General features: G+C 44.3%; 9 protein-coding genes across 14 annotated transcripts; 4 read left to right on the top strand and 5 right to left on the bottom strand.

The window, feature by feature from the left end:
- The first annotated feature begins 8,010 nt into the window (after nucleotides 1–8,010).
- Nucleotides 8,011–64,249, top strand: LOC132766104 (zinc finger protein 850-like). The gene is made up of 11 exons (XM_067463928.1): nucleotides 8,011–8,117; nucleotides 17,649–18,637; nucleotides 19,798–19,924; nucleotides 20,991–22,081; nucleotides 37,499–37,942; nucleotides 44,120–44,662; nucleotides 55,844–55,957; nucleotides 60,306–60,368; nucleotides 60,527–61,243; nucleotides 61,454–61,532; nucleotides 62,390–64,249. The coding sequence occupies exons 2-11, from the start codon at nucleotides 17,831–17,833 to the stop codon at nucleotides 63,133–63,135; spliced, it is 4,731 nt and encodes a 1,576-aa protein (XP_067320029.1). The 5' UTR covers nucleotides 8,011–8,117; nucleotides 17,649–17,830; the 3' UTR covers nucleotides 63,136–64,249.
- LOC137096350 (zinc finger and SCAN domain-containing protein 16-like) lies at nucleotides 37,385–44,866 on the bottom strand. The gene is made up of 3 exons (XM_067465511.1): nucleotides 44,072–44,866; nucleotides 40,844–40,967; nucleotides 37,385–38,061 (listed from the first exon to the last, which is right to left on the bottom strand). The coding sequence occupies exons 1-3, from the start codon at nucleotides 44,801–44,803 to the stop codon at nucleotides 37,493–37,495; spliced, it is 1,425 nt and encodes a 474-aa protein (XP_067321612.1). The 5' UTR covers nucleotides 44,804–44,866; the 3' UTR covers nucleotides 37,385–37,492.
- Nucleotides 64,250–68,798: 4,549 nt separating the features above from the next.
- Nucleotides 68,799–89,994, top strand: LOC132765753 (zinc finger protein 62 homolog). Its single transcript, XM_067465074.1, has 5 exons — nucleotides 68,799–68,899; nucleotides 77,456–77,594; nucleotides 80,745–81,463; nucleotides 83,481–83,619; nucleotides 85,830–89,994. The coding sequence occupies exons 1-5, from the start codon at nucleotides 68,888–68,890 to the stop codon at nucleotides 89,450–89,452; spliced, it is 4,632 nt and encodes a 1,543-aa protein (XP_067321175.1). The 5' UTR covers nucleotides 68,799–68,887; the 3' UTR covers nucleotides 89,453–89,994.
- A 4,634-nt stretch (nucleotides 89,995–94,628) lies between these two features.
- Nucleotides 94,629–111,278, bottom strand: LOC132765964 (zinc finger protein 420-like). Of its 2 annotated transcripts, none has more exons than XM_060760275.2 (5): nucleotides 111,105–111,278; nucleotides 108,037–108,100; nucleotides 106,719–107,440; nucleotides 103,404–103,530; nucleotides 94,629–98,683 (listed from the first exon to the last, which is right to left on the bottom strand). In XM_060760275.2, exons 1-5 carry the CDS (start codon nucleotides 111,195–111,197, stop codon nucleotides 96,462–96,464), a joined length of 3,228 nt encoding a protein of 1,075 aa, XP_060616258.2. In that variant the 5' UTR covers nucleotides 111,198–111,278; the 3' UTR covers nucleotides 94,629–96,461. The 2 variants fall into 2 exon arrangements, with proteins under 2 accessions (XP_060616258.2, XP_060616257.2); XM_060760274.2 differs by having other exon boundaries at nucleotides 94,629–98,686; nucleotides 111,105–111,277.
- A 192-nt stretch (nucleotides 111,279–111,470) lies between these two features.
- Nucleotides 111,471–180,184, top strand: LOC132765961 (zinc finger protein 208-like). Its single transcript, XM_067463920.1, has 15 exons — nucleotides 111,471–112,382; nucleotides 113,549–114,363; nucleotides 115,290–115,416; nucleotides 116,928–118,036; nucleotides 131,373–131,495; nucleotides 131,548–131,712; nucleotides 141,485–141,555; nucleotides 144,750–144,914; nucleotides 151,661–152,441; nucleotides 152,970–153,096; nucleotides 154,894–155,847; nucleotides 164,331–164,455; nucleotides 168,232–169,002; nucleotides 169,568–169,694; nucleotides 176,334–180,184. The coding sequence occupies exons 2-15, from the start codon at nucleotides 113,638–113,640 to the stop codon at nucleotides 177,293–177,295; spliced, it is 6,333 nt and encodes a 2,110-aa protein (XP_067320021.1). The 5' UTR covers nucleotides 111,471–112,382; nucleotides 113,549–113,637; the 3' UTR covers nucleotides 177,296–180,184.
- Nucleotides 125,076–134,503, bottom strand: LOC137094731 (zinc finger and SCAN domain-containing protein 21-like). 2 transcript variants are annotated; one of them, XM_067465311.1, is made up of 4 exons: nucleotides 134,295–134,503; nucleotides 131,191–131,981; nucleotides 129,691–129,808; nucleotides 125,076–128,233 (listed from the first exon to the last, which is right to left on the bottom strand). In XM_067465311.1, the coding sequence occupies exons 2-4, from the start codon at nucleotides 131,914–131,916 to the stop codon at nucleotides 127,260–127,262; spliced, it is 1,818 nt and encodes a 605-aa protein (XP_067321412.1). In that variant the 5' UTR covers nucleotides 131,917–131,981; nucleotides 134,295–134,503; the 3' UTR covers nucleotides 125,076–127,259. The 2 variants fall into 2 exon arrangements, with proteins under 2 accessions (XP_067321412.1, XP_067321411.1); XM_067465310.1 differs by having other exon boundaries at nucleotides 131,191–131,989; nucleotides 134,295–134,502.
- On the bottom strand, nucleotides 141,356–150,539 carry LOC132766067 (zinc finger protein 397-like). 2 transcript variants are annotated; one of them, XM_067465296.1, is made up of 4 exons: nucleotides 150,366–150,539; nucleotides 144,492–145,192; nucleotides 143,508–143,634; nucleotides 141,356–142,451 (listed from the first exon to the last, which is right to left on the bottom strand). In XM_067465296.1, exons 2-4 carry the CDS (start codon nucleotides 145,164–145,166, stop codon nucleotides 141,367–141,369), a joined length of 1,887 nt encoding a protein of 628 aa, XP_067321397.1. In that variant the 5' UTR covers nucleotides 145,167–145,192; nucleotides 150,366–150,539; the 3' UTR covers nucleotides 141,356–141,366. The 2 variants fall into 2 exon arrangements, with proteins under 2 accessions (XP_067321397.1, XP_060616390.2); XM_060760407.2 differs by having other exon boundaries at nucleotides 141,356–142,448.
- LOC132766085 (zinc finger and SCAN domain-containing protein 31-like) lies at nucleotides 179,919–189,916 on the bottom strand. 2 transcript variants are annotated; one of them, XM_067465326.1, is made up of 4 exons: nucleotides 189,784–189,916; nucleotides 186,436–187,250; nucleotides 185,793–185,919; nucleotides 179,919–184,742 (listed from the first exon to the last, which is right to left on the bottom strand). In XM_067465326.1, the coding sequence occupies exons 2-4, from the start codon at nucleotides 187,159–187,161 to the stop codon at nucleotides 183,853–183,855; spliced, it is 1,743 nt and encodes a 580-aa protein (XP_067321427.1). In that variant the 5' UTR covers nucleotides 187,162–187,250; nucleotides 189,784–189,916; the 3' UTR covers nucleotides 179,919–183,852. The 2 variants fall into 2 exon arrangements, with proteins under 2 accessions (XP_067321427.1, XP_067321428.1); XM_067465327.1 differs by having other exon boundaries at nucleotides 185,793–185,907.
- A 4,237-nt stretch (nucleotides 189,917–194,153) lies between these two features.
- On the top strand, nucleotides 194,154–202,490 carry LOC132766064 (zinc finger and SCAN domain-containing protein 30-like). 2 transcript variants are annotated; one of them, XM_060760404.2, is made up of 4 exons: nucleotides 194,154–194,312; nucleotides 196,977–197,785; nucleotides 198,377–198,500; nucleotides 200,185–202,490. In XM_060760404.2, the coding sequence occupies exons 2-4, from the start codon at nucleotides 197,054–197,056 to the stop codon at nucleotides 201,213–201,215; spliced, it is 1,887 nt and encodes a 628-aa protein (XP_060616387.2). In that variant the 5' UTR covers nucleotides 194,154–194,312; nucleotides 196,977–197,053; the 3' UTR covers nucleotides 201,216–202,490. The 2 variants fall into 2 exon arrangements, with proteins under 2 accessions (XP_060616387.2, XP_060616386.2); XM_060760403.2 differs by having other exon boundaries at nucleotides 200,182–202,490.
- The last annotated feature ends 2,571 nt before the right edge of the window (nucleotides 202,491–205,061 follow it).

Raw genomic sequence — 205,061 nt, 5'->3', positions numbered from 1 at the left:
TTCTGACGAAGAAATAACCTCACGAACAAAGCGGGAAGGCTTTATTTTTCTAAAAGCATACATTAGGGTACGAAACAAAATTCCAACTGACAGTTTATTTCCCTCATGCCTCCTATCCCTCATCCTGGCCCCTCCCTTTCATTGCTCCCGTTTCCATGTTGACCTTCTCCCTCATTTCAAATACATACAGGCCAGGTGTATGTCATGGCCTAATTTACTGGCTTCACAAAAAAACAAAAAAAAACAAAACAAAACCAGGAAATAAGGTCATGACACTTGCAGGAAAGTCCATTCCCACTCTCCATTTCATGTCATCATCATGTGTGTCTATCTATCTATCTATACAGACACATACATACACACAGATATGCACATATTTTTCACACAATGGGTTTCCATGTCTGAGAAGAATTTGAACCCTGGTTTCCAATGCAACTTCTTTAATGGGACTTAATTCAGATAATTACAGCAACATTCCGACCTTTCTTTCTAAAGACATTTCAGCCATCTAATCATTTCAATCACTTTTCTGGGAATTTTCCATGCACTGTCGTATCTCGTTTGACTTAAGCATGACCAGAAGGCAATACAAAGTGGAATGGAGGGCGAAAGGGAGAAACGTGCCAAGAGGAAGTCACATCAAGCCAACTCTGACCAGGAATGCTTTCCACCTGGAAACAGGTGTCCTCACTGTGGAAGAACATGCAGGTCCAGTATAGAGCTCTACAGTCACCTATGTATCCACCGCCAGGACACTACACTTGGAAGGCCATCATACTCGGACAACAAGGGATCACCTAAGAAGTAAGTACAAAGTGGAACCCACAGCTCTGGATTCCTCTGTCTGCAAAAGGCTAAACTAGATGACTCTTAGGATCCCTTCATAGTCTGAGATCTACCCACTGATGAAAACCAAGATGTGTCCAGTCAAGCAACATCAGAAGGTGGTCAAAAAAGGGAAAGGTTATTAATGAAGAAGCTTGAGATAGCAGACATCAATGGTCTAAGAAAAAACTGAATTCTACATAAGGTAATACCTTTATGGTGCCAAAAAAAGTTGGATGCAATTAGGTACCACTTTGGTCAGCATAGGAAGTGCCATTGTCTTCATCAGTTAAACTCTGGAAGATCTTGGGAGTAAAAATCAAGCTCACACCATAAGTTGACTTGAAGGCAGCTTTTTGCAGCAAACTCGTGGATTTTTAATATTTTCATTTGTTTGTTTACATAACACTGAAAAGAAATAATAATGCAGCTCACATACCACTAAGATAAGCTACAGATTACAAACTACAGGTGGCTATCCACATTTGCTAGGGCTAGTTCCAACCTTCTTGCTCATCAAAAAACCTACACAGGAGAGGATCCTATCGGCCAGAGAAAACACATAAATGCTCAGGGTGCGGAAAGAGCTTCAGCCAGAGGACTCATCTTGCTCACTACCAAAGAAACCACACAGGAGAGAACCTTTGTAAATATGACTTTTAGACAGATGGGTGTGCTCTAGAACCATAGAAGAACCCATACCGGAGAGAAACCATATCAAGCAGGCATAGGCCAACTTGGGCCCTCCAGGTGTTTTGAACTTCAACTTCCACAATTCGCTGTTAGGAATTGTGGGAGATGAAGTCCAAAACACCTGGAGGGCCCAAGTTGGCCCATGTGTGATATAAAGTTTCTAAGTTTGGAAAAGGCTTCAGCCACAGAGCCAACCTTTTTGCTCATCAAAGAACCCACGCAGGAGAGAAACCTTATAAATGCTCTGAGTGTGGAAAAAGCTTCAGATGTTAACACACACAGAAACCCTATAAATGTTCAGAGTGAAGAAAGAATTTTAACCAGAAGGGTTTGTTGGCTTTTCATCAGAAAACCCACACAGCAAGGAAACAAACATTTGCATAAATTTACTATACATGCATTGGAACAAATAAAAAAAATAATAAAAATTATATATATTTATTTACATAATGGTCAGTGTTCCTTTGTTTTTGTCCAGTTTGGGTCCCCAGATATTGTTGAATGAGAAACTTCTTCCAAAACACATCCTGGGGTGATATATGTTTTTCACTGAATGTGTGTCTATGTATGTATCTTCAAGTTGCCTGTTGACATATAGTGATCCCATGCTTTTGCACAGTTAAAATGTTTTTTGGTGAGCCATAAGGATGCTACTCTTAATGAAGCTCTTTCCGCACTCTGAGCATTGATATGGTCCTTCACCACTGTGCTTTCTTTTGTGGTAATTAAGGCTAGTCCAGTGGCAGAAATCCTTCCCACAGTCTAAACACGTATAGGGTTTTTCCCCAGTGTGGATCCTGGGTGGTGTAAAGTGAGATGTTTGCCAGAACAGAAGCTCTTTCCACATTCTGAGCAAGGAAATGGTTTCTCACCAGTGTGTGCCTTTTGGTGGTAAGTCAGGCTACTCCTCTGAATGAAATGCTTTCCGCCCTCTGTACAGCTAAATGGCTTTTTGCCTGTGTGGGCTTTTTTGATGGGAGGTTACGTTCCTCTTCTCAGTGGAGCCCTTTCCGCATTCATAGCATTGATATGGTTTCTCTCCTGTGTTGGTTCTTTTATGTTTAGTAAGGCTCCTGCTCTGTCTAAAACTCTTCCCACATTCGGAGCATTTGTAGGGTTTCTCCTCTCTATGGGTTCTTTGGTGATCGTTCAGAGCACTACTTTGGCTGAAACCCTTCCCACACTCTGTATACTGTATATACTTGAGTATAAACTGACCGAAATATAAGTCGAGGCACCCAATTTTACCACAAGAAACTTGGAAAATGTATCGACTCGAGTATAAGCCGAGGGTGAAAAATGCAGCTGCTACTGAAAATCATCAGTAGGTTAGATGTTTTTGTGTGTTTACATAAAACTGTAATTTAAGATAAGACTATCCAACTCTGATGAAACCATTATTCTAATCTTCTTCAATGTCAATGTGCTTACGTATCCTTCCAATAATAATAAAGAGAGTAAAATAATAAATGTAATAATAGAATCATAGAATCATAGAATCAAAGAGTTGGAAGAGACCTCATGGGCCATCCAGTCCAACCCCCTGCCAAGAAGCAGGAATATTGCATTCAAATCACCCCTGACAAATGGCCATCCAGTCTCTGCTTAAAAGCTTCCAAAGAAGGAGCCTCCACCACACTCCGGGGCAGAGAGTTCCACTGCTGAACGGCTCTCACAGTCAGGAAGTTCTTCCTCATGTTCAGATGGAATCTCCTCTCTTGTAGTTTGAAGCCATTGTTCCGCGTCCTAGTCTCCAAGGAAGCAGAAAACAAGCTTGCTCCCTCCTCCTCCCTGTGGCTTCCTCTCACATATTTATACATGGCTATCATATCTCCTCTCAGCCTTCTCTTCTTCAGGCTAAACATGCCCAGTTCCCTAAGCCGCTCCTCATAGGGCTTGTTCTCCAGACCCTTGATCATTTTAGTCGCCCTTCTCTGGACACATTCCAGCTTGTCAATATCTCTCTTAATAATAGTAATAATAATAATAGAGTAAATAATGGAAATTGAATAACAGTAATAGAGTAAAATAATAAATGTAATAAGAATACATAGAGTAAAATAATAAACGTAATAAAATAATAGTACAGTAAAAAGAATATAAAGGTAATAATAATAAATAGAATAAAATAATAAATGTAATAAAAAAATACTAATAACAGAGTAAAATAATAAATAACCTTGACTTGAGTATAAGCCTAGGAGAACTTTTTTAGCCTAAAAGCGGGGAATGCTCCTCTATTGGCTGGCGGGTGCCACAGTCCTGCCGTGCCAGGGAATCACACCCAGCTGATCATGACATCAACGGGGCTTGGCCAATCACGACGAAGTCAGCTCTGTTTTACACTGTTATAGCATCTCAGCTTTCTTTGGCGGATTACGGTGAGCTATCATCACTTCTGCTGACTTGAATAAAATTCCTTGGTGGCTTCTTCTTCAAATTGGTGAGATTATTGATTAGGAATTATTGGGTTGTAGCTTCTTTGTCTCACCAGACGCATGGATCCACAGACAGCCCGGTGCCGATATCCGCTCACTGGGACTCAGTATCTGCACTTCAAGTTTTCTTATCCGCGGCTCGGATCTCACTATCCACGATCAGTCTAAAATGCTCTATTTCAAATGGGTCTGACTAAGTGGCCCTTGAAGCCTCCTCCAACTCTAGGATTCTATGAATTTGTGGATATGAAGCAGTGACCGTATTGGTTTACCTTTTCTCCATTGCTGGATGCCAGTCTTTAGTGGCCAGACACAAAGCACTGAAGACTGGCATCCTTTTATTTTACTTAGGTGGTGTTTTCATATTTATGGCATGTCTTTTTATTATCATCAACAAACCGTGGCGAGAGTACTTCAACAGCCCGGCTGCCCAGCCATAGCAACACCTATTGAATAACTCCTTGTGTATTTATTGTATAAGATCAAGACCAGAATAAAGTCCAAAGAAAATAGCGCACAGATAAGAAACAATTATAACTTGTACGCTGCTCTAAGTCCCCTTCAGGGTGAAAAGGGTGGCATATAAATGTAGTAATTAAATAAATACATAAATATTTTATTTATTTATTTATCGTGTCAGGGGCAGACCAAACAGTTGCATTGTATTTTTTACAGACAAACAAAACACAAAGTTTGCAAGCTTGGTAGTTGATTGAATGTCCTTTGACCAGTATCTGGTCACTTGGAGTGCCTCTGCTGTTGCTGCGAGAAGGTCCTCCATTGTGTATGTAGCAGGGCTCAGGTTGCATTGTAGTAGGTGGTCAGTGGTTTGCTCTTCTCCACACTTGCATGTCGTGGATTCCACTTTGTAGCCCCATTTCTGAAGGTTGGCTCTGCATCTCGTGGTGCCAGAATGTTATCGAGCTGCTTTTAGTGGGGTCTCCCGTGGGAGGAGATCCCTGAGGGCCGCTCAAAAGGGCCCTGGAACCTTGGTGAGGCCAGCGAGAGCCAATCCAAAGAGCAAAAATATTACAAATAATAATGCCTCATCAAAGTGGAAGACGTTTTTCAGCAACCGAGGTTTATTTGTGATTCAGCTGAGATCAGATGCATTGCAGGAATCATTCCACTGCAAGCATAATTTTACAGAATTTCCAAGCATTTTTATAAGGTTCAGACAAAGGGAAACAGTTTCAAAATTCCCGCCCGCCCTCTGCCGGCCGGCTTCGTCCTGATTGGCTGGCCGCGGAACAGCTGGGAGGAGGCTTGGCGGCACGCCCCGCCTCTGGTCCAATCAGCGGGCTCCGCCGCCTCTGGGAGGCCAATCAGCACCTTCCTAGCGCCTCGGAAGATGGACCAATCGTCAGCTAGGAGGCGGGACGAAGCCTGACAAAGACTGAGGAAATGACATCCTTAAGGGCATCTGCTAGCTGGAATGTGAGGCTTTGTCCTCACTTGGCGGGGTGTCAGATAGGGGGACAATGAGTTTCCTGGTCTGTTGATGGGATTTGGGAGGAAATATGAAAAGGCTTTTTCGATATCGGACCTCAAAGGGGGATCAACAATACCTGGTTGATTAAATCAGTCTTTGTTTCCGAGTTTCTGCTGACCCCCTCCCCTCGCTGGTCTGCTCCGATGGCTAGGGTCGGGGGGGTCAACAGTACGGCCATGCAAATGGAACAATTAAGGAGAGTTTCGGGAGGACAAAGGAGTTCCTCCTCACGACAGTAATCCCCAGGTCACATCTTTGTGGGGCAAGGGTCAAAGGGAAAGGCGGGAAGGGGAAACACAGTACATTATATATGATATTTCATTACATACATTTCATATATTCCATATGGCAATCCCATCCCCACCCCAAGTAAAGTTTATTAAAAATTATTTGATCTTCATTAAGAAGAACAGGAATTTCATGGTCCCTCGATGAAGGCGCGCGGAAACGGAGGCTGCCTGCCCTTCAGGGCAAGCCTGGTCTGAAAGTTCATGTCCAAAGATATGGCTGGAAACAGTCCGGGACGTGGAGCAGAAAGTCAATAGGAGAGGGCAAAAAGAGTCCAAGGAGGATTTCCGGGTTGCAATGGTGGGGCAGAGTCCTTGTTTGTCCTTTGGAAAACTATGTCTCCTAGGTCAGAGACCAGGACCCACGCCTGGCTGCCTTCCCGGGGTCTCCTGTGGGTGGCCGCAGTGGGTCCCCGGTTGCTGGATCCAGGCAGGGAGCGAGCAGCACTGAGGAGAAATGGGCTGTCTTGGAAGAACCCGGCCAAATTGACAAACAGCTGATTTCTGTCAAATAATAATACTTTAAACAAAACGATTATTCCCCGAGCGCAGGAGTCCAAAATGAGGAAAACGAGATGGCAGTTAGTCTTAAAATTAATAGCAGAAAAATATAAAATTTGAACGGCGGCGATCTGCCATTTTACTGTTTTAGTGGTTACTGGGGTCCAAAATGGCGGTTTCCGTATCCGCGATTTTTCCGAACGCAGATCCGGGGTCCAGGGGGGCCAGTGGGCGCCCCCCAGCAGGCTCACGGCTCTCCAGAGCCTGGAAAAAGGGTTATTTTATTGTTGAATTAGTCTGAGGCAGGAAAAGATACAAAAGTATCAAGCGGAAAGATTAAATGTTGCAAGTTTCAAGTGCTTTATTAGGGGAATGATACAATGTAAGGAGAAGGGGAAAGCAAAAGAAAGCTGCAGGCATTCCTGGTTTTGAGCTGGCTGCTGGGGCACATTTCATCTGTTGGTCCCAAACTTGGCCCTCAGGAACTGTGGAACTCTCCGCTGCGGCTCACACCAAGGTGAAGGCGGGGCTCCCGGCTGTGCTCGGGCTCAAGAGCACAGTCTGTTCAGCGCCTTCCAAGTCGCCCAGTTTTCTGTGTGCCCAGGGGGGAGTCTCTCATTTGGTATCAGCCATTGATTGAGGCCCTGGGTTTGAGCCTGCCACTTTTGGACTCTCGCTTGCTGAGGTGTTCCAGCGAGTGTCTCTGTAGATCTTAGAAAACTATTTCTAGATTTAAGTCGTTGACGTGCTGGCTGATACCCAAACAAGGGATGAGCTGGAGATGTCTCTGCCTTGGTCCTTTCACTATTGGCTGCTACTTCTCGGCGGATGTCAGGTGGTGTAATACCGGTTAGACAGTGTAATTTCTCCAGTGGTGTAGGGCACAGACACCCCGTGAAAATGTGGCATGTCTCATTAAGAGCCACATCCACTGTTTTAGTGTGGTGAGATGTATTCCACACTGGGCATGCATACCCAGCAGCAGAGTAGGATAGAGCAAGGGCAGATGTCTTCACTGTATCTGGTTGTGATCCCCAGGTTGTGCCAGTCAGCTTTCGTATGATATTGTTTCTAGCGCCCACTTTTCGCTTGATATTCAGGCAGTGCTTCTTGTAGGTCAGAGCATGGTCCAGAGTGACTCCCAGGTATTTGGGTGCACTGCAATGCTCCAGAATAAATTATTATAAGGGATACTCCACCTGTGGTAGCTTTATGTCACACCAAAGAACTCACACGCAGGACAAACCATGTATTGCACCTTCCAGTCCTAATGTGGAGAGAGCTTTACTCACAAGAGGAGGCCTTGCTGCACATTAGAGAATCTACATTGAAGAGAAGCCAGAGAACAGCACAGAATGGGTGAAAAGCTTCCATTGGCGTCAAGGGTTGATAATCCTCACATACTTGCAGGTTTGTTCTCAGGCTTTCCCTCCATTTGAGAAGGAAACAGGTGCAAGACAACAACAAACCAAAATGGGGAAGTCATCCCTCCCCAATAAAGGTTGCTAGGAATTGTGAAAGTCCAAAACACCCCTGGCTGATCTACACCGTAGAATGAATGCGGTTTGACACCACTTTTAAATGCCAGGGCTCAAAGCACATGGGATCCTCTGGTTTGCAGTTCTGCAAGGCTCTCTTCCATCCTTCCTTGGCTTGGCCACGCCCACTCAACGCTAGGCCACGCCCTTTACATGGCTGCCCAAGTAACACTCCAACCGTGTGACGTCATTGGAGGACTATGAGTGGAGCCGGAACAGGAAGTGGTCCGCTCCTCCGCTTCCTGCAGAGCGCTCTGGGACGTCAAACTCCCTGGCTCGACTCTTTCAATTCTGTTCTAGGAGGGAGGCGTCAAGGCGGAAGTCGCCTTGCTGCTGTTGACAGGTGAGTGTTGAGGGCAAAGAGCTCCCCTTGATTGAGACCCAGGCCTTGACTGAATCATACAATCATAAGAGTTGGAAGAGACCTCATGGGCCATCCAGTCCAACCCCATTCTGCCAAGAAGCAGGAATATTGCATTCAAATCACCCCTGACAGATGGCCATCCAGCCTCTGTTGAGATCCAGGCTTAGGCCTGTAGTGTCTGGAGGAACAGAGTTAGACACCAATGCAGGTATATTTACATTGTAAGCAGGTGCATTGCATATACACTGCATAGGTAAATATATTCTTCCTTTGGGGCCTTAACAAATACATGATTTCAATATAGGCATCCATACTTGCCTAGGATTTTGATATTTTGGTTATGATATTGCAACTGCATGGATGACAGGAGGATAAATGCTCCCCTTGTCTCTTTAGCTGGCTTAGATGTCACTCCAATATGGAACAGGTAAAGAACAATATTGCCTATGGGTTGTTGTAGGTTTTTCCGGGCTATATGGCCATGTTCTGGAGGCAATTTTTCTCCTGACGTTTCGCCTGCATCTATGGCAAGCATCCTCAGAGGTAGTTTCAAAACGATCTTGACAGATTAGAGAGATGGGCCAAATTTAACAAAATGAAGTTCAACAGTGACAAATGCAAGATACTCCACTTTGGCAGGAAAAACGAAAAGCAAAGATACAGAATGGGGGACAATGCCTGGCTCGAGAGCAGTACGTGTGAAAAAGATCTTGGAGTCCTCGTGGACAACAAGTTAAACATGAGCAAACAATGTGATGTGGCGGCAAAAAAAGCCAATGGGATTTTGGCCTGCATCAATAGGAGCATAGTGTCTAGATCTAGGGAAGTCATGCTACCCCTCTATTCTGCTTTGGTTAGACCACACCTGGAATATTGTGTCCAATTCTGGGCACCACAATTCAAGAGAGATATTGACAAGCTGGAATGTGTCCAGAGGAGGGCGACTAAAATGATAAAAGGTCTGGAGAACAAGCCCTATGAGGAGCGGCTAAAGGAGCTGGGCATGTTTCGTCTGAAGAAGAGAAGGCTGAGAGGGGATATGATAGCCATGTATAAATATGTGAGAGGAAGCCACAGGGAGGAGGGAGCAAGCTTGTTTTCTGCTTCCTTGCAGACTAGGACGCGGAACAATGGCTTCAAACTACACGAGAAGATATTCCATCTAAACATGAGGAAGAACTTCCTGACTGTGAGAGCTGTTCAGCAGTGGAACTCTCTGCCCCAGAGTGTGGTGGAGGCTCCTTCTTTGGAAGCTTTTAAACAGAGGCTGGATGGCCATCTGTCAGGGGTGATTTGAATGCAATATTCCTGCTTCTTGGCAGAATGGGGTTGGACTGGATGGCCCATGAGGTCTCTTCCAACTCTTTGGTTCTATGATTCTATGGTTTTTTGGCTGGCTTAGTTCTTACTAGTTAGATATTAATATTGGCTTTCATTTTTTTTTAGGATATATTCAGTATTGCTTCAAAAGAGATTTAACAGATCATATCGATACAGGCAGTCCTCAAGTTACGAACAAGATAGGCTCTGTAGGTTTGTTCTTAAGTTGAATGTGTATGTAAGTCAGAACAGGGACATTTCTTATGTGTAACCCCAGCCATATATGTATATTTTATATATAATAGCAAGCTTTGGATAGCATAGGGAAGGGTTAACAGCCCATTTCATAACTGTAACTCCAGCTATATATGTGTGTGAATGTGTTTGTCTGTGTGCACACACACACATGCATGCAAGCTTTGGATTGCATAAGAAAGGTTTAACAGCCCATTTCTTAAGTTTAACTCCAGCCATATGTGTGTGTGTATATATTTGCATATATGTGTGTGTGTGTGCACACACATACACACATGCATGTAAGCTTTGGATAGCATAGGAAAGGTTAACAACCAATTTCTTAACTGTAACTCCAGCCATATATATGTGTGTTTGTGTGTATATATGTGTGTGTGTGTGTGTATGTGCACACTAGGCCCGGGCAATCCATGGTTCTATATGGTTCTAAAGTACTTCCAAAAGTAAAGTTCTGGTGGTGAAAATTTCAGAACTCTAACAAAACTTTCAAAATTTAATAATTATTTCATTATTGGTGATTTTTATGATAGAACCAATTAGGAACTGCCATTTATAATTAAATTTTGAGAGTTTTGTTAGAGTTCTGAAATTTTAACCACCAGAACTTTACTTTTGGAAGTACTTTAGAACCATGGATTGACCAAGCGATAACAAGATGTTTTGACTTAAATATGAATATGCTTTGACTTTTTAGTTTATATTTTACTCAAATATGGACTGGATAGATACCTATATTTGCATTACATTTTTGTTGTTAGTTTTGGTCAAGCCAACACAACATGTGGCCAGGGTCCGGATGCGGTCCCCGCAAGGCTTTGACGTGACCCATAGAGGCTCTGAGTCCCTTCTACACTGCCCCTTCTACACTGCCATATAAAATCAAGATGATCTGCTTTGAACTGGAGCACATCATGTGGATATTATATGGTAGTCTAGAGGGGGCTTAAACCTTAGAAAGGGAAGTCACATGCAGCACTACAGAGGAGCCATCCAAACCCATTATTTGCCCTTCTGAGTGTTTTACCTCTGAGCGTTTCCTTTCTTTGTGCAACAAAGTTACCACAATAACCTGGGGCAAATGGGCTGCTGGTCAGGACACTGGGCGTGCTTGGGTTAGGGTAGTGGGGAGCAGGGATGAAATTTTAAGGGGTATCAGACTTTTTTTCAGGGAGGCATTTGGAGAAGGATAAGGGGCACGTTGCTGGGGAAGTTGTGGGTGGAATGGGGGGGGGGGATTGCATGTTTTAAAATACATTTCAGTTGTGTTTATTATATTGTAACTGATTATCCTAATTTTAATGTGGTTTTTTTAAAATTTTGTGTTCACTTTGTTTTGAATGGGTCAAATGTGTGTCTGTTAGCCACCTTGAATCCCCTCAGGGGGAAAAGGCAGGGTATAATTCAGAAGTCAAGTAAGCATTTTAGATATGAGATAGTCAAATTTTATTTTTTATTTATTTCGAACATTTTTACCCCGCCCTTCTCAATCCCTAGGGGGACTCAGGGCGGCTTACAATTGGCAACAATTCAATGCCACTTCATAAAATACAATAGCAAAAATAACAATTAAAACCATGAACATTAAAATAAAAATTAAACAGTATACTTACAATCCATTTAGCTATTGCCAGTCTGGCCATATACTAATGATTACTCCGCTTCACTTATCCAAATCCACTTCCAAGTCATAGTCAAATATTATCCATTGTCCTTTAACCTGATTGCCCAAAGGCCTGGTCCCACAACCATGATTTTACCTTCTTTCTGAACTTAATATAACTACACTATATTGTTCTGCTTATGGGGAAAGCTGACATGTACAATACAAGATGATAGAAATGACTGATGAGATCTTATTTTCTTTTTCATGGTTTCATTCATGACAGCGAGGATTATCCATGGTTACATTTGGACCTATGGGGAGATGTTTTCATTGAATGGGAAATCCATTGTGATTTTTCTCATGTTGTGAACCTATGAATCAAAGATTGCATATAAACCTTGATCAGGGGGAACAATCTGCAAAGTTTTGTGAGTTTCTTGTTGGATAAAAAAAATATCCACAAATTATTAATAGCTTAATAATTACAAATATTTGCTTGGGCTGGCATGGCACCTTTGACTGTGTCCCTTGGCCCCAACCCGAAGTTTATTATTTATTTATTTACAGCTTTTATATTCCGGCCTTCTTACCCCGCAGGAGACTCAGGGCGGATCACAGTGTACACATATATGGCAAACATTCAGTGCCAATTTTGACATACAACATATACAGACATAGACATAGTCTAGGTTTTGTATACAGTCTTGAAGGTACATCATGAAGGCCACCATACCGGCTAAAAGCTAGAAGGCTGTGATTTTGATTGGGGTGCAGGTCCCCCAATCCCTTTTGCAGAGAGGAGAAGGATCAATCCCATTTTCTTTGAAGCAATCTCTTTTCCCCTGAAAATGGGAAACAGCAGCTTTGTTTTGGAGAGCTTTACTGTGCTTTTTACAATGCATCAACACTTGTGGAATGAATGCAGATTGATATCACTTTCGCTGCCATGGCTCAATGCAATGGAATCCTGTGTTTTCTCATTTGATGAGATTCCAGGACCCTTTGGCATTCTGGCTCAAGGCCTTGTAAAACTACAACTCTAGGAATTCATAGCATACAATTTCCCGGTCACAATTTCTGTGCCATGTGTTTTGTTAATATTTTGCTTTTTCTCCAAGGAGCTCAAGGCAGTGTAAGTTACTGTATTTACCTACCATTGTAATGAGTATATGAGTTTACACTGCCATATAATCCAGTTCAAATCAGATAATGTGGATTGCAGAAGGGGCCTGTCATGGGTCTGTGTGCCAAGTTTGGTTCCGATCCATGATATGTGGGATTCAAACAACTTTGCCTTCGCCTCCCTTTGAGGCTGAGAGAGAGTGATTTGCCCAGGGTTATCCTGTGGGTTTCCATGCCTGAGCTGGGATTTGAACCCTCTGCTCTCATCATTAAATCACTACTGTCTTTCAGATTCCCAATAGCTGAAAAATACCCTCTTACTTGAGTGATGATGCAAGTGAAAGTAAATATAGCTTCACAAACACTTAAGCAAAAGTACTTTCCAAAAATAAAGGGAAGGGAAGGATAATTTAAATCTGGGAAATATATATTTTATTTTTCTCCAGCTTATGCATGGATTGTGCGTTCATGCACAAGGGAATGGGATTGAACTGGGACGGCCCTTGTGGTCTCTTCCAGCTCGGTGCATCTGTAAGGGTTAAAGTGACAAGTGTGCCATTCCTAGAGAGGAATTTGTTTGACAGCACATGGAACCTTTAGAAAAACCCCAAGCTCCTCCTTTCCGTTTCCGGAACTTCTCTCCCTTTACACCAAAAGGAGTGTCTTTTTCCCAGCAGGGATCATTGTGTGCGCCAAAGCTGTCAGGTGAGTTGACAAAGAGAAAGAGAAACAATGGGTAGTGCTAATGAAAAGGGGAACAAAGCACAAAGACGTCTCTGCAGAGAGCTTTTATGTTCAGTGGTGAATCTGGATGTTGCAAATAGCCTGCAAGAGGTTTCCTGCCAGGGGATGTTGCCAAGCCATACTATTTCCCTGCCAAATCCAGAACTGCGGGCTATGGTGACAGCTACTCATTGCGACTTGAGGTGCAGGTACACCCAAAGCTAGGGAATCATGGGAGTTGTAGTTTGGAGAGGCACTAGCACTCTTTGGCAAGGAAGGCTCAAGACCTTTTCGTTGGTGTTTATTTGTTCAGTCGCTTCCGACTCTTTGTGACTGCATGGACCAGCCCACGCCAGAGCTCCCTGTCGGCCATGTCCACCCCCAGCTCCTTCAGAGTCAAGCCAGTCACTTCAAGGATACCATCCATCCATCTTGCCCTTGGTCAGCCCCTCTTACTTTTTCCTTCCATTTTCCCCAGCATCATTGACTTCTCTAAGCTTTCCTTTCTTCTCATGATGTGGCCAAAGTACTTCATCTTTGCCTCTAATATCCTTCAGTGAGCAGTCGGGCTTTATTTCCTGAAGTATGGAATGGTTGGATCTTCTCGCGGTCCAAGGCACTCTCAGAACTTTCCTCCAGCACCACAGTTCAAAAGCACCTCTCTTCCTTCGCCCAGCCTTCCTTATGGTCCAGCTCTCACATCTGTAGGTTACTACGGGGAATACCATTGCTTTAACTATGTGGATCTTCATTGCCAGTGTGATGTCTCTGTTCTTCACTATTGTATCGAGATTGGTCATTGGTCTCCTCCCAAGAAGTAAATGTTTTCTGTTTTCCTGGCTGCAGTAATCTTTGCACCTAGAAATACGAAGTCAGTCACTGCCTCCACGTTTTCTCTCTCTTTTTGCCAGTTATCAAACAGTCCGGTTGCCAGAATCTTGATTATTTTTTTATGTTAAGCTGCAACCCACCTTTTGCACTTTCTTCTTTCACCTTGGTTAGAAGGCTCCTCAGCTCCTCCTTGCTTTCGGCCATCAAAGTGGTATCTGCATATCTAAGACTGTTAATATTTCTTCCAGCAATTTTCACCCCAGCCTTGCATTTGTCAAGCCCGGCACATCGCATGATGTGTTCTGCATACAAGTTGAATAGGTTGGGTGAGAGGATACAACCCTGCCGTATGCCTTTCCCAATCTTGAACCAGTGGTTGTTCCATGGTCGGTTCTTATTGTTGTTAGTTGATCAAGGCCTTGTAAAACTACAAGATTCCATAACAAGTTCTGCCCAAATGGACTAAGCTCTTACTTTTCTCCACTCTACTCAGAGAAGGGGATAGGTCAACACAGGTTTTGAGGAGTTCATTATTTGACTAAGCTCCAGCTACCTTGAATGCTGTCAGAAGAGAAGTGCAAGATGCAACAAAATGAAAGACAGACAATCTCCAAATTACAAACACCCTACTAACAAACTACTCCTAGTTAAAAACAGGAGTGAGACAACAGAAAGTGAAAGAAGTCTATCCCTAGGAAGGAAAATCCACTCCTGGAAGAGTTATCACCATGAGGAAAAGTGTCTCCACTGACGCTTTATCCCCAATTCTTGTTTCCACAATACAGCATTTTTTTTCAAAATTCAATTATCACGGGGACAGAAAGTGAGGGGAACTCAACAGGGTCACAGACAGCAAAAGAAGTGCTAACCTTTCCCTGTGCTATCCAAAGCAAGTAAGCAAGTACATACAGTAGAGTCTCGCTCATCAGACATAAACGGGCCGGCAGAATATCGGATAAACGAAACTGTCAGATAATACGGAGTCTCCTACTGTTACCCGCCCAACACAGTGTTAGACACCGAGAATACTAACAACAGGGACTCAAAAGGTTAAGGCAAGGCAATGCCTTCGGGGCTAGAGCGGCCCAGCAGGAAATGCCCGGATGTGGAAGAGGAGTGTGGAGATCACAGAGGGAAGGAGGAAGGACGCTTCTCCTTCCATTTCCGGTCTTGCCCTTTTTCCCCTTTCCTCCCCCCTCCTCTTTGTCTTGCCTTTTTCACTTATTGGGAATGGAGAGAGAATGGGGAGCGCTCTTTTAATTGTTTAGCCTGAAGAAGAGAAGGCTGAGAGGAGACATGAAATATGGCTTCTGTGTCAGTAGGGAATGGTGAAATCCGCTCTCGACTTTAGTCAGAGCTTCATGGGATTTGTCTAAGACAGAGCTTTTCAAACAGTGTGTCATTTGTTGGTGTGTCACGTAAATGCAATGAGAAATGAAAAAGGTCTTGGAGATATACTTTATTACCTTACAAATAATATATTTTTAAATACTGTATACAAATTAAAGGTTTTCATGAGATGTGCCCTCAAACATTTTGTTATTACAGTTTATGTGTGTGTCTTATAAGGGGTTGGTCTAGAAAAACCGAATTACTTTGTCGTGAAATGATGCATGTCTAAAAAGTATGTCACCAACACGAAATGTTTGGAAAGCTCTGGTCTAAAGTGTGGCAGAGGCTTCCATTTTGGGTGCACAATGGTGCACCCAAGTGATGAATCCCTCTTTTGAGTACTGAAAATGGAGTCAAGCGAATGGTGAATCCATTCTGGGTTTTAATGTCCAAAGTACTGAGACATAGGTACTGAGGACCGGGCTGTGGCGCAGCTAGTTAGTAACCAACTGCATTAAATCACTACTAACTGAGAGATCATGAGTTCGAAGCCAGCCCGGGTCGGAGTAAGCTCTTGACCATTAATAGTCTAGCTTGCTGTTGACCTATGCAGCCCGAAAGACAGTTGCATCTGTCAAGTAGGAAATTTAGGTACCACTTTATGTGGGGAGACTAATTTAATTAATTTATGATACCATAAAACCTTCCAGCAGCGTGCATAGGAATGAGGAAGTACTCCATCAAGGACTCGATGTCACAAGTGGATGGTGAAGCGGCCGCTTTCCCTGTGGCCATACCCTGAAAATAAGACATAGTGATAAGCATGGCTATGCAGCATACAAGGTTGGCTCCCCCGTCAGGTCCCAGTTGATCTGTGTGTGCTGCAAACTGAGGCATAGAGGGAAGCATAGAAAGTGAAAGTAAAAGTCTCCTCGGTGAAGTGAGGAGCAGGACGCACTGCTTTAGATATTGTGTGTCCTCGGGGACGAAGTAAAGCTGTAGCTGCTGTTTTACTCAGTAGTGTGGGTCTCTCTCTCCCAGCACCAACCAACAACAGTCTGTGGGTCTCTCTCACCCCCCATAAACACCAGTAAAGCTGCTGCTCCCCAGCACTGACCAGCAACAGTCTGTGGGTCTCTCTCACCCCACACCATCACCAGGGGAGAGGGGAGAAGCTTCACCAAGCAGTCTGCTACTGAACCCAGAGAGATCATCCCATAAATGCAGATTGTTGAATCATACTTAATTTAAAAAAGACATCTCCTGAAAATAAGCCATGGTGTGTCTTTTTGAGGAAAAATTAATATGAAACAGTGTCTTATTTTCGGGGAAGTAGCTCTGAGACAGATAACTCTCCTGTTGAATCTAATCTGGCAGAAGGAGATGGCCTATCATAACAAATGCTAACAACCCTGTTGAATTTCATTCTTAGCTTCTGCTTTTATTGGAGACTCTAGGGAGTCTGGTAAAATCATATGGGGAGAACCAAAGGAATAACTGACTTAATTAACTAGTGCTGTTTGATTGTAGGCGAACTATACATCCCAGCAACTACAAAGTGCTGGTCTTGGCCTATAAAGCTCTATACGGCTCTGGCCCAGCTTACTTGTCCGAATGTATCTCCCTCTACGTTCCGCCTCATAGTTTAAGATCCACCAGGGAGGCCCTGCTCTAGGTACCACCGACTTCGCAAACGCGCCTGGTGGGGACGGGGGACAGGGCCTTCTCGGTAGTGATCCCCCACTTATGGAATTCACTCTCCAGTGAGATTAGATTGGCTTCCTCCCTCCTTTCCTTTAGGAAAAAATTGAAATTGTGGTTTTGGAACCAGGCTTTCATCTAGTAGGCACAACAGCACTTTGGACACTTAACTGGACCATATGATTGTTATGATAATGGAAACGGCTATGTAACTGTATAATTAATGCGATTGTTTTAAATTTATTGTATATTTATGGTTTTATATTGTTGTTATGTTATTGCGGCATCGAATTATTGCCAATGTATTTATTCAGTCTGTATTTTAACTTATTATGATTTTATGATGTTTTTAGATGTATTCATGCATTGAATGTCTGCTGTTAGCTGGTTTGAGTTCCTCCACGGAGGTAGAGAAGATCGGGATATAAAAGTTTTAAATAAATAAATAAATAAATGTTAGCTGCTCTGAGTCCCCCCTTGGAGGTTGAGAAGGGCGGGGTAGAAATGTTGTAATAAATAAATAAATAAATAAATAATAAACTAGTTACTTAACTAGTTACTGATTACTTAGTTTAATTACTTCGAACCACTGGTTTCTAGTTTGCTGTTTTCTTCTTCCACAGAAATCCTTTGTTGGTTATCACTTGAAGATTTCATGGCTTTCTACCTTTTCCTGTGAGACTCCAGCTGAGACAGTTTGCCCCATGACATCCAAATCAAGGTTTTAATCTGGGTAGCTCAGGCCCATTGCCTCCTCCCCAACATCCCAGACAGGGTTTTTATCTCTGCACTTTTCAAGTACAAGATGGAGAAGGGGATGGCAGAAGTATCAGGCATACTTGCAGCTCCACTGGGGCAACTAGAGACTGAACTGGAAGTGGAGACCACGATTAAAATGGAGGAAGTTCTGCTCCTTGAACCCAGGATGAGATCTGAAGAGGTTCCTCATGTCATTCAGGCCGGGAGTATTAAAGCATTCCTCCACCGGGCCTCAGGAAAGCAGTTTCCTGAGACTCCGGGTGAAGGGCGCCTTCAAGAGTGGGAGACCCAGTGGCAGGAGTTCCTGAAGACACTGGAGTCTCCTGGTTTGGGCTGGGATGGTCCACAGTCCCTGCAGGTAGAGCCCAACCCGTGGGATGATGCCTCAACCTTCCTGGCCTCTTTTGAGCAAGTGGCCACGGCCTTCCGGTGGCCCAAGGAAGAGTGGGCGGCCCGAATCCTCCCGGCGCTTGGAGACGAAGGAAAGGAGGCCATCAGAAGCGTGGAGGCCCAGGATAGAAGGGATTACGGGAAAGTCAAGGCGGCCATTTTGCGCAGGGACACCTTCAGCAGGGAGAGGAAGCGGCAACAGTTCAGACATTTCAGCTACCAGAAGGACGAGGGCCCGAGAGGGGCTCACATGCATCTCCAGGAACTTTGCAAGCATTGGCTCAAAGTCGACAGATGCTCCAAGGAGCAGATCTTAGAGCAGCTGATCTTGGAGCAGCTCCTGGCTGTCCTGCCTCCCGAAATCCAGGGCCAGGTCAGGGAACACGTTCCAGAGACCTGCATCCAGGCAGTGGCCCTGGCTGAGGATTTCCTTCTGATGCAGCAGGAGAAATGCGAGCCACAGGTATAAGATGATGTTCAACCTTTAAGATGTCAAGAATCGTATGTCACTATTGAGGGAAGAGCAGAAGGAGAGGGGCTCATGGACCACAGATGGGCTCCTTTGGGGACAAAGCCATTTAGTTAATATTGCCGACGGAAAATTGGAGGGAGGTCCTGTACCTAATTGGGATTGTCAAGTTGAAAAGTGGAAGAGACTCTTGCACCTTTAGTTAGCATTGCCAGACTGAAAATTGGAGGAGAGTCCTGTATTACAATTGCCAGACAGAAAACTGGATGAGACTCCCATACCTACAGTTGTCAGGCTGAAAATTGGAGGGAGGTCCTTGTTGGGTGAGTGGGCTTATTCACAAAAGACCCTCCTCATAAATGTACAGCAAAGTAACTTAGCAGCAGCAGCGTGACCCAGCACCAGTAGCCCAAAGTGATCAAAATAACAAAAACACACAAACCAATGTTATCTCCTCCACAGCAGGCTTTCTCTTTGTAGTAAAATGACATGTTTGCACTATTTACAAGAACTTGGTTTCCATAACAGAAATAAGCAAATACATAGTAGCTTTACACACAGCATCCTTCACACTGGAGCTTTCTCACACAGAAGTTTACCTCACACAGAGGTTTATCTCACACAGGTTTACCTCTCACTCCTCAGGATGAGACTAGCTTTGGCACAGTAACTCTAACAGACTTCAGCCTACTCTCTCTCCTCAGGACAACACTAACTTTAGCCCACTGACTCTAACAAGATTCAGCCTACTAACTCTTTCAGTGCTTGACTCACACTTTTGTAATAAAAAATACCCAGTTAATTTTTAATATTTCTGACATCCTGTACCTTTAATTGGGATTGCCAGGTTGAAAACCGGATGACTGAAAACAAGATACCTGAATCCCACTTGATGGCAATTTACAGAATTATGTCTTGCTCCAAGGATTAAAGTTGTAGAAGCCTGTTCCCAAATTCAGTCTGGCAATCCTGCCATTGAGTAAAGTGGAAGTTACAACTTCCAGTTAGTATCCTGCTTTATGCACCTAAAATAACCTGGGGAGAGAAAAAACCCGACTGCCTGAGAACCCAGAGAGTGTTTTCAATTTGATGTTGTGTAAAATAAATAATTTTCATATATTGATGTTGGTACTAATACTTTCAATGGCTTTCAGGAGCCCAGCAGAGTAAGTGTGCCTTTGCCTACAGCAGAGGAACAACTCCAGGCTTCAGAGCTGACAGAGAGTTGCAGAGAGGACAGCTGGGAGACCAGCAACCCTGAGAATATTGGCGCTTTATTGGGTATGGTTCCATTCTTCATTGTTTATGTTCCACAACACCCAACCAGACTTTTCATATACAGTAGAGTCTTGCTTATCTGGCATAAACGGGCCAGCTAAATGTTGGATAGATGAAAATGTCGGATAATACGGAGTCTACTACTGTTACCCGTCCAAGGCGGCGCTGAACACCTAGAATACTGACAACAGGGACTCAAAAGTGTTAAGGCAAGGCAAGGTCTCAGGGCTAGAGCAGCCCAGCAGGAAGTGCCCAGATGCAGAAGAGGAGCATAGAAATCACAGAGGGAAGGAAGGAGAATACTTCCGGTCCTGCCTATTTCCCCCCTTTCCTCCCTCCTCCTCCTCGTCTTGCCTTTTTCACTTATTGGGAATGGAGAGAGAAAGTTGGGGAGTGCTCCTTTAATTAATTTGATTAAAGGGGAAATGTGGGAGGAAAAGGGGGGCGTCGGATAAGAGTGTCGGATAAGACGGAATGTCAGATAAGCGAAAGTCATATAAGCAAGACTCTACTATATAGGCAAAAGACACAGACAAAACGTAATTTTAAAACAGGGTGGCATCCTGTTTGTGACATACACAGTCACCAATCCAACATTTCATGTTTTGGAAGGTAGTTGTCTACCTTTGAGACTATCCAAGGCCACACAGACTGGCCAAAAAGCACGCCAAATCCAGAAGTGGTCAGAAGTCTATTTTGATTCTGAAAAACTGGTACAAATATATCCCAGTAAATAAAGTACAGTCAGCCCTTCACATTTTCAAGTTTAATTTTTGGGAATTTAATTGATATGCTGTTTCTAAAGCCCTGGATATTTCTAGAGAAAATACCTCTAAGAATCCTTAGGTACAAAACACAACTCTTGATGCAATTTGGAAGAAACCTTATTACGTTTTTCTTATACAATGCATCCCTGACCTGGTTGCTTCTTTTCACAAGTGTGTACTATTCTGAATAAAAGGTTGGCAGAAACATATAGAACTATGGGAACTATCGCTTTTTCCTATGTGTTTTCTGCCTCTGCTACATGGGCTTACTGCAAAGGTGTGTTTCTCTTTATTTATTCCAGTGGATCCAATTCTGTATGATCCAGTGTCAGATGATGAAGATGATAGCAATGAGCAAGATTGTCCTTTGCAAATGGAGCCCCCAAATCCCTCACCACAAAGGACAGAACATGAGGTCTCTCCATCTTTGCAACTGTCAGAAGCTTCTGGAAGTTGTAATGAGCCAGCAACGACGACAAAGAAAAGCTCGCCCAAAAAAGCTGTCAAGAAACTGAATAATCTGAAGCAGGAAAATGGGGGAACCAAGAAAGCAACAGCATCTTCCTCAAAGGGCAGGAGCTTAAAAGAGAAAGATCCCACTTATTCCCCCATTCAATCCAGAAAGAAACCCCATAAATGTACTGAGTGTGGGAAGAGCTTCTGTGGGCGTGCCTACCTTACTCGGCACCAACTGATCCACACTGGAGAGAAACCCTTTAAATGCTCTTACTGTGAGAAAGACTTTCGGGAACACATCCACCTTTTGAGGCACAAGATGACACATACGGGAGAGTTCCCATACAAGTGCAAGGACTGCGGCAAAGGCTTCCGCCAGTCTACCAGCATGCTGATGCACCAAAAAATGCATGTTGGGGGCATCACCTACAAATGTTCTGAATGCGGGAAAAGCTTCAAGCGGCATGCCAAGTTCAGCCAGCACCAGAAAACCCACCTGAAGGGGAAGACCTACCCTTGTTCTCGCTGCACGATGACTTTTGATCGGCTCGCACTTCTTTATGACCACAAAAAGACCCATGCACCGGCAAATGCTTACCGGTGCCCCTTCTGCGACAAACTCTTTCGGAACCAGTCGACCTTTGTGAAGCACAAATTGTCCCACACGGGGGAGAGGCCCTACACGTGCTCCACATGCGGCAAGACCTTCACCCAGTCTTCGAACCTCAACAGGCACGAGAAGATCCACACGGGAGAGAAGCCGTATGTATGCCAGACCTGTGGCAAGACCTTCAACCAGAGGTCCCAACTGACCCAACACCTGAACACCCACAAAGGCTTCAAGGTGTATAAATGCTTAGACTGCGGAGATACCTTCACGAACCGTTCAAACCTGATGAAGCACAAGATGATCCACAGAAGTGAGGAAGAGGAAACCTAATTTGACTACATAAAGAAATACTTAGGATCATAGAATCCTAGATTTGGAAGAGACTCCAAGGGCTATCCAGTCCAACCCCATTCTGCCAGACCCAAACAAAGCAACCCAAAGATAGAGACGCCCTCATCCTCAGGCATAAGCAGCTATAAGCAGCACCAGCTTCTCTTGGCAAAACTGATTATGACCAGCCCCAATTAAAACAAAAACAAAAAAAAACCCAAGCAAGTATGAGTTATAGCTTTGAAGAGAATCACACTTTCAGAGTGCATATTCCGGAAAGGGGACGAGGAATCATAGAATCATAGAGTTGGAAGAGACCTCGTGGGACATCCAGTCCAACACCATTCTGCCAAGAAGCAGGAAAATTGCATTCAAAGCACCCCCAACAGATGACCATCCAGCCTCTGTTTAAAAGCTTCCAAAGAAGTCATATGTGTCTCACAAGCTGCACAATTCCTACCCCTGGCATAGATCACTGAATTTCCCTTCTGCTGTTAACTCATGAAGAAGTAGAGTCAAGTCCTTTTTCTCCCTCTGACTATTCATGGAATCATAGAGTTGGAAGAGACCTCGTGGGCCATCCAGTCCAAGCCCATTCTGCCAAGAAGCAGGAAAATCGCATTCAAAGCACTTCTGATACATGGCCATCCAGCCTCTGCTTAAAAGCCTCCAAAGAAGGAGCCTCCACCATACTCTGGGAGAGAGAGTTCCACTGCTGAACTGCTCTCACAGTCAGGAAATTCTTCATCATGTTCAGGTGGAATTTCCTTTCCTGTAGGTAAGGCTTGTTCCATGTCTTAGTCTCCAGGGCAGCAGAAAGCATGCTTGCCCTCTCCTCCCTATGACTTCCCCTCACATCTTTAGCCATGGCCCTCATCATGTCTCCCCTCAGCCTTCTCTTCTGCAGACTAAACATGCCCAGCTCTTTAAGCCACTCCTCATAGGGCTTGTTCTCCAGACCCTTGATCCTTTGAGTCACCCTCCTCTAGCTTAGAGTCAACATCTCCCTTCAATCGCAGTGCCCAGAATTGGACACAGTGTGGTTCTAGGTGTGGTCTCACCAAGGCAGAATAGAGGGGTAGCAAGACTTCCCTGGATCTAGACTCCTATTTATGCAGGCCAAAACCCCATTGGGTTTTTTTGGCGCCGCATGACATTGTTGGTTCATGTTCACCTTCCTGTCCGCGAGGACTCTTTTCCACACGTCCTTCTGTCAAGCCAGGCATCGTCCCCTAATCAGTATCTCTGCATTTCCTTTATTCTGCCTAAGTGGAGCTATCTTGCATTTGTCCCAGCTGAACTTCTGTGAAGATCATTTTGCATTTTGCTCCTGTCGTCTGAAATTTTATCTATCCCCCCCCCCCCCCCCCAATATTCTGAGCTACCTTGCAGGCTGATTATCTGGATTACTGCAACAGAGTGCATGTGAAATGGCTTTTGAAAGCATTGGCACCAAGACCTGTGCTCTGCTTCTTCTTGGTTCGATACACCAGCTCCTCCCTTTCCTAGAATAGAAGGACCTAACGATGGTAGTGGATGTGCTGGCGGCCTAAGGTTTGGACCTTTGCAATGCTCTCTGGGGGATGTTTACTTCAACCGCCCAGGGTCCAACTGGAAACATTCACCCAGAAAATTGCCTGAAGGCTGTAGAATGAGACTCGACAGCTTAAATGCGCCATCAAAATTTAAAACCTGTCTCTTCTCACAGGTCAATTTAGAATGTGGTATGAATGATTTTATTATTTCTCTCCAAATCCACCTCACTATTTAAATTCAGCAAATGTCAGTTAATAATGATAATAATAATAATAATAATAATAATAATAATAATAATAATAATTTATTTTTGTACCCCTCCTCCATCTCCCCGAAGGGACTCGTGGTAGCTCACACATGGCTCAAAGTGCCTAAAACAACACATAAAATAAAATAAACACACAATACAAGATAGATCAGTAATATATTTTAAAAAAAACAATTTGAACTCAAAACAGCACCCAATAACCTATAGTGTCGACTGTCATAAAAACATGGCCGACGGTAAACAAGAAGAAGGGAAAGTGCAAGTTGTCGCTAAGGAACAAGGGCATGGGATGAAAGTTCTGTGTCATAATTGCAGACCATTGGGCTAGACATTTACAAAGGCTTGTCTAAACACCCAAGCCTTCAACTCCCTCGGGAAGGATGACAGGGTGGGGGCCTGCCTAATCGTGGGGAGGATATTCCAAAGCCGGGGAGCCACTACCAAGAAGGCCCTCTCCCTTGTCCCCATCAACCATAGTTGTGACTGTGGTGGGACTGCAAGGAGGGCCTCCCTGGCAGATTTTAACACTCATGCAGGTATATAGGGGGGATGTGGTCACAAAGATAGGCAGGGCCCAAACCATTTAGGGCTTTATAGGTGATGACCTGCACTTTGAATTGGGACCGGAAACTTATCACCAGCCAGTGGAGCTGTTTTAATAGGGGCATCATACACTTCCTATAATTAGTTACAGTCAGCAACCTGGCTGCTGACCTTTGCACCAGTTAATAATAATAATAATAATAATAATAATAATAATAATAATAATCTTTATTTATACCCCACCACCATCTCCCCACATGACTGGCCACATGACCTTGGAGGTGTCTATGGACAACGCTGGCTCTTCGGCTTAGAAATGGAGATGCGCACCAAACCCCAGAGTCAGACATGACTGGACTAACATGAAGTCAAGCCCAAAACTACAGTACTGCAAAATAAAATACCAACAAACAAATAATAATATGAAAATAAAATACATGAGATAACAGGATATAAAACAAACAAATGCAAACTAACATGATAAGAGAAATAAGACAGTGGGCGGGCCAAATGCACAGGGTAAAATTGATAAAACCCTGGGTGAGATAAGTAAATGGAGAAGAATGTGTCTGAGGAGGGAGCTCAGAAGGGGCGAAAAATGAGGTTAAGCCTTCATTAAGGATGGGAGAAAATGCATCATAAGGACAGAACTGTAGTTGGGACGGACATGATATGAGGGTATATGTTCACTCATTGAAAGCATGCCGGAAGAGCCAGGTTTTTAGGTCTTTCTTAAAGGCTGTCAGGTTAGGGGCTTGCCAAATTTCAATAGGTAGTGAGTTCCAAAGCTGAGGCGCCACAACAGAGAAGGCTATCTCCATCGTCACCACAAGGTGTGCTTATGATGAAGGTGGGAGAGAAAGGAGAGCCTCCACAGAAGAGGTTTATAGAGGGAAATGCGGTCACGAAGATAGGCAGGTCCCAACCCGTTCAGGGCTTTGTAGGTGATTACCTACACCTTGAATTGGGACCGGAAAATGAACGGCAACCAATGGAGCTCCTTAAAAGGGGGTGTGTGGACTGCGCCCTGTAATTCGCTCCAGTTAGCAATCTGGCTCCCGATCGGTGGACCAATCGAAGTTTCTGGCCCGTCTTCAAAGGTAGCCCCACATAGAGTGCTTTGCAGTAATCCAACCTGGATATAACTACCTTGGACCACAGTGGCCAAGTCAGCCCTCTTCAGGTACAGTCACAGCTGGTACACAAGTTTTAACTGTACAAAGGTCCTCCCAGCCACCGCCAACATCTCAGAATCAAGAGTCAACGTTGAGTCCAGGAGGACCCCAGACTATGCACCTGCATTCTTGGGGAGTGTAACCCCATTGAGCACAGGTTGCCACCCTATATCCCGATCAGCCTCGCAACTGACCAGGAAGACCTCTGTCTTGTCTGGATTCAGCTTCAGTTTGTCAGCCCTCATCCAGTCCATCACAGCGGACAGGCACTGGTCCAAGATCTGGGAGGCTTCGTTGGAATCTGTTGGAAAAGAGTAGTAGAGTTGAGTGTAATCTGTGTAGAGATGGCACCAAACTCCAAAACTCTGGATGACCTCACCTAGCAATTTCATGTAGATGTTAAAAAGCATGGGAGATAGAATGGAACCATGCAGGACCCCACAGGTCAATGGCCAGGGGTCCGAGGAGGTGTCCCCCAGCTTCACCAAATCGGTTCGATCGTCCAGGAAGGAGCAGAGCCACTGCAGAGCAGTGCCCCAAAGACCCATTCTGGAGAGCAGTCCCAGAAGGATACCATGATCAATGGTATCAAAAGCCACTGAGATGTCCAAGAGAACCAACAAAGACACACTTCCCCATCTAGTTCTCTGCGGAAGTCATCCACCAAAGGCAACCAAAGCCACCTCCGTACCGTGACCAGGCCTGAAACCAGATTACGATGGATCTAGATCATCGGTGTCATCCAAGAATCCTTGGAGCTGAGAAGCCACCACTCGCTCTAGAACCTTGACCAAAAGGGGAAGATTAGAAATTGGCCAGATGTTCTTCAGTACCGAGGAATCTTGGGACTGTTCCCAGGACTGGTCTCACACTGGGAGTGTAACACACTGGATCTGATCAGGAAGTGAGGGCACTCCTTTGATCCTAGTAAAAGTAAAGAACCTTATGAGATGCAGGATTTTGTGTGTAACTCAGCAATGAATTATGAAATGACTGAAGCTGGGTTGTTATAGGTTTTTCGGGCTATATGGCCATGTTCTAGAAGCATTCTCTCCTGACGTTTCGCCTGCATCTATGGCAAGTATCCTCAGAGGTTGTGAGGTCTGAAGCCTTCCACAACATAAAAGTATGGCAAAGAAGCCTTGTACTTCTTAGAGCTTATGCAGAGTATCTAGTCCCATCTAGTAGAGAAAGGATGGCAACTGCGTACTTCTCCATATACTATTAAACATCCGGCTCCCAGCTTTCACCATACAGTAATTGGCAGTGCTGACTAAGACTGCTGGGATTTATAGTTCAACAGTGAGCCCAAGGCTCATCCCTGAGCTAGAAGGGAGGATATTTAGTTGTGAAAAAAGTCCTCCTGAAAAGAATCCGAATTGGGACTCTCATTAAAAAGGGCAGGTGCGAGGCTTAGAATATTAGCAATATTATTTGGGGCTAAAACATGTTTCAACCATTTTAGAATGGCTGTTGTCACCCTTCCTTTGAGAAATTAGAGGGTATTCATTTGGTTCATTTTTAAATTAATTGTAATGCGAATCGATTTGAGTAATCAAATTAGTCAATGAATTGTTTATATCTCTTTGAATCAACGCGCAATGGGTTAAACCCTTGTGCCGGCAGGACTGAAGACCGACGGGTCAGAGGTTCGAATCCGGGGAGAGCGTGGATTAGCTCCCTCTGTCAGCTCTAGCTCCCCATGTGGGGACATGAGAGAAGCCTCCCACAAGGATGGTGGTAAAGAGTAAAATGGTACTCCCTTTAAAGAATACATGAAAAACTGAAAAAGCTTTATTTTCAGTGCAAAGGCTCTTATTTGAAATAGTAATTCCTGGTCATGCAGTCTGGTATGGCCAGGCAGTGCTCTGTTTTTGTGCCGCTGTTGTCTTTTTTAATTTGTTTTGAAATAAAAACGGATGCTTAAAATCAAACAATGCCTCTTATTTTCAGTCATGTGAGAAAACCACAGCAAAATGTGCATTTGGGTTCCTCGTCTATCTATATAAATAAAAATGTAATGTTTGTTTGTGGGATTAACATAATTCAAAAACCACTGGACAAATTGACGCCAAATTTGGACAACGAGTGACCATCACTCATAAAAACACTGAAAAACACAGCAGAAGAGCTGTCTTAGTCTCCAGGGCAGCAGAAAACATGCTTGCTCCCTCCTATGACTTCCTCTCACATATTTATACATGGTTATCATGTCTCCTCTCAGCCTTCTTTTTTGCAGGCTAAACATGCCCATCTCTTTAAGCCACTCCTCATAGGGCTTGTTCTCCAGACCCTTAATCATTTTAGTCGCCCTCCTCTGGATACATTCCAGCTTGTCAATATCTCTCTTCCATTGTGGTGCCCAGAATTGGACATAGTATCCCAGGTGTGGAATAGCATCACATTCTATCAGATTATACTTGTGCCTTGTAGTCTGGCCTACAAGGTTGCAAAGCAAATGGCAGCTGCCTCCAACATCCCTCATTGAGCCTCCCTGAGCAGCAAAATAGACACAAAAGGAAATAGTTTCCCAATTCCTTGCCTCCACTGCAGAATGGATGCACTCTGGCACTTTTAACTGCCATGGCTCATTGCTATGAAGCCTTGGGATGTGTAGTTTGATGAGGTTCCAGCTCTCTTTGGCACAGAGAAGGCTCAAGGCCTTGTATTGTCGAAGGCTTTCATGGCTGGGATCACTGGGTTGTTGTAGGTTTTTCCGGGCTATATGGCCATGTTCTGGAGGCAATTTTTCTCCTTACGTTTCGCCTGCATCTATGGCAAGCATCCTCAGAGGTAGTGAGGTCTGTTGGAAGTAGGAAAAATGGGTTTATATATCTGTGGAATGACCAGGGTGAGACAAAGGACCCCTGTCTGCTGGGGCTAGCTGTGAATGTTTCAGCTGATCACCTTGATTTGCATTCAATGGCCTGGAAGCGCCTGGGGGGAATCTCTTCTTGAGAGTGATTTTATGTGCCTGTTTGTTACCCCTCTGTTGTTTTGCTGTTGTAATTTTTGAGTTTTTTAATACTGGTATCCAGATTTTGTTCATCTTCATGGTTTCCTCCTTTCTGTTGAAATTGTCCACATGCTTGTAGATTTCAGTGGCTTCTCTGTGTAGTCTGACATGGTGGTTGTGAGAGTGGTCCAGCACTTCTGTGTTCTCAAATAATATGCTGTGTCCAGGTTGGTTCATCAGGTGCTCTGCTATGGCTGATTTCTCTAGTTGGAGTAGTCTGCAGTGCCTTTCATGTTCCTTGATTCGTGTTTGGGCAATGCTGCGTTTGGTGTTCCCTATGTAGACTTGTCCACAGCGGCATGGTATACGGTAGACTCCTGCAGAGGTGAGAGGATCCCTCTTGTCCTTTGCTGAACGTAGCATTTGTTGGATTTTCTTGTTGGGTCTGTAAGTGGTTTGTATGTTGTGTTTCCTCATCAGCTTCCCTATGCGGTCAGTGGTTCCCTTGATGTATGGCAGGAACACTTTTCCTCTGGGTGGATCTTCATCTTGACTCTCGTGGCTTGTTCTTGGTCTTGCAGCTCTTCTGATGTCAGAGGTGGAGTCTCCATTGGCCTGAAGAGCCCAGTTGAGGTGGTTCAGTTCATCTTGGAGGAGGTGGGGTTCGCAGATTCTATTTGCACGGTCTGCCAAGGCTTTAATTGTGCTTCTTTCCAAGCCATTGAATGCAAATCAAGGTGATCAGCTGAAACATTCACAGCTAGCCCCAGCAGACAAGAGTCCTTTGTCTCACCCTGGTCATTCCACAGATATATAAACCCATTTTTCCTAGTTCCAACAGACCTCACTACCTCTGAGGATGCTTGCCATAGATGCAGGCGAAACGTCAGGAGAAAAATTGCCTCCAGAACATGGCCATATAGCCCAGAAAAACCTACAACCCAGCTCAAGGCCTTGTAAAACCCCTGCTCCCTTTCTCTCCAGCATTTCCCCTTCCATTAAAAAACGGCTTCCCAACTCTCTCTCCATTCAAAAGCTTCCACTTTAGTCCAAATAAATAAAAAAGGCAAGACAAGGAGGAGAAGGAGGGAGGAAAGGGGGGGAAAGGCGGGGACGGAAGCGGAAGTGTCCTACCTCCCTCCCTCTGGGAGTTCCACGCTCCCCTTCCGCATCCGGGCACTTCCTGCTGGGCCGCTCTAGCCCCAGGATGTTGTTTTGCTTTAACTCTTTGAGTCTCTGCTATTATTAGTATTCGAGGTGTCTAGCGCCGCGCAGTCGGCAGGTGGCGCCAAAGACAAAGGAACTGGGAGGGAGGGGGTGCTGGATTTTTCTTGTTTGCTTCACAATATCTTCTAGCAAGTTATTATTATTATGATTATATTCTATCATATATTTTTATACTATACTAGCTATGCCCTGCCACGCATTGCTGTGGCTTGGTTTCTGTATATGTGTGCTTGCATATATATATGCTTCTGCCAACCTAGCAGTTCGAAAACATGCAAATGTGAGTAGATCAATAGGTACCGCTCCGGCGGGAAGGTAACGGCGCTCCATGCAGTCATGCCGGCCACATAACCTTGGAGGTGTCTACGGACAACGCGGGCTCTTCGGCTTAGAAATGGAGATGAGCACCACACCCCAGAGTCAGACATGACTGGACTTAATGTCAGGGGACTACCTTTTACCTTTGTCATTTGATGATGCTGTCAAGGTGATGCATGCCATTTGCCAGCAAATATGGAAAACACAAGAATGGCCATCAGACTGGAAAAAATCAACTTATATCCCCATACCAAAAAAGGGAAATGCGAAAGACTGCTCAAACTTCCGTACAGTGGCCCTTATTTCTCATGCCAGTAAGGTAATGCTCAAGATCCTGCAAGGAAGACTCCAGCAATACATGGAGCGAGAGTTGCCTGATGTTCAAGCTGGGTTCAGAAAAGGCAGAGGAACGAGGGACCAGATTGCCAATATCCGCTGGATAATGGAGAAAGGCAGGGAGTTTCAGAAAAACATCTACTTCTGCTTCATTGACTATTCTAAAGCCTTTGACTGTGTGGATCATAATAAATTGTGGCAAGTTCTTGGTGGGATGGGCATCCCAAGCCACCTTGTCTCTCTCCTGAGGAATCTGTACAAGGACCAAGTAGCAACAGTCAGAACTGACCACGGAACAACAGACTGGTTCAAGATTGGGAAAGGCGTACGGCAAGGCTGCATACTCTCACCCAACCTTTTTAACTTGTATGCAGAACACATCATGCGATGTGCGGGGCTGGATGAATGCAAGGCTGGGGTGAAAATTGCTGGAAGAAACATTAACAACCTCAGATATGCAGATGACACCACTCTGATGGCCGAAAGCGAGGAGGAGCTGAGGAGCCTTCTAATCAAGGTGAAAGAAGAAAGTGTAAAAGCTGGGTTGCAGCTAAACGTCAAAAAAACCAAGATTATGGCAACAAGAATGATTGACAACTGGAAAATAGAGGGAGAAACCGTGGAGGCCGTGACAGACTTTGTATTTCTAGGTGCAAAGATTACTGCAGATGCAGACTGTAGCCAGGAAATCAGAAGACGCTTACTTCTTGGGAGGAGAGCAATGTCCAGTCTCGATAAAATAGTGAAGAGTAGAGACATCAGACTGGCAACAAAGATCCGCCTAGTCAAAGCCATGGTATTCCCTGTAGTCACCTACGGATGTGAGAGCTGGACCTTAGGGAAGGCTGAGCGAAGGAAGATCGATGCTTTTGAGCTGTGGTGTTGGAGGAAAGTGCTGAGAGTGCCTTGGACTGCGAGAAGATCCAACCAGTCCATCCTCCAGGAAATAAAGCCCGACTGCTCACTGGAGGGAAAGATACTAGAGACAAAGTTGAAGTACTATTGCGTCTGCAAAAAACCGTCCGGCGGAGTTGTTCCGGGTTGTCAGAGGTCTTTTAACTCCCCCCATCTCAGGTGGGAGCCCTGACAATTCGGCAGCGCGCTGTGAAGCATTTGCTCGGTTCTTTGCAGACAAAGTCGCTTTGATCCGCTCTGGGCTGGACGCCACATTAGATGCAGTCTCTGTGGATGTGACACAAGCACCTGCTTGTCCAGTTTTGTTGGATTCTTTTCAGTTTGTGAAACCCGAGGATGTGGACAAGATACTTGGAGGAATGAGACCCACCACGTCCATCCTAGACCCCTGCCCATCCTGGCTTCTGAAGGAGGCCAGAGGGGGATTGGCCGAGTGGGTAACGGTGGTGGTTAATGCCTCCCTTCGGGAAGGCAAGATTCCAGCGAGCCTAAAACAGGCTGTTATAAAGCCGCTGTTGAAGAAACCATCACTTGACCCCACTAAATTGGACAACTTTCGGCCTGTTTCCAATCTTCCTTCTTGGGCAAAGTCATGGAAAGCGTGGTGGCCTCACAACTCCAGGTATTCTTGAGAGACACGGATTATCTGGATCCGGCACAGTCTGGTTTCAGACCGGGACATGGTACCGAGACGGTCTTGGTCGCCTTAGTGGATGATCTGCGCCGGGAGCTAGACAGGGGGAGTGTGTCCCTGTTGGTGCTCCTGGACCTCTCAGCGGCCTTCGATACCGTCGACCACGGTATTCTTCTGGGGCGCCTTGCAGAGATGGGTCTTGGGGGCACTGCTCTGCAGTGGCTCCGGTCATTTCTGGAGGGCCGTACTCAGAAGGTGTTACTGGGGGACTCCTGTTCAACGCCACAGCCGTTGATCTGTGGCGTTCCTCAGGGTTCCATCTTGTCCCCCTTGCTGTTTAACATCTACATGAAGCCGCTGGGTGAGATCATCCGGAGTTTCGGGGTGCGGTGTCACCTGTACGCAGATGACGTCCAACTCTGTCACTCCTTCCCACCTGCTACTAAGGAGGCCGTCGAAGTCCTGAACCGGTGCCTGGCCGCTGTAATGGTCTGGATGAGGGCGAACAAACTGAAACTAAATCCAGACAAGACAGAGGTACTCCTGGTCAGTCGCAAGGCCGAACAGGGTATAGGGTTACAGCCTGTGCTGGACGGGGTCGCACTCCCCTTGAAGGCGCAGGTTCGCAGCTTGGGTGTGACCCTGGACTCATCGCTGAGCCTGGAGCCTCAGGTTTCAGCGGTGACCAGGGGAGCATTTGCACAGCTTAGGCTCGTGCGCCAGCTGCGCCCGTATCTTGGGAAGTCTGACTTGGCCACGGTGGTACACGCTTTGGTCACATCCCGCCTCGACTACTGCAACGCTCTCTACGTGGGGCTGCCCTTGAAGACGGCCCGGAAGCTTCAGCTAGTCCAACGCGCGGCAGCCATGTTGTTAACGGGAGCAGGACGCAGAGAGCATACAACGCCCCTGCTGTCCCAGCTCCACTGGCTGCCGATTCGCTACCGGGCCCAATTTAAGGTGCTGGTGTTATCCTACAAAGCCCTAAACGGTTCCGGCCCAAAATACCTTGCAGACCGCATCTCGGCCTACGAGCCCACGAGGGCCTTGAGATCATCCGGGGAGGCCCTTCTCTCGGTCCCGCCTGCCTCACAGGCACGTCTGGCGGGGACGAGAGAGCGGGCCTTCTCGGTGGTGGCCCCCCGGCTGTGGAACACCCTCCCTGCTGAGGTTAGACAGGCGCCCTCCTTGATGTCCTTTCGTAGGGGCCTGAAAACATGGCTCTTCGAGCAGGCCTTCAACTGAGTGTATCTTGAAACGACACTGGAATGAACTAGGACTATGAATTTTGGCTATGACCCCAGGACTTGACGAAGCGGATTTTTAGTATAAGTATATGTTATGTTGTATTTGTCTGGTTTGTATTGTCGTGATTTATTGTACACTGTCTTTTTGTTGCTGTTCACCGCCCCGAGTCGCCCTCGGGCTGAGAGGGGCGGTCAATAAATGCAAGAAATAAATAAATAAAATAATAAATAGTACTTTGGCCACATCATGAGGAGACAGGAAAGCCTAGAGAAGACAATTATGCTGGGGAAAGTGGAAGGCAAAAGGAAGAGGGGCCGACCAAGGGCAAGATGGATGGATGGCATCCTTGAAGTGACTGGACTGACCTTGAGGGAGCTGGGGGTGGTAACAGCCGACAGGGAGCTCTGGCGTAGGCTGGTCCATGAGGTCACGAAGAGTCGGAGTCGACTGAACGAATGAACAACAACACCTTTTACCTTATATATATATATATGGTTTTGCACATACGTTGTAATGTATTTTTTGTTTTTTGCCTTTTTAAGTCCCTTCCACTGTGTTTTTCAGCATTTTATGAGTGATGGTCACTCATCGGCCTAATAGATGTATTATGTCCGAATTTGGTGTCAATTCATCCAGTGGTTTTTGAGTTATGTTAATCTCACAAATGAACGTTACATTTTCATTTATATAATTAGTTCAGTGTTTCTCAACCTGGGGGTCGGGACCCCTGAGGGGGTCGCAAGGGGGTGTCAGAGGGGTCGCCAAAGATCATAAGAAAACACAGTATTTTCTGATGGCCATGGGGATTCCATGTGGGAAGTTTGAGCCAATTCTGTCGTTGGTGGAGTTCAGAATGTTCTTTGATTGTAATGAACTATAAATCTCAACAACTACAACTCCCAAATGTCAAGATCTATTTTCCCCAGACTCCACCTGTGTTCACATTTGGGCATATTGAGTATTCCACCATTGCATGAGTCCACAGTGGTCTCTGGATATAGGTGAACTACAACTCCCAAACTCAAGGTTAATGTCCACCAAACCCTTCCAGTATTTTCCATTGGTCATGGGAGCCGAGTTTGGTTCAAATCCATCGCTGGTGGAGTTCAGAATGCTCTTTGATTATAAGTGAACTATAAATCGCAGCAACTACAACTCCCAAATTACAAAATCAATCCTCCCCCAACCCCACTAGCATTCACATTTGGGCGTATTGGGTAATTGTGCCCAGTTTGGTCCAGTGAATGAAAATACATCCTGCATATCAGATATTTACATTATGGTTTATAACAGTAGTAAAATGACTGTTATGAAGTAGCAATGAAAACAATATTATGGTTGGGGGTCACCACCACATGGGGGACTGTATTCAGGGGTCACGCCATTAGGAAGGTTGAGAACCACTGGATTAGTTGTCAATTGTGTGATGGTTCTTGTTGTTATTACTATTGCATCAGTAAGCTGCCTGTCTCCCAGAGTGGGACCCAATGATTAAATGTTGTTGTTGTTGTTGTTATTATTATTATTATTATTATTTTACTGACACAAAAGCACAGTATGTCACAGCAAACGAGATCTATATGCTGGATTTCGTATCACAAAATCCCAAGTCGAACACTTCCCAAGCGTCTAGGATTGTGTGATGTATTTTCGAATGATGCGTGTTGTTATTATTATTATTATTATTATTATTATTATTATTATTTGAAACACAACAAGATGAGTCCATAGCAGACAAGATCAGTCTGTTGGCTGTTGTATTGGATCACACGTCAGACACTTCCCAAGTGTCTAGGACTGTGTGATGTATCGGAAAAATAATGCGTGCAGATCACAGAAAGGTGGCCTTTTGCAGCTGGCAGATGGTAATATTGTCCACGCTGATTGTGTTTAAGTGCAGGCCAAGGTCTTTAGGCACTGCACCGTGTGCCGATCACCACTGGGACCACCTTGACTGGCTTGTGCCAGAGTCTTTGTAGTTCGATCTTTAAATCCTCATATCGGATCAGCTTTTCCAGTTGTTTCTCTTCAATCCTGCTGTCACCTGGGATTGGATTGCAACATCGACAATCCATACTTTTTAATCCCACATTGGGAGAAAGGTTTCTTACATTGATCATGATGATTTCTTGTTCTGGAACAATTGTGGCTTATTATTAATAATAGTAATAATAATTTTGTTTTTAATTATTGGGTCCTGCTCTGAGAGACAAGCAACTTACAGGTGCAATAATAATAATAATAATAATAATAATAATAATAATAAATAGTGTTTGCTGTGTGCTAATCTTGTTGTGTTTCTAATAATAGTAAGCTGAGACGATACGAGGATTTAAATATTAAACTGCAAAACAGTATCTGTCTTGAAGAAAAATCAACCCAGAGTCTTATTGAACCAATAACTTTTAATAGTATAAACAGAAAAAGTTACAAATATCTGAATTACTCCTTTTTAAAAGGCAGGACCTTGTTTTTTTTTTCAAACATGAGACAAACACAGAATAAACTTTATAAAACTTTTTTTTAGAAAAACAAAGGAATACTATAAACGTTTGAAAAAAGCTGTAAAAGACTCAAAAACCATCTAGTCACCCGACAATATCCCTAGTTGGCCCAGGCCTAGAGGAAAAAATAACGGAGAGGATTGTATTGTTAAGTGCAGAAAGAAACCTCAGCTTACAAGTTTGGAAACTCCCTTTTCACATGCACCCTAACGGCATGCAGGTATACAATGGGCACAGCAAGGCTCTTGCTAAAATATCACAGCTTCTGAAGACATGGCATGCCATTCCTTAAACAGAGGTGATACAATCCACACCGTTTTCCCACCTTGGGATTCTTCAGTGATTCCCAGTCTGCTGCTCAATGACAAGTCTTGACAAAGTTTGGTATTTCTTTGTCTCTTCCCCTAACTCACCCCTTTTATAAATCCTCACTTGAGATGGCGTGAAAGGCTTTCAAAAATTCCAAAACGAACTTGAAACACTCTTATATAACGAACGTTACTCCTTAAGGCTTTATTTTGAGACCTCTTGGGGGAAAAGGGGGGGGGGACATAGGGTAGTGGGTAGTTGTGAATTTTCAGCTCTAACTTTGTCTCTTCCTTTTTATAAATCCTCGCTTGAGATGGTACAAAAGGCTTTCAAACATTCCAAAATGAGAATATTCTTATATAACCAAGTGTACTCCTGAAGTCTTTACTTTGGGACCTCTTTGGGAAAAAGTGGTGATATAGGGTACTGGGTTGTTGTGAGTTTTCCGGCCTGTATGGCCATGTTCCAGAAGCATTCTCTCTTGATGTTTCGTCCACATCTATGACAGGCATCCTCAGAGGTTGTGAGGTCCTCCTAACCTCTTGAGGATGCCTGCCATAGATGTGGGCAAAACGCCAGGAGAGAATGCTTCCGGAACATGGCCACACAGCCCAGAAAACTCACAACAGCCAAGTAATTCGGCCACGAGAGCCTTCGACGATATAGGACACATTTCGCATTACGTCAGGCACTTTGCTATGTAAAGAAGGCTCTTTAATTGAATGTTTGGCCTACAACTCCCATCATCCATAGCCATTATAACCAATGGCAAGGGATGATGGAATCAAAACATCTGTCGAGACACACTTTGTCCACCTTAAGATATCTTTGACATGGCACAATTATGGCACACCTTCATTACCATGGCTCCATCTTATGCAATCCTATATTTTGGTGAGTTACTCCAGAAGCCCTTTGCACCACAGCATATAACAAAACTCAGGATTTTGCAGGATAAAGCCATGGAAGTGATGAGTAGCATCCACAATTGTGTAATTATGTGTTGTGAAAAAGACTTGCATCACACCAAGATGTAACTTTTTGCAAGGAATGGCGAAACTTGGGCATGGAGAACTATTTCCTTGCTGTAATGAATATGTGAAGTCTACACTGATACATTAATGCAGGCCTGGGCCAACTTGGGCCCTCCTGGTGTTTTGGACTCCAACTCCCACAATTCCTAACAGCCTACCGGCTGTTAGGAATTGTGGGAGTTGGAGTCCAAAACACCAGGAGGGCCCAAGTTGGCCCAGGCCTGCATTACAGAGTTTTGCTTCTCCAAAAATGCTGAACCAAAAACAGTAAACAAATGCACAAAACGGAAACCCTTTTGTTTTGCACGCAAATGACATTCGCTGCAATTCGGAATGCTATTCTTCTTTCCCCAATACATACAAAATACTTTTCCCATTATTTTCTTTCTCATCCTGCTATCTGGATTACAGCCTTGCTCTGCCTCTTCGGTGGATCATCTCGTGCTTCACCCGCTTCCACTTGCGGTCGAAGCCCTCCCCGCAGAAGGGGCACTCGTGGGGCATCTTCCCCGTGTGGATGCACTCGTGGCGGACCAGATCCGAGCGCCAGATGAAGCCCTTCCCGCAGAAGCAGCACTCGTAGCGCTTCTCCCCGGTGTGGACCAAACGGTGCCGGGCGAAGCTCGACACCCCGCTGAAATTCCGGCCGCAATCGGGACAATTCTTGATCTGACTTTTTGGCGGCTTTTGGAGGAGAGCAGGCTTCTTGTGTTTCGGAGAGGAAGGAGGAGGAGGAAGAGGAGGAGGAGCAGGAAGAGGCGAGGAGGGTGCCTTGACCTGCGGCAGCGAACGGTCTCCTCTCCGCAGCCTCTCCGAACGGCGGCTTTCCCGGTTGGTTTCAATCGTCTTCCTGTGGTAGGTGAGCGCCCTTTTCACTCTTCCGGGAAACCTGGCTTTCAGTTTGCTATCCCCAATCTGCACCCATTGGATGTAACCCATCTTCTTCTTCTTCTTCACAATGCCTTTTTTGTAACCTATCGGGAGAGAAAACGACAATCTCATATAGGAAACCAAAAAGACACCAGAAAAGCAAAATCCTATGAGAATATGAATGAGTCCTGAGACCATGAACACAACAATTTGAGAAACAACTGGGGAGGCACAAGTAGGACAATCCAGACAAGCAGAATGCAAACTTCTCGGTTAAACGAAAAGTTGCTCTGACAAAGGTTTGGTCCCAAACGCACAGCTTAATATCCTTTGCAAAACATGAAGACGTTTCTTTGGCCTCTGACCTCCTTCTTGTTAGCTATTCTCACACTCCTTCGAACTCTGAATTCCAAACGGTCAGCACAATCTAAGTTTCCCATTTCATCAAGGTCAGTCTGTTCGTTAGTGTTATCCAGTTTGCCTTCCTGCTCATTATCAGGCTGGGAACGGTCCTCCTTTTCTGAATCAATTTGTACCTGCACCTGGCTTGTGTCAGAATCAACAAACTCATCTCTTGCTGTGGGAAACTGAACTTCCACACCCTGTTCCTCATTGACTATAACAGGGACATTTTGAACCAGATTGTGAACCTGAATCACATCATCCTTATCAAAGGCACTCTGTGGTTCCAGCTGAGTCACAATTATTTATTATTATTATTATTATTATTATTATCTTTATTTGTACCCCGCTAGCATCTCCCGAAGGACTCGATGTGGCTTACAAAGGCCAAGGCCTCAACAAACAAAAGCATAACAAATACTACCAAAAGCAAAATCAAAAACATTAAAGCAAAACAATAAAACAACAGAACAATACACCATAACACAATAAAAACTAGGGCCGGGCCAAGTAATGGGTACAGATTAAAAAGTGCTGGGTGTGACAGGTGGTATGTCGAATTTCAGGGTAAGTGCAATATGCAGAGAATCTTAAAACTCTAATAAAGTGCTTCTGGGACATCATGCTGGAGTTTCCTATTCTGGAAAGGCACATCGGAATAGCCAGGTCTTCAAGCTCTTCCTAAAGACTGCCAATGTGGGGGCTAGTCTGATGTCTTTGGGAAGGGTGTTCCAAAGTCGGGGGGCAACCACAGAAAAGGCCCTGTCCCTTGTCCCCACCAAACGCGCCTGCGACGCAGGAGGGATCGCGAGCAGGGCCTCTCCGGATGAACAAAGGGAACGCGTGGGCTCAACACTTTCAAATATTTTTTCGGAAGCATTTTTTCTTCGATCTTGACAGATTAGAGAGATGATTGGCCAAAGCTAACAAAATTAAGTTCAAAAGAGGCAAATGCAAGATACTCCACTTAGGCAGAAAAAAATGAAATACAGAATGGGGGACAATGCCTGGCTCGACAACAGGACGTGTGAAAAAGATCTTGGGAGTCCTCGTGGACAACAAGTTAAACATGAGCCAACAATGTCATGAACTGGTAAAAAAAAGCCAATGTTGGTGAACAGGGAAAGAGATTGAAAGATGAGCTTAAAGACAACCTTAAAAACTGTGGTTTAGACACCAAGAACTGGGAAGCCCTGGCCCTTGAGCACTCTAACTGGAGCAGTGCTGGAGAATTCGAAGAGCATGAATGCAGGGCGAAAGGGAGAAACATGCCAAGAGAAAGGTGTGTCAAAGCAAGCTTGTCCAGGACCATCTTCCACCTGCGGGAGAACATGCGGATTGAGAATACAGCTCCACAGTCACCTATGGACCCACCGGCAAGACACTACATTTGGAGGGTCATCATCCTTGGGCTATGAGGGATCGTCTATGTAAGTAAGTTAATGCAATTTTCCTGATTCTTTGCAGGGTGTTGGACTGGATGGTCCGCAACGTCTCTTCCAACTCTAGGATTATATCTTATTTTAAAATAAAACCTCAGCCACTGCATCTCAAGTTCAAAACACCATCCTTTTGTGGAACAAATGAGAAGATCTTGAACTCTTGGAAAATAAGAGGAAAAGGCTACTTGTGGCCCTTTGGCTTGCACTGAACTTTTACTTCTTCTTTTTTTTTAAAGCTTCCATTTGAAAAACTTGCAAAGGCATAAAAAGTCTCTTTGTTTATAAAACATCTTTCTAACGTATGGTGTGTATTTAAAATATTGTTTAAAATGGCTTTTATTTTCAAAATAGTTTCAACGGGCTTCAATTTCTTTTCAATATATATATTTTTAATCGGCAAGTGATTTAAAAATAGAAAACTACATGTATGATAAACCGTGTAGAATAATCAGAAACAACCAACAAAACTCAAACATATGAACTTACATACATTATCTTCTCTCAACTAATTAAATGGAATCTATTTCTTAGAATCATAGAGTTGGAAGAGACCTCATGGGCCATCCAGTCCAACCCTCTGCCAAGAAGCAGGAAAATCGCATTCAAAGCACTCCCGACAGATGGCCATCCAGCCTCTGCTTCAAAGCCTCCAAAGAAGGAGCCTCCACCACACTCCGGGGCAGAGAGTTCCACTGCTAAACAGCTCTCACAGTCAGGAAGTTCTTCCTAATGTTCAGATGGAATCTCCTTTCTTGTAGTTTGAAGCCATTCTTTTGCATCCTAGTCTCCAGGGCAGCAGAAAACAGGCTTCCTCCCTCCTCCCTATGACTTCCTCTCACATATTTATACATGGCCCTCATCATGTCTCCTCTCAGCCTTCTCTTCTGCAAGCTAAACATACCCAGCTCTTTAAGCCGCTCCTCATAGGGCTTGTTCTCCACATATTTATCTTGTATGACATTTGATGCTCTAGATAGCAAAAATCCCCCATCAAGAAAAGGTGGCTCATGCGCTAAAAGGTCATCTCTGAAACATCCCTTACCTGGAACAGCTTTCGGTGGAAAGGCAGGCATCTCATCCACTTCTCTCTTTGCCACGGCCTTTTTGGCGAGGCCTTCCAGACGAACCTCCTGACTCTTGGGGCTCACCGTTGGCTCTTCGGGTTCCTAGAAGAGCAAAAGAAGAAAACAGCTTTGGGGGGAAATTCTCTATCAAGATGAATGCCTGCCCAAAATTATCTTTGACCCAGCTCTCTGTCTTCTTCGGCACAGCATTGAGAAACCCCCTTCCCAGGAAAATTGGGAGGGTTCCTATAATATTATTAATTAATACATTTTATTTATACCCCGCCACCATCTCCCCAAAGGGGAGCAGGTTACATGAGGCCAAGCCCAGCGATACATTACAGCAAAATAAAATGTAAACAACAAAAATAACATCACAATAAAATAAATCAGCCATTCATGAAAAACCGCTGTTGACTTTTCCCCCTGTGCTATAGAGTGTCCTAACCTACTCCATCTGCACATGGTTTGGTAACTGCACAGTGGTAGATAGGAAACTGCTCCAAAGGGTCACCCCTTCTGTATAGAGAATCATTGGTTGCCCTCTTTCTCCCCTCTTTGGAAGACCTTTATAGGTCCTGCAGCCTTAAGAAAGTTCAGGGATCCATCTCACTTGTCATATTCTTTTTTTTTTTAATTATTGCCATCTGGCAGACAGTACAGGGTGACAAAGACAAGGACAAACAGACTGAGAAACGTGTTGTTGAAGGTTTCCATGGCCAGAATCACTGGATTGTTGGGAGTTTTTCGGCCATGTTCTAGAAACATTCTCTCCTGACGTTTCGCCCACATCTGTGGCAGGTATCCTCAGAGGTTGTGAGGTCTATTGGAAACTAGTGAGGTTTATATATCTGTGGAATTTCCAGGGTGGGAGAAAGAACTCTTGTCTGCTTGAGGCACGCGTGAATGTTGCAATTGGCCACCTTGACTATATTATTTTATTTATTTACAGTATTTATATTCCGCCCTTCTCACCCTGCACTCAGAGTGGATTACAGTGTACACATATATGGCAAACATTCAATGCCAATTTTGACATACAACGTATACAGACATACACAGAGGCTATTTAACTTTTTCTGGCCGCTGGGGAGCTGTCGCTTTCATCGTCCATCTGCGACACTGATTAAGTACTTCCGCATTCCCCGCCTGCTTTTTGCTGGAGTGCTTTGCTGGAGTCTTTTTTATGGCCTCATAAATTAGTTAATTTAGCCTCCCACACAAGGTGGTACCTAATTTTCCTACTTGACAGATGCAACTGTCTTTCGGGTTGCAAAGGTCGACAACAGGCTACACAATTGGTTGGAAACCCACTCCAACCCGGGCTGGCTTCGAACTCATGACTTTTTGGTCAGAGTGATCTTAATGCAGCTGACACTCAGCCAACTGCGCCACAATCCCAGTGCTTAACATTTAATGGCCTGCAGTTTCAAGACCTGCCTGGTTGCTGCCTAGGGGAACCCTTTGTTGGGAGGTGTTAGCTGGCCCTGATTGATTCACTAATGTGGACAATTTCAACAGAAAGGGGGAAACTATGAAAATGAACAAAATCTGGCTACCAGTATTAAAAAAAACCTCTAAAATCAGAACAGTAAATAAAGGTCAAAACTCATAAAGCAGGGGAATTCTGGACAAGAATCTATCAGCGGAACCCTCTGCCCTGGAGTGTGGCAGAGGCTCCTTCTTTGGAGGCTTTTCAACAGAGGCTGGATGGCAATCTGCTGAGGATGCTTTGAATGCGATTTTCTTGCTTCTTGGCAGGGGGTTGGACTGGACGGCCCATGATGTCTCTTCCAACTCTTTGATTCTATGATTCTATGAACAACTCTTTTCAAGAAAACCCTGTATTATTATTATTATTATTATTATTATTATTATTATTAAAAACTCAACCACTGCATTTCAAGTTCAAAACACCATCCTTTTGTGAAACAAATGAGAAGATCTTGAATTCTTGGAAAATAACAGAAGTCTGCTTGTGGCCCTTTGGCTTGAACTGAAGTTTTACTTCTTTTTTCTTTAAAGCTTCCATTTGAAAAACTTGCAAATGCATAAAAAGTCTCTTTGTTTATAAAACAGCCTTCTAATGTATGGTGTTTATTTAAAATATTATTTTAATGGCTTTTATTTTCAAAAAGTGTCAACAGGCTTCAATTTCTTTTCAATTTTTTAAAATCAGCAAATGATTTAATAATAGATAGCTACGTATATGATAAACCACATATAATAATCAGAAACCATCAACAAAACTAGGGCCTCCCAACAAAGGATTCCTCCAGGTAGGATGCAGCCAGGCTTTGAAGCTGCAAGGACATTCAGTGCTAATCAAGGTGGCCTATTGCAACTTTCACACTTGCCTCAAGCAGGCAAGAGTTTTTCTCCCACTATGGACCTTCCACAGATATATAAACCCCACTTTCCTAGTTTCCAACAGACCTCATAACCTCTGAGGATACCTACCATAGATGTGGGCAAAACATCAGGAGAGAATGAGTCTGGAACATGGCCAGACAGCCTGGAAAACTCACAGCAGCCCAGACTGAGAAGTGGCTTTTATCCTAGAGCTGTAACTATATTGAACTCCGTGGTTTTGACTTGATGTGGCCTTGGGGGCTTTGTGGTTGTGGCGGGAATGTGTGTTGTTTTGTGATGTGTGATATGGAAAGCATTTAATTTTGCTGTACAATGACAATAAAGTAATTCTATTCTATGCCATCAGGAGCCTCCTGGTGGCGTAGTGGGTTAAGGCGCTGAGCTGCTGAACTTGCTGACCGAAAGGTTGCAGGTTTGAATCCGGGGAGCGGGATGAGCTCCTGCTGTTAGCCCCAGCTTCTGCCAACCTAGCAGTTTGAAAACATGCAAATGTGAATAGATCAATAGGTGGGAAGGCAACAGTGCTCCATGCAGTCACGCCGGCCACATAACCTTGGAGGTGTGTCTATGGTAAACACTGGCTCTTGGGCTTAGAAATGGAGATGAGCACCAACCCCCAGAGTCGGACATGACTGGACTTAATGTCAAGGGGAAACTTTTACCTTTACCCTATTCTATGGCATCAGCTGGGACTGTTTATGACAAGAAACCATTACTTTCCTCTTCAACACTACCCTTAAACGTACAGGAGCCTTTCCTAGTTTTCAGTATGGCAACCCTGATCCTACAGCAAGGACGGTGGCTGGGGATGGCAGAAACCGTATGCAACCAACCCAAAAAATCCTCCTCACCAGCTCTTGTCCTCGTTCGGTTGTTTGCAGCTTTCGGAGGAAATTCTCCGCCAGAGCGACGGCCTTCTCGCTGCTCTCCGGAGACCGTTCCTTGACCCAGTTCTGCATCTCCTTGGGCAGGATGTTGAGGAACTGCTCCAGGATCAAGGCATCAAAGAGCTGCTCCTTGCTGCTCTTCTCCAGGCTCAGCCACCGGCGGCCCAGCTCCCGCAGCCGAGCGTGGACTTCTTGGGGGCCGTTGGCCTCCTGGTAGCAGAAGCGCCGAAACTCCTGCCGCCTCCTCTCTCGGGCCGTCGCCTCTTTCTGCAAAATGGCCCCCTTGACCTTCCGGAAGTCGCTCTGGTCTCGGGCTTCCAGGCCGAAGAAGGCCTTCTCCGCGTCGTCGTTGAGGGAGGGCAGGAGCCGGATCACCCACTCTTTCCGGGGCCAGCGGCAAGCCAGGGCCACCTGCTCGAAGGCGGCCAGGAAAGCCCTGGCATTGGCCCACGGGGTCATCTGCTCCAAGAGCCGCTCTTCCTGCACCGAGCCTTCCAGAAAGTCCTCGAACTCCGACTCCCAGAGGAGAGCGCTTGGGCGATCTTCTGAGTCAGGGACCTGGCGGGCATCTGGCGTGGTGTCCAAATCATCACAGGACTTCACTGGAGTGATTTCTGCAGAACCATGGTGGAGATGCCGGCCAAAACTCGCCTTCCTCTTTTGCAGAGCCATGGCCATCTTTCACCTGCAAAACAGACCGTTGCAAATGTATACCGTTGCTCCAAGGGGTGGGAAACCAAGAGAAAACTGCAGATTTTTGGAAATTAGACAGAAATTCTATTAAAATGAGTGGCACCTCTTCCTACAAAAGAAACAGAAAGAAAAAGAAGGAAAGACGGATGGAAGGAAGCTAGGAAGGAGGAATAAAGAAGATAAGAAGTCGTGGCAAAACCCAATGCTCTGACTGTTGCTACTAGAGGTTTACAACAGGCTTTTTCTAAGTAACGGAGGATCAGAACCTTTTCTGTTACAGCTGCAACAAGTTAATTGGGTGTGTTATCTGCTTCAGCATATAACAAGGCACTAGATTTGCAAGCTTTGCATTGGGCTTAGCTTGATGGCTGTTGCTGGGAGTGGTTATGCAGCATTCTGAAGACTGAAGCCATTTGGAGTGCCAAGGAAACTGCTTGTTTATGGCAAGATAAGGACATTCTACTGATAACTAAGTAGAGAGACTGTTTTATTTTGCTATATGTTTGCATATTGTCGTGTAAAAAAGAAGACTCACCGAAGATATTGTTTGCTGCATATTGCTGAGAACAATTATTCTGTTTTTGCTTTGTGTTTTTGACCAACAGATAGAACTATATTTTTGTTTCTACTTAAAGCAACAAACTCATGTGTATTTTTTTTAGTTTTTATCAGAGTATAAGAGGCTGAGGCATTCTGTGGGCTGCTAGCACTGTGCTGGTACAGCTGTACCAGGAGCTCCAACTTCATTTTCTTTCTATTAAATGTCTGCATGCAATCCAAGGTTTCAGGCATTCTGCAAAGGTGACTTCCCTTGGTTTGCATTTATAGGGCCAACAATACATCAATCATTGTTAAGTTTTGGTTCCGCCCCTTTCCCCAGGGCCCTGGGAGGAGAGGGAGCCATTTTTAGTTCAGTCTTACAGAAGGAAATTAAGCTACAGGACGTGGACCAGCTCCACCTGCAGAAAAGCTTCATTCCCTACAGCTTCGGGGGAAACAGCTTCGGTAGAAACATCTTCCGAGGAGAAATGTCCCAAAGCTCTGGCTGGGAACTTACAGCCTCTCAGCCTTACAGCATTCAGGGGAAACAATTTTGCAGACCTAAAGAACTCCAGCTAGAGAATCTACAAAGCCTTGACTGGTGGGTCTACTCGGGACCCAAGACGTAGTTTGGAACCGGTAGTAGGACCCACATCAGCAAAGCCTAGAGAGTAGATTGCCTGGGAGAGGTTAAAAAAGGGTTTTCCTTTCAAAAGAAAAGAAATAGTTCTCAAAGCCAGTTGCCTGTCCCTTGTGGACAAGATAAAGAAAGCCACCAGTCATTTGTATGATTGTCGGTGAAGACTGAAGAAGTATTTGTTTAATTTGTTCAATAATTAAGGACTTTGTTAAACCTTTCAAGCCTCTAAAGACTCTTCCAGAGGAAAATCCTTAGGGCCCCTCTATCAAGGCACCCTGGCTTCCCGCTGGGCACAAAGTGCACGTCTTGTTCAAAAGACAAGTATTACAGGCCCAGCGCATGACAGCAAAAGCACTATTCTGACACTGACTTCAACGTGATTCGAGTTGTAAACAACCAGCAAGTTAAACATGAGCCAACAATGTCATGCGGCGGCAAAAGAAGCCAATGGATTTTGGTCTGCATCAATAGGAGTCTAGTGCCTAGATCCAGGGAAGTCATGCCACCCATGCTCTATTCTGCCTTGGTCAGAATAGGATGGAGGAGTGGGCGTTGAAGTTAATCTCATATTGTGGGTAAGCAAAACGGGATATAAGATAAACTAAGTCAAGGGGATCAAAGTCTGGTAAATCTCAATAATAATACACCAGTACAAACATCAGGAGAGATTGCTTCTGGAACATGGCCATACAGCCTAGGAAACTCACAGCAACCCAGTGAGTCTGGCCATGAAAGCCTTCGACAACACACTCAATACACACTTCCTTGCTACCGTTGATTGCTACCACACCCCTTTGCAAAACTGTCCTGGGTGCATCCACACTGCAGAATTAACACCATTGGGCACCACTTGCAGTGGTTCAATGCTATGGAAGCGTAAGATTTGTAGTTTGGTGAGGAACTTAACACTGAGTTGCTGTGAGTTTTCGGGGCTGTGGTCATGTTCCAGAAGCATTCTCTCCTGACATTTCGCCTGCATCTATCTTAATCGGACGACTGACCACTGTAGTTTTATATATAGTGTTTTTAAAGTTGTTTTTGTAATTGTGATATATGATATTTTAATGAGTGTATATGTTTTTTATGGCTGGAAACCGGGCTGAGTCCCTCAATGAGGTTGAGAAGCTCAGTATAGAAAACTGTGAAATAAATAAATAGGCACCCTCAGAGGCTGTGAGGTCTGTTGGAAACTAGGCAAGTGGGGTTTATTTATCTGTGGAATGTCCAGGGTGGAGGAAAGAATTCTTGTCTGTTGGAGACAAGTGTGAATGTTTCAGTTGGCCACCTTGATTAGCACTGAATGGCCTTGCAGCTTCAAAGCCTGGCTGCTTCCTGCTGGGGGGGGGGGTCCTTTGTTGGGGGGTGTTAGCTGGCCCTGATTTATTCTTGTCCGGAATTCTCCTGCTTTTTGAGTTTTGCTCTTTATTTTATAGCATTGAGCCATAGGAGTTAAAGTGGTGTCAAAATGCAATAATTCTACAGTGAAGACACACACATACAAACAGCCTATCTTTGGATAACCGGAACCAGTTTAGGATGGTTCCTTGCCTCCCAGGCAGAGATTAAGACCTCTCGCTTGATCTATGACACCTCTAAATGGATTTGGGGATGATCCAGCTGTGAGTTCACAAGCAAAAGCTCCCTTTTGTCTCCCTAAGAACACTTGATGTCCCGACTTCAAGAGGTCAATGCCAACCCTAATAAGCTAAACAATGGGCTTTCACAACAGATATTAACAAATCTTTAGAGGAGATTTAGACCAAGTGCAGAACTGCCTTAGCGACAAAAGGGGAGTCTGCGTCCTTAACAGGAGCATAGTTTACTTGGAAACAAGGGATTGTGTTCTAGAACTTACATTGCTACTGATTTTAAAGCTTATTCTTTGGATGCAGTCGAAATATTATTTTTAGTCTAAATCAGGGTGCATCTACATTATAGAATTAACCCAGTTTTATGTCCCTTATGGCTGTGGAAATATGGGAGCTGTACTTTGAGGACATACACAAACTCTTTGGCAGTTGACCTTGTGGAACTATAAGTCCCAGGGCTCCATAGTGCAGATCAGCCCAGCTTTGGGGGAAGTCCTTTGAATTTAGTTCAAGGCAAAATGGAAAAAGGAAGTATTACTATTATTATTTCAAAATTATAATAAATAATAAATAATATTAATGAATAATATTTATTATCAACTACTTCAGAATTATAATACATTATTATTTATTAGTATCATTTCATAATTATAATAATGAATATTTATTAATAATCTTTGTTAATAACTACTTCAGAATTAGATGTAGTTATTAATAACTACTAATGTGGATTATCTGCTTAATAATATTAATAAATAATAATTTATTATAATTCTGAAATATTTATTATTAACCACTTCTGAATTATTATAAATTATTAATATTATTTCAGAATTAGAATAATTATAAATAATATAAATAACTCATTATTACCTACTTTAGAATTAGAATAGTTATTTATTAGTATTATTTCAGAATTGAAATAAATAATAGCAAATAATATTAAAAATAATATTTGTTAGTAATATTTATTATTATTACCTACTTCAGCATTAGAAAAAATAGTATTTATTACTAGTAATAATATTTTGACCCCTTTTCCCTCCTAAGACTCAATGCGGCTCAAACTATTAAAATGCACAGCATACATGTGTGTGTATAATTCTGAAATAATATTAATAATATCTCTGCCTATGAACCCACCAGGACTTTGAGATCTTCCGGGGAGACCCTGCTCTCAATCCCGCTTGCTTCTCAAGCTCGGCTGGCGGGGACGAGAGATAGGGCCTTCTCGGTGGTGGCTCCTCGGCTGTGGAACGCCCTTCCTACGGACATTAGACTAGCACCATCTCTAATGGTATTCCGCAAAAAGGTGAAGACCTGGATGTTTGTGCAGGCGTTTGAGTAATTTAGTGCAATCTGGTAATGGAACATAGGAATGGAACAATGGACGACGAACCTGGACTACGCTCGGATGATGAGAAGATTGGGTACGGTTGTTTTTTGTAATAATTGTGCATTGTAATTGCTTATTGGTAATTTATGGATAATGTGTTACGTCAATTGTTATATGTTGTATGGAACCACTGCTGTTTCTACTGTTTTTACTGTTTGTGAACCGCCGTGAGTCGCCTTCGGGCTTGAGATACAGCGGTATAGAAGCAAAGTAAGTAAGTAAGTAAGTAAGTAAGTAAATAAATATTTCTTCTAATTCTGAAGTAATTAATTTTATATAACTATAAACCCTGAAATACAGAATAGTTAAAAATAGTTAAAATCACATAAAATCATTCAAAACTGTTAGAATAATTAAACCACCACACTGTTCTCGTAATATGTAGTATTTGCAGGGATATCTCTTGATGAGAGCCTCAACTAAATGCAAAGTTATGTTCTCCCCACATTTTACTCCAGCCCTTTTTTTGGGGTTCAATTACAAGTTCACTATCCCTTATCCTGGATTCTGACATCCAAAAATACCCCCCAAAATCTGAAACTGCCCATATGGCTAATATAGGACTTTCCAATATATATATTTGGCACAATTCCCAGCCCAATAAGGATACCTGAGTGTTTCCAAGAAGCTGGACAAAGCAAGACTCCAGCTTCAACAGTCATTTAAAGATATACTGCTCCTATCCATGGAGGCTTCATTGGGGCCATGCAGCTGAAAACCATTGCCCAAAGCAAGAGATATCTGTGGCATCTTAAAGACGAACTCATAATGGATTAAAGCCCACCAAAAGCATTAAATAAAAGTATTGAAACATTCATAGACCTCACTACCTTTGAGGATGCTTGCCATAGATGCAGGCGAAACGTCAGGAGAAAATGCCTCTAGAACATAGCTATATAGCCCAAAAAAACCTACAACAACCCAGTTCATAGAATTATTAATGCATTTCGGCACCAGCTTATCTGCCATGGCTCAATGCAATCAAATCCTGGGAGGTGTAGTTTTTCAAGGTCTCTGGCCTTCTCTGCCTGAGACCCAACAATTCAGGATTCCATAACATGGAACCAATGTAGTTAAAGTGGCGCCATCCTGCATCAATTCTACAGTGTAGATGCACCCTAAGAACAAGGATTGAAACCTCCATGAACAGTGGCATTATACTTGTGACTTATAGAGCCATTTTGAGTCTCCTTTGGGCATACACATACACACACACACACATATATATATTATAATATAGATTATTGTAATATATGTGTATACACATAGCTACATACACACACACACACACACATATATTATACAATAACACATAATTAATAATACAATAAAATAATACAATAATAATAATATGTTCCTTAACATGGAGCAATGTAGTTAAAGTGGCGCCAAACTGCATTAATTCTACAGTGTAGATACACCCTAAGAACAAGGATTTAAACCTCCATGAACAGTGGCATTATACTTGTGATATATAGAGCCATTTTGAGTCTCCTTTGGAAAATTATATATATACACACACACACACACACACACATATTCACACACATATATATTGTGTGTATATATATATATATATATATATATATACATATACATATATATATATATATACACACACACATATATATTATTGTAATCTATGTATATACACACATATACATATATACACACATACACACACACATATATATTATACAATAACACATCTAATTAATAATAAAATAATACAATAATAAATTCCATAACATGCACACACACATATATACACATGTATATATTGTATATTATTGTAATATATATATATATATACACACATATATATTGTATAATGTATATTATTGTAATATATATACATACACATATATACATATACATATATATGCACACATATATATTATACAATAACACAATTAATTAATAATAAAGTAATAATATATTCCATAACATGCATACACACATATATACACACATACACACATATATATTGTATATTATTGTAATATATATACACACACATATACACACACACATATATATTGTATAATGTATATTATTGTAATATATATACATACACATATATACATACATATATATGCACACATAAACAATAACACATATAATTAATAAAATAATACAACAACAATAATATAATATACAAACAACACATATGGAAAAGCTTTTCCTCTCTCTCTCTTACTCAAGAACTTCCAGAAAGTGTTTTTAGCCCACCTTCTCCTGTGTTGCATCTACACTCCAGCAGTAATTCGGTTTGGCACCACTAACAGGAATAGGATACCGGGGTTTGTAGTTTTCCAAGGACCTTAGCCTTCTCTGCCCAAACTACAAATCCCAGGATCTCGTGACATTTAGATAAGGCAGTCAAAGAAGTATCCAACTGCACTGAATGCACACTATTGTAGATGCAGCCTTCTTAGAAAGGGCCCACCTTTGCAGCATACACGTGTCTTGATGTTCCCACAATCAGGCCTCATTTGCAACTCACCTGCAAGGCGAAGACTCCCAAGTTGCAGCTTGCAAAGGGAATAAGTAACCCAGGATAACAGATTTTATTTTTTTAAGAAAGGGAGGGGTTTGCAATTTTGCAGGCTGACCCTCCTCTTTTCCAAGGCCTGGGAGCCAACTGGGAAGTTCCTTTGCAGGATTTGTCCTTCCAAGAAGAAGAAGGAATTAAGCTCTGCCTTCTTCCTTCCAGCTGGACCTTTGCAAAGCCATTGAAAAGTGATCAGGAGGGAATGGCCATCCTAATGGGGGTATTTAGGGTTTGGGAAATGGGCCTGAGAGGCAGGCCTGCAGGATGGGAGTCAAAAGGGAAGCACAGCCTCCAAGATACTCAATATGCCCAAATGTCAATACTGATGGAGTTGGGGGGAAATAGACCTTGACATTTGGGAGTTGTAGTTGCTAGGATTTGTAGTTCACCTACAATCAAAGAGCTCTCTGAACCCAGCCCACAATAGGTCAGCACCAAACTTGGCACACTACCTACATGGCCAACAGAAAATACTGAAAGGGGTTGGTGGGCATTGACCTTGAGCTTGGGAGTTATAGTTCCCCTACATCCATAGAGCACTGAGGACTCAAACAATGTTGGATCTGGACCTAACTTGGCACAAATACTCAATATGCCCAAATGTGAACACATAACTCCCATGACCATACAGAAAATACTGAAAGTGTTTTGATGGGCATTGACCTTGAGTTTGGGAGTTATAGTTCACCTACATCCAGAGAGCACTGTGGACTCAAACAATGTTGGATCTGGACCTAACTTGGCACAAATACTCAATATGCCCAAATGTAAACACTGGTGAAGTCTGAGGAACATAGACTTTGACATTTGGGAGTTGTAGTTGCTGGGATTTATAGTTCATCTACAATCATAGAACACTCAGAAACCAGTCCACAATGAATCTGCATCAAACTTGGCACACTACCTACATGGCCAACAGAAAATTCTGGAAGGGGTTGGTGGGCATTGACCTTGAGTTTGGGAGTTGTAGTTCCCCTACATCCAGAGAGCACTGCGGACTCAAACAATGTTGGATCTGGACCAAACTTGGCAAAATACTCAATATGCCCGAATGTGAACACTGGTGGAGTTTGAGGAAAATACACCTTGACATTTGGGAGTTGTAGTTGCTGGGATTTATAGTTTACCTACAATCAAAGAGCGCTCTGAACCCAGCCCACAATGGATCTGCATCAAACTTGGCACACTACCTACATGGCCAACAGAAAATTCTGGAAGGGGTTGGTGGGCATTGACCTTGAGTTTGGGAGTTGTAGTTCCCCTACACCCAGAGAGCACTGCGGACTCAAACAATGTTGGATCTGGACCTAACTTGGCACAAATACTCAATATGCCTGAATGTGAACATTGGTGGAGTTTGAGGAAAATACACCTTGACATTTAGGAGTTGTAGTTGCTGGGATTTATAGTTCACCTACAAAGAGTGCTCTGAACGCAGCCCACAATGGATCTGCACCAAACTTGGCACACTACCTACATGGCCAGCATTGAATACTGGTGAGGTTGGGGGGGCCTGTTTTGAATTCTGGGAGTTGTAATTCACCAACACCAAAAGGAAGAGAAGGACCGCCAGAGAGATCTTCAGCCTTCTTTGCCAAAGAGGTTCCTAAGACCATCAGAAATATGTGTTTTCTTATGGTCTTTGGTGACCCCTCTGAAACCCCCCTTGTGACCCCCCCCCCCCTTGGAGACCCGACCACCAGCTTGATGAATGCTGTCCTAGAGTCTCAACCAATTCAGTGGCTTGTAGGTCGAACTGTTTTAATGTATCTATAATTGTTTTTAATGTAGCTTAATTGTATATTATGCTTGTTTTATTGTTTGGCACTGCATGGTGCCTGTTGGTAGCCATCCTGAGTCCCTCTTCAGAGGCGAGAAGGACAGGATAGAAATTATCCTAATAAATACAAAAATAAATAGGTCTTATTATAGTAAAGATGCTCTGAGTCCCTTCGGGAAGATGGGGCATGGATACAAATACAATTTATTATTATTATTATTATTATTATTATTATTATTATTATTTATTCTGAATGGGCACAAACTACCTTGTCAGCAGCATATTGGAATTCTATAGCAGATGTCATTGCAGATACAATGGGACAATTACTTTCCCCATTCTCAACACTACTGTTGACACAGCTGAGAATCCCATTGGCTTGCGTAGGTTTTCTACTCTTATATATTTGGCTCTAAAATAAATGCAAATTAGGAAGGCAGTCATCAAGGAAGCAATTCTTATCCCCCCCCCCCCCCCCCGCATTTACTTTGTTCCCTTTCTTTCACCTTAAGTTTTCTTTTGCTAATTAAATAATTAAATTACATTATATGCTAATCAAGGTGGTCAGTTGAAACATTCACACCTAACTCCAGCAGACAAGAGTCCTTTGTCCCACCCTGGTCCTTCCACAGATATATAAACCCTTTTTCCTAGTTCCAACAGACCTCACTACCTCTGAGTATGCTTGCCATAGATGCAGGCGAAACGTCAGGAGAGAATGCCTCTAGACCATGGCCATATAGCCCGAAAAAACCTACAACAACCCATTAAATTACATTGCCCTGAGGTCATAACATATGGGTTCATTAATTCACATTTATTAAGGTAGTAACTGCAGGTAATTGAAGGGGGAAGGTCTGGGTTTCAACCTAGTTCAATTGCACTGCAACTCCCACCATGCTTAACCATTGACTTTGCAGCCTAGAAAGCTGTAATGTCACAAAATAGTTGGAGGTGTTTGAAAGTTCTAGTTCTGCTTAAAGAAAACGGACTTCCTCTTACTGCCATTTTCACTTTTTATTTCTGATTATTATTATTATCATTATTATTTTATTTTAATTTCCATTATTATAATAATATTTTAATTTAATTGCAACTCCCATCTTCCCTCACCCAACCCAGAGGGGTGATGGGAGTTGCAGTCCAACAATACATAAATATTCTTATAATCTCTACGTAGATTCTTCTGCCTGGCCAAATTGCAATTGTCATCACCCTTCACCCAAGCCAGAGGAATGATGGGAGTTGCAGTCTACCACCGAGTTGCCCCTACTGAATTTCAGTTTGTTTTGGGGAGGAAAAAATCTAAACAGATTCTTTAGCTGGCCAAACTGCAGCTCCCACCATCCCCAGTAACTCAGGTGGGATGATGGGAGTTGCAGTCAGCGAGGCATGAAAGACACCGTTGCACTCATTAAATTTCAGCCTGTTTTGCAAAATCTCCAAACAGATTCTCCAATCTGGCCAGACTGCAACATTCATTATCCCCAGCCTACCCATAGGGATGATGGGAATTGCAATCCAGTAATGCATAAAGGCTGCTATCATCTCCTGCCAAGCCAGAAGACTAATTGGTGCTGTAGCACAATGGTGAATGAAGGTTGCAACTCTCATAATATTTCTAGCTTGTCTAGGGATGGTGGGACTTGCAATCCAATAATGCACAAAGGCACCTATAATCTGCACTCAACCTAGAAGGCTCAGTGGAATTGCAGCATTGTGTTGCATGAAGGTTGCAACTCCCATCATATTTCTAGCTTGTCTGGGGATGATGGGAGTTGCAATCCAGCAATGCATGATGGCTCCTTTCACCTCCAGCCAATTCAGAAGGCTAATTGGTGCTGCAGCACAGTGGTGCATGAAGGTTGCAACTCCCATCATATTTCTAGCTTGTCTGGGGATGATGGGAGCTGCAATCCAATAATGCACGAAGCCTCCTATAATCACACTCAACCTAGAAGACTCAGTGGAATTGCAGCACAGTAGTGCATGAAGGCTGCAACTCCCATCCTAGTTCTGTGGGAGTTGTAGTCCAATAATGCACAAAGGCTCCTATAATCTGCACCCAACTTGGAAGGCTCAGTGGAATTGCAGCATAGTGTTGCATGAAGGTTGCAACTCCCATCATATTTCTAGCTTGTCTGGGGATGCAATCCAATAATGCACAAAGGCTCCTATAATCTGCACCCAATTTAGAAAGCTCAGTGGAATTGAAGGTTGCAACTCCCATGATTTTACTGGGTTGCCTGGGGATGATGGGAGTTGCAGTCCGGCATGGCTTGAAGGGCAAAAGCACCCCTTTCCTGCAGAAGGAAGGGGGAGGTGTATCTGGGGAGAATGTGGGGCTCTCAAAGGGTTAAGCCTATAGAGATGCCAGAGATGTGTAGAGAGGCCTTTTGGGGGGAGGAAGGGAGAAAGCAGGGGGGAGCCTGCCAAGGGAGCAAAGTCCCCCCCCCCCTTTCCTTCCTTCCTTCCTTCCTTTCCTCTTCCGCCTTCAGTCCCCATTCCTTCTCTCCCTTTTTGCAGAAAGTGGGCTCCTTCTTTCCTTCCTTCCTTCTTCCTTTCCTTCCCTTTTCATCTCCAAAGGCCTCCCTTTTGGTGGTGCAGCTGCAGCCAAAGGTGCAGGAGACCCATATTGAAGTGAGTAGAAAAGAATCATTCCCAACCTAATACTAAAGAATAATAATAATAATGCAAAAATAGTATTTATTATGATGTTTTTCTAAATATATATGTATATTGCATGCAATGCCAATGATGGAGAGAAGGGAGAAAGGCTTCCAAAGGGTTGCATCTACACTGCAGAATGATTGCAGTTTGACACTCAATGCTAGGAAATCCTGCAAGGCCTTTTCTGCCAAAGAGTCCCAAACTACAAATCCCATAATCCTGTAGTATTGGTAAAGGTAAAGTTTTTCCCCTAACATTAAGTCCAGCTATATCTGACACTGGAGGTTGGTGCTCATCTCCATTTCTAAGAGAAGAGTCGGCGTTGTCCATAGACACCTCCAAGGTCATATGGCCTGCATGACTGCCTAGAGAGCCATTACTTTCCTGCCAGAGCGATTCCTATTGATCTATGTACATTTGCATGATTTCGAACTGCTAGGTTGGCAGGAGATGGGGCTGACAGCAGGAGCTCACCCTGCTCACCAGCTTCGAACCTGCGACCTTTCGGTCGCAGGTTTAGCAACAAGTTTAACCCACTGTGCCAGGGACTCCATAGTATTGAACCACTTGCAGTTCAAATGGTGTCAATAATAATCTAGGGCCCTTCCATACAGCCTTGATATCAAGGCAGGAAATCCCACATTATCTGAGTGTGGACTCCGATAACCCAATTCGAAGCAGATATTGTGGGATTTTCTGCCTTGATATTCTGGGGTGTGTGGAAGGGCCCTTCCAGGCAGGCCCTATATCCCAGGATCTGATTCCAGGTTTTCTGTTTATCCCAGATTATCTCTCACTGCGGACTCATATAATCCAGTTAAATCAGAAAAACTTGGGATCAGATCCTGGGATATAAGGCTTGTCTGGAAGGAACCTAAGACTGGATCTATACTGCTTTCCTGTTTTTGTGTGTGTAAGGAAGGGTTGCCTTTGCTTCCCTCTGAAGCTGAGAGAGTGTGACTTGCTCAAGATCACCCTTTGCCTTTCCATGGCAGAGCAGGGATTTGAATTCTGGTCCTGGAGTCATGGCCCAATGGTCAGACCACGAGACCCTGGGGGTTGGGACCCTTGGGGGGGGGCATGAGGGGTCGCCAAAGACCATCAGAAAAAACAAAATTTTCGGGGGGTTTTGAGTGGGAAGTTTGGCCCAATTCTATTGTTGCTGCGGTTCAGAATGCTCTTTGATTGTAGGCGAACCATAAATTCCAGAAAGTACAACTCCCAAATGTCCTCAAACTCCACCAGTGTTCAGATTTGGGCACATTAACTATTTGTGCCAAGTTTGGTCCAGATCCATAATTGTTTGAGTCCACAGTGCTCTCGGGTTGAAGATGAACTACAACTCCCAAAGTCATGGTCAATGTCCACCAAACCCTTCCAGTATTTTCTGATGGTCATGGGAGTTATGTGTGCCAAGTTTGGTTAAATTCCATTGTTGGCGGGGTTCAGAATGCTTTTGATTGTAGATGAACTATATATCCCATCAACGACAACTCCCAAATGTCAAGGGTTATTTCCCCCCAAATTCCACCAGCATCCACCTTTGGGCATATTGAGTCTTTCTGTCAAGTTTGGTCCAGATCCATCATCGTGTCCACAGTGCTTTTTAGATGTAGTTGAACTACAACTCCAGAAGTCAAGGTCCACCAAAAAGTCAAAAGTCCACCAAACCCTTCCAGTATTTTCTGTTGGTCGTGGGAGAACTGTGTGCCCAGTTTGGTTCAATTGGTGGGGTTCAAGGGAGAATGCTCTTTGATCGTAGGTGAACTATAAATCCCAGCAACTACAACTCCCAAATGACAAAATCAATCCCCCTTCCAACCTCACCAGTATTCTAATTTGGGTGTATTGGGTATTTGTGCCAAATTTAGTCCAGTGAATGAAAATACATCCTGCATTTCAGATGTTTACATGACGATTCATAACAGTAGCAAATTTACAGTTATGAAGTAGCAACAGAAATAATGCTATAGTTGGGCGTCACCACAACAGGAGGAACTGTATTAAGGGTTGCGGTATTTGGAAGGTTGAGAAACACTGTAATAGAGCCTCCCTTGTATAAAATGCTTGGAAGTGGAAGAAGTGTTTAGGATTTTGGATACTATTTTTCTCCTGATTTTGGAATCCCTGTATTTGTTGCATAGATAACCATAATGGGGATGAGTCCCAAATCTAAACAGCTATATTCATCCAGGTTTATGGTGACCCTATCCCTGGATTTTCGTATCGAGATTTGTGCAGAGGAGGAAATAATAGTAATTATTATTACTGTTTGAGACATAGTTTGTATCTTTTATAGAAGTACATTTTAATATGTGTATTTGTGGTATTTTTACAATGATTATGTGTTTTGATTATGTTGTAACCTCCCTTGAGCCACGAGAAGAAGTGGTTAAGAAATAAAAATGTTGTTGTTGTTGTTGTTGGGTTGTTGTAAAATTTCCAGTCTCTATGGCCATATTCCAGAAGCATTCTCTCCTGACGTTTCGCCTGCATCTATGGCAGGCATACTTAGAGGTTGTGAAGTCTGTTGGAAGCTTGGAAAATTGTGTTTATATATCTGTGGAATGTCCAGAGTGGGAGAACAAACCCTTGTATGTTTGAAACAATTAAGAATGTTGCAATTGGCCACCTTGATTAGCATTGAATGGCCTTAGTGAAAGGACCAAGGCAGTGACATCCTCCGGCCCATCCTCGGGTATCAGCCAGCATGCCAACGGCTTAAATCAAGAAATAGTTTTCTAAGATCTTCAGAGACACTCGCTGGAACACCTCAGCAAGTGAGAGTCCAAAAGTGGCAGGCTCAAACCCAGAACCTCAATCAATGGCTGATATCAAATGAGAGAGTTCCCCCTGGGCACACAGAAAACTGGGCGACTTGGAAGGCACTGAACAGACTGCGCTCTGGCAGGATGAGATGCAGAGCCAATCTTAATGGGGCTACAATCTGAAATGGGGCTACAAAGTGGAATCCATGACATGCGAATGTGGAGAAGAGCAACCCACAGACCACCTACTGCAATGCAACCTCCTTGCAGCAACACCAGAGGCACTCCAAGTGGCCAGCTACTGGTCAAAGGACATTTAATAGAATACCAAGTCTGCAAACTTTGTGTTTTGTTTGTTTGTTTTAATGCAGTGCAACTGTTTTGGTTCTCTCCTGACACGATAAATAAAATAAACTGCAGCAAGAGTCATGCCGTATTTCAGATGCTATTGGACGTGAGCTCCTAGCATTTTCTCAACTTTGGCTGTGCTGTATCTGCTCTGCTGGGAAGTGGAAGCCAACACATTTTCAAAGGGCATGCAGTTCCCATTGTTGCTCTGATCACTACACAGTACTGCCTTTCCTTCCTGTTGTTTGCCTGTTTTGTTAATTTGAGAGGAAGCCAGAATGTAGTTAATTTTATTTCCTTTTCTTCCATGTTGTTGTCTATCTTTCAGTCCTCCCTTCTTCCACTACCTCCCTCCCTCCTTTTCCAATCCTTCTTCCCTCCCTCCCTCCCTTCCCTCCTTCCGGCCCAGTTTACCTGTATGAACATATCTCCCCTTATAAACCATCTAGGATCTTAAGATCATCCAGGGAGGTCCTGCTCTCGGTCCCACCGCCATCGCAGTTGCGTTTGGTGGGAATGAGAGACAGGGACTTCTCTGTGGTGGCCCCACAGTTGTGGAACTCCCTCCCCAATGAAGTTAGATCTGATCCCTCCCTCCTGATCTTCTGGAACAAACTTAAATCCTGGTTATGGGATCAGGCATTAACAGAATAGTTTGTTTACTGGGAAAGAAGATTTATTGGACCGGACTTGGACTGCTTTGGACGACGATTTTAATTCTGGTGATTTTAATCTGGCAAGCTGATTTTAATGTATATTTATAATTGGGTTGTTGTAGTTTTTTTCGGGCTATATGGCCATCGTCTAGAGCCATTCTCTCCTGACGTTTTGCCTGCATCTATGGCAAGCATCCTCAGGGGTAGTGAGGTCTGTTGGAACTAGGAACATTCACACCTAGCTCCAGCAGACAAGAGTTCTTTGTCCCACCCTGGTCCTTCCACAGATATATAAACCCTTTTTCCTAGTTCCAACAGACCTCACTACCTCTGAGGATGCTTGCCATAGATGCAGGCGAAACGTCAGGAGAGAATGCCTCTAGACCATGACCATATAGCCCGAAAAAGCCTACAACAACCCAGTGATTCTGGCCATGAAAGCCTTCGACAATATATTTATAATTGTTTTATTTGTATCTATGTACTAAATAAATCTTTCCTTTTTTCCCTCTGTTCTCCCTCTCTGTCTTTTCTTTCTTTTCATAGTGGACAGATCTTCGTGTTTGTCGGAGAAGCTCTTTGGTGAACACGTACTTACTTGTGGCACCAGTAAAAAATTGTAACTTTCCAGATTTACACTCCGCAACACTTGCGTTGAACACAACTGGAAATCCACCTGCAACTCGGAGGCCGAACAGAACTTAGTCATCTGGAGTGACAAGCATCCGGCCAAGGAGAAACTTGGATCCAGGCCTGAGATGGGATAAGGCCACTCTATGGCCTCCAAGAAAGCGCTTTTCAAAGAGGGCTGTTCGCCGCCGGGCCTTCGTCTCCACTTCCAAGCTGCCCGGGAGCCGAGGCTGAAAATGGAGGAGAAGAGCTCCATGTGTGCCAAACCCTCCGAAGGGGCGAGGAAGGTCCCACGGGGCATTCAGGCCGACGGTGCCAAGGAGATCCTAAGGTTGATGGCACCGGAGCAGATTAAGCAGGAGCCAGACGAAGGCTTGGCGCAGCGCTGGGAGTCCCAGTGGCAGGAGTTCCTGAAGGTGGTCCAGTCCCCGCATGCCGGCTGGGGCAACACCGAGTTGGTGGCTTTCAGTAGCCCAAAGGGGCTCCACGTCTCGGGCAAGTCGGCTCAGTCGCCAGCCCTTGCCTGGAAGGTGAAAGAGGAGGTTCTGGAAGAAGAGGAAGCCGGCCCAGAGACTCAGCGCCAGCGCTTCCGGCATTTCTGCTACCAGGAGGCCGAGGGCCCCCGGGAGGTCTGCAGCCGGCTCCGGGAGCTCTGCCACCGGTGGCTCAAGCCCGAGCGGCACACCAAGGAGCAGATCCTGGAGCTGCTGATCCTGGAGCAGTTCCTGGCCGTTTTGCCGCCAGAGATCCAGGGTTGCGTGCGGGAACGAGGCCCAGAGACCTGTGCCCAGGCGGTGGCCCTGGCAGAGGGCTTTCTGCTCCGGCAGCAAGAGGCTGAGAGGCCACGGCAGCTGGTAAGGATGCTTTGTAGTTTGCTTAACCTGGAAGGGATGGTTCAGACATGGGCAAACTTGGGCCTTCCAGGTGTTTTGGACTCCAACTCCCGGTAGGCTGTTAGACATTGTGGGAGTTGCAGTCCAAAACACCTGGAAGGAGGGATGAAGTTTTCATATATATATATACATATATTGAATGACACTGCCACTCTTCTTGTGCCGCTCCAGATTCTGGATTCCTTCGAAGAGATGGCAGTGAATTTCCCGCGGGTGCAGCAGGTCTGCCTGGGCGCTTCTCGGAAGCAAGGTAAAGGAGAGCTTATGTCGTATTTTTATTGCCTCGGTGGATTTGTCTGCTCCTTTTGCACTGACTCCTGTTCAGGGAAGAGCAACATCAGTCAGGGGTCTCCAGAAAATATAAAAAGTAAAGGTTTCTCCTTGACATGAAGTCCAGTCGTGTCTGACTCTGAGGGATGGTGCTGAACTCCATTTCTAAGCCAAAGAGCTGGCGTTGTCCGTAGACACCTCCAAGGTCATGTGGCCGGCATGACTGCATGGAGCACCATTATTTCCCACTGAAGCGGTATCTATTGATCTACTCACATTTGCATGTTTACAAACTACTAGGTTGGCAGGAGCTGGGGATAACAGCTGGAGCTGACCCTGATCCCCAGATTCGATCCGCCAATCTTTCAGTCAGCAAGTTAAGCGGCTCTGTTATAACAAACTACTGTGTAGGGCGCAGACACCCGTGATAATGCGGTATGTCTCATTAAGAGCCACACCTACTGTTTTAGCGTGGTGAGATGTGTTCCACACCAGGCATGCATACTCAGCAGCAGAGTAGCATAGCGCAAGGGTGGATGTCTTCACTGGCTGCAAGTTGCTTCTGGTTGCTTCTGGAGTGAGAGAATCAGCCGTCTACAAAGATGTTGCCCAGGGGGCGCCCGGATGTCTTGCAATCCTGCGAGGAGGCTTCCTTCATGTCCCCCTCATGTTAGTAGTAGATTTATGATTTGGTTTATTGAATTTGGCCATTATTTTTTGTAAACTGCTTTGAGTTTTCCCTGGGGTGAGAAAAGCATTATACAAATAGTGTAAATAAATAAATGAATAAATAAATACAACAACAACAACAATAATACTGGTAATCTCTTGTTTCAGCAGGGAGCAGGCTGCTGAATGACTCAGAGAGGCATGTTTTGGGGCATCAGGAATATCTCGAACGAGAGCCACCTGGGAGGATGTTGCTTCCCAAACCCCGGGAGAATCTCTCCCAGCACCGCGAGTCAGGCAAGTCCTCTGAAAACCAGCCTCGGGCAGAGCGTCTGCAGGGGATCCTCCCCTCGAAGAGAGCCCCAGAGCCCGTCCCGTGCCGCGTGGACTACGCGAACCTTGGCGAGATCCTCTTCCAAGGGCGGACGGCGGAGGGGCAGCGCCCGAAGCGTTGCGTGGTCCTCCGTCGGCGGATCCACTCCGAGGAGCGTCTCTACAAGTGCCAGGACTGCCGGAAGAGCTTTGACCACCGCTCCCACTTCATCCGCCACAAGAAGATCCACACGGGAGAGAAGCCCTTCCAGTGCGCCGACTGCGGCAAGAGCTTCAATCGCAACTCAAACCTTACTACCCACATGCGGACCCACACAGGGGAGAAGCCCTACACCTGCGCCGACTGTGGGAAGAGCTTCCGCTGGAGCTCAGATTTCATTGTCCACGAGCGGACCCACACGGGGGAGAAGCCCTACACCTGCGCCGACTGCGGCAAGGCTTTCCGGCGCAGCTCCAACCTGACGGCGCACGAACGCACCCACCGGGGGGAGAAACCCTACAAGTGCTTTGACTGTGGGAAGAGCTTCACCCGGGGCCTCTACCTAGTTGCCCACAAGAAAACCCACATCATAGGGGAATGAACAAGGGGAACGACAGAATTGGGGAAGGTAAAGACTGTCCAGGTTTGTGACCATCGCCTTTCTCAATTGGGGTACTTTTGGAATAGAGGCAGAGTCTCCATCCAGTCTCCTGATATCTCAGCTGTATCCTCTATATTTCACCATCAGTGAGTAGCTTGGGAAAGTTACATCTCTCACATCACACTTATGGGCTTTCCAGGAGCATTGGATCAGCCACTGCGAAGAAGACGCAGGAGGCTAGACTGGAAACGTCTGATCCAATGTTTACGTCCGGTGTTTGTCTGCACATCTGAGAGACAAGAAGTGCACCGGAGAGTGACCATCCTGGATGGACACAACCTCCTTTCTCTTCCTGCGAAGACTCCTCACTGCTGGGTTCGGAGGCAGATGGACCTGGCTCTTCCAGTTGGGATTGATAGGTGAACTATCAATCCCAGCAACTACAACTCTTCCAGTTGGCCTACAACTGATTTGTTGTAGCTCAGCAAAGATCTCTCCCTTTCCGATGCATATAAATAACAGCATCCTGCCCAAATGATGTACTGCTGGAAAGGAAAAAAGTCTAGGGATTTTCAGGGATAGGATTTTTTGGTTTTGAAACGGAAAGCTTGCGAGTTCAATTTTGTTTTGCTGTGCTTGTGCAGTCAAGTCATTCCCAGCTTATGGTGATCCTATCATTGCTCAGAGAGGTTTGCCTTAATCTCCATCTGAAGCTGAAAGAGTGAGACTTGCCCAAAGTCGCCCACTAGGTTTCCACGGCTGAGTCGAACCCTGGTCTCTAGAGTTGTAGTCAAACCACGCTAACTTCTTAAAACCTTTACTTTTTGTTTACGATTTAATGGGCCACCCAAGGCTTTCTGCTTTGTATGTGATTTTTCTGCTTCTTGGCAGTGGGTTGGACTGGATGCCCCACGAGGTCTCTTCCAACTCTATGATTCTATCTCGGGATTTTGTCGGATGGAGAGCCTGTGACCACTCAAAAGTTACCCTGTGGGTTTTCATGGCTGAAGAAGGATTTAAATCAGTGTTTCTCAACCTGGGGGTCCGGTTCCCTAAAAGTAGATCTTTTTCCACCTAAATCCAATTGGGTAACTTCTGATTTAGTGGTTGGTTTTTAGAAAAATGACTTTCTTGGAATAGAGAGACAGAGTTTGGACTTGATACAACAGTATTTTGGTGTTTTCCCTGCCCCAAGAAACTTGAATGCCTAAAATTTGAATTATGGAGGAGGTAAGAGGGACTAAAAGGGAATGGAGATGCCTTCGTTTCCACCTATTACTGTGGTTTTCCCCAGCTGTGGAATACGATGTCTCTATTGTAGAATTTATGCAGTTTGAACCCCACTTGAGCAGTCATGGCTCAGTGCTAAGGAATCTTGGAAATTGTAGTTCTACAAGGTTTATTATTATTACCCTTCTCTGCTAAAGAGTGCAAGTGCTTCTCCAAACTACAAATCCCAGGAATCCATAGCATTAAGGTGGTGTCATGTGGCATTAATTCTAGTGTAAGGCTCTTTCTACACTGCTAAATCCAGATTGTCTGCTTTGAACTGGATTATATGACATTGTAGACTCATATAATCCAGTTCAAAGCAGATAACGTGAATTGTCTGATTTGATAATCTGGATTATATGGCAGTGTAGAAGCAGCCTAAGAGGTAAAGGTAGGCAAGGGAATAAGCAGAGGACTTACGGCGTACATTATAGAATTAATGCAGTTAGGCACCAGCACTCTCTGGCAGAGAAAGCTAAAAACCTTGGAAAACCACAACTCCCAGATTCCATAGCATCGAGGTGTAGCACTTAAAGTGGAGTCAAACTGCATTAATTCTTCTGTGTAGATACATTGTTGGAAAAGTCATTCTATCCATCTCTGGCCTAATATTCCTCCTATTTCTGATGTTCAGAATGCGCCCCTAAAAGGGATATTGACCCTGTAAAAAGTAACTTTTCCAAGTCATGAGGATCAAGGCTTTGGCCAACTTCTGCAAACTCACTTCTTTTGACTGCAAGCTGAGAGTGTCTCTGAATTTTGGGCTTGTTTTTGTAAAAGAACTTTGGCTTCTTTCCCTTCCGCCGCATCCCGAAGTAGCGCTATCTGTATGTAAAACCCACGTAGATGATATTTATATATTGCATTTCGAAGCACTTGCTCCCACTTTCTTTCGTTTTCTTCCTTGTTCCTCACCTGTTTTCTCCCAGCAGTAAAAGCTCACTTAGTTGGTCTTGTACTAAACGATCTCTTACTCTATGACAACCAATATATATGTATATGCATATATATATCTCATTGGGAAATTGAGGTCTCAATGTATCTTCTGCCCTTTCTCTTTTTTTTAAAAAAAAAAGTATAATTCAACATGAAATTGTCTCATTTTCCTCTGTTTGTGTTTGTTTTCCACTTCTCCAGAAACGAGACCAGGAAGCAGTTAATTCAATTTGCCGCTTTGAGTCTCCTTCAGAAGAGATAAAGTGGAGTATAAATAAACATTATTATTATTATTATTATTATTACTATTATTATTATTATTATTATTTGATACACAACAAGATTAGTACACAGCAAACAAGGTCACTCTGCTGGTTGTTGTATTGGATCACACATCTGACATTTCCAAGTGTCTAGGACTGTGTGATGTATTGGCGAACAATGCATGTAGATCCAAGTAGGGCGGCCTTTTGCAGCTGACAGATGGTAATTTTGTAAGCATCAATTGTTTTTAAGTGCAGGCTAAAGTCTTTAGGCACTGCACCCAGTGTGCCGATCACCACAGGGACCACCTTGACTGGCTTGTACCAGAGTCTTTGCAGTTCGATCTTTAAATCACTATATTGTGTAAGCTTTTCCAGTTGAATGTATTGTCGAAAAAAAGAAGCACCATTAAAGCCTTGGCAGACCGTGCAAAAAGAATCTGCGAACCCCACCTCCTCCAAGATGAACTGAACCACCTCAACTGGGCTCTCCAGGCCAATGGAGACTCCACCTCAGACATCAGAAGAGCTGCAAGACCAAGAACAAGCCACAAGAGTAAAGATGAAGATCCACCCAGAGGAAAAGTGTCACTGCCATACATCAAGGGAACCACTGACCGCATAGGGAGGCTGATGAGGAAACACAACATACAAACTATCTACAGACCCACCAAGAAAATCCAACAAATGCTTCGTTCAGCAAAGGACAAGAGGGATCCTCTCACCTCTGCAGGAGTCTACCGTAGACCATGCAGCTGTGGACAAGTCTACATAGGGACCACCAAACGCAGCGCCCAAACAAGAATCCAGGAACATGAAAGGCGGCACGGCAGACTACTTCAACCAGAGAAACCAGCCATAGCAGAGCACCTGATGAACCAACCTGGACACAGCATATTATTTGAGAACACAGAAATGCTGGACTACTCGCACAACCACCATGTCAGACTACACAGAGAAGCCATTGAAATCCACAAGCATGTGGACAATTTCAACAGAAAGGAAGAAACCATGAAAATGAACAAAATTTGGCTACCAGTATGAAAAAACTCAAAACTTACAACAGCAAAACAACAGAGAGTAAACAATCAGGCACATCAAATCACCTCTCAAAGAAAGATCCCCTCAGGCACTTCCAAGCCATCAAATGCTAATCAAGGTGGTCAGTTGAAACATTCACACCTAGCTCCAGCAGACAAAAGTCCTTTGTCCCACCCTGGTCTTTCCACAGATATATAAACCCATTTTTCTACTTCCAACAGACCTCACTACCTCTGAGGAAGTTTGCCATAGATGCAGGCGAAACGTCAGGAGAGAATGCCTCTAGAACATGGCCATATAGCCCGGAAAACCTACAACAAACCACTTTTCCAGTTACTTCTTGTAAATCCTTCTTTCGCCTGGGATTGCAACATTGACGAACCATACTTGTTTTTTTCCCATGATCGTAAGATCTGGGGTATTGTATCGGCTCCAAAACTCTGTCAGTCTGAATTCGGAAGTCCCAGAGTATTATTATTATTATTATTATTCTGACACAAAAACACAGTATGACATAGCAAACAAGATCTATATGCTGGATTTCGTATCACAAAATCACAAGTTGAACACTTCCCAAGAGTCTAGGACTGTGTGATGTATTTTTGAATGATGCGCACAGATTCTAGTAAGGTGGCCTTTTGCAGTTTTTGTCAATGTTTATTGTTTCCAAATGCCGGCTGAGATCTTTTGGCATGGCACCCAGTGTGCTGATGACGACTGGGACCATCTGTGCTGGTTTATGCCAGAGCCTTTGCATTTCAATTTTGAGGTCCTGATAATGCAGTTTTTCCTGTTGTTTTTCCTTAATGCGACTGTCACCTGGTATGGCGACATCAATAATTCAAACTTTTTTCTTTTCCACAATCGTGATGTCTGGTGTATTGTGTTCCAAAACTTTGTCAGTCTGGATCCGAAAGTCCCACAGTATTTTTGCGTGTTCATTTTCCACTACCTTTGCAGGTTTATGATCCCACCAGTTCTTTGCTGCTGGCAGGTGGTACTTGTGACATAAGTTCTGATGAATAATTTGGGCCACAGAATTGTGCCTCTGTTTGTAGTCTGTCTGTGCGTTTTTCTTGCAGCAGCTGAGGATATGATCCATGGTTTCATCAGCTTCCTTGCACAGTCTGCATTTTGGGTCATCCGCTGATTTTTCATGGTTGAGAAACGCTGTTCTAAAATCAGGACAAAGAACAACACTCAGAAAACAGGGGAATTCCCAACAGGAAACAATCAGGGACAGCTAACACCTTCCAACAAAAGGATCTCTCCCTGGCAGGAAGCAGCCAGGCTTTGAAGCTGCAAGGCTATTGAATGAAACATTCACACTTGCCACAAGCAGACAAGAGTCCTTTCTCCCTCCCTGGACATTATTCCACAGGTATATAAACCCCATTTTCCCTAGTTTTCAGCCTCTGAGGAGGCCTGCCATAGATGTGGGTGAAATGTCAGGAGAGAATGCTTCTAGAACATGGCCAAACTTAAAGCAACCCAATAATTAGGGGCCTGAAGCTGTGAGGAATGCTGGGAGTTGGAGTCCTAAACACCCAGAGGGCCCAAAAAGGCCTGAAGCTGTGAGGAATGGTGTGAGTTGGAGTCCAAAACACCCACAGGGCCCAAAGAGGCCTGAAGCTGTGAGGAATGGTGGGAGTTGGAGTCCTAAACACCCACAGGGCCCAAAGAGGCTTGAAGCTGTGAGGAATGGTGGGAGTTGGAGTCCAAAACACCCAAAGAGGCCTAAAGCTGGGAGGAATGGTGGGAGCTGTAGTCCAAAACACCCAGAGGGCCCAAAGAGGCCTGAAGCTGTGAGGAATGGTGGGAGTTGGAGTCCAAAACACCTAAAGAGGCCTGAAGCTGTGAGGAATGGTGGGAGCTGGAGTCCAAAACACCCAGAGAGGCCTCAAGTTGTGAGGAATGGTGGGAGTTGGAGTCCAAAACACCCAGAAGGCCCAAATTTGCCTAGCCTTGTTCTAGGGCCTCTCCAAACTACAACTCCCACTATTCCCCAGCCAAGTAGTAGGAAAGGAAGGGCCTTTCTGGCGTCTGAAACCTCCAAAGCACTGCAAAGACCATAGAGTCGTAGGAAAAGGCCATAGAGTTGGAGAGCGGTGGTGGAAGGGAGCTTCCTTCCGCTGACGCACTTCCTGTTTGGCGTTCGAATGCTCCTTCCCTCCCTCCAGGCCAGGTTTCCGGAAGGGAGTCTGGCTTTTGTGCGCCATTGAGGGAAGAGGGCGGCCACGATGGAGGAGCGGGTGAGTTGGTCCCAAGGCCGAGGAAAGGCCCGTTTTAGCCGGGAAATGGGAAAAGAGAGAGGGAAGGCACGGGTGGGCCTCTCCCCTGCTGGACGAGGTCTGGAAAAACCTTTTAGTTCCCTTCCCAGGAAGGCTTTCTGACCCGGATGCAAGTAGGCCTCTCCTGAGCTGCTTGGCAGCCATTGCGCGCGCAAAACAACCCCTCTCCAAATTTTGTCCCATCCAGACGCAGATCCTAAAGATATTGCCTGGGAAATCAACCTAAATGGAGGCCCCTGGTTGGGCTTGACCTTGGGGGCTAAGCAGGGCCTGCCCTGGTTAATATTTGAATGGGAGACCAGGCATTGAAGGCTCCTTTTCAGAGGAAAGAGCTGGCCAAGCCGCCTTTTGAGTGTTCCTTCTTTTAAAAAACAAAGGATCATCATCATTATGACCATTTTTTTTGCTTTTTTTCTCACAAAAAGACATTATTATTACAATAAATTGAGATCACCTATAAAACAAACAATAACATCCAATAAAATGCTCAATAATAACATAGTAATGAAACGACAGTAACAAAACCACAATAAAAACAAATGCTCATAAAGATAAACAAAGCGAGCCAGGCCAAATGCAATGGGTAATAATTGAGAAAACCCGTGGGTGAGATAGATAGAAAGTATTGTCGAAGGCTTTTATGGCTGGAATCACTGCGTTGTCATAGGTTTTTCGGGCTATATGGCCATTCTCTCCTGACGTTTCGCCTGCATCTATGGCAAGCATCCTCAGAGGTAGTGAGGTCTGTTGGAACTAGGAAAAAGGGTTTATATATCTGTGGAATGACCAGGGTGGGACAAAGGACTCTTGTCTGCTGGAGCCAGGTGTGAATGTTTCAACTGACCACCTTGATTAGCATACAATGGCCTGACTGTGCCTGGGGCAAACTTTTGTTGAGAGGTAATTAGATGTCCCTGCCTGCTTCCTCTCTGTTGTTATGCTGTTGGCATTTTAGAGTTTTTTAATACTGGTAGCCAGATTGTGTTCATTTTCATGGTTTTCTCCTTTCTGTTGAAATTGTCCACATGCTTGTGGATTTCAGTGGCTTCTCTGTGTAGTCTGACATGGTGATTGTGAGAGTGGTCCAGCATTTCTGTGTTCTCAAATAAAATGCTGTGTCCAGGTTGGTTCATCAGGTGCTCTGCTATGAATGCATAGGAATGAATTCCTATGCACACTACACATATCTTATTTGTAGTGAAAGGAGCCCCCGTGGTGCAGTGGGTTAAACCCCTGTGCCGGCAGGACTGAAGACCGACAGGTCGCAGGTTCAAATCTAAGGAGAGCACAGATGAGCTCCCTCTATCAGTTCCAGCTCCTCATGTGGGGACATAAGAGAAACCTCCCACAAGGATGGTAAAACATTCTGGCGTCCCCTGGGAACGTCCTTGCAGACAGCCAATTCTCTCACACCAGAAGCGACTTGCAGTTTCTCAAGTCGCTCCTGACTCGACAAAAAAATTGTAGTGAAAAAGACACATAAAAACAATGCAATAATTAAAATGAACAATTTTAACAAATATAAACTTAGTATATTGTTGTTGTTGTTCTTTTCTGCTTTTTCTTCTAAAAGGAACATAAAAGTGACTAACAACACCAAAAACAAAAATGAAGAACAATTTTAACAAATATAGACTTATTAATATTTCAGTGGGAAGTGTGGGCCTACTTTTGGCTGATGAGATAAGGTTGTTGTTGTGTTCTTTCAAGTAGTTTCAGACATAGGTTGACCCTTAGCGAGGGCCAGGTAAATGACCTTGGAGGGTCCCATCTGGCCCCTGGGCTTTAGTTTGAGGGCCTCTGTACTAAAGGGATCCAAAAGTGGCTAACAACACCAAAACAATATGTTGTTGTTATTATTATTATTATTATTATTATTATTATTATTATTGCTGTTGTTGATATTATACAGGGTTAGTCAAAATGCATAGGCCAATAAGCCATTCAATTGTATTTCTCTCTCTCTAAAAAGAGACCTAAAGTAACTTAATACTAAAAACAACACTGTATAATAATAATAATATAACGTTATTATTTTACTGACACAAAGCCACAGTATAACACAGCAAACGAGATCTATATGCTGCATTTCGTATCACAAAATCACAAGTCGAACACTTCCCAAGGACTGTGTGATTTATTATTTTATTGTCGAATGCTTTCATGGCCGGAATCACTGGGTTTATTATTATTATTATTATTATTATTATTATTACGTTATTTTTGTTGTTGTATTATTATATTTGTATTCTGTGTTTTCTCTCTCTGAAAAGAGACCTAAAGTAACTAACACTAAAAACAAAACATAAAATGTTACTATTATTATTATCTGCCTTTTCTTCTAAAAGGAGCCCAAAAGTGGCTAACACCAAAGACAATATACCATGATTATTGTTGTTGTTGTATTATTATGTTTGTGTTCTGCTTTTTCTCTTTCTACAAAGAGACCTTAAAGTAATGAACACTATTAACAACACAGTACAATAATAAAACAATATACATTACAAAGAGAACCTTAAAGTAACACTAAAAACAACATGGTATATTGTTGTTGTTATTATTTTCTACTTTTTCTTCTAAAATGAACCTAAAAGTGACTGACAACACCAAAAACAATACACCATTATTATTATTATTATTATTATTATTATTATTATTGCTGCTGTGGTTGTCGTATTATGTTTGTGCCCTGCTTTTACTCTCTCTATAGAGACCTTAAAGTAACTAATACTAATAACAATACAGTACAATAATAAAACAATATACCATTATTATTATTGTTGTTGTTATATTATTATTATATTTGTGTTCTGCTTTTTCTCTCTTTACAAAGAGACCTTAAAGTAACTAACACTAAAACAACACAGTATAATAAACCATTATTGTTGTTTTGTTGTTGTTATTGTATTGCTACATTTGTATTCTGCTTTATTTCTCTCTAAAAAGAGACCTAAACTAACTAACACTAGAAACAACACAGTATAGCAGTAATAATTAACACTATATCATTGTTGTTTAAAGCCCCCAGTGGTGCAGTGGGTTAAACCGCAGAGCTGCTGAACTTGCTGACAGAAAGGTCGGCGGTCCGAATCCAGGGAGCATGGCGAGCTCCTGCTGTTAGGCCCAGCTTCTGACAACGTAGCAGTTTGAAAACATGCAAATGCCGATAGATCAATAGGTGTCACTTTGGTGGCATGACCTTGGAGGCGTCTACAGCTAACACCAACTCTTCAGCTTAGATATGGAGATGAGCACCACCCCCCAGCGTTGGAAATGACAAGACTTAATATCAAGGGGAAATCTTTAACTAGCATTGTTGTTGTTATTGAATAATAATAATAATAATAATAAATTATAATAGGCTTTATTTGTATCTCGCCCCCTCTCCTTGAAGGGACTCAGGGCAGCTTACAACAAACAAATAAATAAATACGGTAAATATAACCCAGGCAATAATCACATATCAATACCACTGTTGTTCTTGTTTTATTATTATTATTATTATTATTATTATTATCATCATCATCATCATCATCATCTATATTCTGCTTTTTTCTTCTCCAAAAAGAGATCTAAAGTAACTAACACTAAAAACAACACAGTATAATAATAGCAATATACTGTTGTTGTTATTGTATTATATTTGCATTTTGCTTTTCTCTCTCTCGGAAGAGACCTAAAGTAACTAACAATAAAAACAACACAGTATATTAATATATTATTATGAGTCACCTTTGGTTTCGAGAAGAGCGGGGTAGAAATATCGTAAATAAATAAATAAATATTTTCCCCCTGCCTTTTCTCTCTAAAAGGACCTAAAAGTGGCTAACACTAAAAGCAATACAATATACCACTATTCTTGTTCGGCTGGACCGCCGTGGGGCGGCGTCGTGTCGCCATTTTGGGCTCCATCTCGCCGGCCTCGATACGCTGCCGCCATCTTGAGGGCCAGGCTGCTTCATCAAAGCCTTAGTTGATCTTCCTAACGCTCTGGCCCTTGAAGAAATTCCATCTCCGACGGGCAACAGATAATAGAGCCAGTTTTTGAATTAACAGCTACCTGGCCATTACCCTTCGCTGTTTGCCCGGTATCCACCACCTCCCGGAAGACTGAGTCGGCCACCTGTGACCAAATTACTGCTACCTTTGCATCTCGCTGATCCAATTTTGGACAAACTGTGCTGATCGTTGTTAATCCATCTGTCAGTGCTGATCCTTTTGACTTTGCAATCCATTTTTCGAGGGTGCTGACTATCTTTGATTGTATTGACCATTGTCTTAAACTGTGCTGATCATCTTAATTGTGCTGACCTCCTCTGATGGTGCTAACTACCCTTGATTGTGTGACCACCTTCTCAACTGTGCTGACTAATTTCAGTGTGGTTGTGCGGAGTACTTTATTAATTGCGTGATCTTAGCACTTTACTCTATTAGCACTTTAGATTACTATTCTGTGGCACTTTAACCAACTTTAGCACTTTAATTGATTCGATACATCTAGCGTTGAATTAGGCCTCCATGACGCACTTCATTAAGCACTTTGGGGTTAATTGTTAAGCCACCGCACTTTAATTGTTATTCCATCGTGTGTGTTGACATAAGTCTCCATCTGTACTCTAAGAGCCTTAACCAAACCCCCTGATTGTGTTCAACAGCTACTATTTATGTCATCATCCTCTCCCTGGCATTTGTTAATCTGGTTGCTAATTGCATATGTGGGTCAGAGGGAATGGAATAGCTCAGGGGGACCCGAATATAACATAATAGGAACGGGAAATGATTGGAAGGCAAAGCCATGGCAAATTGGAGCTGTAATATGTCAAACAGTCTACAATGATCCTTGGGTTGTTATTATGGATGTTGAATGCGTCATGGAGGAGGGAGAGGCTCCCGTTAACCGAGGAGCCCCCATAGAAGTCGTGGTGGGGAAGGGGAGATACGGGAAAGGGAGACCTTTAATTCGGCCTAGGGAACGTAGAACAACATTAGTAATCCCAAATCGGTCTCCTGATACGGTAAGTTGGTGTAACCGGGTTGGCGGTCCCTCGGGATTGAAAGTGGTGCTGTTGAACGCCAGATCTGGCAATGGTAAAACAACTTTCATCCAAGATTTAATCCTGGATGAACGGGCAGATCTGGCGTGCATCACAGAGACCTGGCTGGACGAAGCGGGAGGTGTAAATTTGACCCAGCTTTGTCCACCCGGGTTCTCTGTGCAGCACCAACCGAGATCCGGAGGGCGGGGAGGCGGGGTTGCAGTAGTCTACAGAGATTCCATTCTTCTGACCAGGACCCCCATCCCGCAGTCAACAAATTTTGAATGCGTCCACCTGAGGGTGGGTGACCGGGACAGATTAGGGATTCTGCTAGTGTACCGTCCACCTCGCTGCACTACAGTCTCCCTACCTGAGCTAGCGGGGGTGGTCTCGGACTTGGCACTGGAGTCCCAACGGCTGCTTGTGCTGGGGGACTTCAATGTCCACGCCGAGGCTGCCCTAACTGGAGCGGCTCAGGACTTCATGTCTACCATGGCGACCATGGGGCTGTCCCAACAAGTATCTGGCCCCACCCACAGTGCTGGACATACATTGGACTTGGTTTTCTGTCAGGGATGGGAGGAAGGCGGCGGTGTTGAGGAGTTATCCATCTCTCCGTTGCCATGGACCGACCACCACCTGGTCAGCTTTAGACTTACTGCACCCCCTAACCTCCGCAGAGGTGGAGGACCTATTAAATTGGTCCGCCCCAGGAGGCTTATGGATCCGGAGGGATTCCTGATGGCTCTTGGGGAATTCCCCGCCACCTCGGTTGGTGATCCTGTTGATGCCCTGGTCGCTCTCTGGAATGGGGAGATGACTAAGGCAATAGACACGATCGCTCCAGAACGTCCCCTCTCAAGTAGCCGAACTAAACCAGCCCCTTGGTTTACTGAGGAGCTGGCAGCGTTGAAGCGAAAGAAGAGGGAACTAGAGGGCGTGTGGCGTTCGGATCCGAGCGAGCCAAATCGAACACGGTTTGTGTCCTTTTTAATGTCATATGCCGCGGCAATAAGAGGCGCAAAGAAAACTTTCTTTGTGGCCACTATTGCGTCTGCAAAGAACCGTCCGGCTGAACTGTTCCGAGTTGTCAGAGGCCTGTTAAAACCCACCATTCAGGATGGGTGCCCTGATGACTCGGCAGCTCGCTGTGAAGCCTTTGCTCAGTTCTTTGCAGACAAAGTCGCTTTGATCCGCTCTGGACTGGATACCATATTAACGGCAGTCTCTGAGGATGTAACACGAGCATCTGCTTGTCCAATTTTGATGGATTCATTTCAATTAGTTCAAACCGAGGATGTGGACAAGGTGCTTGGAGGAATGAGAGCTACCACATGCATCCTAGACCCCTGCCCATCCTGGCTTCTAAAGGAGGCCAGAGGGGGATTGGCCGAGTGGGTTAAGGTGGTGGTTAATGCCTCCCTTCGGGAAGGCATATTTCCAGCCAGCTTAAAGCAAGCTGTGATAAAACCGCTGTTGAAGAAACCATCACTGGACTCCACTCAATTCGTCAACTATCGGCCTGTTTCCAACCTCCCCTTTTTGGGCAAAGTCATGGAACGTGTGGTGGCCTCACAACTCCAGGCATTCTTGGTAGACACGGATTATCTGGATCCGGCACAGTCTGGCTTTAGGCCAGGGCATGGTACCGAGACAGCCTTGGTCGCCTTAGTGGATGATCTCCGTCGGGAGCTCGACAGGGGGAGTGTGTCCCTGTTGATGCTACTCGACCTCTCAGCGGCCTTCGATACCGTCGACCACGGTATCCTTCTGGGACGCCTCGCAGGAATGGGTCTCGGAGGTACTGCTTTGCAGTGGCTCCGGTCATTCCTCGAGGGTCGGTCTCAGAAGGTGTTACTGGGGGACTCCTGTTCTACCCCACAACCTTTGTTTTGTGGGGTTCCTCAGGGTTCAATACTGTCCCCCATGTTGTTTAACATCTACATGAAGCCGCTGGGCGAGATCATCCGGAGTTTCGGGGTGCGGTGTCATCTGTACGCAGATGATGTCCAACTCTGTCACTCCTTCCCACCTGCTACTAAGGAGGCTGTCGAGGTCCTGAACCGGTGCTTGGCCGCTGTGACGGTCTGGATGGGAGAGAACAAATTGAAATTGAATCCAGACAAGACATAGGTACTCCTGGTCAGTCGCAAGGCCGAACAGGGTATAGGGTTACAGCCTGTGTTAGACGGGGTCACACTCCCCCTGAAGACGCAGGTTCGCAGTTTGGGTGTGATCCTGGACTCATCGCTGAGCCTGGATCCCCAGGTTTCGGCGGTGACCAGGGGAGCATTCGCACAGTTAAGACTCGTGCGCCAACTGCGACCGTACCTTGGGAAGTCTGACTTGGCCACGGTAGTCCACGCTCTGGTTACATCCCGCCTTGATTACTGCAACGCTCTCTATGTGGGGTTGCCTTTGAAGACGGCTCGGAAGCTCCAACTAGTCCAACGGGCGGCAGCCATGGTACTAACAGGAGCAGGGCGCAGGGAGCATACAACTCCTCTGCTGTACCAGCTCCACTGGCTGCCGATTAGCTACCGGGCCCAATTCAAAGTGCTGGCATTGGCCTTTAAAGCCCTAAACGGTTCTGGCCCAACATATCTATCCGAACGTATCTCGGCCTATCAGCCCACCAGGACCCTAAGATCTTCGGGAGAGGCCCTTCTCTCCATCCCGCCTGCTTCACAGGTGCGGCTGGCGGGAACGAGAGACAGGGCCTTTTCTGTGGTGGCCCCGCGGCTTTGGAATGCCCTCCCTATAGAGATAACATCAGCCTCCTCGCTGATAGTATTTCGGAAAAAACTCAAGACATGGATGTTTGAGCAAGCATTCGGCTAATCCGATGCGATGAAATCTCTGATCAAGGACTGGCAATCACAGACAACGAAATTGGATTATGATTTTAATTTAAGAGATGCATTGGTCTGTATTGGTGGCCCAATACTGTGTATTGTACATGTATGTGTTTTATATTTTTAATTGGAATATTGTTGTTTTTAAATGTTGTAAACCGCAATGAGTCGCCGTTTTAGGCTGAGATATTAGCGGTATACAAGTGTACTAAATAAATAAATAAATAAATATCAGTTTTATATTGTATTCTGCTTTTTTCTCTTTCTAAAAAGAGACTTAATAAAATAATAATAAAACTTTATTTGCATCTCCCCAAGGGGACTCGAGCGGCGTACCACACAGTATATTATTATTGTTATTGCTGTTATTTTCTGACTTCTCTCTCTAAAAGGACCTAAAAGTGGCAACACTGAAAACAATATGATTGTTGTTATTGTATTTTTATATTTCTATTCTGCTTTTCTCCCTCTAAAAAGAGACCTAAAGTAACAAACACTACAAACAATACAGTATATTAATATTTTTATTATTCTTATTTCCTGCCTTTTCTCTCTAAAAGTGGCTAACACTGAAAACAATTCATGTAGCTTTAATCATCTTACTTTTTTCACTCGGAAATTTCTAGGTGAGAAAAGGTAACAGCCATTTTTCTACCTGCGGTGGCATCTCAATTGGAAAGGCTGCGCTGAATGGAAAATGTGGGGCCCTGACATCGCCTTGTAAGGGCCCTTGTACTGAGTGCATGACAGATCCAACGATAAGAGGTAATATTTTCAACAGATGGGTCTTTGGTCAAGAGGTAAAATCTTTACCTGTTGAATGTGGGCAAAATCATAATACAGTCGACCTTCCAGATGTGATTATTTACAGATTCCATTAAAAATGTTCTTTCTAGGACTCTAGGTCCCTGGTTCCCAACGTGGGGCAATTTGGTTTTTAAAGCAATTTGAGAATGAATTTTAACAGTGACTTTTCTGCATTTCTTATAGTTCTAGGGGCATCCGGTGCAGTGTATAAATATATATTGTGGCATACATATTTTTTAAAATTAAAATCAGATTGTACAGGAGGTCGGTCATCTGGTGACAATGGAGAGGAGGAAAGCCGCTTATAGAGAGGAGGGTGAAGATATCTTTTGACTGAAGGTATCCTGTCTGAATGTTCATCTCGGCCACCTCCGTCCCTTTCACAATCCATTCCTCCAATTCTGGTGTTTCCTCCAATTTCCAAGCCCGCGCATAAACGATTCTTGCAGCAGTTGTCATCCTTCAGTCAAAAGACCCTTCAGAGTTTGGGAAGGACTGGGAACCCTTTTAAAAGTTTCTAGAATTTATTCATTTATATATTTATTTACTCTATTTATATCCCGCCTTTCTCTACCCTGAAAGGGACTCAGTGTGGCTTTACATATAGGCAACTATTCTGTGCCTTTGAACAATGGACAATTAAAATACATTTAATTAAAAATTTAAATAGATTAAAAAATATAAAAACATTGCATTCACTATTGAAATCACGCCATCCACAATTGTAATCTGGGGCCATTCCAAAAATCATTGCACATATTTAAACAACAATTTTTAAAGTAAATATAACTTATTTTAGTATTTAGCACCGGGATTGTGGCGCAGCTGGCTGAGTGTCACCAGCATTAAGATCACTTCTGACCAAAAGGTCGTGAGTTCGAAGCCAGCCCGGGTCGGAGTGAGCGTCCGACCAATTGTGTAGCTTGTTGTCAACCTTTGCAACCCGAAAGACAGTTGCATCTGTCAAGTAGGAAATTTAGGTATCACCTATGTGTGGGGAGGCTAATTTAAGTAATTTACAAGGCCATAAAAAGACTCCAGCAAAAAGCATGCAGGGAATGCGGAAGTACTTGTATCAGTGTCGCAAATGGACGATGAAAGCGACAGCTCCCCAGGCGGTCAGAAAAGTTAAATAGCTTCTGACTGTCTGTCTATGTTGTGTGCCTTGGCATTGAATGTTTGCCATTTATGTGAACATTGTAATCCGCCCTGAGTACCCTGCGGGGTGAGAAGGGCGGAATATAAATACTGCGAATAAATAAATAAATACTTGTGTATATTTATAGTTATTTTATGTTCCGGTATGGAATGCTTGCTATATGTATGTTGTGCTCCGCCCTGAGTCCCCTTCGGGATGAGAAAGGCAGAATACAAATGTTTCAAATAAATAAATATTATGTAGCTGTTACTGTACTACAGTTAATCCCCAAAGCCTTGACCTCACAGCCAGGTTTTTACTTTCCTTCTGAAGGCCAGGAGGGAGGGAGCCACTCTAATATAGCTGAGGAGGGAGTTCCAAAGCCGAGGGGTTACCACTGAGAAGGCCCTGTCTCTTGTTTCCACCAGTCTTGCCTGTGAAGGAGGTGAAACCGAGAGCAGGACCTCCTTGGGCAATCTTAACCTCTGAGGTGGTTCATAGCAGGAGATACATTTGGAGAAGTAAGCTGGGCCAGAACTGTTTGGAGCTTTATAGGCTAAAGTCAGCACTTTGAATTGTGCTTGGTAATAGACGGGCAGCCTGTGGAGCTGATGGAACAGGGGTCTTGTGTTCTCCTTGTATGCCGTTCCAGTGAGCAACCTGGCTGCAGTCTGTTGGACCATTTGAAGTTTCCAAACAGTCTTCAAAGGCAACCCCATGCAGGGCATGTTGCAGTAGTCTATTTGGAATGTAACCACAGGATGGGCTACCGTGGCCAAGTCTGGCTTCTCAAGGCACGGGCACAGCTGGTGCACAGGTTTTAGTTGCATGAATGTTCCCCTGGTCACCGCCGAGACCTGGGTTCTAGGCTCAGCAATGAGTTCAGGATGACTCCCAAGTTGCGAGCCTTTGTCTTCAGGGTGAGTGTAGCCCCATCCAGCACAGACTGTTTAGCCTTTCGACTGACCAGGAGGACCTCTGACTTGTCTGGTTTGTCCGCATTTCACAGAGTGTCTGTCCACCATGACAATTTTTCAAAACCAGAACTGGACTTCTGAATCAGGGGATTTAGGACAGTATTTGAAAACCCCCAAAGAGCTCAAGGAATACAACATTTGTACACTTGCCTCCCACAGTGTAATAGCTTCAATTAGTCGAACAGGCGACAGCCAGATTTCTAACAGGAGCGGTGTACAGTGAGCATCCAACTCGGCTGTTGCGTCAGCTCTCCTGGCTGCCGATTTGCTACTGAGCCCAGTTTAAAGTGCTGGTCTTGGCCTAAAAAGGCCTAAATGGTTCTGGTCCAACTTACCTGTCTGAATGTATCTCCTTGTAAGAGCCTACGAGAACTTTAAGATCGTCTGGGGAGGTTCTGCTCTCAGTCCCACCCTCTTCACAAACGTGATTGGTGGGGACAAGAGACAGCCTTCTCAGTGGTGGCCCCAGTGACATCAGACAGGCCTCATCCCTTGTAGTTTTTAGAAAAAGTTAGATATGGCTTTTCACGCAAGTGTCCGAAGAATAAGTGACAACGGGCTTCGAGATGGTTTGAATATGGATTATGAACAAGGATCTTGGATGAATGAAACAATGTACTTTATATGTTTTAATCTGTTTACTGTTTTAATGTGTTTGTTGACTAATTATTGACCATTTCAATGCAGGGGGCTTGTTATTGTTTTTACTGTTGATTCTACCAGTATTATTATTATTATTATTATTATTAACTTTATTTGTACCCTGCTAACATCTCCCGAAGGACTTGATGCGGCTTACAAAGGCCAAGGCCTCAATAAAACAACCATACACATAAACCATAAAGCAAATTAAAACATTAAAGCAATAATAGTAAACAGTATTGAATTGTACCGGAGTTGTAAACCTCCTTGAGTCCCCTGTGGGGGAAAAGGCGGGGTGTAAAGGAAGTAAATAATAAATAAATAATGGGGCAAATGTGTTTGTGTTGTTAGGTACGCTGATGGTACAGTCTGAGGATGAAGATGGGGGCAGTCAACCCCCCACAGTAGTGCATTTCGGGGGTCCAGAGGGAACAATCAAATACTGTGGAAATTGCCCCGTAGTGAAGGAAGAACCCGAAGAAGCCACGGCCCAGCAATGGGAAACGAAATGGCAGGAATTTCTGACTTCAGTGGAGGATTCTTCTTCCCTGCCGGAAACCCCCCACTTTCCGCAGGAGCCGGCCCCCTGGGACGACACCCCGGCCTTCCTGGCCTCCTTTGAACAAGTGGCCAAAGCCTCTCAGTGGCCCGAGGAAGAGTGGGCAAGCCGCCTCCTCCCGACTCTCAAGGGGGAAGCCGAGCTGGCCTTCAGCAGCCTGGAGGATGAAGAAAGAGAGGATTATCGGAAAGTGAAGGCGGCCATCCTGAGAGGAGACACCCTGAACCAAGAGAAGAGCCGCCAGTGCTTCCGGCGTTTCTGCTACCAGCAAGCGGACGGGCCGAGGGGCGCTTACAACCAGCTCCAGGAGTTTTGCCGGCAGTGGCTGAAGGCCGAGAGAAACTCCAAGGAGCAGATCCTGGAGCTGCTGATCCTGGAGCAGTTCCTGACCGTTCTGCCCCCAGAAATCCGGGGCTGGGTCAAGAAGCATCACCTGGAGAGCGGTGCCCAGGCCGTTTCCCTGGCAGAGGATTACTTGGTGTGTTGGAAGGCTGCGGTGAAAGAAGAGCAGGTAGGAAGGAATATCCTCTTCCGCCCAGCTTTACTTCCGTCTTTGGCACAAACTATCTGTCAAGGGTGCTTTGATTCTATGTTCCTGCGTGGCTGGAGGTTGAACTGGATGACTTTTGGGGACTTTTGCAATACCGTGATTCTATATCTATTTATTTATTTACAACATTTATAAGCCGCCCTTCTCACCCTGAAGGGGACTCAGAGCGGCTTACAAGATATATATGCATACAATATATTATATTATGAGCATAGTACAGTATCAGTGTTATATATTATTATATTGTACTATACCACTATATTGTAATATTATTAGTAATATAACATGTAATATGAAATATACAATTATTATATATTATTATTGCTGTTATATTGTATTATATTATAATATTATAAATATTATATGTATGTATATTACATTACATTATGTTATATTATTAGCATAGCGCAGGAGACAAGGTAGAACTGTTTCCTGGCCCCCTCTCTCTTCACTATATTCTATAGCAGGAATGGGCAAATTTTGGCCCTCCAGGTATTTTGAACTACAACTCCCACAATTCCTAACAGCCGGTAGTGTATCTAGACCAGGTATGGGCAAACTTGGGCCCTCCAGGTGTTCTGGACTTCAACTCCTAATAGCCTACCGAATTTGTGAGAGTTGAAGTCCAGAACACCTGGAGGGATTTCTGGGAGTTGTAGGCCAAAAACATCTGGTGACCCCAGGTTGAGAACCACTGTTCTAGACTATCATGGTTGTGGCTTTGAATAGCATGAAGTAGTGAGCAACAGATTGTCGAGCAGTGATTCCCGAACTTCACAGAGGTTTGCGATTTAAACTCTTAGGCCAAACCTCCAAAGGTTGGCCAAACTGCCAAAGGTTTCTGGGAATCAAAACCAAAGAACCAAAGTTGAGCTACTGTTGTCTTGGGATATGGAACCAGTTTTTCACGATTTCTTATCATAGTTTGTATCTGCACATGGGATGTGTAACAGAAATGGGTGATTGAAAAACTGGTCATTTTTGGTGGTGACGCCTGCCTTTGAGATGCAGTATGACCCCTGTATCCTCAGAGGATATAGTCCCATTCATAGCACACACACACAAAAAATCAGAGATTATAGCAAACCTGAATGAATGAGCTACTTCTGGCAGAACCATTCAGTATTGCGGAAGGGTTTTTGAAAGGATGTCCATTGAGGAGGGGATAAGCTTGTATTCTGCAGCTCCGGGGACTAGGACATCATGGGGCAAAGCATTCCACTTATGGGAAAAGAGGTTCCACCTAAACATTAGGAAGAATGTCCTGATGGTAAGAGCTGTTTGCAGTGGAATATGTTGCCTCCTTGGAGTGAGGTGGAGTCTCCTTCTCTGGAGGTTTTTAAGCAGAGACTGAGTGGCCATCTGTCAGAAGGGCTTTGATAATTGTTTCTCAACCTAGGGGTGGGGAACCTTGGGGCTCAGGAGGGGGTGTCAGAGGGGCCACCTAAGACTATCAGAAAACACAGTATTATCTGTTGGTCATGCGGGTTCTGTGTGGGAAGTTTGGCCAAATTCTATCATTGGTGGGGTCCAGAATGCTCTTTCTTTGTAGGTGAACTTTAAATCCCAGCAACTGCAACTCCCAAATGTCAAGGTCTATTTTCCCCAAGCATTTGGGAATATTGAAGATTTGTGGCAAGCTTGGTCCAGATCCATCATAGCTTGAGTCCACAGTGGTCTCTTGATGTAGGTGAACTACAACTCCAAAACTCAAGGTCAATGACTACCACCCTTCCAGTATTTTCTGTTGGTCATGGGATTTCTGTGTCCCAAGTTTGGTTCAGTTCCATTGTTGGTGGAGTTCAGAATGCTCTTTGATTGTAGGTGAACTTTAAATCCCAGCAGCTACAACTCCCAAATGACAAAATCACTCCCCCCAACCCCACCAGTATTCAAATTTGAAATGCTCTCTGAACTTCAGGATTCAAAGCCTTTCCAGTAGATAGAGGTTAATAAGAGATTGCATCTTTTTTTGCAGACATCCGAGTCCCAAGTAGAAGGATCCCCCCATTTGTCACAGCTGGAGAAAACCCCGTCGGATGCTGGGCAGAGATTACCGCCATCCTGGGAATCCGAGATGGAGGAAGACACAGACCTCTCTGATACTGACTGGTCGGGTAAGGATTCCTTGAAATGGGAATGTGTAATAAGAGCAAGCAAGGGCTGTAACAATATGTTCTAGAAATGAGTGACCTTTTTGCTAGTGTGGAGTAGGATTTTTGAGATCCTCTTGATGAGACATGGGGAAACTTTGGCCCTCCGTCCAGGTGTTTCGGAGTTCAACTCCCACAATTCCTAGCAGCCTACTGGCTGGGTTGTTGTAGTTTTTTTTCGGGCTATATGGCCATGGTCTAGAGGCATTCTCTCCTGACGTTTCACCTGCATCTATGGCAAGCATCCTCAGAGGTAGTGAGGTCTGTTGGGACTAGGAAAAAGGGGTTTATATATCTGTGGAATGACCAGGGTGAGACAAAGGACTCTTGTCTGCTGGAGCTAGGTGTGAATGTTTCAACTGACCACCTTGATTAGCATACAATGGTATGACTGTGCCTGGAGCAAACCTCTCAACAGAAGTCTAGTCCTCAAAGTGTTTTGGACTTCAGTTCCAAGGAGTCCCAGCTACTTTGGCCAGCGATAAGAGGTTATAGGAGCTGAAGTCCAAAACACCCAGAAACCACTTAGAAAAATTTGGCCATAGCAAAAGGCTTCTGAACACCACTTAGACATTTACACAAGTGTTACAAAACAACGTGCAGTGTTTACACTGTAGAAATGCTTCACCTGTACATCATAAAAAGGAAAACCAGCTTGTTTAGCAAGCTTTGCAAATGCTGGTTTATTAATAGTAAATGTTTGCTTTATATACCTATATACCCAAATTCATGAAAACAAATATCGTGAGTGGAAACGGTTTTGGAAGTCCTGTTCAGTGTTTCCCAAACTCTAATCTTCCAGGTGTTTTGACCTTCAGCTCCCCAAATTCCTGATAATTCAAGACATTTGAGGCTTCTGGTGTTGCATCCCAGCAGTAGTTCACCTTGCTCACAGCACTCACCAAGAAACCAAGCGTCATAATGAACAGTTTATTGTTAAAACGTATATAAAAAGGACCAAAGGCTCCTCAAACAAATAGAAAAGTAAAAATCCAAACATTAATAATGGAAGCAAGTCCCGAAAGCAATCCAGAAAAATGGTTAAACATGAATATTAATCCAGGAAACAAGGAGCAGAACATGAACATGAATCCAAATAATATATAACAATAATAATCCAAATAATATATATATTATATATACATATAATATTGATAATATTATAATATAATACAATGTAATGCTACTACTAATGATTATACGATATTATAATTATATATTTTATATTACATGTAATATTACTAATAATATTACAGTATAATGGTATAGTACAATATAGTAATATATAATACTAATATTGTGCTATGGCAATATAATATATTGTATTTACATATTACTTGTAAGCCGCTCTGAGTCCCCTTTGGGGTGAGAAGGGTGGCATATAAATGTTGTAAATAAATAAATAAAATCCAAAGGTAAATCCATAAAACAAGAAGCAAAACTTGGCCATGAATCACAGAGAAGCCATTGAAATCCGCAAGCATGTGGACAATTTCAACAGAAAGGAAGAAACCATGAAAATGAACAAAATCTGGCTACCAGTATTAAAGGACTAAAAAATCACAACAGCAAAACAACAGAGGGGAAACAAACAGGCACATAAAATCACTCTCAACAAGGAATCCCCCCCAGGCACTTCCAAGCCATTGAAAGCTAATCAAAGTGATCAGCTGAAACATTCACATCTAGCCCCAGCAGCCAAAAGTCCTTTGTCTCACCCTGGTCATTCCACAGATATATAAACCCATTTTTCCTACTTCCAACAGACCTCACTACCTCTGAGGATGCTTGCCATAGATGCAGGCGAAATGTCAGGAGAAAAATTGCCTCCAGAACATAGCCATATAGCCCGGAAAAACCTACAACAACCCAACAATTAGATGCCGAACACACAAAAATACATCAAGTTAAACAAGTTAAATCACATAATAAAATTCATATAAAAACAATTTAAGACTATAAAAATCAATGACTTCTGGGTTTATACAGCAGGTTATAAATAAAGGTATTATTATTGACACAAAAGCACAGTATGTCACAGCAAACGAGATCTATATGCTGGATTTCGTTATTATTATGTACTTTCCCCTGACACTCCCAAATTGTCTGCTGGTATAGGTAAACTTACTTGCTTGACCAAGGCAAATACTAAATTGGGAAATTATTTTCTACAGATGGTGGGATTTCGAAACAAATGGAGTTGCAAGGTGTGTCTCCAGAAAAAGGCGATGGGTTTTCTCCCCAGGAAGAAGTCTCTGAGAGCAGGGATGGAGAGGAAAGCAAGAAGGGCACCATGAAAGCTAACCAAGCTGGACTCAATCAGCAAACACCCAAGAGACAGAGCTGTTGTTATGTATGTGGGAAGACTCACAACTTGCCACTTCACTTGTATAAAAGAGCCCACAAAAGGGGGAAACTGTACAGATGCTCCCAGTGTCAAAAAGGCTCAGTGCCCCTTCAGCAGTCTAGTTCATCAGGGAAGCTCCTCAAATGTTTGGTGTGTGAGAAGGTTTTCAATAACAAGAAGAACCTCAAAAAGCACCAGAAGACCCATAGAGGAGCTAAACCGAATATTGGTTCTGGAGTCAGCTTCATGACAAAATCTTCACATCAGAAAAACCACGGGGATAGCAAATTATCTCTGCCGCCCCCTGAAATAACGGTGTATTTGTGTGGTATTTGTGAGGCAAGCTTCAACAGCGCCTTGGATCTTGATGCACACCAGAGAATCCACAGAGGACAAAATCATTCTGAGCATGGAAAAAATTCCAGTCAAGAGACAGACCTGAGAAAGCCTCCGGAAACACACTCTCTGGACAAGCCCTTTGAATGCACCGACTGTGGAAAACGTTTTGTATGGATGACATCGTGTAATAAACATCGGAAGATGCATTGTAGTAAAAAGACCAACACCGGCGCTCTGCTTTCAGATATAAGTATCCAAAAAGAAGTGAGAAAAAATTCCTTCCCTAGCCCAGGGAAAGTTAAAGATATCCACAAGGGAGAAAAAACCCATCAATGCACTTTCTGCAAAGAGAGGTTCATGGACAGTTTGACACTTGAAGAACATAAAAAGAAGATCCATAAGGGAAAGAACTCGGCACCTCTTCTCCAATCACATATAAGTCAGGATGGGCGTGTCCACACTGGAGAAAGATCGAGTGGGTCTGTTGATATTGGGGAGAGTTTCATGTTGAGTTTGTCCTTCGAAAGTCAAAAACCAAACCATGAGAAAAAGAAACAAGGACGTCTTCTGAAAAGCCTATCAGATGATCCGCTCAAGCGGCACATGTGCTTAGAGTGTGGAAGAAAGTTTGACCGGCCCTCACGCTTAAAGAAGCACCAATTCATCCATACGGGAGAGAGACCCTATCAGTGCACTGACTGTGGAGAAAAGTTCCTTTGGAGTTCATCACTTGATGTTCACAGAAAGAAGTTCCATAAACAAAATAAAATGTCTAATAAGGGCAAATCCTGTGTGTGTTCTGAGTGTGGGAGGACATTCAGTGGGCCAACCTATCTGGCCCAGCACCAGCAGGTCCACCTCAGACAAAAACCCGATCAAGATGTCGACCCTGGAGATGGGGGTTCATCACTTGATTTGCACAGTACGAAGGCCCATGATGGGAAGAAACCGGTTCCTCCTTTCTCCAAAGTGAGCCACAAGGGCAAGAAATCCTTTGCATGTAACATATGCGGGAAGAAGTTCACTCAGGCATCCAACATAAGTAAGCACCAACGCCTCCACACAGGCGAGCAACCCCATCAGTGCACTGACTGTGGGGAGCGATTCATGTGGAGCTCGTCACTTAACGCTCACAGAAGGAATATCCATGATCAAACAAAAGTATCTGCTAAGAAGTCGAAATCCTGTGAGTGTCCTGAGTGTGGGAGGACATTCAGTGGGCCAACCTATCTGGCCCAGCACCAGCAGGTCCACCTCAGACAAAAACCTGATCAAGATGTCGACCCTGGAGATGGGGGTTCGTCACTTAATTCCACTACGTGTCCCACATGCGGAAAAAACTTCAATCAGGCATCTGACCTAAGAAAGCACCAACGCATCCACACGGGCGAGAAACCCTATCAATGTACTGATTGCGGGGAGCAATTCATGTGGAATAGGTCCCTTGGTTTGCATAGAAAGAACTTCCATAAGGGGAAGAAATTGGTCCCTGTTTTGCAAAGAATAGCGCTCCTTCCAGGAGAATTCCTTCTATGGTCTGAGCTGGAGAAAAAAATCAACCAGGGAAAACGTATAACAAGACATCCAGAGGGGCGCATCAAAGAGAAACCATATAAACACACCGACTCTGAGGAGAGTTTCATATCGCTTTCGTCTCTGAGAAAGGATGATGAGAGAAAGAAAGCAGAGCTGTCCCTTCTAAGGAGCCCTAATGGGAAGAAGGAAGCCCATACGTGTTCTAAATGCAAGAAGAGTTTTGAGTGGGCCTCGCAACTGCGGCGACACCTGTGTGTCCACAGCGGAAATATGCCCTTTCAGTGCCCTGACTGTGAGGAGTGTTTCACGTTGAAGTCATCGCTTGAGAGCCACAGAATGAAGGCTCATACTGGAAATAAGCCCCATGCCTGTTCAGAGTGTGGGAAAAGCTTTGATTATCCATCACAACTGAAAAAACACCAAAAAACCCATGCCAGAGAGAAATCCGATCCGTCTGCTAATAGTGAAGAGACGTCCGAAGAGTCCGACACTGGGAAAGCAGGAGGCGCCGATAAGCAGGAGGCAAAATATGCATGTGACGAGTGTGGGAAAAGCTACAACAAAGTTGCAAAACTAAAAATGCACAGCCGCCTCCACTCTGGAGATAAGCCATATCAATGCTCTGAATGTGGGGAAAGATTCATGTGGCATTCAGGACTTTATCGACATGAAATGAAGAGCCATAAAAGAACACAACAGCCACTTCTGCAAAGGGGGTCAGCTGATGAGAAGGAACCCCACAAAGGTTCCAGGTCTGGAAAACTCATTGAAGGGAAGTCGTATCTACTAAAGCAGCTGGGCATATATGACCAGGAGAAAACCCACCGTTGCTCTGAGTGTGGAAAATGTTTCTGGAAGGAAGTGAATCTTACAAGACACCGACAAAACCACCTCAGGGCAAAGATGTGCAAATACGAATACCAAAAGAGTTCCATTGTTAAGGAAAATCTTGAGAAAGATGAGAGCCCTCACTCTGTGCAGATGCCTGAAGAGAAGTCTCTACAACCCTTGAGTCACCAAGATGAAAGCGAGCAGATGTCTGAAGAGGAGTCTCTACAACCCTTGAAGCACCTGGATGACGGTGAGCAGATATCCAAAGAGAAGTCTCTACAACCCTTAAGTCACATGGATGAAAGCGAGCAGATGTCTGAAGAGGAGTCTCTACAACCCTTGAGGCACCTGGATGATGATGAGCAGATGTCCAAAGAGAAATCTCTACAACCTTTGAGTCACCTGGATGATGGTGAGCAGATGTCCAAAGAGAAGTCTCTACAACCCTTGACGCGCCTGGATGAAAGTGAGCAGATGTCTGAAGAGAAGATTCTACAACTCTTGAGTCACCTGGATGAAGGCGAGCAGATGTCTGAAGAGAAGTCTCTACCACCCTTGAGTCACCTGGATGAAAGCGAGCAGATGTCTGAAGAGAAAATTCTACAACTCTTGAGTCACCTGGATGAAAGGAAGCAGATGTCTGGAGAGAAGTCTCTACCACCCTTGAGTCACCTGGATGATGGTGAGCAGATGTCTGAAGAGAAAATTTTACAACTCTTGAGTCACTTGGATGAAAGCGGGTAGATGTCTGAAGAGACATCCCGGGTGAAGGCGAGCCGAAATCAATCAATCCTGAAGACCCAGGAGAAGTTTTAGTAAAAATTAAAAAAAGAAAAGAAAATAAATAAATGATTCCAGATTCTATACTGTGGAAAATATTTGAAAGATTTTATACCTTTAAGAAATACTAATACTATTGCTTTAGAGTTGGCATTAGGTAATGATTTTAAATAGATGTACGTATTTTCCCCAAAGTTCGATAGGAATGTCTGTAGCTTTCATTTTTTTATATTGCTTGTTTAAAACTTAAAGAAAATTCCAGGAGAACAAAATTTATCTGTCCCCAGATAAATGTGAAGTAATGCGTTCATCAAGATAAGTTACATATTGCTGTTAATTATTGTCAAACTCCCACATAGTGTGTAAAGTTAATGGGTGGGATTACTTACCAAGTTTTACTTAATAGTGTAATGTACTGTCCCATTCCCTCCGTGGATATGATTATCGCTTGCTGTTTTAATGTAGTTCAGTGGGGACAACACTAATAAAATACATTTTATCCAAAAGTGCATATTTCATTTATTCTTTGCAACCCTCGTCCATGTCTGAAATGAAACTGTAGAAGTTGATGGGAAGTTATTGAAAGCTTGCAAGAAGCAACCTTGAACTCCAAGGTGAATTTTCTCTGAATTTCTCAAACTATCATTTACTTACTGTGTATACCAGGTATGGGCAAACCCAGGCCCGGGGTCCAGATGTGGCTTCTTGGGATCTTTTCTCAGGCCCTCCTCTCTCTCACCACGCTATCTTTCCTTCCTCCTTCCCTCCCTTCTTTCCTTACCTCCCTCTTCCTTCCTCCCTCCCTCCTTCCCCTTCCATCCTCTCACCCTTCCTTTTTTTACCCTCTTTCCTACCTCCCTCCCTCTCTCCATTTTCTTCCTTCTCTTTTTCCTTCTTCCTTTCCTCTTGGGGGATGTTTAGCTGGGAGAAGAGAAGGCTGAGAGGGAATACGAGAGGACGTTTCAAGATTGCAAAGGGTGTCCCATGGAGGAGGAGGAGGGCTGACTTTCTGCTGCTCTAGAGACCAGGGCACAAGGGAGCAATAGTGGCAAGGAAAGAGATTAGACTGAAGAGATTAGGAAGAACTTCCTGAGAGTAAGAGCTGTTGGAGAGTGGCATAGGCTGCCTTGTAGTGTGGCGGAGTCTCTCTCTGGAGGCTTTTCCTCAGAGGCTATCTATTGGGAATGCTTTGATTATGCCTTCGTGCATGGCAGGGGGTTGGACTGGATGGCCCTTGTGGGTCTCTTCCAGCTCTAGGATTCTATATCAGGTCCAATTGATACACTTGTTCTCTCCCGTCTACCATCTCATCCTGACCAAGGCCAACCCTTTAGGGATCCAAATGGTTCCCATCTTTCCTTTCACTTTCTGCCTCCGAAAGAGAAGAAGGGAAGGAAAGGGTAGGGGCGGGGCTTGTGAAGAACCCCTTCCCGGCCCATCCACCTCGCTCCGGCCCACCTAGTATAATGGTTTTACTAGGGTGAAATAGTTTATAGCAGCGTTTCTCAACTTGGGGGTCGGGACCCCTGGGGGGTTGCCAGGCGGTGTCAGGGAGGTCACCAAAGACCATCGGAAAACACAGTATTTTCTATTGATCATGCAGGTTTTGTGTGGGAATTCTATCCAATTCTATCATTAGTGGGGTTCAGAATTGTCTGATTATAGGTGAACTATAAATCCCAGCAACTACAACCCCAAATTTGGTCCACTGAAGGAAAATGCATCCTGAATAACAGCTATTTGTGAACTGTGAACAGTTGTGGTATACATCACACATTCCAATGACGTGGATTTGAGATAATGGACTGCTGGGCATTTTCTTCCAGCCATGCCTGGGAAGAGGAGGACGAGTGTATGATTTCTCCTGTACATAGTTATGTGTTTACTCTTTTCTGTAGCTTTTAGGAAGTAACTAAATAAAGTACCACTTCAAGGATTTGAAGTTGATAAAGGACTGTGCACTCTGTTTTCTTTGCGTGCCTCATTGCAGTTGCACTGAGGCTGAATTTTCTGACAAGTTTGCCCACGCCTGGTGTATACTCGTGTATAAGTCTAGAAATTTTAGTCAAAAATATTGAGCCCAAAGCCCCTGGGTGGACTTATCCAGATGTTAGTGTGAGTACTAAACCAAGTCCCTTGGTGAAATTTGCCCCTAATCACAAGACACAACCCTCTCATTTTGTGGTAGACCCTGAAAAGACTGACATAACAAGTATATAATGTGGGTGTATACTTATATCTGACTCTGAATAAAATACATTATACACCCTCCACACTGAATATTATTGATATTATTGATTGTTGGAGCTATATGTCAGGTTAAAATCACTCGGTGCTTAGAGAGGCTGAACCAGGATGACCGCTCTGGTCAAGTGAGACGGATGTAATGTCGGGGGTATCAACATTGAGATAAACATGCATGGCAAAGAGATAAAAGGCTTGACTGTGCACTTGATCTTCCACCGTGACCATGAGTGAGTTTGCTGTTTATTCATTCAGTCGCTTCCGACTCTTCGTGACCTGGACCAGTCCACGCCAGAGCTCCCTGTCGGCCGTCACCAGCCCCAGCTCCTTCAAGGTCAGTCCAGTCACTTCAAGGATGCCATCCATCCACCTTGCCCTTGGTGGGCCCCTCTTCCTTTTTCCTTCCATTTTCCCCAGCATCATTGTCTTCTCCAAACTTTCCTGTCTTCTCATGATGTGGCCAAAGAGCTTCATCTTTGCCTCTACTATTCTTCCCTCCAGTGAGCAGTTGGGCTTTATTTCCTGAAGTATGGACCGGTTTGATCTTCTCGCGGTCCAAGGCACTCTCAGAACTTTCCTCCAACACCAGTTCAAAAGCATCTCTCTTCCTTCGCTCAGCCTTCCCTAATGTCCAGCTCTCACATCCGTAGGTCACTATGGGGAATACCATTGCGGATCTTGGTTGCCAGTGTGATGTCTCTACTCTTCACTATTTTATTGAGATTGGGCATTGCTCTCCTCTGAGTGTGAGTAACTGTAAATAATTGGCAACAATAATAAACAGTGTACCTCCAAGGGCTCTTGGGAGAGATACAGATTTCCAGTGTGCTTGATTTAAGAAGCACAGAGGCAGGGGAAGAGCAGAGAGGTGCAGCTGCTTCAAAAGTGCATGTCTCGGATCCAACTGTTCAGGATCAGGAGTATGCAGATTCCAGGGGAAGGGAGAACCCAAGCTGCTTTTTTTGGAACCCCTGACAAACATGAGGCACATAAATTGAAAGAGTTTAACTGGATAATTGAGCCCACCCAGAGATTTCATGCCCCAGTGGGGATTTAGAAGAAAAGGGTTCTCCTAAGTCAAGCCTGCACAACATATGGCATGCAAGCTACATTCGGCCCGTAGAAGCCTTTGGTGCGGCCCTATTGTGAAATTTGCTGGTTGTGAAGTAATTTATAGTATCCAAATCATTACCTCCCTGAACCGCTGCAAGCTGGATAGCAAGTGTCCCAGAAGCAAGAAACTACAGCAGAGTCCTTTCACAGGTAAAACATGTGCTTCACCCCATTTTATCAGGAGAGTCCAACTATCAGCATCTGATCTTGTCTACACATTGTTTTAGTAAAATCACGGATTCACATTTTCATCCAAAATATCCGGAGGCTTTAATCTTCAGCGTTGCCTTGTATACAAATGTACAAACAGGATTCGCACGTCCGGTTTCCATGTACTTGCAAACAGCCAGTCATCAAATAGTCATAGACAGATGCTCACACAGAGTCACACAGGAGAGAGAAAGATGGATTCTTTTATCTTCCTTATATAGTCACTTGCTGATAGGTCATCAGTGAAGAACATTGGCTCACGCACCTTTTGCAATATACCTCACCTCACATGGTATCTCAAGCATAATGACATTCACAGTCATTAGCCATGTGCTTTCAATGTTTCCCAAACTATTTTATGTGATTAGAAATGCTGTGCCATTTCTATCTAACGGGCCCACTGAGCCCCTAATCCCCTGGTCACTGCTTTTACTTGCCCACAATCCTATTCACTGCCTTTGTGCACCTGTTTGCTGCTTCCTCTACATCAGGGAAGAAAGGGAGGAAGGGAGAGGAAGGGAAGGGAAGGGAAGAAGATGAGGGAAGAGGGGGGAAAGAAGGAAAAAGTCTTGGAGGAAGACAAAGGCAAATCCCCTTTGAATATATCTTGACAAAAAAAACTGATAAATCTAAAATGTGTTGAAAGCACACAACAACAAACCTGATTCAGCATTAATTATATCTTACTTGGGAAATGAGGTAAAATGAGGTCTTTAATATTATTGGAAGGATACATAAGCACATTTACATTGACAAGCGGTGTTGGACAGACTTATCTTAAACTAGTTTTATATAAATATTTCAAAACACTTAACCTAACGTCGAAGGCTTTCATGGCCGGAATCACTGGGTTGTTGTAAGTTTTCTAGACTGTATGACCATGTTCCAGAAGCAGCCTCTCCTGACGTAAAACAGGGGAATTCCAGACAAGAAACACTCTGGGCCAGCTAATTACGCCCCAACAAAGGATTCCCTCCCGGCAGTAAGAAACCACACTTTGAAACTGCTAGGCCATTAAATGTTAATCAAGGAGGCGAATTGAAACATTCACAGCTACCTCACACATGAAAGAGTTCTTTCCACAGATATATCAACCCAATTTTCCTAGTTTCTAACAGACCTCATAACCTCTGAGGATTCCTACCATAGATGTAGGCGAAACGTCAGGAGAGAATGCTTCTGGAACATGACCATACAGCCCGGAAAACTCACAACAACCCACTTAACCTACTGATGCATCAATTAATGTAATTTTATTGGGATCTACAGTATTTTGATTTTGAAATTTACCAGGTGCTGCTGCATTTCCCACCTTCCGCTTATACTCACATCAATATGTTTTCCCAGTTTTTTTGGGGTAAAATTAGGTGCATCGGCTTATATTTGGGTTGAATTATACTCACGTATATACAATAATACCAGCTCCCCTAAAAACCCCAGAATTGATATTTTTGGGGCCCCTAATTCCTAGAATATTTCCCCAAAGCAACCAAAATGCATTACTAGGTATACCTACCTGAGGCTGCATTTAATGCCTTTTCTGCTGGCAAGCAGATTAAAGAAGGAATTGACATTTAAGAAAACAAACATATTTTTATTGAGAAATTCCAAAAAAACAACAGACATTACAAGTATGTAAAAAAACTTTAAAAAAAGAAGTGGAAAGGGTAACAAAAATTGAGGGAAGTATAGAAAATGACACATAGAAAGTGGCTTGCAATTAATGCCTTACAGATACATATAATGAAACATCTCAACTCTCTAAAATGGCACCATACAACTCTTCATATCTTCCCTGCAAAACATCTCAAGTCTTAAGTTTTGTACAGTCCCCTGTTCCATTTATAGGGAATGGGAGGTCTATGGTTTCGGGAAATATAGGGAAGGAGAAATTTGCCTCCACCAGCTGAGATGGGAGACATTTATTATTTAGATCCAATCCAGTGTTTTCTAACGGAGGTGGGCTGCCTTGGCCTTCAGACACAACAATATTTTCTTTCCACCAAATACAAGCCAATATCTGACTTAGTAAGCTAAAGATTTCGCCACACATTAAGTCCAGTCATGTCCAATTCTGGGGGGTGGTTTTTATCTCCATTTCTAAGCCGAAGAGCCGGCGTTGTCCATAGACACCTCCAAGGTCATGTGGCTATCATGACTGCATGGAGCGCTGTTACCTTCCTGCAGAAACGGTACCTACTGATCTACTCAAACTTGCATGCTTTCGAACTGCTAGGGTGGCAGAAGCTGGGGCTAAGAGCGGAAGCTCACCCCGCTCCCCAGATTCGAATTGCCAACCTTTCGGTCAGCTCAGTGGTTTAACCCGCTGCACATTGAGTGGGGGGAGCAATATTTAATCATGTTTCAGGCCCTTTGGAAGCCATTTTCCACCAGGAAGTGGCCAAGTCAATTTCTGGATCACTTAGCACAGGCATCCTCAAACTACAGCCCTCCAGTTGTTTGGGCCTTCAAGTCCCAGAATTCCTGACAATTGAACAAGCTCATTAGGGCTTCTGGGAATTGGAGGCCCAAACTGCTGGAGGGCCGCAGTTTGAGGATGCCTGACTTCGAATCAGAGTTGGAAGAGACCTTGTGGACCAATCCAACTCCCAGAAGCCCTAAAAAACTTGTTCAAACCACCTGCCAAGAAGCAGGAAAATTACATTCAAAACACCCCCAGCAGATGGCCATCCCAGCCTTTTTGAAAGCCTCCAAGAGAGCCTTTACTACCCTGTTTCCCCAAAAATAAGACCTCTTTAGCATGACTTTTTCTCAGGATTTTTGAGGTTGCTTGAAATATAAGACCTTCATCAAAAGTAAGTCCTAGTTAGACGTCACTATTTAAAAAGTCAATTTAAATAGTGTTCAGACAGCTCTACATAAGCCCCAACACATATTTTGGGGCAAAAGCAATATAAGACCCTGTCTTACTTTCGAGGAAACAGGATAGCTAGTTAGTAAAGAAAAAAAGGAATGTTCCCACGCCCCTAAAAGGCATTTGGGGACAAAAATTTGATGAAAAGCATCATATTTTCAATTAATAATATTCAAGTTACCTTGTGTGGGGTCTGCCTAGCACTGGGCTTCCTTTCCTCGTCTTTGTCTTGAGGCCAAATATCAACAACTCTTTGAATCTCCCCCTGCCTCATCAGCATTATACACATTTTTGGAACGATGTGTTCATTTCTTTCTGCTCCGGAGTCCAACGATGGCTTCCTCTCCTGAGATCCCAACTTTGCGATTCCTGAGCTGCATGTGGGACTTTCCCTGGGTTTCCCCATAGCCATCAATGCCAAAATTGTTCCCAACAATCCCCTCCAGGAGCCATAATGATCCCATTTTTCACGTGCCCGTTATGCCGGCCTGTATTGGGCATGCGCTGCTCTTGGTGACTTCGCCACAACTATTAGAGCCCAGCATGGCGCTTCATGTGTTTTGCAAGGTACTCCTTGAGCGTGAACTTCTTCCCACACAGGTGGCAATGGAACAGCTTCATCGGAAGATGGACATACTGGTGCCTCCAAAGGCTCGATGGATAAGCGAAGCCTTTCCCACACAGCTTACAGATGTAGCTTTTGCTGTCATTTGGGGTGGGTTTCTGCCTTAGTCCTTCTATCTCCTGATGGCGCTTTTTGCCAGCTTTGAAAGACATCTCGTACGGTGTACTGGGGATCCTTTCCAAAACGGGGACCAGTTTCTTCCCCATGTGGTCCGTCATCTGATGCAAGTCGAGAGCTGCGAGACCCAAAAAACTCTCCCCACAGTCTGAGCATTTGTAAGATTTCATACCTGTCTTTTCCGCACCAGATAATTTCTGAATCAGCTTGCCCGGTTTGCGATGTTTGTGAATCTTTCGGTGGTTGATAAAAGATGTACGCCAGCGGAAGCATTGCTGGCAGTCAGAGCATTGATAGGGTTGCTTCCCAGTGTGGATGCGCTGATGTTTTGCTACGTAGGATGGGTCGCTAAAAGTTTTCCCACACACTTTACACATGTTTTTGGAGTCACCGGACAGCCTTTCCGAAGGAGGCCCCGTTTCCTTTTTCTTGTGATTGGGGGTTGCATTCTCTCTCCCGGGGTCCTTCGCGTGCCTTTCAAAAGTGGGATTCTTCCCACAGACACTGCACTTCCCCTTCAGACATGGCGTCGCTCTCATAAGACGCGCAATCCCTTGATGCGTATGCCTCCTGTGGCTGTAAAAAGAGGGCCTCCACATGAAACGCTCTCCACAGCTTCCACACTGGTAGGGTTCCTCTCCCGTGTGGACGTGCTGGTGCGCGTTGAGGTGATTTTCTCGGGCAAACAACTTCTTACACACCGGACACGAAAAACCTTTTGTTACGGCACCGGATACCGGAGAGTTGTGTGTTTCCGTTGCCACGGGGTTGCACCGATGGGCGGCAAGGCGCCAGGGCCGATTGAAGCTCCTCCCGCACTTTTTGCACGTGTGGATTTTGTCCTGCCCGGCCGGTCTCGTTTGCAAAAGCGGGGGAAACGTCGTCCATTTGTGGACCTGCTTTCTGTGCCGATAGAGGGATACCCCCCACTGGAAACGATCCCCGCAGATAGCACACACATAGGGTTTCTTTTTCGCACGAACACAGCGATGGGAGTTGAGAAGCCCCTGGTGTTTAAAGCTTTCTCCGCAATCTTGACACACGTGGCGCTTCCCCTGGATACCAGGCACCTTTGCTAAGACTGATTTCTTCCCTCTGTGGAACTTCTTCCGATGCCTTTTCAGAGACACAGCCCACAGGAAACTCTGCCCACAGTCGTTGCACTGGAAAGGCTTCTCTCTGCTGTGGAGGCTCTGGTGCCTGTTGAGAGTTGAGGCTCTGGGGAAACCCTTCGTCTTCGCCACCATCTCCTTTTGTAGAGGAGCGTTGAATGGCTCCCTTTTATGCACATTCACTCTATGCCTGCTGAGGTTGCTTTTCCACAGAAAGGTCACAGGACAGTCTGGGCATTTAAAGGGTTTCTCCCCAGTACGCAGGCACTGATGGATGCTTAGGGTGATCTCACTGGCAAAACATTTCTGACACTTGGAGCACTTGTGGGAATTCCTTCGTACGCTGCGGACATTCTCATGGGATCTACTTCTTAGATGCAACCTAAGCTTCCATGGGCAAGTACAGACTTCCCCACACCTTGGGCAGGTTTTCTTCTTTGTTTGGCTTTCTTTGCGCAAAGTCGGAGTGTTATTACTTCCACTACGGGTATCTCTATGGTTTGGATGAGACGAAACCCACAACGTCTCCCCAGAACCAGACATTTTGAAGCCACGCTCTCCAATGTGGGTTCTCTGGTGTTTTCTCAGGTCCAACATCTGGGAGAAACTTTCCCCGCACTCATTGCATGTGCAAGACTTCTGTCCCGCATGGATTCTCTCATGTGCGCTAAGGTCCAATGTGCTGTTGAAGGTTTCCCCACACTCGCCACAGATGTAGACTGTGACTTCGGGAGGAGCCAAAGACGACTTCTGTCCCATATGCACCCTCTGGTGTGCCTCCAGTGATAGTCTTGACAAGAAACCTTCCCCACAATCAGAACATATATATGGAGGCTCTCTCGTGCGCATTCTCTGATGTTCAGGGTTTTCTTCTAGGCGATTCTCCTCATCTTCACCATCTGCTGAAATGACAAGCAGTTCTCCAATTTAGAATTTGCCTTAGTAATTAGTCATTAGTTCAATTGGCAGTACAAAAAAGCCAATGGGATTTTGGCCTGCATCAATAGCAGCATAGTGTCTAGATCTAGGGAAGTTATGCTACCCCTCTATTCTGCCTTGGTTAGACCACACCTGCTTGTGTCCAATTGTGTCCACACCTATTGTGTCCAATTCTGGGCACCACAATTCAAGAGAGATATTGACAAGCTGGAATGTGTCCAGAGGAGGGCGACTAAAATGATCAAGGGTCTGGAGAACAAGCCCTATGAAGAGCGGCTTAAGGAGCTGGGCATGTTTAGCCTGAAGAAGAGAAGACTGAGAGGAGATATGATAGCCATGTATAAATATGTGAGAGGAAGCCACAGGGAGGAGGGAGCAAGCTTGTTTTTTGCTCCCCTGGAGACTAGGACACGAAACAATGGCTTCAAACTACAAGAAAGAAGATTCCATCTGAACATTAGGAAGAACTTCCTGACTGTGGGAGCCGTTCAGCAGTGGAACTCTCTGCTTCTTTGGAAGCTTTTAAACAGAGGATGATGGCCTTCTGTCAGGGGTGATTTGAATGCAATATTCCTGCTTCTTGGCAGGTTGGACTGGATGGCTCAAGAGGTCTCTTCCAATTCTTTGATTCTATGATTTTTAAAGGGGGGAAACTCTACATGTTTTATTATGACAAATATAAAACATGTTATGACCCACAAAGCTATTCAGCATGAATCAATCCCAACTGGATCAAGTATATAGCTAAGCAATGACCGGGCTGTGGCGCAGCTAGTTAGTAGCCAGCTGCATCAAACCACTACTGAGTTCGAAGCCAGCCTGGGTCAGAGTTAGCTCCCAACCATTAATAGTCTAGCTTGCTGTTTACCTATGCAGCCCGAAAGACAGTTGCATTTGTCAAGTAGGAAATTTAGGTACTGCTTTATGCGGGGAGGCTAATTTAACTAATTTATGACACCATAAAACTTCCAGCAGCATGCAGAAGAAGGAGGAAGTACTCCATCAAAGTGGACGGTGAAGCGGCAGCTCCCCCTGTGGCCAGAACCGAGCGTACCCCCATGAAGCCAGAAAAAGCTGGAATGTAAAATTGCCTCTGTGTCTGTCTATATATGTTGTATGTCTAAATAGCATTGAATGTTTCCTATGTATATTTATTGTAATCCACCCTAAATCCCTTGACGGGTGAGAAGGGCGGAATATAAATACTGCAAAATAAATAAATAAATAAACGAGTTAAGCATATTGTACTGCATGTCAATGGTGAACGTTAAAAAGTAAAGGGGTTCTAGGATGCATCAGTAGGAATACAGTAATGAATGATTTCCAAACTCTAGTCCTCCAAGTGTTTTGGACTTCAGCTCCCAGAATCCTCAGCTTTTGGCCAATGATCAGGGATTTTGGGAGTCAAAACACCTGGATGGCCGAAGTTTGTGACACTCAAGCCACTCTCCTCATGACCAGCAGTTTGGTGGTTTTAGTATAGCTGCTGGAGAACTGTTGGAAGGGGTTAATCTAGTCAAAGATATCATCAGGATTATGCAAGTGTCATGATTTTATTTCTTGGTTTTGTGTGAAGCCAGGAAATTAGACTATGCCTTAGACCTGGCCTGTGTAGATCTGAAACAAAGGAGAGTGTTTCCATGGAAATGGGACCAATGAAGGGGAGAGGCCAGGGTGAGGGATAGGAGGCATGAGGGAAATAAACTGTCAGTTGGAATTTTGTTTCGTACCTCAAAGTATGCTTTTAGAAATAAATCCTGCCCACTTTGTTTGTGAGGTAATTACTTTGCCAGAAAGCTACAGATTCGGATAGCAAAGCCTAAATGTTTTATGTATTGTGTCTGACTATTGTCATATATTTTATAATTTTCATGGTTTTATCCTATTGTCATTGTAGCTGTTTTGATATGTATTGTTTTATACGTGTAAGGCATTTAATTTTGCCATTGATTATGTTGGGAACCACTTTGAGTCCCCCAGAGGTGAGAAAAGCAGTATATAAGTGCAATAAATAAACAAAATAAAATAATCTCCCTTATGTTTGTAAGTGGTCAGGTTGACTTCCCCTTTCAAGTAATTATTCACAGGCTGTAGTGACCATTTGGAAGGCATGCTGTAATGGGGTGAAGCTGTAAAGAGCAGCATAAAAAGATGCTGTAAAACACTGCTCTTTGGAAAACAGTATGTGTACTAGGATGTGTTATTCCTCTGGGCTAGAACTGATGCCATGTCCTGGTAGCCTGTGTGTATCCTGGGGAATCCTGAAACTGAGCCATGAACCTTGGAACTTTGTATAAATATTTGGACTGAGTTCTTGGCATGACTTCTGGAATCACTGGCTTGAATCTTTGATTGATGGATATTACTTTGCATGGATGGAGTCCCTGGTGGCGCAATGGGTCAAGCCCTTGTGCTGGCAGGACTACTGACCAAAAGATCAGCAGCTCGAATCCAGGGAGCGGGGTGAGCTCCTGTCTGTCAGCTCCAGCTTCCCATGTGGGGACATGAGAGAAGCCTCCCACAGGATGGTAAAACACTGTACCCTAAGCAACATCCTTGCATATAGCCAATTCTCTCACACCAGAAGCGACCTGCAGTTTCTCAAGTTGCTCCTGACACACACAAAAAACCAACTTTACCTGGAATACTGAATGTTATTTTGGGAATGTTGTCAGAGTCCTTGAAGTTGGGACTTGGTTTTATACTATTATCTGGGTGCTATCTTTATGTTTGTAGTTGGACATCAAAGAGTATATATATTTCAGTTATTGCATATCAGTAAATATGCTTTAAGGCACAATCTGGATGTTGTTTTGGGTAACTCTGTCACATAACTGGGCAGAGACTTGGAACATGACATCTACTTTGGTCAGACCCCACCTGGAATAATGCTGTGTCCAGCTCTGTGCGCCACAATTCATTTTGGAATTTTGACAAGCTGGAAGGTGTCTATAGAAGTGCAACCCAAATGATTGAATGTTTGGGTGCCAAGCCCTAGAAGGAATGGCTTTAAGGGGCTGGGCATGTGTGGCTTGGAGAAGGCTGAGAAGGGACATGATAGCTATGATTAAATAATTGAAAGGAAGTCACAGCGAGGAGGGGGCAAGTTTGTTGTCTACTGCTTGAGAGACTTGGGAGTGCTGCTACCCTGTAGAATTAATACAGGTTGACACCACCTGAAACGTGTTGTCTGAATGCTATAGGATCATGGGAGAAGTAGTTTTAGAATGACTTTAGTTTTCTCTGCTAAACAACGTTGTTGGTTGAGCATCATGGAGTGTACTTACACCAGGGGTCCTCAAACTAAGGCCCAGGGGCCAGATGCGGCCCTCCAAGGTCATTTACCCGGCCCTCGCTCAGGGTCAATCTAAGTCTGAAATGACTTGAAAGCACACAACAACAATCCTATCTCATCAGCCAAAAGCAGGCCCACACTTCCCATTGAAATATTAATAAGTTTATATTTGCTAAAATTGTTCTTCATTTTAATTATTGTATTGTTTTAAGTGGTTTTGCTCCACAAATAAGATATGTGCAGTGTGCATAGGAATTCATTCATTTGTTTTCAAATTATAATCCGGCCCTCCAACAGTTTGAGAGACTGTGACCTGGCCCTCTATTTAAAAAGTTTGAGGATCCCTGATTTACACGGTCTGCAAATAACACATGGGCCAAGAAATGTGATGTACCTAATGTATTACAGTATGTTTTGTGATTTCCATGCTACAGAAATGTATAAAGAATTAGTCCTTTCATCTCACTCAGTCTATTTGAAGGACTTGAAACCCTAGACCAGGAGTCCTCAAACTAAGGCCCGAGGGCTGGATACAGTCCTCCAAGGTCATTTACCCGGCCCTCGCTCAGAGTCAACCTAAGTCTGAAATGACTTGAAAGCACACAACAACAATCCTATCTCATCAGCCAAAAGCAGGCCCACACTTCCCACTGAAATACTAAGTTTATATTTGTTAAAAATGTTCTTCGTTTTAGTTATTGTATTGTTTAAAGTGGTTTTTTTTGCAATACAAATAAGATATGTGCATTGTGCAAAGGAATTCATTCATGCTTTTTTCAAATTATAATCCAGCCCTCCAACAGTTTGAGGGACTATGACCTGACCCTCTGTTTAAAATGTTTGAGGACCCTTGCCCTAGACATTTCTTTGCTGCAGCTAAAATATACTTTTGTGCTCTCCCACTTGGTGATCTTCTCTTGCTGAAGAACTCTAAGGATCAGATCCCTCATTTAAATATAACATTAAGGCAACCTTACTAGAATGCAACCTGAGTCCTGCCACATGCACAATGGAGGATCTTCTTACAGCGACATCAGAGGCACTCCAAGTGGACAGGTCAAAGGAAATTTAGTATAATGCCAAGTTTTTGTATCTTTGTTTGTGGTTTTTTGAAATACATTATAACTATATTCTCAATTTGCTTCTGGCACAATAAGAAAACAAATTAAGGCAACCTTATCACATGGGAGGTTTGTCATTTATTTCCTTTGAGGCTGAGAGTGCATGATTTAGGTTTCCGAGGCAGAGGAGGACTGAAACCCTGTTGTCTAGACTCATGGTTCAACACTCAAGCTGGTCATATAAGATGTACTCCATGCTACAAGAGTGTATTGCAAGGCCCTGCTTTTAAGGCCATCATACTCTAAGTTTCAAATAATTCTTACCCAACAAGTCAGCATCAGAGAAGTCTGTGTCTTCCTCCATTTCCAATTCCTTGCACAGTTGCGGTCTTGGCCCGGTATCTGATAAGCTTTCCTCCAGCTCTGATCCTTCCCCTTGGGACCAAGTTGACTACAAGAACAACAGAAGGTTATTTCTTGGGGATGTCAGACAATCAACTAGAAAGGAAACTTCAAGATACAAAAAACCGTATATAAGTGGAGATGGAAGGGAGAAGAATAGCTAATGAAGATGTATGAATTAGCAGAAATAGACAAACTTACTATTATGTATGACTAGCTTAGATACCCAGCGACGATTGGGTTACTTAATTTGTAATGCTTTTTATAACAATTTATTACAATTATTATTATATTACAGAACTAGAAGTGTGACATACAGTTCTCTTATTTATTTATTTATTTATTTACTTACTTACTTTCTTACAGCATTCACCCCGAAGGGGACTCAGAGAGGCTTACAAGATATATATACATACAATATATTACATTATTAGCAAAGTACAATATCAGTATTAAATATTACTATATTGTACTACACCATTATATTGTAATATTATTAGTAATATTACATGTAGTATAAATATATAATTATATCATAATATTATTAGCATTATATTACATTACATTATAATATTATAAAGATTATCTTATATAAATAAAAATGTAATGTTCGTTTGTGGGATTAACAGAACTCAAAAACCACTGGACAAATTGACACCAAATTTGGACACAAGACACCTAACAACCCAATGTATGTCCTTCACACAAAAAAATTCTTTTGTCATTTGGGAGGTGTAGTTGCTGGGTTTTATAGTTCACCTACAATCAAAGAACATTCTGAACCCCACCAATGATGGAATTGAACCAAACTTGGCACACAGAACCCCCATGACCAACATAAAATACTGGAAGGGTTTGGTGGGCAGTGTCCTTTGGTTTTGGAGTTGTAGTTCACCTACATCCAGAGATCACTGTGGACTCAAACAATGATGGATCTGGACCAAACTCTACATGAATACTCAATATGCCCAAATGTGAACACGGGTGGAATTTGGGGGAAATAGAATCTTGACATTTCGGAGTTGTAGTTGCTGGGATTTATAGTTCACCTACAATCACAGAGCATTCTGAATCCCGCCAACGATAGAATTGGGCCAAACCTCCCACACAGTACCCCCATGTGGGCCACAGCAACGCGTGGCAGGGTACGGCTAGTATGTATATACAATATTGGGGACAGGAGACAAGGTGGAACTATCTATCTAAAGAAGTTGTTCCCAACCTTTTTTTGTCCAGGGACCACTTTCCAACATTAGTACCAAAAGGGTTACAAATCCGTTTTTGGTCAACTTTAGATTCGGTTTGGTTATTTGAGGTGCTGATTCAGAAAATTGCCTTAGATAGACCACATCAGCTCTAATTTCTGATACAGAACATATGCCGTCCAGTAGTTGCCAAATGCTTGCCCACAAAAAACCATATTTAATAACCATTGGCACTCTAAGAGGGTTTCACGAGATCAGTTGCTCTCGTTGCAATGGTGTAGCAACAGTGAGGCTGTGGACCATATTTTGGTTCCTGCAGACCACTGGTGGTCATTGGACCACAGGTTGGGAACCACTGATCTAATGGGAGTGGGAAAATAAGAAGTAAAATTGAGCAGACAATGAGTGTGGGGCTCGTAGATTAGTCCTAGCATTTTATGTCTAGAATAGACTTATTAGTATAGATTTCTCTGATGTTGGGGTGATTGTCATAGATGCAGTGGTACTATTTTTTTTGAAAGACCAACAGAAGGCTTAAGCAATTTGGGCAGACTCTGACGTATCCTTGTCTTCTATCGATATGTTTAGCAACTATTATGAATCCTAGAGTTGGAAGAGACGCCGTGGGCCATCCAGTCCAACCCCATTCTGCCAAAAAGCAGGAAAATTGCATTCAAAGCACCCCAGACAGATGGCCATCCAGCCTCTGCTTAAAAGCCTCCAAAGAAGGAGCCTCCACCACTCCGGGACAGAGAGTTCCACTGCTGAACAGCTCTCACAGTCAGGAAGTTCTTCCTCATGTTCAGATGGAATCTCATTTCCTGTAGTTTGAAGCCATTGTTTTGTGTCCTAGTCTCCAGGGCAGCAGAAAACAAGCTTGTTCCCTCCTCCTCATGACTTCCCCTCACATATTTATACATGGCCCTCATCATGTCTCCTCTCAGCCTTCTTTTATGAAGGCTAAACATGCCCAGCTCTTTAAGCTGCTCCTCATAGGGTGTGTTCTCCAGACCCTTGATCATTTTGGTCGCCCTCCGAAACATTACACTATGTTTAGAATCAACAACCTTAATTTGTAACAAAGAAAACTGGAAGACAAGGTTCCATATGCCATAGTACATAATTTTGTGCAACAGTCCAGAACTGAAACAAGAGTGATTTTTAAGACTTGGAAATTATCCCAGTGGCCATTTCTTCTTAAAAGACGGACAGGCGATTATAAACAGGTAAGGGGATGAATTTTCCATCTCTGGGATCTTTGGGAGGCATGTGGAGCTGAAACTTCCCAAATGAAGCAGAAACTGTTCAAAATGAATGTGCCAAAAAGCACAACAGAAATAAAAATGAGAATGATTTATTATTATTTATTTACTTTTATCCTGCTTTGAGACTCAAAGCAGATGGGAATGACCACTAAGTGATTTTTAAAAAATAGAACCCACCAAATCTCTGTACGTTTTCAGATCACTCAAATGGGATCTCTTTGCAAAAATAAATGTTTCAAAGGGAGGTATGTACCTATCTCTTTCCCACAAGGGCCAGCAAAGATGACAAAATACATTCCTCTCTTCTGACATGTCTATTCTGCATTCCCACAAATCCTGTGAGTAGGATAAGGCATGAGTGAGTGCTGACACTTTAGGAGCAGAGATTTCAACTTAAATCTCAACAGCTTTACACAGACCTTACTACTATATAGACCAGGCATGGGCAAAGCTTGGCCCTCCAGGTGTTTTGGATTTCAACTCTCACAATTCCTAACAGCCTACTGGGTGTTCGGAATCGTTGAAGTCCAAAACAGCTGGAGGGTCAAAATTTGTCCATGTCTTATATAGACAGTCAAAATCATTCAAAATTTCCAAAAAAAAAAAAGACCTCAGTTGAAACATCAAAGTCAACAGAAATTGGTTGGGAGCTCTCTATAGAATATGAATTCATATGCTCACAATTCGAAGCAACCTTTTGCTTCCGATCGCAGTCCAGAACTAAGATTGAAGAGCAGATGCAACAAGAATAATGTATTTCTCCTTACCTGTTCCTCCTTCACCAGAGACAATCCTTGCTGGAGTACAAAATCCTCTGCCAGGGAAACGGCCTGAGCGCTGCTCTCCAAGTGATGCTTCTTGACCCAGCCCCGGATTTCTGGAGGCAGAACGGTCAGGAACTGCTCCAGGATCAGCAGCTCCAGGATCTGCTCCTTGGAGTTTCTTTCGGCCTTCAGCCACTTCCGGCAAAACTCCTGGAGCTGGTTGTAAGTGCCCCTCGGCCCGTCCGCTTGCTGGTAGCAGAAACGCCGGAAGCACTGGCGGCTCTTCTCTTGGTTCAGGGTGTCTCCTCTCAGGATGGCCGCCTTCACTTTCTGATAATCCTCTCTTTCTTCATCCTCCAGGCTGCTGAAGGCCAGCTCGGCTTCCCCCTTGAGAGTTGGGAGGAGGCGGCTTGCCCACTCTTCCTCGGGCCACTGAGAGGCTTTGGCCACTTGTTCAAAGGAGGCCAGGAAGGCCGGGGTGTCGTCCCAGGGGGCCGGCTCCTGCGGAAAGTGGGGGGCTTCTGGCAGGGAAGCAGAATCATCCACTGAACTCAGGTACTCCTGCCACTGCGCTTCCCATTGCTGGGTTGTGGCTTCTTCAGGTTCCTCCTTCACTACAGGGCAATTTCCAAAGTATTTGGTGGTTTCTTCAGGAGCCCTGTAATGTGCTGCTGCGGGTAACGGACTGCCTCTACCTTCATCCTGGGATTGTTCTATGAGTGTATCTAAGGACATAAACATACCCATCACAGCTAAATCTAGTCTACATTGTTGTTATTCCCAAATTGTCAACCAGAAATGTTTGGGGCGCTTACAAGCAGGAGGAAAGAAAGTGTATGGCCTAACATATAGATTAGGAATGGGCAAATCCAGGCCTGGGTTTGCCCTGGGCTCTTTTTCTCAGGTTCTTCTCTCACCATCCTATCCATCCTTCCTCCTTCCCTTACCTTCCCCTTTCTCCCTCCCTCCTTCCTTCCCTTCCAACCTTTCCTTTACATTGTAGAATGAATGCAGTTGAATACCATGTTAATGGAAGTGTAGTTTTACAAGGCCTCTGGCCTACTCTGTGAAAGAAATATGGTGTGTCACCAAACTACAAATCCCAGGGAACTGAAGGTGGTGAGACACCAGCACTCTTGGGCAATGAAAGCAAAAGATCTTACAAAACTACAATTCCCATTATTCCATGCCACTGGGCCATGGCAGTTAAAGTGGTGCCAAACTACATTCATTTGAACCCTACATCTGATTTAACGCTTGTAAGCTGCTTGAATCCCATATTGGGAGAAAGGTGAAATCTAAATATCAGCAAGAGGCTCACCTTTTTGACTTGACATAGTTTTCTCAACGGCACAGTTGTCAAGATGATCTGTTTGTTTACTTTCCTGGAAAACGAGGAAACACACAATCAATAAAGCAAAGAAGTAACAAATAAATTTATTTGGGGAAAAAGGAAGGAAAAAATATTCATGGCAAATGTCGAAGGCTTTCATGGCCAGAATCACTTGGGTTGATGCAACTGTCTTTCGGGCTGCAAAGGTCGACTGCAAGCTAGACTAATGGCCAGAAGCTCACTCCGACCCGGGCTGGCTTCATGACCTCTCAATCAGTAGAGCTTGGTCCTTGCAGCTTCAAAGCCTGACTGGTTGTTGCCTGAGGGAATCCTTTGTTGGGAGGTGTTTGTTGGCCATGATTGATTCTGATCTGGAATCCCCTTAGTTTGAGGACTCCTGAATTAAACAATTTCAATCAATTAAACTCAAAGGTGCAAGAATACAGGAAAGCATATTATTTATTTATATATTTATTTAAAGCTTTTATATCCCGATCTTCTCTACCTCAGAAGAGGGACTCGGACGGGCTGATAGCAAAGATTCAATGCTAACATTAAACATCTAAAACATAATAAACAACATTAAATTACTGGGTTGTTGTAGGTTTTTTTGGGCTATATGGCCATGGTCTAGAGGCATTCTCTCTTGACGTTTCGCCTGCATCTATGGCAAACATCCTCAGAGGTAGTGAGGTCTGTTGGAACTAGGAAAAAAGGTTTATATATCTGTGGAATGACCAGGGTGAGACAAAGGACTCTTGTCTGCTAGAGCTAGGTGTGAATGTTTCAACTGACCACCTTGATTAGCATACAATGGCCTGACTGTGCCTGGAGCAAACTTTTGTTGAGAGGTGATTAGATGTCCCTGATTATTTCCTCTCTGTTGTTTTGCTGTTGTAAGTTTAGAGTTTTTTAAATACTGGTAGCCAGATTTTGTTCATTTTCATGGTTTCCTCCTTTCTGTTGAAATTGTCCACATGCTTGTGTATTTCAATGGCTTCTCTGTGTAGTCTGACATGGTGGTTGTGAGAGTGGTCCAGCATTTCTGTGTTCTCAAATAAAATGCTGTGTCCAGGTTGGTTCATCAGGTGCTCTGCTATGGATGATTTTTCTGGTTGAAGTAGTCTGCAGTGCCTTTCATGTTCCTTGATTTGTGTTTGGGCGCTGCGTTTGGTCTCAACAAAAGTTTGCTCCAGGCACAGTCAGCCCATTGTATGCTAATCAAGGTGGTCAGTTGAAACATTCACACCTAGCTCCAGCAGACAAGAGTCCTTTGTTCCACCCTGGTCATTCCACAGATATATTATCCGCTTTTCCTAGTTCCAACAGACCTCACTACCTCTGAGGATGCTTGCCATAGATGCAGGCGAAACGTCAGGAGAGAATGCCTCTAGACCATGGCCATATAGCCCGAAAAAAACCTACAACAACCCAGTGATTCCGGCCACGAAAGCCTTCGAAAATACATTGAACATTAAACTACCAAATAAAAATAAAATAAATTACATAAAAGCCATTCGCCAAGATAAAATTGTATCCAGTTTAGTCCGTATAATCATAGAATCAAAGAGTTGGAAGAGACCTCGTGGGCCATCCAGTCCAACCCCCTGCCAAGAAGCAGGAATATTGCATTCAAATCACCCCTGACAGATGGCCATCCAGCCTGTTTAAAAGCTTCCAAAGAAAGAGCCTCCACCACACTCTGGGGCAGACAGTTCCACTGCTGAACGGCTCTCACAGTCAGGAAGTTCTTCCTCATGTTCAGATGGAATCTCCTCTCTTGTAGTTTGAAGCCATTGTTCCGCGTCCTAGTTTCCAGGGAAGCAGAAAACAAGCTTGCTCCCTCCTCCCTGTGGCTTCCTCTCACATATTTATATATGGCTACCATATCCCCGGTGGCGCAGTGGGTTAAAGCACTGAGCTGCTGAGCTTGTTGATCGAAAGGTCGCAGGTTCGATTCCGGGGAGCGGCGTGAGCTTCCCCTGTCAGCCCTAGCTTCTGCCAACCTAGCAGTTCGAAAACATGCAAATGTGAGATCAATAGGTACCGCTCTGGCGGGAAGGTAACGGCGCTCCATGCAGTCATGCCGGCCACATGACCTTGGAGGTGTCTACGGACGTCGGCTCTTCGGCTTAGAAATGGAGATGAGCACCACACTCCAGAGTCAGACATGACTGGACTTAATGTCAGGGGACTACCTTTACCTTATCATATCCCCTCTCTGCCTTCTCTAATCAGTCCATATATTGTGGTCAGTAACTTTGTTAAATTGTTTCAGACATTATTCTGCAAAAGCTTTGTTCCACAGCCAGGTTTTCACTAGCTTCCTAAAGGTCAGGAGGGAGGAGGCAGATCTAATTTCATTTGTGCATGAGGGGGAAAGAAGGGAACCTTTGAAAAAGATATATTTAAATATTAATGGTTCCCAATCTTTTATCCTTCAGGTGTTTTGGAGTTCAGCTCCCTGAATCTCTGACCAAAACCCAAAGTGGTTGGGGCTACTGGGAGTTGAAATCCAAAACTACTGGAGGACCACAGTTTGGGAAACCGACCGAGTCACTTTAGGCCCTTTCAGACAGGCCCTATATCCCAGGTTTTCTGTTTTAAACTGGGTTATATGAGTCTGTACTGCCAGATAACCTGAGATCACATTCTGGGATATAGTGGCAGTGTGGAAGGACCTTTGGTTATTGGCTAGAGTAGACATTGATAAGCCTGGGACAGAGTCACATTGGAGGGTGTAGAGCAGGTCTAGGCCAACTTGGGCCCTCCAGGTGTTTTGGACTCCAACTCCCACAATTCCTAACAGCCTCAGGCCCTTTCCTTTTGCCCCTCAGCCGCTTAAGCGGCTGAGGGGCAAAAGGAAGGGGCCTGAGGCTGTTAGGAATTGTGGGAGTTGGAGTCCAAAACACCTGGAGGGCCCAAGTTGGCCCAGGCCTGCTCTACACCCTTCAAGTGATGGAAACAAGGCCTTTCCTTCTCCCAACAAAGGCTTTGAGGCCTCCTTTGAGGGAAAACAAAGCCTCCATTATAGTTTACACTGTTAGGATACTCGCCTCCTTCTCCCCGTCGTCGCCCCGGGTTCCTGTCATGGCGGCCTCCTTCCTGGGAGAACTCTGAGGCTCGACAGCCATCTCTGGCGCAGGCATGACGACCTCCACAGCCTCCCTCACGCGGGAAAACAGTCAACCCGGAAGCGCTCGCTTGCTCTCACGCAAGCGCATGCGCACATCTCTCGTGCTCTAGTACGCGCATGCGCACGCCTCACTTCTTCCCAGTCTCCCCAGCCAAGACCTCATGACGTTCCAAGCGCTAGAGTGTTGTTTGTTTTTTTGTTGGACTTCATCTCCCAGAAGCCTCCGCCGCTTGTGCCTACGGCTAGGCATTCTGGGAAATGAAGTCTCGAGCTTTTAAAGGGCCAGCGCTCGCAATTAAATTGTCCAAAGTCAGAGAAGGCTGTAACAAAGTGGTTCCCATGTATTGTCGAAGGCTTTCATGGCCTGAATCACTGGGTTGTTGTAGGTTTTTCCGGGCTATATGGCCGTGTTCTAGAGGCATTCTCTCCTGACGTTTCGCCTGCATCTATGGCAAGCATCCTCAGAGGTAGTGAGGTCTGTTGGAACTAGGCAAAAAGGGTTTATATATCTTTGGAATGACCAGGGTGGGACAAAGGACTCTTGTCTGCTTGAGCTAGGTGTGAATGTTTCAGCTGACCACCTTGATTAGCATTTGATGGCCTGGCAGTGCCTGGAGCAATCTTTTGTTGAGAGGTGATTAGCTGTCCTTGTTTGTTTCCTCTCTGTTGTTGTGCTGTTCTAATTTTAGAGTTTTTAAATACTGGTAGCCAGATTTTGTTCATTTTCATGGTTCTCAACCTTCCTAATACATTTCCTCATGTTGTGGTGACCCTCCAGTCGTAATATTAGGAAAAGCAACAGTGTTTCCCAAGCAATGGCCTTCCAAGCAGTTTTGGACTTCATTTCCCAGAGTTCCTGATGATTGCCCAAAGAAGCGGAGGCTTCTGGGAGTTGAAGTCCAAAAGCCTGGAGGACCAACGGCTGCTTGAAGGCAAACCTTCGAGATCTGGAACTACAGGTGGCTAGAGAGGACTTACTATTTTGTGTCTTCCTCTACCTGGCTTGGCTTCTCCTCCAGGAAGTGTGTTTTTGGAAAACAGTTATACATATCAGAATATATATATATATATATATATATATATATAGAGAGAGAGAGAGAGAGAGAGAGAGAGAGAGAGAGAGAGAGATTTGGAGGAATAGGAGAAATATCTGAGCCGGAGTTCGTGGATTTAGATGGAAGAAACTGGAGGGATGCAGGTGAGTGAAGAAAACTGAGGAAAGGAAGGGGAGGAAAGGAAAGGGGAAAGGAAAAAGAAAGGAAAGGGGAAATTAAAAAGAAAGGGAAAGGAAGGGGAAAGGAAAAAGGGAGGGGAAAGGAAAGGGGAAATTAAAAAGGAAGGGAAAGGGAAAGCAAGGGGGAAAGGAAAGGGAAAGGAAGGGGGAAAGGGAAAAGACAAGGGAAAGGAAAGGAAAAAGGGAAGGGAAAGAAAAGAGGAAATTAACAAGGAAGGGAAAGGAAGGGGAAAGGAAAGGGAAAGGAAGGGGGAAAGGGAAAAGACAAAGGAAAGGGAAGGGAAAGAAAAGAGGAAATTAACAAGAAAGGGAAAGGGAAAGGAAGGGGGAAAGGGAAAGGAAAGGGAAGGGAAAGAAAAGAGGAAATTAAAAAGGAAGGGAAAGGGAAAAGAAGGGGAAAAGGGAAAAGACAAGAGAAAGGAAAGGAAAAGGGAAGGGAAAGAAAAGAGGAAATTAAAAAGGAAGGGAAAGGGAAAAGAAGGGGGAAAGGAAAGGGAAAAGGAAATGGGAAAGGGAAAAGGTAAGGAAAAAGACAAGGGAAAGAAAAAGGGAAAGGGAAAAGAAAAAAGTAAGGGAAAAGGAAAGGATACAGACAAGGGAAAGGAAAGGAAAAGGGAAAGGATAGGGAAACGTTAAAGGAAAGGAAAGGGGAAAGGGTTCAAGTCTAATGGGAAATGCTGCCCCTCCTCCTTTGGGAGCAGGATGAGAAACAGCAGAGCTACTTCATCATAGATTCAACTTTGAATCCGGTTTCTGCCTCCTGCAGAATTCTGGGGTTTGTAGTTTAGTGGGGCTGTTAAAGCCTCCTCTCTAAACTACAAACTCCAGAATTCTGCAGGAAGCAGATACCGGATTCAAAGTGGATTCATTCCTTGTCTAGGTTCTCCAGTGCAAGTGTATGCTGGCTGAGTTGTTCATTTCTATAAGTTTCATTATTATCCATGTTTTCCTGTTTTTTCAGTAAATTTGGGAAGGTATCCTCCTTGGACACAAGGGTCAGAGTATACTATTTTTATCTTTTCATGATTAGTTATTCAATGTTCAGGTTCATTCCAGCCCTATGTCTATGCTTTGGTCACTCTTCCTCTTTAACATGTGAATGTCATGCAATATTCTTATTTTTTTTCCAGTTTTCCAGACAGAAAACTAAATGCAAATGTCTTGACTTCTGTGGTAAAGTCTAGCGTTTCCCACCATTTCAGGCTAGTACTGACCAAGGATGAAAATGGAGACTCGAGAAGACCTTCCAAGTCTTATACCAGGGCAGGTGTCACGGGAAGTGAGAGGGAGTTGCCATGTTGGTAGGATGGAGACATTCCTGCAAAGGAGACCAACAGAAGTGAAACAGGAACTCGACAAAGATTCGCTTCAGCAGTGGGAAACCCAATGGCAGGAGTTCTTAAAAAGCGTGGAAGGCCCTCACCCAAATTGGGGGGCCTCTCGGTCGAGGGAAGAGCCGTGGGACGATGCCAAAGCCTTCCTGGCCTCCTTTGAGCAAGTGGCACAAGCCTGCCGGTGGCCCAAGGAGGAGTGGGTGCCCCGGCTCCTTCCAGCATTGAGCGGAGAGGCCAAGCGGGCCTTCACTGGCCTGAAGGCCGAAAGCAGGGAGGATTATGGGAAAGTGAAGGCCGCCATCTTGCATGGAGACACCATGCGTCGGGAGGAGCAGCGGCAATGTTTCCGGCGTTTCCGCTACCGGGAGGCCGAGGGACCGAGAGGGGCTTACGGCCAGCTTCAGGAACTGTGTTGCCGGTGGCTGAAGGCTGAAAGGCATTCGAAGGAGCAGATCCTGGAGTTGTTGATCTTGGAGCAGTTCTTGGCCGTCCTGCCTCCAGAGATAGAGGCCTGGGTCAAGGAATGTGGTCCAGAGACTTGCTCCCAGGCAGTGGCCTTGGCAGAGGACTTCCTCCAGAAGCAGGGAGAGTCCAGGAGGCAGGCAAACCAGGTGAGAACCATTTACTGCGCTTGTATACCGCTCTTCTCAGCCCTTAGGCGACTCAGAGCGGTTATATAGGTGACTCAGAGTGTTGTGTAGCTCACACTGTTTTGATACTGTGGCTCAGGCCCTTTTCACACAGCTGAATAAAATCCCACATTTCTGCTTTGAACTGGCAGCATGGACTCAGATAACCCAGTTCAAAACAAATATTGTGGGATTTTCCGCCTTGATATTCTGGGTTATATGGCTGTGTGGAAGGCCTCTCACTATGGGCTGGGATTTGAAACAGTTGAAATGTTTCATTCTGACAGCTCTATTTTTTTTGGCTTTCCCCACATCTAGTATAGTCATTGAGCCAGAATAACTGAGGGCTTTTAATTTGGCTTCAACTCTAAAATATTCTAAAATATTGCTATATGTTCTTAGGTCCCAGACATCCCAAAGTGCTACTTAGTGTGAGGTTTCAAAAGATCTCCTTTCACTATCAAGCCAGGGTGGCACCATGGCTAAGTTTCGAGTGAGCAAAATAAGGTCGGTGTGTGGCCGTTTTTGAACCCTCTGAGGGATCCCATCCTTCTCCTTGGTTCAATAATGTCTTTGTCAAACAGCCCTGGAGAAAAAATGGCAAAATTGCCACCCAGACGCCAATGGGCATACTTATCTTTGAATTTTATAAAATCTTGGAACATAGTGGGTGTGAGAGGTGTCCTTCAAAATGGCTAATGCAACCCCCCATCAAGTGCCCAGTGAGCAAGTTCAGTGTAGGAATTTGGGGGTTTGGGTTCAAGTCCCTACTGGGCTATTAAGGTGATTGTGTGACAATCATTGTTTCTTGCCTTGTCCTACTTTACAAATATTTTGAGGACAGTGTAGAGCAGAGGAAGGCCATATTCATGAGATATACATTGGCTAACAAGTGATAAACATTATAGGTGCAATCTGAGGGAGAGGAGACGGTGGATTCCCCTGAAGGTGACCAAGCCCTGTTTGAGATGGAGCAGAAGAATATTAGTGTGGAAACCAAACAGGAAGATGACGGCGGGGATGTTGGACCCTTGGGTAAGAAGAATGGGCTGTTTCTGTCCTTGGATGTTGGGGATGTTCTTGCTAGACTAACCACAGCACTGTGGCTGCTTCTCCCCTGAGTAGGGCCTTCTCTAGACTGGGTTGTCGTAGGTATTTTCAGGCTATATGGCTATGTTCTAGAAGCATTCTCTCCTGACTATTTGCCTGCATCTATGACAGGCACCCTCAGAGTTTGGAAACAGACCTCACAACCTCTGAGGATGCCTGCCATAGATGCAGGAGAAATGTCAGGAGAGAATGCTTCTAGAACATGGCCATATAGCCCAAAAAAACCTACAGCAACCCAGTGATTCCAGCCTTGAAAGTCTTTGACAATACTTCTCTAGACCTTTGGATAGTCTAAATCAGAGGTTCCTAAACTAAGGCCTGTGGAGCAGATGGAATCCTCCATAGTAATTTCTCCGGCCCCACACTAAACCTTAGACTTAGGGTCGCCCTCAGTCTGAAACGAAGGCACACAACAACAACAACAATCCAAATCAGGCTCACACTTCTAATTGAAATACTGATAATTTTATGTTGGTTAAAATTGTTCTTTATTTAAAATAGTGCATTGTTCTTTGATGGTATTTGCACTACAAATAAGATATGGGCAATGTCAATAGGAATTTATTCATTTTTTTTTCAAAGTATAGTCCATCCCCTCCTGTCTGAGGGACCGTGAACTGGCCCTCTGCTTGAAAAGTTTGGTGATCCCTGGTCTAAGTGTAGGGGTCAGTTCTTTGCCGGAGGACATGCAGACCTGACAGAGCTGGAGTTGAAAGCTTTAGCTGTGAAAGGCCAATTTTTTCCATTCCATGGAGTAATTTAAGGCACGGTATACGTAGATCTCTAGCTGGAAATCCTCATCATCTTTGATCAGCTCTCCCCTGGATTCCTGTTTTGGCCATCGCATTTCAAAAAGAACATAGAACATGTTCATGGGAGGAGGACCAAAATGGTCAAAGGTCTTGAAACTATGCGCTGTGAGGAGAGACTTTGGGAGTCAGATACTCCCAAACTTTGAGAAGTACGAGAGTCAGCATGATAGCTGTTTTTCAGTACTTAAAAGTGATGTTATGTATGTATGTATGTATTTATATATTTCAGACATTTTTATCCTGTCCTTCTCTCCCCCAAAGGGAGACTCAGGGCAGCTTACAACTGGCAATGATTAGATTTGTGTGTGTGTGTTTCAGGAGCAACTTGAGAAACTGCAAGTCGCTTCTGTTGTGAGAGAATTGGCCATCTGCAAGGACATTGGGCTCTTATTCAAGATTCAGATTTTTTTTCAGATTATATAGTTTTTCAGACTATATAGTTGTCAGTAAAAAAAAAGGGGGGAGGGGGGGGGAGAAATATCCTAGCAAGCCAAGGGCAGAGGTTCAAAGGCTTGGAAGCAACCGTTGCGAAGACCTTGTGTCTTCCTCCTCCTTAGTCTTTCTGGGAAGTTTGTGACATTGAGAGAATGGGTTTTACTATTCCGTCTGTTTTGTTTCCAACAGATGATGAATGGAAAGGGAATGAGGGGCAATTGTGTGAGGATTCCTCAGAAAGAACAGAGTGTGAAGCATTGAAGGAGAATGTTTGGAGTCCAGGTGGGCCAGCGAGCAAAGACGGAAGTCACATGGAAGAGATGGAAGCCAAAGCCTTTCCATTTCAGGTGGGAGACTTCCACGAAATCTCAGTCCAACAAGAAAAAGAAAAGAAGGAGATTGCTCTCCCCAGTGTTAATTGGAGAATTCACCCTGAGGATGAACCAGAATTAATGTTTGCAAAGACCTTCAGTCAGAGTGGAAACCTCACTGAATGTGAAACGCTTTATGAAGGGACGAATTCGTACATATACCTGAATCGAAGTATTTCTACAGATGAGAGACAGCATGCATGTTCAGATCTGGGCAAGATGAAGGATCCAAGGGTCCAAAAAGGGGAGAAGCTATATAAATGTTTGGAGTGTGGGAAATGCTTTGGTCGGAGTGCACACCTGACTTCACACCAGATAATCCACACCGGGGAGAAGCCATATCAGTGCTTGGAGTGTGGGAAAAGTTTCGTCCAGAGCGCCCACCTCACATCACACCAAATCATCCACACGGGAGAGAAGCCGTACCAATGCTCCGAATGTGGGAAAAGCTTCAACAAGAGCACCAACTTCCTTCGGCATCAGAAGATCCACAAGGGAGAGAAACCACACCGCTGCCCGGATTGCAGCAAAAGCTTCGCAGACAAGCCGAGCCTCATTCAACACCAAAGAGTGCACACGGGGGAGAAACCCTATAAATGTACAGAGTGTGGGAAGAGTTTCAGCCACCGAGGAAGCCTTAACGCCCATCAACGCATGCACACAGGGGAGAGGCCGTATACTTGCTCTGAATGTGGCAAGAGCTTCCGTGACCAGTCAAGTCTTATCAGACATAAGAGAATTCACACCGGAGAGAAACCGTACACCTGTTCAGAGTGCGGGAAGAGCTTCAGTCAAAGTACCAATCTGACTTTACATCAGAGAATCCACGCCGAGGGGAAGCTGTCACATGGACCTCAGCACGTGCTGGATGCCGGCATGGCTGTGTTAGTCTATTCACCCAATCCAACAAACAGTCTAGTGACATCTTAAAAATAAATATACCTTGTATACTTATGAATAGGTCTAGTCAAAAAATCAGACCAAATATCCTGGATTGACTTATCTATCCACAGGTCAGTGTAAGTCAGTGTTTCTCAACCTGGGGCTGGGGGTCAGGACCCCAAGAGGGGGAGGTTGCGAGGAGGGTTTCAGAGGGGTCGCCAAAGGCCATCAGAAAACATATATTTCTGATGGTCTTAGGAACCATTAATATAATATATTGTAGATATATATATCTTGTAAGCCGCTCCGAGTCCCCTTCAGGGTGAGAAGGGTGGCATATAAATGCCGTAAATACATCTATATAAATAAAAATGTAATGTTCATTTGTGGGATTAACATAACTCAAAAAACACAGGATGAATTGATGCCAAATTTGGACACGACACCTATCAGATCAACAAATGACAATCACTCATAAAAGCACTGAAAAACATAGCGGAAGGGACTTAAAAAGCCAAAAAAGCAAAAAGACGCTACAGTGCATGTGCAAAAACGACTCCCCCAGCAAACAAAACACACAACAACATATCCATACTCTCTTTCGGACTACAGCTCCCAGCATCCCCTAGACTAGGCCCTTGAGGAGAGGAGGATGAGCCAAAAGCAGTGCTTCAAAGCTCTTTTCTCCTTGGATTTCTTTGAGAACATCCCAATTCCTGCATATTTCCAATTTCCTATTCCTGAACTGCGACTCCCAGCAATCCTCCAGATAGATAGATTAGATATAGATAGGTAGATGGATCAGGAGGACTGCTGGGAGTTGCAGTCCAAGAATAGGTAGAGAAGGAAGAAAGGGGAGAAAGAGGAAGGGAAAGAAAGGGGGGAAGGGAAGAGGAAGGAAGGAAGGAAAGAAAGAAAAGAAAGAGAAGGAAGGAAGGAAAAAGGGAGGGAAGTAAGGAAAGAGAGAGAGAGAGAAAGGAAGAAAAGAAGGAAAGAGGGAGGGAAGGCTGACCACAGTAACGCGTGGTGGGTACAGCTAGTAAATAAATAAACAAACCCATTTGATAGAGAAGCCTGAAGATCTCTCTGCTTGTCCTTCTCTTCCTTTTTGGAAACAGACGGCCAATCCTCCCAAAAAACCTCCTCCTTTTGTGATTGTAGGTGAACTATAAATCCCAGCAACTACAAATGTCAAGGTCTATTTTCCCCAAACTCCACCAGTGTTCAAAATTGGGCATATTGAGTAGTCGTGCCAAGTTTGGTCCAGATCCATCATTGTTTGAGTCCACAGTGCTCTCTGGATGTAGGTGAACTACAACTCCCCAATTCAAGGTTAGTGCCCACCAAACCCTTCCAGTATTTTCTGTTGTCCGTGGGAGTTCTGTGTGCCAAGTTTGGTTCAATTCCATTGTTGGTGGAGTTCAGAATGCTCTTTAATTGTAGGTGAACTATAAATCCCAGCAGCTACACCTCCCAAATGACAAAATCAACCCACCCCCCAACCCCACCAGTATTCAAATTTTGGCGTATCTGGTATTTGTGCCAAATTTGGTCCAATAAATGAAAATGCCTCCTGCATATCAGATATTTACATTATGATTCATAGCAGTATCAAAATGACAGATATGAAGTAGCAACAAAAATAATGTTATGGTTGGGGGTCACCACCACATGAGGAGCTGTATTAAGGGGTCGCAGTATTAGGAAGGTCGAGAAACACTGATGTAAGTACTGTACCCTAATTCTTATTAAAAGGGAACCGTCTCCTCTGCTTAGAGTGTCAAAAGGCATCCATCATTTTGGCTCCAAAACATGCCAACGACTTATATATTAACTTGACTTATATATGAGTATATACAGTATCCTTCTTGTGCACATAAGATGCCTTAGGGTCCAACTACACTTTGGAATTAATGCAGTTTAACAGCATGGTTCAATGATATGGAGCCTTGGGATTTGTAGTTTGGTGAGGCAACAGACTCTGACAGAGGTGGCTAGGGGCCATGTAAAACTACAGCTCCCATTATTCCATAGCCATGAGCCAAAATGGGGTCAAACAGTATTAATTCTACAGTGTGGGTGCACCCATAGCCTCCAGTCCCTTTTGTCAAATGCACACCTGTGGTACTACAGCTCTTATTTTAAGGGCCCCCCTTTGCCATTACAAGATAATTATAAATAGATTGGAATATTTCAAGCAGTTGCTTCATTCTCTTCAGAACGTCCAATCTAATTTTTGTTCCTATGTGTTCCTTCCTTAACTGTATGTTTTAGTGCAGTGTTTCTCAACCTGGGGGTCGGGACCCCTGTGGAGGTCGCGAGGGGGTGTCAGAGGGGTCACCAAAGACCATCAGAAAACATAGTATTTTCTGTTGGTCATGGAAGTTCTGTGTGGAAAGTTTGGTCCAATTCTATCGGTGGGGTTCAGAATGCTATTTCGTTGTGGGTGAACTATAAATCCCAACAACTATAACTCCCAAATGGCAAGGTCTATTTTCTCCAAACTCACATTTGACCATATTGAGTATTTGTGCCAAGTTTGATCCAGATCCATCATTGCTCGAGTCCATAGTGTTCTCTGGATGTAGGTGAACTACAACTCCCAAACTCAAGGTCAATTTCCAGTATTTTTTTGTTGGTCATGGGAGTTCTATGTGCCAAGTTTGGTTCAATTCCATCGTTGGTGGAGTTCAGAATGCTCTTTGATTGTATGTAAACTATAAATCCCAGCAACTACAACTCCCAAATGATAAAATCACGCCCCCCTCCCCTCACCCCACCAGTATTTAAATTTGGGTGTATTGGGTATTTGTGCCAAATTTGGTCCAGTGAATGAAAATACATTTTGCATATCAGATATTTACATGATGATTCATAACAGTAGCAAAATGACAGTTATGAAGTAGCAACGCAAATAATGTTATGGTTGGGGTCACCACAACGTGAGGAATTGCATTAAGGGGTCACAGAATTAGGAAGGTTGAGAAACACTGTTTTAGTGGGATGCTTTGCGTATTTTAGTTGCAACTGTATTCTTGTATGTCAAGGATTTCTGTAAAAAAATAAAATGATATTGAAATGTGTGTGAAAAAGGGCCCCAGTTGAAGGGTATTCAGAAATATTTATTTACTGTATTGATATACCACCCTTCTCAACCCGCAGGCGACTCAAGGCGGTTTACAGAGGCAACCATTCAATACCCAACAACACCATAAAATGCATACAGTAACATATAATATAAAACCATAACAAACACCAATCGTTAGCGTTTCCTGTCCAGTCTCATCATCCAGTCCTTCCATTTTCCTATGTCTGTTACACTGCATTTGCAAACGCTTGCTCAAAAAGGCAAGTCTTGACTTTTTTCCGGAATGTTAAAAGGCAGGGGGCCGATCTAATGTCGCTAGGAAGGGCGTTCCATAGCCGAGGGGCCACCACTGAGAAGGCCCTGTCTCTCGTCCCTGCCAAACGTACTTGTGACAAAGGCGGTAACGAGAGTATTTATTTATTTATTTAGTTACAGCTTTTATATTTTGCTCTTCTCACCCCGCAGGGGACTCAGGGTGGATTACAGTGTACACATATATGGCAAACATTCAATGTCAATTTTTGACATACAAACATATACAGACTTTTTTTCTGGCCGCCAGGGGAACTGTCACTTTCATCGTCCATCTGCGACGGTGATGAAGCACTTCCGCATTCCCTCATGCTTCCCCGCTGGAATGCTTTGCTGGAGGAGATTCCATCTGAACATGAGGAAGAACTTCCTGACTGTGAGAGCCATTCAGCAGTGGAACTCTCTGCCCCGGAGTGTGGTGGAGGCTCCTTCTTTGGAAGCTTTTAAACAGGGGCTGGATGGCCATCTGTCTGGGGTGCTTTGAATGCAATATTCCTGCTTCTTGGCAGGGGGTTGGACTGGATGGCCCATGAGGTCTCTTCAAACTCTTTGATTCTATGATTCTATGAGTCTTCTTTATGGCCTCATAAATCAGTTAATTTAGCCTCCCCACACTTTAAGGTGGTACCTTATTTTCCTACTTGACAGATGCAACTGTCTTTCGGGTTGCAAAGGTCGACAACAGGCTACACACAATTGGTTGGAAACCCACTCCAACCCAGGCTGGCTTCGAACTAATGACTCCCCAGACGATCTTTAATGTTTAAAAAGTTTTTTTCCAGCCTGGAGAGGAGACAAGTATAAGAGGGTTTCCTCTGACCTTAAGTCCAGTCGTGTCCGACTCTGAGGGTTGGTGCTCATCTCCATTTCTAAGCCGAAGAGACGGCGTTGTCCATAGACACCTCCAAGGTCATGTGGCCAGCATGACTGCATGGAGTGCCATTACTGTTGATCTACTCACATTTGCATGTTTTTGAAGTGCTAGGTTGGCAGAAGCTGGGGCTGACAGCGGGAGCTCATGCTGCTCCCTGGATTCGAACCTTCAACCTTTTGGTCAGCAAGTTCGGCAGCTCAGCGGTTTAACCCACTGCGCCACTGAAGGCTCCCAAGTGTAAGAACATGGAAAAATATAAGGATCTCAGCTGCCTGGCTTCAGCAAAAAGGAAAAGGAGAGAACGAGAGAGGATAAAAATATAATTTTGCAGAGAAAGGAGAGAAAAAAAAACCTTTAGTTATAGTAAGGTCTATGAGCAGGACTATAAAATGAGTAAAACATACTGAAAAGTGTGGGGGAATATATAGGAACCTGAAACTTGCAGATGTTCCCTCAGGCCATGGAAAAATAATTCCTTTCTTGTTGGTATTTGGGAACCTTTCGCAGGTTACTTGGGAAGCTATCCACCTTTTCCAAAACAAAGGGATTTGAGGAGAGCAAAACAGTTTTATTTAGCAGACAGTTTTAAAAATTGATGTACAATCTAATTGAAGCAACAATTCTGATTGAACCTCATAAAGGTGAAAACGTACCACTTCCATGAATACCACTCATTCCGATCGACATGGTGTTCGAGTTCAAACGACTATCAATAAAGAGATGTTGACAAGCTGGAATGTGTACAGAGGAGGGCGGCTACCGTGATCAAGGCTGTGGAGAACAAGCCCTATGAGGAGTGGCTAAAGGAGCTGGGCGTGTTTAACCTGAAGAAGAGAAGGCTGAGAGGAGACATGATAGCCATGTATAAATATGTGCGAGGAAGCCACAGGGAGGAGGGAGCAAGCTTGTTTTCTGCTGCCCTGGAGACTAGGACATGAAACAATGGCTTCAAACTACAAGAGAGGAGATTCCATCTGAACATGAGGAAGAACTTCCTGACTGTGAGAGCCGTTCAGCAGTGGAACTCTCTGCCCCGGAGTGTGGTGGAGGCTCCTTCTTTGGAAGCTTTTAAACAGAGGCTGGATGGCCATCTGTCAGGGGTGATTTGAATGCAATATTCCTGCTTCTTGGCAGAATGGGGTTGGACTGGATAGCCCATGAGGTCTCTTCCAACTCTATGATTCTATGAAAGAGCAGGGGCAAGTGTGCCACTTCAATTCAGAAAACAGTTGCTTCTTTCGTGGGCAAACCATCTGATCTTTATGTTTATGCAGAAAACAGACAAACCAAAAATGTAGACAATCCACTAACTTTACAATACAAAAATTGGTAAAAAAAAAACCCACCATTTTTCCTTCCTTCCTTTCCTTTCAATTCACAACGACAAAAAAAATCGTCACAGTAACGCAAGGCAGGGTATTGAATTGAATAATGTGTTTAATAATAATAATGTTCTGGTACAGCTGTACTAGGAGCTCCAATTTTGTTTGCTTTACATTAAATGTTTGGTTGCAGTCCTAGGTTTCAGGGACTCTGCAGATAGGTGGCTTCTTTTGGTTGCAGTTATAGGGCAAGCCACCTGTCCATCATCATTAGGTTTTGGTCCCGCCCCTTGCTCAGGGCAATTGGGAAGGGAAGGGAGCAATTTTTTAGTTAGTCTCAGCAAGGTTAGCTATGTACAGGACGTATGTAAAGCTTCCCCTGTACAAAAGCTTCAACCTTTAAGAATTTCCAGGGAAGCATCCCCACAACTTTAAGAATTTCCAGGGTTACAGAAATTCCAACAGAAACAGAAGGAAAAGAGTCTCCAAAGACTTTCCGGGGGAGAACAGCCCTAAAGATCAAAGAACTCCAGCTGAAGAGACGACAGGCCTTGCTGGTAGGTCCACTTGGTGCTTTGAGATGCAGTTCAACCCGGTAGTGGTGCCCACATCAGTTAGGTTTAAGTTTACAGTTAGCCTGGGAGAAGTTAAAAAGGGGATTTTCCTTTAAAGAAGAAGTTATTGAAGACAGTTGCCTGTCCTTCGTGGACAAGATTGGGAATTCACTAGTTACCTAAAAGCTTGGAATCATTTACTTAACTTTACTGAAGACAAGAGAAGTTTCTGTTTGATTATTCATTAATAAAAGACTTTGGAGGAGAGCAATGTCCAGTCTCGATAAAATAGTAAAGAGTAGAGACATCAGACTGGCAACAAAGATCCGCCTAGTCCAAGCCATGGTATTCCCTGTAGCAACCTACGGATGTGAGAGCTGGACCATAGGGAAGGCTGAGCGAAGGAAGAGAGATGCTTTTGAGCTGTGGTGCTGGAGGAAAGTTCTGAGAGTGCCTTGGATTGCGAGAAGATCCAACCAGTCCATCCTCCAGGAAATAAAGCCCGACTGCTCATTAGAGGGAAGGATACTAGAGACAAAGTTGAAGTACTTTGGCCACATCATGAGGAGACAGGAAAGCCTAGAGAAGACAATTATGCTGGGGAAAGTGGAAGGAAAAAGGAAGAGGGGCCGACCAAGGGCAAAATTGATGGATGGCATCCTTGAAGTGACTGGACTGACCTTGAAGGAGCTGGGGGTGGTGACGGCCGACAGGGAGCTCTGGCGTGGGCTGGTCGGAGACGACTGAACGAATGAACAACAACAAAAGACTTTGTTGTACTTCTCAAGCTATCTAAAGACTGTTTGTGGTGGAAACCTCTGAGAACTTCTCTTTGGGCCCCCTGGCTTCCCGTTGGGCAAAGGTTGCACGTCCTGTTTTAAAGACAACTATTTACAGGCCCAACGCACATCAGAACAAATAATAATAATAATAATAATAATAATAATAATCTTTATTTATACCATCTCCCCGATGGGGATTCGGAGTGGCTTACGAGGCCAAGCCCAAACAACAAATTACAACAGAGTAATACCGAGAACGCAAACCAAAAATGCAAACAATAAACAACATCATAATTACATAAAACATGTGAATACATAACAATATAAAATTACGATAAGCACAAACACAATGACAATGGGTGGGCTACATGTAATGATTAAAAGAAAAACTAATTAAAAACTAGGGCAAGATAGAAAAAAAGCAGGTTATTTGTGGAGGGCTCATTATTTACTAGGTGAATCTTTGCTGCTATACTTTTATTTACTTTCATATCCATTCCATATCAGACTGAGCCACAGCGAAGCATGGCTGGGTTTCACTAGTAGTGTATAAAATGTTTTTAAAATGATTTTTACATTGTCAGTTCAATATCCAGGTTTTCTTTCTGTCCGTTCTTTATCAAATGTGTGCTGCTAAAATTGCCTGTAGATTGAGGATGTCCCCCTGAATAGCTAATAGCTTTCTTGGGCAAAGAAGGTGGTTTCCCTCTGCACTAAAGCCTCCTTGTTGGTCTCCCTCCCAAGTGCAAACCATGGCTGACCCTGCTTAGCTTTCAAGATTAGAACAACTGCCTTCAGGATATTTAATATTAAGATGCACTGAGTGCCTTCCATTCACTTGTGGGTTTATGTGGCCCCATGAATTACAAGGGGTCTTCTTAGGGAAGGTGTAATTGAGAGGTGGTTTTGCCAGTTTCTCCTCTGAAATAGAGCCCGGGACACTTGGGGTGTGTTGCTGGTCTCCCATCCAAGAACCGACCCTGTTTCACTTCTAGGGTTAGATGGGATCTGGTGCTTTAGGATATTAGTATTTTTTTAAATGGTTGAAAAGTTGTTTCTGAGGTGAATCTATCGTTGAGTTTCCAGGCATTTCCCTTGAGTTTCCTGGCCCTGCCTTTTACAAGGCAGTGACTTGCCCAAGGTCACAGAGTTATCACAGCTGAGTGGAGATTTGAACCCTGGCCCTTCAGTCTCACTTCTGAAATCCTGCCCAAATATTCACTCCCAACACATTTGTCCCAGCTGTCCCATTTAACATTTTAGCATTTTGAGGATCACACACTTCTTACCCTAGACTTACAGCAAGAGCTTTGGAGTTAATGTGGTGAGGGACTTGGGTCTGAATCCCTGCTCAGCCCCTGATGCTCGGCTCAGCAGAAAGAACTAAACTAAAGCAGGTGGAGGCATTCACACTAAAGAACATTTGCACACGTTGGGGGGGGGGGGGAGCAGGTGGATCTCCAGTTTCTCAGTATAGATGTGAGAAGCTGAGACTTCAGAAAAGTGACAAGAACTACAAATCACTGGGTTGTTGTAGGTTTTTTCGGGCTATATGGCCATGTTCTAGAGGCATTTTCTCCTGATGTTTCGCCTGCATCTATGACAAGCATCCTCACTACCTCTGTGGATGCTTGCCATAGATGCAGGCGAAACGTCAGGAGAAAATGCCTCTAGAACATGGCCATATAGCACGAAAAAACCTACAACAACCCAGAGATTCCAGCCATGAAAGCCTTTGACAATACAACTACAAATCAACTCATTTGAAATGTGACACTGGTTTTGGGTATACTACAGACTTGCTCTTGGAGACATGAGCCCAAAGGCAAATCCAGCGTCAACTATCACTAGAAGTCCAAAAGGCTATCGTGGATTTTTAAAATTATACATGACTATATAGAGGAAGGTTTCCCAAACTAAGTCCTGGGGGATGGATGCAGCCCTTCGAGGTCAGTTACCCAGCCCCTGCCCTAAACTTTAGTCTCAATCTGAAATAACTTGAAGGTAAACAACGACAATCCTAATGAACTTGACTTTCTCATCAGTCCAAGGCAGGTCCACACTTCCCATTGAAATACTGGTAAGTTTATGTTGATGAAAATTGTTCTTCATTTTAAATATTGTTCTTTCATGTTTTTTGTCCACCACAAATAAGATATATGCAGTGTCTGTAAGATTTTCAAACCATAGATCCGTCTCCCAACAGTCTGAGGGACCGTGAACCCAGCCCTTTGCTTTAAAAGTTTGTGGATGCCTGATAAAGGGTATTTATTTTTAAGATGCCATCAGACTGTTTGTTGAATTGGGAGAAAACACTAAGACAGCCACGCCAGCATTCAGCAAATGTTGAGTTTGGTGTGACTGCTTCTCTCGGCGTGGATTCTCTGATGTAAAGTCAGGTTGGTACTTTGACTGAAGCCCTTCCCACACTCTGAACATGTGTACGGTTTCTCTCCGGTGTGGATTCTCTTATGCCTGACAAGGCTGGACTGGTCACGGAAGTTCTTGCCACATTCAGAGCAGGTGTACGGCTTCTCCCCTGTGTGCATCCGTTGATGGACCCTAAGGTTTCCTCGGTAGCTGAAACTCTTTCCACACTCCGTACATATATAGGGCTTCTCCCCTGTGTGTACTTTTTGGTGTTGAATGAGGCTCGGCTTGTCGGCAAAACTTTTGTCGCAATCCAGGCAGTGGTATGGTTTCTCCCCTCTGTGAATCTTTTGATGCTTCAGCAAGTGGGCGCTCTGGATGAAGCTTTTCCCACATTCGGAGCACTGGTATGGCTTCTCCCCGGTGTGGATGATCTGGTGTGAAATAAGGTGTGTACTCCGACCAAAGCATTTCCCACACTCCAGACATTTAAACAGCTTCTCCCTTTGCTGGGTCCTTGGATGCTGCATCTTACCAAGATCTGGATTCATGCACTGCCTCTCATCTGCAGAAATACTTTGATTCAGGTATATGTTGGAACTTGTCCCTTCATAAAGCATTTCACATTCAGTGATGTTTTCACTCTCACTGAAGGTCTTTGCAAACATTAAATCTGATTCATCCTCAGGGCGAATTCTCCAATGAACAATGGGGAAAGAAATTCCCTTTTTTTCTTTCTCACTTTTCTGATGGACTGAGACTCTGTGGAAGTCTCCCTCTTGAAATGGGAAGGATTTGGCTTCCGGGTCTTCTGTGTGGCTTTCGTCTTGGCTCGTTGGCCCATCTTGGCTCCATTCATTCTCCTCCAGTGCTTCACACTCTGTTCTTTCTGAGGAATCCTCACTTAGTTGCCCCTCATTCTCGGTTTCCCATTCATCATCTGTTGGAAATAAAGCAGAAAGCAATGACTGGAAAGGGAATTCGACGAACGAGACTGTTTTATTGTTTTAATGATTCTTTTATTGCTTGTGGGTGTACTTTTTAAACTTGTTTTATGTCTAATTGTAGTGTATAATTGCAATTGTTTGTACTGGCATTGAATTTTGCCATTACTTATGTGTAAGCCACTTTGAGTCCCCCTCGGGGTGAGAAAAATGGTATACAAATACTGTAAATAAATAAATACATAATTGTTTTTAGGTGCCTCTCCACAGCATATATATGCATGCAAGATCACTACTGACCAAAAGTTCATGAGTTAGCTTCTGACCAATTTGTGTAGCTTCGACCTTTGCAGCCCGAAAGACAATTGCATCTGTCAAGTAGGAAATTTAGGTACTGCTTATGCAATGAAGCTAATTTCCAACGCCATAAAAAAATCACCAGCAAGCATGTGAAGAATGAGGAAATACTTCATCAGTGTCACAAATGGACAGTGAAATGACAGCTCCCCTGGTGGCCAGAATACCCTCATGAAAAAAGCTGGTATGTTAAATAGCTTCTGTGTGTCTCTCTATATATGTTGTGTGTCTATGGCATTGAATGTTTGCCATGTATATGTACATTGTAATCCGCCCTGAGTCCCCTGCAGGGTGAGAAGGGCGGAATATAAATACTGTAAATAAATAAATAAGTCTCACATTGCCACCAAAAAGGTTTAGGGGGAATAAGACAAATCTGATAATCAAATTATTCCCTATTTTTTTCCATTTCTTTGTGTTCCTCGCCCAGCATCCATTTCTGTGTTTCAAGAAGCTTCATGTTTATTTATTCAGATTATTTCCCTTATACAGCTCCTTCATCAGGTATAACAACACTCATTGACCCACACACAACATAGATTATGTAAAGGGTACAATACTTTGTCACAAACTAAGAGGGCAACGGTGCCCACACAACATCTTAGGAAATGTGGTGTCTCCCCCATGACCTACAATATTAGAAGTTTTTAATGGCTTCCAGAAGAACAGAAATCATATGTCCGATTACACTTACTTACACTTAAAGGAAAATTATCTCTCTGGGCATTTGCTAGACCTTCCAGTGTGAGTTTATGGTATGTTTTCCTTGGATGTTCTTGAACTTCGATGGGCAGAACTGGATACAATAATCCAGGGGAGGACTGACCAGCAATGATGAGGATTTCCAGGCCAAGGCTCTGCTTATGTAGTCCCTTAACTTATCCCAAGAAAGGGGAAACTTTGGCTTTCCAGATACTACAAATTCCAATCTCCTCTTGCAAAGCAGGGAGCCCCATTTACCTGGCAGACCCTTGGGCTTAGACTATAAAAGGAAGAAAGGAAGGTCCTATTCAGGGGAGAAGCAGCCACAGTGCTGTGGTTAGTCAAGGAAGGTATGACCCAACGTCTAAAGCCACAAACAGCCCACTCTTCTTACCCAAGGGTCCAGCATCCCTGTCGTAATCTTCCTCTTTGGTCTCCACACTAAGCAGCTTCTTCTCCATCTCAGGTAGGACTTCAGGGGAACCCACTGTCTCCTCTTCCTCTAACAGCACCTAAAATATTTATCACCTGTTACCCAAATGTGTATCTCATGTATATGGCTTTCCTCGACTCTACAGAGCCTTCAAAATATTTGTGAGGACAGCTTCAGGGGAACCCACCATCTCCTCTTCCTCTAACGGCACCTAAAATATGTATCACTTGTTACCCAAATGTATACACCACGTATATGGCTTTCTTCTGCTCTACACAGTCCCCAAAGTATTTGTGAGGTAGGTCGGGGCCAGAGAAAATAACTAGCCAATGGTCACACAATACATTTTATAGTCCAAAAGGGACTTGAATCCAGATCTTGCAAGTCACAATCCCACATTAAACCTGCTGCCTGAGCATTTGATGGGGATTGCATTTGCCCTTTGCCAACCACTCCTCAACCCCACTGTATTTCAACCTTTTCTTAAATTAAAAACTCGATTCCCCTCATCTCCTTCTAGGAGATTGTGGGGTAATTTTGCCATGTTTTTCTCCTTCCATGGCTGTTTTAGGGACAAAAGAGCGCTTTTCAAAATTACAAAGCAAACCAAGAGTTAACTATTGGGGCACAGAGGATGCCGGGAGATCTAAGAAGGCTCGAAAACAGCCCCGTACACGCGAGATTTTACTTACTCCAGACCTAAACACACTGCTACCTTGGCTTGATAAATTGAGAAGCCCTGTTGGCACCTTGCACAAAGCAACCCCTTGAGAAGCCTAGAACCCAATGAATGGTCCTCACCTGGTTTGCCTGCCTCCTAGCCAACAAAACATTAGAGTTGAGAGAATGAAAATTTTGAGCTGGTTCAAATCCTAAGCCAGGGGTCCACAAACTTTTAAAACAGAGGGCCAGGTCACAGTCCCTCAAACTATTGGAGGGCTGGATAATACTTTGAAAAAAAACATGAATGAATTGCTATGCACACTGCACATATCTTATTTGTAGTGCAAAAACACTTTAAAACAATATAATAATTAAAATGAAGAACAATTTTAACAAATATAAACTTATTAGTATTTCAATGGGAAGTGTGACCTGCTTTTAGCTGATGAGATAGGATTGTTGTTGTTGTTTTTGTGTGCTTTCAAGACTTAGGTTGACCCTGAGCGAGGGCTGTGTAAATGACCTTGGAGAGCCATATTCAGCCCTTGGGCCTTAGTTTGAGGACCTCTGTCCTAGGCCATTCTAAGGGCCCTTCCACACAGCCATATAACCCTGAATATCAAGGCAGAAAAATCCCACAATATCTGTTTTGAACTGGGTTATCTTGAGTCCACACTGCCATATATTCCAGTTCAAAGAAGAAAATGTGGGATTGTATTCAGCTGTGTGGAAAGGGCCTGAACCACAGCATCAAGATAGTGTGAGCTACACAACACTGAGACAATGAATGGTCCTCACCTGGTTTCCCTGCCTCCTGGCATCTTCCTGCTTCTGGAGGAAGTCCTCTGCCAAGGCCACTGCATGGGAGCAAGTCTCTGGACCACATTCCTTGACCCAGGCCTCTATCTCTGGAGGCAGGACGGCCAAGAACTGCTCCAAGATCAGTAGCTCCAGGATCTGCTCCTTCGAATGCCTTTCAGCTTTCAGCCACCTGCAACACAGTTCCTGAAGCTGGCCGTAAGCTCCTCTCGGCCCCTCGGACTCCTGGTAATGGAAACACCGGAAACACTGCCGCAGCTCCTCCTGCTTCATGGCATCCCCGTGTAAGATGGCGGCCTTCACTTTCCCATAATCCTCCCTACCTTCGGCCTCCAGGCTGGTGAAGGCCCGCTTGGCCTCTCCGCTCAATGCGGGCAGGAGCCGGGGCACCCACTCTTCCTTGGGCCATCGGCAAGCTTGGGCCACTTGCTCAAAGGAGGCCAGGAAGGCTTTGGCATCGTCCCAAGGCTCCTCCCTCAACTGAGACATCCCCCAGTTTGGGTGAGGGCCTTCTATGCTCTTCAGGGAGTCCTGCCATTGGGTTTCCCACTGGTGAAGCGAATCTTTGTTGGACTCCTGCTTCATATCCATTGGTCTCCTTTGCAAGGCTGCCTCTGCAATCTCAACGGGGCAGCTCCCCCTCACTTCCCTTGACACCTGGCCTGGTATATGTCTTGGAAGGTCTTCTCGGGTCTCCATTTTCATCCTTAGATAATAGCCTGAAACTGTGGGAAATGCTAGACTCTACCGCAGCAGTCTAGGCTTTTTGTCTAGAAAACTAGAAGAATAAAAAGAAGATTACACAACATTCGTATTTTAAAGGGGAAGAGTTACGAAAGCAAATATGCACGAGTAGAATGGAACTGGCCACTGAACAAGAAACAATGAAAAGGTAAAAACAGTATCTAGTCTCGGGGTCGCACTAAGTCTGAAATGACTTGAAGACACAACAACAACAACAACCACAACCCTTATTCACTTGACTATCAGGCAAAAGAAGGCTCACATTTCCCATTGAAATACTGTTATGTTTATGTTGGATAAAATTGTTCTTCATTTTAAATATTGTGATGTTCATTCATGTGTTTTTTGCCCCTTAAAGAAGACATATGAACACAAAGGATAAGATGGAAGTCAAACATCCTTCTTTTCCCCCCTTTTTCCCTCTTCTTCTTTCCCCGCCCCCCTTTTTCTTCTCCCTACTTTCTTTTTTCATACTTTTCTTTTTTGTCATTTCAATTTTAATACTATACTGGAGTTTTTTTGTTTAATAAAAATTAATTTTAAAAAGAAGAAGACGTGTGCCATGTTCATACAAATGCATTTATTATCTCTCTTTTCCTCCCATAATTGGGAGCCATAGCAGATCACAACTTTAAAAAGCAAGCAAACTAAAAGTAAAATGGAGTTAAATTGGCCACAATAATTGAGGATGCATCCACGCTGGTGAATGAATGCAGTTTGGTGCCCTTTTAACTGCTAGGACTTAATGCTATAGGAGGGCCTTCTCTGTGGTGGCCCCTGGGTTCTGGAACTCACACCCCAGAGATATAAGGCAAGCCCCCACCCTGGCAATCTTCAGGAAGAGCTTGAAAACTTGGCTGTTCCAGTGTGCCTGGAACTAGTAATTAATAATAATAATAATAATAATAATAATAATCGCTTGACTTGACCAAATGCTGCAAAAATGTGTTCAGAAACACTTTATTTTTACCTTCTAGTGCAGGGTTCCTCAAACGTTTTAAACAGAGGGCCAGGTCACAGACCCTCAAACTGTTGGAGGGCCGGATTATAATTTGAAAAAAAATGAATTCCTATGCACACTGCACATATCTTAGTTGTAGTGCAAAGAACACTAAAAACAATACAATAACTAAAATGAAGAATAATTCTAACAAATATAAACGTATTAGTATTTCAATGGGAAGTGTGGGCCTGCTTTTGGCTGATGAGATAGCATTGCTGTTGTTGTTGTCTGTTTTCAAGTTGTTTCAGATTAGGTTGACGCTGAGAGAGGGCCGGGTAAATGACCTTGGAGGGCCGTATTCGGGCCCCGGGCCTTAGTTTGAGGACCCCTGTTCCAGTGCAATCAACCCTACTTCGTCCTTTGGCTTCCCTGTCCAGATACATTACATTGCTCTCTCACCCAGTGTTTTTAAATTTTTAATTTATTGAAACCGGCCCTGCCAACTGTGATTAATTTTTGTGTTTTAAATGTTGTGATTCTATATTGCTGATGTGTTATTTATACTGGTTCTTGTACTTTATTTTATTTATATTTTACTGCTGTGTTTTGTTATATAACAAAACACAGCAGTAAAATATAAATAAAATAAAGTAAATATGAATAAAGTAAATATAAATAAAATAAAATATAAATAAAATAAAGTTTTGTTATATGGAGCCCCTGGTAGGGCAGTGGGCTAAAGCACTGAGCTGCTGAGCTTGTTGATCAAAAGGTCGCAGGTTCGATTCTGGGGAGCAGCGTGAGCTTCCCCTGTCAGCCCTAGCTTCTGCCAACCTAGCAGTTTGAAAACATGCAAATGTGAGTAGATCAATAGGTACCGCTCCGGCGGGAAGGTAACGGCGCTCCATGAAGTCATGCCGGCCACATGACCTTGTAGGTGTCTACGGACAACGCCGGCTCTTCGGCTTAGAAATGGAGATGAGCACCACACCCCAGAGTCAGACATGACTGGACTTAATGTCAGGGGACTACCTTTACCTACCTTTGTTATATATTGCTTTACTGTATTGCTGGGCTTGGCCTTATGTAAGCCGCCCCGAGTCCCCTTGGGGAGATGTGGCGGGGTATAAATAAAGTTTTATTATTAATTATTAGGAACAGGTCAGCTGTAGTTTGGTGGGGTGCCAGCACTCATTGGCAGAGAAGGGAAAAGACCTTGTGAAACTGCAATTCCCAGGACGACCCAGCATGGAGGCAGGGCACTGCCAGGGGTGTGAACTGCATTCCTTCTCCAGTGGAGATGCATCCCAAAACACTCCAGTTGCAACCCTCTTGCTCTTCCCCATCCTGCTCCCAATTTCCCTTCCTCTCTTTTCCTTCCTCTGCCTTCACTCACCTTCATCCATCCAGTTTCTTCCATCTAAATCCAGGAACTCCTGCTTTTCCTCCAAAATCCTCCAAGACAGAAAAGCCAAAGGCAGGAGTTGCCCAAGAAGCCTCTTTTGGAGGAGAAGCCCAACCAGGAAGAGGAGGACACAGCCCACATCCGGGCAAAACAAAACACTCCAGGAAGTCCTCTCTAGCCACCTGTAGTTCCAGATCTCGACGGTTTGCCTTCAAGCAGCCGTTGGTCCTCCAGGCTTTTGGACTTCAACTCCCAGAAGCCTCTGCTTCCTTGGACAAGGAAGAAGAATTCTGGAAACTGAAGTCCAAAACTGCCTGGAAGAGCAGAGCCTGGGAAACACTGTGGTTTTTAAAGCTAGGAGGAATTGCTTTTCCCAAAGGGGAAGAGTTTCCTCTGACAATGTTTTAATAAAGCAATTTTTTCCATCTTACCCATAAGAAGAAGTGCTAACAAGCAGTGTTGTTTAAATTAACATATTTATTCCAGGGCCTTCTCAGTGGTGGCCCCCCGGCTGTGGAACGCCCTTCCCACAGATATTAGACTAGCACCATCTCTAATGGTCTTCCGCAAAAAAGTAAAGACCTGGTTATTTGTGCAGGCGTTCGAATAATTAGTGCAAGACTGGTAATGACATAGGAATGGAACAATGGATGACGAATCTGGATCATGTTTTTAGTGACGAGACGCCAGTGAATGGTTATCATAGTAATTGTGTATTAATTGTGTATTAGATTAGGGTATTAATTGTTTATATTGGTGTTTGAATTCTGCTGTGTCCTGTGTCTTGTGAACCGCTGTGAGTCGCCTTCGGGCTGAGAACAGCGGTATAGAAGCAAAGTAAATAAATAAATAAATAAACTAGCCGTCCCCTGCCATGCGTTGCTGTGGCCCAGTCTGGTGATCTGGAAAATAATGAGAAAGTGTGATTTCTCATTATTGTAATGTCTTTCTGCTTGTGGGTAGACAGTATTTCTTGCTGTTTCTTTGTCAGTGTTGATGTGGAGATTGTCTGGTTTGCCTATTCTGGAACATGCAATGAATTATCGTCCTTCTTTAGGGGTCCCTTTCAAATCTATGATACTATATCTCTCTGTGTGTGAATCATATCTATCTATATCTATGGCTGGATGGCTCTGTCAGGAGGGCTTTGATTACATTTTCTTGCCCTGGTGAAGGGAGTTGGGACTGGATGGCCTTAAGTATTTTCTGTTGGTCATGGGGGTTATCACCGCTTTGAGTCGCCTGAGGGCTGAGAAAAGTGGTATATAAATAAAGTAAATAAATATGTTCTTGTGGGTTTTTTCGGGCTATAAACCCACAAGAACTGAGTGATTCCGGCCATGAAAGCCTTCGACAATAAATAAATATGTGTTGGAAGTTGGCCCCAATTCTGTCGTTCGTGGGGTTCAGAACACTCTTTGATTGAACAATAAATCCCAGTAACTACAACTCCCAAATGTCAAGGTCTATTTCCTCCAAACTCCATCTGTGTTAACATTTGGGCATATGGAATATTTGTGCCAAGTTTGGTCCAGATCCATCATTGTTTGAGTCCACAGTGCTCTCTGGATATAGGTGAACTACAACTCCCAAACTGAAGGTCAATGCCCTAGTGCTTTCAGTTGGTCATGGAAGTTCTGTGTGTTACATTTGGTTCAATTCCATTGTTGGTGGGGTTCAGAATGCTCTTTGTATTGTCGAAGGCTTTCATGGCTGGAATCATTAGGTTCTTGTGGGTTTTTTCGGGCTGTAGGGCAATGTTCTAGACCACTTCATTAGCATTTGATTTTCCCAGGCTCAGACAGGCCTTCAAATGCTAATGAAGGTGGTCAGTTGAAACATTCACACCTAGCTACAGCAGAGAAGAGCTCCTTGCCCCACCCCAGCCATTCCACAGGTATATAAACCCATTTTCCTATTTCCAACAGACCTCATTACCTCTGAGGATGCTTGCCATAGATGCAGGCGAAACGTCAGGAGAAATGCCTCTAGAACATGGCCCTATAGCCTGAAAAAACCCACAAGAACCTAGAATGCTCTTTGATTGTAAGTAAACTATAAATCCCAGCAACTGCAACTCCCAAATTACAAAATCAATGCTTTTAGTGATGGTCACTCCTTGTTGTATTAGGTGTCTTGTGGCCAAATTTGGCAGCAATTCGTCCAGTGGCTTTTGAGTTATGTTAATCCCACAAACAAACATTGCATTTTTATATTTATTTATATTTTATTTATTATTCCTGGATTTTTGTTAACATCTCCATCATTCTTATATTGTATTAAATGGCTTTTAGATGGTCATTTCAATCTCCAAGCTTTTTCTCTGTTTTTTTTTTAATCAAACATGTGCTGCTAAACTTTCCTGTAGATCAAGGGTCCTCAAACTAAGGCCCGGGGGACGGATGCGGCCCTCCAAGGTCATTTACCCGGCCCTCGCTCAGGGTCAACCTAAGTCTGAAACTATTTGAAAGCACACAACAACAATCCTATCTCATCAGCCAAAAGCAGGCCCACATTCCCATTGAAATACTAATAAGTTTATATTGGTTAACATTGTTCCTCATTTTAATTATTGTATTGTTTTTAAGTGTTTTTTACACTACAAATAAGATATGTGCAGTGTGCATAGGAATGCATTCATGTTTTTTTTTCCAAATTATAATCCGGCCCTCCAACAGTTTGAGGGACTGTGATCTGGCCCTCTGTTTAAAAAGTTTGTGGACCCCTGCTGTAGATTGATGATGTCCCCCCTCATTTGCAAAGTGTTTTCTTGGGCAAAGAAGGTGGTTTTCCTCTGCAATAAAGCCTCCAGCACTTTGGACTCCTTGTCTGTCTCCCAAGGCTGACCCTACTTAGCTTCCAAGGTCAGACAGGAACTTTAGGATACTGAAACTCTTACATTATTCCAACTTCTGCTTTTACTTGTTGATTATATAGTATTTTGATGGCAGGTGACGTCTGCTTGTCCAGTGCAGGCTTGTATGTGAATGTGCATCGAAGTCACCTGCCAGCTTATGGTGGCCCCAGGCATGTAGCTTGGGGGGGGGGGGGGGGGCTTGATGGGCTTCAGCCCCCCCCCCCAAATTCTCAGGGTGCTCCGCGAGAAGGCCTTACTGGTACATTATTTATTTATTATTATTTATTTATTATTTACTTTGCTTATATACCGCTGTATCTCAAGCCCGAAGGCGACTCACAGCGGTTCACAAACAGTAGAAACAGTAGAAACAGCAGTGGTTCCATACAACTTAACACATTATCCATAAATTACCAATAAGCAATTACAATGCACAATTATTACAAAAAACAACCGTACCCAATCTTCTCATCATCCAAGCGTAGTCCAGGTTCGTCATCCATTGTTCCATTCCTATGTTCCATTACAAGATTGCACTAAATTACTCAAACGCCTGCACAAACATCCAGGTCTTCACCTTTTTGCGGAATACCATTAGAGATGGTGCTAGTCTACTGTCCGTAGGAAGGGCGTTCCACAGCCGAGGAGCCACCACCGAGAAGGCCCTATCTTTCGTCCCCGCCAGCCGAGCTTGAGAAGCAGGCGGGATCGAGAGCAGGGTCTCCCCGGAAGATCTCAAAGTCCTGGTGGGTTCATAGGCAGAGATGCGGTCGGATAGGTAGCTTGTTATGTTTATTTAAATTGTTATGTTTATTCATATCATGATCTGATCACCATGCTCAATATATCCCATATGCAGGGGGGTATTGGGGTAACGATACAAAAGGTTTGCTAGGGTAGACCCTCTTTCACTCAGACTCAGCCCCCCCCCCCTCCCGAATTAAACTCAGTTCCCCCTGAAACAAAATCCTGGCTACAGGCCTGGGTGGCCCCATTAATTCCGCAGGGTTTCCTTAGGCAGGACATACTCAGGGCGGTTTGGCCACGCCTTTCCACTGAAGAACCACACCGCCTCCGGCACAAGGGATGTGTTGTAAGTCGCCCATCCAAGCACAAACCAGCTTAGCTTCCTGGATCAGGGAGTTTTGTGCTGCATCTCTAAAATTAAGGAGTTATTTTAGGGATGGTTTTAGTGGATAACTCATTTTAATATCTATATTCACAGATTTTAATGAAGTGTCATACGTGAAGCCAAATACGGTAGCATATCCTGGACACTCTGCCATTGATGTTTTGAACTTCTGCTTTGAATGTTGTACGAACCTTTGATTTTGATGTTTTAATCTTCTAAAGCCCTGGTCTGACACCATACAATCAAAGAGTTGGAAGAGACCTCATGGGCCATCCAGTCCAACCCCATTCTGCCAAGAAGCAGGAATATTGCATTCAAATCACCCCTGACAGATGGCCATCCAGCCTCTGCTTAAAAGCTTCCAAAGGAGCCTCCACCACACTCCGGGGCAGAGAGTTCCACTGCTGAACGGCTCTCACAGTCAGGAAGTTCTTCCTCATGTTCAGGTGGAATCTCCTCTCTTGTAGTTTGAAGCCATTGTTTCGCGTCCTAGTTTCCAGGGAAGCAGAAAACAATATTCTGATAACAATATTCATTCATTCACGGAGGATCCACGTCCTTTAGGATATTGAGGCCTACACAACTCAGGGACCCAAGGTATTTTAAAACAAATTGAAACAAAACATATTTATTTATTATCAATTTTATATACCGCCACTCCCCGAGAGCTTGGAGCAGTTTACAATATACATATGCGATACATTACATTTAAAATCAAAGAAAAATTTTGATCAGCAAGATTCAAATGCCAGCCTGAATAAATAAGTTTTACAAGCTCTACGAAAAGATAGTAAGTCTTGGAGATATTTATGGGTGCATTTACACTGTAGAATTAGTATTTTTGAAATGGTTGCATTCCCTCAAATTGCTTGCCTAAGAGCAACAAGTTCAGTTATCACAGCTGAATGGTTATTTGAGCCCTGGTCTCACTTGTGAAATCCTAAAACTATTGTTACACAATGATTGTCCTGGTCTGCAGCTTTCTGGCGAAGAAATTACCTCATGAACAGAGTGGGAAAGCTTTATTTCTAAAAGCATACAGTGTGGTACAAAACAAAATTCCAACTGACAGTTTCTTTCCCTCACACCTCCTATCCCCCTCCCCTTCACTGCTTTCATTTCCATGGAAATCCTTTTCCTTGTTTCAAGTATGCACAGGCCAGGGCAAGCTAAGGCACGGTCTACCACATATATGTAAACTTCATTTTCCTAGTTTCCAACAGACTTCACAACCTCTGAGGATGCCTGCCACAGATGCAGGTGAAACGTCAGGAGAGAATGCTTCTGGAACATGGCCATACAGTCCGTAAAACATGCAACAACCCAGTGATTCTGGCCATGAAAGGCTTCGATAACACATCCCAGAAAATATTAAATATTAAAATACGGATGAAGCCTGAATACTTCTTACTAGGAATAACAGACAAGACAGTGGAAGCAAATCAAGAAGTACTGTTTAATGACTTGGCAACGGCTGCAAGAATTGTCTACGCGAGATATTGGAGACAAAAAAGAAATACCTACTGTAGACCAGTGGTTAAATAAAATACTGGAAATAATTAATATGGATAAATTGACACAACTACTGAAGAAAAAGAAAAGAAAACCGCAAAAAGGAACTGCTTGGCAACTATTTAAAAACTTTATGATACAGGAGAGAAAGAACTTAATTATATAATTATGTTTGAGTCAAAGAACATAAGCGCAGCAGAGGATAAGAGTAAATAGGGGAAGCGTGGATGGGCAGAAACCAAAGAGAAAATAGACCTCGGTGGTGATGAAACAGATTGGAAGGACATAGACTTATTTTCCATCCCTTTCTAGATATTTTTCTTTCTCCCTTTTTTTCCCTTCTCCTAGGTGGGTTCATTTTTCTTCTCTCCTCTTCTATTTTTAATTATTACTCATCTGTTAAAAGGTAGGTAAAGGTTGTCCCCCTGACATTAAGTCCAGTCATGTTTGACTCTGAGGTGTGGTGCTCATCTCCATTTCCAGGCGTTGTCCATAGACACCTCCAAGCTCATGTGGTCGGCATGACTGCATGGAGTGCCGTTACCTTCCTGCTGGAGTGGTACCTATTGATCTACTCACGTTTGCATGTTTTTGAACTGCTAGGTTGGCAGAAGCTAGGGCTGACAGCGGAAGCTCACGCTGCGCCCGGGAATCGAACCTGCAACCTTTCGGTCAACAAACTCAGCAGCTCAGCGCTTTAACCCACTGTGCCACCGGGTCTCCTATACCTGTTAAAAGGTACTTCAATAAAAACCATTTTTAAAAGTTTGAGTATGACTGATATAGGGTATTTATTTTAAGGACGCCACTAGACCAGGCATGGGCAGACTAAGACACGTGGGCCGAACACGGATCTCTGGGCCCTTATGTCCTTACCTCAAAATTTCCGCCGACCTCTGGGCATAAGTACGTGGCGGAGTGCGATATCCTTATACCGAAAGGACGAGGGAGGAAGGCATGCTCTCAGTTGCTGCGTGCCTTCCTTGGGCCCTCCTCCTGGCATAATGACATAATGAAAAGCGGTCCTGTCGCAATGCTGGGAGAAGCCTAGCTCGGGTGAAGAGGCAAGTGGTGGGTGAAGTGGCTGCAAAGCCACCTTGCCTGCTGCTTGCATCTTCCTTCTCCTGGTGTCAGGATGAGGTGAGGCAGTGTCCTGATGCCAGGAGGTGCTTGACCTGGGCAAAGAGACAAGGGGCCAGGGAAGCAACTCCAAAACCACCTCACCTGCTGCTTGCATCTTCCTTCTCCTGGTGCCAGGATGAGGTGAGGCTGTGTCCTGGCACCAGGAGAAGCTCGGCCCAGGCAGAGGCAGGTGGTAAACAAAGCACCTGCAAAGCCACCTGAGATACCTTTCTCTTCTCCTGGCATCAGGATGATGCTGGCAGAAGAGACAGGCAAGTAGGGAAGCCTCACCTTTCTCCCAGCATAAGAATGGGATGAGCAGGCCCATTCTTATGGTCAAAGGAAAGAATGAAGGTGATCTGTCCCTGGCCCCATCCCAGCCCCAGCCCCTCCTGAGTTTTGTCTGCCCTGGTCCCGCCCCTCCCAGGCCCACCCCAGCTTCACTTGGCATGAGTTCTCTGATGTAAAGTCAGGCTGTTACTTTGACTGAAGCCCTTTCCGCACTCTGAACAGGTGAACGGTTTCTCTCCGGTGTGGATTCTCTTATGTCTGACAAAGGTGGACTCGGCTGTGAAACTCTTCCCACATTCGGAGCAGGTATACGGCTTCTCCCCGGTGTGTATCCGTAGGTGGGTCCTAAAGTTTCTTAGGTGGCTGAAACTCTTTCCGCACTCTGAACATTCATAGGGCTTCTCCCTCGTGTGCATTCTTTGGTGCTTAATGAGCCTCGACTCGTCGACGAAACTTTTGCTGCAATCCGGGCAGGGGAATGGTTTCTCCCCCTCGTGGATCTTCTGATGTCTACTCAAGTGGGTGCTGGAGTTGAAGCTTTTCCCACATTCGGAGCATTGGTATGGCTTCTCCCCAGTGTGGATTACCTGGTGTGACTTGAGGTAGGCACTCTGACTAAAGCATTTCCCACACTCCATGCACTGATACGGCTTCTCCCCAGTGTGGATTATCTGGTGTCTCACAAGGTGGGTCTTCCAAGAAAAGCATTTCCCGCACTCCAAGCACTCATACGGCTTCTCCCCAGTGTGGATTATCTGGTGTGATGACAGGTGGGTCTTACAGCCAAAGCATTTCCCACACTCCAAACATTTATAAAGCTTCTCCTCCTTTGGGATCCTTGAATGCTTCATCTTACCAAGATCTGAATTCATATTCTGTCTCTCATCTGCAGAAATATTTTGATTGAGATATATGTTGGAACTCATCCCTTCATAAAGTGTTTCACATTCGGTGAGGTTTCCACTCTGATTGAAAGTGTTTGCAAACATTAAATCTGATTTGTTCTCACTGGGGAAAGCAATTCCCCTTTTTTCTTTCTCGCTTTCCTGTTGGATTGAGATTGTCTGAAAGCCTCCCACCTGAAATGGGAAGGATTTGGCTTCTATGTGGCTTCCATCTTGACTCGCTGGCCCATCTTGGCTCCAAACATCCTCTTTCAATGCTTCACCCTCTGTTCTTTCTGAGGAATCCTCACCTAGTTGCCCCTCATTTTCACCTTCCCATTCATCACCTGCTGGAAAAAAAAACATGGAAAATTAAGACTCATTCTCAGAATGCCACCAGAAAGGTTTAGAGGGAACAAGACATAGTGGTTGCACCCTAGTCTTTGGAAATTCTTCCCTGATGAGGTTAGGATTGTCCCATATTTCTTTCGTTTCACTGAGAAGTAAAAAATGTATAGTCTGAAAAAGTTTCTGGATCTCAAATAAGAGCTCAAAGAGAAACTGAAACCTATATTGTTTTTCTAATTTTTCATATCTTCTGTTCCTCACCCAGCATCCATTTCTGTGGTTCAACAAGCTTCATGTTTTTATGCAGATTATTTACCGTATACATCTCCTTCATCAGGTGAAACAACAGTCAACGACCCACATATACCACAAAATTATGAAAAGAGTACAATACTTTGCCACAAACTAAAAGGGTAGCTGTGGTGTTGCAAATGACAAGGTTTTCCCCTGACATTAAGTCCAGTTGTGTCCAACTCTGGGGGTTGGTGCTCATCTCCATTTCTAAGCCGAAGAGCCGACGTTGTCCATAGACACCTCCAAGATCATGTGGAAGTCATAACTGCATGGAACACCGTTACCTTCCTGACAGAGCAGTACCTACTGATCTACTCACATCTGCATTTTTCCGTACTGCTAGGTTGGCAGAAGCCGGAGCTAACAGTGGAAGCTCACACGGCTCCCCGGATTCGAACCTGTGACCTTTCAGTCAGCAAGTTCAGCAGCTTGGTGGTTTAACCCGCTGTGCCACTGGGGGCTCCATATTTATTACCAATATTAAAAAAATTAAAAACAAACTGGTCACAACAATGGAGGTTGAATCTCCACTGTCAAATGAATGTAGTGCGGTGCCCCTTTTAACTGCCAGGGCTCAATGCTATAGGATTAAGGCAACTGTAGTTTGGGGAGGAGGCCCATGTACCTGGCAGAGTCTTGGGCTTAGACTACCCAAAGGAAGAAGGGAAGGCCCTACTCAGGGGGAGAAGCATCCACAGTGCTGTGGGTAGTCTAGGTAGAACACCCCCAACATCTAAGGACACAAACAGCTCATTTTTTCTCACCCGAAAGTCCAGCATCCCAGTCATCATCTTCCTGTTTGATCTCCATACTAAGTTTCTTCTGCTCACACTCAGGCAAGGCTTGGCCAGCTTCAGGGGGCCCCTCCGCCTCCTCTTCCTCTAATGGCACCTAAAATATTTATCTCTTGTTACCCAAATGTATACGTCACAGATATATCTTTTCTCTGCTCTACACAGTCCTCAAAGTATTTGTGAGTTAGGTCAGGGCCAGAGAAAATAACTATCCTGTGGTCCCACAACACATTTTGTAGTCCAGAAAGGACTTGAACTGAGATCTTGCACGTCACAATCTTACATTAAACCTACTACCTGGGAATTTGATGGGGCCTCATTTGCTCTTTGCATGGCACTCCTCACCACCACTGTATTTTAACTTTTTCTTAAACTCTCAGTATCCTTCATCACCTTTGTGATTTGGCCACTTTCCCCATCCTTAATAAAGGTCAAACCCCTTTGCTCCTCCGTCTTGGCTCCGCCTTCATAATTACATTTGTTCTATTCCTATCTCAACCAGGGTTTTAACATTTTAATATTTTATCTCGTGCATCTAGCCCGCCGTTTTTGTTTGATTTTTATTATGTTATTTTACACTGATTATTTTATTTTGTTACTTTATGTATTCTGTTGTGATGTAATTTTTCTTATGTTTTGTGTCTAATTTTGTTCTATTGTTTTTTGGGCTTGGCCTCATGTTAGCCGCCCCGAGTCCCCTTTGGGGAGATGGAAGCAGGTTGTAAATAGAGTTTATTATTATTATTTCTCCTGCTGTAAACTGAGGATTAACTATTGGGGCAGAGGGCATGTTGGAGACCTGAGAAGGCTCAAAGATAGCCCCTTAATGGCAACATTTTACTTTCTCCAGACCTAAATACACTGCCGCCCTGGCTTGATAAATGAAGAAGATCTGTTGGCATCTTGCACAAAACAGCCCTTAGGGAAGCCTGGAACCCAATGAATGGTCCTCACCTGGTTTGCCTGCCTCCTGGCCTCTCGCTGCTTCTGAAGGAAGTCCTCTGCCAAGGCCACCGCCTGGGAGAAAGTCTCTGGACCACATTGCTTGACCCAGGCCGCTATCTCTGGAGGTAGGACGGCCATGAATTGCTCCAAGACCAGCAGTTCCAGGATCTGCTCCTTCGAATGCCTTTCAGTTGAAGGTTGGAAGCACTGCCGCTGCAAGATGGCGGCCTTCACTTTCCCATAATCCTCTCTGCCTTCGTTCTCCAGGCGGGTAAAGACCCGCTTGGCCTCTCCGCTCAATGCTGGCAGGAGCCGGGGCACCCACTCTTCCTTGGGCCACCGGCAGGCTTGGGCCACTTGCTCAAAGGAGGCCAGGAAGGCTTTGGTGTTGTCCCACGGCTCTTCCCTCGATTCAGAGCTTCCCCAGTTTGGGTGAGGACCTGCCATGTTCTTCAGGGACTTCTGCCATTGGGTTTCCCACTGCTGAAGCAAGTCTTCGTTGGGCTCCTGTTTCACCTCTGCTGGTCTCCTTGGCAGGAATGCCTTCGTCATCCCAACGTGGCAGCTCTCTCTCACATCCTGTGATACATGCCCTGTAACATCTTCTTGGCTCTCCATTTTTATCCTTGGACAGTAACCTGAATTGGTGGGAAATGCTAGACTCTGCTGAAGCAGCCTAAACATCTGTCTGGAGCTTTTTACCTGGAAAACTGGAAGAAAAAAGAAGATTACCCAACGTATACATTTTAAAGAGGAAGAGTGACGAAAGCAAGTGACCGGGAGTCTCAAGCCTATTTTAATCAAAAGCCTCGCCAGCCTTATGTCTCCCTTCAAAGGGCCATTGGATCATGGATGGAGAATCTGTGGATACAGAGGGACAGCTATAATTCTTTTACATAGTATATGATGCTCTTTAGTTTTTATCTGGTTTGGGTCCCCAGATGTTATTGAATGACAACTCTGACCAGTTAATAGCAGCCCAACAGCACTTATGGCTCTGAGGTTGGGGAAAGTGTGCAGGGCATTTTAACATTGGGCATCATATCCACAAGCCTTCTCTCTAAATCCAACCCCATTATCTTGACTAGACAGAGAAAGCAGCAGTCTTCCATGTACTGTCAAAGGCTAGGTTGTTGTAGATTTTTCGGGTTGTATGGCCATGTTCTAGAAGCATTCTTTCCTGATGTTTCGCCTGCATCTGTGGCAAGCATTCTCAGAGGTTGTGAGGTTGTAGCACTCTTCCAGCTGCTACTGTATCTCAACTCCCATCAAATCTAACCTTGGTGTCTAATGCTGAGGAATACATTAACTTGTTCATTTGTGTATTTATTATCCCTCTTTTCCTCCCACAATTGGGACACAACGCAAAAAAGCCAGACAAATAAAAACATGAAGAAAGTACACTTTATGTGGAAAGAAATTAAAATGGAATTAAACTGGTCACAATAACTCATGGGGCATCTACATTGGCGAATGAACGCAGTTCGGTGCCCCCTTTAACTGCCAGACTCAATGCTATGGCATCAGGGCAGTTGTGGTTTGAGGAGGCACCAGCATTATTTGGCAGAGAATAATACTAATACTAATAACAACAACAAGAAGAACTTTCTTTATATACTGCTCAATCTCCCCTCGTGGACTCTGGGCAGTTTCCACATTATTTATTTATAACATTTATACCCAATCCTTCCCACCTCCAAAAAGGGACTCAGAATGGCTTCTAACAGGCAACTATTCAATGCCGACACAATCTAATAACATAACATAAAATTCAATTAGCATACATTAAAAACAGTTATAAATATACATTAAAACAGTTTGCCAATTCAAATCGTCATCCAAATCAGCCCATAGCAGTCCACTAAAACCTTATCTTCACCAGTAAATCAGTCTATTCTGCAAACGCTTGATCCCACAGCCAGGATTTGAGTTTCTTCCAGAAGATCAGGAGGGGTGGGACAGATCTAATCTCATAAGGGAGGGAGATCCACAGCTGAAGGGCCACTACAGAGAAGGCCCTGTCTCTCATCCCCACCAAAAGTGACTGCAGTAGCAGTGGACCGAGAGCAGGGCCTCGCCAGATGATCTTAAGGTCCTTGGTGGTACATAGAGGGAGATACATTTGGACAGGTAAACTGGGCCAAAACTGTTCAGGGCTTTATAGGTTAAGACCAGCACTTTGAATTGTGCCCGGAAACTAATAACATAAGCAAGGACACAAAAAACATACAGAGAAACCATTTAAAAACATAGGCATAAAACTATTTACACAATCCTATACATTAAACCAAACCAATTCCACCATTATTCCATTGTGCAAAATAAGTTACCAATGGTCTGACTTTCCTGAGAGCCTAGACCATTTGAAAGAGCTGGGTCAGGCTCATGTGGTACTAATACAGGCTGGGAAATGGATAAAGTGCAAAGAGTGGTACTCTAGTTACATCCCGTATAGACTACTGCAATGCTCTCTACGTGGGGTTGCCTTTGAAGACTGTCCGGAAGCTTGAAATGGTCTAACGGTTGGCAGCGAGGTTGCTAATGGGAGCGGCGCTCAGGGAGCACACGACTCCTCTGTTGTGCCAGCTCCACTGGCTGCCAGTTTGCTACCGGGCACTATTCAAAGTACTGGCTTTGGCTATAAAACCCTAAACGGTTCCAGTCCGGCTTACCTATCTGAACATATGTCCCCTTATGAACCATCTAGGACTTTAAGATCATCTGGGGAGGCCCTGCTCTCGATCCTGCCTTTCTTGCAGATGTGTTTGGTGGGGACGAGAGACAGGGTCTTCTCAGTGGTGCCCCCTCAGCTATGGACTACCCTTCCCAGGGATATAAGATTGGCTTCCTCCCCTTTGACCTTCCACAAAATGGTTAAGACCTGGCTCTTCAAGCAAGCTTTTACTACTGGAGCATAATTAGACGAAAACGAATATATGGAACGACTGACAATGCAATTGGACAACTATTTTAGTAAGGAGACGCCAAGGATTTTGTTTTTTACATATATTATTGTTTCTTTTATATTACATTTTAAATGTTGAATTGTTTTTATAATTGTTTTAACTGTATTTTGATATTTATTATGGCATTAAATCGCTGCCGACTGTGAACCGCCTTGAGTCACCTCTGGCTGAAAATGGCGGTATACAAATGCGGTAAATAAATAAATACTAACCAGAGTAGGGCCTGGGGCTACTCATTTCCAGGCCCTACTGACAATTATTAGGAAATGTCTGGGCCAGGGCTAGTACCCCAAGATGGAAGAGGAACCAGGGAATGGGTAACCGCATTTCTGTGTACGAACGCGATCTCTTCGATCATCTGGAGAGCCCTGCTCTCGTTCCCACCTCTTTCGCAGGCACGATTGGTGGGGACGAGGCGGAGGGTCTTCTCCATGGTGGCCCCCCGACTCTGGAACTCACTCCCTAAGGATATCAGACAAGCCCCCACATTGGCAGTCTTTAGGAGGAGCCTGAAAATGTGGCTGTTCTAGTGTGCCTTCCCTGAATAAAGGAAACAATCCCCTGCAAAATATCCTGAGAAGTACTTTAATTACCCATAGGGTTGCTCTCTACTTTTGGTTTAAAACCCTCCTACTAGAGGGTTTAAAACCCATCCTCTGTTCATGTCCAGCATTTATTTTTAAAGTTTTAACTATTACATCTATTACATCTGACCTGGCCATAGGTTTTTAAATCATTGTGTGTTATTGTCTATGTGTGAGTTATCTTAATTGTATTATTTTGCTTATTGCTTGTTGTTTTTTATTGATGTGTTGTTTGGCTTGGCCTCATGTAAGTTGCTCCGAGTCCCTTGGGGAGATGGTGGTGGGGTATAAAGTATTATTATTATTATTATTATTATTATTATTATTATTATTGGTAAGGTGCAAGGCTGGGCCCTAACTGATGAACAGGGCCACTCTACATGGGACTGCCTTTGAAGACAGTTCGGAAATTGCAGTTAGTCCAACGAACGGCAGCCAGATTACTAACAGGAGCTACATACAGGGAATATACCACCCCCTTGTTGTGTCAGCTCCACTGGCTGCCTGTCCACTTCTGAGCTCAATTCAAAGTGCTGGTTTTGACCTATAAAGCTCTATACCAGTGGTTCTCAACCTGGGGTCCCCAGATGTTTTTTGCCTTCAACTCCCAGAAGTCCTAACAGCTGGTAAACTGGCTGGGATTTCTGGGAGTTGTAGGCCAAAAACATCTGGGGATCCCAGGTTGAGAACCACTGCTCTATACGGTTCTGGCCCAGCTTACTTGTCTGAACGCATCTGCCTCTATGTCCCACCTCGTAACTTAAGATCATCTGGGGAGGCCCTGCTCTCGCTCCCACCAACATCGCAAACGCGGGTGGTGGGGACGAGAGACAGGGCCTTCTCGGCTGTAGCCCCCCACCTGTGGAATTCGCTTCCAAATGAAATACGATTGACTCCATCCCCCCTGGCGTTCAGGAAGAAATTAAAATCTTGGTTTTGGGACCAGGCTTTCAGACAATAAACATAAAGCAGCACTTTGATTGGAAATAGACTGGTAAGACGATATGTATGAGGATACGGTTTTATTGTTCTATCAATGGGTTTGTGGACTGCGTATTGTTTTAATGACTGTTATGATAATTTGGTTAATTAATTGCTATTGTTTTAACTTTGTATGTATTTATGGTTTTATACTGTGTTATTGATTGTGGCATCGAATTGTTGCCTTTTTGTTAGCCGCTCTAACAAAAACCCGGGGGGTTGAGAAGAGCGGGGTAGAAATGCTATAAATAAATAAAATAAATAAAGATGGAGACTAATCGTTTTCAAGGGCCCGATGAAACCACCAGGTCTTGAAGTCCCTACGAAAAGAGGACAGAGAAGGGGAATTTTATTTATTTATTTGTTTAAAAGTTTTGTATACTGACCTTCTCACCTCTCTTGAGGGACTCAGACCGGTTTCCAACCATAATATCACATACAATCAATAAAACATCATAATTCATATTACAGTAAAACATTAAAACAACAATTACATTCAATAACTACAATGGTCAGTCGTCACACTAAAATCGTTGTTCATCCTCCTCCTTCCATATCTCAGGGTATTGGCTCACTCGTCGAATGCCTGTCTCCATAACCACGTCTTCACCTGTTTCCTAAACGTCAGGATAGAGGGGGCGGTTCTGATCTCCAGTGGGAGAGAGTTCCAGAGCCGAGGGGCCACCACAGAGAAGGCCCTGTCCCTCGTCCCCACCAGACGCGCTTGCGAGGCCAGTGGGACCGAGAGCAGGGCCTCTCCAGACGATCTCAATAATCTTGGTGGTTCATAGGGGAGAATACGTTCGGAGAGGTAAACAGGGCCGGAGTCGTTTAGGGCTTTATAGGTTAGCACCAGCACTTTGAATTGTGCTCGGAAGCTAATTGGCAGCCAGTGGAGCTGGTGTAACAGCGGAGTGGTGTGCTCCCTGTACCCAGCACCCGTTAGTAGTCTGGCTGCCGAGCGTTGGACTAGCTGCAGCTTCCGGGCAGTCTTCAGAGGCAACCCCACGTAGAGAGCGTTGCAGTAGTCTAAACGGGATGTAACCAAAGCGTGGACCACCGTGGCCAAGTCAGACTTCCCTTGTGAAACTGCAATTCCCAGGATGACCCAACATGGAGCCAGGGCAGTGTCAGGAGTGTGAAGTGCATTCCTTCCCCAGAAGACCAGGAGGGATGGGATAGATCGAATCTCATAAGGGAGGGAGATCCACAGCTGAGGGGCCACTACAGAGAAGGCCCTGCCTCTCGGTATACAAATGCGGTAAATAAATAAATACTAACCAGGAAGAAAGGGAAAAATTTCCCATCAGACTCGATTTGCTTTTCTTTTCCTCTCCTTCCCCTTCACTCACCTCCATCCCTCCAGTTCCTTCCATCTAAATCCAGGAATTCAGGCTGAAATCTTTGTTCTTTTCCTCCAAAATCCTCCAAGAAAGAAAAGCCAAAGGCAGGAGTTCCCCAAGAAGCCTCTTCTGGAGGAGAAGCCCAAACAGGAAGAGGAGGACACAGCCCACATCCGGGGAAAACACAACACGGCCGGAAGTCCCCTCTAGCCACCTGCAGTTCCAGTCCAAAAGCCTGGAGAACCAATGGCTGCTAGAAGGTAAACCGTCGAGATCTGGAACTACAGGTGGCTAGAGAGGACTTCCGGCAGTGTTTCTTCCTGGTTGGGCTTCTCCAAAAGCAGCTTCTTGGGGAACTCCTGCCTTTGGCTTTTCTTTCTTTGGAGGGAAAGGAGAAACATCTGAGCCGGAGCTCTTGGATTTATTTAATGTGTTGTGGAAGGTTTTCATGGCCGGAATTACTGGGATAAAGTGAGTTTTCTGAGCTGTCTGGCCATGTTCCAGAAGCATTCTTTCCTGACGTTTCCCCCACATCTGTGGCAGGCATCCTCAGAGGTTGTGAGGCCTCTGGAAACTAGGAAAGTGGGGTTTATCTATCTTTGGAATAATGTCCAGGGTGGGGGAAAGAACCCTTGTATGTTTGAGGGAAGTAGGAATGTTGGAATTGGCCACCTTGGTTAGCATTGAATGGCCTTGCAGCTTCAAAGCCTGGCTGCTTCCTACCTGGGGGAATCCTTTGTTGAGAGGTGTCAGCTGGCCCCTTGGTCTAGACTTTTTTTCACTAAATGGTTACTTATTCAACAGCCAGTTCCATTCTGGTCTTGCATCTTTGTTTTCATAATTCCTCTTAAAATATTTATTTATTTAGAACATTTATACCCCGTCCTTCTCAACCTCCGAGGAAGGACTCAGAGTGGCTTCCATAGGCAACAATTCAATGCCAATATGATGTAAACACATAATAAAAATAACCATATATACAATAAAATAGTTATAAATATGCATTAAAAACATTAAAGATGTGAATGTTTTGTAATATTATTTTCTTCCTATTTTCCAGGCAGAAATCTCCATGTGGATGTTTAGACTGCTATGATAGATTCTAGAATTTTTCACAGTTTCAAATAATAATAATAATAATAACAATAATACTAATACTACTACTACTAATAATAATTTGTTGGCCTCTCCTTCAGATCGAGGCAGGGTACAACATATATCCAAAAGATGCATATATCTACAACATCGCATCACATATTAAAACATAGTTAGAATGCAAACATGAAAGCATTTTAAAATATACATATAATAAAATACCTGAGACTAAAGTTAAAACACAATAGACATTATTGTCCAAGGATGAAAATGGAGACCCATGAAGCCCTTACAAGTAATATATCAGGGCAGGTGTCACGAGAAGTGAGAGGAAGCTGTCATGTTGGGATGATGGGTGCATTCCTGCCAAGGAGACCAACGGAGGTGAAAGAGGAGCCCGACAAAGACTCGCTTCAGCAATGGGAAACCCAATGGCAAGAGTTCCTGAAGAGCGTGGAAGGCCCTCACCCAAGCTTGGGAACCTCTGAGTCAAGGGAGGAGCCATGGGATGATGCCAAAGCCTTCCTGGCCTCCTTTGAGCAAGTGGCCCAAGCCTGCCGGTGGCCCAAGGAAGAGTGGGTGCCCCGGCTCCTGCCAGCATTGAGCGGAGAGGCCAGGCGGGCCTTCACCAGCCTGGAGGCCAAAGGCAGGGATGATTATGGGAAAGTGAGGGCTGCCATCTTACACAGGGATGCCATGTGGCGGGAGAAGCAGCGGCAGTGTTTCCGACGTTTCCGCTATCGGGAGGTTGAGGGGCCGAGAGGGGCTTACGGCCAGCTTCAGGAACTGTGTTGCCGGTGGTTGAAAGCTGAAAGGCATTCGAAGGAGGAGATCCTGGAGCTGTTGATCTTGGAGCAGTTCTTGGCCGTCCTGCCTCCAGAGATTGAGGCCTGGGTCAAGGAATGTGGTCCAGAGACTTGCTCCCAGGCGGTGGTCTTGGCAGAGGAATTCCTCCAGAAGCAAGGACAGGCCAGGGGGCAGGCAAACCAGGTGAGGACCACTCATTGTCTCAATCCTGTATACCTCACACTGTATCGATCCTGTAGGCTCAGTACGGGTTGAGGTTTCAACAGCTTGAAAAGTTTCATTCTGTCAACTATTTTTGTTGACTTTTTCCACATCTTGTATAGTCGTTGAGCCTGAATAATTTTAGGTTTTTAAGCTGGCTTCAACTCTAAAAGATTCTAAACTCTCAGCTTACTTTGTGGTTTTTAAAAAGCCTCCCAAATGAGGAAATAAGGCGTACTGAATTTTTAATTTAAGGGAACGTTGAAATACAGTGTGGGTGAGGAGTGCCCTGCAAAGAGCAAACGCAGACCCATCTAATGGCCAGGCAGAAGGTTTAATGTGGGATTGGGACTTACAAGAGCTGGATTCAAGTCCCTTCTGGACCATGAAACTAATTGTTTTTTTATTTGGCCCTGACCTATCTCACAAATATTTTTGAGGACAGTGTAGAGCAGAGGAAAGCCATGTACTTAAGATATACATTTGGAAAACAAGTGATAAATATTTTAGGTGCCGTTAGAGGAAGAGGAGACGGTGGGTTCCCCTGAAGGTGTCCAAGCCCTGCCTGAGATGGAGCAGAAGACATTTAGTGTGGAGACCAAACAGGAAAATGACGACAGGGATATTAGACCCTTGGGTAAGAAGAACGGGCTGTTTGTGTCCTTAAATTATGAGATGTTCTTCCTAGACTAACTACAACACTGTGACTGTTTTGCATACCGTTCCAGACAGGCCCTATATCCCAGGATGTGATCCCAGGTTTTCTGCTTTAAACTGGATGCTATGAATCCGCACTGGTGGATAATCTGGGATAAACAGAAAATCTGGGATCAGATCCCAGGATCTAGGGCCTGTCTGGAATGGTCCTCGCCCTTACTAGGGCCTTCCCTCAGAACTTCGGATAGTCTGCAAGGAACATCGGGCTCCAAGCTCCTTTAATGCTTTGCCAAAGGGGATTCAAAGTTGTAGCATCTGGAACACCAAAGATTCCCCTTTCCTGGGGTAAGTTAAGGGGCTGCATAGGCAGACCCTTGGCCTGAAAATTGTCATCATCCTTGTTCAATCCTAACCTGGATTATTGTATCCAGTTCTGGCCATCAAAGTTCAAAAACTTCCAGGGGATACATACCATAGAATTACACTGGAGGATCTAGCAAATGCCTAGAAAGATATTTTTTTTAAAATCATGTCAGAGGCGACTTGAGAAATTGCAAGTCACTTCTGGTGTGAGAGAATTGGCCATCTGTAGAGGCGTTGCCCAGGGGACGCTTGTGGGAGGCATCTCTAATGTCTCTGCATGGGAAGCTTGAGCTGACAGAGGGGAGCTCACCCTGTCACAGATTTGAACTAGCGACCTTCAGGTCAGCAGTTCAGCCAGCACAAATGTTTTAACCTAGCGTTTCTCAACCTAGAGGTTGAGACCCATGGGGGGGGGGGGGTGTTGCAAGGAGGTGTCAGAGGGGTCGCCAAAGACCATCAGAAAACACAGTATTTTCTGTTGGTCATGGGGGTTCCGTGTGGGAAGTTTGGCCCAATTGTATCATTGGTGAGGTTCAGAATGCTCTTTGATTGTAAGTGATTTATAAATCCCAGCAACTACAACTCCCAAATGACAAAATCAATCCCTGCCCAACCCCATCAGTATTCAGATTTGGGCGTATCAAGTATTTGTGCCAAATTTGGTCCAGTGAATGAAAATACATCCTGCATATCAGATATTTACATTACGATTCATAACTGTTGCAAAATCACAGTTATGAAGTAGTAAAAAAAAATAATGTTATGGTTGGGGGTCACCACAACATGAGGAACTGTATTGAGAGGTTGTGGCATTAGGAAGGTTGAGAATCACAGTTAGAAGAGACTGCAAGGACTATCCAGTCCATCTCCATTCTGCCATGTAAAGCATTCCAACAGATGGCCATCCCACCTTTGTTTAAAAACTTCCAGAGAAGCGCACTCCACATTTCCCGAGAAGTCGGGAGGGCACAGTTGCACTCTTAGTTTGGGGCACATTCTTGTACTCTTGTCATAATTCTTGGTGTGTGGGGGTCAGTGACTGTTGTTATACCTGACAAAGGAGCTGTATACAGAAAATAATCTGAGTAAATAAACATTAAGCTTGTTGAAGCACAGAAATTGATTCTTTGCGAGGAACAAAAGAAAAGGGCTGGGGGTGGGGGGAATAGAAAAACAGTATAGGGTTCAATTTCTCTTTGGGCTCCTACTCAAAATTCAAAAACTTTCTCAGACTATACAATTTTCATTGGTTAATGAAAAGAAAGCAAGGAGGGATGATCCTAACTTTGCAGGGAAGACTTTCCAAAGACTCGGGAGCAACCACTGTGTCTTGTTCCCCTGATCCTTCCTGGGAAGCTTCCTGGTGGCGTTGTGAGAATGGGTCTTAATTTGCCTTCTGCTTTATTTCCAACAGGTGATGAATGTAAAAGTGAGAATGAGGGGCAACTAGGGGAGGATTCCTCAGAAAGGACAGAGGGTGAAGCATTCAAGGAGACTGTTTGGAGCCAAAATGGGCCAGTGAGCCAATATGAAAGCCAGATGAAGGAGCTGAAAGCCAAATCCTTCTCATTTCAGGTGGGAGACTCCCATGAAATCTCAGTCCAGCAGGAAACAGAAAAAAGGGGGATTGCTTTCCCCAGTGTTCATAGTAGAATTTACTCTGAGGATGAATCGGATTTAATGTTTGCAAACACCTTCAGTCAGAGTGAAAACCTTACTGAATGTGAAACGCTTTATGAAGGGACAAGTTCCTACATATACCGGAATCAAAGTATTTGTGCAGATGAGAGACAGTCTATGAATTTGGATCTTGGTAAGATGAAGCATCCAAGGAGCCAAAAAGAGAAGCTGGAGTGTGGTAAATCGTTTGGTCAGGAGACCCATCTCTCGTCACACCAGATAATCCATGCAGGAGAGAAGCCGTACCAGTGCTCCGAATGTGGGAAATGCTTTCGTTGGAGTGCCCATCTCAAGGCACACCAGATAATCCACACCGGGGAGAAGCCATATCAGTGCGTGGAGTGTGGGAAATGCTTTGGTCGGAGTGCCCACCTCAAGTCACACCAGATCATCCACACCGGGGAGAAACCCTATAAATGTACAGAGTGTGGGAAGTGTTTCAGACACCATGGAAGCCTTAGCTTTCATCAACGGATGCACACAGGGGAGAAGCCATATACCTGCTCCGAATGTGGCAAGAGCTTCCACGACCAGTCCACCCTTGTCAAACATAAGAGAACCCACACTGGAGAGAAACCGTACACCTGTTCAGAGTGTGGGAAGAGCTTCAGTCAAAGTGCCAGCCTGACTTTACATCAGAAAACCCATGCCAAGAGAAACAGCTACATGAAACTAGCAATTACTGAATGCTGACATGGCTGTGTTGGTCTTTTCTCCTTACCTAACTAACAGTCAAATGGCATCTTAAAAATAAAACTCTATGTCAGGTGTCTGCAAAGTTTTTAAGCAGAGAGCTGGGTTCATGGTCCCTCGTTGGGAGGAGAAACTATAGTTTGAAAAAATAATGAACAAAGGAGGAGCAAAACAATATTTAAAATGAAGAACAATTTAGTCAATATAAACTTACCAGTGTTTCGGTGGGAAGACTACTGCAACGTGCTCTACATGGGGTTGCCTTTGAAGACTGTCCGGAAGCTTAAAATGGTGCAACGGTCGGCAGCCAGATTGCTAACAGGAGTGGCGCTGAAGGAGCATACAACTCCTCTGTTGCACCAGATAAAGCCCTGAATGGTTCTGGCCCAACTTACCTGTCTGAATGCATCTCCCTTTATGAACCATCTAGGACCTTGAGATCATCTTGGGGGGGGGGGGGGGCTGCTCTCGATCCCGCTTTCGTCACAAATACATCTGGCGGGGATGAGAGACAGGGACTTCTCAGTGGTGGCCCCTCGGCTATGGAACACCCTCCCTAGGTCAAGACATGGCTTTTTGAGCAAGTGTTCCTATGCAGAGTAACTGACATAAGAAAATGAAACGACTAGATGATGGAACCAGACAATGTTTTTAACAAGGAGACACTAGTTGTTTATGTTTTTATTAATTTGTTGTGGTTTTATATTATATATTAATGTTTTTAATTGTATTTATGATATTGTGTGCATCGAATTGTTGCCTGTAAACAATCTTGAGTTGTCTGCAGGCTGAGAAAGGCGGTATACAAATACAGGAAATAAATAAGTGTGGACTGCCTTGAGCTGATGAGATAGTCAAGTTAATTATGATTGCTGTTATTATGTACCTCCGGTGGCGCAGTAGGTTAAACCCAGGTTCGAATCCGGGGAGAGGCAGATGAGCTCCCTCTGTCAGCTTCAGCTCCTCATGCGGGGACATGAGAGAAGCCTCCCACAAGGATGATAAAAACATCAAATCATCCAGGCATCCCCTGGGCAATGTCCTTGCAGACAGCCAATTCTCTCACACCAGAAGTGACTTGCAGTTTCTCAAGTCGCTCCTGACACGACAAAAAAAAAGTAGTTTCAGATTTAAGGTGGCCCTGAGACTAAAGTTTAGGGTATGGGTGGGGCAAATGACCTTGCAGGGCCTCATTCAGGCCTCAGGACTTAGTTTGGGGACCCTTATACATGGGGACTCATGTATAAGTCTAGAAATCCTAGTCAAAAAATCAACCCCCTAAATCCTGGGTATACTTATCCACAGGTCAATGTAAGTAGGGTACCCTAGTTCTTTTTTTTAAAGGCCCATCTCTGTGTATAGAGTGAGAAAAAGTGAGAGCTTTTCCATCCTGGGAGAATGTAAAAGAAGCACTGACCCTCGCTGCTCTCAACCACAGCATTGTTTATGCCATTTTTTAATGCTTGGGTACAAAATGCTTGTAGGAGTCACATAGAGGGTGTCAAAATCCAACATTTTGGCCTCAAAACTTGACCACAATTTATACATGAAGATACTAACATGTGAGTATATACAATATCCTTGTGCACATAAGATATCTTATGGCGCAACTGCACTGTAGAATCAATGTCATTTGACATCATGTCTCTGTGTTATGGAGCTTTGGGATTTGTAGTTTGGTGAGGCACCGGACTCTAGTAGAGATTGCTAAGGACCATGTAAAACTACAGCTTCCATTATTCCATAGGTGCTTTCATTTATTTATTTATTTATTTGCGACATTTATATGCCACCCTTCTCACCCCGAAGGGGACTCAGAGCGGCTTACAAGAGATATATATATATATATATATATATATATACACACACACACACACACACACACACACATATACATACATACAATACATTATACCATTAGCAAAGTACATCAATATCAGCGCTACACATCACTATATTGTACTATACGATTATATTGTAATATTATTAGTGATATTACATATAATATAAAATATATAAATATAATATATTATTATTAGTATTCTACTGTATTGCATACCCTACAATCAATTTTAGTAGCATACGAGGTCTCTTCCTACTCTATGATTCTATCTATACATATAATAAAAGTGCAATCTACATCTAATGACCAATCAAGACCAAACTTGGCACACAGAGCCCCCATGACCCACTCTACATATTGCTGTAGTTTTGGAGGAGGGTTGATCATGGATGATGGGACTTTCAGTACCTTCACTCACATTCTGAGACCTCTGCGAACCCCATCCAATGACTGATCAAGACCAAACTTGGCACAGAGAGCCCCCATGACCCTATCTACATCCTGTTTCAGTTTGGAGGAGGGTGGACTTTGGATGATGGGACTTGCAGTACCTTCACTAACTTACTGAAACCACTGCCACCCTCATCCAATGACTGATAAAGACCAAATTTGGCACACAGAGCCCCCATGACCCACTCTATATCCTGCTGCTGTTTGGAGGAGGGTGGACCATGGATGATGGGACTTCAAGTTCCTTCACTCACTTCCTGAAAACAATGCAGCCGTTATCCAATGACCAATAAAGACCAAACTTGGCATACAGAACCGCCATTACCCACTTTCTCTAATAACCCGGGCAGCGCCGGGTCCCCAAGCTAGTGATTTGATAAAGAACAGTGAAAGCCTGGAAATTGAAATCATAGAATTGGAAGAGACCAGACCATCTAGTCCAACCCCCTGCTAGGCAGGAAAAGCACAATCAAAGCACCCCCCACGGAGGGCCATCCAACCTCTCTTTAAAAGCTTCCAAGTAAGGCGCGTCCACCACACTCCAAGGCAGAGAGTTCCACTGCTAAACAGCTCTTCTTAAAGATAGGGAGTTCTTCCTAATGTTCACGTAGAATCTTTCCTATAATTTGAATCCCTTCCTGATGATGTAAAATCCATTTTTAAAAAATTTAAGAAACACACTACCTTTTTTTCTTCTCCCCCCCCCTTCCTGTCAATTATTTTTATCTCCTCCTTTTCTTTCTTTACCTTTCCCCCCCTTCTCCTCTTTTTCATACTTCTTATCACCAGTTAGCTTTCTATTTCTATTATTTTTCAATTTCTCTCACTTTCGTAACGATTTAATGAAAAAAAACTTTAATAAAGACTATTATTTAAAAAATAATAATGGAGATATTTTGGGATGATACAAATCAGACATTTGTAATTGTTATCATGTCACTACTACTATACTTTTAAAGAGCCAGTATATGGAACGTGTTTTAATATTTATATTGTAAAGTTCTTATTGTACTTTTAAAGTATGTATATTTTATGTCACGGCCTATGGCTAGTACAATAACCATAGCCTCTCCCCACCGCCCTTGTTGTGTCAACTCCACTGGCTGCCTGTCCACTTCTGAGCTCAATTCAAAGTGCTGGTTCTGACCTATAAAGCTCTATACGGTTCTGGCCCAGCATACTTGTCTGAACGCATCTGCCTCTACGTCCCACCTCGTAACTTAAGATCATCTTAAGATTCTCTGAATAAGGAAACAATGCCTTGCTCTGATTAATTCTCTGCAATTGTCCTCAGAAGCATTTTACTACCCGTTGGGTTGGTCTCCCTACATTATCTTTCTCTGTGTTATTGTTTATATGTACCCGTAAATTCCGGCATATAAGACGACTGGGCGTATAAGACGACCCCCAACTTTTCCAGTTAAAATATAGAGTTAAGACGACTCCCATGCATAAGACTACACCCGCGTATAAGACGACCCCTGACTTTTGAGAAGATTTTCTTGGGTTAAAAAGTAGTCTTATACGCCAGAATATACTGTAAGTTATATTAATTGTACTGCTTTATTTGCTTGCTGTTTTGTTTTTACTAATGTGTTGTTGGGCTTGGCCTCATGTAAGCCTCCCCAAGTCCCCTTGGGGAGATAAATAAAGTATTATTATTATATATAATAATATAAAGATATTTTGTTGTTGTTGTTCATTCGTTCAGTCGTCTCCGACTCTTCGTGACCTCATGGACCAGCCCACGCCAGAGCTCCCTGTCGGCCGTTACCACCCTCAGCTCTCTCAAGGTCAGTCCAGTCACTTCAAGGATGCCATCCATCCATCTTGCCCTTGGTCGGCCCCTCTTCCTTTTGCCTTCCACTTTCCCCAGCATAATTGTCTTCTCTAGGCTTTCCTGTCTCCTCATGATGTGGCCAAAGTACTTCAACTTTGTCTCTAGTATCTTTCCCTCCAGTGAGCAGTCGGGCTTTATTTCCTGGAGGATGGACTGGTTGGATCTTCTCGCAGTCCAAGGCACTCTCAGAACTTTCCTCCAGCACCACAGTTCAAAAGCATCGATCTTCCTTCGCTCAGCCTTCCCTAAGGTCCAGCTCTCACATCCGTAGGTTACTACAGGGAATACCATGGCTTTGACTAGGCGGATCTTTGTTGCCAGTCTGATGTCTCTACTCTTTACTATTTTATCGAGATTGGACATTGCTCTCCTCCCAAGAAGTAAGCGTCTTCTGATTTCCTGGCCACAGTCTGCATCTGCAGTAATCTTTGCACCTAGAAATACAAAGTCTGTCACGGCCTCCACGGTTTCTCCCTCTATTTCCCAGTTGTCAATCATTCTTGTTGCCATAATCTTGGTTTTTTTGACGTTTAGCTGCAACCCGGCTTTTGCGCTTTCTTCTTTCACCTTGATTAGAAGGTTCCTCAGCTCCTCCTCACTTTCGGCCATCAGAGTGGTGTCATCTGCATATCTGAGGTTGTTAATGTTTCTTCCAGCCATTTTCACCCCAGCTTTGCATTCATCCAGCCCCGCACATCGCATGATGTGTTCTGCATACAAGTTAAAAAGGTTGGGTGAGAGGATGCAGCCTTGCCGTACGCCTTTCCCAATCTTGAACCAGTCTGTTGTTCCGTGGTCAGTTCTTACTGTTGCTACTTGGTCCTTGTACAGATTCCTCAGGAGAGAGACAAGGTGGCTTGGGATGCCCATCCCACTAAGAACTTGCCACAATTTATTATGATCCACACAGTCAAAGGCTTTAGAATAGTCAATGAAGCAGAAGTAGATGTTTTTCTGAAACTCCCTGCTTTTCTCCATTATCCAGCGGATATTGGCAATTTGGTCTCTCGTTCCTCTACCTTTTCTAAACCCAGCCTGAACATCTGGCAACTCTCGCTCCATGTATTGCTGGAGTCTTCCTTGCAGGATCTTGAGCATTACCTTACTGGCATGAGAAATAAGGGCCACTGTACGGAAGTTGGAGCAGTCCTTTGCATTTCCCTTTTTTGGTATGGGGATATAAGTTGATTTTTTCCAGTCTGATGGCCATTCTTGTGTTTTCCATATTTGCTGGCAAATGGCATGCATCACCTTGACAGCATCATCTTTTAAGATTTTAAACAGTTCAGCTGGGATCCCGTCGTCTCCTGCTGCCTTGTTGTTAGCAATGCTTCTTAAGGCCCATTCCACCTCACTCCTCAGGATGTCTGGTTCTAATTCATTCACCACACCGTCAAAGCTATCCTCAATATTATTATCCTTCCTATACAGATCTTCTGTATAGTCTCGCCACCTTCTCTATATATATATATATATAAACCCCTTTATCCCAGCTCCAGCAGACCTCTGAGGATGCTTGCCATAGATGCAGGCGAAACGTCAGGAGAAATGCCTCTGGAACATGGCCATATAGCCCGAAAAAAATCCACAAGAACTGAGTATTATTATTATTATTATTATTATTATTATTATTATCGGGGAGGCCCTGCTCTTGCTCCCGTCAACATTGCAAATGTGGCTGGCGGGGACGAGAGACAGGGCCTTCTCGGCTGTAGCCCCCCGCCTGTGGAACGCGCTTCCAAATGAAATACGATCGACCTCATCCCTCCTGGCATTCAGGAAGAAATTAAAATCTTGGTTTTGGGACCAGGCTTTCGGACAATAAACATAAAGCAGCACTTTGACTGGAAATGGATTGGCAAGGAGATATATATGAGGATACGGTTTTATTGTTCTATCAATGGGTTTGTGGACTGAGTATTGCTTTTAATTTAATGACTGTTATGATGATTTAATAATAATAAAAAACTTTATTTATACCCCGTCACCATTTCCCCAATGGGGACTCGGAGCGGCTTACATGGGACCAAGCCCAGACAACATGTTACAGCAAAATAAAACCAGAACATAAACAACAGGCAACATCATCAAAATCACATAGAAAAAAAGTATAAACACAGTAGCAAAATAACATTCCAATAAACTTACTTACTTAGGCAATCCCTCGTTGGCGAGTAGGATAGTCTTCCGTGATCAGTGTTCTTGCGAGTCTGTAGGTGGCTGTGGAGCCCTATTCTTGACCTGCATCTTCTCCCACAGTGAAGGCATTGGTTTCCAGGTGGAAGGTGGTCTCGGTCAGGGCTGGCTTGACGCGCCTTCCTCCTGGCACGTTTCTCTCTTTCACCCTCCATTCGCGCCTCTTCAAATTCTGCAGCACTGCTGGTCACAGCTGACCTCCAGCTGGAGTGCTCACAGGCCAGGGCTTCCCAGTTCTGAGTGTCTATGTCAGAGTTTTTAAGGTTGGCTTTGAGCCCATCTTTGAATCTCTTTTCCTGTCTTCCAACATTCTGTTTTCCGTTCTTGAGTTTGGAATAGAGCAACTGCTTTGGGAGACGGTGGTCGGGTATCTGGACAACATGGCCATTCCAGCAGAGTTGATGGTGGAGGAGCATCGCTTCAGTGCTGGTGGTCATTGCTTCTTCCAGCACACTGACCTGCATCTTCTTCCGCAGTGAGGGCATCGGTTTCCAGGTGGAAGGTGGTCTCGGTCAGGGCTGGCTTGACGCGCCTTCCTCCTGGCACGTTTCTCTCTTTCACCCTCCATTCGTGCCTCTTCAAATGCTGCAGCACTGCTGGTCACAGCTGACCTCCAACTGGAGCACTCAAGGGCCAGTAAACACAATAAACACAACCAGGATAACAGTGGGCGGGCCACATGTACAGGATAAAATGATTAAAAACTCTAATGAGATAAAAATAGGAGCAGGTTATTTGCAGGGAGCTCATAAAAACACACAACCCTGTGATTTGGTTATAATTAATTGCTATTGCAACAAAGATCTGCCTAGTCAAAGCCATGGTATTCCCTGTAGTAACCTACGGATGTGAGAGCTGGACCTTAGGGAAGGCTGAGCAAAGGAAGATTGATGCTTTTGAGCTGTGGTGTTGGAGGAAAGTTCTGAGAGTGCGAGAAGATCCAACCAGTCCATCCTCCAGGAAATAAAGCCCGACTGCTCATTGGAGGGAAGGAGACTAGAGACAAAGTTGAAGTCCTTTGGCCACATCATGAGGAGACAGCAAAGCCTAGAGAAGACAATGATGCTGGGGAAAGTGGAAGGAAAAAGGAAGAGGGGCCGACCAAGGGCAAGATGGATGGATGGCATCCTTGAAGTGACTGGACTGACCTTGAAGGAGCTGGGGGTGGTGACGGCCGACAGGGAGCTCTGGCGTGGGCTGGTCCATGAGGTCACGAAGAGTCGGAGACGACTGAACGAATGAACAACAATTGCTATTGTTTTAACTGTACGTATTTATGGTTTTATACTGTGTTATTGATTTGTGGCTTCAAATTGCTGCCTTTGTTAGCTGCTGGGGGTTGAGAAGGGCAGGGTAAAAATGCTGTAAATAAATAAATAAACAATTCAAAATGTTAACAAGTTTAGATCATGAGCACGATGGAGGTGTTAGCAAAAATACAATACATAAAGCAAAACAGAATGGTAATTCTAGAATATATTTGGGGGGGGGAGTCCTTCTTTGCACTTTTTCTTATGGATCAGATGTAAAAATGACTTATTAAAAAATATATTGTCGAAGGCTTTCATGGCTGGAATCACTGGGCTCTTGTGGGTTTTTTCGGGCTATAGAGCCATGTTCTAGAGGCATTTCTCCTGACGTTTCGCCTGCATCTATGGCAAGCATCCTCAGAGGTTGTGAGGTCTGTTGGAAGTAGGAAAAATGGGTTTGTATATCTGTGGAATGACTGGGGTGGGGCAAGGAGCTCTTCCCTGCTGCAGTTAGGTGTGAATGTTTAGCTGATCACCTTCATTAGCATTTGAAGGCCTGCCTGAGCCTGGGAAAATCTGTTGCTGGGAGGTGTTGATCTGTGCCTGGTTTTTTCCTCTATGTTGTTTAGCTGTTATAATTTTAGAGTTTTTTAATACTGGTAGCCAGACTTTGTTCATTTTCATGGTCTCTTCCTTTCTGTTGAAATTGTCCACATGCTTGTGGATTTCAATGGCTTCTCTGTGTAGTCTGACATGGTGGTTGTTGGAGTGGTCCAGCATTTCTGTGTTCTCAAATAATATGCTATTAAAAAATAGTCAGAGGATTTTTTTCCCTGCTGAGAAAAGCATTTCCTCTCATCTTCCAAAGCCACAGTGTTTCCAAAACTCTGCTCTTCCAGGCATTTTTGGACTTCAGTTCCCAGAAATCCTGGTCCAAGGAAGCGGAGGCTTCTGGGAGTTGAAGTCCAACGCCTGGAGGACCAACGGCTGCTTGAAGGCAAACCTTAGAGATCTGGAACTACAGGTGGCTAGAGAGGACTTCCTGGAGTGTTGTGTTTTGCCCGGATGTGGGCTGTGTCTTCCTCCCCTTCCTGGTTGGGCTTCTCCTCCAAAAGAGGCTTCTTGGGGAACTCGTGGCTTTGGCTTTTCTTTCTTTGGAGGATTTTGGAGGAAAAGCCGGAGTTGTTGGATTTAGATGGAAGGAACTGGAGGGATGAAGGTGAGTGAAGGCAGAGGGAGGGAAGTAGAGGGAAATAAGGAAAGGTTGGTCTGATGGGAAGTGTTGCAACTCCACCTTTGGGAGCAGGATGAGGAAGAGCAGGAGGGTTGCAACTGGAGTGTCCTGGGATGCATCTCCACTGGAGAAGGAGTGCACTTCACTCCCCTGACACTGCCCTGGCTCAATGCTGGGGGATCCTGGGAATTGCAGTTTCCCAAGTTCCTTTCCCTTCTCTGCCAAAGAGTGCTGGTGCCTCCCCAAACTACAGCTGCCCTGATCCCATAGCATTGAGTCTTAGCAGTTCAAAGGGGCACCAAACTGCATTCATAGAATCAAAGAAACATAGAATCAAAGAGTTGGAAGAGACCTCATGGGCCATCCAGTCCAACCCCCTGCCAAGAAGCAGGAATATTGCATTCAAATCACCCCTGACAGATGGCCATCCAGCCTCTGTTTAACTGCTTCCAAAGAAGGAGCCTCCACCACACTCCGGGGCAGAGAGTTCCACTGCTGAACGGCTCTCACAGCCAGGAAGTTCTTCCTCATGTTCAGATGGAATCTCCTCTCTTGTACTTTGAAGCCATTGTTCCATTGCGTCCTAGTCTCCAGGGAAGCAGAAAACAAGCTTGCTCCCTCCTCCCGGTGGCTTCCTCTCACATATTTATACATGGCTATCATATCCCCTCTCAGCCTTCTCTTCTTCAGGCTAAACATGCCCAGCTCCTTAAGCCGCTCCTCATAGGGCTTGTTCTCCAGACCTTTTATCATTTTAGTTGCTCTCCTCTGGACACATTCCAGCTTGTCAATATCTCTCTTGAATTGTGGTGCCCAGAATTGGACACAATATTCCAGGTGTGGTCTAACCAAAGCAGAATTGAGGGGTAGCATTACTTCCCTAGATCTAGACACTAGGCTCCTATTGATGCAGGCCAAAATCCCATTGGCTTTTTTTGCCGCCACATCACATTGTTGGCTCATGTTTAACTTGTTGTCCACGAGGACTCCAAGATCTTTTTCACACGTACTGCTCTCGAGCCAGGCATTGTCCCCCATTCTGTATCTTTGCATTTCGTTTTTCCTGCCAAAGTGGAGTATCTTGCATTTGTCACTGTTGAACTTCATTTTGTTAGTTTTTCCCATCTCTCTAATCTGTCAAGATTGTTTTGAATTCTGCTCCTGTCCTCCGGACTATTGGCTATCCCTCCCAATTTGGTGTCGTCTGCAAACTTGATGATCCTGCCTTCTAACCCTTCATCTAAGTCATTAATTCCACAGTGGAGAGGCACCCTCAGTTATTGTGACCAGTTTAATTCCATTTCCAAGTGTATTTTCTGCATGTGTTTCGTTGTCTTGCTCTTTCAAGTTGTGTCCCAATTAAGGGAAGCAAAGAGGGATAATAAACACGAAAACAAAAAAAAAGTTGATGAGGAGCAGGGCAGTGGTTGGTGAAGGAGGGAAAGTGGGACCCAAAAAGGTGGAATGGGAACCTTGAGGACATCTAGTCCAGCCCCTGCTCCCACTTTAGAGCCAAGTTTATTTATTTACAGTATTTATATTCTGCCCTTCTCCCCCCGCAGGGGACTCATGGTGGATTACAATGTACATATACATGGCAAACATTCAATACTATAGGCACACAACATATATAGACAGATATTCAGAGGCTATTTAACAATCCAGTTTTTTTCCTGAGGGTATTCTGGCCACCAGGGGAGCTGTTGCTTCACCGTCCATTTGTGACACTTATGATGTACTTCCTTATTTCTTGCATGCTTGCTGGAGATTTTTATGGCCTCGTAAATTAATTACATTAGCCTCCCCACATAAGTGGTACCTAAATTTCCTACTTGACAGATGCAACTGTCTTTTGGGCTGCAAAGATCAACAACAATCTACACAACATTCAATGCCATGGACACACAACACATATAGACAACACATATAGACAGACAATTGTAGTTCACTTACATCCATATGCATTTTCCGACTTTTTCTATCAAATAGCATTACAAATTAGCTAACCCAGGCATTGCCGGGAACCTAAGTTAGCATAAAATAAAAATGACTTCCAAACTCCTGGGACTGATATCCACTGGAGCTTACCATAATAGCATCATGCTGGAGGCATCCTCTCTAGAAATTTTCTAGGTCCTCCTCTAGGATTGTGGCGCAGCTGGCTGAGTGTCACCTGCATTAAGATCACTCTGACCAAAAGATCATGAGTTCAAAGCCAGCCCGGGTTGGCCCGGGTTTCCAACCATTGTGTAGCCTGTTGTCGACCTTTGCAACCTGAAAGACAGTTGCATCTGTCAAGTAGGAAAATTAGGTACCACCTTAAAAGTGTGGGGAGGCTAAATTTAACTAATTTATGAGGCCATAAAGAAGCACTCCAGCGGGAAGCATGCAAGGAATGCGGAGGTACTTCATCAGCCTCGCAGATGGCCGATGAAAGCGACAGCTCACCTGGCGGCCAGAAAAAGTTAAATAGCCTCTGTGTATGTCTATATATGTTGTAAGTCAAAATTGGCATTGAATGTTTGCCATATATGTGTACACTGTAATCCGCCCTGAGTCCCCTGTGGGGTGAGAAGGGCGGAATAGAAAAGCTGTAAATAAATAAATAAATAATACTGTAGTGTGCTTTCACCAGATGTTACCATAAAGCCACACTGGAGGACCTTTCCCTTGATAGATTGTCACCATGTCATGTTGAGGGGGCTTGCGTGTTCAAATCAACCTTCAGGCATAACCATCAAAGTCATGTGTGCCCAGTAGGGGCCACGGGAGGATCCAGACCAAAAATAATCTGAAGACGTCAACGGCGGAACAGACAGACGACAACATGTTACATGTCACAATGGCTTTGAAGATGGAAGAAGGCTGCAACAGATGAGAAGCTGCTGTTGTCGTGTAAACCATGCCACTGGATGGGACCTTAATTCTGCGAAGATCTCCACACATAAATCAAATTCACGCACGAAAATTAAAACAAAATCAACAAAACTCCTATGGTGTTCAGCGAGTGGCAATGGGGGCAGGACTGTGAAATCTGGAAACCCCTAGTCACAGACTGACAGATGGGTGGTGGAAATGGATTCAGTCATTCTACCTCCAGGTCCGAGGAAGTTGAGTAGTCCAGCAGCTACATCCATGACTGTGCAGCACTTTTTAGGATGCATGCACTTGACCCGCCCATGCACTTGACCCGCCCTATTTGTTTAACTTTTATTATGTTATTTTGCTTTGTTCATTTTATTTTGTGATTTTATGTATCTTGTTCTGATGTAATTTTTTCCCGTTGTTTTGTATTTTATTTTACTGTATTGTATTTTTGGGCTTGGCCTCATGTGAGCTGCCTCGAGTCCCCTTCAGGGAGATGTTGGCTGGGTATAAATAAAGGTAGTTATTATTATTATTATTATCATCATCTTTTCATGGTTGCCTATTCAGTGAGCAGTTCCATTCCAGCCCTGCTTCTTTGCTTTCATAACTCTTCCTCTTTAATATCTGAATGCCTCCTTTATTTTCTTTCCGTTTTCCAGGCAGAAAGCTCCCTGTGGATGTTTAGACTGCTCCTGTAGCGTCCAGCATTCCCCACAGTTTCAGGCTACTATCCAAGGATGGAAATGGAGACTCGAGAAGACATTACAAGTTTCACACCAGGGCAGGTGCTACGGGAAGTGAGAGGGAGCTGCCATGTTGGAACGACAGAGGTATTCCTGCCAAGGAGACCAATGGAGGTGAAGCAGGAGCCCAACAAAGACTCGCTTCAGCAGTGGGAAAGCCAATGGCAGGAGTTCCTGAAGAGTGTGGAAGACCCTCACGCAAACTGGGGGGCCTCTGAGTCGAGGGAGGAGCCGTGGGACGACGCCAAAGCCTTCCTGGCCTCCTTTGAGCAAGTGGCCCAAGCCTGCCGGTGGCCCAAGGAAGAGTGGGTGCCCAGGCTCCTGCCAGCATTGAGCGGAGAGGCCAAGCGGGCCTTCACTGGCCTGGAGGCTGAAAGCAGGGAGGATTACGGGAAAGTGAAGGCTGCCATCTTGCATGGGGACGCCATGCGGCGGGAGGCGCAGCGGCAGTGTTTCAGGCATTTCCGCTACCGGGAAGCTGAGGGGCCGAGAGGGACTTACGGCCAGCTTCAGGAACTGTGTTGCCGGTGGCTGAAAGCTGAAAGGCATTCAAAGGAGCAGATCCTGGAGCTGCTGATCTTGGAGCAGTTCTTGGCCGTCCTGCCTCCAGAGATAGAGGCCTGGGTCAAGGAATGTGGTCCAGAGACATGCTCCCAGGCGGTGGCCATGGCTGAGGACTTTCTCCAAAAGCAGCGAGAGGAAGAGGCCAAGAGGCAGGCAAACCAGGTGAGGACAGTTCATTGGGTTCCAGGCTTCCCAAAGGGCTGTTTTGTGCAAGGTGCCAACAGATCTTCATTTATCAAGCCAGGTTGTGTGTTTTGGTATGAAGATAGTAAAATGTAGCCTGTATGGGGCTATCTATAACCCTTCTTAGGTCTCCCAGTATCTCTTCTGCTCCAGTAGTTAATTCTCAGTTTACTGTGTGGTTTTATAAAGGCCTCTTTTGTACCTGAAACTGCCATGGAAGGAAAAAAACAATTCCCATAAGGAGATGAGGGATACTGAGTTATTTATTTAAGAAAAAAAGTTGAAATACAGTGGGGGTGAGGAGTGTTCTGCAAAGGGCAACTGCAGCCCCATCAAATGTCCAGGCAGTAGATTGAAAGTGGGATTATGACTTGCGAAATCTTGGTTCAAAACCCTAGTGGACCACAAAATGCATTGTGTGACTATGGGCTAGTTATTTTCTTTGGCTCTGATCTGCCTCGCAAATATTTTGAGGACTATGTAAAGCAGAGGAAAGCCATATATGTAAAATATACATTTAGCTAACAAGTGATACATATTTTAGGTGCTGTTGGAGGAAGAGGAGGCGGTGGGTTCCCCTGAAGCTGGCCAAGTCCTACCTGAGATTGAGCAGAAGAAGCTTAGTATGAAGACCAAACAGGAAGATGATGACGGAAATGCTGGACTCTTGGGTAAGAAGAACAGGCTGTTTGTTTCCTTGTACTACCCACAGCACTGTGGCTGCTTCTCCCTTTGAATAGGGCCTTAGACCAGTGGTTCTCATCCTGTGGGTCCCCAGATGTTTTGGCCTTCAACTCCCAGAAATCCTAACAGCTGGTAAATTGGCTGAGATTTCTGGGAGTTATAGGCCAAAACACCTGGGGACCTATAGGTTTAGAGCCAGTTCCTTAGACCTTTGGATTGCCTGAGCCCAAGGTTCTGCCAGGTACATGGGGCTCCCAGCTCCTTTAATGCTTTGCCAGAGGTGATTGAAGGTTGTAGTATCTGGAAGGCCAAAGCTTCTCCTTCCATGGGATAAGTTAGGGACTGTATGGGCAGACTCCTGGCCTGGAAATCCTCATCATCTCTGGTCAGTCCTCACCTGGATTATTGTATCCAGTATGTTTCCAGAGGAAACATACCATAGAATCACACTGGAGGATCTAGCAAATTCCTAGACAGATAATTTTCCATTAAGTGTAAGTAAGCGAAATGGTACATGTGGATTCTGCTGTTTTGGAAGCTATAAAATACTTCTAGTATTTTGAGTGATGGGGTTATCTGTGGGTCCTGTAACGGCATAGAGTTATAGAGTTGAAAGAGACAGCACAGACCATCCAGTTCATCTCCATTCTGCCACGCTCAAAGTATCCCCTACAGATGGCCATCCCATCACTGTTTAAAAACTTCCAGAGAAGGAGACACCACATTTCCTGCAATAATGCGTGGGCACAGTTGCCGTCTTAGTTTGTGGCAAAGTCCTGTACCTTTCTCATAATCTGTGTTGTGTGTGGGACTCACATAAATGTCCCCTATAAAACAACTGGTTTATATTATGCACTCTTACAACAAAAACAACTTGCAAGTGGGTTGTTGTAGGTTTTTCGGGCTGTATAGCCATGTTCTAGAAGCATTTTCTCCTGACATTTTGCCTGCATCTATGGCAGGCATCCTCAGAGGTTGTGAGGTCTCACATCCTCTGAGGATGCCTGCCATAGACGCCAGGAGAAAATGCGTCTAGAACATGACCATACAGTCCGAAAAACTTACAACCCAATGAAGCCTTCGACAACAAGCAAGTGTGTGGAAGTGTGTGGTCTAAGCAGACCACGTGGTCTGCAGCCCCTCGTACAACTTCTCAGGAAGCTGCATATCAGAACACAGATGCAAAACAGTAATCAACAGGCTCATACATAAATAGATGACTAGAGAAGGTTTGAAGAAGGTTGTCATTTCCAACACCACCTCTATTTAAAAACCTCCAGAGAAGGAGACTCCGCATTACCCGAGAAGATGACTGGGCACAGCTGCCCTCTTAGTTTGTGGCAAAGGCTTGTACTGTTCTCATAGTTCATGTTGTGTGTGGGTTGATGATTGTTGTTATGCCTGATGAAGGATCTGTATAAGGGAAATATTCTGCATAAATAAACACGAAGCTTGTTGAACTACAGAAATGGATGCTGTGCAATGAACAGAAGGAAAGGAAAAACGGTCTACAGTCCAATTTCTCTTTCAGATCTTATCCAAGATTCAGAAACTTTCACAGACTATACAATTTTCCTTGGTCAGTGAAAAGACAGAAAGGAGGGATGATCCTAACTTCCCCAGGGAAGAATTTCCAAAGACTTGGGAGCAACCAGTGTGTCTCGTTCCCCGCAAACCTTTCTGAGAAGCTTTCGTGTGGCATTATGAGGCTGGGTCTTAATTTGCCCTCTGCTTTATTTCCAACAGCTGATGAATGGAAAAGTGAGCATGAGGGGCAACTAAGTGAGGATTCCTCGCAAAGAACAGAGTGTGGACCTTTGAAGAGGAAGGTTTGGAACCTCGATGGGCGAGCGAGCCAAGACGGAAGCCGTATGGAGAAGCCAAAAGCCAAACTCTTCCAGTTACCGGTGGGAGAGTTCCACGAAATTGCAGTCCAGCAGAAAAGTGAAAAAGGCAAGAAGGGGATTGCTTTCCCCAGTGTTCATTGGAGAATTCACCCCGAGGACCAAACTGATTTGATGTTTGTAAAGACTTTCAATCAAAGTGGAAACCTCACTGAATGTGAAATGCTTTCTGAAGGGACAGGTTCGTACATATACCTGAATCAAAGCACTTCTGCAGATGAGAGACAGTATATGAATTCGGACCTTACGCAGGAGTTGGAAGAGAGGTCTGAGGGGGATTTTCAGATGGAGTCTCCCGAAAGTTTTCCCACGTGTGGTCGTGCCTCCCCAGGGGGCAGTGGGCGGAATGAGGGACGTGTAGGTTTTGAGGGTGGACCTTTACCCCTGGTGCTTGGAAGGCCTAGGTCCTCCGTCTGGGACCACTTCCAGGTGCGGCTAGAGGATCGCACGCAGGCGGTGTGCAAGCACTGCAAAAGAAAAGTCAGTAGGGGCAAAAATATAAAACATTTGTCTACGACGGGGATGCAGATGCACCTCAAGAGGCACCACCCCTTGCAAGCTGGCATGACTCAGACTGGGACTGGTTGCGGCATAAGCAGCAGCAAGGCTCCTTCCAGCCTGCCTGCGGCTGGAAGGGAGAAGAGGCAGGCCACCCTAGAGCAGTGGGACACAATCAGGGCCAAGGACAGAGTGGGTGGCAAGCTGCCCACGGTCAAGGAGATCACCCAGTGCTTGGGAGAGATGCTGGCTCTCGACAACCTGCCCTTCCTGATGGTGGAGCAGGAAGGATTTTGTCGCTTGATGGCACTGGTGGCTCCCCACTACAAGGTCCCCTCACATAACACCTTCTCAAGGACGGTGGTGCCATCCCTGTATCATGGCTGCAGGGAACATGTTGAGCAGTTGCTGGATGGCGCCGGATGGACGTCCATCCATTTCACCACAGACATTTGGTCCGGCACTGGTGAAGGCAATGCGTACCTCTCCCTCACAGGGCACTGGTGGGGGAGAGAGGGCCCCATGGAGACAGGACATCGCTGGGCCCTGCTCCACGTTGAAGTGATGGACAAGGCCCACACACCTGCCGAGATTCACCAGGCCATAGACCGCATGCTAGAGGAGTGGCTGTCGGAGAGGCAGCAGCTCAGCCGTGGTTTTATGGTAACAGATAACAGGGCAAATATTGTACGGGCAATGGAGGACGCTGGCTTCCGAGGCGTGAGCTGTCTGGCGCACATGCTTCACCTCACCATCTGTGAAGGGCTAGGGCTGGCTAGTACTCCCTCTACAGAGACCCTCCCGAGCGGCGTCCAGGACATCACTAAACTGATTGATCGGTGCCGCAAGATCGTGAACCACCTCCACTGCAGCATCAAGGCTAGAAGACTGCTACGGGGGAGGCAGGCTATGGATCGGGTCCCACAACACAAGCTGTTGCTGGACGTCCCCACCCGATGGAGCTCCATTTTCTTGATGCTGCAATGGCTTGTGGAGCATCAGGAGGTGATCCAGCGTCTCGCCCTGGAATTGGAGGGTCTTGGCCCTGTGCAGACGCCCCTGTCAGCGCATGATTGGGACTGCATCTCCCAGCTGGTCTCCGTGCTCCAGCCCTTCCTGGAGGCCACAGAGACCCTGAGTTCTTCAACAGCCCTTCTCAGTCACGTGATCCCTCTGGTGCTGGGACTGAAGGAGCACTTGGAAAGTCTAGGGAGGGGCAGTTCGCTTCCAACCCTGGCTGGGACGTTGACCCCCCAGGTGCAGGCGGTGGTGACATCCTTGTCTAGTGCCGTCACCAAACACTTGGAGCCACTCTTCAGCAGTAGGGCGCACATGTTGGCTGGCATGTGTGATCCACGCATGAAGGTCACCGTATGCGCCGACAATGAGGCTGCACACTGGAAGGCTGAACTGGTGTCAGCGGTCAGGGCAGCATACCTGCACAGGGGCGGAGAGGGAGAAGGTGAGGCTGGCACACTTGGTACCACCACCTTGTCACCCCCATCTGCACCAGAGACCCTGAGCAGCACTACTAGCAGGGAATCGCCTGTCCCCATGGCTGGCAGGCGGCAGCATCAGGAGAACGGGTACTTTACCAGGGCCTTGGCAAAGATGGTTGGGCCCAAGTACAGGAGAGACAAAGCGGAGGTTTCGGTAAACCAGTACCTGGAGGAGCCGGTGGAGGATCTATCCTGCGACCCCTTGGCTTACTGGGCATCCCGGAGCCAGATGTGGCAGGATCTGGCAACGGTTGCTCGGGAGTACCTCAGCTGTCCTCCAACCAGTGTGCTGAGTGAGAGGGTGTTTGGCATGGCTGGAGATGTTGTCACACGTCACTGGACCATGATGGACCCTGCCTTAGTGGAACAGCTGGTGTTCCTCAAGACCAACCTGCCCCTTCTGGGCTTCCCGGACTTGGACCCCCAGCTGAGTTGAGTGTGGCAGGCACTCACTGGTGCTGCAGAACTCCCACTCCCTCAATTTGAATTTGCTGACATTTGCAAATTCATCATGTTTCCTGCTATCATCATGTTTCCTGCTATCCTAAACGCCGAAAATGACATTTTTTACAGGGGATGAGTGGCTGGGTGCATATTTAAAGTTAATATCAGCATGTCTTAAATAAATATATTTCCAGGTTTTGATTTCCAAGCTCATTCATTGTTTTTTTGTTTTTTCTTGGAATGACCAATAGACATTCTGTTGAAAAATTAACATTATAGTATTCCCTCACTCATCACGGGTGTTACGTTCCAGGACCACCTGCAAAAAGTGAAAATCCGCAAAGTAGGGGCGCTATATTTATTTTAATGTTTATAATAATAATAATAAATAATAAGATTTTATTTATACCCCGCTCCATCTCCCCCGGAGGGACTCGGGGCGGCTTACATGTGGCCACGCCCATCAGTACAATAAACACAATATTACACAAAAACATAACAAAACCGGAAAATAAAATACATAAAATGCAAAACCAATATAATAGACGACACAGCAATATAAAATCAAACATTAAAACACAAAGGAATTACATTGGGCGGGGCCAAAATTTAAAATTTTTAAACATTGGGAGATAAGGCAATGTAAAATTGGCAGGATACATTATTTTAGTAGTTATACACTATTTTAAGTCTTTATAAACCCTCCACACACACTTATACACTGCATAACCCTTCTTGAACATGTTGTTCACGTAATCCTCGGCTCCGGCTTTATCCTCAGAGGCAGCCTCTCCATACAGACAAATGCTCTTAAGTCCATATTGAAAAACCGCAAAACAGCGAGTCCGCAAAAAGTGAACCACGAAGTAGCAAGGGACCACTATATAGTTTAAGGAATAAATACCTTGAGTATAAAGTAACAGCAATGAGCAAGGAATTAGTTTTAGCCTAATCCTCATAATGAACTCCAGGACCTACTCTTGCAACCAAAGAGATACAATAGAGTCTCACTTATCCAGTCTTTGCTCGTGTAACATTCTGTTTTATACAACACAGTCTGCCCCCCGAATCCACAACTGTTTCAATACATGCCGAGAAGGACATTTCATCTTTGGCTCCATTCACAGCCAGGTGTAGTAGCCGAGGATGAAACATTGACTGTAGTGTGGTGTAGACACTCTGTGCCAGAGATCTGTAGGCCAAAACAAGAGAACTACAACACAGAGTGCCCAGTTCTGGGACTTCCAGTTAGGCCGTTAGGGCAGTGTTTCTCAGCCTGGGGGCCAGGACCCCTGGGGGGTTGCAAAGGGGCGTCAGAAGGGTTACCAAAAACCATCAGAAAAACAGTATTTTCTGATGGTCATGGGAGTTTTGTGTGGGAAGTTTGGGCCAATTCTATGGTTGATGGAGTTGAGAATTCTCCTTGATTGTAGGTAAAACTATAAATCCCAGCAACTACAGCTCCCAAATGTCAAGGTCTGTTTTCCCCAAACTCCACCAGTCTTCAAATTTGGGCATATTGATTATTCGTTCCAAGTATAGTCCATATCTATTACTGTTTGTGTCCACAGTACTCTCTAAATATAGGTGAATTTGAAGTATGGACTGGTTGGATCTTCTTGCTGTCCAAGGCACTCTCAGCACTTTCCTCCAGCACCACAGTTCTCTTCCTTCGCTCAGCCTTACCTATGGTCCAGCTCTCACATCTATCAGTTACTACAGGGAATACCATTGCTTTAACTATGTGGATCTTCATTGCCAAAGTGATGTCTCTTCACTATTTTATCAAGATTGGTCATTGCTCTCCTCCCAATAAGGAAGCGTCTCCTGATTTCCTGGCCACAGTCTGCATCTGCAGTCATCTTTGCACCTAGAAATACAAAGTCTGTCACTGCCTCCATGTTTTCTCCCTCTATTTGCCAGTTGTCAATCATTCTTGTCGCCATAATCTTGGTATTTTTTATGTTTAGCTGCAACCCAGCTTTTGCGCCTTCTTCTTTCACCTTGATTAGAAGGCTCCTCAGCTCCTCCTCGCTTTCGGCCATCAGAGTGGTGTCATCTGCATATCTAAGGTTGTTAATGTTTCTTCCAGCAATTTTCACCCCAGCTTTGCATTTGTCAAGTCCCTTATTAGTTAACACCCCACCCGAGTTATGCTCAGTTTTTTGGTGACACACCAAGCTCAACAGGTTGCCCACCACTGCCCCAAACTTTCATGGGAAACTTCCTGGTGGCATTGTGAGAATGGGTCTTAATTTTCCTTCTGCTTTATTTCCAACAGGTAATGAATGGGAAAGTGAGAATGAGGAGCAACTAGGTGAGGGTTCCTCAGAAAGGTCAGAGGATGAATCATTGAAGGAGAATATTAGGAGCCAAGATGGGCCAGCAGGCGAAGACAGAAGCCACGCAGAAGAGCCGGAAACCAAATCCTTCCCATTTCAGGTGGGAGACTTCCATGAAATCTCAGTTCAGCAGGCAAGCAAAATAGAAAAACAGGGGACTGCTTTCTCCAGTGTTCATGGTAGACTTTGCCCAGAGGACGAATTAGATTTTATGTTTGCAAAGATTGTCAATCAGAGTGGAAACCTCACGCTTTATGAAGGGACGAGTTCCAACATAGACCTGAATCAGAGTATTTCTGCAGATGAGAGACAGTGCATGAATCCAGATCTTGGTAAGATAAAGCATCCAAGGATCCAAAAAGGGGAGAAGCTGTTTAAATGTTTGGAGTGTGGGAAATGCTTTGGTCGAAGCGCCCACCTCACATCACACCAAACCATCCACGCGGGAGGGAAACCGTACAAATGCTCCAAATGTGGGAAAAGCTTCAACAAGACTGTCAACTTCTTGAGGCATCAGAAGATCCACAAGGGAGAGAAGCCACACCGCTGCCCGGATTGCAGCAAAAGCTTCCCCAACAAGTCGAGGCTAAGGAAGCACCAAAGAGTGCACACAGGGGAGAAGCCCTATCAATGTTCAGAATGTGGGAAAAGTTTCAGCCACCGAGGAAGCCTTAGTGTCCATCTACGGATACACACCGGGGAGAAGCCGTATCCCTGCTCCGAATGTGGCAAGAGGTTCCGCGACCAGTCCAGCATTATTAGACATAAGAGAATCCACACCGGAGAGAAACCGTACACCTGTTCAGAGTGCGGGAAGGGCTTCATCCAAAGTAGCAGCCTGACTTTACATCTGAGAGCCCATGCCAAGAGAAGCAACCACACAAAACTCAGCATTGGCTGAACGCCCGCATGGCTGTGTTAGTCTTTTTACCAGATCAAACAAACAGTCTAGTGGTATCGATATAAATAAAAATGTAATGTTCATTTGTGGTATTAACACAACTCAAAAACCACTGGATGAATTGCTGCCAAATTTGTCCACAAGACACCTACTAACCCAAGGAATGCTCATCACTTTAAAAAAATTGATTTTGTCATTTGGGAGTTGTAGTTGCTGGGTAGTTAACCTGCAATCAAAGAGCATTCTGAACTCCACCAATGAGGGAATTGAACTAAACGTGGCACAGAGGACTCCCATGACCAACAGAAAACACTAGAAGGGGTTGGTGAGCATTGACCTTGAGTTTGGGAATTGTAGTTCACCTACCTCCAGAGAGCACGGTGGACTTAAACAATGATGGATCTGGACTAAACTTGGCACAAATATTCAATGTGCCCAAATATGAACACAAATGGAGTTTGGGGAAAATAGACCTTGACATTTGGGAGTTGTAGTTGCTGGGATTTATAGTTAACCTGCAATCAAAGAGCATTCTGAACTCCACCAATGAGGGAATTGAACTAAACGTGGCACAGAGGACTCCCATGACCAACAGAAAACACTAGAAGGGGTTGGTGAGCATTGACCTTGAGTTTGGGAATTGTAGTTCACCTACCTCCAGAGAGCACGGTGGACTCAAACAATGATGGATCTGGACCAAACTTGGCACAAATATTCAATGTGCCCAAATACGAACACAAATGGAGTTTGGCGGGAAATAGACCTTGACATTTGGGAGTTGTAGTTACTGGGATTTATAGTTCACCTACAATCAAAGAGCATTCTGAACCCCACCAACAACAGAATTGGGGCAAACTTCCCACACAGAACCCCCTGCTTCTTTTGAGCATGCTTTGTGGAGCAAAGAGTAAGGGTGGTTCCAGACAGCCCTTTATCCCAAAAATATCTACGTTAAAAAAAGCGCATGTTTTGGGTGGGTTGTCCACACGTTCTCTCAAGACTAGCCCGAGAGAACATGTGGAGGCACACCCTCCCAAACCCCCAGGCCCCAGAAATGACACACCAGGCGAGTAAGGGGGAGCGATTTTCCTCCCTGCTCTCCTGGCACATCATTTCTACGCACCAGTAGAGCACGCTGGGGCTTCAACTGGACAATGTACATTTTTCTTAGTTTTCTAAGGGATCTAGGGGCTTGTAGGGAGGGGTGGGTATTATTTAGCCTGGTAAACTGTGGGAATACTGTCTGGACTGCAGTACTCTGAAGTCCATATTGGCTACAAACCAGGGTTTTCCTGGTTTGTAGCACATTAATGTGGGACTATCTAGAACAGTGTATCTCAACCTTCCTAATGCTGCAACCCCTTAATATAGTTCCTCATGTTGTGGTGACCCTAACCATAACATTATTTTTGTTGCTACTTCATTATTCTAATTTTGCTACTGTTATGAATCATCATGTAAATATCTGATATGCAGGATGTATTTTCATTCACTGGACCAAATTTGGCACTAATACTCGATATGCCCAAATTTGAATACTGGTGGGGTTAGTGGGATTGATTTTGTAATTTGAGAGTTGTTGCTGCTGGGATTTATAGTTAACCTGCAATCAAAGAGCATCCTGAACTCCACCAACGATGGAATTGAACCAAACTGACCAACAGAAAATACTGGAAGGGTTTAGTGGGCATTCACCACGAGTTGTAGTTCACCTACATCCTGGACCAAACTTGCCAGGAATACTCAATATGCCCAAATGTGATCACCAGTGGAATTTGAACCCCACCAACAATAGAATTGGGCCAAACTTCTCACAAAGAACCCCCACAACCAACAGAGCAAGTCTCAAGAAATATAATAAGTATAATAATACTTTAATTATATTCTGCCCTATCCAAAGAAGGAGCCTCCACCACGCTCCGAGGCAGAGAGTTCCACAGCTGAACAGCTCTCACAGTCAGGAAGTTATTCCTTATGTTCAGAGGGAATCTCCTTTCTTGAAGTTTGAAGTCATTGTTCCACATCCTAGTCTCCAGGAAAGCAGAAAAGAAGCTTGCTCCCTCCTCCCTATGACTTTCCCTCACCTCTTGATCCATACCTATCATGTCTCCTCTCAACCTTCTCTTCTTCAGGCTAAACATGCCCAGTTCCCTAAGCCGCTCCTCATAGGGCTTGTTCTCCAGACCCTTGATCATTTTAGTCGCCCTCCTCTGGACACATTCCAGCTTGTCAACATCTCTCTTCAACTGTAGTGCCCAAAATTGGACCCAATATTCCAGGTGTGGTCTAACCAAAGCGGAATAGAGGGGTAGCATGACTTCCCTGGATCAGAGAGTAAAACTACTTGTTCTTTACTGATCATCTGTGTGGCATATTTTCTCTCTCTGGCAAGTCATTGTGTGGACTGATTAAAACATGAACTATGTGTGATTTTCATTCTGCAACAACGGAGACACAATATCACCAAAACTGTCTGCAGTGACTTTGGAAAGCCACTTCCAAAAAGTTAAATTAAAAGGCGGGATTTCAACTGATTAAGGAAATAACTCAATATATATATCTTAGACAACAAGTACAGTCGAATAATTTAGCAAATGGTGAATGGGCAAAAAAGATGAAAGGCTACTTTGATGGCTTTTATTTGAAAGTAGACAGTGCTAACAGATGATAAGCTGCCAATGAAGGTCAGAGAAGATATCTTCAACACTATAGCTTTACCAGCAATCTTACATGCATCTGAAACTTGGGAAACAACAAAGTTAGAGGAGGAAAAGTAAATAAAAAAAAAACTGTTTAATACTTCTGAGCTTTGTACAATGCTACTTTTCCCTTTCAAAATGTATGCTTATAATTTTAGTTATTGACGTTATTAAAAAAACCAGGAAAATGTGTTTGTTTATGTGATTGGCGGGAACGAGAGACAGGGCCTTCTCGGCGGTGGCCCCCGGCTATGGAATACCCTCCCTCTTAACATTTCGAAAAAGAGTTAAAACCTGGCTCTTTGAGCATGCATTTGCAAATGCAGTGTAATCTAGACTAATCTAGATCTACAGAATGATTGGACGATGCGACGGAAAAATTATTTTACTAATGACACGCTGAGGACTTGTGTTTTATGGCTTTTATTGTTTCTACTGCTTTTGTAGGGTCTATATCAGGGGTCCTCAAACTAAGGCCCAGGGGCCAAATATGGCCCTCCAAGGACATTTACCTGGCCCTCACTCAGGGTCAACCTGAGTCTGAAATGACTCGAAAGCACACAACAACAACAACAACAACAACAACAACCCTATCTCATCAGCTAAAAGCAGGTCACACTTCCCATTGAAATACTAATAAGCTTATATTTGTTAAATTTGTTCTTCATTTTAATTATGGTATTGTTTTAAAGTGCTTTTTGCACTACAAATAAGATATGTGCAGTGTGCATAGGAATTCATTCATGTTTTTATTCAAATTATAATCCGGCCCTCCAACAGTTTGAGGGACTGTGACTTGGCCATCTGTTTAAAAGGTTTGAGGACCCCTGGTCTATATTATATGTTAATGTTTTAAAATTATATTTTATGTTGTTGGTGGCATTGATTGCTGATTGTAAACCACCTCGGGTCGCCTTCAGACTGCGAGGGGCGGTATATAAATGTGGTAAATAAATAAATATTTACTTATGATATTTCCATCCTGCCTTTCTCAGCCCGAAGGCGACTCAAGGTGGCATACAAATTGGCAGCAATTCAATGCCATAATAGTCATAAAATACAATTAAAAACATTTAGGACATTATAAAAAATCCATATAGAAACCATATAATGAGTGACCAATGTCTCCCTGTTAATCTCATTTTTCAGTAGCATTGTCTAAGCCGGTCCATATTTCACTCTTTCATAGTTCCATGTTTATCAATTACGCTGCATTACCAAAGGCATGCTTGAGGAGCCAGGTTTTTACTTTTTTTTTTGAAAGTGAGGAGGGAGGGGGCCAATCGAATATCCCCAGGGAGGGAGTTGCACAGCTGAGGGGCCACCACTCGTTTAAGGAATAAGTCTTATATTGGAAGGAAGAGGGGCCGACCAAGAGCAAGATGGATGGATGGCATCCTTGAAGTGACTGGACTGACCTTGAAGGAGCTGGGGGTGGTGACGGCCGACAGGGAGCGCTGGCGTGGGCTGGTCCATGAGGTCACGAAGAGTCCGAGACAACTGAACGAATGAACAACAACATAATAATGAAGTAGTAAAAAAGTAGAAAAAAATTTAAAAAACTGAAAAAATCAAAAAGTTTGTTTAATGAAATAAAGTAAAATAATTACATTGTAAAATTAGTAAAAATAGTAAAAATTACAAAATTACCTAGATGCTCAAAATTCTCTATTGATTTGCATTGTAAAATACAAAAAAACAAAAAACCTTCGTAAATGTCAAAGTTAAGAGCAAATCCCAGTCAAGGTATATTCCAAGCAAAGATTTCGGAAGCAATGTCCAGCCACTGCCGGGGTTATTTCACTAACCCACAGCCTTTTGTGTGAATCAGCGTCTTCAGCAAGAGGTCAGCTGTAAGTACCCCTGAACTTCAGGCTCCGTCTTCCCGGATTGTTTTTTGCTCCTTGCAACTTCTCCCTTTCACTCCTTCTTACTTTGGCTTTTATTTATTTATTTACAGTATTCATATTCCGCCCTTTTCACCCCGCAGGGGACTCGGGGCGGATTACAATGTACACATATATGGCAAATATTCAATGCCAAAGACACACAACAGATATAGACAAACAGTCAGAGGCTATTTAACTTTTTCTGGCCGCCAGCATCGTCCATCTGCAACACTGATGAAGTACTGCCGCATCCCCCGCATGCTTTTTGTTGGAGTGCTTTGTGGAGTCTTTTTTATGGCCTCGTACATTTTGTTAAATTAGCCTCCCCACACAGAGGTGGTACCTGATTTTCCTACTTGACAGATGAAACTTTCTTTCAGGTTGCAAAGGTCGACAACAAGCTACACAATTGGTTGGAAGCTCACTCGGACCCAGGCTGGCTTCGAACTCATGACCTTGTGGTCAGAAGTGATCTTAATGCAGCTGACACTCACCACAGTTTTAGTTCAACTCCTTCTCGGCATCAGGTTACTTCTCACAACAAACGAACAAGAGCATGTGAGACTCCAGCCACCACGGTGCCGCCACTCCACCCATATACAAAGATGGGTCCTTTTTTAAAAAAAAGAGGAATTAGGGTACACTAATTGACCTGTGTCAATGTAACTCAGGATTTTTGGGTTGATTTTTTGACTAGGATTTCTAGACTTCTACATGGGTAGACAGGGCAAGGGTTCCCAAAGTAAGGCCCAGGGACTGCATGCAGCTTTTCACAGTCGGTTACCCAGCCTCTGCCCTCAACTTTGGTCTTAGGACTGCCCTAAATCTGAAAAGACTTAAAGGTACACAACAACCATCCTATTTAACTTAGAATCATAGAATTGGAAGAGACCTCGTGGGCCATCCAGTCCAACCCCCTGCCAAGAAGCAGGAAGATTGCATTCATCAGCCCAAAGCAGGTCCACACTTTTGTCAGAACATGGGTGTTTATGTAGAGTGAAATATTGCTTGTAGTTTAAACTGTGTTGATGTAGCAATGCAAGAAGTAAATGCATAGAGCTGTGATGTACTGCCTTTGAAGAAGCCGGATGCCAGAGAACGGATAAGCCAGGAATGTGTGCTCCTCGCCCCGTGTAGCAATGTGATCAGATGAGATTTATTCTGCTCCTGTATATAGTTTCTAGCATAGATTGTAATAAAGGTAAGTGCCGCTTTGGAATTTGAATCTGATTTAAGTAGCACACTTTGTTATTTTCTTCGTGTCTCCAGCGGCTGTTGGGAGATCCAAGAAGTATTGATAAGAGAGAGATAATTTATCTCAATAAATTAACAACTTTCAATTAAAATACATTTTAAATATTGTATTGTCGAAGGCTTACATGGCCGGAATCACTGGGTTGTTGTAGCTTTTTTTGGGCTATATGGCCATGTTCTAGAGGCATTCTCTTCTGATGTTTCACCGGCATCTATGGCAAGCATCCTCAGAGGTTGTGAGGTCTCGGAGGTTGCGAGGACCTCACTACTTCTGAGGATGCCTGCCATAGATGCAGGCGAAACGTCAGGAAGGAATGCCTCTAGAACAGTGGTTCTCAACCTGGGGTCCCCAGATGTTTTGGCCTACAACTCACAGAAATCCCAGCCAGTTTACCAGCTGTTAGGATTTCTGGGAGTTGAAGGCCAAAAACATCTGGAGACCCCAGGTTGAGAACCACTGCTCTAGAACATGGCCATATAGCCCGAAAAAACATACAACCACCCATTTTAAACATTGTTTTGTTATTTGCACTACAAATAAGATATGTTCAGTAGGCATAGGAATTAGTTCATGATTTTTTCAAACTATAGACTGGACCCCCAAGAGTCTGAGGGACCGTGAACTGGCCCTCTGCTGAAAATGTTGAGGACGCCTGATAGAGGATATTTATTTTTGTTAGTTTGGGTGAAAAAACTAACACAGCCATGCGGGCATTCAGCCAATGCTGAGTTTCAAGGGGCAGCTTCTCTTGGCATGGATTCTCTGATGTAAAGTCAGGCTGTAACTTTGGCTGAAGCCCTTCCCGCACTCTGAACAGGTGTACGGTTTCTCTCCGGTGTGGACTCTCTTATGCCTGACAAGGATGGATTGGTTGCGGAAACTCTTTCCGCACTCTGTACATTTATAGGCCGTCTTCCTCGTGTGCACTCTTTGGTGCTCAATGAGCGTTGGCTTGTCGTCGAAACTTTTGGTGCAATCCAGGCAGCGGTATGGTTTCTTCTCCTTGTGAATCTCCTGATGCCTAAGCAAGTGGGCACTCCGAACAAAGCATTTTCCGCATGCCAAGCACTCATGCGGCTTCTCTCCCGTGTGGATGATTTCATGTGACTTGAGATGGTCCTTCCGACCAAAGCATCTCCCACACTCCAAACATTTATACAGGTTATCCCTTTTTCGGATCCTTGGATGCTTCATCTTCTTAAGATCTGAATTCATATACTGTCTCTCATTTGCAGAAATATTTTGATTCAATAATACCTCAGAACTCGTCCCTTCATAAAGCATTTCATATTCAGTCAGGTTTCCACTCTGATTGAAGATCTTTTCAAACATTAAATCTGATTCGCCCTCAGGGCGACTTCTACAATGAACACTGGGGGAAGTCATCTCTTTTTTGTCTTTCTCGCTTTCCTGCTGGACTGAGATTTTGTGCAAGACTTCCACCTGAAATGGGAAGGATTTGACTTCCAGCTCTTCCTGGTGGCTTCCATCTTGACTCGCTGGCCCACCTTGGCTCCAAACATTCTCCTTCAATGCGTCACACTCTGTCCTTTCTGAGGAATCCTCACCCAATTGCCTCATATTCTCACTTTTCCATTCATCACCTGTTGGAAATAAAGCAGAAGGCAAATTAAGGCCCATTCTCAGGAAGCTTCCCAGGAAGGTTTAGGGGGAACAAGACACAGTGGTTGCTCCCAAGTATTTGGAAGGTCCGAGAAAATTTCTGAATATTGAATAAGAGCCCAAAGGAAAATTAAACCCTATACTGTTTTTCTAATTTTTTCATTTCCTTCCATTCCTCGCACAGCATCCATTTCTGTGGTTCAACAGAGGAGTTGTGTGCTCCCTGAACACTGCTCCTGTTAGTATCCTGGCTGCCGAACGTTGGACCATTTGAAGCTTCCGGACAGTCTTCAAAGGCAACCCCATGTAGAGAGCATTGCAGTACTCTATACGGGATTTAACCAGAGCGTGGACTACCATGGCCAAGTCAGACTTCCCAAGGTACGGGCACAGCTGGTGCACAAGTTTTAACTGTGCAAATGCTCCCCTGGTCACCGCTGAAACCTGGGGTTCCAGGCTCAGCGATGAGTCCAAGATCACACCCAAGCTGCGAACCTGCGTCTTCCTTTCCTTCTTTCTTTTTGCACTACAAATGTGATATATGCAGTGTGCATAAGAATTTGTTTTTGCAATTAGTTCACACAAACACTCTCCATCCATCTGCCACTGGCTCGGCCCATCTGTGAAATTTTGAAACACAATGCATCAAAATGTTTGTCCATGCTTGATATATATATATATATATATATATATATATATATACACACACACACACACACACACACACACACATATACATATATACATATATACACACACACACACATTCTCTCTCTCTCTGTGTGTGTGTATATATATATATATATATATATATATATATATAATCATTTATTATTTTTTCATGATAAATTTTTGCATCAAAAAGGGCTCAGCAGCTAAAGTTGAAGGCCACAACATTTAAGGATCCACAGGTTGAGAACCACTGGTCTAAGGGAAGGCTCTACTCATGGGGAGAAGCAGGCACAGTGCTGTGGTTAGTTGAGGAAGGGTATCACCTACATCCAAAGACAAAAACAGCCCATTCTTCTTACCCAAGGGTTCAGCATCCCTGCCATCATCTTCCTGTTTGATCTCCACACTAAGCTTCTTCTGATCAATCTCAGGCAGGGCTTGGCCACCTTCAGGGGGACCCACCGTCTCCTCTCCCTGTAATGGCATCTAAAATATTGATCAGTTACCTAAATGTAAATCTCATGTATATGGCTTTGATCTGCTCTACATAATCCTCAAAATATTTGAGAGGCAGGTCACGGCCAGAGAAAATAATAGGCACATGGTCATACAATGTGTTTCATGGTCCAGAAGGGACTTGAATCCATATCTCGCAATCGCAATCCTACATTAAACTTAATGCCTGGGCATTTGATGGGGGCTGCATTTGCTCTTTGCAGGGTGGTCTTCACCCCCACTGTATTTCAACTTTTTCTTAAATTGGAAACTCAGTATGCCCACCTTCTCATGGGAATTTGGGAGGCAACTTTGCCACGGTTTTCTCCCTCCATGGCTGTTTCAGGCACAAAAAAGGCCTTTTTAAAACCATAAAGTAAATTTAAGAGTTAACTATTGGAGCAGAGGAGATACTGGAAGACCTAAGAAGGCTCAAAGGTAGTCCCATACAGGCTATATTTTACTTACTCCAGACCTAAAAGAAGAAGATCTGTTGGCAGTCCTCACCTGGTTTGCCTGCCTCTTGGCCTCTCGCTGTTTCTGGAGGAAGACCTCCGCCAAGGCCACCGCCTGAGAGCAAGTCTCTGGACCACATTCCTTGACCCAGGCCTCAATCTCTGGAGGCAGGACGGCCAAGAACTGCTCCAAGATCAGCAGCTCCAGGATCTGCTCCTTCGAATGCCTTTCAGCTTTCAGCCACCGGCAACACAGTTCCTGAAGCTGGCCATAAGCCCCTCTCGGCCCCTCGGACTCCTGGTAGCAATAATGCCTGAAACACTGCCGCTGCTCCTCCCGCCGCATGGCATCCCCATGCAAGATGGCGGCCTTCACTTTCCCATAATCTTCCCTGCTTTCAGCCTCCAGGCTGGTGAAGGCCCGCTTGGCCTCTCCACTCAATGATGGCAGGAGCCGGGGCACCCACTCTTCCTTGGGCCATCGGCAGGCTTGGGCCACTTGCTCAAAGGAGGCCAGGAAGGCTTTGGCATCGTCCCACGGCTCCTCCCTTGACTCTGAGGTCCCCCAGTTTGGGTGAGGGCCTTCCAGGCTCTTTAATAACTCCTGCCATTTGGTTTCCCACTGCTGAAGCGAGTCTTTGTCGTGCTCTTGTTTCACCTCCGTTGGTCTCCTTGGCAAGAATGCCTCCGTCATCCCAACATGGCAGCTCCCACTTAAATCCCGTGGCACCTGCCCTGGTATACGACTTGTAAGGTCTTCTCGGGTCTTCATTTTCATCCTGGGACAATGCTAGCCTGAAATGGTGAGAAACGCTAGACTCTACTGCAGCAATCTAAACATCTGCGTGGAACTTTCTGTCAGCAGAACTGAAAGAAAAAGAAGAAGAATATTACACAACATTCACATTTTAAAGAGGCAGAGTTATGAACACAAAGATGCAGGACTGGAATGAAACTGAACATTGAATAACTATAAATGAAAAGGAGGGAGAAGCTGGCCTGGAGGCATCTTGATGGCCGCAAACCATGGAATGGCATGGAAGCCTGGACATGCCCAAGGGGACAATGCCTCCAGGAGGAAGCTGTCACGGTAAGCGCCAGTGGATCATGGTCCCCGGGAACATCTGAACTTTATGAAGAACTTCCTGACTGTGAGAGCCGTTCAGCAGTGGAACTCTCTGCCCCAGAGTGTGGTGGAGGCTCCTTCTTTGGAGGCTTTTAAACAGAGGCTGGATGGCCATCTGTCAGTGGTGCTTTGAATGCAATTTTCCTGCTTCTTGGCAGGGGGTTGGACATGATGGCCCATGAGGTCTCTTCCAACTCTAGGATTCTATGATTCACTTTACATGAAAAGAAATGCCGCTCCATTTTGAGGTTAAACAGTCCTCCATAACTTCTCATAGTTCCTTCAGTCTTCCAGATGTTTGGACTGCAACTTCCATCAGTACAATCAGTGGAGAGGAATGCTGGGAGTTTCATTCCAATAGGATTGGGAAGGAGAAACCATTCCCAGATCTGTCTCCAAGATTTTGAGGGCATTCTCTGTGTTCGCAAGCGTTGGCTTTCTGGGAGACATCACATTTGCTGTGAAAAACCCTCTAGGACAGTGGTTCTCAACCTGGGGTCCCCAGATGTTTCTGGACTACAACTCCCAGAAATCCCAGCCAGTTTACCAGCTGTTAGGATTTCTGGGAGTTGAAGGCCAAAAACATCTCGGGACCCTAGGTTGAGAACCACTGCTCTAGGACTCTTTAGGTCCTCCAGCAGAACTTGGCTCTAAAGTGGGAGAAGAGGCTTGCCTGGATGGCCTCAGGTGCCCTTTCTTCCTTCTTCCTTCCCACTTTTCCTTCTTAAAAAACCACTTCTCTGCTCCTCATCAACTTTTAAAATTTGTTTCCTTATTACCCTTCTTTTCCTCCCATAATTAGGACCCAAAGCAGCTCACAACTTTTAAAAAAACCAGACAACTAAAAACATGCAAAAAGTAAATTTTGAAATGGAATTAAACTGGTCACAGTAATAGAGGGTTCATCTACACTGGCGAATGAATGCAGGTTGGTGCCCATTTTAACTGCCAGGGCTCAATGCTATGGAATCAGGGAAGCTGTAGTTTGGGGAGGAAAAGACCTTGCAAAACTGCAATTCCCAGGATGCCCCAGCATGGAGCCAGGGCAGCATCAGGGAAGTGAAGTCCACTCCTTCTCCAGTGGAGATGCATCCCAGAACTCTCCAGTTGCAACTCTCCTGCTCTTCCACATCATGTCTTTTCCTTTCCTGGAATATTGTGTCCAATTCTGGGCACCACAACTGAAGGGAGACATTGACAAGCTGCAATGTTTGTTGTTTGTTTTTATTTGACCATTGGAATGGAACAACGGAAAATGATACTGGATTGTGGGTTTGACGATGAGACGACACGGAATGGCTTTGTAGTAATGTTGATGTTTTTGATGAGGATGTTTTTTGATAATGATGAATTGTGGATTATCTTACACTATGTCTTGTATTTTGCACCTGTTTTCTATGTTGTACACCGCAGTGAGTCGCCCCTGGGCTGAGAATTGCGGTATATAAGCGAAGTAAATAAATAATTTTATATTGTTCATATGGTTTTATACTGTTTATATTGCTGTATTATTACATTGTTGTTAAATTGTATATTCATGTTTTGATGTGGGCGCCATGGGTGCCGATTTGTTAGCTGTCCCGAGTCTCTCTGCGGAGGTTGAGAAAGGACACGATATAAAAGCCCTAAATAAATAAAATAAATAATGTGTCCAGAGAAGGGCAAATAAAATGATCAGGAGTCTGGAGAACAAGCCCTATGAGGAGCGGCTTAAAGAGCTGGGCATGTTTAGCCTGAAGAAGAAAAGGCTGAGAGGAGACATGATTGTTGTTCATTCGTTCATTCGTTCAGTCATCTCCGACTCTTCGTGACCTCATGGACCAGCCTACGCCAGAGCTCCCTGTCGGCCGTTACCACCCCCAGCTCCCTCAAGGTCAGTCCAGTCACTTCAAGGATGCCATCCATCCATCGGAGACATGATAGCCATGTATAAATATGTGAGAGGAAGTCACAGGGAGGAGGGGGGAGCAAGCTTGTTTCCTGCTACCTTGGAGACTAGGCTTCAAACTACAAGAGAGGAGATTCCATCTGAACATGAGGAAGAACTTCCTGACTGTGACAGCTGTTCAGCAGTGGAACTCTCTGCCCCGGAGTGTGGTGGAGGCTCCTTCTTTGAAGGCTTTTAAACAGAGGCTGGATGGCCATCTGTCAAGAGTGCTTTGAATGCAATATTCCTGCTCCTTAGCAGGGGGTTGGACTGGATGGCCCATGAGGTCTCTTCCAACTCTGTGATTCTATGATATCCTATCCTATCCTTCCCTTCCCTTCACTCACCTTCATCCCTCCAAGCACTCAGGCTCAGGTGTTTCTCCTTTTCCTCCAAAATCCTCCAAGACAGAAAAGCCAAAGGCAGGAGTTCCCCAAGAAGCCTCTTTTGGGGGAGAAGCCCAACCAGGAAGAGGAGGACACATCCGGGCAAAACACAACACTGCCGGAAGTCCTCTCTAGCCACTTGTAGTTCCAGATCTCTAAGGTTTGCCTTCAATCAGCCGTCGGTCCTCCAGGCTTTGGACTTCAACTCCCAGAAGCCTCCGCTTCCTTGGACCAGGAGGAAGAATTCTGGGAACTGAAGTCCAAAACTGCCTGGAAGAGCAGAGTTTTGGAAACACTTTTGAAGATGAGAGGAAATGCTTTTCTCAGCAGGGAAGAAATTCCCCTGATCATGGTTTAATGAAGTGGAGGCTCCTTCTTTGGAAGCTTTTAAGCAGAGGCTGGATGGCCATCTGTCAGGGGTGCTCTGAATGCAATATTCCTGCTTCTTGGCAGAATGGGGTTGGACTAGATGGCCCATGAGGTCTCTTCCAACTCTTTGATTCTATGATTCTAAGTACTTTTTCCAGCTTACCCATAAGAAGAAATGCCAATAAAGACTGTTGTTTTAATTAATGTATTTATTCTTGAATTTTTATTTATTATTTTGTTTTGTTTGAATTATTCCGGGATTTTTAGAAACATCTCCATCAGGTTGTTGTAGGGTTTTTTTTGGGCTATATGGCTATGTTCTAGAGGCATTCTCTCCTGACGTTTCGCCTGCATCTATGGCAAGCATCCTCACACCTAGCTCCAGCAGACAAGAGTCCTTTGTCCCCACCCTGGTCTTTCCACAGATATATAAACCCATTTACCTAGTTTCAACAGACCTCACTACCTCTGAGGATACTTGCCATAGATGCAGGCAAAACGTCAGGAGAGAATGCCTCTAGAACATGGCCATACAGCCCAAAAAAACCTATAACAATCCAGTGATTCCAGCCATTAAAGCCTTCGACAATACATTGGCCATATTCTAGAGGCATTCTCTCCTGACGTTTCGCCTGTATCTATGGCAAGCATCCTCAGAGGTAGTGAGCTAGCTCCAGCAGACAAGAGTTCTTTGTCCCACCCTGGTCATTCCACAGATATATAAACCCATTTTCCTAGTTCCTGCGGACCTCATGACCTCTGAGGATGCTTGCCATAGATGCAGGCAAAATGTCAGGAGAGAATGCCTCTAGAACATGGCCATATAGCCCGAAAAAACCTACAACAACCCAGTGATTCCGGCCATGAAAGCCTTCGACAATACATTGAACATCTCCATCGTTCCTATATTCTACTAGCGGTCCCCTGCCACACATTGCTGTGGCCCAGTCTGTATATGTGTATGTTTGCATATATGTGTGTGTGTGTGTGTGTGTGTGTGGTTTTGCGCATGCATTGTAATATAATTTTTGGTTTTTTGGCATTTTAAGTCTCTTCTGCTGTGTTTTTCCATGTTTTTATGAGTGATGGTCACTCATTGGCTTGAGAGGTGTATTATGTCCAAATTTAGTGTCAATTCGTCCAGTGGTTTTTGAGTTATATTACTCCCACAAACAAACATGACATTTTTATTTATACAGATTAAATGTTTTTTTTAAAATGTTTTTTCATCGTCATTTCAATCTCCAAAATTTCTCTCTGGCTGCTCTTTATCTGCTCTTTTTTGTGTTCAATTATTGCGATTTTATATTGTTTGTTGTGTTTATTTATATAGTTTCTTGTATTTTTTTTCTTTATATTTTACTGTTGTGTTCCTATGTTGTATTTCTCTATTGCTGTATTGCTGGGCTTGGCCTCACGTAAGCTGCCCTGTGTCCCCTTGGGAAGATGGTGGAGGGGTATAAATAAAGTTTTATTATTCACCTCTCAACAAAAGTTTGCTCTAGGCACTGTCAGGCCATTATATGCTAATCAAGTTGGTCAGTTGAAACATTCACACCTAGCTCCAGCAGACAAGAGTTCTTTGTCCCACCCTGGTTATTCCACAGATTTATAAACCTTTTTCCTAGTTCCAATAGACCTCACTCTGAGGATGCTTGCCATAGATGCAGGCGAAACGTCAGGAGAGAATGCCTCTAGACCATGGCCATATAGCCCGAATAAACCTACAACAACCCAGTTTTATTATTATTTATTATTATTAAACGTGTGCTGCTAAAATTGCCTGTAGATTGAGGATGTTCCCCCTGAACTGCAAAGGTTTTCCCGGGGCAAGAAAGGTGGTTTTTCCTCTGTAGTAAAGCCTCCAGCACTTTGGACTCCTTGTTGGTCTCCCATCCAAGTGTTAACCAGGTCTGACCCTGCTTAACCTCCAAGATAGATCAGTTCAGAGGGCAGATCAGTTGGCCGTGGCCACCCCCAGCTCCAGAGTGAAGCCAGTCCCTTCAAAGATACCATCCACCCACCTTGCCCTTGGTCAGTCCCTCTGCCTTCAGGGTAGTATTTAAACACAGCAAATAAATCTGGAGCTCCTGGAACAGCTGTTCCAGAACAAATAGTCTAGCTTGCTATTGACCTATGCAGCCCAAAAGACAGTTGCATCTGTCAAGTAGGAAATTTAGGTACTCTTTTATTTAGGGAGGCTAATTTAACTAATTTATTATGCCATAAAAACATTTAGCAGCATGCCTAAGAATGAGGAAGTATTCCATCAAGGACGTGGTGTCACAAGTAGATGGTGAAGTGGCAGTTCCCCCTGCGGCCGGAATCGAGCATACTGTTATGAAGCCAGAAAAGCTGGAATGTTAAATTGCCTCTGTGTCCATCTGATATCGAGCTGATATCGAGTCTGATATCCAAGTCAAGCAGCAAAGAGTCATTTCTCCCTGCAGAAGTCAGCAGATGGGCGCTGAGTCGGTGAACAACAAAATCCATCACTCGGTCCTTGGGAAACTATGTCTCCCTCCCAAGGACTGGGTCTCCGGCCCAGCCGTCTCTCCAGGGTCTCCTATGGGTGTCCACAGCAAGCCCCCGGCTGCAGGGCTGAGCAGGAAGGAGCGGCGGCAAGGAGAAATGGGCTGCTTTATGCAAAGCCGGCGGAGTTTGGCAATCAGCTGTTCCCTGTCAAATTATATTACTTAAAACAAATTAATTATTTCCCGGGCGTAGGGATCCAAAACAAGAAAAGCGAGATAGCAGTTTGGTTAGAAATTTAACACAGAAAAATATGAAATTGGAACAGGGCCGATCCGCCATTGTGAGATTCTAGCGGATACAGGGGTCCAATAGGAGAGATCCGGTATCCGTGGTTTTAACGGACGCAGATTCGGCCTCCCTGGGGCGCCCAGAAGGCATCCCAGGCGGGCTCACGGCTGCTCGGAGCCCGGAAATAAGTTTATTTCAAGTTTGAGTTAGTTTGAAGCAAGGGAAGATACAATGTATCAAGTGGAAAGATTAAAAGTTGCAAGTTTCAAGTACTTTTATTAGGGAGTAGTTACAAAGTAAGGAGAGGGGAAAGTAGAGGGAGACTGAATGTATTCCTGGCTTTTGAGTTGCCTGTTGGGGCACATTTCATCAGTTGGTCCCAAACTTGGCTTCCAGGAACTGCGGAACTCTCCGCTGCAGTTCACACCAATTTGAAGGCGAGGGTCTCCGCTGCAGTCGGGGACAATTCTATATATGTTGTATGTCTATGGCATTGAATGTTTGCCACATATATATGCATTGTAATCCGCCTTGAGTCCCCCACGGGGTGAGAAGGGCGGAATATAAATACTATAAATAAATAAATAGTAAATAAATCATTTTAAATCTGGTTTCTGCCTCTTGCAGAATTCTGGGGTTTGGAGTTTAGGGAGGATCCTTAAACAGCCTCACTAAACTATAAACGTCAGGAGAGAATGCTTCTAGAACATGGCCATATAGCCCGAAAAAACCTACAACAACCCCTGTAGTAGACTATAAGAATGACGGAGATGTTAACCAAAATACAGGAATAAATAAAATCATAACACAAAAGAAATAAATAAAAATTCAGAAATACAGGATACATAAAATTAAAAAAATCCAAAACAATAAAGAGAAAAATCGAGAATACTTAACAAAAAAAAAGCCCTTATTTGCACTGCTTCTTATGGGTAAGATGGAAAAAAGTACTATATAAAGACATTGCCAGAGGAATTTCCTCCCCATTGGGAAAAGCATTTCCCCCCAGCTTCAAAAGCCACGTGTTTCCCAGGCTCATTGTTTTGGACTTCCTTTCCCAGAATTCCTGCTCCTTGCCCAAGGAAGCCGAGGTTTCTGGGAGTTGGCGTCCAAAAGCCTGGAGAACCAAGCTACTTGAAGCCAAACCTTCGAGATCTGGAACTACAGGTGGCTAGAGAGGACTTTTTGGAGTGTTTTGTTTTGCCCGGATGTGGGCTGTGTCCTCCTCTTCCTGGTTGGGCTTCTCCTCCAAAAGAGGCTTCTTGGGGAACTCCTGCCTTTGGCTTTTCTGTCTTGGAGGATTTTGGAGAAAAAGCCGGAGATCTTGGATTTAGATGGAAGGAACTGGAGGGATGAAGGTGAGTGGAGACAGAGGGAGGGAAGGAGAGGAAATAAGGAAAGGTTGGTCTGATGGGAAATGTTGCAACTCCACCTTTGGAGGAAGAGCAGGAGGGTTGCAACTGGAATGTCCTGGGATGCATCTCCACTGGGGAAGGAGTGCACTTCATTCCCCTGACACTACCCTGACTCAATGCTGGGGGATCCTGGGAATTGCAGTTTTCCAAGTTCCTTTCCTTTCTCTGCCAAAGAGTGCTGGTCCCTCCCCAAACTACAGCTGCCCTCATCCTATAACATTCACCCTGGCAGTTCAAGGGGGCACCGCTTTAACCTAGCACCACAGGGAAATCATCAGCAATTATAAGATCTAGCAACCGAAAGGTTGCAAGTTCAAAGCCCCAGGCTGGCGTGAGCTGCCAATTGTCAGCTTAGCTCATTGTTTACCTAAGCCAGGGGTCCTCAAACTAAGGCCCGGAGGCTGGATGCGGCCCTCCAAGGTCATTTACCCGGCCCTCGCTCTGGGTCAACCTAAGTATGAAACTACTTGAAAGCACACTATAACAACAACAATCCTATCTCATCAGCCAAAAGCAGGGCCACACTTTCCATTGAAATACTAATAAGTTTATATTTGTTAAAATTGTATTGTTTTAAAATGTTTTTTGCACTACAAATAAGATATTTGAAGTGTGCATGATTTTTTCGAATTATAATCCGGCCCACCAACAGTCTGAGGGATTGTGACCTGGCCCTCTACTTAAAAAGTTTGTAGACCCCTGACCTAAGCAATTCAAAAACAACTTTAACTGTGATTCCACAGGCAATCCATCGTTGTCCAAGTAGGATTGTCTTCCAAGATCAGTATTCTGGTGGGTCTGTAGGTGACTGTGGAGCCCTCTTCTTGACCTGCATGTTCTCCCACAGTGAGCGCATTGGTTTCCATGTGGAAGGCAGTCCCGGTCGGGGTTGGCTTGATGCATCTTCCTCTTGTTTCTCTCTTTCACTCTCCATTCGTGCCTCTTCAAATTCTACAGCACTGCTGGTCACAGCTGATCTCCAGCAGGAGTGCTCAAGGGCCAGGGCTTCCCAGTTCTCAGTGTCTATGCCAGAGTTCTTTAGGTTGGCTTTGAGCCCATCTTTAAATCTCTTTTCCTGTCCACCAATATTCCATTTTCCGTTCTTGAGTTCAGAGTAGAGCAACTGCTTTGGGAGACAACGTGGCCAGTCCAGCGGAGTTGATGGTGGAGGACCATCACTTCAGTGCTGGTAGTCTTTGCTTCTTCCAGCACACTGACATTTGTCCGCTTGTCTTCCCAAGAGCTGTGATCAGAGAAATTAGGTACCGCTAAAAATGGGGGAGGTGTATTACGACACAAAACAACTCCCCCTGGCAAAAAAAACACACAATAGCATATCCACACACTCTTCCGGATCACAGCTCCCAGCATCCCCTAGTCCAGGCCCTATAGGAGAGGAGGTTCACCACAGCTGGTAAATCATCAGCAATGATAAGATCTATCAACCAAAAGGTTGCAAGTTCGAAGCCCCAGGTTGGAATGAGCTGCCAACTGTCAGCCTAGCTCATTGTTTACCTAAGCAATTCAAAAACAGCTTTAGCTATGATTAGAGAAATTAGGTACCGCTAAAAGCAGGGGAGGTGCTTTATGACACTATAAAGAAAAAATATCAGAAAATGTTGGGTGACCAAAAGGAAGGAGGAAGTCCTGACGGCTCTTCGTCATAGAGGATAGAGCAACAGCACCCCCTGGACTCAAGCCCAACCTTCCATGGCACCAAAAACAGCTGAAACAAATCACCTCCTTTTGTTCTGTCTGTCTGTGTATTGTCTATACAAAATGGCATTGAATGTTTGCTGTGTATATGTACTGTGATCTTCCCTGAGCCCCCTCGGGGTGAGAAGGGCGGAATATAAATAAAGTGTTGTTATTATTTATTATGAGACAGTGTAGATGCACCTGCAGATGTTGTGACCATTCTAATTGTTTTTAGTTGGTTTATGGGAAGAAAAGAGTGAGAATAAATGGAATCCTGTGCACACCGCACATGTCTTATTTGTTCTTGCAAATAATACCATAAAAGAACAATACAATATTTAAAATTAAGAACAATTTTAAGCAACCTAAACATATCAGTAGTTCAATGGAAAGTGTGGGTCTGCATTTGGCAGATGAGGTAGACAAGTTCATTAGGATTGTTGTTGTTGTTTACCTTCAAGTCATTTCAGACTTAAATCAACCCCAAGACTCAAGTTTAGGACGGGGACTGAGTGAAAGGCCTTGGAGGGGTGCAGCTGACCTGTAGGCTCTAGTTTGGGGACCCTTTGGCCTAGACACTTTTCATTTTATTTATTTATTTGTTTAACATCATTATATACCGCCTTTCTCAGCCTGGAGGTGACTTGGGGCGGTTTACAAATGGCAAAATTCAATGCCCCCAATAACATAAAATATAATTAAAACATTAACATATAATATAAACCATATTAAAACAATCGAGACAATAAAAACAATAAAACACAAATCCTCAATGTCTCATTATTTTTCCCTTTTCATGTTTACTTATTCAACGGCCAGTTCCATTCTACTCCTGCACCTCTGCTTTCGTAACTCTTCCTCTTTAAAATCTGAATGTGGTGTAACATTCTTTTTTTATTATTATTCCAGTTTTCCAGGTAGAAAGCTCCATGTGGATGTTTACACTGTTGCAGTAGACCACCGTTATAGGCTAGTATTGTCCAAGGATGAAAATGGAGACCCAAAAAGACATTATAGGTCATATACCAGGGCAGGTGCCACGGGAAGAGAGGTGGAGCTGCCATGTTGGGACAACAGAGGCATTCCTGCAAAGGAGATCAACAGAAGTGAAACAGGAACTGGATAAAGACTTGCTTCAGCAGTGGGAAACCCAATGGCAGGAGTTCCTGAAGAGCGTGGAAGGCCCTCACCCAAACTGGGGGGCCTCTGAGTCAAGGGAGGAGCCGTGGGATGATGCCAAAGCCTTCCTGGCCTCCTTTGAGCAAGTGGCCCAAGCCTGCCGGTGGCCCAAGGAAGAGTGGGTGCCCCGGCTCCTGCCAGCATTGAGCGGAGAGGCCAAGCGGACCTTCACCGGCCTGGAGGTTGAAAGCAGGGAGGATTATGGGAAAGTGAAGGCTGCCATCTTGCACGGGGACGCCATGCTTCGGGAGGAGCAACGGCAGTGTTTCCGGCATTTCCGCTACCAGGATGCCGAGGGGCCGAGAGGGGCTTATGGCCAGCTTCAGGAAATGTGTTGCCGGTGGCTGAAAGCTGAAAGGCATTCGAAGGAGGAGATCCTGGAGCTGCTGATCTTGGAGCAGTTCTTGGCCGTCCTGCCTCCAGAGATAGAAGCCTGGGTCAAGGAACGTGGTCCAGAGACTTGCTCCCAGGCGGTGGCCTTGGCGGAGGACTTCCTCCAGAAGCAGAGAGAGGAAGAGGCCAAGAGGCAGGCAAACCAGGTGAGGACCATTCATTAGGTTCCAGGCTTCCCAAAGGGCTGCTTTGTGCAAGGTGCCAACAGATCATCTTCATTTATCAAGCCAGGGTAGCAGTGTGGTTAGGTCTGGAGTAAGTAAAGTGTAGTCTGTATGGAGCTATCTTTGAGCCTTCTTAGGTCTCTCAGCACCCCCTCTGCCCTAATAGTTAAACGTCAGTTTCCTTTTGGTGGTTTTAAAAAGGCCTCTTTTGTGCCTGAAACTTCAATGAAATGAGAAAAACATGGCAAAATTACATCACAAATTCCCAGGAGGTGGTGGGCGTACTGAGATTATAATTTAAGAAAAAGTTGAAATACAGTGGGGGTGAGGAATTCCCTGCAAAGAGCAAATGCACCCCCCATCGAATGCCCAGGCAGAAGGTTTCATGTGGGATTGTGCCTTGCAAGATCTGGGTTCCAGTCCCTTCTGCACCATGGAACATATTGTGTGACCATGGGCCAGTTATATTCTCTGGCTATGACCTACCTCACAAATACTATGAGATCTATATAGAGCAGAGGAAAGCCCTATACATGAGATATATATTTGGATAACAAGTGATAAATATTTTAGGTGCTGTTAGGAGAGGAGACACCAGGTTCCCCTGAAGCTGGCCAAGCCCTGCCTGAGATTGAGCAGAAGACGTTTAGTGTGGAGACCGAACAGGAAGATGATGCTGGGGATGCTGGACCCTTGGGTAAGAAGAATGGGCTTTTGTGTCCTTGGATATTGGGGAATCTTTTTCCTAGACTAACCACAGCATTCTGGCTGCTTCTTCCCCTGAGTAGGACATTCCCTGTCGCAGCTATGGTGTTGCTGCTTTATAGTTGGGGTTGCTTTCAAGCATTCAAACCCCCTTCTCGGAAGCTGCGCCCCGTTGAGAAAAATAATACAATCCACAGAAGACAAACTTTCTTCAAATAAAGTAAATATTTATGCAATAGTCACAAATAACAGTTTCAATCCATCGATCCCAATATTCCAGCAAACCTTCCTTGAGCTTTTACAGGAATCTATTGCTCTTCCTCTAGCTCTTGCTTTCTTCACAGTCTCATCATTACCATCAGCATTCTCTGCTCGTTCTCTTCTCTACTCTCTACATTCTCAGTCTCTTAATTTGTAGTAGCTAAGCTTTCACAGGTGGCTTGACTGTTGCTGGTCATACAATGACTGGACATGATTCTTGCAATCACTTACCCATTTTTCACTTAAGAAATGATCTAAATAATATAAAACTCTGACATTCCCTTAGTCTTTTGGATAAACTAAGCTGAGGGATCTGCCAGGTAGATGGGGCTCCAAGTTCCTGTAATGCTTTGCCAGAGAAGATTGAAGGTTATAGTAACGGGAAGGCCATAGTTTCCCCTTTCCTGGGGTAAGTTAAGGGACTGCATGAGCAGACCCCTGGTTTGGAAATAATCATCACCTATGGTCAGTACTCACTTGGATCATTATTTCCAGTTCTGACTATTAAAGTTTAAAAACATTCAGGGGAAATATACCATAAAATCACACTGAACGATCTATTCTAGCAAATGCCTGTTGCCATGATTCCCAACCTTTTTTTCTGACCAGGGACCACTTTGACCAGGGACCACTCTCCAACATTACTGTGTTTCCCCGAAAATAAGACATCTCCTGAAAATAAGACCTAGTAGAGGTTTTGCTGAATTGCTAAATATAAGGCCTCCCCCCGAAGGTTAGACCTAGCAAAGGTTCTGTTTGTTTTGGGGCAAAAATCTGCGAAGATAAGATGTTGAGTATACGATTGGTCCAAAATAGTGAGCAGATTACGGTAACCGCGGTCAACAAGTGGACAATGGAAATGCTAAAAAGTGCCAGTGTAGATTGGGTTGGCAACCACATGGGCCATCTAGTCCACCCCCCAGCCTTGCAAGAAGATCACATTCAAATAATTTTTTGTGCTTTTAAGCGGTCTTATCAGTTTATGAATCTGCTGTACATTCTTTTCCTCTGAGCAAATGAGGTCTTTGGAGCATAATAAAGACTGATTGATTGAATAACTGCTCTTATGCTGATGAAGGAGCCGTATAAGATAAATAATCTGAATAAATAAACGTGAAGCTTTTTGAACTACAGAAATAGATGCTTTGAATGGAAAAGGAAATTAAAAAAAATGAAAAACAGTATAGGTTTCGATTCCTCTTTGGGCTCTTATTCAAGATTCAGAAACTTTCACTGGCTATTCAATATTCCTTGGTCAGTGAAAAGAGAGAAAAAAGGAGACGATCCTAACTTCACCAGGGAAGAATTTCCAAAGAACAACCACTGTGTCTTGTTCCCCTTATATCTTCCCGGGAAGCTTCCTGGTGGCATTGTAAGAATGGGTCTTAATTTGCCTCTGCTTTTTTTCCCAGCAGGTGACGAATGGAAAAGTGAGAATGAGGAGCAACTAGGTGAGGATTCCTCAGAAAGAACAGAGTGTGAAGCATTGGAGGAGAATGTCTGGAGCCAAGATGGGCCAGCGAGCCAAGACAGAAGCCACATTGAAGAGCTGGAAGCCAAGTCCTTCCCATTTCTGGTGGAGGACTTCCACAAAATCTCAATCCCGCAGAAAAGCGAAAATGAAAAAAAAAGAATTGCTCTCCCCAGTGTTCGTAGTAGAATTCGCCCTGCGGATGAATCAGATTCAATGTTTGCAAAGAGCTTCAGTCAGAGTGGAGACCTAAATGAATGTGAAACGCTTTATGAAGGGACGAGTTCCAACACAGACCTGAATCAGATTATTTGTGCAGATGAGAGACAGTCTATGAATTCTAATCTTGGTAAGATGAAGCATCCCAGGATTCAAAAAGGGGAGAGGCTGTATAAATGTTTGGAGTGTGGGAAATGCTTTGATTGGAATTCCCACCTCTTGAGACACCAGATAATCCACACCGGGGAGAAGCCGTATCGGTGCTTGGAGTGTGGGAAATGCTATGGTCAGAGTTCCTATCTTAAGAAACACCAGAGAATCCACACTGCAGAGAAGCCGTATGAGTGCTTGGAGTGTGGGAAGTGCTTTGGCCGGAGTGACAATCTCAAGAAACACCAGAGAATCCACACCGGGGAGAAACCGTATCAGTGCTTGGAGTGTGGGAAATTCTTTGGTCAGAATGGTGATCTCAAACAACACCGGAGAATCCACACCGGGGAGAAGCCATATCAGTGCTTGGAGTGTGGGAAGTGCTTTGTTCGGAGAACCCATCTCAAATCACATCAGAAAATTCACACTGGGGAGAAGCCCTATAAATGTATGGAGTGTGGAAAGAGTTTCAGCGACCGGTTCACGATTGTCAGGCATAAGAGCATCCACACCAGGGAGAAAGTCTTCAGGCAAAGTCCCAGCCTGGCTTTACATCAGAGAATCCATGGCAAGAGAAGATGCCACACAAAAATCAGCGTTTGCTGAATATCAGAATGCCTGTGTAAGTCTTTTCACCAAATGCAATGAACAGTCTAGTTGCATCTTAAAAAGGAATACCCTATACCAGGCATCCTCAGACCTTTTAAGCAGAGGGCCAGTTCACGGTCCCTCAGACTGTTGGAAGGCTGCACTATATGTTGAAAAAATAGTGAACAAATTCCTACGCACACCGCACATATCTTATTTGTATACAATAGAATGACATTATTGTCATTGTACATTGTACGAGGGTTGAATGAAATGTGATGCCTCCACCTTCGTAACTCCTCAACAGATGGCAGTACTGGTACGCGGCAAGTACTGGCTTGTTCAGTAGACTCTCCTCTACAGTTCCATTTTGGCAGGAAGGCTTAGCATTGAACGGTTGTGTTGTTAAAATGTGAAGTATGGAACCCTGCACAGATGGTCCCCAGTGCTACCTCAATGCAAAACCATGGAGTTCAATATTGTTACATGTCTAGGATATAAACTGTCTCTCAGACTGTTTGTCCTTATTTTTGTCATCTTGTACTGTCTTCTGACCCATGAAGAAACATCTTGTGGTTGGAAAACTAGGACTCCAACCAGGGGAACCCACTGGGTGACCTTGGGCAAGTCCCACTCCTCAGCCTTAGTGTAAGTTATGGTAAAGTATTTCTTGGATTAGACCTTCACAACAAAACACTACGAGAAGCTGGCATTAACATTAGGAAGGATTTCCTGACGGACAGGGCTGCTTAGCAGTGAAAATATGCTCCTACTTCAGAGTGTGGTGGAGTCTCTTTTTCTGGAAGTTTTTTAAAGAGAGGCTTGATGGCCATTGTGTGCTACTACATGGTAAAAGTTAGACTGGATGGCCTTTGGGATCTCTTCCAACTCTGATTCAGTGACTAGGACGCCGGTGCTGTTGGATCCCTCACCACTCCCAGCTTCTCATCGAGTTTGCTTGGGAAGGTTTCTTCCAAGTAAATTACTTGGAAGAAACCTTACCAGAAAACACCACGAGAAGCTGGTAGTGGTGAGGGATCCCTAGACATTGAATCCTAGAATTGGAAGGAGCACACCATCAAAACATTCCAGACAGAAGGCCATCAAGCTTCTGTTTAAAAACTCCCAGAGGAGACTCCACCACACTCCAAAGTAGCAGCACATATGTTCGCTGAGGAGCTCTGTCAGCAAGTTCTTCCTTTTTTTTTCATATTCCTCTACCTGTGACCAATTTGTCTGTCTAATTGGGTTTCCTGAGTTTTTCTTTAATAAAAATGTTAATTTGTCCATGTCCTTAATCTTCCTTATTTTATTTATCCACTGGTCTGTGTCTGGTATTTCCTTCTGTTTCCAATATTTCGCATAGATAATCTTGGTGGCTGTCGTCAGATATGTAAATAAAATGTCTCCATTAGCATCTAATAATAAGTCTGAGTCTAACAATCCTAGTAAATCATATTCTGGCTTCTTGGGAATTTTTTTCTTGTGGATGTATTGACATTCTTCGTGTATAGATTTCCAGTATTTTTTAGATTTTTTACAAGTACAACATATATGAAAAAAACTGCCGTCTTGGTCATTACATTTCCAACAGTTCTTTTGTGTGTTTCTATACATTAAACTTAATTTTCTTGGTGTAATGTAGCACCGGTGGAACATTTTCATCCAGTTTTCCTTTAAGTCTGTTGCGTATGTATAGTTTAATTTTTTATTCCAAATAAGTTCCCAATCTTCTCAAATTTTCTGCCCATTTAATCATTTTTAACTATTTCCCCTTTTGTTGACCATTCTAACAATTTATTGTAAATTTTTGTAATATTTTTTTCAGTTATTAAAATTTTATCCCAGAATTCCTCCTTCCGATTAAATCCAATTTTAAAAATCCTGGTTGTAGTATCCTCTAATTTGTAAGTAGCGAAGTCATGAAATGTTTCTAAAGTTTTGTTTTAGCTCTTCATGGGATTTCAAAGTTAATGAGTCTTTTGTCAAAAGTTCCTTATAAATTGGCCATTTAGGCCAACCTAAAAGTCTTCTTTGGTTGGCTTCCATTGTGGAGAGCCATAACGGAGTTTTAGAGTAGAAGTTCCTTTTGTATTTCTCCCAGACCCTGAATAGTGAAGATCTTACAAATAATAACCCACTGTATACCCATCTGGGTCCGGGGCTTTGTTAGAGTTTATATTATTTATTGTGTTTACAATCTCTTCTTCCGTTGTTTCTTTATTTAATTTTTCCCTCTGAGATTTGGATATCTTTGGTAGTTTAAAACTGCCAGTATATTCCAAGATATCCTCCTTTCATATTTGATCCTTTGCATAGAGATGTTTTTAAAAAAGCTTTAAATTCTTCCAAAATTTCCTTTTCTGTTGTTACTACCTTATCCCCTCTTTTAATCCTTAAAATTTGCTGCAGTTTTTTCTTTTTCCGGACTAGTCTTGATAACCATTTACCAGGTTTGTTTGCGTTTTCAAAATATTGTTGCTTCAAAAACTTTAACTGTTCCTGATGTAATGATTGAAGTTACTTCACTATTGGCCTATTTTCAGGATTCCTTTTCAGCCCATGGTCAAGAATAGACATGGTGTTGAAAGGGAAAAAAACCCTAGGGAACACTGTCCCTCACTCTGGGAACTTGCCAAGACGCTATGGACCACAGGAGCCCAAACAGAGCAAAACACAGGTTTATTTCTACTGATCAGTGAGAAAGGTGGACAGACAGCATAACAAGCAGTATGCCGATCCCAAGCTGCTGTGCCCTAACGGCGCAGGCAAGAAGCTTATATATCCTCAGGCAAGAATTTAGCAATCATGTTCCAGTAACCATGTAGCAACCATGTAGCAGCCATGTACCCTGTGATCAGCTACCAGTAAACATGTAGCAACCATGTACCTTGTGGTCAACCTGAAGCAATCATGGAACTAGCACGCCTTAGTTCATCATCCTGTTTGTCACAGGAGTCACACCATCACCAAGTATGGCATGCCTGCCCCAGGCACCTATCTTATCTCCAAAATATGATAAGCACACAGCATGTATGCCTGAAGCACACAGTATTCCCAAAGATGGCATGTCCATCCAGCTGGCATTCCCTCTCAGTGTGGACCACAAAAAAAATTATTTACAAAAATTCATGAATTAAACATCCTGCCCAGAGAGATTTCTGACCACTCCCCTTTGGAAATCATTTTCAACCAGAAAAAAATACCAAGGGAGATGAAGGCTAAATCTGATTTTAAAAAAAGGAGGACATCAGTAGATATAAAAATTTGATTAAAATTATATGGGTATTAATGATACTACAGACATGAATCCTAACATAGCTGGGCATGTTTAGCCTGAAGAAGAGAAGGCTGAGAGGGGATATGATAGCCATGTATAAATATGTGAGAGGAAGCCACAGGGAGGAGGGAGCAAGCTTGTTTTCTGCTTCCCTGGAGACTAGGACGCGGAACAATGGCTTCAAACTACAAGAGAGGAGATTCCATCTGAACATGAGGAAGAACTTCCTGACTGTGAGAGCCGTTCAGCAGTGGAACTCTCTGCCCCAGAGTGTGGTGGAGGCTCCTTCTTTGGAGGCTTTTAAACAGAGGCTGGATGGCCATCTGTCGGGAGTGATTTGAATGCAATATTCCTGCTTCTTGGCAGGGGGTTGGACTGGATGGCCCATGAGGTCTCTTCCAACTCTTTGATTCTATGATTCTATAGTTTGGGATGCCTCAAAAGTACTAATTAGAGGCCACCTAATTCCGCAAAGTGCAAAATAAATAAAGTGAAATTTAAGGATTTAAAATAAATTAATACAAGATATATAAGAACAAATAAATTTTTCAAAACGAAAATAATACATATTCAAGAATAAATAA

Source organism: Anolis sagrei, chromosome 2 (assembly GCF_037176765.1).
Source record: "Anolis sagrei isolate rAnoSag1 chromosome 2, rAnoSag1.mat, whole genome shotgun sequence".
NCBI classification, from domain to species: Eukaryota; Metazoa; Chordata; class Lepidosauria; order Squamata; family Dactyloidae; genus Anolis; species Anolis sagrei.
Note: the sequence above shows the minus strand (reverse complement) of the source record. Positions and strands in the feature narration are given on the sequence as shown.

What these genes read in the sequence shown, in the direction of transcription:
- LOC132766104 (XM_067463928.1), top strand. Translation starts at nt 17,831, where the DNA reads ATGGAGAAGGGGATGGCAGAAGTATCAGGCATACTTGCAGCTCCACTG. An exon ending in GTTTCAATCGTCTTCCTGTG is followed by an intron (nt 37,943 to 44,119) that starts GTAGGTGAGCGC and finishes GGTTGTTTGCAG; the next exon opens with CTTTCGGAGGAAATTCTCCG. An exon ending in GGGCGCTTCTCGGAAGCAAG is followed by an intron (nt 61,533 to 62,389) that starts GTAAAGGAGAGC and finishes CTCTTGTTTCAG; the next exon opens with CAGGGAGCAGGCTGCTGAAT.
- LOC137096350 (XM_067465511.1), bottom strand. Translation starts at nt 44,803, where the DNA reads ATGGCCATGGCTCTGCAAAAGAGGAAGGCGAGTTTTGGCCGGCATCTC. An exon ending in TGGTGAGGAGGATTTTTTGG is followed by an intron (nt 40,968 to 44,071) that starts GTTGGTTGCATA and finishes TTGCTCTTCTAG; the next exon opens with GAACCCGAAGAGCCAACGGT. An exon ending in TCCACCGAAAGCTGTTCCAG is followed by an intron (nt 38,062 to 40,843) that starts GTAAGGGATGTT and finishes CTCTCCCGATAG; the next exon opens with GTTACAAAAAAGGCATTGTG.
- LOC132765753 (XM_067465074.1), top strand. An exon ending in GACAGATCCAACGATAAGAG is followed by an intron (nt 77,595 to 80,744) that starts GTAATATTTTCA and finishes TTGTGTTGTTAG; the next exon opens with GTACGCTGATGGTACAGTCT. An exon ending in CTCTGATACTGACTGGTCGG is followed by an intron (nt 83,620 to 85,829) that starts GTAAGGATTCCT and finishes TATTTTCTACAG; the next exon opens with ATGGTGGGATTTCGAAACAA.
- LOC132765964 (XM_060760274.2), bottom strand. Translation starts at nt 111,197, where the DNA reads ATGCCTGCGCCAGAGATGGCTGTCGAGCCTCAGAGTTCTCCCAGGAAG. An exon ending in GCGACGACGGGGAGAAGGAG is followed by an intron (nt 108,101 to 111,104) that starts GCGAGTATCCTA and finishes CTCGTTTTCCAG; the next exon opens with GAAAGTAAACAAACAGATCA. An exon ending in CTCTGGTGAAGGAGGAACAG is followed by an intron (nt 103,531 to 106,718) that starts GTAAGGAGAAAT and finishes TTGTTCTTGTAG; the next exon opens with TCAACTTGGTCCCAAGGGGA.
- LOC132765961 (XM_067463920.1), top strand. Translation starts at nt 113,638, where the DNA reads ATGAAAATGGAGACTCGAGAAGACCTTCCAAGTCTTATACCAGGGCAG. An exon ending in CAAACAGTCTAGTGACATCT is followed by an intron (nt 118,037 to 131,372) that starts TAAAAATAAATA and finishes AATGCCTTTCAG; the next exon opens with CTTTCAGCCACCTGCAACAC. An exon ending in TCAGAGCTTCCCCAGTTTGG is followed by an intron (nt 144,915 to 151,660) that starts GTGAGGACCTGC and finishes TTAAAATATACA; the next exon opens with TATAATAAAATACCTGAGAC.
- LOC137094731 (XM_067465311.1), bottom strand. Translation starts at nt 131,916, where the DNA reads ATGAAAATGGAGACCCGAGAAGACCTTCCAAGACATATACCAGGCCAG. An exon ending in CCAGGAGGCAGGGAAACCAG is followed by an intron (nt 129,809 to 131,190) that starts GTGAGGACCATT and finishes TAAATATTTTAG; the next exon opens with GTGCTGTTAGAGGAAGAGGA. An exon ending in CAGGGATGCTGGACCCTTGG is followed by an intron (nt 128,234 to 129,690) that starts GTAAGAAGAGTG and finishes TATTTCCAACAG; the next exon opens with ATGATGAATGGGAAACCGAG.
- LOC132766067 (XM_067465296.1), bottom strand. Translation starts at nt 145,166, where the DNA reads ATGTTTAGGCTGCTTCAGCAGAGTCTAGCATTTCCCACCAATTCAGGT. An exon ending in CCAGGAGGCAGGCAAACCAG is followed by an intron (nt 143,635 to 144,491) that starts GTGAGGACCATT and finishes TAAATATTTTAG; the next exon opens with GTGCCATTAGAGGAAGAGGA. An exon ending in CTGGGATGCTGGACTTTCGG is followed by an intron (nt 142,452 to 143,507) that starts GTGAGAAAAAAT and finishes TTTTTTTTCCAG; the next exon opens with CAGGTGATGAATGGGAAGGT.
- LOC132766085 (XM_067465326.1), bottom strand. Translation starts at nt 187,161, where the DNA reads ATGAAAATGAAGACCCGAGAAGACCTTACAAGTCGTATACCAGGGCAG. An exon ending in CCAAGAGGCAGGCAAACCAG is followed by an intron (nt 185,920 to 186,435) that starts GTGAGGACTGCC and finishes TCAATATTTTAG; the next exon opens with ATGCCATTACAGGGAGAGGA. An exon ending in CAGGGATGCTGAACCCTTGG is followed by an intron (nt 184,743 to 185,792) that starts GTAAGAAGAATG and finishes TATTTCCAACAG; the next exon opens with GTGATGAATGGAAAAGTGAG.
- LOC132766064 (XM_060760403.2), top strand. Translation starts at nt 197,054, where the DNA reads ATGAAAATGGAGACCCAAAAAGACATTATAGGTCATATACCAGGGCAG. An exon ending in CCAAGAGGCAGGCAAACCAG is followed by an intron (nt 197,786 to 198,376) that starts GTGAGGACCATT and finishes TAAATATTTTAG; the next exon opens with GTGCTGTTAGGAGAGGAGAC. An exon ending in TGGGGATGCTGGACCCTTGG is followed by an intron (nt 198,501 to 200,181) that starts GTAAGAAGAATG and finishes TTTTTTTCCCAG; the next exon opens with CAGGTGACGAATGGAAAAGT.